The following is a 288,358-nucleotide window of genomic DNA, read 5'->3' as shown; positions in this document are numbered from 1 at the left end:
TTCTGTGAGCATTAAAAAAGAAAGGGATGTGGGTGGGAGGTAAAGGCACAAAAATAGCATCTCCTGTCTGCCTTTCTCCCCTCAATTTTCCTTGGCTGCCCAGGAAAGATCGAAATCAGCAATGCCAACCAAAGCTACAGAAAAGACCTACAAACAGCGATTGGGGCTAGAGGGCTGGTTTGGCATCTGTGACATTAACTCTGGGTGAAATGTTTCTTGCACCATGGGAAGGGTAGAAACAGGCTAAGTTTTGAAAGCAACCCTTTTTTGACCCAGGGTCTTGCGTTTTGTCTTGCTGTCACATTGCATTACCACATCATATTGTGTGACATAACCGACCAGCACTGTTGTAACCTGCTTCAATGTGTCACATCAGGGTAAACGTGGGAAATCATCTCTGCCCTTTGTTTTTAATGTGGTTGGTTTAGAAACTTTTAAAAAAAAAGAGGAGAATCATGATATTTTTCCCTCCCAGAAAATAAAAAGCAAGTGGCCCTGAAAGAACCAGTCAGTGTATCTTCATGCCCTGATCTTTGAGCAAATCTAAGCAACAGTCGGTTGGTCCTGAAGCATTTCAGAAGTTCCACAGTACATGGTGATATAAAGCAACTGAAATGGAGTAACGTCCACATTAAGAAAGAGGGCTGCCTGTTGAAACCTAACATTTCACATACAAGTAAGATGTGGTGAGAGAGAGTACACATCAGGGGCTCCCATCAGCAACAGATCAATGAAGGAAGATTACACTTCCAGCACTGGCATCAGGACTTTTCAACTCTATCTATTGCTAAAACTGGACGTCAAGGTAGCAGGGAAATCCCACCTGCCTCTTTCATAGTGTTACCAGGAAACTGTTCAGATGGTATCTGCAGACTTTACATTTGCCTTCCCATTGCAAAGGCCCAGAATCTCCTGTCTCTTCATTCTGCAGATGATCCCAACAAATCCCATTTAAACCGGCCCTTTCCAGCTCTCCACTGTTCCTAGGGAATTTCTTACCTGTAGGGATTGTGTCCGCAGATAGTGAAACATTTCCTGTCATGCCACACATTAAACGAAATGACCATCTTTCTCTGTCATAATCTGTGGACTACCAGACATGTCATTTCCACTCTCATGTTTAACAGCACAGAGCTGCCTGAAATTCAGAGAAATGGACACCGTCGCACGGCATTTCAGAAAAACAATTCCTGCACTGACAGAGGATGTAATTCACCCCTGTGCTGAACGCCAGCCAAAGGCCTATGCACCCTTAAAATAGGCCTGGACTTCATCCAGAAAAGAATTCCGCTGCCCGGCCCTGTCATATAAAAGATACTACTGCCCACAACATCCTGCGGAGCTGGGTTAGTGTCAGGGAAAGGGGATTCCTGCCCTAGAACATTAGAAGGACACCGAAGAAAGAGAAGGCAAGGCTGTGCTTGAACCCTGCATGAGTGTGCAAGGTGGGGGGCTGACAGAGGCATACTTCTCTTTCTCATCCAGGAGGGAGTAGCCTCGATGCACAAGCCCACCCAGAGCTCCCCCAGGAGTAGCGCAAGTCTGCACCATCTCGCATTTAGGGCTGCACTTCACAGGCATAGTTGTGTTCATTGTGTAATGCATGAATGCGGGAGAAGCTGGCAGGGTAGCAAACCCACAGCAGAAGACCCAATTATTCATGTATTTAAGCATTCCTAGTCTTGGGGAGAGAGATCTCAGCTGCAGGTCAAATTCCCCTCTCCAATCTGCACTGTGGATGGTGGTCTTGGTCCTGCAGGGTTCCCACCAGGCTAGATTCTGTGCTTCATAAAGCAAAGGGTTGGTCCTGCTTTGAGCAGGGGGTTCAACTAGATGACGTCCTGAGGTCTCTTCCAACCCTAATCTTCTATGATTCTATGATTCTAAGTCAGAGCCGGCGGTGGCTGCCAGATTCTCTGCACAGCGCTGGCACATGTGAGAACAACTGGAGCAGCACAAAAGGAGCTATGCCCCATTGATTTCCTCAGGTGTTGAGGGTGCTCAGGCACCAGAGGAGACATTTTGTCTCTCGCATGATTGGGCCCAGTGTGACATCCGTGCCAAGGGACAGGACTGGCGTGAGGAGCGTAGAATTTTACTCCGTGTGCTGGGGAGGCTTCATGGCTTGTAAAAGCAGGACTGTGCCCCTCTCTCTATGAGCACAGCAGATCAGATTGCTGCACGTTACACTTTTTGCATTTTCCTTCAGGGAGAGGGTGTAAAACATGCCTAAGGATATACCTTTCCAAGGACAGGTGACTACGCCTCCCACCTTCTGCTGTGAGTGCCAACGTCCCTATCGGTACAGGCTTAGGGACACTCAGCAGTCACCACACATAGGGAAGCAGTGAGATTGTGAAAGCAAAATGCCCCAAGGGCTGAAACTTCAATGGGTTTTTTGTCTAGGTAAGGACTGAACCAGGGCTGCAGGATTCAGCACTAGATTCAAAGCCATGTGGCCCTTGATTTTTAAGAACACGTTGGACAAACCCTTGTCAGTGATGGTCTAGGTTTATTTGCTCCTGCCTTGGCTCAAGGGGCTGGACTTGGTGACCTCTCGAGGTCTCTTCCAGTCCTACAGTTCTATGATTCTTGGTTCTAGCAAGATTGTGAATAACAGATTGTATGAAACCCTGAAACTCTCCTTTTGTTTACATTTCTCAAATACATACATGTGAATGGACATCAGCTGCTGTTTTCACAGGGCACAGCACTGATGGGTGGTTGCCTTCAGTAGGAAAAGGATTGGGCCCTTGGCCCTGCTTGAGCTGTGATTCTGGCAGGTCCCATAAAATAAAATGGATTGGTTTTTGGTTGGGAGACTTCCAAGGAACAACAAAGCACAAGTTGTGGTGATTCAACAGGTGGTACCAGGCGCTCTTCTCTTCAAGACTAATGACCAACCCTGGTCTTAGATGAGCACTATTCTGTCTTCCTGACATGTAAACCTGAAACCCTGATTGCCTGGGCTCATTAATGATGTTAATGGGTGTTAATCCCAGTGAACTGGCCAAATTCCAATGGGCCTATATTCCAGCTAGCTCAATCCTCTTGCAGTTTCATTTGAATATGGGATTCTTCTTTACTTCCTGTCCTAAAATGTTGTGCGGTGGGCAGTTCAGGATAATCAAATAGTCTGCCTTGGAGACATAGGTTCATACCCCATCCCAGAGCATGTCCTGCTTCCTTCACTTACGCTGTTAGCTCTTTGGAGCAAAGACTTTCTATTGTAATGTGTTTGGATACTGTCGAGCACAAGGGGCCCCTGCCTCTGCTGGGGCTTCTGGATGCTAATATTATAGGAGATTGATAAAATTGTGTTACTATGAGCTGTTCAATGGAGAATTTCTCAGAGATCCTGGAAGGAATGTATCTCAAACATTAAAATACGGTATATTTAACGCTTGTTATTCATTATGTCTTCATTATCTTTAATATTTCTGGATTTCATTATACAGCAAAGAAAATCACTGTCAGCAGCCAAGCATGGAACTGAATGAAAATACTTTTATTGAAACCTGTATAAAGCTTTGTGCCGGTGTGACATGTCATCGGATACACTACGATCTCATGGGCCTCTGTAAAAGCATCATAGCAATAACACTTAGCCTTTACATCATGCTTGTCATCTATAGATCTCAATTATCTCTGTATAAAATATCTCTTCTTCTCCTTTTTCTTTCTTGCTACTTCCCTATTCAGGGTTGGCACTTTGTATAGCCTTCTTTCAGAACTCATGATTGTGATCGTATGCCAGGCTGTCATGTAGATTGGGCTCTCTGCAATACACTGAGATATGGTCCATGGACCAAATCTTGGATCTCCCCCTTGGTCCTCTTCCATCCACAACCACTGCAAGATCAGTGCACTGTCCACATGTTAAAGATGAAGAAATTGAGCTACAGAGGACAGACTTGGTCAGGAAAAGTTTTGCCTCCTTCCCCTCCCCCTGTTATTTGCAATTTAAAATTTAGAATTCAGAAAATTGAGATGAGGTCTACCATCCGTTAAAAAAGGAGGAAAAATTGTGTTTGAATTTGAATTTTCCCCAAAAATTTCTATCATCCCTAACAGAGAAGTTAGGTGATTTGTGTAAAGTCACCCAGTGCATTTGTTGCAGAGCTGGTACTAGGACCAAATCACCTAAACCACATGCCCATGTTCTATATACTGAACCAGACTGCCTGATGCTTCAGAGGAAGGCAAAATTCCCCATCATGTTAATTGTACAGTCTTTATCTTGAGCTTTCTTTAAAATTCTTCCTGTATCCTGCTGCTATTAATTTGCATCTTGAAACATGAGATTTGATTAGCCTTATCTTGCAGTAGCTGGCAGAACTATAAATGTTATTATTAGACATGAAATATCTCACTCCATTTCAAATCCAGTCCCAGCCTCCGAATCTGGTTGTGCTGCATGGTTGCAATGCCATCAAAACGTCTCCGATTTTCACAAATAGAGCTACACATCTTATCTTTTTTGGAAAAGCAATCTGTCATCCTTTATGGCTAACTGTCACTCTACTAAGCCTAATAATAGGGTTAGAAGAGACAATTTTCAGCCTAGTTCAATCTTTTGGATTTAAGGGATTTCCATATGCTCCTTCCGTTGCTCTCCAGCACCAATGCAGACAGTAAACAAGACAGCAACAAGTTGCAATACTGATGGGCTAACCTCAGGCAGACTAGGCCATTCGAAACCAGGCCTGTCAGCTAGGAAACAGGAAACCCAGTCCAGTTTTAAGTGCAATAACTAACTATTACTCAAACTTGAGGAGTCTGTTTTGCACTTTCAGGGCTGGGTTTAAACCTTAGAAGGCTGGCATGTTCCAGACTGCTAGTCAAGGGGCCTGATCCTGAAAGGTGCGGAATGCAACATAGCAAGTGCCTTCCGCTTCATTGACTACAATGGGAAATCAATGAGTGATGAAAGTGATTGACAGATCATAGCTCTCAGGCCCTCAGAGGTGTTTAGGCACCTGACTTCCATTGATTTCAATGGCAGTTAGGCACCTAAATACCTCTGAGCATCTGAGCCACCGCAACTTGCAGGATTAGGCTCATAATGGGGGCCCAACCAAAAACCCATTGAAATCAATGAGACCCTAAATGCTTAGAAGGACATGCGTATAGAACATGTTATCTTCGTAAAGCATATTTAGTATGCACCTGAGTGCTTAACAAAATGCTCTGGGAGGGATGGGAACGTACATTGCAAAACTGTCTGGAAAACTGAGCAATCTCCATTTCCTGCTGAGCATTTCGACTATGACGCAAATGAGAGCAAAATTTGGTCCACTGAGGCACATCCTGCGCCCAGTAGTGTCTCCACGATGCCATAGAAATGTGGACAGTGCCACATGAAACTCTGGTATGGAAGCAACTGCCTCATCTCTCCCCACTTCTAGCTGTGCCAAATGCCCCTGCTAGGGTCATCTTCTGCACTTCCAATGCCAGCTACTTCACCTCTGTCCTTGACACACTCCATTGGCTCCCTGCCCTTTACTACATCCATTTCAAGACCTTCACATATAAGTCCCTGCTTATCTTTCCACAACCAGCATTTCTGATCTCATTTCCCTCTCCTCTTTACCTTCATGATTCTTGTATCAGTCCAGAGCTTTCACATGTCCTTTTCCCATTCTCAGGGACAGATCCTCAGCTGGAGCAAACCATCATAACTCCCTTGAAGTCAGTTTCATGCCTCTCCTCATCCAGTCCTCTTCCAAACCCATCTTCATGCAATCCTCCCTCCCTCTTTCTGACTGTCAGATAACGCCACACCTTCCTGTGCCTGAGCTGTTCTCCTACATCTGGTTATCTTGCCTTATCCGGATGGTAAGCTTGACAAGGCAAAGACTGCATTTTTAGCAATGGGCCTGATTACTATTATTTTCTTTTCTTTATTATTTCTATTGGTACCCCAGTTTGTGCAAATCTACTCCCTAAACAGAACCAAATTATGAACCCTATTGCAAGAAGTTTGCAAAGTAAGTTACACATGATAAAAGGAGGGTTGAAACTAGAGCAAGTTGATAATAAGAATAACCATCCCAGAGGAAATACCAATATTTCCATGTTGCCAACTCTCACAATTTTATTGCAAGTCTCACGATGCTTGGTGGTGTCTTAAAGCCCTAGTCCTGGAATCAAATGACTATGTGAGAATCTCAGCTTTTTTTTTTCTTTTCAATTCAGTTCTAGCCTCCATGGTTGCTGAGAAATGCTTGAACATGCAAAGGCCCAAAAAACAGAAGGTAATTATAAAGAACCCATTAAAAAAAAAAAAGTCTTAAAATCTCATGACTTCATAAGCCAGTCTCATGACTTCTGGGACCTGACTCATGATTTTTGACTATCTGGAGCTGGCAATACTGATATTTCAACATTTGTTTTCATCTCAAACCATGACCAAAAAAATCAAACTATTGACATTTTTCATGGAATGAAAAGTTCAGGGGAAAAAATTGCTCAGAAATGTCAAAACATGTTTTGGTTTGGATAGGTTTGACGTTAAACTGCATCTGCCTGAGCGGTTGCAGCACCTCAAGGGAGATGTTATTTGGGTGCCCCATGCCATCATTCTTCCTTACAGGCTTGGGTCCTAGGCCAAACTACATCTTCCATGATGCACTGCAGCCATTGGATCACACGAAGCACCATGGCAGTTCAGCCAAAGTGGAAACCACAGTGCATTGTGGGTGATATAGTCCAGTCAGAGAACTTGGCCCACACAGGAAAATGGGTGTATGAGGCACTTGAACTAAAACTCCCATGAGGCACTGCAGCAGCTCAGGTGCACACATATTAATGTTGACCCAGTCCAAAACAAAATATTTCATTTTGATTTTCCATTAGGAAAAGTATTCCAATAGAAAATTCCTGACCAGCTCTAGCTTGAAGAAGGAAGGGAGGAGAGGAGAGGAGAGGAGAGGAGAGGAGAGGAGAGGAGAGGGAAGTCGCCAATAAGATTATGTGATTACTTAGTGAAGGTGACTGCATGGCATGATGGAATAAAGAGGATGACTTTTCTTTTCCTCTTTCTTTTCTTTGTTTCCTTTTTCTTTTTTTGCTTTTTGAACTGAAGAAATATCTTAGACGGTTCATTTTGGAGCAAGTTTGCAGGAGGAGAAAAAGACTCTTTCTGAACAGATCAGGAGGGTATCCCACATGTAGAAAGTCCAAAGTTGTTGGCAGGAAAAGTAGACAAACAGGGCATCAAGCCTGGTGTTGTTGGTGGGCAGGCAGAAGCAGGGATGGACACCAGAAGAAACAAGGTTGGATAAGTAGGGAGGGGAAGAGATACGGAGGGACCTGAAGGTGAGGACAAGAAACTCATATTTGGTGTTTTAGCGCAGGGAAAGCAAGTGGAATGATATAAAGAGATGAGGCTTTGGTCAGATTGATGGCTATGGAGTGTGATCTCCTGGCTGTGGGATTTTTAGTGGACTGAAGGAGTGTTGTGGTTATCAAGAAGGCCATAAAAGAGGAGACTATAATAATCAGTAATCACTTGAGCTTTGCTCCAATGGGAGTTGTGGTTACATGGCACCTCTCTGGATCGGGCCCCACGTTTGTAATGCATCAAATTAACAGCACCATCTAACTGTGGTGGTTATTATTAGGACCCATGCAGTATCAATTTGCAAGCTTTGTCACAGTCAGACTAAAGTCAGATGCTAAACGGTCAGGCTCAGCCTTTGAGAAGAAATGGCCTGTCTTTAGCTGAATACATTTGCCATGATTCATAACATTGTCTGCAATCACTTTAAAAATAGCACTTACGCAATTCAGGAGCTACTACTGAAATCCTGACATTCTTGGGTCTTCCCCTCTTAGTCATACTCGTTTCAATTAATTTCCATGCTACCAAGACAGCTTCATACAGAAAGGCATAAACCTGAAAGAGGAACTGGGGGAATTAGGAAATGCAGCAAAAGGGGATCATCGTTTCTTTGCAATTGTGATGAGGCAAGATCGCAGCTGTTATTCCCCCTGTAGAAGTGAAATATGCAAACTCAACAAAAAAAGGGAGACAAAATCTGTGGAAAGTGTTTTCTTTTTTGCGGGGGAGCTGATATTTCTCTTTTCTTTTTCACCAGACAGGTAAATGGCTGTCAGGCACAGTGAAGCATGTGATCCGATTAAAAAGCATTTCCTCCAATGTTATATCAATGCTATTTGATCCCTCATTTGCTCCTTTTGGGCCCAGTTCAATTTTATACTCTGGAAACTAGCACTTGTCACTCTAGTAACCCCCTTTACTTCAATAGAACTAGTCAGGTGAGTGAGTTGTCTCTGTGTGTAAGGGCAGCAGAATCTGGCCCTTTGAATATAAATAGGCTTGGCAGGATTTTTTGTATTTATTTATTTTTTTATAATTTTGACCAATAATTTTCTATTTATATTTTAAGCTTTTTTTTTCAAAACGTATTGATTTAAATTTTCACAGTTACAAGAAGTTATGGGGGAAAGGTCAGACAATCAGGATGTCAGACAATAATTATTTAATGATAGAACTTGAGATTCAAAAAGTTGAAGCTTCATAATTGTTAAAACATAGTCAACATCGCATGTCATAATATGCAAAGTCAATATCCTTAAATCAAACTCTAATAAGTTCGCAAGCAGCTTTTTTCTTACCTGGCCTAGCTGTGAATTTTGATTATTAGCGATGGATATGTTTTTTGTACGTACAGTGAAATTGACATTTTCCAACATTTACCAGTAAAAATCTAATCCTTCAAGCCTATGTATAAGGGTGGAGGTTTTGATTAATGCATTGGGCTTTAACTACAGCATCCTTGAAAGGTGACTAGATTTAAAACAAAGTGCTTTATGGTCAAAGTGAACCCCTGGTTCATATTGGTGAACAGTTCCTCCCATGAATAGTCCCCATTGACACCAATGGGCTTATTTGTGAGAGTAACTGCTCCCCAATGTAAGGTGCTCACAAAATCGCCTGTAGGATACTCTTACATAATCAAGACAACAGCATATTCGTCTCTTGAACCTTATTGGGTCTGAGGGCACGTCTTCACTACCCGCCGGATCGGCGGGTAGCGATCGATCTATCGGGGATCAATTTATCGCATCTAGTGTAGACGTGATAAAAATCGATCCCCGATCGCTCTGCCATCAACTCCGGAACTCCACCACAGCGAGAGGCGGAAGCGGAGTCGATGGGGAAGCGGCAGTGGTCGACTCACCGCCATCCTCACAGCCAGGTAAGTCGACCCTAAAATACGCAACTTGTTGCATATCTTAGGTAGACCCCTCCACCCCCCGTAGTGTAGACCTAGCCTGAGTCACCATTGTATTACTCCAGTTTTACACTGTCTACTGGTGCAAAAGTGAACACAGCCATAAAGCTAGGTCCCCTTCTTCCCCGACTTCTTTTTCAAGTCAGCTGGAATTGTGATGAAACCAACAGGATCGCTGCATGCTCAGCACATTTGAAAAATAGGCCCTTGAGCTAAAGTGTTCCAAACTTCCCATGAACTAGGGTTGGGTACCCAATTTGAAAAATTAGTGGGCACAAAATTGGTCACTCTAAAATAGAGGCACACAAAATTAGAGGCTGCTTTAGAAAGTCAGGCCTAAATCAGTCAAATCAGGAGCAATATTAACAAACATCAAGATGGGAATGCAGAAAAAGAAACTCAGGGAACAAGCCCAACCAGCACAGTATATTACAACTTCACCTCTCACACATCTTAAAACAACTGTCAGCATGAGAGAACAGAATTACAGGGCCAAGTGTAATCAGCAGATATAATTCAACATAGCGCCATTGACTTCACTGAAGTTACATCAATTTACAAGAGCTGAGAAATTAGCCTACGGAGTTAAAATAACGAGTAATGGCAGAGGGAGCCAGCATACAAGGAGTGTAGGCTAGGGAGAAAAGAGACCTTCTCTGGTCAATTTGTTTGCCCTTTTATTGGAATTTGGTGCTCGTTAAGGGTGCTGGAAGGAGCTACCCCTGGACAATCAAGTTTGCTATTTATCCACAGAACACATACAAGACAGGCAGCGGTAGTGCAAACTTCTTCACATGCGACTGCTCATGTCTCTTGATAATGAAATGGAGGGATGACCATGGGTCAGCGACATGCCCATTCAGTCTTTGGCCTCTGCTCTGAGTGATTTGTATGATGTGGACACTTGATGTGGGAACTTGTCCTTTCACTTAGGCCACCGAACAGCCCTCAGATGGTAACATCTATAACCAACCTGGGCTTGAGGAAAGTAGCAGTACAGAGGTAACGGTTCTCCTATCCCATAACCAAACTCCTGCTGCAAGCAATCCCCCTCTTGGAGGAGATCCAAAGAAGATGTGCCTTAGAAAACCATGGAGAAAAAGAAAGAGAAGCAAGAGATATGGGCAGGATGTAAGGGAGAAACAAAGAGCCAGAAGTCCCTCTCTGAAGAGAGGGTGTAAAAACACAGCCATACATGAGACAAACTGATAGAGGAGGAGAGACCATATCTGTGTCCCATCAGATTCCATTTTAGCAAACAAGCAAATAAAACCAATGAAACAGTACAATGGAGATCTCCCCCAGATGACTCATAGAATCATAATCACTAGAGATGGAAAAGGCCAAGAACATCATCTGAGCCATGCCCCAGACTGTGGAGGAGGGTTGGGTAGGTTCCAATTCCAGTGCAGTTTAGCTGAGAATATACTGACTGAAGCACCCACTGCACTGGCTTCTTAGTCACTTCTGGTGACAGTCATGGTGCTGGCTCTGTTTTACTAAGGTCTGATCCTGAGCAATGCTTGGCTCCACACAACTCCCACTGATTCCAACACCTCTCAGGATCAGGGCATATGTTGCTATATGGTTTGGGCTCTGGCTGTCTGAGAGTCATTCCAGAGAGACATCTCACTGTCAGGAAGTTTTCCTCTGAAATCCAGCCTCATATTCCCTTTTCTTCATTGCATGCCATTCCTCCAGGGTGGCATGTTCTCTATTGTACTACCCTTTCCCCTGCCGTACAGATTAGCCTTTCTTTAAAATTAGTGTGAGTTTATAACACGTTAGCACGGGAGATGACAACTCAGTGGAGTGGAGGCAGGGACTAAAGGGCTCATGGAGTGAGCACAAAGTCACTCAGCTGTGCCACTGGGATTCAAGGGCTACCAGAATTCGCGAATGAAATAAGTTTGGTGTTATCAGTGTAAACCTTTGCCATTGGCATCACAAAATTGCTGTGTAGCAAAATTGCAGGGAATGCTCTTATATAGCACTTTTCAGCCAGTTATTTCAAAGAGCTCTACAAAGAGAGGCAAATATCATTACCATGATCAAAACGTGAGCTGATCAAGGTCCTACAACAGGCCACTGCTAGAGCCAGGACTAGACGCTTGTATGCCTGAGTCGCGGCCTCATGCCCTATCTACTGAACCACACTGCTTTTCTAGGAATGAGCTGGAAACTGCAGGCCTTGTCACATTAACCATCTGCAGGGCAGGGTTCAGCAGCAGCCAAACAGTGGAGATTTGCTTATACAGAGCTACCACTCTAAGGTCATGCTGCCTTGAGCTGTGCTGCAGTGATGTTCTACTTATGAGAAATAGTAAGAAAGCAAAAATATAAAAAGGTCAAGGCACAGAATTTGTTTCACAGAAACTGTCGTATGTGGGGCAGGTGAATCTTTGTGGATGCCCTGGCCCAGGAGCGCAGTGCTAATAAGCAGCCCATTCAAAGTTGTCAAAGCAGGAAACAAATCATTTGCCGGGTAAGATAAAAACTGCTGACTCTAGAGTTACATGTGGTTGGTGATCTTTCCGTGACCTTTCAGTTTTGTACCTTATCTTTTTTATTTCAGTGCCTAGCTAGGCAGGAGGGTTGAGTATAAAGCACATTTCTGTATCCATTTTATTTTAGCATTTGAAAATTAGAATGAGGTGTTATGGAGGCTGGAGTGTGAGCTTAGAATACCTTGCTAGTTTTCTGCTGATAAGCAGGGAGTGTTAACAAGAGGAGCTAGGAGAAACGCTGGGAGACAGGACTCTTGAATTCTCTTCCAAATTCAGCTACCAGTTTGCTGTATGGCCTGGGCAAGTCACATAGTCCCACATCTTCAAAGGTATTTAGGCACCTAATGCCCATTGATTTCAATATTTATCTCTGCATATCTCTGAGGAACATGGCATTAACCCCTCCCTGCCTGGGTTTATCCCTCAGTAAAATGGGTCTAATTCCTATTTACTGGACAGAGGTGCTGTGAAGCTTTAAACAGTTAAAGTCTCTGCAAGCACTTTGAGATCCTTAGAGGAGCGCACAGTGTCGTTTACCTGGGCTAAGCTTTACAAACATGGGTGCCTAAAGCTTGGATCCACATTCCAGTGCATGACTTGCAAAAAAGTGGCGAGCCCCAAACAGCTCCTCCCACTGACCTCCATGGAGGTCCTTTTGAAAATCAGGCCACTTACTTCGGTGTCTAAGAACAGACTCAGCAGCGTAACAGTAGGCACCATCTTTCAGCATCTTGGCCCAGTATGCCAGCCAACTGGTGTCTGCTCCATGGTGCTTACCACTCAGGGGTTGGCGTGACTCTGCCTCTTTGTTAGGGTCATAAACTCACCATATTCATCCTTCTGGGAACTGTTTCGCCATTAAAAATAAATGTAAATATTAGTAGCTGACAACATGTCACATAAAAAAAAGCTTTGAAGCTTGTTTACAAACAAAATACATTGGTTTCGTAAGCTCTCCCAGTCCTACTTCTAGTAAAATATTGACTTTTGGCGTGGTAAATACTAGTCCATTGCTCATTGCATGGAAACTCGTTTCTTTTGTTTATTCACATGCTGGAACCAGTGCAAACTGCTGCAATACACTTAATCCCCGTGTATAAACGCCTCTGTGGTGTAGCCCCAATCCTGCTACCATTGCAGTCAGTTTCAAGACTGCCATTGACTTCAATGTCATTCATCTGCCAATGGGCCCAATCCACACCTCCCACCCTGATCCAAAGCCCTCTGTAGGCAATGGAAAGATTCCCTCAGGGAACCATCGCCTGCTTTACCTTGTGTGCTGTGGTTGCTCCTCAATGCACTGCGCATGGCCTTCAACAAGTGAAAGCTATTTAGGCTTGGACTCATTTGACTGCATTTGTAATGATGTTTTGTGGGTCATAATCATGTTGGATAACACTGATTTTATAGTGCTCACTTGATTACAGTGGCAAACGAGAACACTAATTTGTGCGACTGCACCATACAGCCCCCCTCTGTGCTGTGCATTTTTAATATGACCAGTGAAAGTCCCCTCTTCCCCTCTGCCCCACCATTTATTTGGCTGGAGGGCGAAGTGTATCTGTCATTTATTTTGATGTATCTGACCTCAACTGAGAGCAGCTACCCCAAACTCTAGGCTCCCTTGACAATCAGGTAACATACAAAGTTCCACGGACAGAAAAACAACCTCCCTCAGCTGCTCAAAGGAAACAAATGCAGCAGTTTCCTGGCAACCGCAAAACTGAAGCCAAACTTTTATTTCTGACATTCCCTAACAGAGTCCCCCTGCGCCCCCACCTCCACCACCATTGCTCCCCAGCCTCCCAAACAGCCCCACTCTCTTCAAGGCAGGAAGGAAAAGCCGGTGGGTCACACCGAGGTTGAGTCACACCATGGGGAAACCAAATGCCAATCTGAAATGCACCGCTACTGACTGAAACCGAGAGCCAGGCTCTGCTGCCAGCACAGGAGTCGGGACTGAGATCACGGCCCTATTGTGCTAGGCTCTGTAACCCAAACAGGAGGAAACACTTGATGCACCTGAAGTGCCTACACTCTAACCAGGCAAGGCAGACCATGGGTGGTAGGGGAGACAGTGGCCCAGAGAGATGATGTGACTTGCCAGAGGTCACAGCAGGTCAGTGACAGAGATGGGAATAGAACCTGAATCTCACAGCCCTAGCCATCCAACCAGCAAGTCTTTCCTTCCCTTTTCTCACATCCCTCTCCAGCATTTTCCCCTCATTCAGTCCCTTGCCATCTCCTGTTCCTCCCTGCTCCCAGCCCCCTCTCAAAACAAGTCATATTTTTGCCCCTCTCCCACCGGTTCTGTGTTTACTGTCCTCCATGGTTACACGGTTGGCCCAGGTTCAGCCTGAGGCTTCTGGAGCAGGTTAGCAGGAGGGCTCTCTAGGCCAGAATGCTGAAGCCCCATGAGGACGCTTGGTTAACATTCCTTGCTGATCCATTTGAGCACAGACTTGAAGCAAATGCACTTCCTCAGCACTGCATGCCAGGACAGACACTGGACAGAGAGCAGTGGGATGGCCATGTCAAGGCTTGGCAGAGCTGTGAATGAGGAATTCAGTCCTCTTTTGCAAATTTCAGGTTCTCTCAGTCTCCACCCAAAGGGGCGGGGGGTAAGGAAAGAGGAGCTTAATCCTTCCTCAGGTCCCAAGAGCCTCAAGGACATCCTGGCTGTCAGGGGGGAAAACTGCTATGCCTTCCTGGCTGCCTACAGGTATCAAAACCTCCAGCTTCCCCTGATACATTGATGCATTTTCAATACAAAAATCTTGCAGGTAAAGTAAAATACCTTGAACTTAATATTACCCTAGGGCTCTTAGTATGACACGGGGAGAGAGCTTAAGGGCTGGGGTCGGGCAACAGTGTATAATTCTGGGTTTCTTGCCATCTAATTCAGGGCCTCTGAAGTATAATTCAGATGTGATGTACTGCACAGGACACAGGGCTTTGTGCTGCCTCCTCTGCTAGCACCATAACTTTGAACGTTACTTTCCACAGCCAGTCCTTGTGGGAATGGTCCAACCCTGACAGATTGATGACTCTTGTGTGGAGCAAGTATTTTATTAGCTTTACATCTTAGCTTTCCAGAACCAACACTTTCACAATAATCTATGCACCCTAACAGTATTTCCTTATGACGCGTCGGCTGATTACCTCTCAGGTTTATGGCTTTCTTGTCGAGAGGAAACTGATATCTTGTATCATAGGCCTTATAAAAAGCTTCATTTGTCAGATCCAGATTTTATGCAACCTGGTAAAAGTGTGTGTGACCTTTCAGGACAGACTGGTTTAAGCAATGATCAAATGAACCTTCAGGCCCTGTGCGCCTCTTCTCTCTCTCTCTCTCTCTCTCTCTCTCTCTCTCCCCCCCCCCCCCCCCTAGTGCTCCAGAAAGGACACTTAAAATTTGATTTCTCATCAACATTTAACTCTCCCTCAGCTTTGCCCCTTGCCTGCAGCTATTCCCTAGCAGTGTTACACCCGCTGCTTGTGGAGTTTTATTTCCAGCAGCACCTAGATCCCTCCTCTCCCCCCCAAAGACAGCATTTTTGTAGGGGCCCCTATGTTTATGATCGACCTGTGTCACATTTTGTTTTAATCCATGCCTAACCTTTTGCCTGCCGCCTTTTAGGTCAGTACCTGTTGCAATGGTGGTCTTGTAACGTTTGCTTGCAAACTTAAGTTAAGCAACCTGCTTGTGTTTGATGGAAGTATCTTGAGTAAACAGCATCTTATGTACACGGCCACTTGCTCAACAGGTTGAATGTTGCATTATTCATTTGCACATGGGGTGTTTTGAAAATAAAACCCAAAACAGTGACTTCTTATCAGATAATGTTTAACTCATTCAAGTTTGCAAGAGCAGATTCTGAAATTCCCTTTCTATAGTGCCATTCCTCTGAGGATTGCAGGGCTTATAAATAGGTAACTAAGCTACACAACAGCCCTGTGAGGTAGCCAAGTATTAACAAAATCCCAATATCGCTATCTACATCCTGCCCATTTAAAACTACCCTTTAGTTTCAGTTGGATAAGGGACTCTTCTCCACTTCCTGCTGCTATGGAATGTTAAATATTGGCCACAGATCACGCCAAAGCTGGCTGCACTTCAGTGGTAGATAAAGTGACCTCTGTGAACTGTTTGTTAATTTTAAAAGAGGCTTTGGGATCCTTCAAGGAAAAAAAGGCCTATATCCACATAAGATTTATTGCACTATTGTTAGCTGTTGTTAGCCTCATTGCACAGATAGGTATAACCAGGCACAGAGAGTTTGTGGCTCAAATTGAAAACCTGCACCTCAGTTGGGCACCCAAAACTAGAAGCAGCTAAAACTAAAACTTTCAGAAAATTGAGCCGGAAGTGACCAGACAAAAGACACAGTGAAAATCAGTGGAAGGGCCGAGTTTAGGATATTCCTAGGACTTTGTTCTAAGGATAATTACCTCTAAATTAGGTTGGCATAATTACGTCTCTCGGGGGTGTGAAAAATCCACACCTCTGAGCAGCGTAGTTAAGCTGACCTAAGTCCCCCCGTAGACACTAGATCAACAGAAGAATTCTGCCATTGACCTAGCTACCGCGTCTCGGGGAGATGGATTACCATCGGCATAGGTAGTGGCTGATGTGCTGTAGTGGCACAGCTGTACTGCTGTAGGCAAGCCCATAGCCAGTGGTTTTCCAACATTTTTTCTGGTGACCCGGTTGAAGAAAATTGTTCGTGCCTGTGACCCAACGGAGCTAGGGATGAGGGGTTTGGGGTGTGGGAGGGGCTCAGGGCTGGGGTAGAGGCTTGGGGTGCGGGGGTGAGGGCTGCGGGGTGGGGCCGGGAATGAGGGGTTCATGGTGTGGGAGGGGGCTCTGGGCTGGGGCAGGGAGTTGGGGTGCGGGAGGGAGTCAGGGCTTTGGGCTGGGGGTACAGGCTCTGGGCTGGGGCTGGGGATGAGGGGTTTGGGGTGCAAGAAGGGTTTGAGGGGAGATTTGAGGGGGGACTTCAGGGGGGGCTTAGGGCTGGGGCAGGGGCTTACCTGTGGCAGCTCCCGGTCTGCGGCATAGCTGAGGTGCAGAGGCAGGCTTCCCACCTGTCCTGGCACTGGAGATCGCGCTGTGCTCTGGAAGTGGCCAGCAGCGGGTTGGGCTTCTAGGTGGAGGCGCACAAGTGGATCCATGCAGCTCTCGCCCGCAGGCACCCCCCCGGTTCCCGGCCAAAGGGAATGCGGAGCCGGTGCTCAGGGCGGGGGCAGCAAGTGGAGCCTCATAGTGCCCCCCCCCCCCGCCCCGGCCTAGGAGCTGGACCTGCTGGATACTTCTGGGGCACAGCGCGGTGTCAGAACAGGTAGGGACTAGCCTGTCTTAGCCGGGCAGCACCGCCAAGGGGACTTTAATGGCTCGGTCTCTGCTTCCCTTTTCAGACCAGTGCCCGCAGTTTGAAAACCACTGCCCTAAGCTACACACAGTTCACTTACTTCCATTTAAATCCTTTTTCACCATAAACCCAAAGTGGAATAAACGAAATTGGGCAATACAGATTATTTGAGCAAGCAGTTTATTTTGCCAGATTATATTAAACAGGCATGATCTGGTCCTGGGGGAAAAAGTCATGATGTCCAATTAGAAAAGCCAGACTTCCATTGGTTTTATTAAATTGTCCTTTGTTCTGCAATAAAAACTATTCAAGCCATTTGTAACTTTAAAATACTAGTTTAAAGCCAGTTACCAGTGCTGTGGTCCCAGCCCCGCATGAGCACCAGTGACTCTGCCCCAACCCTTGGAATGCATGACCCCTGAGTGACCCAGTGACAAACCACTAACCTAAATTTATGGCAGTTTCTGCAGGCTTTCCCCCTCCCTCCCTCCCTCCCTCTCTCTCTCTCTCATCACACTGATGATATAGCCCAGGTTTTAACTTGGCAGCTCCCTTGGTTCTGGGTGAAAAATGGCAAATAGCAGAGCTGTTAACTATCACATCCACCTACCCATCCCCAAATGTCAAAAGCCACCCTGGAGACCAAAAAAAAAAAATCACACTTAAAAACATTAACGTCAGAATCCGTATGAACTCCGGGACAGCGATAACAAGAGATACACGGGACCAGGTTTTCAGAAGCCGTCAGGAGCAGATTTTCAAGTGCTCAGAACACGCAGCGGGGCTGTCTTTTCAAACAAGGTCCCATACAGGGTGCTGGGCTTTGGCTCATGCAACAGACACAAGCGAGTGTGTCTTTTTTTTACTGGTGTTTACCCCTTCGGCAACTGGCCCGAACCAAAGCATCCACCAGGGCATGTCACCTTTACATTTACTTATTTCCGTTATTTATTTATTTATGTATTAAAAATATAAAGAGCCTAATCATGGAATCATAGAATCATAGATTATAGGACTGGAAGGGACCTCGAGAGGTCATCGAGTCCAGTCCCCTGCCCGCATGGCAGGACCAAATACTGTCTAGACCATCCCTGATAGACATTTATCTAACCTACTCTTAAATATCTCCAGAGACGGAGATTCCACAACCTCCCTAGGCAATTTATTCCAGTGTTTAACCACCCTGACAGTTAGGAACTTTTTCCTAATGTCCAACCTAGACCTCCCTTGCTGCAGTTTAAACCCATTGTTTCTGGTTCTATCCTTAGAGGCTAAGGTGAACAAGTTCTCTCCCTCCTCCTCATGACACCCTTTTAGATACCTGTAAACTGCTATCATGTCCCCTCTCAGTCTTCTCTTCTCCAAACTAAACAAACCCAGTTCTTTCAGCCTTCCTTCATAGGTCATGTTCTCAAGACCTTTAATCATTCTTGTTGCTCTTCTTTGGACCCTTTCCAATTTCTCCACATCTTTTTTAAAATGCGGCGCCCAGAACTGGACACAATACTCCAGCTGAGGCCTAACCAGAGCAGAGTAGAGCGGAAGAATGACTTCTCGTGTCTTGCTCACAACACACCTGTTAATGCATCCCAGAATCATGTTTGCTTTTTTTGCAACAGCATCACACTGTTGACTCATATTTAGCTTGTGGTCCACTATAACCCCTAGATCCCTTTCTGCCGTACTTCTTCCTAGACAGTCTTTTCCCATTCTGTATGTGTGAAATTGATTTTTCCTTCCTAAGTGGAGCACTTTGCATTTGTCTTTGTTAAACTTCATCCTGTTTAACTCAGACCATTTCTCCAATTTGTCCAGATCATTTTGAATTATGACCCTGTCCTCCAAAGTACTTGCAATCCCTCCCAGTTTGGTATCATCCGCAAACTTAATAAGCGTACTTTCTATGCCAATATCTAAGTCGTTGATGAAGATATTGAACAGAGCCGGTCCCAAAACAGACCCCTGCGGAACCCCACTCGTTACGCCTTTCCAGCAGGATTGGGAACCATTAATAACAACTCTCTGAGTACGGTTATCCAGCCAGTTATGCACCCACCTTATAGTAGCCCCATCTAATTTGTATTTGCCTAGTTTATCGATAAGAATATCATGCGAGACCGTATCAAATGCCTTACTAAAGTCTAGGTATACCACATCCACCGCTTCACCCTTATCCACAAGGCTCGTTATTCTATCAAAGAAAGCTATCAGATTGGTTTGACATGATTTGTTCTTCACAAATCCATGCTGGCTGTTCCCTATCACCTTACCACCTTCCAAGTGTTTGCAGATGATTTCCTTAATTACTTGCTCCATTATCTTCCCTGGCACAGAAGTTAAACTAACTGGTCTGTAGTTACCTGGGTTGTTTTTATTTCCCTTTTTATAGATGGGCACTATATTTGCCCTTTTCCAGTCTTCTGGAATCTCTCCCATCTCCCATGACTTTCCAAAGATAATAGCTAGAGGCTCAGATACCTCCTCTATTAGCTCCTTGAGTATTCTAGGATGCATTTCATCAGGCCCGGGTGACTTGCAGGCATCTAACTTTTCTAAGTGATTTTTAACTTGTTCTTTTTTTATTTTATCCGCTAAACCTACCCCCTTCCCATTAGCATTCACTATGTTAGGCATTGCTTCAGACTTCTCGGTGAAGACCGAAACAAAGAAGTCATTAAGCATCTCTGCCATTTCCAAGTTTCCTGTTACTGTTTCTCCCTCTTCACTAAGCAGTGGGCCTACCCTGTCTTTGGTCTTCCTCTTGCTTCTAATGTATTGATAAAAAGTCTTCTTGTTTCCTTTTATTCCTGTAGCTAGTTTGAGCTCATTTTGGGCCTTTGCCTTTCTAATCTTGCCCCTGCATTCCTGTGTTGTTTGCCTATATTCCTCCTTTGTAATCTGTCCTAGTTTCCATTTTTTATATGACTCCTTTTTATTTTTTAGATCGTGCAAGATCTCATGGTTAAGCCAAGGTGGTCTTTTGCCACATTTTCTATCTTTCCTAACCAGCGGAATAGCTTGCTTTTGGGCCCTTAATAGTGTCCCTTTGAAAAACTGCCAACTCTCCTCAGTTGTTTTTCCCCTCAGTCTTGATTCCCATGGGACCTTACCTATCAGCTCTCTGAGCTTCCCAAAATCTGCCTTCCTGAAATCCATTGTCTCTATTTTGCTGTTCTCCCTTCTACCCTTCGTTAGAATTGCAAACTCTATGATTTCATGATCACTTTCACCCAGGCTGCCTTCTACTTTCACATTCTCAACAAGTTCCTCCCTATTTGTTAAAATCAAGTCTAGAACAGCTTCCCCCCTAGTAGCTTTTTCAACCTTCTGAAATAAAAAGTTGTCTCCAATGCAGTCCAAGAATTTGTTGGATAGTCTGTGCCCCGCTGTGTTATTTTCCCAACATATATCCGGATAGTTGAAGTCCCCCATCACCACCAAATCTTGGGCTTTGGATGATTTTGTTAGTTGCTTGAAAAAAGCCTCATCCACCTCTTCCCCCTGGTTAGGTGGCCTGTAGTAGACTCCTAGCATGACATCTCCCTTGTTTTTTGCCCCTTTAAGCCTAACCCAGAGACTCTCAACACTTCCGTCTCCTATGTCCATCTCTACCTCAGTCCAAGTGTGTACATTTTTAATATATAAGGCAACACCTCCTCCCTTTTTCCCGTCTATCCTTCCTGAGCAAGCTGTACCCATCCACACCAACATTCCAATCATGTGTATTATCCCACCAAGTTTCAGTGATGCCAACAATGTCATAGTTGTATTTATTTATTAGCACTTCCAGTTCTTCCTGCTTATTCCCCATACTTCTCGCATTTGTATATAGGCATCTAAGATACTGGTTTGATCTTTCCTCCCAGTTTTGTCCTGACTCTCCTTTCTCTCTGCCAATATAGCCCACACTCCCTCTTGTTTCCGACCCATCTCCCCGGTCTCCATATTCCCCACTTACCTGTGGGCTTTGCTCACCTGTCCCCGTCAAACCTAGTTTAAAGCCCTCCTCACTAGGTTAGCCAGTCTGTGGCCGAATAGGGTCTTTCCTCTCCTCGAAAGGTGAACGCCATCTCTGCCTAGCAGTCCTTCCTCAAATAGCATCCCGTGATCTAGGAAGCCAAAGCCCTCCTGGCGACACCATCTTCGCAGCCAGGCATTCACCTCCATGATGCATCTGTCTCTGCCCGGGCCCCTACCTTTGACAGGAAGAATTGAAGAGAATACCACCTGCGCTCCAAACTCCTTCACCCGTACTCCCAGAGCCCTGTAGTCACTCTTGATCCGCTCAGTGTCACACCGCGCAGTATCATTTGTGCCCACATGGATGAGTAGCATGGGGTAGTAGTCAGAGGGCTGGATAATCCTCGACAATGCCTCCGTAACGTCTCTGATACGGGCCCCCGGCAGGCAGCATACCTCCCGAGATGAAATGTCAGGGCGACAGATTGGCGCCTCCGTCCCCCTCAGCAGAGAGTCTCCGACCACCACTACCCTACGTTTCCTATTCGCAGTGGTGGCAGCAGACTTTCCAGCCTTAGGGGTACGAGGCTTCTCCTCCTTTACTGTAGGGAGTGATTCCTTCTTTCCTGTATCAAGAAGAGCATAACGGTTACCTATAACCACGGCAGGAGGGTTCGGAGCAAGGGTGGAGCGCTGCCTGCTGCCAGAAGTAACCAGCTGCCAGTGTCCACCCTGAGCCATCTCCTCCTCCACCAGTGGTGTATCAGCAGTCCTGTGTACTGGGACAGCTACCTCAGCTGTCTCCACATGGACACTGTCGAGGAATTGCTCGTGGATACGGATGCTCCTCAACCTAGCCACCTCCTCCTGTAGCTCTCCCACCTGCTGCCTGAGAGATTCCACCAGCAGGCACCTCTCACATTGGATGGTCCCCCCAGCCTGGATATCAGTAAGTGGAAATTGCAAGTTACAGTCTTTGCAAAACCACACCAGGATCTGGGTAGAGGCATCCATGCTTAGGCACTCTGTCTGGCTACAGGCACAGGTGGAGGAGACAGTAGCAGTGCTGGCACAGGTGTTGCGGGTCTTCCTAACCATCGTAAGCCTCCCTCTGTCAAACTCCCGTCTGCAACCCCCTGTCAGCTGAAAGGGTTGTTTAAGCAAAAAGTTATGAATGTAGTTGCTTTATAGGTATTAAGGGGAATCAAGAGAAAACAGATGGAACCAGCAAGGGACCCTCGCCCCCTTCCTAACTCCCTTGTGAAACTCCCTGTTAGCAGCCCCTGGTCGCAAAGCTCCCTGGTCGCTTGTGCGCTGCTTTATAAAGCCCTGGCCTGTATGAATGCCCCGCCCACTGATGAAGGCTCAGCCACTTACCAGAGGCTTCTAGCTTTCAAACCTTCCAACTGCCAGCCACAGCACACGGTCCTTCAAACAACCAAAACAAACAAACAGACTGACAAACACAAGCTCAGCACACAGCAAGTAACCCTCAAACACAAACAAACACACACTACAGACAGTCACTTACCCCAAAAGGGTGCTGTATTGCTCCTCCTTCACCTGGAGAACTCCCTTGTGAAACTCCCTGTTAGCAGCCCCTGTTCGCAAAAAATGGGAGCCTTTCCAGTGACTTTAATGGGCTTTGGGTCAGCCCCTAAAAATTGTGTCCTATACTCACAGGGGATATTATTTAATATTAATTATTTATACTGGAGTATCATCTAGGAGCTGCAGTCATGTACCAGGACCCCACTGTGATAAGTGCTGTACACAGAGAGAACAAAAAGACTGACCCTGGCCTATAGAGCTTACCATCTAAGTCAACTATTAAATCTAAAGTATACTATTGCAATCTAAGTATACTATTAAGTATACTAAGTATTGCTGTCAATTAATTGCAGTTAATTCACGCGATTAACTCAAAAAAATTAACTGTGATTAAAAAACTTAATCGCACTGTTAATAGAATACCAATTGAAATGTATTAAATACTTTTGGATGTTTTTCTACATTTTCAAATATATTGATTTCTATTACAACACAGAATACACAAAGTGTACAGTGCTCACTTTATATTATTATTTTTATTGCAAATATTTGCACTGTAAAAATGATAAACAAAAGAAATAGTATTTTTCAATTCACCTCATACAAGTACTGTAGTGCAATCTCTTTATCATGAAAGTGTAACTTACAAATGAAGATTTTTTTTTGTTCCATAACTGCACTCGAAAACAAAACAATGTAAAACTTTAGAGCCTACAAGTCCACTCAGTCCTACTTCTTGTTCAGACAGTACTAAGACAAACAAGTTTGTTTGCATTAACAGGAGATACTGCTGCCTGCTTCTTATTTACGATGTCACCTGAATGTGAGAACAGGTGTTCGCAAGGCACTTTTGTAGCCAGTGTTGCAAGGTATTTACATGCCAGATATACTAAACATTCATATGCCCCTTCATGCTTCGGCCACCATTCCAGAGGACATGCTTCCATGCTGATGATGCTCGTTAAAAAAATAATGTGTTAATTAAATTTGTGACTGACCACCTTGGAGGAGAATTGTATGTCTCCAGTTCTGTTTTACCCACATTCTGCCATATATGTCATGTTATAGCAGTCTCGGATGATGACCTAGCACTTGTTCGTTTTAAGAACACTTTCACAGTAGATTTGACAAAACGCAAAGACGGTACCAATGTGAGCTTTCTAAGGCTAGATACAGCACTCGACCCAAGTTTTAAGAATCTGAAGTGCCTTCCAAAATCTGAGAGGGATGAGGTGTGGAGCATGCTTCCAGAAGTCTTAAAAGAGCAACACTCCTAGAATCATAGAATCATAGCATATTAGGGTTGGAAGAGGCCTCAGGAGGTCATCTAGTCCAAGCCCCTGCTCAAAGCAGGACCAATTCCCAACTAAATCATCCCAGCCAAAACTTTGTTAAGCCAGGCCTTAAAAACCTCTAAGGATGAGATTCCATCACCTCCCTAGATAACCCATTCCAGTGCTTCACTACCTTCCTAGTGAAATAGTGTTTCCTAATATCCAACCTAGACCTACGCCACTGCAACTTGAGACCATTGCTCCTTGTTCTGTCATCTGCCACCACTGAGAACAGCCGAGCTCCATCCTCTTTGGAACCCCCCCTTCATGTAATTGAAAGCTGCTATCAAATCCCCCCCTCGCTCTTCTCTTCTGCAGACTAAATAACCCTATTTCCCTCAGCCTTTCCTCGTAAGTCATGTGCCCCAGGCCCCTAATCATTTTCGTTGCCTCCGCTGGACTCTCTCCAATTTGTCCACATCCCTTCTGTAGTGGGGGGACCAAAACTGGATGCAATACTCCAGATGAGGCCGCACCAGTGCCAAATAAAGGGGAATAATCACTTCCCTTGATCTGCTGGCAATGCTCCTATTAATACAGCCCAATATGCCATTGGCGTTCTTGGCAACAAGGGCACACTGCAGACTCATATCCAGCTTCTCGTCCACTGTAATCCCCAGGTCCTTTTCTGCAGAACTGCTGCTTAGCCAGTCGGTCCTCAGCCCGTAGCAGTGCATGGGATTCTTCCTTCCTAAGTGCAGAACTCTGCACTTGTCCTTGTTGAACATCATGAGATTTCTTTTGGCCCAATCCTCCAATTTGTCTTTGTCACTCGTGACCCTATCCCTACCCTCCATCTACCTCTCCCCCCAGCTTAGTCTCATCTGCGAATTTGCTGAGGGTGCAATTAATCCCACCATCCAGATCATTAATAAAGATGTTTAACAAAAAGGGCCCCAGGACTGACCCCTGGGGCACTCTTCTTGATACCAGCTGCCAACTAGACATCGAGACGTTGATCCCTACCCATTGAGCCCGACAATATAGCCAGCTTCCTATCCACCTTATAGTCCATTCATCCAATCCATACTTTTTTAACTTGCTGGCAAGAATACTGTGGGAGACCAAATCAAAAGCTTTGCTAAAGTCAAGATATATCACATCCACCTCTTTCCCCATATCCACAGAGCCAGTTATCTCATCATGGAAGGCAATCAGGTTGTTCAGGCATGACTTGCCCTTGGTGAATCCATGTTGACTGTTCCTGATCACCTTCCTCTCCTCCAAGTGCTTCAAAATGGATTCCTTGAGGACCTGCTCCATGATTTTGCTGGGGACTGAAGTAAGGCTGACTGGTCTGTAGTTCCCCGGGTTCTCTTTTTTCCCTTTTTTAAATATAGGCACTATATTTGCCTTTTTCCAATCATCCGGGATCTCCCCCGATCCCCATGAATTTTCAAAGATAATGGCCAATGGCTCTGCAGTCACATCAGCCAACTCCCTCAGCACTCTTGGATGCATTAAATCTGGACACATGGACTTGTGCATGGCCAGCTTTTCTAAATAGTCCTTAACCTGTTCTTTCACCACTGAGGGCTGCTCACCTCCTCCCCATGCTGTGTAGCCCAGTGCAGCAGTTTGGGAGCTGACCTTGTCTGTGAAGACTGAGGCAAAAAAAGCATTGAATACTTCAGCTTTTTCCACATCATCTGTCACTAGGTTGCGTCCCCCATTCAGTAAGGGTCCCACTTTCCCTGACCCTCTTCTTGTTGCTAACATACCTGTAGAAACCCTTCTTGTTACTCTTCACATCCCTTGCTAGCTGCATCTCCAATTGTGATTTGGCCTTTCTGATTACACCCCTGCATGCTCTAGCAATATTTTTATACTCCTCCCTAGTCATCTGTCCCAATTTCCACTTCTTGTAAACTTCCTTTTTGAGTTTAACCTCACTGCAGATTTCACTGTTAAGCCAAGCTGGTCGCCTGCCATATTTGCTATTCCTTCTGCACATCGGGATGGTTTGTTCCAGTGCCCTCAATAAGGCTTCTTTAAAATACACCCAGCTCTCCTGGACTCCTTGCCCCCTCATATTAGCCTCCCAGGGGATCCTGCCCATCAGTTCCCTAAGAGAGTCTAACTCTGCTTTTCTGAAGTCCAGGATCTGTATTTTGCTACTCTCCTTTCTTCCTTTTTTCAAGATCCTGAACTCAACCACCTCATGGTCATTGCTGCCTAGGTTGTCACGCAGTTCTACTTCCCCTACCAATTCTTCCCTGTTTGTAAGCAGCAGATCAAGAGGAGCATAGCCCCTAGCCGGTTCCTCCGGCACTTGTACCAGGAAGTTGTACCCAACACTCTCCAAAAACTTCCTGGATTGTCTGTGCATTGCTGTATTGCTCTCCCAGCAGATGTTAGGGTGATTGAAGTCCCCTATTAGAACCAGGGCTGGTGATCTGGAAACTTAAGTTAGTTGTCTGCAGAGAACCTCGTCTACCTCATCCTTCTGATCCGGTGGTCTATAGCACACGCCCACCACGACATCACCCTTGTTGCTCTCATCTCTAAACTTAACCCAAAGACTCTCAACAGGCTTTTCTCCGGTTTCAAACTTGAGCTCTGAGCAATCATACTCCTCTCTTACATACAATGCAACTCCTCCACCTTTCCTCCCATGCCTGTCCTTTCTGAACAGTTTATATCCATCCATGACAGTGCTCCAGTCATGTGAACTGCCCCACCAAGTTTCTGTTATTCCAATCACATCATAGTTCCTTGATTGTGCCAGGACTTCTAATTCTTCCTGCTTGTTTCCCAGGCTTCTTGCGTTCGTGTACATGTACCTAAGAAAACTAGCAGATTACCCTATTTTCTCAGAATGAATCAAGAGGCTTCCCATCTTGTACCCTCCTCCTTGTGTTTCCTCCTGGTATCCCACTTCCCCACTTACCTTTGGGTTTTGATCACCATCCCCCGGCGAACCTAGTTTAAAGCCCTCCTCACTAGGTTAGCAAACCTGCCTGCAAAGATGCTCTTCCCTCTCTTCATTAGGTGGATCCCATCTCTTCCTAGCAATCCTTCTTCCCGGAACAACATCCCATGGTCAAAAAATCCAAAGTCCTCTCTCCGACACCACCTGCGCAACCATGGATTCACTTCCACAATTCGACGGTCCCTACCTGGAAACTATGCGGAAACTACAGAACCTGTAAAAAGCTTTTTACAGATTCAGACTAACACGGCCACCCCTCTGATACAGAACCTGAACCACCAAAAAAGAAAATCAACCTTCTGCTGGTGGCATCTGACTGAGATGATGAAAATGAATGTGCATTGGTCCAGTCTACTTTGGATCGTTATCGAGCAGAACCCATCATCAACATGGACGCATGACTTCTGGAATGGTGGTGGAAGAATGAAGGGACATATGAATCTTTAGCGCATCTGTCATGTAAAAATCTTGCGATGCCGGCTACAACAGTGCCATGTGAACGCCTGTTTTCACTTTCCGATGATATTGTAAACAAGACGTGGGCAGCATTAGCTCCTGCAAATTGTAACCAAACTTATTTATCTGAGTGATTGGCTGAAGTAGGACTGAGTGGACTTGTAGGTTCTAAAGTTGTACATTGTTTTATTTTTGAATGCAGTTATTTTTTGTACATAATTCTACATTTGTAAGTTCAACTTTCATTATATAGAGGTTGCACTACTGTACTTGTATTAGGTGAATTGAAATATACTATTTCTTTTGTTTTTTACAGTGCAAATATTTGTAATCAAAAATAAAGTGAGCCCTGTACACTTTGTATTCTGTGTTGTAATTGAAATCAATATATTTGAAAATGTAGAAAACATCCAAAAATATTTAAATAAATGGTATTGTATTATTGTTTAACAGTGTGATTAACTGCGATTAATTGTGATTAATTTTTTTAATCGCACAATTATTTTTTTTAATTGCTTGACAGCCCTAATACTAAGGATACTATTGAAAGTTCAATATCTAGCAGTGTTACAATGGTACCACATTTTTCTCATTGTAAGTATCTGAAAGAGTCCACAGTTAATGCAGGTGTCTGGTAGCAAATGGTGAGTTTCCAATGCTGCGAGGCTGCATGCATATTTAAAGAGAGCTTGGGATCTTTGACATACTCACAAACTGCCATTCTTTCTGGCAGTGTCACACTAATGAATCAGGGCAGTCTTTTATTGCTAGTATTAGAAGTTTTTTAATATCACATGATGCATGTTCTTTATAAAGTGCTGTTTTTCCTTTGCCGAACCCACATCAAAGGTCTCAGTTGGTTTGTTTTCCAAAAAGACATTGTTGGAAGTTTTAGATTCTTATAGTTCTGGCTAGTCGAGATGGTCAGAACATATTTAATTGAAAATTCAACAAAAAATGGGTGGGGGAAGTCAGCAAAAACAAAACCTTTTGTCCCAAAGGGGGGCGGTGGGAGGACGTTTTTAGGCTCCATATAGGCACTTTGATTGGGTTTTATGTTTTCTCTGTAATGCTTTCACCTTAAGAATAAATGTGTTTACTGTGTGGCAACTTGTGACTGCTGGCAATACACTGTTCATAGCCTTCATAGATTAAGCACAGTGCAGACACTGTCCTGTTTGGGTAGTCTGGCTTGCTGGGAATATCACAGTGTTGGCAAAGAACTGAGAAGCCTGGAAAACACCCTGGTCAGAAGAGAGAAAGATGGGATTCACCAGAAACCGAAGAGCAGTGATGGCTGAGAAGACGGGAGCCTAGAGGGGGTGCTCATGAGTGACCACGGGGAGGAAATACAGGTGCAGTCACCCTGAACTGTAGCATACACATCCCTCACTCCAACGTTTCAACCAGCTCTATCATCCAGTTGTTACAGTGAGAGTCCAAACTTCTGGGTTCTATGCCTGCCTCTGACACAGGCTCATTCTGTAACCTTGGACAAATGACTTAACCTTTCTGTGCCTCGGTTTCCCCATCTGTAAAATGGGGGTATTTAGTCCACAACCAGGCTCAGCAGGGTATTGTGAGAATGATTCTATGGCTACACTATGAGCTAGTAGTGTGATTTCCCTGCTCTTGTAGCCCCAAGTAACCATGAGTATAACTAGCAGAGTAGCCGCAGTAGCACAGGTAGCGGCAGTAGAGGCACGACTTAGCCGTGAGGAACACAAACCCACCGGAAACCAATGGGTGTGTATTTGGCACACTTAAACCACGCCTCCAATGCTGCTACCTATGCTAACACGGTGACGCTGCTATTTGTACTCTCAATGAGAGCTAATGTGAGTGTGTGTGCATGTTGTGTAGACATAGCCTGTATTTGTACACAGCTTTGAAATACTTGGCTGGAAGGTGCAATAGAAATGGAAAGTATTATCCATTCTGAGTGTGATTCTTCTCTCATTTACACAGGTTCTACGCCACTTATAATATTAGCATTGGCCTGCTAAACCCAGGGTTGTGAGTTCAATCCTTGAGAGGGCAATTTGGGGATTTAGTTGGGGATTGGCCCTGCTTTGAGCAGGGGGTTGGACTAGATGACCTCCTGAGGTCCCTTCCAACCCTGATATTCTATGTTTATGTTTAAGGTACTGACTGCTGTCAGCCCTCTGCCTCTGTTCTCTGCTGCCCAGGGACTGGTAAACCTGTGTCCTCCGTGCAAGGCTCTGCTTCCCAGCTGCCACTTCTGTGGGAAGGCCTCTTTCATGTTAGCTCTACCAGCAGCTCTATCTGAGCTCACATCTTGCCCCTTGAGGTCTTCTTCCTGCTCCCTAGCATTTTTGGGGTGGTTTGAGCCCAGGGCAGAGCTGTTTGCCCTGCCATTCCGGCTGCTTTTTTTCTGCTTCAAAGCTCTGTTCTGCTGCATTGTACCCTCCATTTATGTGCTCATGAATGCGGGTTAATTAATCCTGGATTACAGCATATCACAGTGAGAGCACAGGGTAACGCGCAAATTTGGTCATTACACCCTCTAATTCCAATGCTCTGAGGAAACTCAGCTTCATCAAAATGGCAATTATTATGAAATATGGCCGTGCACAGTCCAGCAAAACACGTGCCGTGACATACTTCGGATGTCTTTGCACTCAGGCAGAATCTGTCTTTCTGAACTAACACTCACCAGAAACCTGTGAATTCTTCTATGCTTCATGAGTTCCTGAAACCATGCTGAGATTCTTTCCAGTATTATCAGGCTAAGCTAGATGAATCCCAGGAGTGACCTTGCAAATGGTACACACACTGATTGGGCCTGGTGAGGTCCCCTGAAGCCCAATGGACCTATCTCCTGAAGCATGGCCCGTATATTTCTGTGCTGGTGTAAGAAACAAACGAATTATCCCCATTCCCAGATGGGAAAACCAATGCAGAGAGATAATAAAAGGGGGCTGTTTTTTCAAGAGCCTACAAGTCAATGGGAGTTACAGATGTCGAAAATCAGCCCACTTATTTAGGGGCACATTCAACTGTGAGACTTCTGGCCTAAGTAACTTGGTAAAGCCACACAGAGGCAGAGCTGGGATTAGAGCTCAAAAGTTCCTGGCCCCCACTCCAGAGCTCAGTTCACTGGACTATGTTGACTCATTTCTGTTGTATCTGGAACAGCTACTGACATCAGAGAGTAGAATTTTTCCCTCAGACCAATGTGTTCCCCTTATCCCAGTGTGTGTCTCAACCTCCATCATTCAGTAATAGAAGCAACACTTAATAAAAGAGCTCTCAATACTTAATAGGCTCTGCATTAAGCATTTAATAAAATAATAATGAAAGGAGTCATGTATGCTAATGCCCTCATTTTGTGTTTTCTCATAACATGTCACTTTACTTGCTTTGCTGTCTCTCCAGCTAAATTCACTGTTCACATAAAAATGCAACTTGCCTTGTAGATTTTCTCTGCCAATAAGATCTGATCTCACAGGAAATACTGTTGTCACTTGCGGTCTCATGAAATAGCCAGGGATGACGCATGTTATTATTATTAGTGGCCACAAAGGGCTAGGCACTGTGCAAAGAAGGCCTGGCCAGCCTGTGCCTTGAAGAGGTTGGGTAATCGGTTACCCACCAGTGGTGGCTGGTGCCCAAAATACATGCTAAGACTGGCGACGAGGCTGCCCTTTGTCATCCAGCAAAAAATTATATCTGACACCCTGTAAACAAGCTCTGGGCCCCCCCCGTCTCCCTCTTCCCACCTGAAAAAAATGTCAACATCTCTTTACTTCCCCACCCTTGCTAGGTAACAGGGATCTCGGCTTCCCTTTTCATCCCCCGACCCTTATATCTTTCATAAAGTCACAGCCCTTATCACTTCCAATCACCAGATTGCTACCTTCTTACGTGTTGCCTCCTTGAAATCACAGACAGGCCAATGCCTCACTCCCTCTGTCTCAGCTCTCTGCTCCTTTGGTACCTGGTGCAGTTCCTGAGGCGGGGGTGGAGCTCCACCTGTAATTCTGTTCCAAAGAGGACTTGAAAGCAGCATATGAACATGCTCTTATCTCAGCACTGCTCTGTTCTTTCAATAGAGGGAGCAGCTCTTGTCCAGACAGGAGGACATGTCCCTCTCTCCCCATCCCAGATTAGTGTTTTGGTGTGGCTCCTTTCTCTTCTTCCCTGTACTCAGGAGATAAGAACTTGACTGGGTCACTGGAGCAACCAGACAAAAGAAGCATTCTTGTGTGGAATGTATTAAAATGTTTTCCGTGCAGGTTTGTGAAAGGCCCGTATTGTCCATTCCTCAAAGAAGCAGCAATTAGATCATCAGATATGGGAGACCCGTGTTATGATGGTAATAGGGGATAAACATCTGCAACAGCCAGGGAGCCTGTTTGTCTGCAAAGGAGATTAAAAGGTTATCCTAGGTAATGGAATGCCGACAAAACAAACCTGTAGGCTTATTTCCAGAGATACTTGTCTAGATGTCGAAGCATCTTTTAGACGTTTCCATAGCCTCAGTGCAATGGATGGTTATAAATTGGTTGTAACAAATAGTCCCTCGCAGCAAAAATGGCTTTTTACTATACTGTGGGTACCTCAATGTTGAAAACAACATTGTTTAGTATGTTTGTAATTCTCTATTTATAAAGGATGAAGCCACTGAAATCTTTTTTATAAGTTAACCACTCTTGAGGAGATGAATATATGCTGTGTGCAATACTTACCGCACTGTTACCCCTAGTATCCTGTTGTCCTTTGCTCAGAGACTTACTTCCTTTGTGGATGCTTTGACATACGCTTATAAAACCTTTCCTCCCTTTGATTATTTTACCCCAGCTGGTACATACAAGACACCCATTTATGACACATTCCAATTCTCCTTGCCTTGGGGTAAAACTTTTTTTCAAAAGTAAAAAAACCTTTTTGTAAACTCCCGAATGTCTATTTATATTGTCTTCCATCAAAGGACTATGAACAGGCCATGTGGTCCCATGACTTGATCAAAGGGCTAGTAACTCAAAAGTTCCTGCGATCTAATCTGGGTTGAGCCAATGACTTAGTGGGTGGCTTTAGGCAAGTCTGCATGATCTTCTTATGCTTCAGTCAATTTAGCTGGGGAAAAAAATGGTGAGAAGCAAATGCTACATCCAATCCAAGTCATCCAGAACTCGTCCATTTACAAAAGAGGATTTGAACCCTAGTAAAATATCAATCTTGTTTCTGGTTAATTTTATGGTAACAAATACGCACGCTTGTCAATTATACACATTTATTAAGGGTCTGCAAACGTTTATACACATGGGTACATAGGACTGTGAGTTGTAGGATTGTCTGTAGGAAGTTGCACTGGTTCATGCTTCTGACTGTATTGTTCAGCTACTCAAATTCATGCTAAAACATTTCTTTTTCCCATAAGATACTTTTGATTACTTCATTACTTGACATTTTCAATGAGATTTTTAATCAGTCCATTAAGATGGAATGTGCAAATACATAATGTCAGCATGTGATGACATTTTTGCTTAGCACAGAGTTATGGCCCATAACAGTGCACCAGATATTGCTCGTTTGGACCATTCTCTGTTCAGCAGCTGTGTAATCCAGATTTCAGTTTCTAGCGTAGTTTTATCTGGTGAGTTCCTCCTTGAGGAATTTTCCTGTAGCATATAATTTCCTTCACGTGTTTTTCCCCTTACACCTGTTTTGAGATTTAGAGCATTGACGGGCTCTCCTGATCCTAATCTTTATTGTAATCTTTCTGCAGACTGCGGGATGGAGTGAGCAATCTATTTGCCTGACAGTAGTAATATCCTTTGCCAAGCTCATCCAAGAATTACATTGCTGGGTGGAGACAGTGCTGAGTCGTAGAAGAGGAGGGGAAAGGTCAAAGGCTAAAATAAAAAAGTTCCAGGATGAATTTGTAATTATTATTTTCATCATTAACCAGAACTATTATTTTTTCACACAGGACTGATCCAAAACCTAGAGAAGTCACCTGAAGGACACCCAGCTGATTTCAGTGGGTGCCCCAAAGTATGCTAGGTGCCATGCAAATGCACACAACATGACATGCCCCGAAGATCTTACAGTCTAAGGGTCTGAGACATAACTGGCTATTAGGACAGGAGACTGCAGTTAGCAAGTGCCCATTAGACTAAATTAATTTAGGTAATGATTAGAGCCATAACTGGCTGATTAGCACAGAGAGAACCAAAATTCTAATCAGGTGTGTAGCTGGAGACTTCACCTTTGTACACAAAGTGGCCAATATGTTACTCCCATTAAATGTGGGTCTGCTCAAGCTCCCAGCAAAGTCCGTGGGAGTCCTTCCATTAATGGTAGATGGAGCAGCCCCTAAATACTGATAGCTTCCCAAGGCAAGCATACCAGCGCACACAAAGGTAACACAATCCTTTAAGCACAACTATAAGACATTGCATCAATAGCGCGAGCTCAACAGGCCTGAGTTGTGCTCAGGCCAAAAGCTAAGACCCCCCCGTTAAACTTTTTTTTGCTTTTTTTATTGATTAAATCCTCAGTTGTTTTCAGCCTAGCTAAACATTGGCAGGGAAAAAGGTGCCATTTTCTAGAATAAATATTTGTTTAAAAAAAAACTTTTTTACAGATAAAAGCAAAATAAAAAACTCAGTGGGACTCCTCATGTGTGTAAGTGTTTGCAAGATTCAGGCCAAAAATTGCAGCTGTTTTGGAAAGACACCAGGAGAAGTTCTGCTCCAGTCAGACCAGTGTAAATCTGGAGTAATGCTATGAAAGTCTACAGAGTTACACTGGATTTTTGGTGTTGCCAAGGTGAGCAGAATTTTTGAAGCAGGTTGTCTGAGAATTAAGGCCCCGATTCAGCAAAGCGCTTAAGCACATATTTAAGTCCATCCCTCGTCAAGACCCTGGAATTGGCGTGTGAATGGGCCATTCTAATAAGAGTAAAAACAGTGATTAAAAACTTAAGATTTCTTTTAAACTCCATCAGAAATGGTGCTGGTACTTCCACAAAAGGAAAATAAAAATAATTTCCCTGCTCCATAAACATACACTTAGTTTTGTCTAACGGGTTTAGCAAGGTTGCTAAAGATGTCTTGGAGTTAGGTCTGTCTTGATTCCAGATGAAACTTGTTCTCACTATTCAGGAGATGACATTACAGCATGTCACATGGTATTCTGACACTCATGCATAGCAGATCCTGACCAGTCTAGTTCTAAACAGTGGAACTAGCTAGTGCAGGGGTTCTCATGACACATTTTTTGGTGGCCTCAGGGTGCTTCCACTAACTCATGCTGGTGGCCTCTCCGACAATTTTTCCTAAAATACTTAATTAACTTTAGGAGAAACAAATAAATATGCACACCAAAATCCTTGTAATTTATTTATGGCTAGCTAGTAAGTCTGCTGCCGTGAAAAGTGATTTTTGTACATTTGTTAATATCACTTTTCACAGCCTCCCAGCTAGCTAAGAAGTCTCTGCTGTGAAAAGGGATATTAACCCTTTTCACAGCAGACTTATTCAACCCCCGCAAGCCTGGGGACAAAGTAAGTCCTGGATGGGGTGGTGGATGGATAGGCAGCAGGGGCCGGGGCGATGAGTGGTGGAGGAGGCAGTGGGGAGTCAGAGCCTGAAACCTGAGAGATGGGGCCCCAGGAAGGAGGTTGAAGCCCTGGGGCCGTAGCCTGAAGCCCTCAGCCAGGAGATGAGGCCTTGCGGACAAGGGACGAGGCCAGAGCCCGAAGCCTGAAGCCCCGTGGCCAGAGCCTGCCACCCCACCATCCCAGGGCTAAAGCCCGAGCCCCACCACTCCTGGGAAGGTGGGGAACTCACAGGCTGCCTCCAGATTTGTGCCCCAGGTGTCTCCAGAGGGGGGCAGGGCCCAACCCCTGCTGGGAGCCCCAGCAACCAACACCAAGGTGGCACATCCAGAAGCAACAGGGAGGGGCAGCTGCTTGGAGGCTGTGGCCACAAGAAAACCCCCCAATGGCTGCATGCAGCCACAGTGGCCTCATTTGAGAAACGCTGAGTGCACAGTTACAGGTCAGAACACTATGCGAAACAAAATGTTATCATATTGGCATACCCATGTACTCTATTTACTAGACTAACAAATGATTACATATTCAATTGTGAAACTCAATTAAGTAATGCAAACAATAAAATCATTGAAACTAATTGGGTTTTTTTGCAGCTAATAGGTAATGTAAAAAACCGTGTATGTCTTTGAACTTTTGAAATAGTTTCCCAGAGAATTTTACAAAGATGAGGCAAAATAAATAGGCTTGCACCACCTAGGGTAAAATTCACCCCTCTGCAGAGGCCACTTAGTTTCCACTGAAGCCCTCAAAATAGGATTTAATTTGTACTTTAGTGGTGCTCTTTGGTGAATTTTACCCACAATAAGTAAAAATCTAATTTGATCCAGCAAAAGGAACTACTGAGGGGAACAGTCATCCTGGCTGCACTGGGCTCTTGCAAATCTCCATCCAATCGTGAGCATGTAGCAATGTTTTACTTTGCACAAAGTGCTGATGTTAACAAATACTGTAATAGTGGAAGTAACTTTAACAAAGCATTGCCAGCTAACGCAGCACTTCTGAACCAGCGCTGCTGTTTTCTAAAAACTGTTTTGAAAGTTAATTGTTGAGCCTCACAAAAGTTGGAGTTGGGCAACTGCTTCTGCCAAGGTTAAACTGGGTCAAATCTGGAGCTTCTGACTGGGAGCCAGGTTCTGTAGTCCACAGCTGAGCAAAATTCCCATTGAGTTAGACAGGAATTTTCCATGCTTAAGAACTATAGAATTTGTCCCTCAGTTGTTACACAGTCCCAGATCCACAAAGGTATATAGGTACCTAACTCCCACTGAAATCAATGAAAGTTAGGCACCTAAAGACCTTTGAGAATCTGGGTCTCTCTTTACTGAGTGAATCCTGAGTAAGGGCCTCCAGCTTTCACTCAGCCTGCATTAACCTAGATAGTAACGAGGGTGGTAAGAAATTTTCTGACAAAAGGCAATTTAGTCAGAAAATGCCAGTTCAGCAGAACAAAATGTTTTGTCGAATCTAGTACAGATTTGATGAAACTTTTGCACATCACCACCTCCTTCTCCCCAGCTCCAGAGGAGATTGCAAGGCACAGACACAGAGCTCTCTGCCTCCTGGCCTCCCCCTAGCTCCAGGAGACAGGCAGTGCCTTTCGGGGGCACTCGGTAAGTCTACATTGCACCTGGGAGGTGTAATTCCCAGCTCGGGTAGACATACATGCACTTGCTCTGCTCCAGCTAGCGTACTAAAAATAGCAGCGTGGCCAGGGTGGCGGATCAACCTCATCATCTGAGTACAATCCCATCCTAGGTATGTTCTCGGAGTGGCTAGCCCATGCTACCTCAGCCGCACGGCTATTTTTAGAGGGTTAGCTCAATCCCGCCCAGCTCCGGAAGATAGGTCCTTCCTCTTTGTTCCCTGGAGTTGAGGGGAGAGGGCGGGGAGAGACAGAGCATCTGAGCTCTCTGCCTAGAGGGGAAGAAAAGCATCCACAGACTAGAATTGCCAACCCTCCAGGATTGTCTTGGAGTCTCCTGGAATTAAAGATTAATCTTTAATTAAAGTTTATGTTATGTGATGAAACCTCCAGGAATACGTCCAACCAAAACTGGCAACCCTACAGAGACTCCAGCCAGTAGGAGCACCAGTAGCCAAAGCAGGGCCTGCTGGACGTTCAGAGACCTTTCTACAGTTGTGAATGGACTTAGTCTGCCCTGTGCTGATTGGCTGCTTGCTCCAACCCTCTCCCTTCCCCTCCCTCGCAGTCTCTTCACCTCAGCTTCACTCCTTACCTGCTCTTTCTATCCTCTTTCCCCCAGCCCTATACCCATCATCCCCCTTCCCTTTCCATTTAGCTGATCCCCTCCTAACTAAACCCAATCCCCCCCCCACAAATAAACTCATGTAATTAACATGAGTTTGCTGCCATCACATTATTCACTCTGCCTGTATGTTATATCCCTTCCCCCACCCTGTGTCTGTTTGGTCTATTTAGACAATATTGTCTCATTGATACAGACAGAGGGTGGAGTACACTCAAACAATCTGTTGTCTCTTGTCTCATTCTTAGATTGTAAGCTCTTTGGGGGCAAGGGCTGCGTTTGTACAGCACCTAGCGCAGTGGGGTCCTGGCCAAGACTAGGGCTCCAAGGCACTATGGGTAATACAAATAACAAATAATAATCATCTTGTCAGTTTCACAAGAAACTGAAGAAGAGCCTTCCCTGCAGGCAGCCAGGAATGGCGTTTTTCTTTATATCCCTTTCGGCAAAAACATTCAAGGTTTTCACGTTTCGTCCTGCTTTGGGACTAAACTTTGTCTCTAAATGACTAATATTTTCGTGGCAAGGGATCCCCGCCCCCTTTTGGGCCAGCTTCAACAGCAACACAGTGGGCCAAATTACTCCCTAATTAATACCATTGACTTCAATGGCGCTAAACCAGAGATGAGTTTGCCCCAATGTGCAGCAGTTACAGTACATTTTGTAGAAAACCAGAAAATTTGGACACCTACTGAGGATTTGCATGCAAATGTTCTTTGTCTGAGCCCTTAAAGGCCAGGTTCTCTCCTGCACAGAGATCTGCTAAGCACAGGAGGGATTGGGGGGACAGGGACAGATGGACTTCCAGGGATCTGATTACAGCTCCCTGTTTCTATGGGCTTGGCTGCACTGGCCAAGATCCCCAAGTGAGGCAGAACATGGTACGGTCCCTAAGGGACTATTTGCCAGACGAAAAACAGCAAAGCAGAGTGCCACCCTACCCCCTCTTTCTGTGTCTTTCCTTCTTCCAGCTCCTTTGTACTATCTGAGCAGTGCAAAGCCACCAGACCACTGATGAGAATCTGGCCTTGCCTGTGTTAAGTGCCTATATCTATGTTCACAGTAATATTTATTTTTCCTTACTCAGCCAGCCACTGCAGTAGCTTGACTCATAGTTGTATCGTTATCTGCAAACTTTATTTCTTTACTGCTTGTCGTTAACGTCTTAGGTATTTCACAGACTGTTAATACATGTTATCTTATAAACAGCCCTATTTCTCCTTTTGCTTTTGATGGTAGCACTCACTCACGCCTGGGCTGGGGGTGGGAGGGGGGGAGGCGCTCTGCAGACATATTGAAGGTACATAGCCTAGGGATCAATTTGTTTGATTGTAACATTGGAAGAAGCTGGGTCCTAATGGCTAATGTTCAGTATGTATGTAGGTGTGGCACCACAGGAAACATGTAGTACAAAGAAAGAATTCTGTCTGTTGGCGAGTCACTCTTACCTATTGCTCACCTATGCACTTTTAAAAACTACAGTAGCTAATTATGTATGGTCTGTATCTGATAGCCTACAGGCTATAAACCATTCATTTTTAAAAGGCTCTAAGGTCATATCAATATTCCTTACTTTATGCAAGTTGTCCCATTGACTTCAATGAGAGTTGTGGATGCTCAAGCACCTTGGAAAAAATCAGGCCACTTGTATATTTGGTGCCTAAATCTGAATGTAAGCTCTTAATACTAGTCACCCAGCTTTGAAACTGTTGGCTTGAAAGTCACAGCAGTTGTCATTACCATCCAACACAAACACAAAATTCTGTGAGCGCATTATAGCCCAAATGCTTTGCAAAACAGGTTATTTGGGTCTTTCAACCAAGTAAGACAAGCCACAGTTTCAAGGCAACTGCACCTGTATTCCCCCTGCATGGTCCGGCAAGGACACCCACTCTAGGCTCCTGGCTCCTCAGCCATCACTGTTCTTGGTCAGAGACCTGAAACTCTCTCCCTCCTGACCATGGCTTTTTCCAGACTGCACAGTACCCTACCTACACTGTGATAGTCCCAGCAAGCCAGACACCTAAACAGGCCAGTGTCTTTGCTTTGCTTTCTCTCCGAAGGCCAGGACCAGAGTAATACCAGCAGTTACGAGTTACCGCACATCTCTTTATAAGCAAGCACATTTATTCTTGAGGTGAAAACAGTATAGAAAAAACAATCTACACACATGCTAAAAAGCTTACCAGTGGTCATTCATCAGCCTCATGGAGCCCTGGGAAGTCAAGGCTTTCCCTGCCAACCTTTGTGCAAGGATTGGGACCCCCACCCCCTTGAACAGCAGGTCCTGTCTGTTTGTTTTATCAGACAGAAGGCCCTGAGTCAGTTTAAACGGAGGCAATTTATCCAGAGGTCCTTTCTTTGTCTGTTGGTCTCTGGAGACTGTAGTTTGAAATAATATATGCAAGCCTCCCCAGGTATCTTACGGGGTTGGGGGGATACAACCTGGCTGATTTACCTTCATCACCACCCACTGTTTTTAGTCCCTGGAGGTGCTATTGTAACTCTCGCCCATGGAGTAGAACACAATCATATATGAACCATTCATTTAAAGCAATGAACACCAAAGATGCTGCATGGGGTTGCAATATCTGTCACCTCTCCCCTCTAGACTGGTTACGTAGAATCCTGGCCCCTAATAACACATAAACTTCATACAATGAGGTCGTTCAAGGATATTGCAGGAAATTGCCATATTTGTCAAAGACATGTTATGATCTCTTCCAAAAGCGGACACTGCTTCCTGGAGGAATCTATCTGACAGTCCATATTAGTTGCAAATGTACAACAATGTCAAACAAAACCTTTTGCAGGGGTTACAAAGGCCACTGCTTTACCTGTAACCATCCCTGCGCTGTCCCCGGGCCCAAGAGAGACGAGCCCCTGGGCAGCGCAGCTGAGAGAAGCTGAAGCTAGACAAGATGGAGGTCACACAGGTGGGAAAAAAGGAAATATTTTAAAGAATGGGGGCTAATATAATATCACCCTTAACTGAAGGCCTCTGTCCTCCAAATGTGCATATCCGCTAGTCTTTTCAATACTTTTCCATTACTGTTTGCATTGCCTAGCGGCCCCAGCCAAGGTCAGGACCACATTGCGCTAGATACTGTACAAATATATCATAAGACAAGTAGAGACAGATTTTTAAAGGTATTGAGGTGCCTAAAGATGCAGACAGCCGTCTAGTGGGATTATCATAAGCACCTATGTACCCAGCTCCCATTCAAATCAACAGGAGTCAGGGGACCAGGTGCTTTTGAAAAGCCCACTGGCAACTATCTTCAACTCTAGGCACCTAAATACCTTGGTAAATCCGGCCTATGGAGCTCGCACTGAAGACCTGACAACCTAAATAGACAACGCAGGCCAAGGGTGGTGCTGGAGGAGATCCTCTGTCTAACAGTGAGTTGAAACCCACCCCCCTTGGAATAGAGATGCTTCCCACAGCCTTTGGGGAGGCAGGGCTTTACCCAGGAATCCCTCCACCACCATTATCTGTAAGAATCACTTGTATCAACAACAGTCATCTTTGTCAGCAAACAACTCAGCCCATCAGTCACCCACTTGGGGCCTCTTCTCTTTGGGTTAGGGTGAACATATTTCCCAAAGGGAAAATGGGCACCGTGTGGGGCTGGCCTGAGCATCTTGCCTGAGCCCCCACCCATGGGACTGGCCTGACTCACTTGCCCAAGCCCCTCTCCCCGCATGGGGGGCAGACAGGGCTTGGGCGAGCAGTGATGCACATACTAGATAGGGTGACCATATTTCTCAAAGGCTGGGACTGGTGTCGCTGCTCACCGGAGCCCTGCTCCCCCCGGCGCGGGGCTTGCATCACTGCTCACCCGCCCCACCTCTGCGTGTTCCTCCACATCCCACTTTTTTGACAAAAGCTCCTTGTGTTGATCTTGAGTGCCCCCCCCCCCGCAACTCCCTCCTCACCACACACACACACATCCATGATAACTACATTCATCCGGAACAACTGTCGAGAACTAGACTGAAACTGGTGAGAGCAGAAGGACTGCGCTTTCTCAGTGGCTTGCACACATATGTGAAATGCCCTTCCACAAGAGACTCGCATGAGAGCTCACCCTCTCAGGATGAAATGCAAATTCCAGCTCCTCCCCACAACCCCGGGGAAAGAAGAATAAGAAGAAGAAATGCTTGAGAAAAATGTTACTAAGTCAGTAAATAATTCTAGAGGAGAAGGCGAAGTTCCTCTAACACGTGCTGTGGAAAGAAGAACTATTTACTGACTTTCTCTCTCTCTCTCTCTCTCTCTCTTTTTTTTTTTGGTCCTCTGCACAGATGCAGGGACAGATCCTCAGCTGGTGTAAATAGGTGCCACCCCATTAACATCCAGGCAGCCATTTACGTCAGCTGAGGACCTGGCCTCTAATAAAGTAATGAGGAATAGATACATAGAGTTCACAGGCCTGCCAACCCCAAATGTTCAAAAAGCACGACCAGGCCCCCAGAATTATTAGACTGGCTTAAAAATCTCGAGCTTGTCAAAAAAATACATTTTGGGTTCTTTTTTATTTGCCTTCTGACTTTTGAGCCTTTAGGGTGCACTTGGGTCACATTTTTTCAAGCATCTCTTCACAACCAAGCAGACCCAAAACTTACTTTTTTCTGTTTTATAAATAAAAGTTGAGCTGCTCACAGAACGTTTGACCTCAGCAGCCGGGGTTTTAACTAAGACATCACTAAGCACAAGACTCAGGATAAAAATGCAGGAGTTGGCAACACTAGTTCGCAGTCCACAGGCCTGAATCTCCATTGCCCTGCACTTTGTGCAACCATTTACACCAGTGCCAAATGAGTGCAGAATATTCCCATGCCAATCTGGTCATGTTTTTCGCCCACACTTCCCTTGCAGTGCACGGGTACAAATGACTACACAAGATATAAGGTAAAGAGAATCAGGCCACCTTGTCTTCTGATAGTAAATGTGATTTAATTACAGTTTGCTTTCTATCCATAATTTTTCTGGGTGAAATCCTGGTCCCACTGAGTTTTGACATGGACTTCAGTGGGACCAAGATTTCACCCTCCATGTTTTACAGCCTACAATTTGCATTTAGCATCAAACTTGCCCCTAGATTATACCCTAAACTTTCATCTGGAAACTGAGCACCAAATCCTGCTTGCCTTATCCACACACGGTCTCTCTCTGACCTACTACTTCCTCAAAAGTATTTAAGCTCCTAACTTCCATTGAAATCCATTGAGAATCTGGGGCTCTGAGCCTTATTCTGCAACCGTGATCACAATGAATAGCATTTACCCACAGGAATAGTCCCACTAACTACTTGCAAAAGCAGGCCCTTTGACAGGAGTTAGGCAAGCAGGATTGGGCCCTGAGCTATTTTGATTTTTTTTTTCTACTGCCTGGTTGCACCGTGAAACCTTTTCACATTTAAACAGCGGCAGCTCTACAAACCTGACATGTTGAGACTTGACAAGAATATTGTTGTAAGGCCCAACAATGATTTTACACTCGGTTACATTTATGGTTTCTGTGACTCATCTACATGTTTACGGATTTGTCACTACTTAGAAGTAAAAAAAAAAAATCTCTTTAGCGAACACTTCGCTGCAGCAAGACACTGAGTAACCAAGTAGAAACGGACCTGCTACCTTAGGCGATGGCCAGAGTCATTTTCTATGATGACCAGAGCTATATTGGATTTGTTAGGCAATGTCAGCTTTTGCATGCTACATTCCTTGGCTAATAGCCAGTGTTATGTGTAATACTTTAGCCACGCTGTTGTTACTTAATCCTTTCCTAATCTGCAATTTGCGCAAGAGGAGTCAAATCTAAGCAAAGCCACTGAGAACATCTCCACTAATAATTTATCAAACTCAACTTTTGTTGTTGGCTCTGGTTAGTGGAGGTGAATGTTTTCCTGCAACAGAACTGTAAAATAAACAGAGGGTAGCTGATTCATGCTGTGTTTCCATCACCCGCACTCCATATCACCCTGATGGTTCCTTGAATGATAAACCCACATACATGCTCACAACAAGTTACTACAGTATAGTCTCATCTCCTTCTGCAAATTACACATTAATTAGCCATTAATAATAATAGGAGTTGCATGCAGAAATCCACACCCAGTGTGATGAGACTATGCCCTTGGTGTTCAGCAAAGATATTAATCATCCACATTTCAGTGTGAGAAGACAAACTCCATTTGTCTCTGTATAATCAGGCAAGACGAGTAAAAGTCCCTTGAGCTGAAAGTGCATTTGCACCCCTTTGGCCCATAACTTTAGTGTAAAGAAAAGTGTTACCTCTTGTTCTATGAATTTTATTTATTTTAGTCTTCTGTGCACTGCTTACTGTTGTTAGAAACATGATTGCTTCACACAGTTATGTTTATGTTTGTATGTAATTGATACCTCTGCTGCTCCTGCTTCAAAGCCAAATTTGGAAGTGGAGTGCTGCACATCAGCTTGGTTATCTGGTGAAATACTGTAAATAAATACATACAGAGTAGAGAAAACTATCAAGTTTTCATTAAGGCATTTTTTAAAGAGATGGTTCCATTATGTTTTTCTTGCTATAAACTCTAATCCTGAAGGATTCGAATTTTGTGGTAACAATTTGACGTAGGCTGAAATGTGGCATAGGGACTTCACTCTGAGAGCAAATATTTTGTAAGTTATGAACGTATTATAAAAAAATGTTGCAAATTTTGCAGCACTTTTACCATCAATAGGTCAAAAAGAGTTTTCATTTAACAACGAACTTTGGCCACAGATTAATCCGAATGTGACCTTATAAGGTAACTAGCAAAAAGAATTTAAATAGTCAAGATATTTTGCATGTGTGTGACATGATATTCGTTTAAAAAAGTATTTGCATAGCACATTTACACAGTACTGTATATACGCTGTGCCATGTTAAGCGATATTTTTTCTGATGGAACCTAACAGCATAAAAAAAGAAGTTGACAAATATATTCTTGTATAAAAAGAGAATCTGAATAGAAACTTGCGTAATAAAATACTGATTGAAATATGTATTTTTAAAATTCTCTCTCAGTCATGGACTTAATCCGCTAAAGCAGAGCTATAAAAGAGCACAATTACACAGCTTTAGTATTCAGTCAAGTGGAATGAATTTGAAACTTGTGCATCTTTATGAAATAACACCATTCTTTTCATTGACAACAAATTCGGGCAAAAATATATTTAATGAGCACTAAGGATCTCTCCTAAAAAAATCAGCACTTTTTTTTAAACAGATAAAACTGAAAATGTTTTAATATGTCCAACTATGTCTATGTATAGCCTGAGAAATATCACCTGCTGTACAAAGATCCAGGAACAGGTGGCTGGGATAAGCAATTTTACCCTTAACTCTGTGTTTGCCGCTCTTTGCCGGTTTTAGTCAAAGCACTTAGATTATTCTAATTTACACTTCTTTGCCATTGTTTATTTTTTTTAAATTACAAATAAGTTAAAATTGAAGATCAATTTAGATCTGAAAATAAGAATAATCTGTTTAAAGAACTGTATAATGGCAAACTCAATGGGAACAATGCTTTCGTTGCCAATGTTACAAGCTTCTGAGCAATCTCACCTCCACTTGTACTCTGTGGAAAATCAATAGCAATTGAAGGCTCTCAGCATAACCTAGGTTTCAGAGTAGCAGCCGTGTTAGTCTGTATTTGCAAAAAGAACAGGAGTACTTGTGGCACCTTAGAGACTAACAAATTTATTAGAGCATAAGCTTTCGTGGGCAACAGCCCACTTCTTCGGATGCATATAGAATGGAACATATATTGAGGAGATCTATATACACACATACAGAGAGCATGAACAGGTGGGAGTTGTCTTACCAACTCTGAGAGGCCAATTAAGTAAGAAAAAAAAAACTTTTGAAGTGATAATCAAGATAGCCCAGTACAGACAGTTTGATAAGAAATGTGAGAATACTTACAAGGGGAGATAGATTCAATGTTTGTAATGGCTCAGCCATTCCCAGTCCTTATTCAATCCTAAATTGATTGTATCTAGTTTGCATATCAATTCCAGCTCAGCAGTCTCTCGTTGGAGTCTGTTTTTGAAGTTTTTCTGTTGTAAAATAGCCACCCGCAGGTCTGACATTGAATGACCAGACAGGTTAAAGTGTTCTCCCACTGGTTTTTGAGTATTATGTCAGATTTGTGTCCATTAATTCTTTTGCATAGAGACTGTCTGGTTTGGCCAATGTACATGGCAGAGGGGCATTGCTGGCACATAATGGCATATATCACATTGGTAGATGCGCAGGTGAACGAGCCCCTGATGGTATGGCTGATGTGATTAGGTCCTATGATGATGTCACTTGAATAGATATGTGGACAGAGTTGGCATCGGGCTTTGTTACAAAGATAGGTTCCTGGGTCAGTGTTTTTGTTCAGTGATGTGTGGTTGCTGGTGAGTATTTGCTTTAGGTTGGGGGGTTGTCTGTAAGTGAGGACAGGTCTGTCTCCCAAGATCTGTGAGAGTGAGGGATCATCTTTCAGGATAGGTTGTAGATCTTTGATGATGTGCTGGAGAGGTTTTAGTTGGGGGCTGAAGTTGACAGCTAGTGGTGTTCTGTTATTTTCTTTGTTGGGCCTGTCTTGTAGGAGGTGACTTCTGGGTACTCGTCTGGCTCTGTCAATCTGTTTTTTCACTTCAGCAGGTGGGTATTGTAGTTTTAAGAATGCTTGATAGAGATCTTGTAGGTGCTTGTCTCTGTCTGAGGGATTGGAGCAAATGCGGTTATATCTTAGAGCTTGGCTGTAGACAATGGAACGTGTGGTGTGTCCTGGATGGAAGCTGGAGGCATGTAGGTAAGTGTAACGGTCAGTAGGTTTCTGGTATAGGGTGGTATTTATGTGACCATCGCTTATTAGCACAGTAGTGTCCAGGAAATGGACCGCTTGTGTGGATTGATCTAGGCTGAGGTTGATGGTGGGATGGCAATTATTGAAATCATGGTGGAATTCCTCAAGGGCTTCTTTTCCATGGGTCCAGAAGATGAAGATGTCATCAATGTAGCGCAAGTAGAGTAAGGGCGTTAGGGGACGCGAGCTAAGGAAGCATTGTTCTAAGTCAGCCATAAAAATGTTGGCATATTGTGGGGCCATGTGGGTACCCATAGCAGTGCCGCTGACTTGAAGGTATATATTGTCCCCAAATGTGAAATAGTTGTGGGTGAGGACAAAGTCACAAAGTTCAGCCACCAGCTTAGCTGTCACATTATCGGGGATACTGATACTTCAGCACAACCTAGGAGGCACTCATCATTTTGCAGGTTCAGGGTGAATGCAATGACTAGCTAAGAAAAAGAAAGAGACTCATCCAGTCCTTGCCCAAAAGGTCACATTGGGAAATGCATGAATTGTGGCGCTCTTAAAAAAAAATACTTCATGCCTCATCTAAATAAAAGTTTCTCACACACACCATGAAAGTTTTAGTTACTTAATATGAATTGTCTTTCAACATGCTCTGCAACTTCATGTACAGTAATTCATGAACTATGAGGTTACAAAGCAACAACAATTTATTCTGCTGTCAGAATGGATGTTATGTTATAATCCTTAAAGCAACACTCAGGTTGTTTGCAGACGTTGCTACCATTTGCGCTTATTCTAATTGCTCAACAGTGCAATGCATGTGAGAAAAAGTCACGGGGCAGCCCAGACACTGGCCTAATCAGGGTGATTTAATTGTAGGAGAAAAAGATGTTTTGAAAGCTTTCCAGCATTTATCAAAGCCCAAACCTCCTGCAATTATTTGATAAAGATGCATCAGGGCTTCTGTCCAAGATACAACTCATGGTAGGGTTGTGGGTAATTTAATCAGACTACCTAGGTAGTGTGTATATTTATACACGTCTTATGAGGATAACTTTAGCAAAGTAACTTGAGATATTTTGGTGCCTGACGTACACTCAGCAAGCACATGGAAAATATGCTGACTGCATATATAAGTATGTGGCATAGGGACTCTCGGAATGGGAGAGTAGGAGCAATGAAGGTAAAGATACTTTCCTTTGTATTGACCAATTACTTCACCTCTTCTTCCCTTCAATTCACTCTTTAAAAGGGAGATCTAGAAGGTATAGTTTGACACAGGCAAAGATTTTGCATAGAGTGGCTGCACTGGTAAACAGATTTAAACTCCAAGGACAACATTAACAATGGGGAAAGGTATAAATAAAAACTAAGAATGCCTTCTTCCTCTATACTTGATAATGACGACCTCACCATTCCTGGATGGGTCACAAGGACAGCTCTCTCTAAGGAAGGTGCATTCCATAGCTTGGAGATAGTTCTATTTATATTCCTCATCCTCGTGTGTCCAAGAAACACGTCTATCGGTATTTTCATTTCATTTTAATAGGCACACAAACCATCTTCTGCATTGACTAGTGGAAGTAGAAGCAAGATTCCCAGGTTTAATTCACAACTGACTTGGTATGTGCCTTTGGGCACATGATTAAACATTACATTTTCAAAAATCAGGTCCTACTTTCAGCTGCTCAGATCTGATTTTCTAGTGGCTTGCACCTCATATAGCCATGTCCACCTGTGCAAAAATTACAGCTTTCTGACATGGTGGTGCTTTACACCCGCAGTGCAGATGCAAATAGCCATGCAAAGTGCAAAGTAACGGCATTCAGATCCTTGTTTCTCCAGATGGGTATCCAAACACGCACACATCCAAATTAGAAGCTGCTTTTGAAAAATCTGAGCCTTAAACCTTTCTGTGCCTCAGTTTCTCCATCTGAAGAATAGGTCTAATACCACTTAACCTATTTCACAGGGCTCTTGTGAGATATACTGAATTACTGTTTCCCCAAAGGCCTTTGAAATCCTTGGAGAAAGGTGGTACGAGCCATATTCCGCAGTCCTTACTCAGGCACAGCTTACACTAGGGAAATTTGCTTGAGTGATGACTGCTGGATTTGGCACTAAGTGGAAAGCATTATCTCCCGTGTGACCAAACAGCCACACAACTGTAGGTTAACAAAGTATCTTCAAGACTAAAATATACTTTAGATTAATATGATAAGTCTAAATAAGTAGATAAACTTAACCTCAAGACATATAAAACATAAAATTGAGAACAAACATTTATGAAACCAGGTTTATTAAAACTTTTCTACAAGTCAGACTTTATCATCTAGGTTTCCACATATATACATATGTACAGGTTGGACATAGTGTTTTTAGCTTTTGTGGCAGCTTTTCCACCAATATATACAGATTTACTTTTTTTAGGTTTAAACTGTATCACAGATACAAATGTCAAGCAATCATGAGAGATTTAGTGCAATAGAGTTACTTCACCCTTCTCTAATGCTCATGATTCTGTCAAGTTAGTATTGCCAACAATAATTCACATTAAACTGCTCTTCGACACCTCGGTTATTAGGACACACAAACAACAGCAACTCCCTCCCCCCTCAAAACAGTAAGATATATGTACAAGGTACACAGTACATGAGGTATACATAGCATTCTCACAATGCATGGTGGTACTGTCGCTTGCCAGGGGTTAGTCCTTAAAATAACTGCATCATTATAGTGCCATTCTGTCAATGTACAGCATAGTCATTTACCCGTTTAACAAATTCCTTTTAGGAACTGTGTATATGTCATCATAGTGAACCACTTTTAATACAAGTTGATATTTCTGTACATCATCAACCAGGCACGCACATGAAACAAAGCAGAAATCTTAATCAGGACTAGGCTTTACTTATCCCTGACCCAGGAAAGTAATGATTATTTAGATGTATTCATTATCCACATAAATTTGAAATATTATGAATAATCATGCAAAAAAAAATTAAGAAAAACAAATGTAGCCAGAGGCAGATGATACACCTGAATAGTCAAGACGGATGTCTGGAGAATTTAAGTTTCAAGACCAACCAAGTTTTTGTACAGGATTTTAAACCTAAGAGACAGTGCTTTGTAGAACTGAGCCAACAGGAAAACAGAAGGGTTCACATATACTGTACAAGACCTTTCTCTCTCTTTTCCAAGACAAGGTGCTCCAACCTATGATGTTGTGTTTTGGTACACGGACATGTGCTGGCACCCTGAGCTTACAAGGGCATAGAATTATATATTCTTTGTCACAGTTAGGCTTAAATAAATTAAAAATGCATTTTATGTTCAGGGAGACGGTATTATATGAAATCCAACTGAGAGGCCAGATATCTTCTCCTCCTTAAAGGGTTACTGGACTAATCTGCCAAAAGCAGTAGAGGAAGACAACAGTGTACATTTAAATTATGGATGGATCTTTAATAGCTTCATATAATATACGTGCTAATAGCAGAATCTACCTGACAAGTGAGCAGGTTGTTGGACTTGGTGGGTCAAGACCTCCCTCCACCATTAAAGTGCACTTATAGTCAGAAAATTACTCTATAAAACTGGCAACAAGGTGCTCCTTACTGATTCCTCTCATTAATTTCCATGTCAGATTTGGTCTTCCCCCATTTAGTATTTTCACCATCAGGGCTACACATGCCACTTAATACCTATGGGGGAAAATGGGAGGCCTAGCTTCTTTTCGTCTGTCTCTTACATCACCAATAATAAGATTCTGCAATCAAAGATCACCCGGCAGTTGGGTGGTTGATGATGATGCACGAGGCAGAATAGATTCCAGCTGGCTCTTCCACAGCTGTACTGGCCCTGCCGTGCTAATAAGCACTTGCCAGCTAAGTAAGCAGCTATGACTCTGGATCCGCTGAGTAAGTAGTTGCCTGCCTTGTTTATTTACTTGTTTTTTAAACACAGTCACTTTTCTGATTATAATGACACTTTAGAATGCTGTGCATTTATAATGTGGAAAATGAAACCCTAAAAAGATGCCATGTGTGAGAACTGTATGAGGTTTTTGGAGATTTCAGGACTAACAGAAGAAGGAACTTATATCATCACTGTCTCCATGATGCTCTGGAACAATTTGATCAGAAGTTCCTATATCCTGGTCTACGTATCCAGGTTCCAAAACTGCTTCAAACCAAGGATGAAGCAAGATCTCTGGAGCAGTGAGTCTTTCTGAGGGTTCCCGTCTCAGCAGGCTACGAATGAGGCATCTGGCTTTGGGAGAGACATGATCAGGAATACAGAACTGTCCACGGCGGATTTTAGAAAACAGAGTACTAGGGTCTGAGTCATGGAAGGGATAGCGTCCTACTAGGAGGGTATACAGCATTACTCCTAAACTCCAAACGTCAGCTGATTTTCCAGAGTAGGTCCCTGTCGTGTTTAAGATCTCAGGGCTGACATATGCTGGGCAGCCATGTTTATCTGACAGAGCATCATCTTCCCCCTTGATGATGTGAGTGTCTTCTAGGCTTTCTAGTCTCAGCTGAGTCCTGAGGAAGAGAGAAACAGATGTATGGGTTACAAAACTGTTTTAATAATGAGCACAGAGATAATTTAACACACAAGGCTGTCTGCTGTTACAATCCCTACCGCAGTCCTGTGACCAAAGGGAGAAAAACTTAGCTGTGAAAATGAAGCAGAGAAACTCAGAGTGCTAGGCTAGACCTGACCCAGGTGCAAGAAAGATACAGCTAGAGTATCAATGTCATACAATACCGCATACTATGGGGAAAATAATGTTATTCATAGCCTCTCTATTGTTAAAACTCCACAATCGAGGAATACCACTGAGTGCCATTCTACCTAGGTTGTACTGTAACTGCGCTTGGTTAATTTACTACAGTGTTATTACTATTTCCAGTTTAACCATGAGAACGCACCATACAGCAGCACGCTTTTTTAAATCTCAAAGTCCAGATCCCTTTTGCACACACAATGGTGATTAATCCTCCTGCTCATTTATATTTTTTTCCAGATGACATCACATGTCATGCTTCAATGGCCATCTCTTCTGCAGGTATCGGCTCATCCTAGTTCCTAACTGCACAGGTTAAGTAGAAAGGTTTTACATTAGCTGAGCGGCCATTCCTTTGCTCTTGAATGGCTTTGTTCTGCCTTACAGTTTAATGGTGCGTAAATGCATTAACTGCAGTGTGTCCTCAATGTGACTTCCTATCGTAATGTAAAATACCCATTGGTTCTGTAAACGGAAAATATGACTCAGCCTCTGCTGTTGGCCTCCGATTGGCTGCTGTAGCACTAAAACACTGCACCTGTGCTTCTTAGACTAAGAGAGTCTCCTTACATTGCTTAACCCTCTTGTTACCAAATTTGACGCATATGACATTAGCCTGTGCAATGCTTATTTCCAAATTAGAAAGACTGTGTGCAATCTAACATTTCAGCAAGGGTTTTATCTTATCATAGGTGGGAAAAGCTGCAACAGTTTCCTTCACGGGTGTTACTATTTTGTAGGTTAACATATATATTTCCTGCTTTAAAACAAAAGAGGCAGTGTTGGAACAGCTATCTTGCTTTGTGCATTAATAAATTAAAACTTAAGAGATACTAGTCAAGTTCAAATTATTTTAAAAAGTAAATTTTCTTATGTTTTATTGGGACCTTAGTTATTACTAGTGAAAGAATTTTAAAAATGTTCTTCTCATAGTTAATGTTGTTTACTCACTGCAGTTTTCACTAGAATTAAAACTAGTTCCTTTCAGTTTTGCATTGGGCCATGTGGCAATGCCAGGGCAGCAGACACTGCACAGAAATGTTTGCTTAAACATCTTTTTCCTGTCTGAATAATTAAAAAAAAAATTAGAAATAGTTCTACCAACCTAGATTTTATAAATCTAGTTTTTACAAAGCCTATACTTTGGGCTAAATTTGACTAGACAGTGTCTCTTTAAGCCATACGTTCTACAAGGAGCTCATTTAACATTTGGGTTCTCAACATAAGATGTAAACCTCCTTCAAGATGCAACATTATTTACCCCATTTTAAACTCTTCATTTCTTTCTTTGTGTGTGTGGGGGGGGGAGGAGGGGGTTACCACATGCAAAGTACACCACATTATGTGGCACTTAGGTCTTAAAATAGGGAGCCTGTCCTCTGTAGAGGAGGAGAGATAAAAGCTTCTACTTTCACTGTAAGTATAACTTGGAGTAGATCGACTCCAACTATACTAACAAGAGTGACAGAAATGCGATTTTACAGATCCCTTCTGCAAAAGAAATTGAAAACTGAGGCCCTCATCCTGCTATGAGACCTGTGCTGGTAGATCCTTGCTCTGATTTCAGTGGGGCTTTGTAAAGGGACAAGAGTCCATCTGCAAAGATCCAATTACAGTACTGCAGCCTAGATTTTTTATACCTTTGTTTTTAAGACAAAGTTGTTTTCCCTTTGTTTTATAACGCCCCAGCCTCGTTTCATTTACTGTCTGTGCCTTTTTCTCATTTCACTTTGAATCTGATGTTCAAATGCAATTTATTTTGACATCTGGAGCTAATAAGTTCTCAAATCATTATCTGTTTGTACACCAAACAGTTTAATCTGAGCAGCTGCTGAATCAGACAGGAACCTACGCGAGGTAAGTTGTACACAGTCAAACTCGAAGGAAAAATAAATATTTACAAATCAGAGTCATGACATGTTAGGCGTGCACATGCACCCCCCGCCCTCCCCCGCACACCAAGTGGTGCACAGGACAATTTGCAGAGGACAGCTGGTTTAGAACCCTATTTCACTTCTCTACAGTGTTTTCCCCCCAAAGAAGCTGCCTTTCCTCTAGTCCGCTCAGAAGGTTTTGCAGAACTTTGATTCACTTGGATAGAGTTCTCCTCTAGAAGCTATTCCTCCCCGCCACCTCCACAAAGGACACTCAGTGAGCATTGCTTACCTTTCTTCAGTAGAAAAGACAAATTTCCTGAGCTTGAGGTCACCCAGCACAATGGCCGATTGGTGGCAGTGAGCTACAGCTGAGACGATCTGCTTGAACAGCTTGGCAGCCTCCTCTTCTCGCAGCCTTTTACAGCTCCTCACATAGGAGTGCATGTCCCCAAAGTCCTTCTCAAGGAAGACATAGGCCTTGGTGTCCCCCAGAATCACTTCCACTACCCCAGTGATATTTTTATGAGATGGCAGCTGAACATAAAGTCGAATTTTGTCCTGGTAGTGTTTGAGAGGGAACACCTGTAAAGACGAAATTTAAAAAAAGGATCTCCATTACCAGGAGTGCTAAAGCTGGTCTACCATACAACAAATTTCCATGGACAATGCTGAGACAACTTGATGGGAGCCAGCCCTCAATATCAACTATGTTAAAAGCCGCTACTGAGATACCTTCCAAAAATATTCAGATATTGTTAATCTGAAGGAGAAGAAAACTTTAAGAACAACTGATGTTTTTGCCTTTCAGTTACTCTGAGGTTTCACACAAGGGAGATCATGGTTACACTGTAAAGTCCTAGTATGCAAACTGCAATAGGCTAAAGGATTAAACCCACGGATGTTTAATTCAGGGAATGGCAGGCAGGCAGATGTTTTGTAAGGATCTGACAGTGTTCTTTTGATGATGTGCTAAGCTTGGTTAAAAGTTACTCATATCCTAGGCCTGACTGGAATCAGTGATACACATGGAATGTCATCATTTCTATTCATTTGATATCTCCATGGAGAAACTTGGATACACAATTTACAATTCCCACTCCTCTTCCTTTGTTACCCAATATTACAGTCATTAAAACCTCCCCCCTTGTCCCAAAGATGCCTTTAGGCCCATCTGCCAAGGAAGGATTAGAAAACGCTCCTGATCATCATTAGAGCCAGGCAGCAGGTGGCAGCAGTAAACTCAAGAGTCAGCAACTAGCCCATTCAGAAATAGGTCCAAGAGAACAGACAAGCATAGTGTGTTCTTTAAAAGCCCTGCTGACCTCTCATGGAAAACTCTGCAAGCAGGGTTAGTCAGGAACAATTCTGCTGTGTGTCATTGTCAGGGGACAGAAGGAGGGAGCAGTGCTGATGGGGCTCCATTTGGCCCTCTCTTTTAATCTACAGCATTTGCCTGGAAGACTGTTTGTTTCTCCTGAATCTGTGTCTGCTTCTGATCTTTTTATTTCTCACCTTACAAGCCACAGTCCTCTCCATATCTACTAACTATAGCGACAGTTCCTGTAATCCAATGAGATCTGAGTGGGGAGCCCGATATCGCCTAAGTGCGGATCTAGGCAGTGTAGGCAGCTCCACTTAAGAGAGCAGATCGAACTTTTCTCATCGGCGAAGCCCGGCTCGAAACTCACCAGAACTCCACCCTGCACCCCAGCCTGGCACCGCTTTACCTGACCTAAGCGCTCGGCTGGGCCAGTCCCTGACTGCCACCGCCTCCCCATCCCACCGGGCTGCCCATCCCCGAGCTCCGCGGCTGGCACAGATCAAGGGGAGGGCGGTGGCGGCAGAACACTGTGTATAGTGGGGGCGCTGAGAGCCACTGAACCAAACTGCAAACCCTGTATCTGATACAAACCCCTTCAAGCAGCACCCCCACACCCCGAGCTCCAGCACCTATGGGGGAGCCCAAAGCCTGCAGTGTCCGGGCTGGGCGAGGGAACAGTAGCTGGTCTCCAAACGCCCTTCCCCAGCAGGCGGATCCCCCCGGGGCAGCGGGCGCCTGGCGCTTACCTTGCAGCGCAGCTCCTGGCCCGTGTGGATGTTGAGCGCCCGGGACACATGCTCCCTGTCGGCCAGGGGCAGCAGCAGGTAGCCGGCAATGAGGCTGGGGCTCTGGGCGCTGCCCGGCGTGGGGCCGCTGCCCGGCGAGGCGGGGGCGCACGGCGAGCCCGGCGCGCTGAGACAGTCCTGGGGGCTGCTGGGGCACTCGGAGAGCCGGGGGCACTTGGCCGCTGGGGCGTCCTCGCTGGAGCCGTCCTGCAGCAGCAGCCGCTTGGAGGGGGCGCTCCGGCATCGGGCGGCCGGCAGCAGGAGTCCCGGGCTGCGGGGCTGCGTCTTGCGGCTCATGGAGACGGAGAGGCGGGGGGCGCTCCCAGCCGGGCGGGCAGAGGGCGGCGGCACACGGCGGAGAGCGGCCAGGCGAGCGGCTTCCCAGCGGGCTGTCCCCGGCCTGGGGCGCGCCCCAGGCACATATAAGGTAGGGGGGCTCCCGCGGCAGGTCCCCGCGGCAGGCGGCGGGAGCTGCTGCTGCTGCAGCGAAGGGCTCCGCGGCGCGTCCCCCAGAGTCGAGCGGGGCAGAGCTGCGGGCAGATCGGTGCCTCTCGCCTCCGGCTCGGCGAGTGTGTGCAGCGAGCGCAGCGCAGCCAGCCCGGGCTGTGCCCTCCCGGCGTGACTCACCCCGCACACTCACGCGCAGGTTATCTGTCAACAGGGCAGGGTTGTGCAACGGCGAGGATGGCACATCCCCCCCTCCCCTCCCCTCGCCCGGTCTCCCCCCGCGCCTGCCTCCAGCACCCAGCGCAACAGCGGCAGCCTGGAGCTTTTTCCACAGCCGCTGCCAAAGGCCGGAGTTGGAGATCTTAAAAGTTCCCTTGACGCAAGGGGAAGTGGGCAGGGGCCAGAGGAGCGAGGCCCGCTCTCATTGGTGCTCCCACCTCATTCAGAACACAAGGGATGACTGGGGAAGACTGGGATGGGCAAAAGCGGCTCTCGTGTATCACACAGCGTGCATGCAACGGGGGGTGCAGCTCTGGTGTGTCAAACTCCAGCAATGTAGGCGCGGGGGGGGGGGAGGTGTGCTTACAGCTCTGTGTCACCCTCCAGCAGTGCATGCAGTCGGGGGGGGGGGGGGTGTATGCAGCTATGTGTTACCTTCCAGCAGTGCATGCAGTGTGTGTGCAGGGTGCATGCAGCAGGGATGCATGCAGCTCTGTTGTGTCCCACTCCAGCAGTGAATGCAATTCCTTGTCAGACCCCAGCAGTGCATGCAGCTGGGCATTGCGAGAGGCTCTGAGCTGTCACACTCCAGTAATGCATATAATTGTGTGTCCAAGCCCCCCACCTATCTGAGAGCGTTTCAAACAGTAATGGATTTATCTTCACAAAACTCCGGTGAGGCAGGACAATGTTATTAATCCCGTTTTAATGGGGTATGTACCGAGAGGTCAAGTGACTTGCCCAAACACATGCATAAAGGCTGTAGGCAACGGAACTGTGAAGTGAATCCAGATCTCCTAAATCATTGGACACTGCCCTTAGCATAAGACCATCCACACCTTGGAATCACCCCTTGCATGACACCTTCCCTGCACAAACTAACGTTGCATGTGTAAAGCTCCAACACTGCACACAGCTGCATTGCATAGGATTCTGCTGTGTTACCTAGCAACAGTGTATGCAATGCAGCTTTGCATGCAGTTCAGGTATAATCTAGCAGTAAGGCATGTAGTTGGACATGGCTTTCTTGTCACATTCCTACAATGCGGGCAGCTAGGCACTTAAAGTGGTGGTGATATCTATGGCAATGCATTAAATAGGGATTACAGTATTGTTTTCTCACATCACTGTGGCATTCCGTGCAGCAGATACTTTTCATGCCAAAGTTCAGAATGCAGCAACAAGTCGATTAGAGAACTTTTGATACAAACTGAGACCTGATCTTCCATTTTTTAAAGGTTCAGTTTTTACATACAAAAATTGTGCCCACACAATGAATGTGTAAGCGCAAGTCTAAATACTTGTACCCCATACTACCTGATTATGAGTCCAAGTCTGGTAGTTAGTGGCACCCATAGCTAGATATGGAGGCAAAACTGGATCATGTGTTAAAAAGTTGCATGGAGACCACTCTTTTTGAAAACGTGTCCCTAAAAGTGGCATTAACATTTTTTCTACCAGCACTTTATGCAGCTGGGAAACTTCCAGAAATTTCAAAGGCTTATGCAGTGGCCATCAATCATCATTTTGTTCTTACATATCCAAACTTCAGCAGACATGCAACTCACTTGGCTGGTAGTGCTGGACTTGGTGGACTAGAACTGAGACCTTGCTGTTACTCAGTCCTTGGCCACTTGCTACTGGAAGATGAGACCTGCATCTCTGCCTCCAACAGGTGGCGTTTGAAACAGCTTTCTTGAGATCATGTTTATTTGGAGAAAGCCCGACCCTCAGGGCCTTTCTCCCTGGGGCAGAACAGGTGCTGAGTGGGTTTGTCTACTGCAGACATAACATGACAGGAGGGACATAGTTTGATGCTGGTGGATTTAGTTTGTGCTATCCTGAAGCACAATGAAAGACGGGGTCCTGCAACAAAGTCGATGAGGCTGAACAGAACTTAAAGGAAAGAAAGGCCTAGTGGGCCCACAAAGCAGCAAGACATCCCCCCAAAGTCTAACTCTCCTAAAACTGCTCTAACAAAATAAAAGATATACAGAGATTTCCCTAAAAATGGACTAATGGACACAGCTGAGTTCCTGCTCAGAGTGGATGCACAAGAGATGGACAGGACACACACAAATACCCTCTCCACAACAGACACAAATAGCCCCGTGATAAGCTTCACCAAGGATGGAGACCCATGCAGGCAGTAGAGAATTGTCACTTTTTCCTTCTGCAGCCCATGCCTCCCTCAGCTACCTCTGTTTTCTTTTTCCCCATTAATGGCTTTCTCCACCCATTCAATATATCGGAGGTAAGGATTTTGATTTTGATTTTTTTTTGCATTTGATAACCCAGCTGCACAACACTGTGAATTAGTGCATAGGTGGGATAGTAAAAAAAGGCTAACCCAGCCAGTGTGGATCTGTGATCACAGCTATACATACTATGGTGTAATACATGTCCCTCTCTATTCATTGTAACTATATTAGTGTCCCCTGCCTTTGTTATTCACTGTTTGCAAATATTCATTTGATCTTATTGTAGAATGGGTGTTTCATATGTTTACCAGAATTTACATGTGAACATGTGTCTTTGCGTAGGACCAAAAATATTCACTATTTGTCATGCTTCTATTTAAAAAAATTTCAATGATCCTGCCGGGTAGAAGAAATAGTACCTTGTGACTTAGGTGATCGATCATACCCTGTGAATTGCAGAGTCAAACTGAACAGCTTGCAAACCACCTGGCGGCTGAAAATGGTGGCTCCAAATTAATAACAAATCGATTGTCAGAAAGCAGGAGGAGCTCACAGATTATTTGCAAATGGAAAAAAAGAGCAACATAGCCAACAAATGTTCCCTACAGATAATTCAGCCAGCTCTAGTTTTGACAGAATTCTTCAGGAGGAAGAGAAACTAAAATGTGCTATTTGCATACACACAAATTCTCTGTAATACTTGGATAGCAGCACAATGGGCCTCTCGTCTACTAAACTGTATGTTCAATTAGTGTAACAGTCCAGATTCTACTCTGCTAATCTATTTTAACAAAATGATGCACACAAACTAGATGAGGTCTTTTCCATCAGGAAAGTCTACAGTTCAATGAATGTAGGTATTTGTGGCGATTCTTAATAGATAACCACTCTGCAGCTTCCTATATGCCTTCAGCTACTTTCAGTGTATTTAAAGAAACATGTGTAACTCTTGTGCTGGATGACTCATAGCATAGCAGGCCCATTAATGTGTTTGAACATAAGAAGCATATGTCAAAAAAGGATTTCCCAGGGGCTGCATTTTCTCTCTTTTCAGAAATACGGTTCTGTTAAAGGTCTGCAGATTGTTTCTGAAGCAGTTCTCTTCATCTCACAAAACATGCTATTTTATGTTCTCTCTCGTAGATGAAATATTCCTAAGTGAAAATCTGACCTTTGTCTTTTGTAATTCTGGGAACTTCGCAAGTTTCATTTGGCTTGTAGGATTTAGCTTAAACAAATAGGAGGTTATTTTCTACATCTGAAATAGTGTTGTTTTAGAATAGTTTTTTGGGCTGGGTTGTAATATGTATGGACACTCTGCACAAGACCAATAGCTCCTTTTCTATATATACCGTTTATTCTACTTACTACTCAGTGAAAGAAATTACTGTATCACCTACAAAAAGTGGATTAAAGCTTTTAATCAAAACCCTAACTATGCAGCCATGTGTACAAGATGTGTACTTGCCTTCAGTCCCAAGCCTGCAAAGGGATCCACCCATATGGCCCCTTTATGCCTGCACAGAGTAATACTGTGCTCAATATCCCTTTTAAGGAGAAGTGCCTCATTGAGCAACCATTTGATCTCATTATTAGATCTCTTCTCCTGCCTCTCCCCTACCTATTTGTAGCTTCTTGTGACCCATACTTGCTGCATGAGATCTCAAGTTAGACCAGAGTCCTGCACACAGCCCAGTTTTGCTTGCAGGATTGGAGGCTTAGGTCCTCATCCTGCAAAGACTTATGTATGTGCCGGACTTTATGCGCTGTGATTATTATCATAGTTGATTTGTGTTCCAGTAGTGCCAAGAGGCCCCATTGTGCTGATCACTGTGCAAACACATAGTAAGAGACAATCCCTATCCCAGAGTTTATAGTCACCTTGAATGGTCCCTTAAATTGGTGTTAGCTACTTATACTAAACAATCTGTTCCAGCTTGCATTTAGCTTTGACGCTGAAAGAACCTTTCCAGACCTGAAGAAGAGCTCTGTGTAAGCTCTGTGTCTCTCTCCTCAACAGCAGTTGGTCCAATGAAAGATATTACCTCACCCACCTTGTCTCTCTACAGTCTAGATAGACAGATAAAGGGTGTGAGAGGAAACTGAAGCACAGAAGAACTGCAAACAGAACCAATCCCTGCCTCCCAGTCTGGCACTCCGTCTACCCCAAATAGTCAATGAGATTACTCAATGCTGTGTAAAAGTTAATGCATATGGAAGGGTCTTTTCAGACTCAGGGTTTTAGATCTGTAAAGTGTTCAGGGCAGGGAATGTATCTTTCCTTGTTTCTGTGATCTACCTAGCATAGGTTTGGGCACTCAAACTATAATATTATTAACAAGCATACAGTAGCAGTAAGAGGACAGACATTAATAAACCCATTTAAAAAAACCCATCAGTAGCAGTATGAGTCATACGTGTTGGGTGTCGTAGAGTTGTCAGAGTCTATATTTTGACCCATAATGTTTCTTCCACATGCTGCACTGTAAAACTAGAAATGATTTTTGTACATTTGTGCTGTTTTGATTCAAGAAATGCCTGAAAAATGTATGCAAATCCTTGCTATTTACTGAACCTGCCTAGCAACGTGTTTTTCAGCCATAGCAGGCGAGTGTGCAATGGGTGACAGTTTGCCCTACTTAGCAATGGACTTGAATGGTAGGATGCATGCCTGACAGAGGGGGTCTGATAAGATGACTAAGCATAAGAGGAATTCAAATAAAAGACGCATGAAGAACTACATGCAACGTTTGAGTGTTACGCATTTGCAGAATGTGGGGCCAACAGGTTTTTCATAATACGGCCTTTCCTTTAGCTTTTGTGATTGATCTGTAGACATCATGTGACATGTTTTTAATCATTAGGTCATGTTCCCTTGCTTTAAAAATCAGAAGACATTAACAAGAGTTCTACTTCCTCTCCCTACATTCTCCTTAGTCAGCTCAGAATACTACAGCAAACAGATTTTTACCTGCTTAGTAAACACCAAAGGTGAAATTCACTCTTGCTCAGCGGGCCAGCATTCTGCCTAGGTGGCATTTAAGAGCTATTTGAGGACTTAGGAGGCGCACAGGCCTTTGGGCTATTTACCCCTGTGTCATGGACCCTTTGTGCAGGCTAATGCAGCAACAAAGTAGCTGCAAGCCCAGTTTGGCCCATGAGGCCCTACAGAAAGCCCTGGCATTGGGGCATGACAGGATGGGTCAGGTGTAGACAGGCGAGTGGCTGGGGTAGGCATTGGTGCCCCTCTGCGCCACTTCAGTGTCATAGCGGCACAAAATGAGCGTAGTTGGTGAGACTGCTCTAGTCTGCCAAATTGGCCCCTGGCAATGCCCAACTAGGCTAAGGATGCATCTGACCTGTGTGCTTGCACAGGGATGAATTTCACTCCCAATGCATCTATGAACATTCCCAAGGGATTTATTTAATCCTGTGAGCATCCAGGTGGGTAATGCTGTAAAACATACGTCAGTGCAAAAGAGAATTTACAAACTGAATGCACTGATGCCAGGAAGAAATATTCAATTTGTAGACTAGTTTTACTGTTCACAAACCATAGGAATTAAACATTATGAGCCAAATCCTCAAAAGGGTGCACCATCCTTGCACATACCCACGTTTGTGCACCTAACTTGGCATGCATGCCCTTTGTAAATGCACATCATTTTATCATTTATTTGTGGAAGCACCCACTGTGTGATAAGTGTTTGGAAACTGCCTCAGGTACCAGCTCCAAGGAGCTCACAGTCTGAGGACGTGACAAAACCTGGCTGTAAAGACTAAATGGAGATATCCTATCTCCTAGAACTGGAAGGGACCTTAAAAGGTCATCAAGTCCAGCCCCCTGCCTTCACTAGCAGGACCAAGTATTGATTTTTGCCCCAGATCCCTAAGTGGCCCCCTCAAGGATTGAACTCACAACCCTGGGTTTAGTAGGCCAATGCTCAAACCACTGAGCTATCCCTCCCCCCTGGGTGATAAAAGAAAGCACGCTGCCTGCTGTGTCCTCTGCTACTGGAATCCTGACTGCGAGGACAGGATTCTTCACTTGCAGCCGTGGTAATGTGCTATGGCATTCATGCTGAAGCTCTTTGGAGAAGAAGCACCCTACACCTCAACTAGTACTTTCTGCTGACCGTGGCATATGCGTTCTGAATGCTACAAAAGATCTAGTAGAATGCAGAAAGTTCAGGGCACGGGTGAAAGGCTCCACTCTTTTCCTCCCGTGAACACACCAACATGTATTTTTAACTGAAATAGATATTCTTCACTATTCTTGCTTGGCTTTTCTGGCTACATTTCCTGGATCTGCTAAGATTCACACTCTTAAAAAGCAGAGAGAGATTTCTCTGGTGAGTAGTGCTCTGTCTAGGGCTATGTCTACACTATGGGGGGGGATTGATTTCAGATACGCAAATTCAGCTACTGGAATAGCGTAGCTGAATTCGACGTATCTGATCCGACTTACCCCGCTGTGAGGATGGCGGCAAATTGACCACCGCGGCTCCCCCGTCGATGGCGATTACTCCTACCTGGGCTGGTGGAGTATGCGCGTCGATTCGGGGATCGATTATCGCATCCCGATGAGACGCGATAAATCGATCCCCGAGAGATCGATTTCTACCCGCTGATCTGGGCAGGTAGTGAAGACAAGCCCTAAAATTCTCTTACCTTGATTTGCTATTTTATTTATTTACAGTAACTTCTGTGGGCAGTCCTTTGTAGCACTTACTCTTGGTCTGCCCTCTCCCATTCATCACTATGGATCAGTCATGTTTCCTTAAACTCAGAAATTGTCTCAGCAAATCCAATTTCCAGCCCCCTTATCTTTAAGTAGTATTGCTTGAGACAACAAAATGACTATTGCATGACCAATCATGTCTCCCTTCTCAAATGCTTGGGACAGACATGTTTCATTCAATGATGTGTCTCATGTGATGGACAAAGTAAATGTAAATTAGACAGGTCACTTACAATTAAAGTGACTGTCATGGCAAAAAATGAAGTAATAATTTTAGTGATCAGCTAAAAAAGCCGTGGCACACAATTATTTTAGCTAATATTAAATTGCCATTCAAAATATGAAAAGTCAAATATCTTATTTTACACCAGAAATTGTCCCAAGCCATTAATGATATTTAAATTAGTACTGTAATAGCAAAATCTCCATATGCTACTAAGCTGGTCATATACAGAGCCACATTTGTAACAATGCATGGAGTTGGTTTATTCACAGTGATAAAGACCACGACTTCTTACAAAAGAGGAAAAAGACACTATAAGTCATGTTTTCTGCCATGGAAATCACAAACATACTAGAATTATAGATACTAGAACGGGGGTGGCCAACCTGTGGCTCTGGAGCCACATTCGGCTCTTCAGAAGTTAATATGCGGCTCGTTGTATAGGCACCGACTCCGGGGCTGGAACGACAGGTGCCAACTTTCCAATGTGCCGGGGGGTGCTCACTGCTCAACCCCTGGCTCTGCCACAGGCCCTGCCCCCACTCCACTCCTTCCTGCTCCCTCCCCTGAACCTGCCATGCCCTCGCTCCTCCCTCCTTCCCCCCAGCCTCCTGCACGCCGGGAAACAGCTGATTGGGAGGTGCGAGGAGGGAGGCGTTGATCGATGGGGCTGCTGGTGGGTGGAAGGTGCTGGACGTGGGTGGGGGGTTGAGGAGGTGATTGGGGGCTGCTGATGTATTACTGTGGCTCTTTGGCAATGTACATTGGTAAATTCTGGCTCCTTCTCAGGCTCAGGTTGGCCACCCCTGTACTAGAATTTAACAACAGATTTTATCCTAGAACAAGATTTAATACACACAACAGAAAAACAAAGTGAAATCAACAAACTTAAATGTAATGACATTCTTATGTACTGCCTTGATTTATGCAGGCGTTCTCAAGCTGGGGGTCGCAATCCCTCAGGGGGTCATGAGGTTATTACCTGGGGATCACAAGCTGTCAGCCCCATGCCTGGTGGGGCTCGGGCCGTCAGCCCCATGCCCACATTACATTTAAATTAATTTAAATTTTAAATCCCTGATTTTAATTTATAAGGGGGTGGGGGTCGCCCTCAGAGGCTTGCTGTGTGAAAGGGGTCATCAATACAAAAGTGTGAGAACCACTGATTTATAGCCTATCTGGAAATGTTGTTAGAGATGGCATTGGCAGGAAATATAAACAGTCCCCTTTGGGGACCAAATCACAACAATGCGGAGTCTCATGAACAGCATCTTCTGACTTTGTGCCTTTCCGATCTAGGGAGCATGAAAGCTTCTTCTGTTATTTGAGGTCTCTTTGAAATTCTCACATTGGAGGTTCAGATTTTAAACCTCACATCATCGTTTTGCTCCAGAAGTTGATTGCATAAGTTAGAACAGTGAGAGAGTGTCTTTCCATTTCCCTTCTGGTCAAGATGATATTATTCATACTGAGTTTACAAGCAGACCGTTCCTTTGATAAACTCCCTGCGCCATTCAGTTCACACGCATGTTTTCAACCTCTGTTTCATAATGGATTGGAATAAAATCAACATAATCTCTTAAAACAAACTGCCTATTTAGGCCCTGATCCTGGGAAGACTTAGGCAGAAGCTTAAGTTTGTACACTATGGCTGAAATCCTGGCCCCACTCAAGTCAGTGGCAAAATTCAGTGCAGCCAAGATTTCATCCCAGGAGTACTCCCATTGAAATCATTGAGGCTACTCAGACTGTATAAAGTTAAGCACATGCATTGTATTTTGGCTGCTTAATGATCAATTACTTTTCACCTGATATTTATTGATTAGCGACTCAGAGTCAGATAGCAGAATTTCCCATCTAGGCATGTGATTTTCCTATGAGAATTAATTTGGCAATATTTACTCCATTAATTATACCATTAAAAAGCTTTCCTCCCACTACAATTAGTATTTCATTGCCGGAAAAATAACTTGTTATCCATGCAAGCATTTGCCATCTTACTTGCAATCACAGAATTTATATCAACAGACATGGTATTTGATTCCTTTGCAGACTAAATCTGTATTTGCAATGGGGTGCCTTCTATTTAAAGCTACTGACTGTAAGGAGAAGAAAGTAGGAAGTTACTTACAATTACATAGCACTTTTCATTCAGAAGGACCTCAGCTCTAAGGTACTGGTACTTCCCTCTAAATTACTGCATTTTACCTATTATTGAAATGCAGCTACCCAGTATAGAACATAGTACAGCACAACATACAATCCGAGATCAGTATGCACAGATGTTTAATCAAAGAGGTGATGAACATCTAGTTAAAGCTTGAGTGGAATTTAGACAGGGAGTCACTAAATTCTCAAGTTAGAGCTTAGGCCATGATACCAAGTTTTAAACCCTCTACTCTTGAACAAAGTGACATGGAATATTAGTGACTACAGAAGTCAGAACCTCTGTTTGACATCTCCTCAGCAATAGGGTGACCAGACAGCAAGTAGCAAGCATTCTTCCAGGCTGGTTGAGCTCACAGCTCAGGAGTGGTAATGATGAACATATCTTTGAGTCAGATGCATGTTCTTATCAGCATAAATTTATGGTGCTGTTTTGTTCTTCCAAGAAATCCTGGCATAATTACTTTCCTAATCACACTGTGGGCACACTTCATTGATTACACCAATCTGGAAATGTCAGATATCCCCTAACTTTGAAATAGGGAATTCTATTAATTCAGAAGAACCTTTCCAAGTGAGAGAACTTTTCAAATGGCACCCACTCTAGGGCACTATTGAAAGCTCTAGGGTAGGGCTGCATGGATTCTTTTGCCTGTTCTTTCAACCAGCTACACTTTTAATCACTTATGGCCTGACCCCAAAAGGATCCTTAATTTTAGAGGGAGTGACAGGTGGTCTCAGTATCTCTTAGGAACAGGCCATTGATTTGTATACCTCCTGCTTCCTTCTTGAACCAGATTTAGGTATGCGTGACTTTTCTTACTTTTTTTAGGGCATCTCTTTACAGAAACATGCTAAATCCTGATTCTTCTTCCTATAATCTTGTTGCAAAATTACTTGACGTCAAACAGTGAGATAAAATATACTCTTTGATTCTTTAATGTATGCATGCTTCCATATGATAGTTTATAGCAAAAACACATGATGAGTTGAAACAAACTGTGTTTAAGGGTCCACTTCCATGAATCACAGTGATCAGTTTATTCATTGCCAATACTTCATTTCTGTGCTTTATTTCCTTGAAGTTTTCTTCTTCCAGAGCTGGGTTTCTGCATAACATGGACCACTCTGAATAGGGAGGTTGTCTCTTCTCCCCTGTTCAGCACTGCATAGACAAAACCAATGCTCAAGAAAGCTTTTTGCAAATGAACAATAAACACCCACTACCAAGAATAAACAACATTGGGTTCCTTGTGAACTCCTAGGCCTCAATTCCACCCCATGCTCCAGCCACTTTCCATTGCTCCACCAGTGCCGAGCAACTCTAAACCTTGTGGGCCTGGCTTCCCAGAGGATATTCCCTGTGTAGGGGGATTCTGAGACAGTACAGGAACTGCTGTAGGGACTCCTATGCTTCCTTGGCTCTCAGCCTGAGGGGGCATGACTGGGGCTTTCCCTTCCTCACATAGTTGTAACAGGCCCTTGGAGCTGTTGGCAGCTGGTGTATGTTAGAACACCTGTGTTGGGCACCAGCCCACTGCATAAAACCCCCAGATCGGGACAGTGCAAAAGGCACTCCACACACCCCACCCAGTGTGTCAAGTGCACAGCAATGGCAGCTGAGGATCTGACCCTCAATATTTCAGTATCAATTGGTAAATCATTTCTAGTAAAACTTATCAACAAAGAGCCATCCCCGTTCTATCGCAAAAAGGGCAAAGGTCTACTCTTGGCCCTGCTCAGCGGAACACTGAGGCTAATAGCTGTTCCATGCATGTAATGAAATGAATCAAGATTATCATAGATATTATCAGGGTTGGAAGGGACCTCAGAAGGTCATCTAGTCCAACCCCCTGCTCAAAGCAGAGCCAATCCCCAACTAAATCCCCAAATGGCTCCCTTAAGGATTGAACTCACAACCCTGGGTTTAGCAGGCCAACGCTCAAACCACTGAGCTGTTCCTCCCAAACAGATCAGAGAATAGAGTTTGTTCATGGACTGCAATCAATGCAGTTAATCTGCTGTAGGCAATTGAAAATCATATGCAATATATCAGTGATTTCTGAGTATTATCAAAAATATTCTAATGTATCTGAAAGGATTCCATAATTATTTAAGTCATGGCTTTATAGGGCAAGTCCTGGGCATTCTCAAAAAAGATCTCTCAGATTATAAAAGAAACCAACCTCAATTTAAATACAAATACTGCTTCAGACATCATATGTAATTGCTATTAAAGTAAGGCAGGTATCGTCTGCCAAACTGTTAAATTTCTTTCCTTCAAAGAGTAAAAGGATCTCAGAGTTTATAGGCTGAACTTGCTATTCAAGTTTCATGACTTCATAGACATTGCCTAACCCAGGCTAGGGAAGAAAGGAAGGAAAAATCATTTATTGTGAGACAGGAATGTGAACATTCAAAGAATACTTTCCACTTATTGCATAAGTGATATGGGTGCTGACCTACTTGCTTTCCTTTCCCTTATAATATTGCACTTCAGGTTTGCCTGGTATTTCTCATATCTTCACTGCCTTATCCAGGCACTTTAAATACTAGAGACTGGGTACATATATGCAAAGTGCCCGATTCAGAGATATGCTGAGCACCTGTACCTCCAATTAAAACCCTCCAACTTGATCTCAGGATCAAGCCCTAACTCTTAAAATCTGGTAAACAAACATATCCAAGAGAGCAATCTCTAGTCTAGCATCACTCATAGGAACGCAAGGATAATGAACTTCAGGAATATCCACATGTAGCTATCTGAGAATATATTAATATGAACACCACACTATAGCAAACTGGATCAGACTGCAGAGCACAATAGGGCTAGTCCAGTCTAGTAACTGTCTTCCATTTTGCAGGTACAAATCACGCTGCATACAATTTTGCACCTGTATTTATCTCCCTTATATGTCCAAATCCCTTATTTGCTGACACATTCAAGCACCCTGACATCTTAGTGATCAGAATTACTGGTCCCACAATTTTGCAGCTGAAAACACTGCAAAAACCCACAGCAGTGAGTCTCAGATCCCAGGTCAACCTACTTGGGCTCACAGGGCTTGCACTACGGGGCTAAAACTAGTAGTGTAAACCTTCCAGCCTTTGAGACCCTCCCCTCTCCCTGGGTTTCAAAGCCTGGGCTCCAGCCCGAGTGGGATCATCTGCATTGCTACTTGTAGCCCTGTAACGTGAGCCCAAGTCAGTTGACCTGGGCTTTGAGATTTGCTGCCTCCGGATGTGTTTTGCAGTGTGGACATACTGACAGAGTACACCTACACTGGAATAAAAGACCCACAATACTGATGCGGCTGACCCAGATCAGCTGACAGAGGCTTTCGGAGCTCAGACTGTGGGGCTAAAAATTGCTGTGTAGACGTTCAGGCTTGGGCTGAAGCGTGGGCTCTGGGACCCTCCCCCCCACATGCAGCGTCCCAGAGCTCAGGCTCCAACTTAAGCCCAAACATCTACACACCAATTTTACAGCCCCACAGCCCGAGTCAGCTGACACAGGCTAGCCACGGGTATTTAATTGCTGGGTAGACTTACCCGCAGAGGCCTGATTAAGCTCACGGTTAAAATTTGGCCCAGGAAGTGCATTATTAGTGCAACTGAACCAAAAGTTGCTAGAGATTTTTTCCAACAGTGTTTCTCAAAGGTTTGGGGGTTTTATTTCAAAGTGCTGGAGTAAATCTAAGCAGACTCGAAGGTGAAAGGAAAAACGTTCGGCAATTCAGGACATCCTCCTCCCCATGTTTTAAAAACTAAAACTATAGTTTAACAATTACAAAACTGCATGTTTAGTTTAATGTGGCCTATACTCCAAGTATAATTTGGGTTAATAAAGGTCTAATGAAGTAACGCTTATAGCAACAGAAACAGTGCATGCATGTATGAAACCTGTTATTATTACATGATATAGTCTTTGCAACTCAAGGTATGTAGGTATCCTATAATATTTTTATTGTTATTATACATAAGGTTAATGAACTGAAGAGGTTTACAAATAAGCCAATTCTTCTCACATAAAATATCAATGTGAACCCCCTTGGGAATTCCAAATACATAAAGTCTGAAATAAAAGATTTTGAATATAAGAAGTACAGTATGATTAAGGGCCAGGACCTGCGGTTAATAAAAGTGACTAATGATTTTGCATTCCCAAACATGAGATTCAGATGCTCAGCACTTTCTGAAAATCAGGCTCCCTTAAGAGGTCTTGTGCTGGGCATCCAAAAATAAGAGGCACCCCCAGATCACGTCCCTTTGAAAATCTTGGCCACGGTGCCTCCTACCATGAGTAGCCCCAGCAACAACAGAGACATCTCACTGGGATGGCTCACAGTAGGAAACAGTGCACCCAGTAGCAAGCATTTTGCAGGCTTGGACCTAAATTGATATCTTTAGAATGCTTTGAAAATGAGCACACTACTGACAAAGGAGGTTACATTTTTCACATACATTTTATTTATAAAACGCAACATTTTAGAGGTTTAGGAAGAAAAACAAACAAGTTAAACTGGAATGCTTCACACTTGGCAGTTTAAGAAATGCTTTCAGTTATAGCCGACACCTTCAACTTTGCCTTCAAATGAAACACTTCAAATAACAATCAGTTACACAACCTGCTTACAATCAGCAGCTTATCTCACAAGACCTCCAATAACAAATTTTCTTTGTGGTAACAGTGTGTCCAGCTGACTTCTACGGCATTGATCGGGCTTGTTTATTCTGACTGTCAATCGCTCTTTTAAGTGCTTCATCTGGCACAAGATCTGATCTCTTAACATCTAAATGGCTACAGCCAATTTTAGGGCAGCTGTTAAAAAGAAAAATAAATAAATCAGAAGAATTATATTAGTCATCTGAATGTAGCATTTGCTGTTTTATATTTTATTCCCGCCCTCCCCTCAGAGTAACTTTGTCAGTGACTTGCTGCAGCTTTTCCTTGATGGATAATAAATCTCTGTTGGGAAAAAAAGTCTAATTATCTTAATAGGTGGGAGTTGATGTCTCAAGGGAATGAGTAATGAGATATAAAGACTTTCACCTGTTGATCACTGTCTTAAATCCAACGAGAGTTGCTAGTGTTACTAATAATACAGTTACTTACTGTAATAATTGTATATTGCTTTACATCTTCAAAGCACTGTATTCTCCCCCCACCAATCTGTGGTGAATAAGTATTAGCCTTGTTATATAGATAGGGAAACAGATTAAAGAGGTTAAGTGACTTGCCCAGAGCCACAGAGTGAGTCAGTGGAAGAGCCAGGGTTATGAAAAGTGATGAGTCCTCACAAGAACGGAGGGGGAGAGGATTGTGTGTCATATTAGTGATCTCTAAAAGCAGAACAAATACAGAGTTTGATATTTGGCTGCAGGTAGTCAGGTAAAGTCAGATTACTTCTGCAGTGAAAGATATTCAGGGATGGGGTATCTTTTTCCATTGCTAGTGGAGCCAGATGTATATGGATAATGCCCACAGTTAAAACATTTGAGGACTCACTTTTTTTGGAACCTAGTTTCTTTTTGGGAAGGAATTTTGTCTAGGACTTGGAATATAGAGTCAGCTCTCATCCCTTCTATTCCAGGCTTTGTCACTGGCTTGCTGTGTCTGCCTTGGGCAAATCACTTAATCATGCTGTGCCTCAGTTTTTCAATCTACAAACTGGTTAGAATAATAATTATCTGTCTGATAGACGTGTTGCAAGGCTTAATTAAGATTTGTCAAGTGCCTTGAAAGTCTCATATAAAACACTTCCTGTAAGTATTAGCACTACTGTGACCAGTGCATGAAATTTTCCCAGGCTGTGGAAGGCACTTTGCAAGGTGTTGGGAAAGCCACCCAGCAGTATGCAGCAGTCCCTTAAGCTGCAGTGGAGCTGAGCTGCATAGCAGGTTTCTTTGTGGGAGCACAGAAGGTGGAGGCTGCGGGCAGGCCAGGTGAAATGGCTGAGAGACAGCCAATGGTCTGTGAAGTACACCCATCAACTCCACAGGCCTTGAGGAAAGAAGAGCATGCAGCTTGCTGTAGCCAGTACTACATTGCTTTGCCTATAGCAGTGGCTGTAGCTCTAGGATGAGGATGGGGAGAGGATTCCGTTCCTCACCCTGTTTCCCTCAGCTACTTATTGATCTCCCTGACAAAGTGCATTAACTTGGGCTTTGCCCGACAGATCAGGTTTTGCCTTTAAACCACGTTAGGAATGTTTGCTCCCACTGGAACACCGCTGTGAAGAATGCAATCATGTAGCAGCACCATAGAAAATGGTTTACTCCACCTGGGAGCTTGAGAAAGTAGGACTGAATGGTTTCTAGTATCAGAGGGGTAGCTGTGTTAGTCTGAATCTGTAAAAAGCAACAGAGGGTCCTGTGGCACCTTTGAGACTAACAGAAGTATTGGGAGCATAAGACAGAGACCAACACCTACAAGATCTTCACCAAGCATTCTCAAAACTACGATACCCACACAAGGAAATAAAGAAACAAATCAACAGAGCCAGACGTGTATCCAGAAGCCTCCTGCTACAAGACAGGCCCAGAAGAGAAACCAACAGAACTCCACTGGCCATCACCTACAGTCCTCAGCTTAAACCTCTCCAACGCATCATCAGTGATCTACAACCCATCCTGGACAATGATCCCTCACTTTCACAGACCTTGGGAGGCAGGCCAGTCCTCGCCCACAGACAACCTGCCAACCTTAAGCATATTCTCACCAGCAACCACGCACCGCACCATAACAACTCTAACTCAGGAACCAACCCATGCAACAAACCTCGATGCCAACTCTGCCCACATATCTACACCAGCAACACCATCGCAGGACCTAACCAGATCAGCTACAACATCACCGGCTCATTCACCTGCACGTCCACCAATGTTATATATGCCATCATATGCCATCAATGCCCCTCTGCTATGTACATTGGCCAAACTGGACAGTCACTACGCAAGAGGATAAATGGACACATGTCAGATATCAGGAATGGCAATATACAAAAACCTGTAGGAGAACACTTCAACCTCCCTGGCCACACAATAGCAGATGTAAAGGTAGCCATCTTACAGCAAAAAAACTTCAGGACCAGACTCCAAAGAGAAACTGCTGAGCTCCAGTTCATTTGCAAATTTGACACCATCAGATCAGGATTAAACAAAGACTGTGAATGGCTATCCAACTACAGAAGCAGTTTCTCCTCCCTTGGTGTTCACACCTCAACTGCTAGCAGAGCACCTCACCCTCCCTGATTGAACTAACCTCGTTATCTCCATACTGATTTATACCTGCCTCTGGAGATTTCCATTACTTGCATCTGAAGAAGTGAGATTCTTACCCACGAAAGCTTATGCTCCCAATACTTCTGTTAGTCTCAAAGGTGCCACAGGACCCTCTGTTGCTTTTGAATGGTTTCTATAGACCTACCAGGTTGTGGCATTTCAAAAGCCGATTCTGTATTTCCAGAACAAATGTTAATTACACAGCAACTCAGCTCATTTTAACAGACAGATATACGCAGAAGTGAGTTACATGTAGCATGCCTAACTGACCTTTCTAAATGTAATTAGAGCAAACCCCTGTTATTGCTGTCATGTGCACGTCTAACATACCATATGATTACATCAAAAATACCCCTATATTAAACAATGTTAAGGTTGCAGGTCCAGCACTCAAAAGTTTGTTAATTAATGTAGCATTTCCTATCAGGAATTTATCCCTAGGAAATATCAAAGGGACCATTCATTGTGGGTAGGCGCTGAGATTTCTCAATTCAGACAGCTGTTTCTGGGTCCTGATCTGAAGTCACACCAAGAGGTAGGTAATAATGTAAATTTGTTAGTCTCTAAGGTGCCACAAGTACTCCTGTTCTTCTTTTTGCGGATACAGACTAACACGGCTGCTACTCTGAAATGTAAATACAAAGGTCCCGTGTTTTCAGTATTTACAAGTCAAACATTTTATTGTGAAATCTGGACATGAGGAGACTCTCGAGACCTTTAACCACATTTGAGGAGTTGACCCAGGAGAAAGCTGGAAACAAAAGGTTTAAATTTATAAGATATACACAATTTTGATTGAAAAAGCTGTTGAGGGATTTGGACAAAGAAACTGACCTTGATGATTAGGGCTCTCTATGGGAAAGGGGATATACATCTTCAATTTGTGGAGCTCAAAGAAAAATGTATAAATTACTGTATAGATAGCATTTGACTCTAGTTAAGATCCATCATATTTTTGCTAGTAAGGAAGCATTCCATTGGAGGGTTGGCCGGAAAAGGGGAACATACTTGATCATGTGGTAGTGGTGTCCAGAAATTAGTTGTTTTTTTTAGAAGAAATTATTAAAGAGATTCATCTTATGACAAAATGCTGGCTTCCAAGAGATCCCCTGACCTGCTTACTTAATGCTTCAGCAAAGGATCTGCATTTTAAACAGCAATAAAAATAAATTAATGTATTGTTCTAACAGCTAGACTCTGTATTGCACAGTATTGGAAAAATGTGACCCCATCTCCTATGGAACGGGGTACAATAAAATATGAACTGTTCTTGTAATGGAAAAGCTTTCATACCAAATACATACACAAGAAGTGCCAAAAAGAAGATAGGTATTCAGAAATTTGGTCACTCTTTCTAGTGTACTCAGAGGAAGAGGGCTCCCTAGCCGGCAAGCCAGAATCTGTAGCCATGTTCTTTAAATAGTAATCTGATACTGAATAAGTAAGGTACAATGTAGTATGTTAACGTTTTATTTTAACTTTGCCTTAACAAAAAGTTCAAAAAGTTAGGAAATGCCAGAAGTGCAATTTGAATTCTGGCATTTTCTAAATTTTAAGTGCTTGACTTGGCAACCTTAATATAGGGATGTGTGTTTCCATGTAATTTCCTTAGTTTCTTAAAAAGTAAGCGGAAAAAACAGATTCTATCATGTGGAAGCATACTGACTCCCATGTGGGTCATCAGCAAGATTAGAACCTTTAGATTCACAGCAACAACCTCTGTGACTTGAGCTATCTGAGTAGCAGGGCTGTTATTGTCCATGTGGACCATCCTCTGGAGGAGGAAGAGACTCATTTTGCTAGTGGATTTCACTGCTGATTACTGACAGCAGAGGAACGTTGAGACTTGGTACTACTTTGTTCAACTCCAGGTTCTGGAGAGGAGTGTGTCTAGTGGTTATAGGCCGTTCTGCCCTTGTCCCCACAGCCTGTTCCCTTTTGCTCCCACCCTTTGGCTCCTGTTGCTACCTCTTTTGGCTCCTTTCCACCTCCCAACTGCTGTCCCACTTTGTCCTATCCCCTAACCCAGCTTCTGTGCCTCTGCCTCCCTGTCCCCCCTGCCTCCTATTGTTCCCAGAGCGCCTATCTCCCTTCACTCATTTGCATTCTAGTCAGATTGCTTTCTCCCTGTTATCCATTTGAGTGGCTAGCACAACAGCAACTTTCCTGAAGTCAGGAAGAACAATTTCAGGGAAAGTCCTACTCAGCTTTTGCAGTCCTGTGATGGTGCATGCACAGTCACTGTGGGCATGGTGCACGAGCAGCCAGTCATCCCACGGGAGCTGTGTGCAGCTTACATACGTTCAGTGCAGATAGAATCTTTGGAGAATAATACCATCAACCTCTTACAAACCTCTCCTGAGCATGTGCAAAACTGCAAATTTTTCAGAGGCTTATAACCTGGCCAAACATATGCTGCTTGGTGAAAATCAGTCTCTTTCCGACACCACGGTGACCCCACTGCCAAATATCATGGCCCTGCTTCTCACCAGAAGACCGAGAATATATGTTTTCAACATAGGCAAACTCACCCATATTTTCCCTGATCTCATTCTCAAATGGCTGAAACCTTTTTGCTGAAATTAAACAACAATAATAACAGCAGCAGCAGCCGCCTGAGCTAGACACCCAGCATGGAAAAATATATGCCCTAAATTTAACAAAGTTATAAGCAGCTGAAAATAGGGTCTTTTTATGGAACGTGTCAAGCAACCTTAACCATAGGCAGTACTACCAGCATTATCTATGTGTTTTCCTGAATTATGGAAGGGACTGTACAGCTTATTTTTCTGGCTGAACAGTCTTCCCTTCATCTAGGGGGTTATAATTGTCTGTATTAGTTCCTTTTTCTTATTGTAGTACCATATATCAGCTATAAAAGCACTATCTTTTCCCTTCCATTTGCAAAGGAGTTATATTATTTTTTACACCAACTTTGACAGTTTAAAAAAACACACGGTAAGAAAAAAAAATGAACTAGCAACTTTAAGATGTTAAAATTTCTCTGTATTGTTAAGGACTGTACTAGATCTCTGTTATTTTGTTGGGAATGGCTGTTACTTCCCCATACGCTTGCTGAATGTTTCATTAAATATATATATATATTTTTAAATAAAAACAAGAGGTATCCTCCATGTGCACAGTATTAATGAGGAGACTGATTTGGGGCAGACATTTAAATATTACTTCCTTCAGCCTTGCCAACACAAATAAATTTCATAGAACAAGTGGAATATGATTCCACATACACAGCAAGCCAAGTATTTCCGCCCCCCCCCCCACACACACACATTTTTGCTAACTTACCATGCCTTTTTCTTTTGATTTTCTCGACGCTGTATAATTTTTAGAATGGCTTCTTCTTCATAGGTATGGCCACAGACTTTATTTCGAACTGGCTTTTGCATTTCCATCTGCAATCAATATGACTGTACTTAACAGAACTAATGATGACCTTGAAAACATTCTCAGATCTGCCGTGGGATGTTGCTAACAGCCCCAGTTAGAGATGACTGGTAAATGGAAATCAACTACATGGAAAAAAAAAAACCTCATTTTTGGGGGGGGGGGGCAGGGGAGGGAATCATCCCAAGACAGGACAAAAACCACAATATTTTTGGTGGTAACGGATTTCCAGAAAAATTCTGCATTGGAAGAATCAACGTGGAATTTTTTGGATTGCTCCTTACTGCCTTGAAGGCTTGTGTCAGTTTCATTTTCTGTCTGAAAATGAAATTGGCAAGGACCTTCTGGATGGGCAGCTGTCATTTTGATTTTCCCAATGGAAAATTTTGGATTTTGCAAAAAGAGCATTTTTCAAACAGAAAATCATTCTGACAGAAAATCCCCAACTATCTTGCGCCCCTGTATAGAATACAGTTTGTAGGTATCACCCTTCTTTCTCTCTAGCTATTATTACAATCAACTTTGACTTTCACAACTATCCAGGCCCCCATATGTTAGGAAGGTATTATCTTGTGGCAGAAAGTACTGTCCCCTGGCAACAAAATATAATTAAACTCCAAGCCCCACACATGAGAGTCTCTTGCTTAAAGCGGCAGGAAGTCTCTGTGGTCCATATGCTGTACTACTCAAATTACAGGATCAGACCCCACGTGGTAAACTGCATTATTCCTGCGAGGTTTTATTTCAGCAACATGACCATTATCTGGTTTCTAAAAATCAATATACATATATAGCTAACAAGTATGTTATATAGGTAGGAATGTGAATAGGATTATAATGGCTATGAAGTTGCAGTGAAGTAATTGAAGATGGGAAATATTTATCTACTACAGTAATAGTAATAGCATACCTGTGTGATAGGACAAATAAAGTTCATCTGACTTTGAGTCACTGCTATATCTTCATCTATTTGTTCAATGGACTCATTTGCATCAGTATCTGACCGGGGACCAACTACAATGAGAAAAGACAAATTATTGATTTTCATCCAGCTTTTAATATCCAGTCACCATTAAAAAAAATCAGCATGTGTCAGTTACAGTGGTAATTGAGATGCCACAGTTTCCCCCTAAATAGGAAACAATTGTAATAACTGTGGGGTATCTGCTAGGAAATGTTGATTTTTAAATGGTGACCACTATAGACATGATTTTTATATAATACCAAGAGAGGGAAATGGAAGCCTGATTCAGCAAAATCCTACATGGTGGTGGGATTTGTTACTTCTATTAAAAAAATCTATGCATTTACCAAATCAGAAACACAAATTCTGTTCTTGCCCCAAAGTAAATCCAGAATAACACTGCTGACTTTAGTGGAGATCTGCTGGTTTTCACTGGTGTAAATGAAAGTAGAATACGGTCTAGGTTTTTTCCCATGAGCCAAAACAATCCTTACAAAACTATTAAAAAAAAAACACCAACCATTTTATTTAACCCTGTATCAGTGACAAAGAACCTCTACTAAGGTATGTGAAGAAGAGCCCATTTTCAAAGTTCAATCTGAACAGCTACCATATGTACTTGCACATAAGCTGACTTGTGTCTAGGCAGGCCCTTTTATTTGCCATGTATAGTCCCTGACCCACATATGAGATGAGCAGACCTATAAAACAAACAAACAAACAAAAAAATCACATCCTTGCAGCAGTGCCAGAGGAGAGGGGAAGCACCACCATCCTCCCATTTTTTAGTCACTTGGGGGCTTTAGTGACCCTGTGGCCCACGCAGCATGCACCTCTGGTGTCACTACTTTCCCAAGTGGTACCAGAGGACATCTGTTCTCAGGCAGCATCCACCCTTCATAGAGCCCAGGCTGTAGTCCAGATACTTAACCATAGGAGCAGGCTGGGTATAGAACTCCTGCTGTTGCTGCAGGTGGTGGTGGCCCCTTTCATCATTCCACCTCTTGCTACTGGTTATATTTTGTTTTTATACATTTCCTTCTTCCTCTTTCCCTGCTCAAATCTCCCACCTCCCTCCCCCTTCTAACAGCCAATCCACAAAGAAGTGTCAAAATGGCTGTGGGATGATTCCGACGTGAGTATGCCAGCCATCAGGCTAGTAACCAGGACAGGTCTATTTTTGGAGAACATCTTTGTTAAGAAGGCCTCACTCACTTAAATCCTGGAAAAGCAGCAAACAAGATTGAGACATACCAACAAAGCTTGATGAGTTTTATTTGCAAAACAGGCCCTTCAATAGAACCATTGGCAAGTCTGAAGAAAAAAAGACTGAAGGGGACACAATTTAGTTGTCTGTAAATACAGAAACAGGTACTATAAAGAAAGCAAGGACCAATTATCTGCATTATGCACCATTTTATGGGCCTTTTTTCTTAATCTCCTCTTGGAAATGCACACATGTAATCTTCAATGTATCATAAATACACTGAATTTCGTGTGAAATACAAACCGTCTTATGAAAACCAGTAGAAAAAAACCCAAGGTTTTTGCCATACAAAACAACATGGAAATTATGACTTAGGTTTCAAAGGAAACAGGCTGCTCTAGGAGTATCTAGAACTCCACCAACCGCAGGCTGCAATATGGAATGCTTTCTCTGAATACCATATGAATTCTTTTCTTACAAGCAAGGCCAATAAAGCACAAGGGGTACAGATTTTCCATACATTTACAGAATCTTTAAATATTGGCACTTTGTAGCTTTGATATTTCCTGCTGAAAACATCTGGAGAGTTACACTTTTGTAGGCTGCATTTTGTTCCAGTTCAGGAGCCTAGTACATGTTCCAGTGCTTTATGTCTGAAAGAATGTGGCAGCTACAGATAAGTTCTAGGTTAAATGACTGAGGTGGTCTACGTCTGTTACCAATGCTGGTGATGTTTGGACACCAAAGTAGTAGGCTCTAAAGCTTGAAATGTATAGATGCAATTTTAAACCAAACCGTTCTTTTAAATGTGGCACATATACAAACCTTTGGCCAATATTTTCAAATCTAGTTGTTTAAAGTTCGGCACTTAAGTAAAAGTGACACTGACACTTTAACTGCCATTGATTTCAGTGAGATCGATGGGCGCTCATCAGTTTTGAAAGCCAGGCTGCTTGTATTTAGGAGCTAAATTTAGGCATCCAGGTTTGAAAATGCCACCTAAATTCCAGTGCTATAATTGGATCTGCAGTTTTTCGTGGATTCAAGTGTTTTAAACCTTGCTCCTACTTTGAGCCTGACCTAACATAACAAGTGGGGTTCCGCAGGGGTCTGTTTTGGGACCGGCTCTGTTCAATATCTTCATTAACGACTTAGATATTGGCATAGAAAGTACGCTTATTAGGTTTGCAGATGATACCAAACTGGGAGGGATTGCAACTGCTTTGGAGGACAGGGTCATAATTCAAAATCATCTGGACAAATTGGAGAAATGGTCTGAGGTAAACAGGATGAAGTTTAACAAAGACAAATGCAAAGTGCTCCACTTAGGAAGGAAAAATCAGTTTCACACATACAGAATGGGAAGAGACTGTCTAGGAAGGAGTACAGCAGAAAGGGATCTAGGGGTTATAGTGGACCACAAGCTAAATATGAGTCAACAGTGTGATGCTGTTGCAAAAAAAAGCAAATGTGATTCTGGGATGTATTAACAGGTGTGTTGTGAGCAAGACACGAGAAGTCATTTTTCCGCTCTACTCTGCGCTGGTTAGGCCTCAGCTGGAGTATTGTGTCCAGTTCTGGGCACCGCATTTCAAGAAAGATGTGGAGAAATTGGAGAGGGTCCAGAGAAGAGCAACAAGAATGATTAAAGGTCTTGAGAACATGACCTATGAAGGAAGGCTGAAAGAATTGGGTTTGTTTAGTTTGGAAAAGAGAAGACTGAGAGGGGACATGATAACAGTTTTCAGGTATCTAAAAGGGTGTCATAAGGAGGAGGGAGAAAACTTGTTCACCTTAGCCTCTAAGGATAGAACAAGAAGCAATGGGCTTAAACTGCAGCAAGGGAAGTCTAGGTTGGACATTAGGAAAAAGTTCCTAACTGTCAGGATGGTTAAACACTGGAATAAATTGCCTAGGGAGGTTGTGGAATCTCCATCTCTGGAGATATTTAAGAGTAGGTTAGATAAATGTCTATCAGGGATGGTCTAGACAGTATTTGGTCCATGCGGGCAGGGGACTGGATTCGATGACCTCTCGAGGTCCCTTCCAGTCCTAGAATCTATGAATCTAAGTTCTTTTGGGCTTAGAATCATAGAATATCAGGGTTGGAAGGGACCTCAGGAGGTCATCTAGTCCAACCCCCTGCTCAAAGCAGGACCAATCCCCAGGCAGATTTTTGCCCCAGATCCCTAAATGGCCCCCTCAAGGATTGAGCTCACAACCTTGGGCTTAGCAGGCCAATGCTCAAACCACTGAGCTATCCCTCCCCCTAAACTTGGACTGTCCCTTTATTAAGTTTTTATGCTACCTAGCACAACAGGGCGCAGGCCTCTAAGTGCTATTGCAATACAAATAATTATAATAAAGAACTATTTATAATAGTTTCTGGAGGTGTATCTCCCCACATGCAATTAATATTATTAAGAGATATTGTAAGAGTGGGGGTAAGTAAACAGCACCTAAGAAAAAAAACAACCAATAGAAATTTAGCATACTTTGGATAAACCACCCACAGATTTGTTGCTGCTGCTTGATGCTTTGGATTATGGAGCTGGAGAGGGAAAGTACAGTTTTTCCAGTTACAGTATGCCCTGTAGAGATTACGTAGGAGAATAGGCACATAAGTCTTTGTGGTCTCAGTCACACACACACTTTGAATTAGTACACGCCCTAAGGCAGACGTTTTAAACTACAGACCTAATCCTGCAAATTCTTACTAACATGAACCCTTTCTTTCACATCAAGGGATTCCTCATATTACTAAGTGCAATGTGAATAAAGGTTTGTAAGATCAAGGCCTATGCTAATAAATTTGAGTTTTCTATGTGAAGAAGGAATAAAAATGCTGGGCCATGCATACTTCAGTTAACCATATTATATTTTTTCCTCATGAATTAGTACTGCACGAATAAAATACTGATTGTTCTAGTAGATGCAGCCGTGTGTTCCACATAGGTGTGTGCGTGCATGGTGCACTGGAGCCAGAGAAATTTGCCTAGTACTACCCGTAGAGGGACGACACTTGTTCCTAATGGCCATAGCCCCTCCCCTGGCTACATGAGGCAGCACTGCCCAACCCTCCTCCAGTTCGTCTTACTGCCTGTGCCTGGAGTTGGAGCTCTGCGTAGTCTCAACCTCAGAACTGGTTCAGTTTTTTCTCTTGTGTATAGTTAGTAGTACCCTTAGGGTTAGCTAGAGTAGTGTAAGTTTAGTAGTTTGTTTCCCTCTGTGATGCCCTCACCGGGGTTTAAACGTGGTCCTTTGTGTGGGGAGTGATCCCCAACAGCAATCCCCACACGTGGTGCTTGCTTTGTCTCGGCAAGGCCCACGTCAAGGAGAGGTATGCGATGTGCAGATTGTTTAAGAAATGGACTCAAGTGGCTTGAGACCTTCACCTGAAGCGGCTGGCACCTGCTCAAACTGGCCATGTGGCCTGCTTCGGTGCCGAGAACCTCATCGGGTTGGAGATCATCCTTGGGTTCCAAGAGCACAGCCGCTTCAGATTCCAGAGCGGGCGCCTCTCCGAAGAAACGGAGGAGCCGTTTGCCAGATTGGGTGCTGGTGCCCGGGACGGCACGGGTATTTCTAACTCTTCCCCGGTACCTAGTAGGGAGGTTAGAAAACCTCCACGGTTGACTCTAGTTCCAGCCTCCAGGCATACATTGAGTTCTGTATCGATGAGGGAGATGCCAATACTGAGTGTTTCCACATTGGTGGCGTGCCAGGCAGCTACAGACCTCCTCTACCTTTTGGTCCCAACCTCTCCTTTGGACCAGGACTTTGCCAGGGCTGCGTCAACTATAGCCCCTTTGACTGAATGAGCTGGTGAACACTCAGGTCAGTTGGCACTGCACCCCAATGTTTCCCTTCCACAGGTTGCGGATGTAGGGCTGGTACCGGGAACCTACTCGGCACCACTACAGTCAGAACCACAAATGCTTCCGTGGCGGCTTTTGCCACCCTTGATGTCAGTACCATCAGACACTCCCGTACTGCTGTTCACTTCAGGACCGAGACAGATTCTGGCACTGACATGCTCAGTACCGACGGTACCACTTCCCTCGGCAGTGCCGCTTCCTGCCTTGTTCTGGGCGATGGATAACTCAGACCGCCTGCTCGCTCCTTCTGGTCTCGCTCCACCCTTATCTTCGGGATCCCGAGGCTCCGCTGCATCTCAGTCGGGGTTGTCATTATCCTGTTCTCCATCATCCGACCAACACTGAGGGCTGCTGATGGACTGTTACAGATACCGGATTGGCGTGTGTCTCATGGTTGGGACAGAGGTCCCTAGCCCAGCACCTTCTAGCCACCAATGCCTTATCCATGACAGCGCCTCCATGGAGTCTGTGGAATGCTCCTAAGTTGTGACGGTCCCGCTCTTCATCTCGCTCAAAGGTGAGATAACTGGCCAGGTCTGCGGTGGTACCGTCTATCTGTTACAGGCCCAGGCACAAGCGGTCATTCTCCCTGCGGAGCCTCCATAGTCAGCCCGTCCAGATCCATCATCCCTGGACCAAGATTCAGCTTTGGCTCAGTTAAAAGCCTCGTCTTCATCTCCGGACAATGCTGTGCAGCCTGGCTCATTCTCCCCTTCGGTACCGGAGGATTTTAAGGCATACCAAGACCTTTTGCGGCATGTAGCTTCTTCCCTTGGGAATACCCACAAATTGGTGGATATTTTACAGCTATCTTCCCCTGGGAGAGTCATCCTCCCTATCAACAATGCGCTCCTTGAACCGGTCGAAGCCTCTGGAGCACACTTCCCTCACACTGTGCGGCTAAGCACATGGAGAAGCGCTATTTTGTTCCCATGCAGGGATTTGCGGGGTTTTACTCCCATCTGATCCCGAATCCCCTAGTCGTAACTGTGAATGATAGAGTCCAGCAGAAATGTTTAAGTCCAGCCCAAGGATAGGGACCTCATGGTCAGCAAGTTTTACACCTCCTCTGATGTGAACTGCTAACAGTTGTACAGATGTGAACTTCTAACCAACAAGTCTTGCTATCCAAGTACGATATTGTTAATTGGACAGCTATGTCAAAGTTCGCAGACCAGCTGCCCGAGGCCTCGTGGGAGGAATTTTCGGCATTTGTCCCTGAAGGCTGCTTGTTAGCTAAGACGTCCTTGCAGTCTGTGCTTGATATCGACACCTCGATCAGTGTGGTGGCCTCTGTGTTCACTAAGGGGAGAGCATCCTTGCTCCAGAATTTGGATAGTGTACCAATGTCCAGCAAGCCATTGATTATTTGCTCTTCAACCCTGCACTCCTTCAAGGGCTCAAGGGCTACCCTGCGGTCGGTGGGGGCGTACATGCCAGCAGCGCAGAAGCACCACTATAGCATCCAGCAGCAGCACCATTGTCTGTAGTGCACGTTTGGCCAGCCTTTCCTTCCTCCGAGGCAATGGGGCTGCCCCAGAAAGACTGATCGATCCTACAGGAGAAAGCAGGCGGGCTTGGGGTTCAGCCAATTCATGCACCCTCCCCCAGCGCCTTTCAAGTACCCATTTTGACTCCTTGGTCCACAGCACTGTTCCAGTCGTTGCTCCTCTCTCCTCATCCCCCTGCTTTGGGAACAGGCTGGCCTGCTTTCACAATGCTTGGGTCTCAGTCACTACAGACAGCTGGATCCTAAGCATGGTCAGATCATGTTATGCCATCCGGTTCCTCTCTCCCCCCCACCCCCATCCCTCTTCAGGGACCCCTCTCATGAGATACTGCTTTGGGAGTGGAGGAGGCGGTTCCGCCAGAACACCGGTCATAACTTCTATTCCTGGTACCCAAATCCAAGTGAGGTAAGATTCATCCTCGACCTTCACAGCCTCAATAAATATATCAGGTACATGAAGTTCCAAATCCTCACTCTTGACTATCCTCCCCATGTTGTCTCAGAATGACTGGTTTGCTGCTCTGGACCTTCAGCAGCATCTCCATACCTTAGATGTCAGGCAACGTCAGACCTTTTATCTGGACAGGACTAAACCGTTTCATGCTTTGCGTCGTTTGTTCGTGTCATATGCACACTGCACGCAGGGTCAAACGGTCTCTTTGCAGATGATCTCCAAATGGAGAACATCCTGCATCAAGATGGCATATGAAATAGCTTCAGCTGCACCCCCTCAGCAGGGCCTGACCTCATTCTACGAGGGTGCAAGCCACATCCATAGTGACATTTCCATATTGGATATCTGCAGGGCTGCTATATGGTCGCCAATACATATGTTCCTGAACCATTATGCCATAACTCCATCTTCCATGGCAGATGCAAGCTTCGGTAGAACGGTCCTGCAGTCCTTGTTTATGTAGACTCCAAGCCCTGCCTCTTGGGGGGTACTGCTTGTGAGTCACCTAAGTGGAAGACACAGCTGCATCTACTCAGGTACAGTGGGAAGGAACTGAAGGAGGGACAGGGCGGTGTTGCAATATGTAGCTGGGGGGAGGAAGAGGGTATTGCCAGGAGGTCCGAGTGCCATCCCTCCATGGGTACAGCTAGGCAAATTTCTCTGGCTCTGATGTGCTGGGCATGCACACACACTTAAGTGGAATACTTGTTAGCATCACATCTCAAAGAGCCACTGTTACAGCAAGTAGTCATTTCATCTAATCTTTGCCTATTGGTGCTGAACTTCAAATGTTGACAGAAGCAACTAAAACATATACATATATTTTACTTTTTGTGCTCTAAGTTATTGCATTTAAGAATCTTTCTGAGGTTAAACTTTTCCACATCCTGGCTCTCATCACTACTAAAATCTGTTAGGAGTCTCTCATTTGTAATACACATAATACCTTGTTATCGTCAGCTAATTAGTGCCCACTATTGTATTAAAGATGTGTTCCCATCACACCCTAAGGTAACTGTTTTTGGTAACATGCTATAATGAATTTTGCCACTGCACATCTGTTTTTGATTTACTCAATTTTCATTCAAAGCTGACATTTTATATTTCAATTTCTCATTTTATCTCAGGATCAAGCAGTAGTTAGCAAATATTAGCCAACTAAGCTTTACACAACTTTATTGAGAGGTGGGAAAGTGTTATAGTAATTTTTACACATGGGGAAACTGAGGCACAGAACCTTGGGCATATCAGTTAACATCTATATTAGGCATAGATAGTACCCAAGGGCAGAAAAAACACCCCAATGTCTGCCCTAACATTGGATCAGATTGTTAATAAATAGAATTAGATATTGTCAAAAGTTATTTTTTCACAGTACAGACCATTTTCTCTCTCTCCCTCCCTCTCTCTCTCTCTCTCTCACACACACACACACACACACACACACACAGTTTTCAATATCAATTATTTACCCTTTGCCCCTACCCTTATTATTCACATATTCCACCTATTCTGAGAAGGTACAACAGAAGAGTGCTGCAGTAATGTCTCATAAGACTTCATTATTTTGACACATTACAGAACATTTACTAGGAAATTAGTGCTCACATATCACAGAGATGCGTGCTCTAGAAAACCCTAATTTAGACAGACACCAAAATAAATCACATTTGTCAAATCAAGTAGCAAGCATATAGTTTGTGGTGCAATATCCTTGTTTATTTTTTGTGTTTGTTCACTTATATGCTAATTTGTAAAATTCAGTAATTTCCAACGAGTCTATCCCAGTCATTAGCATAAATTACATCATGTAATATAAATGCATAAAGGTGTGTATTTTTTTTTAAAAGTACAAGCAGGGTTAGATTAAGACATAGGCACACAGGTGTATGCCAGGGGCCCCAGCTCCCGCAGTCATACGAGTACATCAGAATCCATGCTTAAAAAGCAGCACCCCAAAAAAGAAAAAAAAAACAAACAGCAAGTTTCTAGCCTTTATGGTTGTGAAGGGAACTTAAAAATGTGACCCAAGTGTAACCAATGGAGTGATGACTGCCTTTACAGGTAGAGTGAAACAATAGCTCTAGAGGTGTGATCTGCAATGGTTATCTCAATGGGATGTTAACTCTACTGCTGCCCAAATAGAAAAGGCTGCGTGCAGCAGGAGGAAGAGAGAGCGGTGTGCCAGTTCCCCACCTAAGCAGATGCACCCTAACTGTGGGACTACATAATTGAGGGCCCCTTGCAGCCACTTCTGCCTCTCCAAGAGGAAAGGGGCACCTGCTCATTCTCCTAGGGGGAAAAGGTCCCCCATGCTGCTGCCCAATTCTGTCAGAGGGGATATTCCTGCTGCTGCTCCTGTCAGTCTTGGGAGGTTGGCCCTGCTCCCAGGAGGACAGAGGGTCCCTTACCATCACCCCTGCTTTCAACAGTGGAAAGGAGGTTCCCCCTGCTATTGCCTGGGGGTGATGCCATGAGAGGACCTATGCCACTGCGTGCCTTGGTCCCCAGTTAGCCTTAATCCAGCCCTAGGTACAATTTGTGGCGAAGTTTACAATGCTCTTTGATTTCTCTTGCATCCTTTCCCCATCCCTGTCTATTCTGGCTCCCATCCTAGATGTCAATGGGTAAAATTAAGCGTGTGTGCAAGTCTTTGCAGGATCTGGGCCTTAGGATGTAAACTTTTTAGAGCAGGGACCTTCTCTGAGTACTTGGCTACAAAGGGCATAGTGCATGGGGTTCCCAAACTGTGGACCGCAGCACAGTCCGAGGTGGACAGTTGCCGGGGGCGGAGTTTGGGGGGGGGGGCATGAGCGGGGACACCAAGTGCACTCTGCATCCAGATCAGTTTCCCCATATGGGCTGGGTAAGGGGAGGGCAGGAGAGCAGCTTCTGATGCCTCACAGCACAGCCCACATGGGGAAACTGACCTGGATGCCCAGAGTGCTTGGCATCACTGCTCAACCCCCCCTCCTCCCCCCAGGGACTGAGTGCATGGCTGGGTCCCGCAGCAGCAGCGCTCCCTTGGAGACAGCCCCTCCCCGCACTGTGAGCTAACCCCCTCCTGGCACGCAGCCCCTAGCTATTCCCTGAGCTACCCCCCGCCTGCACCCAGCCCCTAGCTACCCCCCCGAGCTATCCCCCTACCCGCACCCAGCCCTTAGCTATCCCCCTGAGCTACCCCCCGCCTGCACCCAGCCCCTAGCTACTCCTCTGCTGGCTCCCCCCACCCTCCGCTGCCTGCACATAGCCCCTAGCTATCCCCTGCCTGCACCCTGAGCTGGCTGAAAGGGTGAAAATTGAAGATGAGATCAGGTTGAGCCTCACTAATATATGTCCCCATCTAGAAAAACTGTGCGAGAAGAAGCAGGCACATTTATCCCATTAAGACGACCCCAAATCTGTAAGTTATTTTTATATTTTTATTTACAATATTTAATTCTGTTCTAATTAGTAGAGAATAGGGTTAGGTCTTTACTTACACAGCACAAAAATTCAGATTTTACACTAAAAAAACTGAAAAACAATATAGTGTTCAAAATTCAATCGCTATTTTGTTTTAAAATCAAACATGTGTTTAACAATTTTGTTAACATTATGCTGCTTATTGTTCAGTTTAATACAAAACTGTGTTTTCGCTGTTTGACTACCACATTTTGTTCTCAACATAATTTTTTTTTTAAAGTGTAGTTTTACTAAAATTGTTTGGTTTCAAAGATCTTGAAGCATTTCTTAGAGTGCCTACTGCTAGGGATTTCTGTCATTACAACTGTTTACATGAAAATGAAAAGGAAACGTACATTCTTTATTTACAGAGTTATAGTTTATATGTATGTAATAATGAAAATTAAATAATTTTCCTCAAGAAATGTCAATAGTGGGCCACAGGGCCTATTTCAGCTCCACAGGTGGGCCTTAGAGAAAACTGGCCAAGTGTACTGTTGGCTCTATAGAAATAGCAGCCAACGGTACTGTCTGGGAAAAATCCTGTCACTGAGAAGTCTGAGACAAGAAGTGGTATCTGTACAAATTGAATTATCAGCTTTTTCTGCCTGCTGGACAAAGAACAGTGGAAGATGGGGGTAGGTTGAGTGACATCAGGCACAGCAGCCTCTAGTCAGAGAGCAGGAGTTGGCTGAATGAGCAAGGTACAAAAGAGAGCTTTTGGGGCAGGGGGAGAAAAGCCAGAGCAGGGCAAAAGATCTGAGCCAGCAGTCAGAGGGGAGGGAAGAGGCTAGGGTTGCCAATTTTGGTTAGATGTATTCCTGGAGATTTCATTACATCACAATTTTTTAATTAAAGATTAATCTTTAATTCCTGGAGACTCCAGGCCAATCCTGGAGGGTTGGCAACCCTAGAAAAAATCCCGTTGAGGTCAGTCACACAAGTACATTTCTGTGGTGACTGGAGAGGTTTGGGCCTGGACTTTTCTTCAGCTACAGTCAGGTGCTGAAGAGCCAGTTGTCTTTACCAGAGAGGCTAGCAAGAGTTTAACTTTTCTTGCAAGTTTACTGGCAGCTGCTGCAGGACAGTTTGGTTTGATTTTTTAAGAGGGAGAACGAAGTCTGTAAGCTAGCTGCAGCAGATAGTTCAAATGCTTTTGACTTTTGCCACAAGACAAGTGATAACTGAATTTGCCAACCAAGCCAAAGTAGGCTTTGTAGCAAAATACGCTACAATTCCAGTACTTTCTTGTGTTGCAAAACATACTCTGATTTGAAGAAAGTGGCCTGTAATATGTTGTTACAGCCTGCAATTGCAAATTTAGTGCTGCTGCCAAAACCAAGCAATTCGTTGTTAATTTGTTAACATGTAAGTCAAGGACTGATTTGCAATTTTTAAAATGTTTGCATAAGAAGTATAGACACACAGAAGTGGTTGCTTTTTAAAACTTGAAGTGTCTGGAGCAGTGGTTCTCAACCTATTTACTATTGTGGGATGCATATGAGGCCCAGAATGTGTTATGTGGGCCGCATCCAATACTACCTGTATGGCCCTGAGGATGTCACATGGGCCGCAGCTCTGTGCTGATTGGGCCACAAGTGGCCCATGGGCCGCAGGTTGAGAACCACTGGTCTGGAGCATAAACCATCTAGGTTTTTCTCTGGGAGAGAGGGAAGGTGGAGGTACAAACTGATAAGCTGCTAAACCACTTTACATAGGAATGGGGAGGAGAAGAAGAATGCTCTACATCAGTGGCTACCTCTAAAGTTGCATTTAAATATAATTAAATCCACAAAAAGTGACAGCGCATATTTAACAAGGCTTTGAAACCACCTGGCCACAGGCCCTTTAGGATGCATTGCCAGGACCTGATGCAAATACAAGTGAAAGTGACACGAAGACACTTGAAGTTTGTTTAATCAGTAATTTGTATCTGTTAGTAAAATAATAAAAAAAAATCCATGCATGACCTATGGTAATTTCTACCAAAACATTAATGTATCTACTATTCAAAGTGAGTTATAAGATCTGATAATCTTTGTCTCTCATTTTCTGGAAAATTTCCATGGTCTTTATACAGTCTCCTCAGAAATGAAGATCGTTGTCCATGATTACAATTCTACTAGCCCGGCAAGCCAATACTGACAGACAGGTCCCTTGCTCTAGCACACTGTCATGGCCTACAAAAGCAAGTGTGAGAACTGAGCACTTCAAAAATCTGTGGGAGGGCATGGCAAACAATAATTCACTATTCAATAAATTCTGGACTCTTTGGATTGAGAAGTTTCTCTCAGAGGATGTAGGGCTTACCTACGAAGCTGCTGACTAAACACACAGGAATCACACTTCATGGAAAATCTGAGGAGATCAGATTCCTCCATTTTAATTACCAAACAAATTCAAACAAACAGGCCCGTGGAAAATAAACCTTACTGAAAATTACAATCCAGACCATTTAACTGGAAACAGTAGGTCTACATGAAACTGCAACAATTACATGACTACAGAGTAGAAGTCTCAGATATGCCACAGAAAGGACAAAGGAACACAAAGATTGGAAAGTTCATTTGAGGAGAAAAACTAACACAAGCCCAAGAAACTACACTACCAATATATCTGAGAAATGGATCCTTACTACTTTGCTCCACTCCTATTGTTCAAGCCACCCTACAGCTGTAAGTCTGACTACCCCCCCAAAAGCTAGTCCAAACATATACATTTTGAATAAGGAGCTCACAAATATAAAACCTTGCCCAACCTCAACAAAAATACTTTATAAATGTTGGAACTAATAGAACCAAAAATCACTTCTCCACCTTCAATGTACTATAATTGGACCCTTGTAGTCTACACTTGTCTCAAAACTAGAGCTGGCCAAAAGTTTTCCAACCAGAGTTTGTGTCGGAAAAATCCTGTTTCAACAGAATGACAATGTTCCCTGGGAATGCATGGAGTCCATCAAAACTTTAGACTGAGACCAGGCAGGAAGCTGACTGATGGATGGGCTGACAGGAAACAAGCCCAGCTCCCCAGCAAGTAGGCCTAGTAGACACATCCTGGCTGGCAGGCCCTGAAACAAATTGTTCTGTTTCACCAGAAATTCTGGGATGTTGATATTCCATTCTGATGCAGAATAAAATGAATCAGTAACAATCCAGAATTTCCCCCTAAATGGAAATTCGCTTTTCTGGGCAGCTCTACTCCAAAAAAGTAGTCTGGGATAATACTGCCAGGCCCAGCGTCGAGATAGTGGTTAAATGCATGAGTGTTTTGAGTTGTGGGGGTATATTGTGATTTCAGATGTAGGCTAGATGATTTCACATGTAATGAGGGAGTTTGGCATGGAGGAGGATAGGATGGAAAGTCTGAGACCTTAACTCTTTATTTTCTAAATGTTAAGATCTTGAACATGAGAATGGCTACACGGGGTCAGACCAATGTTCCATCTAACCCAGTATCCGGTCTTCCAACAGTGGCCAGTGCTAGATGCTTCAAAGGCAATTATCGAATGATTCATCCCCTGTTGTCCAGTCCCAGCATCTGGCAGTCAGAGGCTTAGGGGCATCCAGAGCATGGGGTTGCATTCCTGACCATTTTGGTTAATTCTTTTTTGAACCCAGTTATACTTTTGGCTTTCACAACGTTCCCTGGCAATGGGTTCCACAGGTTGAATGTGCGTTGTGTGAAGAAGTACTTCCTTTTGTTTCTTTTAAACCTGTTGCCTGTTCATTTCATCAGGTGACCTCTGGTTCTTGTGTTATGTGAAGGGGGTGGGCATTCACCCACGAAAGCTTATGCTCCAATACATCTGTTAGTCTTTAAGGTGCCACAGGACTCTTTGTTACTTCCTTGTTCAGTTGCTCCACAGCATTCATCATTTTATAGACCTCTATCATATTCCCCCTTAGTCGTCTCTTTTCCAAACTGAACAGGCCCAGTCTTTTTGATCTCTCCTTATATGGAAGCTGTTCCATACCCCTCATAATTTCTGTTGTCCTTTGTTGATGCTGTGATTGTTTAAATGTCAATGACTCAGCAACATGCAGCATACGGATATAGGTTAAAGGGTGGTAGGAAGAGGAGGTGCCCCACTTGGACAAAACACTGGGCTACCCACTGCAACAGAGGAATCAACCCCCTCTTCCCTTTCAGCCAAAGGAAGCTGAGGAAGCCATCACCCCCAGAAAAAGGCAATATCCCCACACCATCCTAGGAGACCCCATTCACTACAGCAGGGTCACTTAATGGGAAAGGGCCCCAGCAAAACTCACCAGCCAGTTGCGGTGGGGGTACCCACATAATGGCCCTCTTGCTTTCAGGACACTCCTCTTCTTCACTTCTCACTCCTAGATCAGAGGATGTTTCACTCCCCTCTTCTTGGGCCTCTCCACCAGTTGTCACAGGCAGCCGTGGGAGCAGCATGGTCAAAGCAGGCCCTGAAAGGGGTGCGACCTCCAACAGGAGGCTCAACATCTTCCCTGTGGTCAGCCGCAAAGCCTGAAATGCCACTGCCCTAAGAGCCTCCAGCCAGGCCTCTCTGGGCCCATCTGAGACCAGAACAGGGTAACCAGATGGCCCAGCCATTCCCACTGCCATTCCCACTGCTCCAGGCACCACCTGGGCCCTTGTTGCAGCTGCTGCTGCCGCCGTTGCTGCCAATGCGGCCAATGCTCCAGGAGCTGCCGGTGCCCCGGCGGCTACGGCCACTGCCATGACTGGCACTACAGCCAGGCTGTGACCATGACTCCGACTCCATTTTCGTCTTTGTCCACCAGCCTGTGGTCTAACCATGCTCCTCCTCACAGCCCTCCTGTAACTGGGCATTGCCTTTGCCCAGGAAGACCCTTTTAATCCTGCCTCCTTTGATAGAAAGATGGAATTGGCCAATAGGAGCCCTCACAGGCTTCAAAATGACTTAACCAATAGGGTCCTTCACAAGTTTCAGAAGGCTAAACAGGAGATGGGGAAGAGAAATACCTGTCTAAGCCCAGCCTATCTCTGACCCCTCCCCTACCAGAGTGTCTCTCCCCTGCTAGTCTGGTGTGGGGCTGCATTATTCTTCCATGCCTGGGGTACTATAGTTCTCTGTCTAGTTGGGTACTTACATAGCCCTCACCTCTGTAATACCTGAGTGCCTGTATAAATATCAATTACCATTTATAGAAATAATAATACCTAGCCCTTTTACCACTTTACAAGGGGTGGTGATGTCAGTTTTATTAACCCCCATTTTGTGGATGGGGAAACTGGGGCCCAGGGAGGGGTAATGACTTATCCAAGGTCATCAAGCAAACCAGCAGGAGAGCCAGGAATAGAACCTAGAGCATGGGAGTTCCATTCAAGTGCCCTATCCACTAACCACACTGACTCCCCACATAGTCACCAGTATTTTCAAATAAACTCTTAGCATATGCATCGATTCCAGGCCAAAAGAAACTGATGCAAGAGGGAAACTAGTGTGCTTTTGTAATAGCATAATAGCCAGTTCCCTCTTTCATGAAAATTTCATGGATTGTAATACCTTGAAGAACACGCAATTTTTCTTCTTTAGGCAGTTTTTTTTTTTAAATGGTGCTAAAATGTATGGGAAATGGAAAGAAATATTCACTTAATGTCATATTGAAACAAGTTAGGAAATAAACCTTCTGGCTCATTCAAAAAAAAAAAGAGGAACATGGCAGTTTTAAGACATGGCATTGCTCAATCTTAAAACTGCAAACTTTTCATTTAGGTTAAGACCAGAGCTGTGATTCTGCTTCTATCTGTGTAATACTGCACTGTGGTTCAGTTTGCACAAGCTTAATATAACAAACCCTTCACTATAGTCATCTTTATTAGGCTGTTTCCAGAAAGAAATACAAACCAGCACTCTCACCAATTTATATAGTGACCTTCACAACAATGTCACAGGGGCTGTGCAGAGAAACATATCAGCACCACTTAGGAACAGCTGAATGTACAGTACTGTTTTTTTAACCTTGCCTTACATCACAAGACAGATTAGGCACCCGGAGTGACAGTAGGTAGAAAACTCTATAGCTAAAACCCAGAGTTATAAATGTGCAGAGACTATTATTGCAGTAACCTGCTGATTCTGATGCTAATGGTTAACTTTAAATCTGATTGAAACAACTTATTTAAGATCGCTCTCTTTTTCTTAGACTGCACATTCTCCCTCCCCAGTGGTTCGGTAAAATGTTAATATTTCTACAGTTGCCACCTACATTGCAACACTGCCATTTTTGTCTAAGCCCTACAAGTCTCTGCAGGTGCAGTGCAAATTGATTGTGCTTGAGTGTTTCTGTGGAGGCTATGATTTGGCTCAAGTAAGGTTCAATACTAGGCCTAGTCTTCCAAAATCTCAAGGCCCTCATATACCAGTTCTCTTACTCTCCATACTGCAGGATTAAAAAGGTAGAGTAATGGGTGGAGAAAGAGCTTGATCCTTCACAGCACAGGTGCAGAGCATTGTGTGTGCATATGAGCACAGACACCAACTAATGAGCAAGAAAGGGGTGCAGGGGAAGCTAATGCTGCATTAATCAGAAATCAGCTGCAGTTACTCCTGCCTAGTAATAGAATTAAAACCAAAGAGGGGAACACATTGCTAAAAACCCCTGGGAACACATTGCTAAAAACCCCAATCATGCCAATAAGCCAGTTAGCGATGTGCTCCCATTTTACTCTAACTTCTGTATTGTGCAAGAGTAGCTTTTTAGAGTGAACTAAAAAAAAAAAGGAAAGCAAAAGACCACACCCTCCAAGGTATCAGCATTTCACAACAGGTGGCCCAGTGCTGATATCAAGTGAGGCATGACTGGCTTGTCAACACTCCTTCCAAATCAGTAACCCAGGCACCAAAATAAAGCCTTACAACCCAGTGTTGAGGCTAGGTCAATCAGGGGTCAGTGTCACTGGGCCTCCCTGGTTTGTACAGGTAACTTAGATTCATCCATTTGGTATGTGATCGATGAAGAGCTAATGCTAAATGTGTGGGGATAAAGCTACAAATTAAAGATGCACTACATATGGGGGGCGGGGGTGTCCCTAAGGAAGATACTGAATGAAGCTGAGCTAACCACACAGGTAATTCCAGTGCTTAACTATCCATATAGTTAGAAAGTTTTTTCTAATTTCTAACCTAAATTTTCCTTGCTGCAGATTTAAGCTGATTACTTCTCAAGCTACTTGCAGTGGACATGGACAACAATTGATCACAGTCCTCTTTATAATAGCCCTTAACATATTTGAAGACCGTTATCAGATTCCCCACCCCACTCAGTCTTCTTTGCGCAAGATTAAATGTACCCAGTTTTTTTAACCTTTCTTCATAGGTGCGTTTTTATCAACCTTTTATCATTTTTGGAGACTTTCCACAGGAGAGCAACAAATTTGTCCACATCTTTTTTAAAGTGTGGCGCGCAAAACTGGATACAGTACTCCAGCTGAGGCCTCACCAGTGTCGAATAGAGCCAAACTTTCCGTGTCTTACATACCAGAGACGCCAACTTCCCCAGTTCCCAGGGGGTGCTTGACTCCCACTCTGCCCCATGTCCCGCCCCCACTCCACCCCTTCTCCCAAGCCCCCATCCTACCTCTTCCTGCCCCCTGCTCTGCCCCATTTTGCACCCTTCCCCCACCTCTTCCTACTCCCGCTCCTCCCTCTCCCCCACAGCGCCTCCTGATCGCGGATGAACAGCTGATCCTGGTGGATGGAAGGCACTGGGAGGGAGGGGGAGGAGCTGATCAGTGGGGTCCACCGGTGAGCTGGAAGTGCTGGGGTGGAGAGGAAGGAGCTGATCGGCGGTGCTGCCAGTGGGTGCTCAGCACCCATTTTTTTTCCATGGGTGCTTCAGCCATGGAGCACCCACAGAGTTGGCATGAAGAGACATCTGATCTGATCTTGGAATCTGATGAGGAGTCCACTTCCTCAAACCCATGGTGGAGCAGATCCCATCAGTACCAGGGAGACCATCTCTGAGTCTGGAGATGGCAAGCTGCACTAGTACCAAATGGTGCTCTGGGACTGATGCTGGGACCATGGGAGCATGAATTTCCAATCCCGGTACCAGGCAAGATTCATGAACAGTAGGGGAAGCTGGCACCAACAGGGTAAGCAACTCTATGGCTGCCTCAAAAGCCTTGGATGTAGATGGCACTGAAGGATGTAGAAGGCTCCTGAGACTACAGTACCAAAAGGTTCACCAGTCCTTGAGGGACCAGTATCAATGGACTCTTCTTGGGCTCTGGTGTCAGCAGTCTCTCTTGGTTTACGGACTGTGTCTGGGGCTTCCTCTTCTTTGAGAGCACCTCCAAGTTCTTGCCTCCGCTCAGTGGCTTCACCATAGACTTCGAAGGCTCTGGTACTGAGTCCTTTGGAGACCTACATTGTCTCTTCCTAGGTACCGGCGATGAGGATCTGCCTCTGGACTCAGTCAGAACAGGGGTAGCACTCCTAACTAACTTGGATATGCTTGGTACCTGTTCCATTGGTGGGCAAAGCACAGACTCCATAGGCAAGTACTTGAGTCTGGCAGTCCTGTCCTTTTTCAATTGGAGTTTGAACCCTCTACAAATGTGACATCTGTCACTCATGTGCACCTGTACCAGACACTTAAGGCAGCTGGGATATGGATTGCTCACCGGCATAGACTTGTTACATGAGCAACAGCCCTTGAAGCCAGAAGAATGAGTCATTAATCCAGTACTGAGCCCAGTACCCAACTAGGAACCCCACTCTACAAATTTACTATCCTAAATTTATCCTTTTATCTAAATATGTACAAACACACTACACTAGACTAAAAACTCACTCTAGGGGTATTACATACACTAAAAGAGGAAAGACTTGCAGATACAAAAATAGGAGCTCCACCAGCCATCACTGGTGGTAGGAAGGAACTGAGAGAGGTTGGGAGCAATGCAGCCCTTTATATCTGTGTGCAGTGGCGTAAGGTATCAGCGGACCCTCACGCTGCCCAGACAGGTACTACTGAAGAAAAATCTCCCACAACCATGCACAAGGCAGGCATACACCTACAGTGGAATAGACATGTGCAATCACTTGAAGAAGAATAAAAAATTCCAGTGGGAGAGAATGGATGGGTCTGTAAAATGAGATTAAGTCGTGTCAGTTTTATATATTTGGAAAAATTTTCAGTTTAAGATTTCCTCCTGCCAAGGTGCTGTCCTACCAAATGGCTGACAGGGACACACACTCTCTGCCATTACCCACACCTGAAGATGTGAAGAAACACAAAGGAGAATCATTTACAAATAAGAGTTCCCTATGAAGTTGCACCATCTTCAGTTATGCATTCCTGGGTTACTACACTTGGCTTCTGGGTTGCGTAGCATAGAGCTTGAAATTGAGAGCTTGATTATCACTGATAATGGTGATTGGGAATTTCAGGAATGAGTTGTAGCTGATCTAGGGAAGGAAAAAAAAATTTTTTTTCTGTAGAGGAACTCCAGACCTCTGCCAGCAGGGAGTATTACATCACTCAGAGGTGTTGTAAGAACATGCCAAGCAGTGTGGGAGAAATGCAAGCAGCACTAGCAACCTGAGCTGGTGTTGGGAACTAGAGAGAGGATTGCATGGGCAGATTTGTGTGTGTATGTGATGTAGCCGGAGGAGGGCCTTCATGGAAGGATGCAAGGAGAGAGGCAGAGTGAGAATGAGTGCAGGACACAGCTAAGGTGATAAGGAGGCAGACATAACAGGGTCAAGTGGAGAATAGAGAAACAGGAATAAAGGAAAGAGAAAAAGAGAACTAGAAAAAAAGTGACGAGTACTCAAAAAAGAGAAAACTGGGAAAAGAAGAGAAAGGGCAGAGACAGAAGCAATAAATAAGATAGAGCAGTTCCATCCTACCAGAAACAGGCTCTCTGTCATTCGTAGGCAGGGGTTGTTGCACCAACACAAGCTAACTGACGCATTAGGAAGTGACCAGGTAGAATCAAATTACCAGAGTTGAAGTAAATATTGGAAACAGTTCACATACCAAGACAAAAGTGGAAGAAGAAATTGTCTTCTGACATTATGATGCTGCCAAGGTTATATTCATTTCCAGGGCAGGATCCCCACATCATCCCTCCTCACTAGATTTGAGAGATTGCACTTTATACGTTTCTTCTGTTCTGAGATATATCACTGGTTGTTATTACTATTATGATAGTGTCTAAAGGCCTTAAGTGAGATCAGGCACCACTGCCCTAAGCACTCGGAAAAGACAGTCCCTACCTTCAAGAGCTAGTCTAAATAAAGAGGACAGACAAAGGAAGTATTACTATCCCCATTTTTACAGATGAGGAACTGAGGCACAGAGAGAGTGAGGAGCTCAGCACATTTATTGCTGACCTCTTTTGAAAATATGGCCATAAGTGTCACCATGGGAGTCACTGGATACCAAGCACTTTTGAAAATCTAGCTCCAGATGTGGATACTGAGCACTTGAGAATATGGCCCTGAGCTTTGCATGGCTTTTAAATTCCTGCGAATCTGCTGCGGTATTTTCAGTTTCCTGCACCTGAGAGTCACAGATACTTTGCCACAGAATTTCGGCCCTGCTTCCAGCAGAGCGTACTGGGCCTTGACTGTTGTTTGCTGCCCTCTCAGCCAGAAATGCTTAACTATACAGTTTGGAAAAAAATGAGGCACTTGCGTTGTTAAATAGGTAGGGAATGAAGGGAAAAGAAAAGATATCTTCTACTTCACTGCCCAAAAATAGGTTTTCTGTAACTAGGCTTCAAGGACAAAAACAATTCAATATATCACAAATGAGCAGATGAAAGCAAACGTACTATTCACCTGACATCCCACTCCCTTCACAGATCTGAGTGCATTTATCATCTATCACAAATTCTCCTCCGATGACATCTGATTTTTTTTTTTAATTTTATCATTACTTTACACGCTTTTCAGAACTGCTTTATTTGAATCATTTCCTGGATGCCCAACCTTCATTACCAGGCATGATTTCAACACTTAGGCTGCTGATCCACCTCACTATTCCTCACACTCATGTTACCTGTCCTTGCAATCCACTTACATGTTAGCACCCTCCTTGCTCTTCTTTCTATTTTACCTAATTCTTTTCTCACAGCCCGAAGGCCTTACACATTTAATATTCCTCATCCTACTTTAGGGTCTGATTCTGTCACCATTTCTCATGTTGAGTAGTACCTACTCTTGAGTGGTCATTGATTTCAAGTGGTACTACTCAGTGTAAGTAAGGGTAACAGATACAGACCCTTAGTTTTCATGATATTTCCCTTCCATGCGATCCAAAATACCCTTATTAGTATCTTCCTCTTCTGCTTCTCACCCTTCTGGAATTCACTGGCTCTCTGTGTTTTACAATCAGTGTAAAATCCTCTTCTTCAAGGCCCTACATAATTTCATCTTCTTCCCACATCTTTGATCCCTACGCTCCTCTCAGTCCTCTCTCCTTAATCTTCCCTTCAAATCAACCTTCTACGTTTGGCTTCAGGCCTTCCATTATGCAGATCCTGATATTTGGAAGAATATCTCACTTCTCTGTCAAAGATCTCTTCTTCGTTCCTTATTATTTGTATTACTATAGCCCCAACCAGGTCGCGATAGATAGATCATCTCAGTCCCAAAGAGCTTACAAACTTTATTCAAGACGTAAAGATAGGTGAATCAAAAACAGAAGGGGGGAGGGAGAGGGAATATGTTCTTTCACAGACTAGCTATCTGCATGATTTGTAGCTATAGAGGGTTTTTTTGTTTTTCATTAATAAGCAGTTCCGTTCATTACCTGCCCAGTCTTTATTGGCTGGGATGTTCTATAGCTGCTATGGCAGAAGTGAATTAAGGAAGGATTTGGAGAAGGAGAGGGGGGAGTGACTTTACAATTTTTTTTTCTCCCAGAAGGGCATTCCTCACATAAGGGGCAGCACAGAAGAAAGTGCTAATGGGTGAAGCAGACCAGCAGATAATTAAGGCATGCAGCATTGCCAGAGTGCAGGGGGCAGCTGATGATGCAATGAATAGAGACGGTGGGGCAAAACTCTGAAGGGCCTAGAGGATAATTCCTCCCTGGAACTAACTCTTCTGGCAATCCTATCGATTTTGTTTTTTTCACACATAATCTCTCCATACCTTCCTTTGCATAAACATATGTCCCATTGTTTTGTCTATCTTAGATTGTAAGCACTTTGGGACAGGGAATGCGTCTGTCTTTATATCTGTAAAGAGTTGTATAATTTTATGGAAATATATAAGTTATCACTAATATTTACGCAGTAGATGAAGTGAGACCTCTTGGGCAACCATCAAATAGAGTTTGTCTGGGAGAGGGGTTCTTTATAAGAATAATAATTACTGGAAATCTTGGGGTTAATATAAAGTGGTTGCTTAAAATAAAAGTTCCCTAACAGAGGTGACCTTTAGTGCAGACTGCACAGTTCAGTGGAACTCCGATTTAACCAACACCTCCGGGAATATCTAAAACCTTTGTAAACCTGTGAATTTAGATAATCAGCCTATCCCTAACTAGACCCCACCAGAAAGGGGCCACGTAGGAGCTTCATTCCTAAGGGCTCCATAGGAGTAGGGCTTTAGTTAAGTGCAACCCTGGAGACATCTTTGGCTAACTGGGAGTTTGCTCATTAGGAGTTGGTAAACTGAGGCAACATTGGGTAAATCTGTGTTGCATTATATACATTGTTAAATGCCCTGTAGCTGATGTACTGACACAGCAGTAGTTCTTACATCATTCTTTATCTGACAACTCAGTATTTCATGTTTTGACAACTGTGATTGGGTGTAAACAAGCTTGCTTTTTCCCTGTATTTCTGCTGAGGTTCTGATGAAATGGTTGCTTCTCTGCCAATAAAATCAGAAAAGGAATGCCCATTTTTTCTTCGTTGGGGAATTTTAATGCGATTTACGGCCTTGATCCTGCAAGGAGTTACTCATGGGTTGACCTATGTGACCATGTGGATTGTTGCATTTAAAGGGTCTCCACACGGACAAAGAGCTTGCTGCAGGATGGAAGCCTATGTTTGCATGTGCTGCTTTCATGGTTCCTACATGACAGAAATTTTGTCTAGTCTGTTGATCTGAAAGAAATTCAGACAAACAGGATTTCAGGAATATCTACCTAGAGAAGGCCCATCTGTGCACCAAGAATCAGAGCTGAATGATTTTTTTTTTTGGAGAAATAGTTTATTCACCAAAATATGCATTTCAGCCAAACAAAACCCCCTAATACATTTCTTTTCTGAAGCTGAAATGTTTTGTTCTGATGTTTTTGAAATGAAACATTTCAACTTTTCATTTCAAAATGATGTTTCATTTTGACGTTTAGCTAGATTATTTTAAAGAAAATAAAAAAGACTCAAAATGAAAAAAAAAAAATTTCAGGGTCAGATGAAACCCAAAAGACTTTGGGGGGGGGAGGGGCTGTTCATTTCAGCAAGAAAAATTAAAACATTTTCAGTTCGGGTTGACCAAAAACAAAACAATCAATTATTAACTCATCTCAACTAAGAATCAACTAATATTGTTGTGGGATTGGCTAATGTAGTACCTTCAGAATGGTGGGTGACTTTCATGGGGGGTATGTTTATGGAATCCCAGAGTAAATACTATCGTGCTCAGGCTGTACTGATAGGCACCAATACAGAACCCTAAGGAAAGGTAGATAGAGACAGATAGATTTTAAGGCAGTTGTGAACAGGAATCAGATAGTGACAATGTATTAAGTTAGGTATGAACCTGTAACACTAAAAACACCACCACATTCAAGCATTAGTCCTGCAAGGCTCAACATGGGTGGACCACAGCCCACACAGGGCAACTTGCAGGATCAGGACATTTGCTGTTCAGAACTTTAAACTGAGTTATCAACATTATAACATTGCAAAAGGCAATTTTTAAACAAAATCCTAGTTAGCACTGAAAATATCACACAGTCCCACTGCAGGGAAACTAAGAGACGACACAGGACTCTAACTATGAATACAAAATATCCCAAGCAATGCTGCTGAACTAATTGCAACTAGCAATTTAAACAAACCAAAATATTATTTGAAATGATAAAACCCACTTTATCTGTGGCCAGATCAACATCAGACATAATGAGCTGTGCCTGTGGTGGTGATTATGACACAAGGAGATGTGTGGAAATGCAGAGTTATTAGCATTCGGAAAATTACATTTAGAAACCTTATAATCAAAACATTACTTTACAAGTTAGAATGAAATACTAAAAAGGAATATGTTCAGGCAGGTCTTACATTCAGGGCTTTTAATTTTCCCTTTGAAACTAAAAAAATAAATCAATTTCAATGGCTGAATGGGTGGGTGGATCCTTATGAGAAGAATCAGACTTTTCATTCAGTTTTATGAAAGTTTGGCTTCAAGCATGACATATAATCACTTTTTGCTGCAATCAATGTACAGTACAATGTCTATCATCCAATACAATTTACAAGGTTCTGCTAATTCATCAGTGATGTTGGCTCTTTTTGGGGACACAGATCACAACCTCGGGCTCTTTCCTGGAGTGTTTCTCTGTAGGGAGGGAGGGAGGTTAGTACAGAAGTGATGGTAAGTCTAGGTACAGGGGAAGCTGGAATGGTCTTTGCTGTGGACACCAAATCCTAATTGTTAATTGGAGGTATGTCCAGGAAATTTTTGGATAGTGTAGGGGACAATTTCCTGGTGCAAGTGCTGGAGGAACCAACTAGGGGCAAAGCTTTTCTTGACCTGCTACTCACAAACAGAGAAGAACTAGTAGGGGAAGCAAAAGTGGATGGGAACCTGGGAGGCAGTGACCATGAGATGGTCGAGTTCAGGATCCTGACACAAGGAAGAAAGGAGAGCAGCAGAATACGGACCCTGGACTTCAGAAGAGCAGACTTTGACTCCCTCAGGGAACAGATGGGCAGGATCCCCTGGGAGAATAACATGAAGGGCAAAGGGGTCCAGGAGAGCTGGCTGTATTTTAAAGAATCCTTATTGAGGTTGCAGGAACAAACCATCCCGATGTGTAGAAAGAATAGTAAATATGGCAGGCGACCAGCTTGGCTAAACAGTGAAATCCTTGCTGATCTTAAACGCAAAAAAGAAGCTTACAAGAAGTGGAAGATTGGACAAATGACCAGGGAGGAGTATAAAAATATTGCTCAGGCGTGCAGGAGTGAAATCAGGAAGGCCAAATCACACTTGGAGTTGCAGTTAGCAAGAGATGTTAAGAGTAACAAGAAGGGTTTCTTCAGGTATGTTAGCAACAAGAAGAAAATCAAGGAAAGTGTGGGCCCCTTACTGAATGAGGGAGGCAACCTAGTGACCGAGGATGTGGAAAAAGCTAATGTACTCAATGATTTTTTTGCCTCTGTCTTCACGAACAAGGTCAGCTCCCAGACTGCTGCACTGGGCAGTACAGCATGGGGAGAAGGTGACGAACCCTCTGTGGAGAAAGAAGTGGTTCGGGACTATTTAGAAAAACTGGACGTGCACAAGTCCATGGGGCCGGATGCGCTGCATCCGAGGGTGCTAAAGGAGTTGGCGGGTGAGATTGCAGAGCCATTAGCCATTATTTTTGAAAACTCATGGCGATCGGGGGAGGTTCCAGATGACTGGAAAAAGGCTAATGTAGTGCCCATCTTTAAAAAAGGGAAGAAGGAGGATCCGGGGAACTACAGGCCAGTCAGCCTCACCTTAGTCCCTGGAAAAATCATGGAGCAGGTCCTCAAGGAATCAATTATGAAACATTTAGAGGAGAGGAAAGTGATCAGGAACAGTCAGCATGGATTCACGAAGGGGAAGTCGTGCCTGACTAACCTAATTGCCTTCTATGATGAGATAACTGGCTCTGTGGATGAGGGGAAAGCAGTGGATGTGTTATTCCTTGACTTTAGCAAAGCTTTTGATACGGTCTCCCACAGTATTCTTGCCGCCAAGTTAAAGAAGTATGGGCTGGATGAATGGACTGTAAGGTGGATAGAAAGCTGGCTAGATCGTCGGGCTCAACGGGTAGTGATCAATGGTTCCATGTCTAGTTGGCAGCCGGTTTCAAGCGGAGTGCCCCAAGGGTCGGTCCTGGGGCCGGTTTTGTTTAATATCTTTATTAATGATCTGGAGGATGGTGTGGACTGCACTCTCAGCAAGTTTGCAGATGACACTAAACTAGGAGGCGTGGTAGATACACTAGAGGGTAGGGATCGGATACAGAGGGACCTAGACAAATTAGAAGATTGGGCCGAAAAAAACCTGATGAGGTTCAACAAGGACAAGTGCAGAGTCCTGCACTTAGGACGGAAGAATCCCATGCACTGCTACAGACTAGGGACCGAATGGCTAGGTAGCAGTTCTGCAGAAAAGGACCTAGGGGTCACAGTGGACGAGAAGCTGGATATGAGTCAACAGTGTGCTCTTGTTGCCAAGAAGGCTAACGGCATTTTGGGCTGTATAAGTAGGGGCATTGCCAGCAGATCGAGGGACGTGATCGCTCCCCTTTATTTGACATTGGTGAGGCCTCATCTGGAATACTGTGTCCAGTTTTGGGCCCCACACTACAAGAAGGATGTGGAAAAATTGGGAAGAGTCCAGCGGAGGGCAACAAAAATGATTAGGGGTCTGGAGCACATGACTTATGAGGAGAGGCTGAGGGAACTGGGATTGTTTAGTGTCCAGAAGAGAAGAATGAGGGGGGATTTGATAGCAGCCTTCAACTACCTGAAGGGGGGTTCCAAAGAGGATGGAGCTCGGCTGTTCTCAGTGGTGGCAGATGACAGAACAAGGAGCAATGGTCTCAAGTTGCAGTGGGGGAGGTCCAGGTTGGATATCAGGAAAAACTATTTCACTAGGAGGGTGGTGAAGCACTGGAATGCGTTACCTAGGGAGGTGGTGGAGTCTCCTTCCTTGGAGGTTTTTAAGGCCCGGCTTGACAAAGCCCTGGCTGGGATGATTTAGCTGGGAATTGGTCCTGCTTTGAGCAGGGGGTTGGACTAGATGACCTCTTGAGGTCCCTTCCAACTCTGATATTCTATGATTCTATGATTGCCAGTATCGTATATTTTTATAAACTGAACCAAATATTTGGATTTTGCTCGGTCGTCAGAGTTAGTTTCTCTCTGAGGTGCCCATTAGTGACTGTATCCAGTTAAGAAGATACACATCTTCTGCCTATCTGTCTTAGGGTTTATTTTGCCGTCCATCACCATCAAATCTGAGTAGCTGGCATGTAAAATTGAAATCAATAACTATGTCCTTAGTGGATTTCATGGAATTTCTGGCACTTCCCCTTTGGGGGTAAAAATTCTTCTTGGGACAGGGTTGGATTTATTTTATTTATGTATTTTTAGCAGGTTTTACAGGAAAAGCAGATTTTACAGACAGATAACAGAAACAGAGAAAAGCATGAAAAAAGCTAATTATCAAAACTGCTTGCTTAGTAGCTCATTGTGGAAAGCACCCAAAATTTAGCTACAGTGATGGCCTTCTTTGAATTGACTACATTAGAAAATTCTTATCTCCTTTCCTGTTTCATGATTACATGGATACTGGTATGCACATAATAAAATGTGTTGCCTTACTTTAAGGGTATTTTTTGATGTAAGTATGCAACGAGTATATTGTCAAGTGGTTCACAAAAGGCACAACCTTCAATCCTTTTGAGAGTGCTTCATTAGCACACAAATAGCCACTTTGGAGGTAGCTTGAGAGACATACAACTTTTACAAAGCTATCTATAGAACACTATTAATTAAGAATCAACTAATATCACAGGTACAATTCATATCTTCTCTTCTGTCTTCTTGCCTTCTTTCTCTGGTGACCTCAATCACTCACTTGGCTTCTGTATGCCTTTGACTTGCAAATCTTCCTTTTTACTTTTGACCTGGTTCTCTTCATTCAATCTCTGTCTCAGCCTATTTTTCTAGCTGATACCTCTATGTCCCAGACAGCTCACCATTAACATAAACTTAACATGGCCAAAATTGGATTCTTTGTGCCAGATTCTCTAGTCTGGCCAAGTTGTGCACAGCAGAAGGGAAGAGTAAGGAGACAAAGAAGGCTTTAAGCCACCTTTATATTCTCCCTATCTTGGGGCTAGTCAGGTGCCAGGCAAAAGTTAGAAAAGCCAAAAGGCTGCTCTGTCTTACACCTGGCTTCCCGTGTTCCCAGGGACTATTCCAAACAGCTGGGTATGGACAAAGCAAAGGGATTCCTCAGCCATGTGCACTCTGGATCTGGGAGGGAGGTGGGTTACAACACTACCCAAGGGATCCCTTATGCAGGGAGATCCTGAGGGCCCTGAACCCTTTGGCTTTTATGGCTGCTTTGTGCCACTAGAGTGGTAGCAAGGATCTGGTCCCTTATCATTCTTTTCAAATGTTCTCACTCCTTCCATTCTCTGTCACTGTTGACAAGGCCAACGTGCTGTCATTCAGGCCTATAATCTGGCTGTACTTTTTGACTCCTCCCTCTCAGTTGACCTTTGAGCTCAGCCAATGACAAAATTAATGGGGAGAGAGAAATAAGGGTGAGAGACACTGTCCAGCAAGCATATATGGAAGATAAAGTCAGCAGGCAAGCAAAACAAAGTGAGATGTGATAGTTCAGAAACAAAACTATGGAACTAAGGCCATCATTTAAAAATCTGTCTGCCTAAAGTTAACTGCCTAAATATTGGTTTAGGAGTGTAAAAAAATTAGTCTGAGTCTCTGAGTGCCAAACACCCACAAATTCCATTGGCTTGGGATCTCTGGGTGCACAGCACTTCCAAAAATCAGGTGGTTAAACATCGGTTTAGGAGCCAGTGAATGTCACTGTAGTGAATCTGCATCTCTGCTAAGAAATGGCCTTACCAATTACCTAATCTATTGAATGGGAGTGTAACAGGATGGCCTGCCCCTTTAAGACCCAAGGGTCCTGAAACAATTTATCAGACCCAGCTGGGAAGAGATCAGGTGTATTCTATAAAGGGCTGAGAGAGCTCGGGTGGAGGAGCTGCAGGAAGAACCTGGGCTCCTACAGTAGGCCCTGACATAGGAGGGAGTGAGGGAGGCAAAGGGCAAAAAGCCTCTGGGAGCTGTAGCTCAGGGTGGGCTGTGGAACTGTTTGTGTGTTTGATGTTTTGCCTAAGTTTTATTCTTGAAGAATAAAACTGCCTGGAAGGAGTCTTGGGTGTAGCAGTAAGTCCTTCCTAGGAAGGCTCAGAGATCCATCCTGGGTGAGAGGAAACTGAGGCAGCAGCTAACCTGAGAGGCACTGCAGTCAGGAGCTCATGTTAAAACTGTTAATCAAATTAAAACACTAGTTCACCATACTCTAAAAAATATCGTACCAGAATACTACCTTCCCAACATCCGAAGGAATTTGCCAACCGAAGCAGTATCATTTAATGCACACACATGCCCAGAAAGCCTATTATCAAACACATCTTTCTACTTTCACAAATCACCACATTTTTACAGGGACAATACACATCCCTTTGTGCTGAATGTTTTTAAAAGGCAGTCATGGCAAAAAATAAACACTCAAAATAGCAGTACCCTCTTCAAACATTATGAAGTCACACGTCATCTAAGTTTAGTTAATGAATCTTCTTCAGAATCCTCTGAGGTAATATGTTTGAGGTTAACACAGGCATTCTGCTCTCTGGCTGGTTATGTGACTTTGTCTCCACTGGAAAATGTAAACTTGACCTCCAAATTCTGCAGATAACTGTGAGTTTCAAACCAAGCACACATAGCTAGTTGTTGACTCCAAGAGAGCTTTTCTGCCATGTGGTCTCAAGTAAAATCCCACAATCCTTCTCTGTCTTCCTTTGAGAGTGGTTTTCTATTAAGTACGTAGCTTAAAGACAATTTAAAAGACAATTCCCTCAATGTTTATCCTTTCTCATTCCAAAAGATTGGAGATGCTGACCAGTTAAATCTGGATCTCATATCTTTTCTGGGCTAAAAACCATATTGTACCATAACTTACATTCTACTCCTTACACTGAACCTAATTTATGTAGACACCAACCTTGAGAATTAGACTGCAACATCTGGGCAAGTACTGGTTTCTGTTCTAAACAGTGCCAGATATTTCCTTTGTGTCCTTGGACAAGTCAATTAATCTCTCTTGGACTCCATTTTATATCTGTGACTGGGAATCACAATACTTCCCAACCTCACAGGTTGTTGTGAGCACTTGGAGAGAAGCATTGATGGTAATAGTAGTAAGAGAAGTAGCTCTGCATTAACAAGGAGATGTATTGGATTATATATATATAGTGTGTGTGTGTGTAATGTGTGTGATATATAAAATCATAGACACCAGAGACAAAAAAGTCCTATGTGTGGACACACACACACGTAGGACATTTTTGTCTCTGATGCCTATGATTCCAGAATCAGCGACAATATAACAAATAAAAGCTCTAAGAGAAAATAAGACTGACTGCTTTTGAAGAGAGAAGGGAATTTGACATTAATTAAGGAAAAGAAGCTTTTATCCAAAGCCCACTAAAGTCACTGGAAAGACTGCCACTGCTTTCAATGGGTTTTAGATCAGGCCCAAAGTTAGATGAAGAATTGCAAAGGAAAATGTATTCTTGCTATACTTTCAAAAGCTTAGTTAAAAATGTTTGAGTTTCTTCTTAGTTTTTAAATATTTTTGCTTGTAATATAAATTAGACATTAATTATTCTTACTGATTCTTCCTCAAAGGATCTGCTTTCTGCATTCAGCCAAATTTTTCTGACTAACCTCAGCAGGGCCATGGAATACTGTTTCTTTGCCAAGTGTGGATGCCTGCCAGAGAAAGCCAAATGGGAGTTCAGATTTTATTTAAACAAGCGTGTCAATTTCCGCAAGCTCCCTGAGTAGTTCTTTTTGACTTGACAATGACACTGTAAATCAGAGAATTGTGTGCTCTGTATGGGTTCAGTGTTTATTACTCAGCTATTTTAAATATTGTATTGAGCATGGGACCAACAGTGCATTCCCTTGCCCTGTAGTAACTGGGTAAAAAACAGGATCCTCCAAATCAAATAAACTAATCATATTAGTGTTTTTGCCCTCTAAAACTGTTTGTTTATATAATGGATGACCCTGTTAGGGTTCCTGGACTGATGGCACACCAGGGGTGAAGAGGAGGGAGGGGGCAACCATAATACTTTATATATTTCTTTAAATGTTTCATAAGGTTATTTCTGTGACATGCCAATGATTTTTCATTTCATTTCAATGATTCATTTTCTGACAGTGAAACTTAGTTACCTTTGTTTGACTTTTAAACATCAGAACTAAGGCTTCTTTTTAATGTTTCAAAATGTTTCCCTTTGCTGGTTAAAACAATGGAACCATTGCTGCCAGCCACCGCTTAATTCTTGTAGAAAACTTGGGAGAAACCCTGAATAATTCTGATAAGCCTCGGGTTTACAGAAGAGTGTCTAAATGTTGCTTACATGAAACATTACAGTTTACAGGAAAGAAAGGGAAATTCCCTTTGTTAGGATTGCACAATACATACCAATTATAAACTATAGCAGTATGATGTAAGGATATATTTTTATTTGGGTTTCTGCTGGCCAAATTAACCACAAAGACAAAACTTCAGCAGCTTATACTGTACATAGCACCAGTACCAGAAGTCAGTAACAAAGGCATCTCGTATTTACAGAAGTTTCTTAGTGTTATTATTATGAAATGAGGTGTATATACAAAAATAAAATAAAATGACCAGATCCATACATGTAAAGTACTAGGCACAAAGTAGGACATCAGTGAGGGCCAGGCAGGATTGTTTTCAGAGTTAGAAAACAATTTTATTTTTATGAAAACATGGTGACAAATGAAGTTTCATGCAATTGTATCTACATTCTTTAAAATATATTTGGTATATTTGTATATCAGTTTAGTTTGCTCTACACATTTCAGGGAACAGAAAACCAGAAAAGCAGGGAAATGGTAAGTTAAGCTGTGTAAATGTGTATAATGTCTACTCATGCAGACAGATCATAGAGGTCAGTACTTTTGTTCACTGTTATCTTTTCAACTCAACAGTAACATAAACATTACTTCAGATATCATCATGTGTAACACCGCCATAGTTGATTAACCTGGTCCAAATATCTGTCAGTTTATATTTATACATCTCTATATACTCGACTTTGGTAGAAAAGGCTTTCGCAACAGCAAGTGTCATTAAATATTTCTGTTTTCAGCTGCTGAAACTGCAATTTAATTCTAAAACATCACAAGTGTATGTCTGTCACCTGCTAAAATAAAGTACTCTTTGAGGATACCTCATGGTCGTCATTCTCCTCAAAAGCAATTTTTAAAAACAAATTCCCATAAACCTTCCAAATATTCTTTAAATGCCACCATATGTTCACTAGCAATGCCATTATTCAACCTCGGTGCAACCAATGGAAACTTTCTCCACCTGTACATGTTTCTCACCAGCGTAGGAGTTCCATCATCGTGCACTGTAAGCATATGAATACAATGTATCACACTTCCACAAATTTTGGAATCTAAACACACTAAAAAAAATCCAATAAGATGACAATATTCTTGAAGAGAACAACTGTATGATGCAGAGCCCCAAATAAATCACCTAATACAGTTTCACTGTGTTCTCCATGTGAGAGTCTTCCAAGAAGTCAGACTCACTAGAGACATAATGTATCCCTTGCCTCTCCGAGTATTTCACAATAGTTTTAAATAAATAAATGGGATACCTATTTAACTTTGATGAGTTTATTCTTATGTTTTTATTGAACAGTTTACTTTTTAAATAATTATATTTCATATTTTTGACCATCATAACTTTATAAATGAGTTGTTTGATCATTTTTTCTATTTTCGTTCCGCAACTTTTCTTTGAATATGCTTATATAAATTGTTGTAAATCATTCTTTCTAATCTGCCCATACAAGCTTTACTGTAACACTGTTTTTCATCTTTCTTTTAACTTCTCAGCCTCATTTTCAGTTACCTTTTCTTGGCCATTTTTTTTTTTCTACATATGTTCTCAGAAAACTTTTTTCTGTGTTGTTCTCCCTCTAAATGTACTTTTTTCTATAATCTTCTCTCAGCAGAAACCATAAAAAATAATCCGTACAAAATAGACTCCTTTAATGTCATGAAAGAAGAAAATTTCTGTTGATTTTATCATTATATTTACAGCATTTAAACTGAGGTTTATCGGCTTCGTCATTAACTTATAAAAAGGAGGAAGGTTTGAAGAATGGCTGTCACACATACTTTTACATCCCTGCTGCTATTTAAAAAAGTCTTTGACCTTTTGTATTTGTACCCGATTAATATCCTTCACAAAATATTCTTCTAATAATTTATTTTCAATCTCTCTCCATACAGTAATGAATATATCTTAGCAACACCCATCTGAGATAAAATGCTATTACTATCATCCCCCTTTTAAATACATGGAATTGAGGCATAGAGATTAAGACCAAATTGTTAAGTGTCCACTAATTTTGGGTGTCTAACTTGAGACACCTGTGCGCCTGAATTTTCAGAGTGCTTAGTATTTTTACAGTACTTTATATATTCAAAGCATAACTCCCACTGACTACAGTTGCAGCTGTGTGTGCTTAGCACAAGGGTGGGCAAACTACAGCCCGGGGGCCGCATCCAGCCTTTCAGACGTTTTAATCTGGCCCTCAAGCTCCTGCAGGGGAGCAAGGTTGGGGGCTTGCTTTGTGCGGCTCCCAGAAGCAGCGGCATGTCCTCCCCTCCGGCTCCTACTCGTACGGGCAGCCAGGGGGCTCTGCATGTTGCCCCAGCCCCAAGTGCCGCCCCCCAGGTGGCACCTGCAGATGGGGCAGTGTGCAGAACCGCCTGGCCATGCCTCCGCCAAGGAGCCAGAGGGGGGACATGCCACTGCTTCCGGGAGTTGCTTGAGGTAAGCATCGCCCGGAGCCTGCATCTCTGACCCCCTCCCATGCCCCAACCCCTTGCCCCAGCCCTGATCCCCCTCCTGGCCTCTGAACCCCTCGGTCCCACCCTCCTGCACCCCAGAGCTCACACCCCCAGCCAGAGTCCTCAGCCCCCTCCCCGCACCCTTGCCCCAGGCCGGAGCCCCCTCCTGCACCCCAACTCCCAATTTCATGAGCATTCATGGCCCACTATACAATTTCCATACCCAGATGTGGCCCTCGGGCCAAAAAGTTTGACCACCCCTGGCTTAGCACTTGTGCAAATCTGGCCCTGGCTATCTCAAATTGGGCAACCGGCAAATGAGGAGAACGCTCACTGGCCACCTGTGAAAAGTTTAGGTTAAGTATCACACAGGAGATCTGAAGCAGAGGTGGGGAGAGAATTCAGTTCTCCAGGACGATATTCAATGCCTTAACCTTGAATCCCCTGTCTCAGTCCCCGCACACCTTCCAATTTCTGCAACAAATGAGATAGGGACCGTACAACAGCCTCCTTCATTATACACCCTGATTTATTGCCTTAGCACACCATCCAACCTGTGCACTAAATGGGGGTGGACTACTTTTATTTTTCCCTTTCCCGCAAAAAAACATAATGTATTGCAGATTATTTAAAAAACATAAGCAGAAATTCCAAAATATATGAAATATACTTAATGGAGTTGACACATACAATCAATAGACAGCAAAAACTAATATCAAAACTAATAATATGAAAAAAATCAAACAGACAGAGCACATCAACCAGCAAATTAAGGAGCAGATTCTACCACCATTATGCCTGTTGAAGACTACAGTGCTGTCCCAGTAGTCTCACTGATGTCAATGGGATTACAGATGGAGTAAGATTATGCTAATTGTATACAAAAGAACATGGCTGGTAGTAAAGTCATTGAAGACTTTCTAGATATTTCCCTTAAAAGTCTGTAGCAAGTGCCTGAGTTAATCTTTTCTATTCAAAAATGTATCTGTGGTGCTAAAAGCTCCTGTATGGCCAAAGTGACAAAAGCGTTATGCGGACTGCTAGGATATTTTAGCTTAGTAACAAAGAGCCCGTACGGCAGTGGTGGGCAACCTGCAGCCCGTCAGGGTAATCGGCTGTCCGGCCGCCAGCCAGTTTGTTTACATTTGCATGGCCACCTGCAGCTCCCAGTGGCTGCGGTTCGCCATTCCCGGCCAATGGGAGCTGCGGGAGGCGGCGCGGGCTGCAGGTTGCCCACCACTGCCGAACGGTGTGTGTGTGTCTGTGTGGGGGAAAAAACACATCAGATTGATTCCGAAGAAAACCAATTTACTTTAAGTAGCTAAAAATACGAGTATTGTCCCAGAATGCTGACAAGATTTTCTAGATCCCCACTTAAAAGTCACTTAGCCACAAACCATTTCGAGTGCGTACTGAGAACACAGAAAGGACGTGAAACTCCACTTGAAAGTATTTGTGAAATGAGACTGTGCTGTGAGTTTAATGAAACTGTTGAAAATGAGTAAATGGAACATAATAGCACTTGGCTTCTCTATTTTCATCAAATCTTGTGAATCTAATAAATAAACTGAGAAATTATATTCACGGTTGAGTGTATTTACCTACAGAACATACAATCTGCTTTTTGCTCGATAAGCTGTAGATCTGGATCTTCCAGTCACCATTTTTTTTTTTTTACTAAATCCAAAACATTGCATCAAACTAACACTTAATCTGTATGGTCCTGATTCAGGCAGATACTTAAGCATATGTGAACTTTAAGCACATATGTAACTACACTCACTTTATGAATCAAGGCCCATTTTAATGAAGTATGTAATATCAAGTCGAAGTTGATTCCTTCAGGCAAATGAACAACAGGTTATTCATTTTTTCCCATTCTTTTTCTTTTCCAACCTTCAAACAACCAAAAGAAGAATGGGAAGAGGAGAAGTACATAGTGTCACCCATTTCACCAGGAGAAACACTAAAGCAAACTGTTGTGTTATGGTTAAGGCTCTGGATTGGGAGATCTGGTCTCAGCCACAGACTTCATGTGACCTTTGGGAAGTCACTTAAGCTCTCTGTGCCTCAGTTCCCTATCTGTAAAATTGGGATAACACCCTTTAACTTCTTTATTTAGACTGTAAGCATCTTGGGTCAGGGACTGTCTCTTACTACATGCATGTGCATAGCCCAGCATGATGGGACTCCAGTCTGGGTTGAAGTCTCCCGGTACTACCAGAACACATATGTAAATAAGAATACTGCAATTGTAACTGCATATCTGGAGGGGAAAGGAACTTGACAAAAGACATAGTAAGAACAGCAACATAATCACACAGCAAAAAATACTGAAAACAATATTAAGGGTTTGTCAGAAAACTATAGGTTTTGGGGTTTTAAGAATACAGATATTAGCCAGAGTACTGAAGTATACAATACTGACAGCGTGACTAGGATTATTTCTAAATCCCAAAGCTTTTATATTGTTTCCAAATTTGAAAATAAAACTTAGGATGCTGAATAATTTTCTTGAGTGTATAGTTTAAAAAGCTTCACTCATAAGCCTTTAAAAAACAACATATTAAATGTTAACATTTCCCACTTTCAATCCCCCAAAGTCTCCCATAATGTAGTGAAGTTTTAAAAATGTCAGTTAAAGGTTCACTTATTTCTATGCTAATTTCCTTTAAAACTTGTGACTCAGCATGTCATTTCAACCAATTACTCAGTGTACTTTAAGTGCATCTAACCCTTTCATAACCAAGTCTTAACTGTACATTCTCTAGCTTACTTTCTGTCACCCATGGAAAAGCCATCACTGAATTGGAAGTGATCATTACCCTGTTCTCATCTCCGGCCTCCCCCCAAAACACAAAGCACCTATCTGCTCTAAAACACTGCACTCTCTCGTCCTTTATCTCCTACTCATATTTTAAAAATCATTATCAATAGTTCTGATGTTTGCTGTAATATGCCTTGTATATTACGTGCAGCTCCTCCAAACACTTTTTTGACTAATTTCTGATTTTTAATTTTTTTTAATATAACTCTCACAGGTCAAGATTTTCACAAATGACCCAACATCACTAGTGCCTCCATTCTTGGGTGCCAAACCTGAAACTCTTTAAGGGGGCCTGATCTTCAGATGCAATGCTGAGCATTCTTGCTCTGAGAATCAGGGCACGTAAGGTGTTTCAAGTTGGACATGCAAAAATGAGACATCCAAAACCACTAGTCACTTCTGAAAATCTGGCTCACAAACGTCTTCCTCTTCAGGCTCTTTTTTTTTTTAAAGGACTTGTTTCAATTTTTTAAACATTTTTTTCTGTTTCCCCACTTAATTGCACAGGTTTCTGTCATCTGTTTATCATTTTTTACTTGAGTAGGAAGATTTTAAAGTACATTTCTCAAGTTTACTTTTGGCCTCAAAATCATCTGGTAACAAATTTTTGAAGGGAAAAAGGGGTATTTATTTGCATCAATTTTAATTGTAATGTTCTTTAACTTAATTGTCCTAGAATTATTATGAGTAAGCACAAGCAGGAGTGCCCAATTTACATTCTCTACACAGTTCATTATTTCACAGCTCTCTCTTATGTCATCTTCTTCCTAAACTATATGGCCCTAATCTTAATTTCTCCTCATATGTCTCTAATAATTTTTGTTGCCCTTCCCTGGACCCTCTCCATTATGGCTATATTCTTCTGAAGCTGAGGATGCAATAAGGATGTACCATTTGTTTATTATTCTTGCTTTATTCATTTCTCAATACACTCTAACATCTTGTTTATTTTTTCTTCCAAGGCTGTGCTGGCAGGGCCGGCTCCAGGCACCAGCTTAACAAGCAGGTGCTTGGGGCAGCCAAGGGAGAGGGGCAGCACCTGCGGCAATTCGGGGGCAGCAGGTCCCTCACTCCCTCTAGGAGCGAAGGACCTGCCGCTGAACTGCCGCCGCCGATCGTGGCTTTTTTTTTTTTTTTTTTGCTTGGGGCAGCAGAAATGCTGGAGCCGGCCCTGTGTGCTGGGATCCATAAAGGGGATCTCATCTTGGTTATCCCCGCTCAGTTTCGCTAGCAAAGTGAGGCAACCTTTAGCTAGCAGGGGGAACCTTAAACCTCAGGAAAGCCTCTCAGGTGCCCAAGGGGAAAAAAAATTGTATCCAGTTAGCAGAGCCTTATATAAGACAGCCTGTATGGGACTACAGACAGCTTCTGGAAAAATCAGTTCTCCACTCACTAAGAGGGATTTTTCAGGAATGTGAGTGTAGTTTGATTTAATCCTTTGGATTGTAGACTCTATTTGACTAAACAGCCATAAAATGAAGACCCTGTTTTGAAGTTTATATTACACTGGTTGAAAATAAATCTCTATACGCTTTCATTTCAGTTCTGCGTGCACCCCTGACGCCCCTTCAATCTGACCCCCTCAAGTAGTTAACTTTGAACCCAGTAACATGTATATCAAATTGGTCTTTCCAATATGCATCAGCCCGCACTTAACTACTGTATATTGAATTTAATCTGCCACGATGCTACGCAGCTGCTTAGTGCTGTTCCTTGTCTTCTCTAGTCTTGCTTATCCTAAATAATTTCTTATGTTCTGTTTATCTTTCCAATTCCCACCAGATCATTAATAAAGATAGTAAGCACTTTTTCTGACTGGATCTTTGTAATATCAGATTTTGTGGTGTGTGACAAGAAAATAAATTAATTCCATATTTACTCAGTATGTCTATTGAAAACACCCTCTTATTTGTAATATTCAACAGCATCTAAGATATTCACTTCCTGAAGAGAAACATTTTAAAGGTTCCACTCTGAAATGTCTGACAAGGTGCCAACAATCTAATTTTTAGGAATCCAAATGAAGAAGGGATGAAATCTCTATTCATTGAAGGCCATATTCAGCCTTATTTGAGGAGAAAGATTTTAAAGGGGTTACCCATGGACTAATGTGCTACTCAGCATGAGTGAGGATGGCAGAATCTGGGTCTAGATATGTTTGCCTGTCTCCCGGGACATCAGGTCATAGACTGCCCAGGGAAAAAAGGATAAGGTACGTAAAGAAGAAGGATGGTTCAGTGATTAGGGCGCTAGCCTAGGACTCTGGAGATGTAGGTTTAATTCCCTGTTTTGCCACAGATTTCCTGAGAGACCCTAGGCAAGTTGCTTAGTCTCTTTGTGCCTCAGTTAACCATCTGTAAAATAGGAATAATAGCACTGCCCTACTTCACAGGCATGTTACGAGGATAAATACACTAAAGGTTGTGAGGGGCTCCGTTAGGATGGTGATGGGGGACATATAAGTACCTTAAACAGATAAGCACTGGTTTTAGGGGAAATTAGGCATAGAAAAATGACCTAGGGAAGACATACCAGCCCCAATATCTGGACTTTCTCCCTAAACAACCTCTGCATATTGTCTCATTGATTCACTGTTTCTATGACAGACTAATTATCATGAGTTAATATGACCCCGGAGTAGTTTTAAACTTGGTGGTATTGCTGATATGGGAAAAATAAAAAGATGACCAACAAGGGAATATTAGCATGGCATCCCTCTCAAAGATTAACAGAGATAAGCAGCATTTTTCCATTTGAAACAGAATCAAAGATTTTCTGCCAGAATATTACTGTCATTAAATTCCAAACACATTTGATTTATTATACTTCCTGCTGCTCCCATTGAAACTCCCCTTTCCAGCAGGCATGCAGTCAAAATTACACTAAGTCTTTCCAACAGCTTGCTGTGCTGGCTATTTATAGTAAATATTTACTGATAATTGAACAGAAAAATAAAATTGTATACATGAACATTATTTGGAAGCTATTGATCTAATCCAGTTGGGTCTACACTTCCATACAGTAGCTTCAGCACAATGCAGAATTAACTTATGAGTCATGTTTCCTTTATTTTTAGTATCTGTTCCACACTTCATCACTGACTGAGATGTGTGAATTTATTCTGCTCTTACTTCCTAGAATCTCACAGAGAAGTGAAGCCGAGTGATTCGGGTTCTGTAGTTTCTGCATCGGAGTGTTGCTCTTTTAAGACTTCTGAAAGCATGCTCCACACCTCGTCACTTTCAGATTTTGGAAGGCACTTCAGATTCTTAAACCTTGGGTCGAGTGCTCTAGCTATCTTTAGAAATCTCACATTGGTACCTTCTTTGTGTTTTATCAAATCTGCAGTGAAAGTGTTCTTAAAACGAACAACATGTGCTGGGGCAGCATCCGAGACTGCTAGAACATGAAATATATAACAGAATGTGGGTAAAACAGCAGGAAATATACAATTCTCTTCCAAGGAGATCAGTCACAAATTTAATTAACACTTTTTTTTTTTTTTTAACGAAAGTCACTTTCTGGTGACATTGTAAATAAGAACAGGGCAGCATTATCTCCCATAAAGATAAGCAAACTTGTTTGTCTTAGCAATTGGCTGAACAAGAAGTAGGACTGAGTGGGCATGTAGGCTCTAAAGTTTTACACTGTTTTGTTTTTGAGTGCGGTTATGTAATAAAAAAAAATCTACATTTGTAAGTTGCACTTTCACGATAAAGAGATTGCACTACGGTACCTGTATGAGGTGAATGGAAAAATACTGGTTCTTCTGTTTATCATTTTTACAGTGCAAATATTTGTAATAAAAAATAATATAAAGTGAGCACTTGACACTTTGTAAACTGTGTTGTAATTGTAATCAATATATTTGAAAATGTAGAAAAACATCCAAAAATATTTAATAAATTTCAATTGGTATTCTATTGTTTAACCATACAATGAAAACTGCGATTAATCGTGATTAATTTTTTAAATCCGATTAATTTTTTTGAATTAATTGCGTCAGTTAACTGCGATTAATCGACAACCCTAATATATATATATATGTATTATTTGGAAGCTCAACAACATACAATGGAATTTACTCTGCATGCTGTCAAATATCCTGCAGGATGGTTGGAATTTTAAGGCTTCAAGGCTATAAAGTAATTAGGATGTAATCGATCTTCAACAGCAGCAAATTAAGAGCGACAGTTTGCGATACTGTAACCCCCATTTTCATCATGGATTTTTAGCATTCTAACTTGCATCTCTTGTTTCCCTTATAAAATTGTTAGTTTAATGTATTTCATGCTAATTGTCCCAAAATAGTAAAATTGTGATCATTTGACAATTTAAGATGTCATAGTAGGTGTGACACCCTGACACCTCTTTAATCACCACTGTCATGTAATTAGGAATGTTTTTTCAGGCGGGCGCAGTGGTACCCCAATACACCAGGTGGCACCCCGAAAGGGGAGCAACCCATCACAGTAGGAACGCTAATTAGCAGGTGGTGCATGAATGCATACCTCTAGGATAAAGCTAAAAATGGTCTCAGGTATTTAGGTGTTCAGACACTGATCATAAGCATCAGTACAAAAGACAAAGAGAGATAAAAATACAGACAATGCCAACTTCATTACAGCCTTTTAGAAATCAACAGTGTAATCTTACAGTCAATCTTCATACACGCCTACTGTAAAGAGTCGGAGTAATATGCTCATAGGTGTGCTCAAACCAGTGAACAGCTGTGTTGCTGGATTCTGAACATACTGCAAGCAATGGAAAAGTCCTCCTGTGAGCACTGATAAGAGGAAATTACAATAATCAAGCCTTGTGGTTATGAGGAATATTCTGTTACTGTGATGTGATCGCAGGATAAATAAGAGGATAGGTATACAAATTGAGCAACTAGGAAAAATATTTCATAACACATCCAACACATGGGGTTTTCTGTGAGAAGGGCATGATTGAAAGAGATGATAAAACTCTTAACATAGCTTCATTACCTATGGACAAATCCTCTTAATAAACAGGGAGATAAATATGGAGCAAACCTCCTATGTCAAGAACCTTTACTCCAGCAGTAATACCTCAGTTTCCCTAGGATCAAGAAGAAGGAAGCTCCAACTCAGCCAGCGGGCAATAGCATCCCAGCATTTCTTCATGGTAGATGCTGAACTTGCAGGTTCTCCTGAGCACAGAGACACTGATGTATATCACCAGCCTACTGATGAGACTCTCTTCCATGTTCAGAAGCGATGTCTCCAAGAGGCATCATATTGAGCAACATGGGAGACAGAATAGAGCCTCAAGGGTTGCTGCATTTCATAACCTTTGCTGATGACACAAACTGTCTGTCATCACCTAATGAGCCATTTCTCAGGAATGACTACTACCACTAAGCAGCAATTCTTGACACAGCAGCAGTGACCCTTATTCGCCAAAGCAATAATCTTACGGTCAAATACTTTTTTTTAGATGTGCAGCATATCCACAGTGGCTAGCAGACCTAGATCTAAAAGTAAAATAAATGAATGTGTGACCCTAATACATGTGGGATCAAAACAAAAGGAAAGTCAGGATTTGGGCTGTAACCTTTCCAGAATGGCATTGCTGTCCAAGCGCACAAGGAACTGAAAAACCAAAATGTTCCCCATCTCCTGCCCCAAAAAGGGAAGGTTAGAGACAATGGTTGAAATCCTGGCTCCACCAAAGTCAATGGGAAAACTCCATTGACTTAAATGGGGCCAGGATTTCACTGTAGGTGTTTAACTGTCAGGAATCCTAATATCAAGTATGCTGGTGGCCCCTGGAAACCTGTGACAACAGTTGAGCATGACAAAGCAATCTTCAGATCACCAGTAATCGTCTCTATTCAGGACATGTAAGAGTACAGTAGCTCCCTGGAGGAATGACCTACCTACACATGAAGAAGCTCCCCTATTCTAGGTGGGGAGATTCCCCATATCATTGCTTCCACTTTTCCAGCCCTTTAGTTTTCCAGGGCTCCTCATTTGACAGCTGTTAGTGAGAAACATGCTTCAGGCCATCCAAATATTTTACAGTTTTTTGCTCAAGAAACATGCTTTTAGCAAGGGAAGAATCCACCATCAGGATATTATTTCACGGATGCACTTGGCATCTTCATTGTATGCCATTTTCATATGGTAATCGGGATTAATAGAACCTGGGACTCCAACCCTGGAAAGCAACAGTAAAGCAATACTGAAATCAACATTAACAGCACTTTAAGGGTACGCTACTTCCTTAGAATAGAGTGTACCCGCCCAACAGCAGCTTAGCCCTGGACACCCACAGACTTTGTATAGCAAAAAATAGGCTTGATAGTCTAAAATATTATATTATATAAAGTATCAACAACCCAGAGAGAGTGGCACAGTAAGTTCATAACCTTGATTCACCTACCAAACTCCAGGTTTTACAGTGCAATAAAAATACTTCCTCTATTACTCAACAGATAGACATTCAGCTTTGCTATTTATATCAATAATCTATTTAGTTTTGTTCAGTTAATAAATATGAGACTTAAAGGATTTAAAATAAGCGTGGAGAACACTGACAACTTGATGTGTTGAACATTCTATTATCCTGTCAACTGCTGGACTTCAAACCCGGGGTTATTTTGGTTACAGAAAGATAACATTTCCCACTGGAACGTTTATGAGCTGAAATATTTTCCACCTGTTTGGTGCAACTGGAAAGGAGTGAGTAGTTTTACTAGTTGTTATCATCCTCATTTATTTGTATTCTGGTAGCACTGACTGTGTGCAAGGTGCTTTCCACAGATTTTCACATAATCCCTGCCTGCAGAGCTCAGAATCAAAGAAAAAGCTGTAAAAAAAAATCCATTTGATAGAAAATTAAATTATGTTTTATTGCTTCAAATAACAGACTTATGCACAGCTTAATACATCAGTCTAAAGATGTGTGGATATTGAAGCCATAACTATCGTATATAAATGCACCAAAGAGAATATTCCAGCATTAACAAGCAATGTGAATGTTCTCTAGCACACCACATTCCAACAAGTATTAAAACTGTAAGCTGCTTGGAACAGGGACCTGTCATTTTTAACTAGTCCGTAAAGTACTATGTACACAAATGGAGCCATAGATATAAGTTGACTATCTGGCTAAGGATTTCTTTTCCTTATTTTACTATTTGCAAAGACTAGATTCAATCATATTTCTCCTAAGTTTTCAGTGAAAAGGACAAGTAAGAAATCTTCAATCCCATGACACTGACTTATTTGGCTTGATACCAATTTCACTTTCTCCATAAGTCTGTTCCTGATTTACATTGGTGTAAGTGAAAGGACAGTAAGGCCCAATGTCTCTTCTCTACAAGATATACTGATGCCATTTCCCTTGTACTACAGCTGTATGAACTGCACAACACCTACTCTAGCTCTCAGATATACTGCCCTTGCCCTACAACTTTAAAATCACGGTTAAATACTTCTGCAATGAGCAACATGTGAAAATATTTCTCAGCCCAGTAATTTGTATAATAAGATGTCTGTTTATAGGCTTCTATGCATCCAGTCACTGGAGGATCATGTATACATTTTGTTGAATTTTAGTCTAAATTTCTTCTTAGAAGGGCAAGATGAAAAAAAGGACCTACACCCCTAAAATTCAACAAAATGCCAATAAAATCCTCCAGCATCCTCAAACTCTTGGCTTATTTGAAAAATTCACCATTGTGGATAAAAAAAATTGCTCTCTTTTCTGTCTTTCTTGTTTCGCCATTTTGCCAACCACTTTGACTCTCCCACGATGAAAATAAAGAGGTGGTCAATCAAAAGGAAAGTGTCATTTACCTCATTTCAATACTTTTGAAATGTAATTTTAAAAAGAAAGAGGAACCGAAAAAACCTTCATACACACAATTCTGAAATTTTGTCCCTTTCTGCAAGAAAATGCTGCATTCTGCTTAAGACCTCTGAACTATAAATCATTGGCCCCTCTTCATACATTAATTACCTCAACTTCCAGAACACAAAGGCAACTAAAAATTCAAATTGCAATGTGTCCTGGGCAAAGATATGTTCTTCTGACCTTGGTAAGAAGCTAAAATAGTATGTATCAAGAGTAGGGATAGAGATAACTCTTTGATGTGCACGTAAACCCATTATTGCTTCTTGTGAAATCAGCTCCTGATGCAAGTTAGAGTCTCCACACTGATTTAGTCTCAGCAGATCAGATTCAATTCTAATTTATGGGAAGACAGACCTCCCACTCCTGGAGCACTAAGCATTACTCCCTCTCCTCCTCCTTTCTCAAGGAAATCTAGCATTTCATCTTCTGTCTGATGTTTCTGTGCCAGAATTGTTGTACCACTGATCAGAGTTGGACTCAAATCTGAGCACCCCCTGAAAGTCATGAATGCTCTCAACACCAATATATGTAGTTACGTCACTCAAGTTAATGCCATATATACAGCTTTCCTCCAAGGATTTGGGCCAGTGCTGTTGTGTGCAAATGCATTTTTAAAAAATAGCTAACCTGAAAGTGCATTCTACTCTGTCTAGAGCTATTTTGGTGGTAAATACTTTACTCAATGTGAATCTGTGCACATGGTGAGTTCAGACTTATCTGAGCCCTAGATAGTTAGCACAGATGGAGGTACAAGATGTACTGCCGTATGCCACTTTTCTTAAATTCCCATCCCTGACACAAACAATAAAATTTCAAACAATTTACCATAAATATAATAATAATTTTTTTACATAAAAAACTTTGTTATGCTCTGAAAAATATTCAGCTATTGTTTTGTAAAATTTATGATGGGAACCTACATTTTGCAGAATACAGTTTTTTTCAGTTGTTTTGATTTACAGTGGTGCACACACACACACTGCTCTGCAAATAATATAGAAAAAGACAACATGGCTGCCTTCGAGGGTTTCCAATGTAAGCCCCAATATGACAAACACGTATGTGAGTGAGTTTAGGTAGTGGACAGAGCATGCATAGAAAGTTACTCATAGAAAAATGCATGGTAGAAGGACTGGGTTCCTAGGCCCCAATCCTGCAACGAGCTGAGCGCCTCTCAAGAGGTTCCAAGTGCCCTCAATTCCCACTAATACTCTCCCCTTCACTTTTAACACCCTTCATATTTAGTCTCCCCCTCTATCAGCCCCAAAGCACCTCCATGCTTTCAGCCATGCTGCCCCTTTGTATGGGCCAAACTCCCCATCAAATTCCTCCTTAAAATCATGCTTACATTTCAATCTAATCTGGCATTAGTTAGGCAAGTGGCAAACAAATTTTCTGCCAAACTCTGTTCATTTTGTCACCTCTCACTCCCAGCACAAACTCAACACAGGCCAAGTCAACCTTTGAGGTCACAAGCCATGGAGCACTGTATTATAAGGGTCTGGAAGAAAAGGCTCTGATTTCTGAATATTTGGGGATAAAATGCCAGTCATCACTGTTAAAACCTGATTCTGTGTTCAACTTGTAATCAAAACAGAACCCTTAAAAGCAAACCTGTCAGTCACTTTGGGCATATCCTATCAACAAATAAGGTCACCACCAGTGAGCAAGGGAAATCCTCTTGTATTTCTCCTGTCCCACCTGCATTACCTCTGCTGAGGTTCAACCAGCCGCTCCTATCTACTCAGCAGTTGCAGTCAGACAGTAGTTTAGAGAAGGATGATCTAGTGATTAGGGCGCTAAACTGGAAATTGAGAGAAAAGAATTCCTTACTCCACCACAGAATTCTTGTGTGATGTGCAAGTCATTTAGTCTGTACTTCATCTCCAAAATGGAGATACACAGGAGCATTGTGAGGAGAAATACATTAAAGATTATGAAGTTCTAAGACACTACAGTAACGTGGGCCAGGTAAATACCTAAGAGTAGATTAAGATAGTGAAAAAACTTAAATATTGTGAAGCACTTCAGTACCTAGAATTATGAAAAGCACTATATATATAACTCACCCATTATTCTATTCCCAGAGTTCTTAATCATGAAAGTTTAAGAACGGTGCTTCAGGAAAACTAAATCTATCTAACATATCCAGACTGGGAGCTACTGAAAATGTATAGCTATGTTATGTTCTGCTCAATTAATTTAGCAGATGTTTTGTGCTTAATAAAAAGTTTATATTTACTGCATATAAAACCAGTGCATATACTCTACTATAGGTAAGGCAGGTAGCACCTCCTGTTATTAAGGTTCCTTGACACTTCCCCTTATAAGATCCTGTTTTCAGCTGCTTGTACCTTAGCCAAACTGTAACTGTTTGGCCTGAAATTTTCCATCCCGGGTGTCTGCCTGAGGCTGAATACTTTGAAAAAAATGTAGTCAAAACAGTTCAACGGTTTTTGAGAAAAGGCTAGCAAAAAATATATTGCTAGCCTTATTAATATATATATTAAATTCTGATGACCTTTTCTTTGAACAACTCCAGCACTCCGATGCTTTGAAGCAGGGACTTGATTTGGCCTTTGTGTCGGGGATGTGCTTTTTGCTGTCTCTGTGAAAATCTACCACAATTTGGCCAAGTTATAAGCATCTGAAAAACTGCAGTTTGCACGTGCTCTTTAGCACCTAAATTCCCCAAAGATTCTGTCTGCATTGGGCATGCTCTGGCCCAGGACTGAGCAGGATTTTCCCTGCAATTGCAGCTTCTGTGCTGCTGCATGTTGTGCTGAGTGCCTGAACTGAGAGCAGAAAGACTGCTCTCACTGATCTCCTGCTGGGCACAGGCAGAGTGGAGGAGGAAGCTGCCTGATAAGAATGCAGGGGGGGAAGGAGTTGAACCTGTGGGGGGAAGTAGATTGGGACAAGGAGCTTGGGGGGAGGAAACTGGGATTAGAGGCTGCTGGTGGTGGTGATTGTGATGGTGGAGGAAATTGGGACCTGGAATTACAGGAGGGGCAGGGTAGACTGGGACTGGCTGGGCAGTGGAGACTGGGAGTGGAAAGGGAAATAGGAGAGGGTAATGGAAGCCAGCAGTTTGGGGGAGACTGGGACTGGCTGGGTAAGGAGACTGAGACCCCATAGGGTGGCGGGGAAGGAGGTGAGGGGGGAGAGATGTGATGAGGAGAGCCCAAATGCTGGGGGGAGAACTGAGACTGGCTGGGCAAAGAAATTGGGACAAAGAACTGGCGGTGGGTCTGGGAATGGCTCAGCAAAGAGCTGGGAGATGGGTAGGGGTTGGGAATGACGACTGGGAGTCAGTAAGAGACTGAGGCAGGGAATCTGGAGGGATGAGCCTAGGATGTTTTGGGCAAGAAGACTGGAAATGGGATGAGAAGCCTGAGGTGTGGAGACTGGGATTGGTTAGGTGAGGAGAATGGGACTGGCATGAGGAGTCAGGTATGGGGAAGGGACAGGATTGGGACAAGGACAGGTTGGATGGAGGAGAAGGGGAAAACAAGATCATGCTTGAGGGGAAATGGGCAGAAGAGTCTGTGTTCACTAGAAGACATCCCTCCAGAACCTGAATGAAAGCCAAGATTCCCAAGTCTTGTCATTCCTCTGCTGTCAGCAAATATCTGTGAAACCCACTGGCAAAGTATCTCATCCCCCTTTAGTGCCAGTCCACATAGAGGATGACAACCAACTATTGCTATCAGGTACTCTGTTAGCTCAAGTGGCAGAGGTCTGTGTAGTGGATCTCAAGGTTCCAACCCTGATGATGAACCATGTAGGTGTCAGTAGGATGTCTCATGATGGAAGCTCTGTGTCTTCAGTTTGCTTTTTTTAAAACAGGAAATTACACACACATACACACAAGACGACCGGGCTCTGAGGATGAATCAGGGCTGTGTAGTAAATGAGACTGTTGCCTGTAGGATCCATGCATTTGAAAGGTAGGTAGTAAATAGGACAGGGGATTGCAAAATGAGAAAGGATGCTCTCATGGTTAAAGCAGTTGAATGCTAACAGGGGAACTGGATTCTATCTCTGCCTCTGCCACAGAATTCCTAAGTGATGCTAGGCAAATGAACAAAACTTAAACCACACTTTTCACAGGTGATCACTAATGGTGTGTTCATTTTCTGGGTGCTTGACTTGATCCTGGGGTCTGATTTGCAGAAGTGCTGAGCACTCATAGGTGCAACTGAGGTTAATGGGAGCTGTGCTTTGAACATAGAAAGTGTTATATAATGCTAAGGACTCTAAATAATCAGGTCCTAGGTGTCTCAAATCCAGCATCTAAAATTCATGGATATATCTGACTTTATCTGTGCCTCAGTTTGCCATCTATAAAATGAGGATAAAATCTACTCATCTCACAGGGGTGTTATGAAAACAAATTAATTCATGTTTATGAAGCACTTGGATACTATCGTGATAAGTGCCATAAAAAAGGCAAGGAGGAAATTAATAATACTCTCTTAAGAAAAAGGTTTAAATGGTGTTCAGTAAATGAGGCCCGTGGCCACACACTGAACAATGAAGATAAAGCAAAATATTAAATAGCTTCTTATTAAATTAGCACTGTCTATTCTATGCACTGAATGAAGCAGGAGTTTTGTGAAAAAAATAGGTTTCAGAGTAATAGTATGTGATCATGTAAATAAAGATTGTATCTTAATACATACACACAAGGGGACAAATTAAGTTTACAAAGCAACCATAATAATGGCATTTCCTAACTTGTGAGTGCTTGACTTTGCAACCTTAATAATGTTCTTTTAATGTAGTTTTGGTGTGTGCATATATATTATACACCAGACGTGGGCAAACTATGGCCCGTGGGCCACATCCGGCCTGCAGGACTGTCCTGCCCGGCCCCTGAGCTCCCGGCCGGGGAGGCTCGCCCCTGGCCCCTCTCCTACTGTCCCCCCTCCCCCGCAGAGCCACGCCGCCACACGGGCAGCGCTCTGGGTGGTGGAACTGCGCACTCCTGCCGAGCAGAGCAGCAGCGTGTCTGGCTCCGGCCGGCGCAGCAGCCAGACATACTGCTCTGCATGCTCTGCTCAGCGTGGTAAGTGGGCCAGGGCTGGGGGGTTGTATAAGGGGCAGGAGGTCCCAGGGGGGGCAGTCAGCGGGCAGGGGGCAGAGGTTCTGGGGGGAGCGGTCAGGGGACGGGGAACCAGGGGGGGGGTTGGATAGGAGTGGGGTCTGAGGGGGCCTGTCAGGGGGCGGGGGCCGGGGTGTGGATGGGGTCGGGGCAGTGAGGGGACTGGGAGCAGGGGGGTTGGATAGGGGGTGGGATCCCAGGGGGTGGTTAGGAGCGGGGGTCCTGAGAGGGGGCAGTTAGGGGACAAGGAGCAGGGGGGGTTGGATGGGTCGGGGGTACTGAGAGGGGCGGTCAGGGGGTGGGAAGTGGGAGGGGGCGGATAGGGGGGAGGGGCCAGGCTGTTTGGGGAGGCACAGCCTTCCCTACCCGGCCCTCCATCCAGTTTTGCAACCCCAATGTGGCCCTCCGGCCAAATAGTTTGCCCACCCCTGTTATACACCTACACACTCATACAGTATTTTCTGTACAGGCATATATACACACTGAGAAGTAATTTAGAGTTAAAACAAATACATTTTTCAAAACTACTCAATGTATTCAGCATTGCTGACTAATCAATTTAACAAATTCATTAACAATGTATGTTATATTCCACGTATAACAGCACTTTGAAAAAACATTTTCCAATCCTTTTGAACTTAAAACCAAGCTAAGAACAACGAATGATGAAATTTCAAACAAAAGCTAATTTTGTTTAATGAACTAACCATGGAGGTATTGTGAAAGTATTGTGCAACCAAATGCTTAGCTAATTATTGTGAGATCAAATAACTGTTGCCATAGATACTGCACAGTGTTTTCCATAACCATTTTTATCTCTTCAATAAATCTTTGTGACGCAACAAATATAAAAAGTTTACTGTAACATGACTATATGTTTTGGATGGCATTTAGTTATGACTGACCTGTCATTCTGATAATGTTCCCATATTTGACAAAGGACAATAAAAAGCTAGTATCTGCTTTGCGTAACAGCTGTGCTTACAGCTTCTTTGCTGTAGTATAGTAACTCAAGTAGTTAAAGTTATCATAGTTCTTTCCAATATGTATCAGTAAACTGAGACGGACATATTTGTGTTGCTTTGTTTCTCCTCAGAATAAAAACTTTTTTTTAAAACAATTTGTCTTGTCCCCTCCCTCCCCGCCCCTATTTGTACTACGGATATGCTTCTGTGTTGTGCAGCACATCAAGAATACAGTGAGCTACTAAGCAATTGAAAACCAACAAACAAAAATCTGGGTTCTGAATTGTTAAATTAAAAATAAAGGTCAATATTAAAAGGATGGAATATTATCATATAATATAAAATAGAGCATTCTTTACTCATCGAAGCTGGTAGGTTTAGTACTCCTTGAAAGTGGAGTCCGATACATATCTAGGTCATAGTGTCAACAAGCAGCTTTTGCAAGAATTGTTTTGAAGGGCAGGTTCCAAATGTCACAATCTCCCTGATGCTATATGGTGCACATAACTTTTATTTATACAGTTAGATAGAGTGAATGTAGATAAGGGGGTTTTACAGGTTGGATCTAGTCTTTGAATGAATCTAAATTTGGAAGGGCTTAGGATTGCTCATGTAACATGGGCAATTTGAGATTGTGCTGACCCATGAACTCTCTCTCAATACAATCTCTAAGATTTGAGTTTTGTCTTCTAAGCCACTCTCATTCTAGTAATGAACCAATCTACCACGCAACTGCATGAAGCTAGTGGTGGCTCGGTGAATAACTATAACAGACTCTTCTTGGCCTTGCAATTCTTGGCCTTCAGAGACTTAACCTGGTGAAATGTTCTTAGAGAGCACAGTGGTTTACAGATGAACTCCTGGAAATGAAGATATAGGAATGAAGATTGGAGCACAGAACACTACAACTCCCCATTGGAGTTCCTCAAACTTCAATATTTGGTTTGGCTTTATTACAGAGCAAAACCTAAAAACCAGGAACGGTACTTTGCCACCATGACAGATCAGTTGGATGCTAGCTGTGTGGAAAAAGGAAAATGAAATTTTATACAAACCTTTCCATGCTCCAGCAATATCCTGTAATTTCACATAAATCCTATCAACTCTCACAGGGCTCAGCAGAATGTCCTACAAACTGCCCCATGGGTCTGGATATGCTCAGTAGGAGACGACCTATCAACTACATTGTGAGCAAGATTGTGGGCTTTATGAACCCAAGAAAGTTTAACTATCAACACTGTACCTTAAGCTGAGTTAAATAAACAAACAATTATGTAGGTTTTTTCAAGGAGTTCAATTCAGGAAGACTCTCTGGTGCTCTTTTTTTTATTGTTAACTTAGCTACAATGCCACTCCTTTTAGCAGTGCATCTTTTCTACAGCAGAGCCATCCAGCTGAAGATCTCACTGGGTATGGGGAAATTCCCTTCCCAGACCCCAGCATGAGAAGCAGGGATGGGAGCAGGGAGGGTTAGGATCACCATTGCACTCCAATGATTCGTGGTTGCTGGAATGGGCTCTGGGGATAGTCAGCAACTGGTATAGTTTAGAGCGGACTCAGAGGATCTGGGCTGTGCAGAATTGAGTCCAGGATTGGAGATTTACAAATAACTTGCTTTTCCTCCCCCCCTTCTCAGCTGCTACCAGTGCTTATTCACCACAGTGAAGAATCTGACCGTATTTTCAATATTCTCTATAGTTAAATGAGACATGACAACAGATAGTATGTATTAAACTAAAGCATTCAGTCATATGCCTAACAAGAGAGGGAGAGAACTGAAACATCATAGGCTAGAGAAATAACAACTTTTAAGATGAGATTGGAAAACAAATGAAGAGTGATGAGGAAGTCTGCTCCACACAATAGAGGCTACAGAACAGAACCTTTGGTTCTGTACCATTATCATCAGGCTTGGGTGTTGATTTCTGGACCAAAGTTAATGATTAATTGGTGTGGTATCTCTCATTCTCATTTTCCCAAGCCAATGCAGTTTCATTATTAAGTTAGGTAAGTCCAAAATGCACAGGTCAGGCAAGTTGTTAGCACGTTCCCATATTAGAATGGCTGTCTGGAAGTGATATGTCTACAGTATAAATGATCACCTTTTGAAAACTCTTCTTCAGAAAGAAGATAAAACTCCAGCTGCATCCGAAGGGTAAATGTTAAAGTTGAGAGATAACTGGTTAGTTGCACTCAGGCAACCCTGGATCCAGGAACTTTTACAATTTTCCAAAACTATCTATAGGACAAAATCTGCAGTCCTCATTCAGAACAAATAAGTGTTTTGCCTCAGTAAGGGCTGCCGGATTTGGTTCTACACGAATAGAAACACCATTTAAATTTTAATACAAATCTATAAATAAGATTGAGCATATTCATACTGTCATCATCTTCATAGACACACACTGCCCATGCTGCATATTATGGGAAAAAAGAGGATTTCCTGGGCAAATGTCACCTACCTCTGCAAGCTCTAAGCTGTCAATAAAAAAAGAAGGAAAGAAAAATAAATACATAACATTGGCACACAGGCTGAGGGGGCTGCCTGACTTTACTCATGTTCTCTGTCAGTCGTGAATCCTGTTGGATTCCTAATCTAGGCTCAGATACCGGGGTAACTGCACTGGTCAAGAGCACTTGTTATCTATCATCTGCTCTCAACCACAAGGTTGTGCCCTTTTTTATCAGATGTGGACCTAGCCACTGAAATCCATCCCTAGCTCCCTTGAGGATAGATTGCAGCATGCTCAGTGGATCTCCCAGAAATTTCAACTAGTGCTGAATGTGGATGCCCATTTGTTAAGGGCTGCTTGCTGCTGGGAACACATTTTGATCTGTGATCTGCACTGAATGTTATTGTTGTGGGGGTTTTTTTTCCAGGTGCAGTTTAAGGTATAATTTTATGAAGCCTTAAATGAGTTACCCACAGAGATAGACTCTCTTTTTCTGTGATACCGTAGTAGTGGAGAATAGCTGATAAGCTGAACAGACACTGATTTAATTGGGACAGATTAAGTGGAGGGCATTTGTGGAATTTGCTTCCCCCAGTAGTGTGCCAGAGCACAAATTTGTGAACTCAGGCACTGAGATTTTGTGTGCAAAGTATGTCATAAGAAGCTAGACAGATAGCCTTGGACAACAGACAGAGGCTGTTTTAGGGATAGGGAGGAGGGGTGAGTAGGAGATTGGAAACTTGAGTTTAGTTTTAGTTGGCGTGGGAGAGTCTTGGCTTTAGGACATTGGTCCTAATTGTTATTCTGAAGTTTTTATAAAATCATAAAGTTTATGTAAGTGCCCATCACAGGCTAGGTATGAAACAAATACATATGTGTACATGTGCATACGCACACACACAGTGCTCTTGATTCTCCTCTCACTTGCACCATTTTTACAAGTGTGACTTCTGTGCAGTTGCTCTCAATTTATACCCTCTGTCTGTTATATCAATAGAAAATATTCTTCATACCATTACATAAAACTCATTTGCAAAAGCCTTTCTGAAAAGCTTTTATACTACTTTACTTATTTCCTCACCTGATTAGCTTTTAACCAAATATAGATGTTTTCCCTGACCTATTTTCAAAGCTAACTAATCCCTAAATCCTCCAGTTATGCAATCTTGAAGGATTAAGCATTTGTCAGGAGAAAGTCTTCATTTGTTTAGACTGAATAAAATTCAGTGGTTTAAACACAGTTCATTGATTAAATTACATTAATAAAATACTGGCTCTTGTCACAAGGAGACTGCCAAAGTAACTCAGTTGGATGTATGTGATATAAGCTTTTGCCCACAGCTAAGACCACAAAATATTTTCATGTGATTTGTTTTGGAGAAGAATAAGGCTTTTTATATTTAAAATATTTGTTAAATGTCTACAAAAGTATTATTACAATTATAGTTATATTTCAGTAGAACCTAGAAGCAAACCAGACTGGGGCTCCACTGTAATAGTGTTTTACAAGCACAGAAAATGAGTAGAGCCCTGCAAATTTGTGGATATCCGCTTTTTGTCTGTGGTAGATGAGTCAAACTGGGGTGGGTTGGTTTTGGGGGTATTGGCAAAGACAGGGTAACATAAATAATAGGATGTATATAATTCTTAGCCAATCAGGAGCAGTAAGCACAACTCAGTACCTGCCTAGGCATTATTAGCTTGCAGTGCTCTGTAGGCATTACGGCAGTTTTAGGAGAGACTTGGAGGACAATAAGGTGGTAGTTTTAGGAACTTTGTTTTGGAGCTGTTCCTATGCCTGAGAAGTGCCATGGCAGAAAGTATGAAGGCACTTGTGGGAGAAATGAGCAATCGAGAATGGCAACATTGTCGGAAGGAAAGAGGATGAAAAGAAGAGCCAAAGAAGGGACTTAAAAAGGACTAGAAGACTTATGGTAGAATTATGTTAACACAACAAACATATTCCTTTACAGGAACTGGTGAATAGAAAATAAAACCCCATGCTTCAGAGCATAAGCCACCCACTAAATGAGGATGTTAGGAAGAAACTCCTCCTATGAGCAGGTTATTTCGTAATTGTCCATGCTGAAGTTCTTGTACCTTCCTCAGGTGCATTTGGTTGTGGCCTCAGCCAGAGACAGATACTAGACTAGATGGACTATTGGTTAGCGAGTAAATGCAAAATTTGCTGGTTCTTAAATTGCTTCATTGGAAGTTTGAATTTTTAAATGTAGAAAAAGCTATTTTAAACAGACATCAAAGAAAATGCACTGGAGCTGTAGTGTCCAAAAAAGCATTCATGGTAGACACTTTATAAAGGAATCTTAACCTTCAGTGTTAGATTGGATTAAGGGCATGAAGGCATGTGTTCCACTGGAATATAATACCTATTAATTCAGAGTCCATCCAGAGACGTTTAAGAATGGGAAATATGGGAGCTCAGATATGGTATAATTTCCTTTTTAAATGTTATGTTTGTGGTTCTTTTATAAGGTTTTAATTTGATTAATATAAGTCTATTTAACACTTTTAAAATACACTGTACAGGTTACAATGTGCATATATGTATATACGTCCACCCCTCTAGCCATATATAATAGTACAACTTTATATGAGCCCAGCTTCATGCCAAGTTCTGCAGCTGGGCTGGTGATGATAGATGGGCTGTGGGGGTATAACAATTTCCAGCTGCCTTACATGAGCCCAGCTGACCTTCCAGCAGTGCGCTGTGCCCCCTTGTTATTATTAGTGTTCTCTTTCTGTTATAATACCTACACTGGGATCCATTTAACGCTCCCAGCTTAGTTTGTGTAATGGGAAGTGAATTAAAAAAGCTGGTCACTGGACCTCAGACTGTTTTGAAAGTATGTCTTTGTACATTGGCTATAGTGTGCAGGACAAGGGAGAAGGGTTCCAAAGGACTCATTAAATAAACACTTAGAAAAGGTAATTATGGTAGTAAATCAAGAACAAAATTAGAGAAAACTATTTTCCTAGTGGGAGTATGTACACCTCTACTCCAATACAACGTGACCCGATATAACATGAATTCGGATATAACGCGGTAAAGCAGAGCTCTGGGGGGGAGAGGGGGCGGGGCTGTGCACTCCAGCGGATCAAAACAAGTTCGATATAACACGGTTTCACCTATAACGCGGTAAGATTTTTTGGTTCCCGAGGACAGCGTTATATCAGGGTAGAGGTGTATTATATAAAATCCCTTTCCCCATCATTGTTTATTTTTAATGGCTTTTTGATCCCGTTAAGTTTAATGTGCGTGAGCCATGCCCTGACAGCCATTAGCTGTGCTAGGTTGTGCATAGACAGGCTACCAATGAGCATCTACACTAGTGCACTCCCTGCTATCTCTTAAAGTTGTTCTAGGCCATTTTCTAGTCCTTCTCTGTGCAGGACTGATCCCTGCAATTGATTTTCCAGGTAGAGCTGGGCAAAGGTTTTCTACCAAACCCTTTTTTCTTTTCTTTTTCTTCTTTTTTTTGGAGGTGGGTGGGGGGCAAAAAAATGCAGATTCAGTGTCACTGTAATCCAATCTAACCCTGAAGGTTAAGATTCCTTTATAGAGTGTCTACCATGAATGCATTTTCTTTGATGTCTGTTTAAAATAACTTTTTCTAAATTTAAAAATTCAAACCTCCAATGAAGCATTCTAAGAACCAGCAAATTTTTCATTTACTCGCTAACCTCTACCCACAACACTGCAATGTTTCTAGTAACAGGGCAAGGAAGCTCCCAGTAAAGCTTTTTGAAGTAAAGCTCAATTCTAAGCCCACACATCCTTAACAACTATTGATGGTCACAACTGGCCTGGAAGGGAAATATGATTTTATCCTCAGATGTTCAATCACCGAGTTGGAAGATGTTCACTTCAGAAAGAATGTACCAAGTTTCCATGCTATTTTGGGATAATCATTTATATTGAGGACAGTCTAGCTGGCACCATAGAAGGATTTTGAATGCTTCCCTCTGTTGTGGACATAGCAGTGGTGACCCATAGCACCATTTCCCTCTGAAACCGAGCTTTCCTCTCAGCTAGGGACTTCACTACAGCTATGGGTGCCGCTGGAGACGTCAGCTGGTACAGAACGCAGCAGTTCCCTTTCCAAATGGAATGTGTTCCTATGAGTAGAGTTGGGTAAAACAATGTCTAAATAAGCCTAACTTTTTGTGCAACATAGCCATTGAAATAATTCTACTATTCAGTAGGGGTGAAATTTACCTCAGTGCAGAGGGCCTGCATAAGGATCTATGTGTGACAGATATGGCAATTTTCTGCAAAATCCTTGAAAGAACATAATGTATTAAGTTTATGTGTATGTAACCTCTCTAAGAGGGCAATGTGACAGATGTTGCAAACCACACCATATCTTTAAGAGTCCATTGTTTTATATGAATGGTTTATGTATAATTGTGTTCTACTCCATGGAGGAAAGCTATCATAGTCCTCTGGTGGGTGGTGATTAAGGCCAGGTCTACAATATAAATTTACATCGCTATAACTATGTCACTCAGGGGTGTGAAACATCCACACCCTTGAGTGATGCAGTTATACTGACCTAACCCCAAGTATAAGACAACGCTTCTCCCATTGACATAGCTACCGCCTATTGTGCAGGTGGATTGACTATGCTGACGGGAGAAGTTCTCTGTTGGTGTAGTAGCATCTTCACTGAAGAGCTACAGAGGCACAGCTGCACCAGTGCAGCGTTTTAAGTATAGACCTACCCTATGGCAAATCAGCCAGGCTGTAACCCCTCCCCTGCAAGAGGTATAACCTCCTGGGGAGGTTCACATGTACTGGTTCAAACTAGAGTCTCCAGATATCAATAGACAAAGAAAGTACTTTTGGATAAATAGCCTCAGTTTAAACTGAGTCAGGGCTTGCTTTCTGATACAGCAAATGGATGGGACCTTCTGTTCAAGGGGGGCCCAATCCTTGAGGAAGGGTTGGAAGGTTTGACCTACTAGGACTCCATAAAACTGATGGGTGATAGCTGGTAAATTTTTTAGCAGGTGTGCAGCAACTTTTATTGTTTGCACATATTTTTTCTGTACTGCTTAAGAATAAATGTGCTTGCTTAGAAGGAGCTGTGTGGTAACTTATCACTGCAGGCAATACACTGGTTATTGCCCTCAAAGAGAAAAGGAAGCACAGGCACTGGCCTGTTTAGGCAGTCTGGCTTGCTGGGGATATTGCAATGTAATCCAGGGAGCTGTGTACCCTTAAAACCCTGGTCTGGAAGGAGACAGACACAGGACATTGCCCAAGAGATGTGACAGCTAAGAGCTGGGAGTCTAAAGTGAGTGCCCTAGGTTGATCACAGAGAGGGAATACAGGTGCAGTTACCCTGAAACTGTGACACTATGCACCACTTAATCCCAGCGTTAAATGCCTTATGTGGCACCTAGTTTCTATAATAGGTCCCTGCCCTGGGGCTTGTTCTACCCTATGTGAATTTAAATTCTTTGTCATTTGAACTCTAGTCCTATGTTTAATTTATAATAATAATCACTAGTGCAAGGATCTCAAAGCACCACTGGTTTAAATATAAATATCTGAGAACTCCTTGACAGAACAAGGAGTAATGGTCTCAAGTTGCAGTGGGGGAGGTTTAGGTTGGATATTAGGAAAAACTTTTTCACTAGGAGAGTGGTGAAGCACTGGAATGGGTTACCTAGGGAGGTGGTGGAATCTTCTTCCTTAGAGGTTTTTAAGGTAAGGCTTGACAAAGCCCTGGCTGGGATGATTTAGTTGGTGTTGGTCCTGCTTTGAGCAGGGGGTTGGACTAGATGACTTCCTGAGGTCCCTTCCAATCCTGATATTCTATGATTAACAAAGCAGAAGGAACTATAGTAATTCAGTTTGCCTTTTTGTTAGGTAAGTGCCCGTTTTTTTAAACAGTGTGTAACCTGAATGATTTCCCCCCAAAGATATGTATCGTTACTTTAAATCTAACACACTACATTCCTGGTACTGTCTGGAAAAGTGTGTATAATCAAAACTGCTGTCTTTTACCATAATTCCCAGAACAAAATGTAAGCTCCATTAGCTATAACAGAGATTTTTGTAGTTATTACAACAAAGAGTTCATTTAAATACACCGATGCCCCGTTTTTATTTTCCCAACAGTATTAAACACCTAGAATTCATCTTACTACCTGTGACAAACCAAATGTCATGAATATTTTTGTTATAGTGAAAAGGAGAGAGAAAACATGCCAAAATAGAGAATATCAACTAAAATTACAACAACATTTTACATTAAAAATACCTGTATATTCTTTCCATTTCCATTTAGGTCACCCCTGGTTCCATTACATTGTGAAGTAAATACCAAATGTTTCATCACATGTTTGGATGGTCCACTCTCTGGGCCCAGACAAACATCTGTGAGGGCTGTATTACTCAGTCATTGGACCACTCTTCTAATGTTTAATGAGAAACGTTCCTACACTCATATCCACAATCGTCAACAGACTGGCTCACAATTACACCTTCTCAATGCATCATCCACACAGCTCAACATGGCATACAGATGGTCTGAGAATGACAATGCAGGAAAGGATGGAGCATGAAAGCAGTAATCTCATCAGATGCAAAGTGAATACTTTTTGTGTCCCTATGCCATTGCTCTGATGGAGGCTAAGAAAATTGTATTTAGCATTTACCAGGTTTCCTCCAGGGGAATTATTCAGCTTATGAACAGGCTGAAAAATCCAGAATGTCTTGAACAATTGTGTTTCTTGCTTTGGCGTTTTCATGCTCTTTTGGGATAATCACTTATATTGAGGACAGTCTAACTGGTACCATAGAAGGATTCAGAATGCTTCCCTCAAGTGTGGGCATAGCAGTGGTGACCCATAGCACCACCTCCCTCTGCAATTAAGCTTTCCTCTCAGCTAGGGACCTCACTATAGCTCTGGGTGCCGCTGGAGACGTCAGCTGGTACAGAATGCAGCAGCCCCCCTTCCAAATGGAATGTGTTACTATGAGCAGAGTTGGGTACAAAATTTTGGCCAAAACATTTTTTCATTGAAAAATACAAATTCAGATCAACTCAAACATTTGGAGAAGTGTAGATTTTAGCAAATTGTTTCAGTTGAATGGAAAAAATATTTTTTTTCGGGTGGTTAGGGCATTCACCTAGAGGGGAGTGTGTGGGGACAGGGCATGCTGGATCCAGACCCTGCTTCTATGATTTTATAATAATAATACTGTATAATAGTAATAATAACGACTGCCACTTGGATTCAAGTAGGACTCCGACTGGAAATCAGTTTCCACATGTAGGGCTCAGGAAATGTGCCAGGGCACGTTGGTGTCTATGTTCCCTCCTACTGTCTGCCGAGGTGGCGCAACAATATTTGGTTGCACATTCTGCTTCCTTCGTAGCAGAGTGCCAAGCTCGCCTGTCATGGGCCATATCCTCCAAGGTCGTTAAGTCCTGCCCACAGACCGTATGTGCCGCTTCATGCAACCCTTATAGCATTGTTTGGGACAGCCAACCTTCCTACTGCCTTTTTAAAATTCACTGTACAGAACTCTCTTAGGCAGTCAATTGTTATCCATACATAGGAGGTGGCCGACCCAGGTCATTTGCCTCCGCACCAGCATGGCTTCCAGGCTTAGCATGGCCGCCGGCCATAGGACTTCATTGTTCGTGATTTTGTCAGACCATTTGATTTCCATTATGCTGCTTAGGTGGCATTGTTGCAGGCAATTAAGTTTTTGGATATGGCGACGATAAAAGGGACAGGTCTCGAATGAGTGTAGAAGACAAGGGAGCACAATGACTGTAAATCTGGCATTTTGTGGACACTTTGATCCCGAGTCCTGTCCAAAGTCTTCAATGAATATTTAGTTATTTATACAAAGTGGACCAGTTTTAACAACAGAGATTGAGAGAGACTCACCACAGAATAATTTATAGCCCAGTGGCTAGGGTGCTCTCCTCAAATCTGTGCTTCAGAATAGAGATTTAAACCTGAGTCTCCCAAATCATAGGGGCGTGCCCTAAGCATTGAGCTACTGGGTATAAAAGCAGTAGTGGCAGCACCACCACCATTTTGTTACTTTAGCCCAGGGGTCGGCAACCTTTCAGAAGTGCTGTGCTGAGTCTTCATTTATTCATTCTAATTTAAGGTTTCGCGTGCCAGTCATGCATTTAAACGTTTTTAGAAGGTCTCCTTCTATAAGTCTATAATATATATCTAAACTATTGTTGTATGTAAAGTAAATAAGGTTTTTAAACTGTTTAAGAAGCTTCATTTAAAATTAAATTAAAATGCAGAGCCCCCTGGACCGGTGGCCAGGACCCGGGCAGTGTGAGTGCCACTGAAAATCAGCTCGCGTGCTGCCTTTGGCACACGTGCCATAGGTTGCCTATCCCTGCTTTAGCCCTTCATTACTTTCACATTTACTAAAAACAGTTAAAAATGAGAAACAAAATTGTTCCAATTCTTTCAATTCATTCAAAATTCTGAAAATATTCAGTTTCAGTTTGACCAAACAGATTTTTTTTGTCAATTTTTCAGAATTGCTAGAGTACTGAAAAATCAGTTATTCACACAGCTCTCACTGTGAGCACTATGGACCCAATCTAATACCTGCTGAATTCAGTGGAAAGACTCCTGTTGGCTTCAGCAGGCATTGGATAAGTCTTAGTCCTAGCCATGTAATAACTGATCAGTTATGAATGCAGTAGCGATCATCTTTAAAGCCCTAGGTTGCTGGGACCAAAAAACCATCTCCCTTCTGATATTCCATTGGGACGTTTTTTTTATTGGTGCCTTGAACTCATCTTTACAGAGTCAGTGACAGAATAGTCTCAGTTGCAGGTACTCATCTTTTCCCCCAGGATTGTTTGCTACTGCTGTAATATGGTAGTGTTAGATTAATTTTTTCCACCAGGCTGTTCTGAACAGTATCTAGCTGTTTTGCACACACGCAGGTAAGCAGCATGCTTCATGCAGTGCTTCCCAAATTACTAAAATTTCTGATCAGAAAATAACTTACTGTATAGTAGGCAGTGTGACTAGGACATGATTTATAATGGACAGGAAGTATCTAGTACTTGGATGTCTCTTTAAAGGAATATTACCATTTTCTTTTTTAATTTGTATTTATTTCTTAAAAAACTAATTATTTTTTAAAAAAATACTATTGATGTGGCATGCAAAAATGCTTTCTGCTTGAAATGAAAACTAGAAATCCTGACACATAACCTGGGCAATGTATAAATTTGTTCTAACATTGTGCCAGAAAAATGCTATCTAAAATTTAAAATTAAGAAAGAATATTGTTTTTATTTTTAAAATGTCTACATCCAAGATGTTACCAAAGTTACTTTCCAGTATTGCCACTGTAAATACATATCATCAGTAGATCAGTATCTACTAAGATAAATGAAAGATAAAAAACCTATTTCTACATAAGATAAATTTCTCATATTTCATGAAGGGAGTTAGCTAAAAAAGACAAACAAAATAAATTGATACAAATAAAAGCCTTTAAACATACATTGTTAACACTGTTCCCAAGGTGAGTTCTAGTCTCATGAATAGGTTGCCAGATTTTTTTTTAAAAGCTGACAATATGTTAACATTATGGCTTACACTCCTGAAGCAATATTAATATTTTTAAGTTTCCTGACATGCTTGTAGTAAAAGTTTTAATCATCTAAAGGTTCTCAGACACACCAACCAAAGACAAGAATTTTGTTATTTAAAACTCAGGCATTACTCTAGTGACATCCAACTTTAAGTTTAAAAAGCAATCTTCTCCCTTCTTCACTTAAAGGTCACTGTACTACAATATGGCATATTAAGCAATTGTGAAATTAAGCGTTTCAGAACCTGGTTGCAACTTTGGAATGTGACCATTGTTGTGCAATGGAGTTTGTCACCATCATATGAAAAAGCCATTGGGAAATAAATCTCTTGTTTACCTGCTAGCCGCTGATAAAAATCAACTGATTCACATACTGTAGTACATTTCTACACTAAAGAACTATGCTTGAACTGATGACAAATCATTAATTTTCCTTTAAAATATTCTCTTTAAGCAATTTTGTAATAACCCTTGAACATCCTACGTAGATCACATTTTCTATTTTTGACCTTTGTTCATGATCGCAAAGAAGCTTAACATATTTATAGATTTTGTTTCTTAAGAGTTGTCAGTTTTTGCTGCTTATTTTCCACCTGAAAGTACAGTAATGATGCTGTTTTGAATATCAGACATAATGTTAATTATATCCATGTCTCACACAGAAGCTTGACTTCAAATCAGCAAGAAGCAACAGAAGCAAATTAATGTATATATAAGCACAGGAAAGAGCACATTGTCTCAAACACTGAAAAATGTAATTAAAACAAACCAGTCCCTGGAATCCGGAGAAATGAGCTACAGATTTACCCTGTTATTCCGTGAGTGACATTACAACACTATAGCCAAGATTTTCAACAATGGGAACCAAGATTTGGGCTCCTAAGTCCTTATTTAGGTACTAAAAATAAGTGTCTACCTAATAGTCATCGATGACAATTCTTTAAAAGCCAGGCCTTGTATTTAAGTACCTCTCCAGGGCATTAGTGCCTAAGGCCTGGCCTACACTACGAATTTACAGCAGTAGAGCTACATCTCTCAGGGGTACAAAAAATCCACACCCAAAAGACATAGTTTTACCGACCTAACTCCACGTGTAGACAGCGCTAGGTCGAGGGAAGAATTCTTCCATTAACCTAGCTACTGCCTCTTGGGGAGGTGGATTACTATGCTGATGGGAGAATACCTCCTATCAGTGTAGGTAGTGTCTACACTGAAGCGCTACCGCTGCACAGCTGTGCCACAGCAGTATTTTAAGTGTTGATAAGCCCAAACTATAGGATGAAAATCTCCAGTCTTGAAAGAGCTCTTCCATTTGAAATCTCTTATTTTCACTCCTTTTTAACTTCTTCAATATCAGCAGGTAGAGAATCAGCTACCTATACTTGAGAGCACACATTTTGCAAAATAGCAGCATTCTCACAGTTCATTTGCCAAAAAGACCCAAGGTTTCTATCTAGTAGCTTAAAATGTGTACTTAATAGCACATTTTTTTTCAATACTCTTGTGATCAAGTTATATGAAAGCTCCAAATCTCTTCCTCTCAAAAGGGAAGGACTTCACGATATGGTAGGTCTTTTCCATCTCTAATTTTTATGACCAATCTCTGGTCTCTGAGAAATACCTGTCCCAGATGGATTTGTCTGCCAAGTCTTCCCTTACAAAGAGGCCTCTGACTAAAAATATAAAAGGCCTTCCACAGGCTAGAGTGTACCAGCATACAAGGAGGAGGGCAACCTGGTAAGGTAACAGGGTGGCTTAGCTCCTGAACAGAAAAAAGAAACTGACAACCACCCAGGAACCAGCAATTGGACATTTTCTCTCCTTACTTTCAGTGTCTCACGGTAGGGAAAGTGATCAACACTCATTCCAACAATTATGCTACTCAATGCTGTAAATCTTTGCTCATGTAAGCAGTACCATTGACTTCAAGCAAACCCTAATGAACAGGGACTACTTGTGTGATTAAAGGCTTGCAGGTTCAAGTCTTTAATCAGCAAGAAGGTACCATAAGTTCACCAATGTGCCACAACCCTGACTTTATTGGTTCTTACATTGCAAAACATTGGTTTGATTTATACTACTACTTTGAACACTGTATATGTGGCTTTCCTGCTTTGCCTTATGTGTTTGTCTTTCCTTCACAAGTTGATACTATAAAAAAAAAAAATCCACATCTGGATTCAAGACTGGTCAAGTAAGCGAAGGGACTAATTTTATAATGTTTTGATTGGGAAAGGTTTCCCTTTGTAATGTTAAAATATACATGTACCTGTAAGTGCTGGTTTATGTTCAACAATGTATTCCTTAAGTATTTATGGAAAAGCTTTGTCACTGGGTTCACATTTAGTGCCAGACAATGTAACTTATGTTTGGCTGCCAAGGGATAGATTGGTAAACACACAGCTTTTTGTGCCTCTGCACAAGGGGCGTACACCACAAGAGTCCCTGCTCATCCTGTGATCTGGTGTGCTCACGTCTGCTTCCCCCTGGGGAGCAGGACTCCCTGATCCTGTCCCACTCCTTATTGTGCGTGGAAGCAATCTGCTCCAACTGAATGTACCATGTGTATGGAGAGACCATTTCTCAGGAAGGCCCAATCCTTCTGGGGATCCTCTCAGAGCTGCAAGGCTTTGCACTGCCTCCTACATATAGCTGTGTCTTAAAAGCCACATCTCGTCCTTAATATGAATTAGCACATTTCTGTATTCTGCATGAGTCTGGAGGTGTGACTGGGGTACAGTATATACATTAACTTTGAAAAGATTGCTAAAGAGCATGCAATGTGACTAACTACCAAAACTTCAGTGTTCACCATTTTGCCATTAACATTTGCAGTGCCCACTCCACACTACCTGAGACAGCACAATTGTTTCTTATTTTAGAGATAGGGAAATACTGTAGACTGCTACAGCTAATCACGGTCTTGGAAACAGGCTCTGTATGGATTTCAGTTGAATCCACTGCACCACCATTTGTAAAGTTATACTACAAGTTAAGGATAATTAAGTCCTGGAATACGTTAACAAGGCAGGTAGTGGAAGCATCATTATTGGAGGTTGCTAAGAACAACGTGGACAAACACCTATCAGAGGTCATCTAGGTATACTTGGTCCTGCCTCAGTTTGGAGAGATGAAGTCTCGAGGTCCCGCCCTACATTTCTCTGATGCTATGATAAGTTTTAAGCAAGTTTACAGAGACCCTCCAGCACTGTTATGTGAGGCCAGTATTTATAATGTAGTATTTTTATGGTAAATCTACTGCATAACAACACATTTTTATCAAGACACTGGTTATGATGTCTCGGTTAAGTTTTAAAGACCTTTTCTATCTCCGTCTTCTGATTCATTCTGAGAGATTTCTAAGGGGAAATACTTTCAACAGAAATCATGGTCAGCGTAGTTAGGGTGACACAGTGTCTGTGTAAACACTGGGTTACCTACATCAGCTGTTGGCTGAAAGCTGTGCAGCTAGAGCCCAGGTGCCCCCGGCTCCCAAGTAGGCTGTGCCCGCTCAGCTCCCTGCTCCCCACTCAGGGAGTCGAGAAGCCCAGGCAGCTGCCCCCACTCCCAGAGGCAGAGGTGAAAGTAAGCTAGTATGGTACGGCATGGCATTCTGGCAAGAGCCAGTACGCCGTGCCAGACTGGACCGGCTTCCCCAGGCTGGCGATTTAAAGGGCCCCGGGCTCACCGCAGCGGCCAGGGCCCCTGGCCCTTTAAATCATGGCTGGAGCCCTGCCGCCACTACCCCGGGGCTTCGACAGCCGGGCTCGGGTGGCGATTTAAATGGCCCAGGGCTCCCTGCTGTGGCCAGAGCCCAGGGCCCTTTAAATCGCCGCCCGAGCCTCACTGCCAGAGTCCCAGGGTAGCGGCGGCAGGGCTCCATCGGCAATTTAAAGGGCCCGGAGCTCAGTTGCGGTAGCAGCGGCCGGAGCCACGGGCCCTTTAAATCGCCCCTGAGCCCCGGGGCTCCCAGCTGCCTCTGCTCCGGGGGGTGATTTAAAGGCCCCGGGGCTTCCAGCTGCAGTCTGAGCCCGTGGGCCTTTAAATCTTGATTTAAAAGCCCCGGGTATTTAAAGGCCCCGCCTCTTCTGATTGAGCCCACGCCCCCTGCTCAGGACTCCAGAGTACCGGTAAGTCCTTTAAGTTATTTTCATCCCTGCCCAGAGGGAATGAGGAGGCAAGAAGCCTGGGCAGCTGCCCCCACTCTCTACTGGCAGGAGGGAGCCGAAAGCCCAGAGGGCAGCTGGGCTCCCGGCGGGGAGCGGCGCAGAGCTGAGAGCCCTGGTTCTTAGCCCCCAGCGTTTCCCCCTTCAGTGGGTGGAAGTGCACCTGGTGACGACACGCACCACCGACAGAAGGAGGGTAGTGTGCACATCAGCCACTGTGGTGGCTGTAAGTCCGCCTAACATAGGTCAATTAACTCTGTAATGTAGACATGCCCTTACTTTTGTACCCTAATAGGACTTTATTTCTATTTTAACATGGTTTCTGGTGTCTACTTTAAAAAAGTTGCAAAGGATTATGTGACAATAATAAGAAGTGATTTTTCCATGAGGAAATTCCCTCCCACCAAAAAAAAAAAATCAAAACCCAGTAATGTTTTTAAGAACTTGCTTTGTGAAAATTATTCATTAGTTTGACATTTTATTATCCATTTCCATGTAAAATGACCTTTAAAGCACCTAAATCTGGTGTAACTGAGAGCAGAATTTGGCTTTTCCAGTATGTTTCAGGATATCGTGTCATCGTTGCCTCAGCAAAGTTTCTTTTGCTTTCAGCCAGCAATCATCACCCCTACCCATCTGACTGACATCAGCTGATCGTTTGTAGGCTTTCCCACAGTTAGGGAGCAAGCTATTCACTTTCCTGCTGTCAGATACCAACTGTCCTACTTAGGGTGTGCCTATGAAATACAGAGGCCAATAGGAATACTGTTGACTGGTTTTGTCAGCCTCTTAGAGTTGACAAACTTCCCATTATAAACCCTTTGCCAGCAAAAGAAAAGAGGTTCTTAAGCTACACAGTTAATCAGTCTCAAAAAAATATTCTGGGGGAAAAAAAAAAGCATAGTTTGGACAGTACCTTCAACAGATGTTAAAAATGTTGAAAGTATATGTTACACATAACCTGGGCAAAGTGATATTAACCTTTAACATACACGCAATCATTTTGTTCTTGTAGCGAAAGGATAATTCTCAGAATCCAACTTTTCGAGAATCGCCAAGAAAAATACTCTTTTGTTTCACCATCTTCTGATTCATTTGACTTTGAAAGGAAAACAAACACATTTCTGTATTTAATATTGTTGCACAAGAGAATTCACAAGAATGAAATGTGTTCAGAGTTCCTAGAAAAAAAATTTAGCAATGCAGGCTGCCAACTTGTTCAATGTCAAGCTCTAGGCAATATAGCAGGGCTAGCAGTAAATGACTCATAGTGAGTCACGCTTAAGCTATTTTTGCTTTTAAAGTACTGCCAGGCACTGTGTTAATATTCAACCCAGAGTAAATTTAGCAACGCAAGAAAACAAGTGTTTCCATGGTTGCTCCTTCACAATGTTTATGGTATATATGCAGCCATTAGGCACAAGAATTAAGCCAAATAAATTATATGGAAAAGCTCCTCTTTCATTTACAACTGAAGTTTGAAACATTGGGTGTCATGACTCACTCAGCTACTAGTTTTTCCATCTCTAGCAAAAATGTAAAGCAATAGCCAGCATACCACTAACAGTACTTTTTACAGCACCATTAAAATACTGTTAGTCTTGTATAACTACTACTTTCTTCCAGATTGCTGCTCTTCCTACGTGTAATAATCAGACCTGCCTAGCTTACTGTCACATCAATGATTCTGCACCAAAAAGCAAGTGAAATTAATAAAGAATATATCACTTCAGACCCAGACAACTGTGTTATGTATTTGCCTTCAAAAATGCCGTCTTTTCAGTACAGAGCAAGGATTGCCAAGAAGGACTCATTGGATGAGACTAAATACATCTGTCACAGGTAACATATATTCTATGGCATAAGTTTTCCCTAAGGAGGGGCTACCAGAGAGAAAGCTGAAGAGAAGATTAGGAGGCGGGCTGGTCATCTGAAAAGGAAAAGCAGCTGTAGAGAGACCAGGAAGGATGCTGATTCAGACTGGGGAGCAGGTGGGTAAAATGAGGGAAGTGGTAAAGGGAGTACACAGGGTCTGGAAAATGTCTTCACAAACCACAGCCCAGATACTACACTTACGAAGGTGAGTAACTTCAGTAGGACTACTCACATGCATGACATTACTCAGTCAGTGTTTGCAGGATCTGAGCCCAGCTGTATGGGACTTATATGATAGAACATATCACACTAAAAGCTTGTTTGGATGGGTGGAGGGGAGGTTTTATCTGAGTTGCAGGGATAAGCAAGAACTGTAGTGATGGGTGCTACAGAAAACCGTAAGGTAGGCAGATAGTTTACTTTGCCAACAGTAATAACGGAGTTGCTGAACAATTACCTAGACTGTGTCTTGAAAAACCTTCTTGTTTTGCCTTTTAATACAGTGCTTTATTCATTAGACTTCAGCTATAGCAATTATTATTTGATGGGTTGAGTCTGATAAAGCAATCAGTCTGGCATTGGTCTTCCCTCAGTGAAAAGCTCCTCTTTCTGTTCCTGAAGCCTGGCACACATGTGGTATGCAGACACACAGGGAATTCTTTTCCTAGTTCCTTGTTTGATTTAAATCAGTACAAAAATTTACTTTTTACCAGAACTTGGCATATAGGGTCTGATCACAACCCTACTGAAGTCAATGGAAAGACTCCTGTTGACTTCAGTGTGTTCTGGATTAGGTCTATAAAGCCTCAGATTGTGAGTTTGGGGAAGGAGGGGCATATTTAATCATATATTAAGAGAAAAAAAGTAACCAAATTATAGCAAAGAAAAATAACTTCACTGATCTTAGATGCATTTCACCTTTGATAAAATATTAAGTTGGAAAGAAAGCATTCTTTACTATATTTTACTCATTTCTGACACTTTCAAGAAGGAAATGAAACCACTGAAATATTAAAAACGACATTAAATGGCCAATGCAAATGCAGGGTAACTATTTCTCATAAGGAATTAAAGGACATTTATTAAGCTTACGGTGTGTTCTAAATATAGTGGGCCAAATCTTTAGCTGGTGTAAATCAGTGAAGTTCCAGTGACTTCAGTGGAACTACACCAATTTACACTAGCTGAGCATCGAGCCCAACGTGCATTGGCTGAACAGCTTGGAATTGTTCTGAAAGATAGTATCTTCCTTATAGACCAGAGTGTATGTTTAATGTACCGTAAGTATATACATATTTTCCTTTCAGTAAACTCAGTTTCTGTGAAATTGCCACAGGGAGTGCTGCTGACACATGCCGATGGATCATCGTTTGCTCTGCTTGGCCTTAGATTCACTTCCCCGTTCTGTCTGATAAAACCTGGGTCTTGATGCTCAACACAAATGCTTGGCTGCAATGGAGCTCCTGCATCTTCTTCACACTCCCTTGCCAGACTGGGAGCATAGAGCCCCAAAACGTAAGGTGTCAAAGTGATCACACAGCCATAAGAGGGGTAAAAAGAAAGCCAAGACCCCTTCCGGGAAGAGAGGCATCTCTCCAAGCAGCCAAAGAAATGAAATAAATAAATAAAAGTTCATTAACCCTACAGCTGCATGGATGTTTTCCTGATTTTCCACCATCGTCGTCAACTTCTTTAGTCCTTATCTGAACTGCTAAGAAGTGCACATCTAAACTGAGTAAAACATGACTGAGGTATTGTGTCGCTATTCTTCTCTGGCCCATTCTCTCCTTACAGTTTGTCACCCATGTACATTTCATCGTGTCTAAAGTTCTTTAGGTAGGGAATGCATCATTCTAAATTTGCTGTGAAGCCTCTAGCACACTTTTGAGCGCTACAAAATAATTAATATTAAACTGGTTATTTCTTTCTATCAGTCACTCACTTCTCCTCTTCTCTCGTTTTCTCTCCCTTCTACTATTTTCTCTCTCTTTTTTTTTTTTTTTACCTCTGTGCATCTCAACCTCTCTCTCCCTTTGCTATCATCAAGGCCCCCCATTTCTCTTTCTCTCTGCCTTTGAGATTGGAATACAAAATTATACTGATTAGGCAGAAAGGGCCAAAATATTTTCATCAACGACTTTGAATTTGATCAAAATGAAAATGTTTAATTCTCCAGAAAAAGAGTAAAAAAAACCCAAACACCTCAAGAGTGAACAGAAAATCTTTTTGATATAGTTTGTCATGCTTTTGAGGACCAGAAATCACATGTTCCTTGTGCTTTATGTGAAACATGATATTACCCAAATGGTCAGTCTTTGCAATGTCCTAAAGTTTTCAGAAATTTAGATGTAAACTGCAGTGATCATTTATATGTATATTACTTATCTGAAATTTATAAGAAATGATGTGATTTTTGTAATTCTATGAGTTGCTTACATGGATTACTGTATCATCAAGAAATAGGAGAACAGATCGAAATGATGAGCAAAAATACTGTTTAATGCAGGGGTGAGCAAACTATGGGCCGCAGGCCACATTCAGCCCGCCGGCCTTTTAAGCCAGCCCTCAAGCTCCCACTGGGGAATGGGGTCTGAGGCTTGCCCTGCTCCGGCGCTCCAACCGGGGAGCAGGGTCGGGGGCTGCTTAGGGTGACCAGACAGCAAATGTGAAAAATCGGGACGGGGGGAATAGGATCCTATATAAGAAAAAGACCCAAAAATGGGGACTGTCCCTATAAAATCAGGACATCTGGTCACCCTAGGGCCGCTCCATGCAGCTCCCGGGAGCCGCAGCATGGCCCCCCTCCAGTACTCCAGCCAGGGAGCAGGGTCCGGGGGCCGCTCCAGGCAGCTCCCGGGAGCCGTGGCATGGCCTCCCTCCAGCTCCTATGCACTCTTATGGCCCCGCTCCAGTGGCCCCTCTGGAGCTCCAATGGGAGCTGCAGGGGCGGTGCCTGTGGACGGGGCAGTGCATAGAGCCACCTAGCCATGCCTCCACATAGGAGCTGGAGAAGGGACATGCTGCTGCTTCCAGGAGCCGATTGAGGTAAGCGCCGCCTGGAGTCTGCGCCCCTGAGCCTCTCCCCACGCTCCAACTCCCTGCCTCAGCCCTGATCCCGCCCTCTGAACCCCTCGATCCCAGCCCGGAGCACCCTCCTACACCCCAAACTCCTCATCTCCAGCCCCACCCCAGACCCCACACCCCCAGCTGAAGCCCTTCCCCGCACCCAACTCCCATGCCCCAGCCCAGAGCCCCCTCCCACAGCCTGAACTCATTTCTGGCCCCACCCCAGAGCCTGCACCCCCAACCAGAGCCCACAACCCCTATTTTGTGAGCATTCATGCCCTATCATACATTTTCTAATTCCCAGATGTGGTCCTTGGGCCAAAAAGTTTGCCCACCCCTGGTTTAATGCCACGATGGTCACCAGCAGTTACCGAACTTCTAAAGAAAAGCTAAGGCCCACAAAGGACAGAAAAGCTTCCAAGAACTTCATAAACATGACATTTTTATTGTACATTTAAGGCTGAACCATTTATTCTCAGTACAAAAAACCTACTCACTCAAATGCTCTTTTTCCTCTTCATATGTATTCAGTGCTGGTTTGACAATCCTGAGACTGAAGTTTTCTGTTAATCCACCAAGTATGCAGAGTATGGGTAAACTCACTGAAAGCTTTCCTGAGAAATCCTGCCAATGTACTTCAGCTGTGACCTGGAAGGACCACCTCAGAGGGTAGCAGGAGAGTTTAGAGTCCATAGTTTATTCTGTCTTTGGCCTTTCAGCTGAGATTGCCAACTATGATGATAATTTTGTGATTTAGGTATCTTAGATACCTCCATGCCCCTGTTACTATAGTATCTGAGCATCTCATAATCTTTAATGTATTTACCCCAACAACAACCCTGTGAGGTAAGAAGTACTATTATCCCCATTTTACAGATGGGGAACTGAGGCACTGAAAGACTAAATGACTTACCCAAAGTCATACAGGAGGTCTGTGGCAGAGCAAGCAATTGAACCTGGGTGTCTCAGGCTAGCTCTCTAACCACTACACCATTCTTTCTCTCTTTGATATATTATGATGACCTGCCACTAGGAATTTTACTGAGACCAAAAACTCAGGTCACGTACAGTACTGACTGTCATAGCAGTATCCATTCTAAGCCCATTTTCAACCACTCATAACTTTCACCTTTTGAGCTGAAACTTCCCATAATTGGTCTCCGTGTAATTAATTAAAATGATACTTTCCCCATTGTAAGAATAAACATTTTTTTTAAAAAAGATTGCAACCTTCTTTTTGAACTGCTTTAATGCCAAGATGGCTGAGACTAAAAAGAAGAGAAATAAGCACAGGTCTGGAAGTTAAGAACTGCCAAAATGCAATCCCAGGTCTGCCAGTGAGGAGTTGTATGGCTTTGGGCAAGCAGCTTCACCCATGTGCTTCAAGTCTCTCATTGGCTACATTGAGATAATAATAGTTATCTACCTATCCCACTAGAGTGTTGTGAGGATTATTTAGACGATATTTGTCAATCTGCAGTATATCATGTTAGTGCTTGTTTCCTTATCAGATGAGAGGCAAATCCATTTACTTCCTGCTTTATTAATCTAAAGGGAGTTCCGTACATAGCATTATTTTACTATCCAAAATTGAATTTAAAAGAAAAAAATTTAAATTACAAATCCTGCTAAATGCAGGATTTGGAAATAAGAACATCAGACAACTTTATTTCTTGGCAACTTTCTTTGAACAGCTACAATTAAAACTAAATGCCTCCTTGTTTATATTGGTCATGAGTCTATCTTAGCAAAATGTCAACTCTGATATCAACTCTTTCCTTCCAAAGCTTCCGAAGCAGATTTCTGCCTGTGGAGAGGGCAGGGAGGTTCATTACAAATGCTATGTTGCTGCATTCCAGACTATATCCCATTGCTTATTTTGCTAGGAGAAAAGAATGCCAAAACCAATAGTGCATCTAAAAATGATTTGTTACCCTATCAACAACATTTTATCTCTCCCATCCTTCCAAATGCACTCCTTAAATTGGCTGGCAGCTCCAGCAGTATTTTGTCATTCACTTCAGTCTTAATGTTTTCTACAAAATGAGTACGGAAGTTTTGTTTTTGTTTTGTGCGAGTGTGAAATGCTGTGGCTAGAATTCCAAAGTGCATGCTACCAGCTACTATAAAACACCTATGAAACTTGGCATCTTTTGAACCAGGGCCAGCTCTAGGTTTTTTGCTGCCCCAAGCAAAAAAAAATTTTGGCTGCCCCCCACCCCAGCCCTGGGCTTCCTCCTGCACCCTCCTGCTGCCCCAGTCCTGGGCTCTTCCCCCCCCACCCATGCCCCCTGCTGCCCCAGCTCTGGGTTCCACCCCACCAGTGCCCCCCCCCGCATCCCTCTGCCGCCCCAGCCCTGGGCTCTCACCCACCCCATCCGCACCCCCTGCCACCCCAGCCCTGGGCTCTCCCCCGCACCTGCACCCTCCTGCTGCCCCAGCCCTGGGTCACTGGTAACTCTCTCCCAGGGCGGGTCATCAGCATCCCGCTCATGACACTAGCAGGGGCAGAGGTTGCATCCACCCGACTCCTTCCTGGCGCCCAGGGGGGCCCTGACTCCGCCCGCTCACCCCTCACCTCCAGCCGGTCTGGCGCTGGCAGGGTCGGGGTAAGCAGCGGGGCTCCCGGGCCACGCCTCAGCCCAGGGTCCCTCCAGCCGGGACTCCTGCCTCCAGGACCGGCTGGGAATTGGGAGGGCAGAGCTGGGGGGACCGCCCCGGCAGAGGGCTGAAGAGCCAGGGCAGGGCAGCCTCAGAGGGAGTGGCCAGCGGGGAACAGCGCCCTGGAGAGCAGGAAGTGGGCCCTGCATGGCAGTGCCCTGGGCACTGGTCCCCTCTATCGCCCCGCTGCTGCTTCCCGCCACCCTGCCGCAGCCCCTGGGCTGCTCAGGCCGCTTCGCCCAGCCCCAGCTGTAGTGCTGGGGGGCGGCCGCCCTACGGCACTTGCAGGTGGCTCCGTGTGCCCCGCGGGGCGGCCCCCAGCCCAAATGTCCCATGCTCCACGTGTCAGAGCCCGCTGGATGGCCCGCCCAGGCCCGGCAGCACAAACCACAGCAGCCCCAGGACACCTCCTGCGCGCGACGCGCTGCTGCTGCTGCTGGACCCTAGTCTCAGAGCCAGCTTTGGCCACCCGCTGCAGCTCTTCCACCTGGACTTCGACGTCAGCTTGGAGGCCGGGACAGCATCTACCTGGGTGAGCGCCCGCAGGGCCGGCCCCCAAACAAACAAACAACAAAAAAAAACAACAAAAAAAGGATGGCCTGAAAGCCGCCCCTGCAAATATGCCACCGCAAGCACCTGCTTGCTTTGCTGGTGCATAGAGCCGGCCCTGTTTTGAACATTAAATGGCACACTAAATAACCTTAGATCGATAAAAGTTAATAACACGAGTAACATAGGTCACAGAGGTAGAGATTGTACCTCCTGATTAGCCCTTCTAGTAACTATCAGAATTACACTAACCCTCTCAATTAAAAAGAAGAACAGGAGGACTTGTGGCACCTTAGAGACTAACAAATTTATTAGAGCATAAGCTTTCGTGGACTATAGCCCACTTCTTCGGATGGTCCACGAAAGCTTATGCTCTAATAAATTTGTTAGTCTCTAAGGTGCCACAAGTCCTCCTGTTCTTCTTTTTGCGGATACAGACTAACACGGCTGCTACTCTGAAACCTCTCAATTAAATAAGGTCTTCATTTTTATCTTCCTTAAAGGAAGGTAAAATCACATATTTCATTCCAGAGGGTGCCTTTGATATACACTGGCATCAAATGAAAAGGCTTTTTTAGTGCAATATTATACAGCAGTTGAGATTTTAAGAACATACAAGAGACATAAAATGCAAAGTTATGATTCCAAAGTAACCATGACATAACCTCCTTGGGCTCAATCCTGCTGAGCTCACATCACAAACAAGCAAAACATTTAAGCACATGCGTAATCCCATTTATTTCAAGGTGTCTACTCGTGTGCTTAAAGTTAAGCATGTGCTTAAGCATTTCACTGAATCAGGGACAGATCACCCACTCAGCACTTTGAAGAACTGAGACCCTTATGCATTATAGTGGGAGTGTCAGCCATATCTATAGTTAAGGTTGTAGAGCAGTTTCCTTTCTAACCCCATTTGCAGTCATTTAGAACCTCCTGAAATTTCCATACTTTATTAGTACATTTTCCACAATTCATCTGTGTCCAAAAGGTGACTTCTTTTAAATATTTGAATACTGACAGCTCAGCCATTTTTGAGAGCGGCGGGGGAGGGGGGGGGGAAGAGGAGGGAATAGTAAAAAATGTAATTTTGCCATAATACAAGAAATAATTGCACTTCTTAAACTGCTCGACAACCTAAGCAGCTATGAATAGAAAGACGAAATAGTCTTCAGTGATGGAAGTGCTTAGCAGTGCTCCAATTACAATTGATTTGGATTTAACTTCAGGTGCATTTTTCAAAAATGCATACGTGACTGAGGAGACTAAGTCATGATTGAGTGACTTAAGAATCTAAGGGACCTAAGGAAGAACTCTGTGTAGCTCAAAAGTTTATTCCTTAAACCATCAGAAGGTGGTCCATATCTACCTTTCTCTCTTAAGAATCTAAGTCAATTTTGAAAATGGGACTTAGGTGTCTTTGAAAATCACTCGTCATGCATGCACAGTATATTTTGCACAGTTTTTTCATTAAGCTTATGCAACGTGCAGCTAAGGAATGCATCCTTGTGCACCTGTTCATCACGCCTAACCTAGCTGCACAGTGCTGAACAAGGGGTTGAGGGAGAATACCTGCAGTCTTAAAGATATGCAGGAAGGAACCCTGCTCTGGGGCATCCTATCACCTCTGCTGCTGTGAAGGGTGTATTATGTTTTACCCATCTGATCAGCTCCAAAGGTTCACAGGAGAGGGTCTCTTTCTTGCAGAATTTTCTGAAGTGCATGGTACATTGTGGTCCAGTGATGCCTAGCCAAATAGTTCTGGAGTTTTTGAAAACCCAACAGAAATTATCTCCTTTTTATGCTTTTCTTGCTTTCTTCTTTCTTTCTTTTTTATAATCCAGGAAATTCCATACCAAAAGCTGTATTGAAAGTGTTGAACAAGTTGCATGGCTAAGCAATCAGCAGTGAAACTGCAGTTCAGGATGCATGTACAACCTTAACACTACCCTTTTGCAAATGCAAAGTCATTTATATTACAAGTACATGTTAAAGAATGCTTACACATCGTACTACAGATTCAGTATCAGATCATACCTTAGAACAAGAGAGAATTCACCAGATCTTCTAATTTGTAGCTAAATTAACATAAGAACATAAGAGCATAAGAATGGCCATACTGGGTCAGACCAAAGGTCCATCTAGCCCAGTATCCTGTCTTCCGACAGTGGCCAAAGTTAGGTGCCCCAGAGGGAATGAACAGAACAGGTACTCATCAAGTGATCCTCGTTATCTCCAGACTGATTCTTGCCAGCATATTTATACCTGCCCCTGGAAATTTCCATTACATGTATCCGACGAAGTGGGCATTCACCCACGAAAGCTTATGCTCCAATACATCTGTTAGTCTTAAAGGTGCCACAGTACTCTCTGTCGCTTTTTACAGATCCAGACTAAGGCTACATCTACACTACAGTGGGGGGTCGATTTAAGATATGCAAATCCAGCTACGTGAATAGCATAGCTGAATTCGACGTATCGCAGCCAACTTACCCCGCTGTAGGGATGGCGGCAAAATCGACCTCTGCGGCTTCCTGTCGACGGCGCTTACTCCCACCTGTGCTGGTGGAGTAAGAGCGTCGATTCGGGGATCGATTGTCGCGTCCCAACGGGACGCGATAAATCGATCCCCGAGAGGTCGATTTCTACTCGCCGATTCAGGCGGGTAGTGTAGACCTAACCTAACACGGCTACCCCTCTGATACTTGATCCATTCCCTCTTGCTCATTCCCAGCTTCTGGCAAACAGAGGCTAGGGACACCATTCCTCCAATCCTGGCTAATAGCCACTGATGGACCTATCCTCCATGTATTTATTTAGTTCTTTTTTGAACCCTATTATAGTCTTGGCCTTCACGGCATCCTCTGGCAAAGAGTTCCACAGGTTGACTGTGCGTTGTGTGAAGAAATACTTCCTTTTGTTTGTTTTAAACCTGCTGCCTATTAATTTCATTTGGTGACCCCTAGTTCTTGTGTTTTGAGAAGGAATAAATAATACTTCCTTATTTACTTTCTCCACACTAGTTATGATTTTATAGACCTCTAGCATATCTCCCCTTATTTGTCTCTTTTCCAAGCTGAAAAGTCCCAGTCTTATTAATCTCTCCTCATGTAGCAGCCGTTCCATACCCCTAATCATTTTTGTTGCCCTTTTCTGAACTTTTTCCAATTCCAATATATCTTTTTTGAGATGGGGCAACCACATCTGCATGCAGTATTCAAGATGTGGGTGTACCATGGATTTATATAGAGGCAATATGATATTTTCTGTCTTACTATCTATCCCTTTCTTAATGAAGCCAAAAATTTTGACTGCCGCTGCACATTGAGTGAATGTTTTCAGAGAACTATCCACAATGACTCAAAGATCTTTCTTAAGTGACAACAGCTAATTTAGACCCAATCATTTTATATTGTGACAAAGTTCCTCTTCTATCTTGGTGGGTCCTGCGCTTATTGGCAGATTTTCTTGCCTCAGAGATTCACCATATGGGTTGGGGAACAGCCCAGAGACCTTCCCCTCTGGAAGAACCCACAGTCCAGGTCAATTGGGAGGTTTGGGGGGAACCCGGGCCCACCCTCTACTCCAGGTTCCAGCCCAGGGCCCTGTGGACTGCAGCTGTCTATAGTGCCTCCTGTAACAGCTGCAACTCCCTGGGCTACTTCCCCATGGCCTTCTCCAAAGACCTTCCTTATTCTCACCACAGGACCTTCCTCCTGGTGTCTGATAACACTTGTGCTCCTCAGTCCTCCAGCAGCACACCCTCTCCCTCAGCTCCTTGCGCCTCTTGTTCCCAGCTCCTCACTCTTGCACCACAGACTAAAGTGAGCTCCTTTTAAAACCCAGGTGCCCTGATTAGCCTGCCTTAATTGATTCTAGAAGCTTCTTCTTAATTGGCTCCAGGTGTCCTAATTAGCCTGCCTGCCTTAACTGATTCTAACAGGTTCCTGATTACTCTAGTGCAGCCCCTTCTCTGGTCACTCAGGGAACAGAAAACTACTCATCCAGTGACCAGTATATTTGCCCTCTTCCAGACTCCTGTACCCCACTGGTCTGGGTCTGTCACAATATGTATAGTTGGCATTATGTTTTCCAATGTGCATTACTTTGCATTTATCAACATTGAATTTCATCTGCCATTTGGTTGCCTAGTCACCCAGTTTTGAGGGATCCTTTTGTAGCTCTTCGCAGTCTGAGCTTGAGTAGTTTTGTATCATCTGCAAATTTTGCCACCTCCTTTTTCCAGATCATTTATGAATATGTTGAATAGGACTGGTCCCCGTACAGATCCTTGAGGGGGGACACCACTATTTGCCTCGCTCCATTCTGAAAACTGACTATTTATTCTTACCGTTTCCTATCTTTTAACCAGTTACCAATCTATGAAAGGACCTTCCCTCTTATCCCATGAAGCTTACTTTGCTTAAGAGCCTTTGGTGAAGAACCTTGTCAAAGGGTTTCTGAAAATCTAAGTACACTATATACACTGGATCCCCCTTGTCCACATGCTTGTTGACCCCCTCAAAGAATTCTAACAACAATACTTAATATGTCCAGGGTGCTCAATGGGCCTGATCTAACGTCCTAGTGAAATCAATGATTTTTGAATTAGGCCCCAAATGGGCAGCAGAGCTGGGATTATATAACCCATTTCCACCTTGATTGAATTGATTCGTTAGCACTGACCCCCCACTTGGTAAGGCAACTCCCATCTTTTTATATGCTGTGTATTTATACCTCTCTACTGTATTTTCCACTCCATGCATCTGATGAAGTGGGTTTTAGCCCACGAAAGCTTATGCCCAAATACATTTGTTAGTCTCTAAGGTGCCACAAGGACTCCTCGTTGTTTTTACAGAATTTCTTGACTCCCACCCCTCTGCTCATTCCTTCTCTAGACACACTGGCTTAGGTACCAGTGCACAGGTACCTTCACTTAGGTAGATTCTGATACTATTCTATAAGTGTTCAATCTTATGTCTTAGCATACTATTAACATTTATTGATTATAATCCAGTCGTGCCCAGAGGCCCTATCAGGATCAAGACCTGATTGTGCTAGGTACTGTACAAACACATAGGCAAACACAGTCTCTGCCTCAAAGAGCTTACACTTTTAGCCTCTGACCCTACAAAAACCTAGACATGTGCGTAACTTTAAGCACATGAGTAGTCTCAACGAGTTCAACTCATGTGCTTGCAGATTCAGGGTTTTTTTTTGGGGGGGGGGAGGGTTAAGATAAGCGACATGTGAGGCTAACAAACATAGAAGAGAAGGAGTGTGAAGGACAAGGGTATCAGGAATAAGATTGCATGGCTACACAGTTAGCTAGTGCACAGTTTGATGGTTCCAAATCATTATTAAATTAAATTATATACATTCTATATATCAATTGAATATGAACAATCCCTGGTAGCTCTCTACCTAACCATTATCATTTGGCAACGTCCTGTAGGCTTCATGGTAAAAGTGGTTCTAAAGGAGACACTGAAGCAAGAAGGAATATTGGCTTTACAGTTCATTTCAGGGAGGGTGTTCATGAACAAGAGATGGCATGGATATGTGCATGGTATGGACAAGTGCACAAGGCAGCAGAGTTGTGGTTGCTTTGTGGAGTATAACTTGCATTTCCCATCTCTGATACACTTATATTCTCAGCCATAAAGAGGCATTTCGTTTTCCTTTTGATAACAGAGAGAGAGAGAGAGCGCAAGCAAGAGAGAGGTTCCAGTGTGTTTATTTTAATGTAGGATTATTAGAGTGTACTCAAGTTTGCTTGTAAAGTTCATCTAATGTTTTTCCGTTCAACCTTTCGGATTATTCTAAGCATTGTGATAGGCTCAAACGTGATGGAACACCGGATCAAAAACATGTGTGTGACTGCTCCCAAACTAGCACAACTGATCAATAGTCCATGTACAGAGCATACTGGTCCATCCAAAATCACCATCCGCATTCTGCTGGCACCCTCTCAATTTGTCTTCAGGGAACAACCAAAACAAAAATCCTAATGGCTATTAAGAGAAATATCAGCTGGGTTTCAGCCATCAGCAACAATAAAATACTCCCCTCCTATAAAAAAACCCAGTCATTCCTATTATGCTTGATTAATTTGGGTGATGTTTAATAATTCTACTGGTTAATACTTGGTCACTTGGCCATAGATAAAATATATTTAGGGCAGGCAATCTACAGCCAAGTACAGGGTGGGAAACAAATCCAGTTTCTGTTATCAAGCTCTTTGTAATTCAGAAACGAACACCTAGAAATCTGGAATTACAACATAATGATTGGCAGCAATAATTTTATGACTATGCAGGAACTGAAGGTTACACTGGTTGTGGTCTTCATCTTGCTATATTCAGTCCCAAGAACACAGTTAGGCTGATAGACCAATGATCATTCTGAAGCTCAGTATCTTGTAAACCATAAAGGATGGGAAACAAATGCCACACACCACTGGAGAACTTGGGTTCTCAATTTTCAAATGATGCACAGCATTCATCTCTACTGACAAGTCTTGAGGCATCAGACCTAAAAATCAGTATCATTATCCTCTCACTCCAGGAGTCTTTCTAGAGGACTGACCCAAAGCCCATAGAAGTCAATAGGAGAGTCTTTCCACTGATTTCAGCGGGCTTTGGATCAGCGACCAAGATTGCAAGTAAAAAAACACTGCTTTATGAAAGCACCCAGCATTTCAGTTTCCAATTGTGTAAATCATTAATCTATGATTCCCGCAATACATGAGCTATCAGTTTATGTTGAAATCCAAATGTGTGTGTGTTGTGGGAGAATGACACAGGGACAGGGGTCAAGGGATGGAAAGCGGAACAATGTGATTCTAAAGTGTAATCATGATCGGACAGGGTGAGAACAATACATATGATTTTAGGACCCATGAATTTTCCCAGCATAGCTGCTCAGAATGATTTTTTAATAGCTATTACAGTCACTGTGCAATAAAAAAACCAAACACACAATTTTGTTGTCTTGTATAAACATAGAACTGCTAACTTCCTAACTTCTCTGACAGCTCGAGCACAATAACTTACAATTTTACCACTTGGTGAATCAACATGAATTAAGCCAGACAGATTTTAATAAGCTACACAGTTACACGGTGCGTGTGTAGAAGCAGTAAACCTGAGAACACACACAGTAAGCATTTTCCAGCAATATAGTTCTACGATTAAAGCAAAGGTCTTTTTAGGGTTGCAACATATCCTAAGTTGTGAAATAGGGGCAATTTGTTAAAACGACAAATGAAAACAGCTTACCTAGGATCTCCTTTTGGGAGATCCTACCAATTAAGAGAAAAGAGTATCTCTAAAAGAAAAAAAATCTTCAAACCGAAAAAAGGGATATGAAAGAAGCTTTATATTGCATATGTATGCAAATAAGACAAGCACTATGACAGATTAAATAAAATCATAAGATTGTTACTTACTGTGCTATTTACTTAACTATGTGAATGATAAATTTAAATAAGTCCTGTATGAGGAATGCACATAAATAATATATGGAGCTATACCTATCTCATAGAACTGGGGGACCTTGAAAGGTCATCAAGTCCAGCCCCCTGTCTTCACTAGCAGGACCAAGTACTGATTTTTGCCCCAGATCCCTAAGTGGCCCCCTCAAAGATTGAACTCACAACCCTGGGTTTAGCAGGCCAATGCTCAAACCACTAAGCTATCCCTCCCCCCTGTTTAAGCGCTCTTTGGCTGGTTTGTATTTTAAAACATTTTAGTAATAAACCAACATATGATATACGTATATAGAACCATATTGTATTGCCAGGAAACCATTATTTTAAAAAATGAAGACTTACACTGTTTTCTCATTCTTTTAAGCTGTTCCATAAAATGTATATATTTTTCATTTCTTTTCAAATCTGAGTCATCGTTTTTGCTTTCCAATGCAGTGAATTTTTTTTTTACTAAATCTTTTAGATCTGGTATATTTTCTGGTTTGTCTCGTTTTATCTGAAAAGAAAAATAAATGCAACTTTGTTACTCGCTATAACATAGTCCCCCAACCCAAAGCAAAGAGAGTAGGTGCAATAATATGAATTTAACGAGATCTTCTCCAGTCTCCCATTAAACCAAAGACTATAACAATCTGGAACCATAACCCCATGGCAATTATTTATATATCCAATGGTCACCATTAAAATCTAGACAATTAATGCACAGAGACATTTACCTGTGCTGTTGTACAGACAGTATTCCCTCTACTCAGAATAGAGAAAACTGCATATCTCATACTAAACAACTCTAAGTGTAAAGTTTTTAATGGCACCCAGGGTAATGTTGCGTGCAAACACACCTTACTACTATTACTATCTAGCTCTTATATAGCATTTTACAAATGAGGTAAGTACCATTATCACCACTTTACAGATTGGGAATTTGAGAAACAGAGGTGAAGGGATTTCCCCAAAGTCTCTGAGTAAGCCAAAATCAGGAATATAACCAGGTCTCCTGAGCCCCAATCCAGTGTTCTATCCACTAGGCCAGACTTAAAATATGTGAAATTCACCAAAGAATAAGTCCCTGCCCCCAAAGAGCTGGCTGGAAAATTTCCCGAACAATGACATTTCTACAAAAAATGGAGATGAAATTTCATGAAAATTTTTGTCTATGTTTTCCTAGCATTTTCCAACCAGCTCTGCTGAGGAGCTTGGAATCATGAATAGGCACAGTACCAAATAAAATAATACAAAAAACTAATATATAAGGAAACACAGCTTCTTATTTATTTGCATAGCACCAACAGTGAACAATGTGCTTTGCAGGCTGGCAAAGAGTCGTGATCTTTACCCTTCAGAGTATTTGCATGTGGCATGATGGAAGAAGAGAATTTTGGAGGCTGCAAGTGAGGGAACTCACTGTATGAGGAGTGAGAGGCACACTGTCCCAACCATAGGAAAAGCATTTTGAGAATCCAAAAAGAGAGACTTCGATTTTTTTCTTTCATTTTTTAACACTGTGCCGTGTGATTACTGCCCCAGCCAATCGCAAACAGGGATAGACAGACCAAAAGGTTGCATATCTAAAAGTGGAAGGGAGAGACACAACATTTCACTTGAGCCAACCTTACTCTACCTCCCATGATAGACCAACTAGTCCAAAACTAGGGTTACCATATTTTGAGTGTCCAAAAAGAGGACATTCCACGGGGCCCCGGCCCCGCCCCAACTCCACCCCTTCCCCAAAGTCCCCGCCCCAACTCCGCCCCCTCCCCTGCTTCCCACGAACATTTGATTCGCGGGAAGCCTGAAGCAGGCAGCAGGTAAGCTGGGGGTGGGGGGGGAAGAGGAGGTGTGGCCCAGTCTGGCCCCCTCAACCGAGCGGCTCCCTCCGGCCCCGGCATCTCCAGCCTGGCTCGGCTTGGGCCCTGGGGTGCCGGCCCCAGGCCAGCCCCCAGCCGAGCACCCCCGGCCCGGCCCAGCACCGCCGGCCTGGCCCTGGCCCCCGGTCCCCGGCCAAGCACTGCCGGCCCCGGCCCAGTGCCCCCAGCCCCGCACAGCCGGGCCCAGCCTGGCCCTATTTTCCCAGACATGTTCGGCCTTTTGGGATTTCCCCCCAGACGGGGATTTGAGGCCCAAAAAGCCAGACATGTCCGGGAAAATCCGGATGTATGGTAACCCTACCAAAACAAACCCCATGCATGCAGCAGGGCTGCAAAAGAGAAAACAGAGGCTTGTCAAGGAAGGTTACTGGGTGCATCAGCCAGGTCAAGCCATTACACCATATTCCCTACTGGTTCCAAGAGGTACAAAGCGGCTAGAGACCCCCCGGTGTAATTAGAGTTGCCAACTTTCTAATTGCACAAAATCGAACACCCTTGCCCCGCAACCTGCCCCATTCCTTTCCCAAGGCCCCGCCCCTTCTCCAAGGCCCTGTCACCCACTCACTCCAGCCCCTCTCCCTCCATCGCTTGCTCTCCCCCACCTTCACTCACTTTCACTGGGCTGGGGCAGGGGGTTGGGATGCAGGAGAGGGTGAGGGTTCCAGCTGGGGGTGCAGGCTCCGGGGAGGGACCAAAAATGAGGGGTTCAGTGTGTGGGCTGGGGGAGGGAATTGGGGTTCAGGCTCTGACCGGGCAGTGCTTATCTCAGGCGGCTCCCAGTCGGCGGCGCAGTGGGGCTAAGGTAGGCTTCTTGCCTGCCCTGGCTCCGTGCAGCTCCTGGAAGCGGCCACCATGTCCGGCCCTTAGGTAGAGGCACAGCCAGGCGGCTCTGCATGGTGTGCACTGCCTGTGCCTGGAGGCACCACCCTCGCATCTCCCATTGGCCACGGTTCCCGACCAATGGGAGATGTGGAGGTGGCACTTGGGGCGGGGGCAGCATGCAGAGCTTCCCTAATCGCACCTGTGCCTAGGGGCCGCAGGGACATGCCGGTCGCTTCTGGGAGCTGCGCGGAGCCAGGACAGGCAGGGAGCCTACCTTAGCCCCGCTGCGCTGCCGACCAGACTTTTAATGGCCCGGTCAGCAGAGAGTCCCTTTTCGATCGGGCGTACCAGTCAAAAACCAGACACCTGGCAGCCCCAGGTGTAATACTCAATTTTGAGAGCTGAAGAAGCCAGGTCTATGCAGCAGCAGGCTCTTGTGTGGAAGTGGGTTGTGTGAGAATACTCAAAAGGCTACACAGGCCCAGAGAAACTCGGTTGTCCATGAAGGCAGGGCAAATTCATCCACTGAAATAGCAGGTCTGTCAAGGGCAAAGCCAGTTTGGCAGAGAGAGCGCAAGGAGGTGCAGGTTGCCTCTCATGACAATGGGCCAGGCAGAGAAATAGTAGAAAACCATGTAGTCTTAAAGCCAGAAAATACTTGCTGCAAGAAAAGCATGACAACAGTTGTACTTGGTGGCCAGCCACAATTACTACCAAGGGTATGTCTACACAGGGATAAAAAACCCACGTCTGGCCCAGGTCAGGTGACTCAGGTTTGTGAGGCTCAGGTTCCGGGGCTGAAAATCTGCTGTGCAGACATTCGGGCTCCAGCTGGGACCTGAGCTCTGGATCCCTGCAGGGGTGGAGGGTCTCAGAGCTCAGGCTCCAGCCCAAGCCCGAACGTCTACACTACAACTTTTAGCCCCGCAGCCCTAGTCCCACAAACCCAAGACAGCTGACCCGGGCCAGACGCAGCCATGCCACAGGCCTTTTATCCCTGTGTAACATACCCCACGAGAGCATAGTGACTGCACCCACGGGCAGGACACGATATGAAGAAGGCTGGAAAAACCAACAGCAGACCAATGGTCAGCAGCAGGGCTCACAGATAGCTACAGAACAGCCAAGCAGTAGGTGACTGTGCTCCTAGCACCTGCTCTTTGAGGCAAAGGAGCCAACCAGAAATAGCCATCCCATGCCCAGGGCAAGCAGTGCTAATCGGCAGTATGCAAGTGCTGCATTAACGGACAAATTTAGGACTCAGCACAGCAAATCGCTCCAGGAGAGGCTCCGTCACAAAAGAAAGCATCATTGTTCCACACTCAGTTGCAAACTCATGGCCTTCAGAAACAGTAAGCACAAGAAAACAGTTACCAAGTTGAAACACATGTAAAAACCAGCACAATAGGACACACTATTCAGACAGTGTATGCTTCACACATACGCCTCTCTACAGCAACTTCACCAGACTGCTATCACAGTCGTTGCTTGATATGTAACTAATGGATGTGTGCCTGCACCCCTGAGTCATATCCTAAGAGCAGTCAATCACTAGGACCCACACCCTAGCAATAACGATAGCACATTGACTAAATAACTTATGTAACAGCAGCTGCTTCTGCCGATACTGTCATGCAGACCACAAGCCATGCCCACATTTGTGATCCCAAAGTTGCTAGGGCTCATGCAAGGAGTAAGCTTCAGACAGCTATGTGCCACAGAGACAATGCCAGCCACTCTACACAAACACTTGTACCTCTCTACAGAGCATCCCACAAGTGAACAGGAGCTCACCACGCACACTGATGCAGTTATGACAGAAAAAAAGAGTCAGAGGTAAGGCACCGAGGACCAGGCTGTTCACTTTCTGATCTGCTTGAGACTCATGGGAGTCGACAGCACAGCTCTACGCTCAGGGCACCGTCAGCCTATTGTCCTTAAACAATACACCAGAACCGTAAGTGAGATGTATGGCATGGTCAAATGCAGTCGTGATAGTGTAACAGTACCTATCTCACCTCTCCCACCCACAACTTCCAGCACTGGAAGCACTTCAGACATGGCATTCAACAAAGGCATGACATTCACGTGAGCAAGAAAACCACAGAAACTAAGGGCCAGAACTTGCATCATTACATTACCAAGGACTGGTGTATGTTCTAAGAGATTGCATTTAGATGACCTCCAGCAAGCATGGACTTTACAGCTGACAGAGGTAAATGACCACAGAATTAGCATGTATACAACACAGGAGCGGCAGAAGGTCCCTAAAAGTGGGTGGGCCACAGGCGCTCAAACTGTGGCCCCACCCCCTGCTGCCCCTTCTTCCTGAACCCTTGCCCTCACACCACCCCAACACCTCTTCCCCCCAACACCCTGCCCCTGCTCACTCCTCTCCACCTCCCCCCCATCGTTTGCCCTTACAACTGGTAAAAGGTGGGAGGCCATAGCCTCCTGGCCCCCCTGATACAACACCTTTATCACCTGTATCAACCAAAGGACAATAGCTCAGTTCCCTCACCTGGTGACGTAGCAAAACCACACTCCGGTAAATCTTGCAAACCAGCAAGAACTAAGCAACTACTTTCTAAAGAGAATGTGAGCAATTCTAGAGATCTTCAAAAGCAGCAATATAATTCCACTCACAAGAGCCATTTCATGAGCGAGATACATTAATTCGTGCTGTGGGCTGAAATCACCTTACTAGCAGGACACATATGGTTGGGAAACGACAGGTGCTCAGATAACACGCATAATATATAAACCTAGTGTCCAGGGCTTTGCCTGCAGCAGAACCCCTCTCTTGGCAACTTAATGAGCACAGCGGGCCCTGACCGAAGCTGTCTGATTGACCGCACCACCTGGCTGGCTGAAGGAGTCAGCAGGTTGATACTTCAGCTCAGTAGCAGCAGCAATCCAGCGGTTGCTCAGTGCATTTCTAGCCTGCTGCTGTGCCTGGTCCTATCCCTGCCTGCGTCTAGCTCCCAGCTTCTTCCTGATTTATGACTCCTGGCTCAGACCCTCGGATCCATCTTCTGACTGTAACTCCAGGTAACCTTTTGGCTTAGGCTTTGGTTTCTGACACCCAGCTCTGGCCCTCTGCTACACCTCGCGGCTGTGACTCCGGTCACACCTTCAGCTTAGGCTTTGGAGTCTGACAATCCTGACTTTGCTCCTGGATTCCCCTCGTGTGGATTCAGCTCTAACTGGTAGGATGGACTCTTGCTCCAATCACTAGGCCAGACTGCCTGTGATTCAGTGGTTGACACCTACAGGGCCAGATTAGACAGACCTCGAAAGGACATTCCTTTATGTGTAGATCAACAATCACTTAGTTCACACATCCGAAAGGTGAAATTCAAGTCCGGTTCCTGTACAAAAGGAGGGAGATCCCTCTCATCACTTGAGTATCAGTGGAACACAATGTTTTATTGATATACAGTAGAATCCCATTTATCCAAGCCTCTATTATCTGGCTCCTCATATTAACTGAACCACCAGCCATCCCAGGGCTGACAGCAGCTGGGGCTCAGGTGGTCAACCCCAGGCAGCTGGTGGTTCAGTTAATACAGAGGGCTGGATAATGGAGGCTCGGATAAACCAGGTTCTACTGTATAGGTTTTTATTTTTTCACAAAATGTAAAAACTAAAGATTCTCTGTAAAAACACGAATTCCGTGTTTTTCCATGACAAACTGATTTCTAGGCCCTGATAATAACAAAGTAAACAGGCTTGCTGTGCACACGCAGTTTCTTTCTTGTGATGCTTATGCTGTCGGTGGAAAGCGGTGTAATACAGAGACACACAAAAGTACAAATGCACATAAACCTTGTTATCAGTCCCAATTCGCCTTGGTAGGACAGGACTGCAATACAACATATATTGTGTCAGCAGTACACCACAATAGGTACGTACTGGCTCACGGTAGTACTCCTAACCCACTCCTTATTCATAGGGATGTAAGGTGTCAAGAACTATCAACACAACAAAAAGAAGAATGGGGACTACAGGAACACTGGGGATGGCAAAGTGACACCCATTCTGTGATGTATTTGCTTCTCAGTCTGTGCAGCATGTCAGATAAATGACCCCAGAAAAATCTAGAGCCACTGACACCTTGTAACTGTTGGCACCAGTTACTTCAGACAGGAACCACGCAAAGTATGCTAGGTGAATGACCTTGTAGTAGTGCTGTCAGCCACGAAGAGCATAAGGAGAGATTAATAAAACTGGGACTTTTCAGCTTAGAAAAGAGATGAATAAGGGGGGATATGATAGAGGTCTATAAAATCATGATTGGTGTGGAGAAAGTAAATAAGAAAATGTTGTTTACTCCTTCTCATAACACAAGAACTAGGGGTCACAAAATGAAATTAATAGGCAGCAGGTTTAAAACAAACAGAAGGAAGTATTTCTTCACACAATTCACAGTCAACCTGTGGAACTCTTTGCCAGAGGATGTTGTGAAGGCCAAGACTATAACAGAGTTCAAAAAAGTACTAGGTAAATTCATGGAGGATAGGTCCATCAATGGCTACTAGCCAAGATGGGCAGGGTTGGTGTCCCTAGCCTCTGTTTGCCAGAAGCTGGGAATGGGCGACATGGGATGGCACGGGATGGGATGGGATGTTTGCATGTTCTGTTCATTCCCTCTGGAGCACTTGGCATTGGCCATTGTCAGAAGACAGGATACTGGGCTACATGGCCTTTGGTCTGATCCAGTATGGTCATTCTTATGTTCTTACGTAAGAGCATGCTAAGCAACACTTTGCATAGCCATTAGTCAATGCATTGAGAGATGCATTTGATTTTGAAATGGGGGGTGGAGGCAAGTACACCCTCCAAAACAACCTGGAAATTGACATATAATGATGGACTGGGAGCAGTCAGGACACTTGTGAGCAGAGGTGTCGGTTACAACAGCTTGTTTACAGCAGTACCAAAGGCAACAGTGATAGTCCCCAAAAGAGAAAAGCCACATTTGTATTTCTCATTGGCTTTGGGTTACAAGAAGAAGACGACACGAATCATACATTGGCCTATGTGGCTATTAATGATCTAGTCACTGTACCCTCATGCATATTGTACCAGCATTGCTATTGGGTATGTATATTTAGAAACACAATGCAGTTTTATTATGACTGTTGCAACAAAATATTGTGATTACACATGCTACCTAGGTACGCCTCACATGCCAGCAGACCCAGTCCCCCTTGGTGACAGACCATACCTCCTGACTCTATTGTTGGTAGATTAAATTGTGGTGTGGCAAAACAGCTGCTATGAATAATAATGGCCAGTGCTTGTTTATTGTGAGGTTTCCAAGATATGCCAATGCTGCATGTTACGTGCCTGGTTTCTCTGGCTGCATTTTAACAAAGCAGCTTGGCCCAATAGTGGGTCTTGCTATGGACCCTCTCCTTGCTCTTGTGAGTATCCCATGAAAGGCAGTTGAGCTCTGCCCCCAGAAACCAGCATATCCCACCGACGTAGTGCATATGCATTTATGTACCATGCCTGTGCCAGACATTGTATCAGGTAGTACTGTAAATGGACAGTTTTTATTTCCCTGAATAGCATAATCAAAGGACAAGGAAGTCAACTGATTAAGACCAAATCCTGATGCCAGTAAAGTCAATGCAAGTTTGCCATTGACTTAAATCAAGCCAGCTTTAAGAACTGGCTGCACAGTGTATGGGACCAGGATCTAAAAGGGCACTAACTAGTGAAATCCCATGTGGACCAGTTTTTTGTACCTTGCCTTTTCCCTTTAAGCATCTCAAAGCACTTGACAAATATTAATGAATTTAGCCCCAAACTAGCTTCATGCAACCACAATCAACCCTATTTTACAGATAAGGAGACTGAAGCATGAAGAGATGAAGGCTCTGATCTAAGGCTCAAAGGGAGATTGGAAGAGCCAAGAATAAACAGGCCAGTCCTGTGCTTTAAGCTCAAAACCAACTTTCTGCTTTCTCCTTTAGGTTAACTGACGGAAAGGTAGCCATAAACAGTGAGCAGATTAGGACATGGACCTATGGGACTTCTACATTGTAGAGAGAGAGACACACACACACACAGAATAGGCAGGTGTGACATGCTGAACCACTGCAAAGTGGAGAGCAATGTGGCATTTTTGTGGTAGGTAGAATGCAGTTCTTTTATCACAAGCTATTTTATGCCTGTTTCAGAGAGTGAACAATCTGCAAATGTTAACTTTAATTTTCCCTCAATTACCCTAAAGGAGAAAGCAGATAATTAGTATTTGTTCCCATTAGTCTGGGAGCTTTTTCCAATAAAAGTTGGATTTTTATTTTTTTAAAAGACACTGTTTAGAAGTTTAATAGAAATCATTGGTGCCTGGGATGTACAAAGCAGAGTGACATTTATTATCATTTTAATGACATTTATTAGTCCAAGCCTGCTGATGGGCAGAACTTCTCCATTTTCCAGATCCTTTGTTACTTCGTTGAAAAAAATGAGGATGACTACAGAGTGATACAAAGCTCAGAGATATGCAGATACCCAGGTATTCATATCCCTCTGGGGCAATGTGAAAAAGGAGTCTCCTGCTAAGTCTGAACTCAGAACTAGCAGAGAAGATTCGTGCTATAGTTACATTACAGCCAGCCACCACAGGTGGTTTGGGGAAAGTTGGAAGCAGTTCTAAGACTGACTCTGTGACTAACAGCATACTTAATGAATGCCCACCCACCGTCATGCAGAGCTACCAACTGGGCAGGACCTCTGACCTCAGTGGGTTTGGTATTGTTATGTGGCTCAACCAAGAGTTTCAAAAGTGCCAACTGATACTGGGTTCCTCAGTTTTTGGGGTGCCCAAACTGAGACACCTTAAAGGGGCCTAATTTTCGGGGGGGAGGGGGGGGGGTATTCAGCATTTTCTGCACTACGGCCCTTTTAAAGTGTCTCAAGTTAAGCACCCAAAAACTGAGGCATCCACTTTTGCACTTCTGAAAATCTTGGCCAAGAGACTGTTAGGCCAGAATAAATTAATAATGGTCAGAGTTGGGGCAGCCTTGCTAAGTCCTTCTACCAGGTCTAGGTGACTGTTCTTCTATTACTTAGCAATGCTACAGGGTCAAACAAGTTATAAAGTTTACAGCCCATTTTTTTCCCTACTACGTGCTCTAATGTCAGCCTTTAACTTGCTAAACGATATTTTAGAAATGTGCACTCACTCTGCATGTGCATTTATTTTACCCCAGGGCAAAGTTAAACACTCCTGCTGCAAATTTTATTTATTTTTTTGATAAGCATTTTTTCACTGCGAGGAAAATAGCATGGGAGCTAAGTAAATTTGTTGGTTGAGTCACCCGTATACTTTCTGAATCATGTGAGAACCAACTCTAAGTGAGTCACCACTGTAACTGAATCAGGCTGCTAAGTTTCAGATCAACTTAAACAGTATTCTTCAATAGCTGGCTTTAAATCCTCAGTTATCATATCGTTTGTTGTTATACAAATAAAACACAGCTCTTGGAAACTTTCACAAGGGCAACCTCAAAGAATATTGTCACTCTCCAACTGGATTTGCACTAGTTTGAACATTCTCTGTCTCAGTCAAAACTGCCCCAGGGCCCACATCTGACTCAGGAGATTGAACACCTCTCTACATCACGGCTCCAGGGTTGGGACTCAGATTGAGCAACACCTTCCCCAATGATTGTGAAACGCCAAGAGAGGCACATTTATAGAAGCTGACCCACACTTATGACACACAACTTAATAAACTGGGCCTGCACAACAGAAAATTAATGTTCACGTGTTAACAATATCCCAGCAGCCTTGATGGGGAGACAGCTTAGGGGAGAAAAGTCCAGATGTAGCATTTCAAAGGTCTGGTTCTTGATAGTTGCCACTAAACCCATAATTAAATGGTTCAGTATCTGCCCACATGGTTACTTTTCCCTACTCCACACACAGTTGGAGATGTTTAACCTCAAAACTAAGTTAAGGACGCTAGGCCAAATCCAGAGTAATTCCACTGAAGTCAATAGAGTTACTCTGGATTCACACTGGTGTAAATACAAGCCAATTCTCGTCCATTGTCTTTCCTGCCTTTGTCTGATGTAAAAGGGGACCATGTATACTGATTTTGAGCAAGGCGGATTGTGCCCCTTCAGGTCGGGCCCATTTTTTGGGTGCAAATGCAAAAGTTATTTTTTGAACTATACTAGATTAAATGAGCTTTTTTCTTGGTGCTCTTATGCGATGGGAAGAGCACTCAGACAAAAAGCTTATGCTGCAGATCAGGGGTCGGCAACCTTTCAGAAGTGGGGTGCCGAGTCTTCATTTATTTACTCTAATTTAAGGTTTTGCGTGCCAGTAATACATTTTAACATTTTTAGAAGGTCGCTTTCTATAAGTCTATAATATATAACGAAACTATTGTTGCACGTAAAGTAAATAAGGTTTTTAAAATGTTTAAGAAGCTTCATTTAAAATTAAATTAAAATGCAGAGCCCCCCCGGACTGGTGGCCAGGACCCAGGCAGTGTGAGTGACACTGAAAATCACATGCCGCCTCCAACACGCGTGCTATAGGTTGCCTACCCCTGCTGTAGATTGTACTTCCCTACTGCACATATTTTAACATGCCAAGTGGTCTTTAGTTCACAGGGCATCTGGGGAAACTATGCCGTCTATTCCTGTGAACATCATTTTTCATCTTCCTTGTCTCTTTGGGCACTGTTTTGGGAAGGATGGAAGGCTGACAAGGAGGAAAGGAAGTGGGATCAAAGTTAAATACTTGTATTGGATATAGTTGCCACCAGTGGGACAGTGCCTGATTACAAGAAACTGCAATAAACACAGGCATTACAGGTGGGGTTTTCTAAAGTGCAGAAACGAGGAAAGTCAATGAGAATCATGCATCTAACTCCCTTTGAAAACCGCACCCCTACCTGTTTACAAAAAGTGTCGGACTGGGTTTCTCTTCTGGCAGCATCCAAATGACGGTTTCTTCTGAGCTTGCTTAAGACTCTTGTATATATATACACAAGCCAAAACAAAAAATCCCACAAAACAATGGTCTTAAATATTTAATTGTGCTTCATGACAGGTAGGTGGGGTTGGTGAATGAAATGCTCATTCATACTATTCCTCCTCTATATCCTCTGTACAAGGCCGCTAACAATCTACCCCAAACACATTTAATATCCAGCTTAATTTCAGCAGATTGTGGTATATCGTGTTTTGTTCAAAGTAGTTTTGTTTAAACATATGTAATGCCCTATCACAGCAAAAATAACTATTACGTATCAGAAATGTTGTTTGCTTTAACAGCATGCAAGAAATGGTAACACAAAGGAGCATCTCCTAGCAAGGTTGATTCAGCAAAGGCATCGGGCTGTTCAACCAGTTTACCAAGCTGCTGATTAATGTATTTTCAAAACCCTATGAATTAACACAGATATATTGGAGTTAGTGTCTTTAAGGCCCCACTGAAGTTAATGAGAGTTTTGGCATTGATTTCAAAGGGAACAGAAGCAGGCCTTAAGGTAGCAATATCAGACCTTTAGTATGGTAGTAATATCAGACCTTTCAGATTCAGCAACCTGTTTGCTCTTGTATGGTTTTCTTTGGTTTGTTGAGCTGACGAAATGAAACCAAATGTTTTGCACAATATAGGGATAGAAATCCAGATCCTAAGCTGGTGTATGTCGACTTACTTTCATTGATTTCAATAGAGTTATGCTGATTTATACCAGCTGCAAATATAGTCCATACTGTTATGCTAATGTTTTATTGATTTTAACAAACTATAAAAATGCTTTAAATATTTCAAGGATCGCTTTTCCATCTTTCCCTGTTATACCTCAACTAAAAGTCAACAGGACCCTTTCATTTGCCACTCTGGTTGAACTTTTTTGTTTCATTTGATGAGGTTCTTTTTCCCAGGCAATTCTTCATCACTGACAGCATTTCTTCTCTGCACTTTCCAAACAGGCAGTGTGACTCATGTTGTCATTCTTCATTAAAACCAAACATAACCTTTAAAGTTTTTTTTGGAAGCTACACTAGGATTGCTAAGAACAGACTCATGCTTTATTTGAATTGACATTAGTTAAAATGCATACACCCTCAACTGACACTTGCAGCCCAAACTAACGGAGGTAATACATATATGTATATCAGCATGACAATTCTCAACTCGTGCTTAGCTGTGCTTTTAAAGCACAATCCTGCATTGGGGGTGATGCCAACCAGCCCTGCCCAGGGGGAACACCACAAGGCATTTTAGGATAGAGCACTTCCACAAGCTCCTGTCAAGGCTGATTCCCTACTCTGGCACTTCAAGTGCAGAAGGTGGGGACCCACAAGGATTTTAAAAATTAATACTGGCCACTCCAGGCTGGTATTAAACTCCCAAGGTCACAGCTTCTCTCTGACCTTGGATGGGTAGATGCTGCCACCACTCAAGTGCAAAACCCCCTCCCCTTTTGAGAACCCAGGAAGGAACACTTGGGAATTCCTTCTGGTGGAGTACTCAAGCCCTTCCCCTCTCCCCTGGGGAAGAGCTGAGAAAAAAACAAAGGAAATCAGCTTTTGCCATCAGCTAATTAAACAGCATGTGCACAAACCCCTTAGGAACACAAAAATCCAATCAGGTTCTTAAAAAACATAAAATTTATTAAAAACAAAAAGAAAGGAAATCAATTTAGAACTTAGGCTTTTTGCCAGATCTTAAAAGAAAATTACAAAAATTAAGCATCAAGATAGCTCTCTTGAGGTTCAGCTTAAAGGTTACAAGCAAAACAAAAGCATCTGGGGCTAGCACAGAGAGTCCACAAGCCAAGAAATAAACAGAAATAAACCGAATTGAGTCTTTCTTAGGGTTACCATACGTCTGGTTTTTCCCGGACATGTCCGGCTTTTCGGCAATCAAACCCCCGTCCGGGGGGAATTGCCAAAAAGCCGAACATGTCTGGGAAAAATACCGGCCGGGCACTTCCTCTCCCACGGCTGCTCTGCTCCTCCCCGGACTCAGACTTCGGCTCTGTTTAAGAGCCAAGCTGCCCGAGCCAGCGCTACCGGCTTCGGGCAGCCCTCGTGCCTCCGGACCCTGCGCCGCCGGAGCAGAGCAGCAGGAGCCGGGGAGGAGAAGTGCCCAGCCGACGGCTGGGGTCCGGAGTCAAGGAAGCTGCCCGAAGCCGGTAGCGCTGGCTCGGGCAGCTTGGCTCTTAAACAGAGCCGAAGTCTGAGTCCGGGGAGGAGCAGAGCAGCTGGAGCCGGGGAGGAGAAGTGCCCGGCCGGGGGCGCAGGGTCTGGAGGCATAGGGGCTGCCCAAAGCTCGAGTGCTACCGGCTTCATGGTTTGCCAGGCAGCCTCCAGACCCTGCGCCCCCAGCTGGGCGCTTCGCCTCCCTGGCTCCAGCTGCGCTGAGGAAGCGCCGGCCGGGGGCGCAGGGTCTGGAGGCTGCCCGGCAAACCGTAAAGCCGGTAGCGCTCGGGCAGCCCTTTTCACGTGGCTAGGAGGGAGGAGGGGGAGTTAGGGCGACGACTTTGGGGAAGGGGCGGGAAAGGGCGGAGTTGGGGTGAGGCCGGGGGCAGGAAAGGGGCGGGGCTAGGGCCCGTGGAGTGTCCTCTTTTTTTATTTTTTAAATATGGTAACCCTAGTCTTTCTAAACATTCCTAATCTATTTACAGATTTGGGAGTTCCAAATAAGTAATTCCACATATGATCTGATGATTTTTGATAATACCTGGCTTAAAGCTTCTGATAGCATAACTGCTCCTTGTGCCCTCTTTCCCAGAGAACACAATAGACAGAAAAGGGATGTTTTTTCCCCATTTTAAAAAGTTCTAGCCCTCCGATTGGCTCTTTTGGTCAGGTGCCGACTCCTTTCCTTTTACCTGTGGGCTTGTTAACCCTTTACAGGTAAAGCAAGTAAAGACCAGCACCAAGAGGGATTTTATAGCTAACTGGCTGGCTCGGTGTCCATAAAAGGAAGCTCCCCCGCCCCCTTCATTTATCACAGCTCCCCTACAAGACCAGGGAGCACACCTATAACTACACACCTTTAGTGGGTGCATAGTCCCCATTGCATGCCAGTCCCACTCTGTGGACTGGTGCAGGGTTCGGGCAGGACTAGGGATTCACTTCCTCCGTGCCTCCTTGGAAGCACTAGGTATGTCTTAGGGAATAATCATCTCTTTGAGCGTTCCCACACATTATACGCGTCTACCAGGCGTCTCATACAATGTTACAAATTCTTCCTTACCTATTGTTCCTACTTTTCCAATCCCATTTTCTACCATGACATCCATGACTAGAATTATTAGCAACTATATTCCAAAGGTCTCACTTCTATTTTCACCCTCCTCAATTTATCAGCTCTTCCTGTCACTGCGGATCTTTCTCTTCTCGCCTTGGTTGGTGTGCACGTGGTAGTTTTCCCAGTCTGTATGCCAGTGACTTTCTTCTATAGCAGGGGTCAGCAACCCACGGCACGCGAGCCGATTTTGAGTGGCACGCTGCCTGCCCGGTGAGAGGAGGAGGAGGGGCCGGAAAGCGCCACGCTGGGGGAAGAAGCGGGGGAGGAGGGAAGCTTGGCTGCCGCAGGACCAAGCTTCTGCCTCCTGCCCCCGCAGGGGAGAGCAGTTGGGGGGGACACCCCCCCCCCACTGCTCTCCCCTGCAGGGGCAGGAGGCAGAAGCTTGGTCCTGCGGTAGCCAAGCTTCCCCCCTCTCCCGCTTCTTCCCCCAGCGTGGCGCTTTCCGGCCCCTCCTCCTCCCCCTCCCTCTCCCTGCTGGCGATGGCCCTTACGAGGGGGAGGAGGAGCGGAGCACAGCCGAGCAGCAGTGTGCTCGCTGCTCCGTAGAGCAGGCAGAGAGATGTAGGGACAGGCCTTGGGGAAGGGGGTGGAACAGGGCATATAGAATCATAGAATATCAGGGTTCATAGAAGGGGGGACCTCAGGAGGTCATCTAGTCCAACCCCCTGCTCAAAGCAGGACCAATTCCCAACTAAATCATCCCAGCCAGGGCTTTGTCAAGCCGGGCCTTAAAAACCTCCAAGGAAGGAGACTCCACCACCTCCCTAGGTAACGCATTCCAGTGCTTCACCACCCTCCTAGTGAAATAGTGTTTCCTAATATCCAACCTAAACCTCCCCCACTGCAACTTGAGACCATTGCTCCTTGTTCTGTCATCTACCACCACTGAGAACAGCCGAGCTCCATCCTCTTTGGAACCCCCCTTCAGGTAGTTGAAGGCTGCTATCAAATCCCCCCTCATTCTTCTCTTCTGGAGACTAAACAATCCCAGTTCCCTCAGCCTCGCCTCATAAGTCATGTGCTCCAGACCCCTAATCATTTTTGTTGCCCTCTGCTGGACTCTTTCCAATTTTTCCACATCCTTCTTGTAGTGTGGGGCCCAAAACTGGACACAGTACTCCAAATGAGGCCTCACCAATGTCGAATAAAGGGGAACGATCACGTTCCTCGATCTACTGGCAATGCCCCTACTTATACAGCCCAAAATGCCGTTAGCCTTCTTGGCAACGAGAGCACACTGTTGACTCATATCCAGCTTCTCATCCACTGTGACCCCTAGGTCCTTTTCTGCAGAACTGCTACCTAGCCATTCAGTCCCTAATCTGTAGCAGTGCATGGGATTCTTCCGTCCTAAGTGCAGGACTCTGCACTTGTCCTTGTTGAACCTCATCAGGTTTTTTTTGGCCCAATCCTCTAATTTGTCTAGGTCCCTCTGTATCCTATCCCTACCCTCTAGTGTATCTACCACGCCTCCTAGTTTAGTGTCATCCGCAAACTTGCTGAGAGTGCAGTCCACACCATCCTCCAGATCATTAATAAAGATATTAAACAAAACCGGCCCCAGGACCAACCCTTGGGGCACTCAGCTCCATGTCTAGTTGGCAGCCGGTTTCAAGCGATTGATCACTACCCGTTGAGCCCGACGATCTAGCCAGCTTTCTATCCACCTTACAGTCCATTCATCCAACCCATACTTCTTTAACTTGCTGGCAAGAATACTGTGGGAGACGTATCAAAAGCTTTGCTAAAGTCAAGGAATAACACATCCACTCCTTTCCCCACATCCACAGAGCCAGTTATCTCATCATAGAAGGCAATTAGGTTAGTCAGGCATGACTTCCCCTTGGTGAATCCATGCTGACTGTTCCTGATCACTTTCCTCTCCTCTAAGTGTTTCATAATTGATTCCTTGAGGACCTGCTCTATGAAGGCTGGGAGCACCCCCACAAGCTGAGCACCCCAGCCTTCTGCCCTGCACCCCACACACCCCCAGCCCTCTGCCCTGACCTCCCCCCATCACCCAGCCTTTTGCCCTGCACCCCCCACACACCCTCCAGCCCTCTGCCCTGACCTCCCCCCAACACCCAGCCTTCTGCCCTGCACCCCCACACCTCCCCCAGCCTTCTGCCCTGACCTCCCCCCAACACCCAGCCTTCTGCCCTGCACCTCCCCCCAACACCCAGCCTTCTGCCCTGCACCTCCACACACCCCCAGTCCTCTGCCCTGAACCCCCCCCACACCCAGCCTTCTGCCCTGCACCTCCACACACCCCCAGCCCTCTGCCTTGACCTCGAGTCCCCCTGACACCCAGCCTTCTGCCCTGCACCTCCACACACACCCCAGACTTATAGAGAGAGATCTTCTAAAAAACGTTAACATGTATTACCGGCACGCGAAACCTTAAATTAAAGTGAATAAATGAAGACTCGGCACACCACTTCTGAAAGGTTGCCTATCCCTGTCCTATAGGATACTCAAAGATATTATCATCTTTTTTGCTTCACAAAGATCGCCTGGGGTCCTTATGGCAATCCCCTATTCTTTGCACTCTCCCTATAGGCATAATATTGGCTCATGGGAGGACAATACCATTTGTACACAGATGACTCAGTTGCATACCTTCTCTCCTTCCCCTTTTATACATATTTCCCAGCTATGTTATTTATAAGATGCCAGCCACAGTATCTAGGTGCCAAAAACAGAATTAAGATTAACAAAACATTTAAATTAGAAGTGGCCTTGCTCTTGCTATACTAGCTTCAGCTGTTTATACTTTGTCTTTTCTCCTTTCCCCTCTAGTCTTCTGATTATTTTGAAGACTACATATGTTGTGTAATGGGCTCTGAAAACAATCAAACTAAGGCTCACTCTTAGCTTCTGCATTATGTCTTCTACACCTGAGCCTCTTCACTGAAAATGCTTTGACTGCAGCTCTTGAAAGTTTTGTGCTGGGCACTGACAGCTTCAGTGTCCCTCATGAGTGCAGTCATCTCAGCAGCTTGTGACTGGAGAGGTTGTCTCTGAAGTAGCCTGGTTCCAGACCATTTACAGCCTTAAAGACAAGGACCAGGATCTTGAACTCTACCCAGAAGCAAACCAAAGGAGGGGGCTGAGCACTGGTGTGATGTGCTTTTAATGGCTAGACCCACTCAAAAAAGCCAGCTGCTGCACATTGTGCATGCTGGAGTTTCTAACTCTTCTTAGCATGTGTGTAACGTGCCTCAAGTGGCATGTGACCAGGATTCATCACCAAATTTGGTCCGCTGGTTGGATCATTAGCTTCCCCGCTTGGGCCGGGTACTGACAGGAAGTGCGATGTGAACGTTGATCCATGCCCCCCCGTTTCTGACTGACCTCTATTGACAGCCTTGCTTAGAACAGTGACTTACAATAGTGCAGTCCTGAATTAAAATTGTTAGATTGTTATCTGGGGGAAATGAGTTTGATCAAAGTTTTTTTTTCTGAAAAGTGAGAAGAAATTTTTTCACTTACACGTCATTAGAAATTATCCTGAAGTTGACTAGTGTCCAATATTTCTTAGCTTTCTTTGTAACCAAAAATGACTGGTTATTATCCCTTCAAACTCTCTACACTCAGATCTCCTCCAAAATGTATGTAACAGGTTGTAATTAAGCAAGATTTACCAACAGTAGTAGTACTTAATTATAATGCAGATAATGTGTGCCTGAACAGTTTGCCCTCTGATAGCTTATTGCAGCTTAAAAAGCACATAAGTAGAACTGGTCAAAACTTAAGTAAAAATGTGTTTCCTATAATTTTGCAGGAAAAGTATTTTTGTTGTTATTTTCAAGATACTATACATATTTTGTTATGGTTGAAGGCAATTGGTCAAATAACTTTTTAGGTTACGGAGGAATAAAAATGACACTTTTTGAAATGTTATTCAAAACCTAACCGTTTTGGCTCCCTCTAATCTAAACAACAGTTTAATTTTTACATACTGTTAGAGGACATTAAAATCCAGGGCAAGGTTAATGACAATTTTAGAAGAGGAATTTGTAAAAACTGAGCTTGTTTATTATAGCAATGCAAGCTTTGTAATGGCCACAGAACTTAACGAAGTCTATGAAAGGCAAGAAGAAGTGGAAGAGAAATGGGTATCCTGCAAATTACTCTTAAACTCTTGAAGAAAGTCCAAGGTATGAGGAGCTCGGGACTTTGGGAGTCTGCAGAGTTTCAAAGCACTGCAGGGCCAGGAGAACAGAGCTCCTGTGCTCCTCCCCCTGGAGTACAGAAGTCTTGGTCCATGAGAACGCAGCCTTTTAAATTCTAATGCACAGTACAAGCTGGGGGAGGACAATCATTTGTGATTGGAAGGCAAATTACTACTCCCACACCTTGCTGAGCTCCTCCCCTCCCAAGGGAAACCAAGACAATGGGGGTATGAGGAGGCTCATCTAGTGAAAAGATGCTTGAAAAACCCTGTGATAACTATGCACTGAGTAAACACCAGTCTGAGGTGCAGGAAGGGGCTTGTACGTGAGGCTGTGCAGAATGGATCGGGTTGTTAGCTTATTTTGGCTGGTGTAATGCTGCAATAGAGACATTTCCCTCCGATGAACCCGTACTTATAGAGCTAAACCAACTCTTCTTGTTGAGTAGGGAGCCACCTCTACGCTAGAATATCTGCCATGCTGGGGGTATGGATAACCCTGGTAGCCGCTGACACACCTTTGTCCCTCAGCATTCATGAGACTGAGACGTGTCCCCAAATCATGATGCAGCCTTCAGTGTTGCAGGGCTGCAATCCGGTCTGTTAAATGGGAGAATCTAAAGGCAGTTCCACTGAGCTCCATGTCCTAACTGGGGCCTCAAGACAAGGCATTAGTGCAGGAGGGAGCTTAACTCCCCTCTTCAGCCCATGTCTGAATTACTAGACTATGCCTTAAATGGCTTTGTGTGTTCATCTCTGTCCTTGCATACCAGTCCCTCTCAAGCACATCAGTCAGTGCAGAATTCTTCCAGTCAGATGGGTGTTTCATGGACCCACAGACTGGCTACAATGTGAGTGCACCAGTCACTCACTGGAGGAACTGAACACTCATTACAGATTCCTGAATGGGGGAAATGGTTCAACTTTGGAATTTCTTCTCTCTCTCTCCATATCTTCCCTCAAGTGGGCCTGGGGAGTGCAGCTCAGGTGCTGAGATGAGCAGAGCCAGCTCTGGGATGGAATCCTACTTGCCCCAAATGGTCCATGCTTCATGAAATGTGCACATCGCACTCTGAACCGAGGCTTGCCTGTCTCCTCTGTCCTCCCTGACAGGAACTGGAATGCATTTAACTCCACTCTTGCTGGAATGATTTAAGGGCAGGACACCAGGGCTTATTCTATCATGTCTCACCACCACCACCATCCTGGCTCTGTGGAAGAGAGATTTCCCTTCCTAGCATGGAGCACAGCAGCTCTTCACAGGGAGGGGAAGGAGCAACTCCAGCTGCATGGATTCCTTAATGTGACTAAGGCTCACAAAGCATTCTCCTCTACCTAGAGATGTTTAACAATGTGCATGCAATATTCATTTCACTGCCAAGCATGTGCCTGGGCTTAACAACAGCTTAGCCGATGCTGTCTCAATTCCAAGTCAACAGATTCAGTGCTCTAGCAGCGGAGGCCAAGGAAGTGCCAGAACAAATGCCGGCAGCCTATGGAATCTTGGTTCCTAAAAGCAGTATCTACAGCCAAGGGAGCAGTTGCACCACACACCTTTTTAGCTTACACAGCCGTGTTTGAGGAGTTTCAGGGGAGGCTGAGGGTCTACTCAGGGCCTTGGGCATTTGGCGGTTCATGGTCTTGCTACAGATAACCGGTTGTCTGGAGTGGCCTTTACTGAAGGTCTGCGGGTTATCCGGACCCCTATCAGGGATTCATGATCTGCAGGATGCAGGAGAGTTGGGCCCAGGCTGCCAGGACGATGTGCAATATCAAGAAGCCAGTGACCTTGCAGGTCCTTAGGCAATTAGTTGAGGTTCTTCCTTGGGTCTGCTGTTCAGGTAGTGAGGCTGTACTCTTCAAGGCAGCCTTTCTGTTGGCTTTCTTTGGGGCCATCCAGGTCAGTGAGTTGTTCCCTTTAGCCAAGGGAGACTCTTCAGGGTGGGTTTTTGAACTCTAGCATGTGCAGTGGGATGGTGACTTTCTATAGCTAGGGCCCTACCAAATTCACAGCCATGAAAAACATGTCCCAGACCGTGAAATCTGGTCTCCCCTCATGAAATCTGGTCTTCTGTGTGCTTTTACCCTACACTATACAGATTTCATAGGGGAGACCAGTGTTTCTCAAATTGGGGGTCCTGACCCAAAGGGGAGTTACGGGGGCAATCACAAGGTCACGGTATTGCCACCCTTACTTCTGCGCTGCCTTCAGAGCTGGGCGGCCGGAGAGCGGCAGCTGTTGACCGGGTGCCCAGCTCTGAAGACAGCACCCCGCCAGCAGCAGTGCAGAAGTAAGCGTGGCAATACCATACCATGCCATCCTTCCTTCTGTGCTGCTGCCTTCAGAGCTGGGCAGCCAGAGAGTGGCAGCTGCTGACTGAGGGCCCAACTCTGCAGGCAGCAGGGCCGAACTAACAGTGGCAATATCATACCAGGCCATGCGCTGCTGCTGATGGCGGCTCTGCCTTCAGACCTGGGATCCCGGCCAGCCGCCACTCTCCAGCTGCCCAGCTCTGAAGGCAGCACCACCACTAGCAGCAGCGCAGAAGTAAGGGTAGCAGTACAACCCCGCCCCCTACAATAACCTTGCAACCCTCCCACAACTCCTTTTTTGGGTCAGGACCCCTACAATTACAACAGGGTGAAATTTCAGATTTAAATAGCTGAAATCATGAAATTAACGATTTTTAAAATCCTAGGACTGTGAAATTGACCAAAATAGGGCCCTACCAAATTCACGGTCCATTTATAGCTCAAGGTCCACACATCAGAAACTGATAAAATTGGGGTGGGCGAGGTTGCACCACTCTGGTAGGAGGAACCTGTGTCCTGTAGGGGCACCGCAGGCATATGTGACTCAATGGCCATCCAGTGAGGTCCCCTGGGCCTGCATGGGGGACTGTGCCTTCCTAACCAATTACAATTTGCGGGAGTGTTTATGAAGGGGCTGCCACCAGGAGAGTATGGCTCCCACTCATTCCATATGAGAGGCTGCAACAGCGCCTATCTAGTTGGGTCTGGGCGCCAGAGGTCCAGGCTATAGGGTGCAGGTGATCCAGGGCCTATAAGCAGGGCTGGCTCTAGGATTTTTGCTGCCCCAAGCGAAAACAATTTTGGCCGCCCCCCCGCCCCTCCTGTTTTTTTCTTACCCCACCCCCGGCCCCGCCTCAACTCCGCCCCTTCCCCAAATCCCCAGCCCTGCCTCCTCCCCCCAGGCTCTCAAGCCTGGAAGGGAGGGAGGGAGAGGGAGAAGCAGCGCGTGCGCCGCGGCCACTCGGGGTCTCCCCCTCCCTCCCAGGCTCTCAAACCCTAATTCACCTCTGCTGCTGCTGCTCGCGCACTGCTGCTCCCCCTCCCTCCCAGGCTCTCAAACCCCGGAGGGAGGGGGAGATCCCAAGCGGCCGCGGCGCGCGAATCAGCTATTTCGCGCGCCGCGGCCGCTGGGGATCTCCCCCTCCCTCCCGGGTTTGAGAGCCTGGGAGGGAGGGCGAGCAGCGGTGCGCGAGTGGCAGCAGCGGAGGTGAGTTAGGGCGGCCGGGGCACATTTTTAGGGGCGGCATTGCCTGCGCCAGAATGCCGCCCCTAAAAATGTGCTGCCCCAAGCACCAGCTTGTTTTGCTGGTGCCTACAGCCGGCCCTGCCTATAAGACCTATGTGCGGATGCCTGAGAGCAGGCCGATGCAGGTGGCGGTCAGTAAGCACCATGGGTTTTAATCAGGTTGGCTTCCTTCCCCATGTCTATCATATAGAATAGATCAGATCACGTCTATGGCTGGGGATATGGATTGATGGGCACAGCATTGTGTACTGGGCTCACAGGAGAGCATGTAATTCAGCAAGGGCCTCGCAGCCGAGCCTCAGACTCTACGCAAATTTTGTCTTGGTGCAGCACATGGGCCATGTGCTGGGACCAGCTCATGCCTCTTTTGCCTGGGCTGGTGCCCCATGAGGCCACACCAGACATCACTTTTATCCACCTAGGGGAGAACAACCTGGGAAGGTGCTCCAGGCTACAACTGATATGGAAGGTTAAGCAGGATACTGGCAGCTGATGGACGTTTCCTGGCGTAGAGATAGCATGGTTGGAGATACTAGCCTGCAGGGTTTGGCAGACTATAGCCCCCCCCATGAAAAAGGTGGATAGGGACCAGAAGAAGGCCAGCTGGGAAGTACTGACATGGCTGGAGTCCCAAGGTGGTTCGGTTATCAGCCCAGCATGTGAAAAGACAGAGTGCAGCGCTGTGATAAAGGTGCTGATTTGTTCCTGTATGATCTTGGTATTGGGTTGAACTTTTATTGAACTTTTAAGTAGCCTGTGATGGGTGGGGAGGAAGCAGCCAAGCTGATGCTGGTGCCTCTATGTGGCAGGTGCGTAGTGCAGGAACTTGTTCATTTAGGTTTCCAGTCCAGGAAGGTAACATAAGGAGATACCCTTGGGATGCACACAGAGTGGGGAATCGCGTCTAACTACCTGGGGGGCAAATGCAAACCAGGGGCCAGGGCATTACCTCGGGGAGACTGCCCTGCGAATTCGCTTGAATGCAGTGCTGGCTGGGGATAGAGGTCCCCTCTCGCCTCAACCCCACAAGGGGGAAGAGATGCTAGCAGGTGAATAGAGCCACCCAGATACCCTCCTAGCATGATGATTGGCTCCCCGTGTGGTGGAAATCCCCAATAATTGCCAAAGGATCAATGGGGTGGAAGAGACTGTGCCGTGCTGTCCACTGATAGGAACCTTGGATATAGTTTGACTATTAAAGTTGTGACCTGGTTAAAACCCATACCAGGTGTCCTTGCCTTCTTCCACGCAGTGAGCTCACCAATCTCAGCTTGACATTTCACAGCATTACCTGCCTACATTTGGTGTCACATGCTCTTGTTTCTCTCTTCTACCATGGAGTAAAGTTCAGCCACACATTAATATCACACAACCACTTTTTCCTGGCATTACCTTCAGCCTCTTCCCCCCAGCCCACTCTCTTCCTGCATCCTCTTCTCCAGATGGTCTCAGTTTTACCAGCAAAAACAACCCTGTCCACAGAGCTTTGATATCTAGCCACTGGTCTCTGAATCCATGGCAGATTTGCAGGATTGGGCATGAATCTCTAGTTGTAAAACACCAGAGTATGCAGAAGGATTTAAGCATGTGCCAGATGATTCCCTCCCTGAGGAAGTTATGGATCACGATCAGTAAAACAACAAGTTACAGGCCGCCCATGGCTGTATCCAGTCACTCCACTACTCATGCTACAGCCAGCATGAGAGGTGCTGCCTACAGAGCTGGGAGACCAGAATCAGTGTGTTTAAAAAACACCCAACTCACAAGCAAAGGGGAAAAAAAGACTTTAGCAGATTCATTAACTCATATGGAATAATTACAACTCCCACTTCAGAAGCTGCTGCTCTGAAATAGTATTGTAGCTACCATCGGGACAGGCACCTTAGAAGAGACTGTATAGATTTCCAAACCCAAACTGCAGAGGAAATTACAGATTAGGATGACATGGCTCCCAATTAGGATGAATCAAGTGGACACAGGCTCACTAAATCCTGTTGAGATAATTAGCAGTCTATGAAGTAAATGCAATTATTGTATTAGCGTGGTTTGCTCCTTTAGCACTCAAATGTGTGTGCTTTTGAGTGTGCTGTGTACTATGCTGGCCATGCTTGAGTCTTTTCTGCCTTTTCACCGGACCTGCCCACCCAGGGGGTCATTGCCACTTGGGGGGTGTATCTCATGAGAGGACTTCAGGGTATATCTACACAGCGTTTTGGAGCCTGTGGGAACAAGCCTCCCAGCCTGGGTCAACAGACTCAGGCTAACGGGGCTCATGACAGTGCTCTATAAACAGCTCCGCAGACACCACTTTGAAGTTGCAACTTACGTTGGAACTCCGGCTCTGCACCCAACCCCTCCCTATGCTTCAGAGCCCAAACTCCAGCCTGAGCTGCAACTTCAAAGTGGTGTCTATGGAGCTATTTTTAGCGTTAACCTGAGTCTGTTGACCCAGGCTGGAGGCTCGCTCCCACAGGCTCCAAAACACTCAGTAGACATACCCGGAAGCACAAGCTTTTCCGAACTCTTATCTATTCTATATTACATTGTGATTGCTAAGTTTTGTCTTAGGAGACTGTTCCTTGCAGTCCATGTTGAATGATTTGAGGAGTAAATTACTTCTGGGGAGATCTACAACCTCTCTCGATTTTGCATTACCTTCTTTGCCGTTCCTGGTTTCATTTGTTCGCTCTTTTCTTACCTAGAGCAGATCATTGTATATCTTTTCCTGAAAAGTCTTCAGACTCCATTTCCTCTCTCCCTCCAAACCACGTTGTGTTCTCTACCTTGTCCCCTATATGTTCTGTCTCTTCTTTTCTGGCTTCTCCCCATCTTCTTTATTCTTCTCTTTTCTAACTAATCCCATCAATCTATTGCGTTCCTTCTCCCCTCCCCCACACTCATCCAAGAACTTACTCATGTCCACCTGTGGTTGAGGATGAATGCTTTTCTTCTCACTTACTGTATGTAGATTTACCCAGTTTTGTGACAGACTATATTATTCAGTCTGTGATTATCCAAATAATGTAATACCGGACCAACATAAACTCAGGGTGGGATTTTCAAAAGCACCTCAGTGACTTAGAAACCCAAGTGCCAGTGAAAAGTCAATGGGACTTGCGCTCCTAAGTTATGTAGGCATTTTTGAAAAATGCACTTAATATTTACAAATATTCCTAAAGCATAAGTTGCATTTATTTGAGAAGCACTGAATTAAATGCCAGTGCTTCTGTTATATAGCGTCAGTTTTATTTTCTAGAAGTGAAGAACAGGGCTGGGCTTTTGTTTTGCTTTTGCAAAACCTTTGTCATCCTATTTCAATTTTGCCAGTATAAAACCAAAACCACTTATGCTTTTTGTTTTTGATTTGTGGCTTTAGGAAGCAGTGAAAGGCCCCAAACCCTTTACGCAGATACTAGAATGAACAAACATTGGCCTTCCAAGATTGTTTACAATCATTTCATGGAGCCCACAAGTATGGAAGGTTCGTCAGAGTACACATGCTGCACAAGAGCTCCCTGCCCTGAAGAACTCACAATGAAAATGATGGATCAGGCAGACAAATGAGGATGCCAGGTACACCAGACAGCAGAAAGAAGATAGGTTACAGATCTAGGAGAGTGAAGCACAAGCAAAAGCTTGTCGGACATTTCAAATGTAAGGGGCAGCATGATTGAAGAGATATTTGTGCACGGACTAAGCAGGAATTGGTGTCCAAAATAGTGATGATGAGGGTGAAGCAAAAGGATAGGTCAGAGAATAAATTCAAGAAGCAGTAGATATAAAAATGTAATTCAAGGAAGAGTATAAAGGCCTGTCTACATAGGAATGTCACACCAGTATAAAGTAAGGTGTGAATTTAAACTGATATCATTATACTGATAATGTGTAAACACTTTTATTCTGGTATAAGTGTGCTTTTTTTCAGTTTAGCTTGTGTCACTTGTGAAGGGGCTTAACCTAAATTTTAAAAAGCCTCTCTTATACTGGAATAAGAGTGTTCACACAAGGGCAGGGGGAAGGGTACACTGGAAAGAGATGTCACTCACTTTGTACAGTAACTGGAGTTTTTTGAGGTGTGTCCCCCAATGGGTGCTCCACTTCAGGTGTGCCTTGATCACAGATATTTGGTAGCAGTGCCCATTTAGCCCATGCATGCACTCAATACATCCTTATGCCCCATACCGAGGATATATAGGGCTCCATGGGTGAACCACCCTCAGTTTCGTCTCTACCGCCAAGTCCCAGAAGGAAAACTTCAAAGCAGAGGGGAAGAAGGGCAGATAGTGGAGCATCTGTAGGGGGACACATGTCAAAGAACTCCACAAAGTGAGTAAGCTCTCCTCTTTCCTCAAGTGGTGTCCCGATGGCTGCCCAGCTTCTGGTGACTCCCGAGCAGTATCCCCTAAGGAGCGGGGAGCTTCAGAACAGAGTCTGTTACTGAAAACAGAACTGCATTGCCAACTGAAGCTTTGATCTACAGGCAGGAACCACAGCATATAGGCTGAAGAAAGTATGTTCAGAGGATCAGGTTGCAGCTTTGCAGATTTCAGTCACTGTAACATCCAAATAGCGGAGGTCAATCACTGACTGGGATTACCTCCCAGCAGGAAAGACAACTCTTAAAACTCAGGGATCCTGGCATATACCAAAACCATGTTCAGAATAACACCTCACAGACAAAAAACAAAAAGGAACCAACAGTTCCCAATACCTACTAAGAGGCTAAATTAACTAACACTAAAAATATTAACTATACCGGAAACGAATATGTGAAGAGAACAGGCACACTCTATACCAGAAGTGGGCAAACTACAGCCTGCAGGTCCATCCTGCCTGGCCCCCAAGCTCCTGGTCCGGGAGGCTAGCCCCCGGACCTCCCCTGCTGTCCCCCCTTCCCCGCAGCCTCAGCTCGCTCGCTCCGCCGCCAGCTCAGTGCTCTGGGCGGCAGGGCTGTGAGCTCCTGGGGCAGCGCAGCTGCAGAGCCCGGCCTGACCGGCCACCGGTGCTCCAGACAGCGGTAAGGGGGCAGGGAGCAGGGGGGGTTGGATAGAGGGCAGGGGAGTTCGGGGTGGTGGTCAGGGAACGGGGGGCGGGGGATGGATAGGGGTCAGGGTGGTCGGGGGGGGGGGGAGGAGCAGGGGTTGAATGGTGGCAGTGGTCCCGGGGAGGGAGGCAGTCAGGAAGGAGGGGGGTTGGATGGGGCGGCAGGGGGCAGTCAGGGGCAGGGATTCTAGGGGCAGTCAGGGGACAGGGAGCGGGGGTGTGTGGATGGGGCAGGGGTCCCAGAGGGGCCATCAGGGAACGGGGGGGTTGGATGGGGCAGGAGTCCCGGGGGGGCAGATAGGAGGTGGGGGTTGGGCCACGACCCCCTCCCTTAACTGGCCCTCCATACAATTTATGAAACCTGATGCGGCCCTCAGACCAAAAAGTTCGCCCGCCCCTGCTCTATATTCAGTCTGAGGTCAAAGTGGGTTGAGAGGGAACTGAGGGCAGTTCACCTGTGCAGACCTCTATTTCCTTGATACCAGCCACAAGAATGTGTAGAGTGTATGTGCAGGTCTAACAGGCACTGCTAACAAAAATCTCTGATCAATGACACAGGGGCACATGCACATCTGAAGTGAAGCACATATAGGGGCACTACTCGAAGAAGAATAAAAGTATCCACATGGGTCGGGGTAGAGTATACTGGTATAAGTACATCACTATAACTGGTAGACAAGGCCTGCCTTAGCTTCAAAGTGTGAATTAACTGCAGCCAAAAAACAGAAGAAGGGAAAACCAAAAGTTCATTCTATGGGTGTTGGTGAACAATGGCTCAGAAAAATGAAAAGATCAGTTCAGCTGTTAGCAATGTTTCTGATGCCGGTGAAAAACCCCACCAAAACACACCTGTTGCTCATCTCATCTCTATTTTCTAGATACGTTTTGTGAAACAGTAGCTTGGTAATCTTCATCAGTCAAAAGATTTTCTCCATAGCACAGGCTGTGCTGACACAAATGACACACACAAACATACCCAGAACAAAAGGTTAAAGCCCTTTGCAATATTTCATTTCCACAGAGATTTAAACATTTAAATATATAATAAAACAAAGAAGTGATTCATACAGATCTACTAGATGCATTAGTCATTCAATAAAAACAATGCACTGAGGATTACAGAAAATACCTTACAGAAGGAAAATAAAAATAAATTTACTTAACTGAAGGGTTGGGGTGGAAAGCACATACAGTACCGTACTTCATAGTTCTTCATTTTTCCAGCCATAAATAATAAATATTGGTAATCCTGATTTAACATGCCCCAAGGATTTCCAAAAACATTACTTCTGTTGTCAGCGGCTCTCAAAACTAGTATATTAAGGCTATAATCCTGCAATCAGTACCAATAGGACAGCCCCCCTAATCTCATAGAAAACCCATATCAGTTATTGCTGCTCCACATGGGCACAGAGTCCACATTAGTAGATCCAGTTATAGGACTGGGACCTAAAACGGTAGCACTGGCTGTAGTTTAAATGGCAGTAGAAATAGGGTTGCCAACTTTCCAATTGCAGAAAACTGAATACCCTTGCCCTGCCCTGTTCCTTCCCAAGGCCCCGCCCCTACCCCGCCCCTTCTCTAAAGCCCCGCCACCCGCTCACTCCATCCCCCCTCCCTCTGTCGCTCGCTATCCCCCAGCCTCATTCACTTGCTCATTTTCACCGGGCTAGTCGGGTTTGGGGTGCGGGAGGAGGTGAGGGCTCTGGCTGGGGGTGCGGGCTCTGGGTTGGAGCCAAAAATGAGCGGTTTGGAGTGTGGGAAGGGGATCCGGGCTGGGGGGGTGCAGGCTCCGGGGGTAGGACCATAAATGAGGGTTCAGGGTGCGGGGGGGGTCCCCAGGATGAGACAGGGAATTGGGTCACAGGGAGTGGGTCAGGGCTCCAGCTGGGGGTGTGGGCTCTGGTGTGGGGCCAGGGATGAGGAGTTAGGTGTGCAGGAGGGGGCTCCGGACTGGGACCAAGGAGTTTGGAGTGCAAAAGAGGGTTCAGGGCATGGGCTGCACTTACATCAGACAGCTACCGGAAGCGGCCAGCATGTCCCTTCGGCTCCTAGGCAGAGGCACAGCCAGGCAGCTCTGCATGGTGCGCGCAGCCCCTATCTGCAGGAGCTGCCCCCACAGCTTCTATTGGCCACAGTTCCCAGCCAATGGGAGACGTGGAGCTGACGCTTAGGGCTGGGGCAGCGCACAGAGCCCCCCACCCACTCCTCCGCCTAGGAGCTGGACATGCCGTCCACTTCTGGAAGCCGTGCAGAGCTAGGGCAGGTAGCGAGCCTGCCTTAGCCGCCGACAGGACTTTTAACGGCCTGGTTAGCAGTGCTGACCGGAGCCACCAGGATCCCTTTTTGACCAGGGGTTCTGGTCAAAAACTGGATGCCTGGCGACCCTAAGTAGAAAGCAGCTGAGAGGAAGGTGACTGTAGTGTAGGTATTTTGCTTATTTCCTGAGGAGGGAGTCTTCCTGTTAACATTGGTCAACAAGTCATATGCATTGTTTTTAAATATTATACATTCCCCTGGAGATTATGTGATGAGTGCATTTTGTAAAACTAAATAAATGGAATAAAAAAAGAGGCACAACTCATAGCTGTAAACACATTAAGATTCCAAAATCAGGGCAACATATTCTGACAACTTGTGACCACTGTAGTCAATGAGAGTCCAAACGCTATATATACCTCCATCACAGAAATTTTCTCTAGGCTGAAATTTGGGATGCAAATACTTTGTGTAGATTTTTAAAAAATACTTCAGTTATGTATAAATTATAGCAGTGCAAAAGAGGAAGTTTACCCTTTTAGAGATTTGGCACTCCTAAAATGCTCAAGTAAACTGGATTTCAAAAATGAAATGCATTATCCATGTCTCAGGGTGCAAGATGCTACTGCAAAACATATAAGAAAAGTAATAATCATAACAATTTTTCACTATAGTGTCTTTTGAAATATGCCTGCTGACCAAGCGCTATAAACATTTCACTGCACCATGAATACTTTTGAAAATTATTTAATGTGTTTTTAAATACACTTACTAAATTCTTCCTATGTTTTATAACCTTCCACAAAATGTTTCTTTGAAAAATAATTAAAAAAAAACATGAAAAAAAAATCCAACACTGTTATGATTCGAACATGAGCCTTAATGAACTAAGAAACTGAAAGTTCAACCATGGAAATTCAGAAAGCAAACATGACTGGAATAAGGAGAGGGTGTTGCAGTCTGTAACTTACAGATCCTTGCCTGTCAGATGGCTGCCCAAGTGGAGTATAAAAGTTAATGGAAACTGGGTCAAAAGAAAACTAAGGGGAAGGATGTGTCCTCTGATCTCCCAGCTGGTTAAAGCAAGGAAAGCCTATGGCGATTACTGCCCAGTGTTTTCCAGCTGATTTGCTTTAGTTCTGTGGACAGTAAAACAAGGTCTGAGGAAAAAGCCTTAAAAGACTAATTCCTGAAACTTAATTTTCATTCCCTGGCTGGTGAAACCACCCTCCATCTTACAATGACATTGGGTCCACATTAAATGAGTGTCACAGAAAGTTTGCTCAGTGTATCTGTGTTTGTTCCTCCTGTTTCGTTATCACCAGTAATAAGGAACTAAAGCTGACCATGCAACTGATTCTACTGGAGGCAGCTCACTCTTCCATAGCTCTGTTGTATCAGCTATAAACTGCCCCCATTGGATTTCTGCTCTAGGAATTTATGGGGATGGTGTTGAACTTTAAGGCTCTGGTCCAACTTCCATTAAAGTCAGTAGAAATCTCTGTTCAGTTTGGGACCTGGGTACCAGGGTACCTTTCATCCCATCTGCTGTGGCTGTGATCTGCACAGGTGCTCAAGCTGGAGTTTCATTGTCTTAAAAAGGAGGGGGTTGCTGGCAAGATGTTTTCAAGGAGGCCCAGCCAAATCAGGAATTAACTTCCTCCCTCCATGCACGATAGCCCAGATTAGATATCCTTCTAGACATATTACAAAGCCTCTCTTTATTCTTGAGCATTTAAAGAAGAGGTGAGTTGGAAGACAAGGAGCTGGCCCCAAATCTGGGTATTAGTGTGTTGACTCCAGCAACCATTTTTGCGTGTCTGCTGGTGCATGGTTATTAACTCTGACCCCTAGAGATACCAACCTTCCATCACTCCCTTTAACCACCCTTCTGCATGCAACTCTTTATCAAAGCATTGGAACGACTTATCTAGGGTTATGACGGAGTCTCCATCTGTGGCAATTTTAAAATCAAGATTGGATGTGTTTCTAAAAGATCTGCTTTAGGAATTATTTTGGGGGAAGTTCTGTGGCCTCTATAATGTAGGAGGTCAGACTAGATGATAATAATGGCCTTGAAATTTATGAATCTATAAACTGCCCTCTCCAAGTGCAACTAGCTCCTATACCAAACATCCACAATTAGTAGTGCTGGGATGAAAATAAGCTGGTAAAAACCAATGACAGAAAAAACATTCCACTGATGTAGGAAGCATCTACACTATAGCACTACAGCAGCACAAATGCCATGCTGTAGTTGTGCTGCTATAGTGTAGACATACCCTAAGACAATGCCATTTATATCAAGTACATAAGGTAAGGTCCTCAAAATGAGGCCAATCTGGCAACACTTAATACCAAGGTGTAAGGTTTATTACTAAGAGTAGAGTACAATCAATTGGACTACAAATGATACTAAGCATAACACCTGTTATGAATCTTCGCAGAATCAGGCCCTGTTTTATAATCTTGGGCCCCAATTCAGCAAAATAATTACATACATGCCTAACTTTAAGTCCATGCAATCCTGCTAACTTCACTGGGACTATCCATTAAGTTAGGCACATGTTTAAGAACCTTGCTGAATCAGGCTCAAAGTAAAAAAAAGAACTATTAAGTCATCCTTAACAAGCAGAACTTGTTATAAATAGAATGATTTAAATAGGAAGAAACACAGTAAATCTATGTGGAGAGGATCGATTGCGAGTGTTCAAAGTAATTAATTAAACAAAGGGAAGAGTACGAGTAAAATGGAGAAACGTACTTTAGTGTTGAGGCTTTCAGAGCAAATTAAAGTGCTCCATAAAACAACTCTGCACATACTCTGCTGACAAAACCCAGGTGTTAAGAGGTGGTAGTATACAGATTTAAAGGTGATTAACAATACATTACATTATTAAGTCTCAAGGAAAATAAATACACCTTAAGTATAACATATAACAAATGTTACATCCTCATGACTGTTTAGCTCCAGGACTAGGTTGTTAACCAAAATAACCAGGAAGTGTATTTAAGAAGCATCTGTGAACAATAGTGCTAATCTCAGCTCTACTGTAGTACATTCTTTTTGCCATCATTAATTTAATATAACAATTTCATAGCAATAGCCACCAAAACAAAAAAAGTGGAACCTAGTTAATTTTGCAATAGAATATTGTTTAACTGTGCCTACTGCAAAATATTACCAATCCTATTTTAAAAAAATAAGTAAGTAAACTGAAGATCAGAACATGTCTATCAAACTGGATCATTCATTGCACTTTGGTGGAGTCATGCTGACTGAACTGGGCTCTGAGTTAATGTAAGAGCCCATCAATGTGGATCAGGGCCATCTACTATAAATTAAAACTTCTCATTGTACTTAAAAGACACCATCAAGTAGTTGCTTACACCAAGTGCTTAGTGCTTCATTCTGCCATGTTAGTAAAAGAGGTTTAATTATAGCACAAATTAAATTAGTTATCAATAATGTTTTGCTATTTTAATCTGAGCTTGACTGACAGAATAAAGAAAATGATGATGAGGAGGACAGTCTTGTTATTACAGTCCTGGACTGGGACTCCGGCGATCTCGGTTCCATTCCTGGCTCTGCCACAGATTTCCTGTGTGATCACGGGCAAGTCACTTAGATCTCCAATTCCTCTGGCCCAAATCACATGCTTAATTTTAAGCACATGAGTAATCACAGTCAAATCAATGACGTGACTTACATGCTTAAATGCTATGGGGGATTGGGACAGAATGCTTGACACTATGCAGAATGGAGCCCTTAATTATTTTGGCTCATATTCTCAAAGGTATTTAGCTCAATGGGAGTTAGGCACTTAAATACCTTTGAGAATCTGGGATTTTGTATCTCAGTTCTCCATCTGTAAAATGGAGATATTATTCCTCCCTTCCTCTCACCCTTTGTCTAATCTATAAAGATTTTAAGATCTTCAGGACAGAGACTGTCTTTTACTATGTGCCTAGAACAATGGGGCCTCATTCTAACCTTAATACAAGTAATACATAATAATAATGGAGTATGACTGTGGTTTGGGAGACTATATTAAAGAGTTCAAAATAATGTTCTCCTTGTTCAGCCATTGTTCTAAGCCATAAGCGTGTCTACAGGCAAAATTAGTGATTTTTGCTGGCCATAAATAAGGCAGATTTTAAAAATTCTTAGTACTAGCAGAAAAAAACAAAACTACTCCTAAGAATGACTGGATTAAAGACGGGTTTATAAAAACACACCCATCACGATCTTTGGAAATGTTTACACTAATTAAAACAATATACTGCATACAGTAGCATAGCGGGGGGGGGGGGGAGGGGGGGAGGAAAGGAGAGCGGGGCAGTGGCCACTTCCTCACTGAGCACAAGTGGCGCCTTGTCAATTTCTTGGCGCCTTTTTAATTTTTACTCACCCGCTGGCCTCCGGGTCTTCAGCAGCACTTCGGCGGCGGGCCCTTCACTCGCTCTGGGTGTCTTCGGCGGCACTGCAGGACCCGTCGCCGAAATGCCACCGAAGACCGGCTGAGTGAGTGAAGGTCCTGACGCCAAGGTGCTGCCAAAGACCCAGAACACTGCTGGGTGAGTAAAAGCGCCGCCGTGGATGGCGCCCTTTTTTTCTGATCGCTCCCCCGTTCCCTCCACCTGGCTGCACCACTGACTGCGTATTTGGAGATAATCATATTAACCACTCAACCCCAAAACTGTTCCTAACAGGAAAAAACAAGAAAAAAAACAGAACTCACCACGATAAATTACTCAGGAAAAATGCCAGTGAACAGATATGCCTTAACTCAGGGTGTGTTCAATAAATGGGGGAGTGAATTCCAGAATCAAGAGCCCAACTGCTGAGAATGCCCTGGCTTCCCACCCCCAAAGTTTAAATCCATATGAGAGAAGCCACTAAGTCACTAAGAGCCTTGTTCTTGGGGATATCTAGGAATCCAAAAGCAGCTGCAGAACCCAAAAGACTCCCAATTATAATTCCCAGTAATAAAATAAAATAAAACAAAACCTACTCATATAGCACTTTCTATTGGTAGGGCTCAAAGCATTTTACAAAGGAGGTAAGCTTCATTATCCTCATTTTATAGATAGGGAAACTGAGGCACATAGCCGTAAGGTGACTCACCCACAGTTACCCAAGCAGACCAATGGCAAAGCTGCAAATGGAATCCAGGTTTCTGAGTCCCAGTCCATCTCTCTATCCACTAGGACTCATTATTTTACAAAGTAACAAACAACAACAAGATTTCTGAAATAGAGGGAGTAGATATGAGCTTCACCTTTTCTTCTGGAGGTTCTCCCAGTGTATCAACATCACCTCTTTCTTGTCTGGACCCAAAGCCCTGACATGACTAAGCCCTGGGAAAGCAGAGATACTATGCCTCTTGCTCTGATAAATTCCCTCTTACCTACAGTGCTGATTCTGCAAACACTTAGGCACATGCTTAATTTTACAAATGCAAATAGCCCTACTGAAGTCAAAGTACATAAAGACAAGTGCGGGAATAAGAATTTGCAGGATCTAGACCACTGGCTATGTCTACATATTCCACACCCTGAGCAACATAAGCTACACCGACATAAGTGCTCGTGTGCTCAGCACTATGTCAATGGGAGAGCTTCTCCTACCGACATAGCTTCTGCCACTCGTGGAGGTGGCTTTTTTATGCTGACGGGAGAGCTCTCTCCCGTTGGCACAGAGCGTCTTCACCAGATGTGCTTCAGAAGCACAGCTGTATCGGCACAGCTGCACCACCATTCATATAGACATACCCTTAATCTCTACAAACGAGAGAGATTATTTTCCTCACAGTAAGACACTCAGAAATCATGTTGAGAATGTGTTCTACTATGAACCTAGATAAATCCAGCAAGAACAATGCTCTTGTATTTCTTTACACACAGTATTTGATAAATGCAGCTTCTATTGCATTGCATGAAACATGGCCTCCAACATATTACGAAAGTGAACCACATGGGTAGGAGCTAACTAATTCACAGAAAACATGCCTGGCTATGTTACAAACATAACGGACGCCTCTATATGCTGTTTAGCACAAAACACACACACACAAAAGGGAAGTAAATATTAAAAATGTGTTGAAATGCCTCCTCAACCCAGCTTTTGTAGGGAAGTGAGGACAGAACCTTAACACTGTAATCCTGTTTAAAGTATAGTTTGGAGATTGCAGTCAGCACAGAACATCATTCATTCTAAATTACATCCAAAAAGCTATGGTAGAAGACCATTAAGGTTGCAGAGTCAAGCACTCCAAAGTTAGCAAATGCAAGAATTTAGGTTGCCCGTGCAACCTTAATTTGCCCCCTTTGCACACATGTATTATGATAGTCTCTTAATTACATGGTCACATGCTCTTTTTCCAAGGGTCCCCTGCCTCCTTCAGTACACTAAATGGACCCACTCTGGGAATGAATCAGGGTGTGTAGTGAAGGAGGCTCATTCACTGAATGTGTAGCTATTCAACATTTCTTTATTTTTCTTATTCACTGTGTGGCCTCAGGGCTTAATTTACACTATCCAAACCCTGCATAGAGTGAAAGTGTAACTTTCACTCTATGCATCTGAAGAAGTGAGGTTTTTACCCACGAAAGCTTATGCCCAAATAAATCTGTTTGTTAGTCTTTAAGGTGCCACCAGACTCCTTGTTGTTTTTGTAGATAAAGACTAACACGGCTACCCCCTGATGCAGGGAATAAAATATTATGAATTTCCTCTGGGCTTTTCTCTAGTGCTTTCACCAAAGCATACAAATGTTTCACAAACATTAATTAATTGATCCTCATGACACCCATGTCAGATTATCCCTATTTTACAGTTGGGTAACTGAGGCACAGAGAGATTAAGAGCTAAACTGCCCACTAATTTTGGGTGTCCAAAATGAGACACTTGGGGCCTGTCTTTTCAGAGAACTTCATATTTTTACTGCACTTCAAAAAAAAAAAAAAAAAACACATAGCTCCCATTGACTTCAGTTACAGAACTTGAGCCAATCTGTCTTTAGTTTGGGCACCCAGAAAAAGAAGAACACACAATTAGTGATCACCTGTGAACAATTTGGTTTAAGTGCCTTGTTCAGCATCCCTGTGGCAGCAAAGGCAGGACTAGAATCCAATTATCCAGCAAGGCATTCATCTACCTTAACCATGACACCATCCTCTCCCTTCCTACAGTCCCATGCCTCATTCACTACACATATTCCCACTTCTGCAACTGATCCAACCTCCCAACCCCCTCGCCAGCTCATAGCCCCCTCCCCTTCTGCTCTGATCACCTTGGTCCAGCTCCTTTGCCCTCTACCCTCTCTTCTCCTGTCCAACCTCTTCCTTCTTTGTGCCCATATGGGTCCTCAGCCACTCCACCTTTCTTAAGCTCCTATCCAATCCTTCTAGCTTCTGTCCACCACCCCATCCAATTGCCTCATCCTTTACATATATATATCTCCCCAATCCTTCCCCCTCCCCTTTCCTCCTGCCAATGGCCCCACACACACTCCTCCCCAGTCTCTGGCTCCTACAACCACCTGACTGACTGCCCCCCATAGAATATTAGGGTTGGAAGAGACCTCAGGAGGTCATCTAGTCCAGGGGTCAGCAACCTTTCAGAAGTGCTGTGCCGAGTCTTCATTTATTCACTCTAATTTAAGGTTTTGCGTGCCAGTAATACATTTTAACATTTTTAGAATGTCTCTTTCTATAAGTCTATAATATATAACTGAACTATTGTTGTATGTAAAGTAAATAAGGTTTTTAAAATGTTTAAGAAGCTTCATTTAAAATTAAATTAAAATGTAGAGCCCCCCAGACCGGTGGCCAGGACCTGGGCAGTGTGAGTGCCACTGAAAATCAGCTCGCGTGCCGCCTTCAGCACGCGTACCATAGGTTGCCTACTCCGATCTAGTCCAATCCCCTGCTCAAAGCAGGACCAACACCAACTAAATCACCCCAGCCAGGGCTTTGTCAAGCTGGGCCTTAAAAACCTCTAAGGATGGAGATTCCCACCTCCACTCTTCTTCACCACTCTGCATTAGTCAAGCTCAGGGGTAGGCAACCTATGGCACGTGTGCCAAAGGCAGCACGCAAGCTGATTTTCAGTGGCACTCACACTGCCCGGGTCCTGGCCACCGGTCCAGGGGGCTCTGCATTTTAATTTAATTTTAAATGAAGCTTCTTAAACATTTTTAAAACCTTATTTACTTTACATACAACAATAGATATATTATAGACTTATAGAAAGAGACCTTCTAAAAATGTTAAAATGTATTACTGGCACGCGAAACCTTAAATTAGAGTGAATAAATGAAGAATCGGCACGCCACTTCTGAAAGGTTGCCTACCCCTGGTCAAGCTGATTCTTCCTTCACCTGCATGCTGCCTGTGCTCAGCAACAGTTGCAGTGAGAGCACAAGAGAGATAAATGGTTAAAATTTGGCAAAGTTATAAGCAACTGAAAACAGAGTCTTATAATGGGAAATGTTGGGCAACCTTAAGTATAGGCAGCACTATCAGCCCCACCTTAATATCTTCCTTCCACTGGCACAATAAATGCCCAGATTCTCTGCTGTGCAGCAGATGGTCTGAGGTGCAGAGCCATCAGGGAGCTGGTTATGGTTTCCTGATTCTCAGGGCAGATCTGCGCTACCCTGAGATCTGCCTTGGTTGGAATCGTCCAGAGACTGCTCTAAATTACACCAACTGGACACAGCCCCTAATGAACCATATGCCAAAAGGGCATAGATGAAAAGCCGAGTACTTCAGCCACTCCCCTGTCCTGCCCATAGCACTCGCCTATGACAGGGCTGAGAGGGGGCAAAGTGGTGTCACAGGAGCTGCATACACTATCTCTCTGTCCGATAAGAGCTCCTCAAGGCAAGAAATTCTCAACTGGCCAGTCCAGCTTGGTTCCCAGCCTCTTTGTTCCACTTAACGAGCATAAAGGGGCCAGAACAGAACAATCTGTTTTTTAACTTTATTTTAAGTGAAAACAAACAAACGATATCACTGTTTAGGCTTCTTCTGCATGGAGAGTAACCTGGGCGGTGTTTACTTTACAGGAAACAGACTCTTTTAAAAAAAGGAGAAGTGGCACAGGGCAAGTCATTACACAGGTGAGCTAAATTCAGTGTCAGAGGGAATTTCCACGGACAAAGGATTTCCCACAGTCTATTGTTGGAAACAGCACTGCATTTGCTCATTTCTTACTCAACAGGCTGCTGATTCAACCAGAAGAGGATGCGGCTAAGTTTCACCTTGTGTGTTGCTCCAACTGCAGATTAAGTCAACAAAAACTTGGCTTTTGGAAACCTCTATACTTCATACTACTTCCTTGTTATTTTCATTGTGAGCTTCTGTCGTCTTATACTGGCATGTAAGTGCAACTGGCAAGGGTTACATAAGGTGAAATATCAGGAGTTTGAACTCCAGACAACTGCAGCAGAACAGATCCTGCCTGCAGGCAGAGGGCAAGCTCTCCCTATCCTATCAGCTTCAAGCTTTCATACTGCTTGATGGACACTTATTTTTAAAGTGTGGTTCATAAGAAGAAAGCAAGGCATACAGAATGCATCATGTGTTTGGAATCACTGTGCTCTTCCATTTACACACACACACACACACACACACACACACACACACACACAGAGTGAACAACGGACACACACTTAGTAAGATCAGATTGATGAAAGGTGGTTTTTTACCTTCAGGTTGAGTATGTTAATAAATGAAAAATGGTAATCTCTGTCTGCACAAATTAATAGCCTGGTGCTTTGTCCCTGGGAAAAAACTGGACCCTCTCTGGGCCTTTCCCAAGTCAGCAGGGAGCCTGGCCACCAGAGGCTGCTTTAACATGTGGTTCTGTCTGTTCTGCTTCCAATAGCAGCCACCCTAACTTTGGCAAGGATGAAGGAGAAATAGCACCAGTCTCTCATTCACCTTAACTATTACATAGATTTTAGGGGAAAGTGCCCCACTTCCTAAGGTAGATTGACAGCTGGCCATAGATACGGGCAGAAGAGATGCTGTATAGTTTGGAGGCCACCTGCATGCTTTGAAATTATCCCACTTGATGGGTGCAGAATAAGTAATAAATAGAAGAGTAGAGCTGTAGAAGCTCCCACTTCCCATGAACAGCTACAGAAAAAAAACACCTGCTGTCCTCCCCTGATTTCTTTGTTCTGCTGCAAGGCTGTAACCTGTATTACACTTCTTCTCCTTGATTGAAGGCACCTGCTCAGGTGACTTTTTTCCCCATGTGACTTTTTCCCAAAACACCTGTCAAAGCTCTAGGGCTTCTGTGCTTTAAAGAAGAGATGTGATATTTGACAGGGAGAACGCTATGGTGGCAGGAATGTGTCTTTTGCTCTCTGTGAAAATCTGCCCACAACTGGCCAGGTTATGAGCCCCTGATAATCTCAGTTTGCATATACTCAGTAGAGATTTAGCAGCTAAATTCTCAGAAGACTCCCACTCTGTACTGAGCAATGGGACAGGGGCTGAGAGCAGGGCTTTCCCTGCAATTGCTTCTCCTGGCAGCTGGGGGCTGCTCTGGGGCCAGTCACAGGAGTGAAAGCAGGAACATTCTCTTCTATGCTTTCAATGCTCCCCCTGCTGGTGGCAAGACAGTTGATGAAAACAATCAGCTTGCCAGGAAGGCAGACAGGTTGAAGAGCTGAGCTGGGAGAGAGCTGATGGGGGAGTCTGAGATGAGGAACTGAACCAGGATAGGGGACTGGGCCTGGAAGAAAGTGCTGATGGTGAGGACTTGGGGATCAGGATGGGAAGCTGAGGGGGGTGAAATGGGGAGGGGAGATTAGGACACAGACTTGAAGGGGCAGGAAAAGAAGGGGACATGTGCAAAAGGAGCTGTAACTACTACAGCACACTTGTCTCTAGAATAGAACTCAAGATTACAGAGTCTCAACATTCCTCTGCGGTCAGCAGATAGCTGTGAAAGCCCTGCAAAATGTGTGTCTCGTCTCCCTCTAGTGGCTGGCTCCACAGAAGATGACAACTTTCTACTGCTATTACTTACTCTGTTAGCTCAAGTGGCAGAGGTCTGGGCTATAGATTTGAAGGTTCTAACCTTGATGATGAATCCATATGAGAGTCAATATGGTTCAAGATCATGGCATTTCTGATTACCAGTTTGCTTTTTTAAAAACAAAAATACTATTTGCTCAGCATCACATAGGAACTTTGTGATGGGGCAGAGATAGACTCCAGTTCCTAAAGGTGGCATTTAACTGCCTGAACCAGGGGATCATCTTTTTTATTCCCACAGTCACCTGCTTTGTTCACTATACATCTTCCAACTTCTGCAACAAATGAGGTGCATTTCCTACAAAACTATTTATTAACTACACAATCCTGGTTCATTCCCAGAGTGCCTTCCATCCTCTACACTGAAGGAAATAGGAGTCCTGTGGAAAAAATAGTATGTGATCATGTTATTAAAACACTGTATCACAATGCATGTGCAAAGGGGGCTGAATTAAGGTTGCATGGGCAACCTTGATTCTGGCATTTCCTAACTTTGCAGCCTTTGACTCTGAAGACTAAATGTTCTTTTAATGTAATTTTTGTAAGAATTAAAAGTGTTTTAGAAAATCTCGTCCATATTTGGCATGGCTATGATCATTTACCTGATGTACTGTAGCTTCAACTGCTTGCATATAATGGTTTAGCTCTCTGTCCATCGCAGCATATTCTAACATCACACTTTCCATTCTGTTAACCTCCTCTACATCATCTGCAAAACAAAGTACATAGGCATTCATCACTCCTCCATGCAAATGGGAACATGACTGGATAGGAGGTAGCTAAATTCATCTGCAATCATTTTAAAACATAAATTATTAAAAGACAGTGAACATTTAATTACTCAAATCCCAATTAATTTAAATTCTGTTATCTGAAAGGTAGATATAGCCTCCCAAAGTTGAATTACAGGCTTAATGGGTGAAACCTTCATAGTTTATAAACTCCGGAGAAAACGTTTCTACTGCAGAATTTAAAAAGTCTATAGTCTTTCCAACGTTTGGAGGTCAATTTATCCAAACTCTCAATTATTGGATGTCTTTCTAAAACATGCTCTAGGTTAACCATAAATTGTTGGAGCATTAATGAAGTAGGGCCAAGGACAGAATCCAAATGAAAGCTAGGGCATGTGTTATTCACAAGATCAGACCAGATGATATTATAATGGTTCTTTCTGAACTTAAAAATCTATGATGGAAAGTGAATTTCATGTCCCTCTGAGAAGAAATTGTGTTTGAACTGTAAGTCAGTGGAGCAAGTGTTTAATGTACTCTGCACCATACTATGTTGTGGCAATCCTTATTATAAAGATTTTGTGCTAAAGGTATTTAATTTTGTTACTTTCATCTGGTGATTCAATGCTTTTCTTTCTTTACAGTTGATCAGTGCTTGACCTTTGTTACTTAATAAGGAAGATACATTATTATCTTTAAAATATGGAAAGTACTTCCTATGTTGTGAATGAAAATACAGTAATAATATTTCACTATATGTATTGTACAGCAGGTGTTTGTCATGTTCCTCAAATTTCAGTTATATTTTTTTACCTATCTTGCAATCATAAGCCCTTTTGCATTTCTTGGGTAACTTCAATAAACAACTTACTCAGAGACAGACACTTCCTGGGTTTCATGAGAGTGTGAGAGACAGAGTGTGTAATTTCAGTTACCAACATCTAGTCATTAGGCAATCAGGATATTTTCTGAAGAAGTTGCATGTCATGACTCATCAGACTGCCTGAGAAATATTTAATAGAAACCCTGTCTCATTGTAGTGGAGTTCAAAGCTATAATTAGTCCCCTTTCTTTCCCCTCTCCCCCAAAATAAACATTAGTATTGTAAAATCCAAATGGAGTCAGCATTTTATAATACAGGAAATAATGGAAGACTTAGCCATATGGATGAATCAAACAGTGCTTTAATCCAGTTAGTAGTCATTGCCTACTCAAATGTAGTGAATACAGAACAGTTGTTCTGTAAGACATTGCTATTTTTACTCCCCTCTGCATCACTCCAAACACCTTCTTCCACCTTCAGTTATGTCTCTGCTTTTCCATTCTAAACTCGCTTTTTCTTTATTCGGACATTACCTTTCAGGGAGAGACACTTGTCATATACAGTACAAAAGTGTGTATAGTTTCCTCCAGTTGTGCAATTTTTTTTCAGCTGTGCCCTTACTTATCCCATGACAACACTGCAACAGGAACACAGCCCCTGGTGACCCTGGTGTTCAATTATTGTAACTTCTTCCTTGCAGTGCTTCTACATCACTAGCAGCTTGCGCAGAACGCAGAAAAACGTTGCTTAACTGGTTTGAGCAATCAGGTCATATTGTGGCTGCCTTGAATTGGCAGCCTGTGAAGCAGAGGATTGGCCGCAAGAGTCAGACCTCAGCTGGTATAAGTCACCATAGCCCCACTGACTCCAATGGCGCTACATCAATTCACACTAGATGCGGGCCTGTAAGACTTCCAAAAGCCCTCGCTATATTAGAGACCTCTCTTGTTCTGGCAGACACTTGCATTCTGACACCACTCATTTTCTAGTAATTCAATCATCACGTCTTGTGTTGCAGGTAATCATCCCTTTGTACTGGTGGCTGTGAGAGGTTCATCTTCCTTCTCTGTCATCCATCCCAGGACCACCCTCTCTCCCTTTCAAAACAATGCTGAATGACTGTTTTCCAGAGTGGTGTTTTCTTAAAACCACACAATCTCATGTAATGGCATGCTGGTTCCTGGGCACATGCCCATGTCCTAACATCCTGCTTCTAGGCTCTGTCCAGCAGCTGAGTCAGGTGACCAAGGATCATGTGCCAGCAGCCCAGAGGTGGCACTTCCTAATAAAAAAGAACCTGAGCAGACAAAGGCGGGAGGCTCAGAGTCAGGAGAAAGACCTGGGAGGTGGCTGTCCATGCCAGCCAGGTGGAATATACCTACAATAGTAGAACCCTCCCCTGAGAAAAGCTTCAGGAAGGAGATGGGTTTAGCCAGGAACTGTCAAACCTAAGGGGAAGGGCTGGCAGATTAGTGCTGGAGTTGATGTTCAACTATTATGATTTGTCAATAAGCAAGACCCCAAGACGAGAATGTTTCTTGAACCATGTGGGTCTACATACATTTAACATGGAGACAAGGTGGTGTAAGCAGACCATGCCCATACCCCCACATGTAACACCTTTCCCTTCCCTTATTCATCCCTCTTTTTGGCTATATCTATAGTTTTATGAAGGTGTCTTGATTGGTAAGGTTGGGTGAAACTATAGGTATAACATGTAGTACTTTGCCTTAAAGCTACTGAGCCCCCCACCCATCTATGTGAAAGATTGAGTTTAGCTATGGAGTACCATCACAAATTGTTCTGTGTAGCCATTTTTTTCTAGATAATTCCCTTGTATGAGAAAATCCTCCTTATTCCACTCCAGCACATCATGCAGCCTTGAGGCTGGTAGAAACGCCTCCATGTAATACATGAAGCTGAGACTAAATCCTGGCTTTTGAGATACTGAATCATCATGTTGACTTTCAATGATAATTTTGTTAGGTCTGCAGCAGCTGAAACCATTATCCCAACTCAACCCCTCCTTGACCCTGGTTGGGAAGGCTGGAAACCTCCATGAGGAATACACTTATGGAGTCCCTCACCTATCATTCCCATGAGTGGGGAGGCAGGATTTGTTCAGTCCCACACAACAGACCCTGAGGCAGGTCTCCAGGGACATACTAGAGGTTCATTGGAGCAGTACTACTAGGGATTCCTCATGGATGCTTCTGGGTCCTTGGGTGAGATGGGGGCAGGGGGATTGTGGGATGGCTGAGGCTCTATAGAAAAGATAATACAACCCCAGGTTAAATGATAATACAGGTCCCCAGCTCTCCCAGTCTTCATCTACTCTATGTGGATCCTAGACTGAGAGAGTGACCTCCACAGAGTCTGGAAGAAAAGATCAACAGTGCCACAGAAACAGCTGAGCCATCTTCCATACCGAATTGAGGTCCTTTGTAGGGTGTATTTCTTTCATGAGCAAATCTAGCTAGGATGATCTGGGTCATTGACTTTGACAAGGAAGTTACACTTAATGTTTTTATTCAACTTTTCGGTGGACCAGGGAAAATGCCTTCCTATGGGGAGGCTAACAGAATTTGGTAAACTGTCTTTACTGTACCAGTAAACAGCAGAGTGCAAGCATACAACACTGTATTTGACCTCCCAGCTCTTACCAGCAGAAACTGAAAGTTTTGCTGAGACAAAGTTCAGCAATAAGGGCCTTCTCCTATGTGAAACAACAGTGGATTCAGCCAACCAGAAGGTAAAGTGCAAAGACATTTTTACACAAAGTTAGAAAAAAAATTAAAACACGATGAAAAGCAACATTCTTTTGTATTTTTGGCTATTGTAGCAGTGCTGTTCTCCTTAAAGACATCTATGCTTGATACACATCAGTCTTTCATTAAGTACATCAATAAGTATTGCACACAGAGCCCCAGCGTTCCTGCTACTTTCTTCTGTCTAACCACCATTTTTCCCATGCCCATCTGACAGCAGCGATGCCAGTGTTTTTCCCTCCTACTAGGAGGCAGATGAACTGCCTCCTACAAGGCTGACACAAATGATGTTTCATGAATCACAGGAAAGATTTGTGTAGCAAGTAACTGTCACCCTCCTCCCATGGCCCAAATGAATCATATCCACAACATACAGAAACTTCACTGGCCTAAATATTCTGAAACTTTGAAAGGGAAGAGGAGGACATTGTTAAACATAGCATCAGAGCCACGTCAATTTTGCACAGAACATTCCCTGAACTGAAAACTCAAACTAACTGTACCTACTAAATAATGAGACTTTAGCTGATTTTACACTATAATACTTGAAAGTTGCCCTAAAAACAAAACACTGAGCACAAACGAAGAGGTGGAACCCAGCTGGGGGAAGAAGGATATTAACTTTAACTACCTCTTGCCTACAGTCCTCTGATCCCAAGGGTTCCACCCACCCATCGGCTTGTTTCTAGTCTCAAATGATGCGAAGAGCTGTCTTTCTGCTGCTGTTCTTTCATGCAAGTGTGGCTGCAGATGTTTCAAGATAAATGCCAATATGTATCACACATCCAAGATTACAGCCTGCCCTTGAAGAATTTATTGCAGGCACAAAGATACACTAGGATGGAGTGAACTACAGCTCCACGAAGCCCATCTGTTTTATGGCAACCACAACTCCAGTGGAGCCCCCAGTATGTCTTTGGATAGCCTGTTTCCACAAACTGATGACTAAGAGGAAAAATCCTTTGGTCTTTTTGTTCCCCCAAGGGGAAGGGAATGGTCAAGGAGATTTCAAGGGGTCACTCCCATTTCACCCTGTTTCCATTGTTTGACTTTCAGTTTTAAACAAACAAACAAACAAAATAACTTACTCCCAGATCTTGTACTGCAGAAAGGGACCTTCCCTCCCATGAAAAGGACTAAAGGAAACTCACTCTCTACTACTAGTAATTCAGCTGGGAGTAAAGGCTCATACTCGGGACCGTTGCTGCCATTCCTGCTAGGTCCCCTCTACCCAAACCCCAAATGCTAGGTCAGCTACCTCCATAGCATTCAAACCTTCCACTCTAGAAGCAAATGGCCAAGCTTGGGGCCCAGTTCTGCAACTGCAGGATCAGTGCCTTTCTGGTATCTCACCCAAATGTCTCCTAACCCAACTTTTAATTCATAACCACAGAGTTCATTCCAAGCTCTATGAGTAACACCATGCTCCTAGCTATTACAGTAATAATAGTACTGTAAAATACACTAGCATTTGCATATGCTAATTGTGTCTCCTTGTATCTAAACTGAATATGTTAAGTTCACTAAGTATTTCCCCACAAAATCTTAACCTCACTGCCTTAAGATTTTATTCTTTGCAATATTTTACATGCTTTTTTCCCCACATACATAGTCCGGTTGAAGGGCATTGTCCTCCTTTTCAAAGCCCTGGCTACATGACATTGGAATTAGCCACCTGAATGTCCATTCTTCTCCATATCCATGGCCTGCAGCTTATGTGACCCTCTGATAACTTTTTATATCAGTAGTAGGGGGATAATTTTGAAAAACCTCTCTCTCTACATATATTGCATTCAAAAATGTTAAAAGAACATTATTAGAGTTGCAAAGTCAAGAACCTCAAAGTTAGAAAATACCAGATTGAAGATTGCCTGTGCAATCTTAATTTGCCCCCTTGTGCCTATGCATTATAATACACAGTCTTTAATTGCATGATCACATACTATTTTTTCCACAGAGACCATGGCTCACTGAGGATGGACATTTGACCCCTAACTTGGGTCATCAGCAGACCTTTAAATGCACAGCTCAGATCTCTACCATATTAGCTGATGGAATAACTAGTAGAAGTACACCTCTACCCCGATAGAACGCAACCCAATATAACACAAATTCGGATATAATGCAGTAAAGCAGCAGGGAGCCCCGGGGCCCTTTAAAGCCCCACCCGAGCCCCGCTGCTTTACCACGTTATAGCCAAATTCGTGTGGAGCCCCAGGCCCTTTAAATCACCACCCGAGCCCGGCTGCCGGGCTCGGGCGGTGATTTAAAGGGCCAGAGGCTCCAGCCGCTGCCAGAGCTCCGGCGATGATTTAAAGGGCCCTTTAAATCACCGCGGGGGAAGCCGGTCCAGTCCGGCACAGCGTACTGGACCGAACCCAATATAACGCGGTCTCACCTATAAGGCGGTGAGATTTTTTGGCTCCCGAGGACCGCGTTATATCGGGTAGAGGTGTAGTAGTTTGTTATCCTCTGTTCAGTTCAGCCACTAAATCAGTGGTCCCCAAACATTTCAGGGTCATCATACACCCTTACACCTGTCCATGCCCTCCCCCGGAGCCAGAGCGGACACGGACAGAGGTAAGGGGGCCGAGTTTGGGGCCAGAGCTGGGGGCAGGTCTAGGGCTGGGAACAGAGCAGCAATCAAGGGCCGAGGGTGAGGGCAGGCCCGAGGTCAGGGCCGGGTGCCAGGCCGAGAGCCAGGGCCATGGCTGAGGCGGGGCCGAAGCAGAGCTGGGAGCGGGCACCACGGTTTGGGGACCTCTGCACTAAATGGAGTGAAACACACACTTCGCTATCAGCAAGTGGCTTGAAACCCACTGGCAGAGGTATGTAAAAACCCTGGACTCTTGGGTTCAGTTTAAGGTTCCGGAGGAGAGTGTTCTCTAGCAGTTCTTCTCCTGTGCCCTCAGCCTGTCCACCCCCAGAACTGGATTTTTTTCAAATTAAAATTGTATTTCACACAAAAGTATTAACTACCTAAATAAATGATGAAAATCTAGTCTTTCCACAGCAACTACCATTGTCTCTGAGTGAGCAGCAAGCCCTCTTAACCAAGATGGATTACAGTTGAAAGAGTACTCTATTTGGAATGATTTTTGTGGTAAGAGTCAATGTGTATTTAAACATCTGTATTTGTGGAAGGTATTTGTGTGTGAGGGGAGATTAAGGGAGAGATTTTCAAAAGTGCTCAGCATTGGCCTAACTGTTCATAGACTATCAGGGTTGGAAGGGACCTCAGGAGGTCATCTAGTCCAACCCCCTGCTCAAAGCAGGGCCAATCCCCAACTAAATCATCCCAGCCAGGGCTTTGTCTAGCCTGACCTTAAAAATCTCTAAGGAAGGAGATTCCACCACCTCCCTAGATTACCCATTCCAGTCAATAATAAAACTCCGTTTGACTTCAATGGGAGCAGAGTTAAACCAACGCACTTTTGAAAATCACAGCCTAATGGTACTTGTTTTTAACTACCTTGTTTTTACTTTATGGACAGGTGGGGTTTGGAAAGTCACAATGAGCTCAGATCTTCTCCACCTTCAGAGCAGAAACTAAAAACCATCTTGTCGGATGTTCCTCCCCACAGCATCTGAGTGGCCAGATCAGGCGCCACTGGAGATAAAGGGCAGATTCTCCCTCCATTACTCACAGTGAATAATACTTACTCTCTAAGTAGCCCCACTGAAATATATGAGAGTGCTTACAGAGGCCATGATTGAACAAAGCACTTAATCATATGTTTAAGCATGTTGACTTAAAGTTAAGTACGTGCTGCAGTGCTGGGCTGAATCAGGAACAGAGTAAAATACTATTCAACACAAATGAGGATGGCATAATATTGCCAAAAATAATTAAATAAATAAATGAGAAGTTTGTCTTTCATACACCCAAATGATGTAATCAACAGGAGAGATGGGAAACACGTGTCCTTCTTAATGAATGAGGTCTACATCATTTTTACTACTATGATGTATCTTTGTGTTGGGTGCAATATAAAAAATACCTAGAGAGAAACACATAAAGATAGTTATTGTGCATCCTTCACCTCCTTGGGAATTGAAGCTTGCCTGATCTGATGTTGATGCCCATCCTACACAAATGCCACCTCACTCCCTCCAGGCCATGGGTGGGAGAGAGTTTTCCTTCCAGGTAGCTCCTCTTTCTTTATTAAAACTTCCAAGTCACATTCTAATAAGAGCAGGTAAAGTAGCCTCTTCATTATATTACTTAACAGCTATGTACTGTTGCAGAAAGACCAATTTAAGAATTAACAAGAGCTGTTTAACTAGTAGGGAGGAGTATTGTAAACAAGTTAAGTGCTTGAATGTGATACCTTTGCTGTTTCAATGTTATATTCCAAGTCTTTTGGGGATCTTACTTTGCATCTATCACCATGGTATCTGCACATCAGAGGGCCTTCAGAGTGGGATTAAACCGAGTGAGGAGCAGACAGGTGAGGAAATCCTCGCTTACTACCATCCCAGTCCCCAGCCCCCAAGCAGAACAGGGAAAGCAGGCCAGGGATGGGGAGAGGACAACAAGCAAACATTCGTTCTCTGAAAGACTAAGCGGCATACAGTATCTTCGCATCTAAATCCAAGATCAGTCTCCCATAAATAAAACAAGCCTCATCCTAACAATATGTATCCTTCCTCAATCAGTTATTACAATGTATGCTGTTTTCCAGCTTAGTTTCAACATTTACAGTAGGGTACATTTACCATTGATTGTAATGGGAGCTTCCTGCTTGGAGAAACGGAATGGTCTTCACTAAGTAATGAATATATACCAACCACTATCTAAGCCACTGCATTATTTCCTATATTTTGTCTTCTAAATCCCCTATAGTTTCGTCATTATTTTTAAACATTATTCCTTTATAACTTTTTAAAGTAAAAATGTTTCCTTTATCAGTTGAGAGAAGCTTTAGCTAAAACCACATTGATCCTCCTTCCGTGTTTCCTGACTGAAGTGACATAATAGTTAAAATTCCCAACTCCTCTCAAGATTTCCTCTCTCTATATTTCTAGGGTTACCATATTTTCATTTTAAAAAAGGAAGACACTCCACGGGGCGCCGGCCCCGCCCCAACTCTGCCCCCTCCCCTGAACGCTCCGCCCTCTGCTCCTCCCCCTCCCCTGCTTCCCGCGAATCAAATGTTCGCGGGAAGCCTGAAACGGGGAGGCAACAGGGAGACAGCAGGTAAGCTGGGGGTGGGGCGGGGCACGGCCGAGTGGCCCAGGCCAAGAGGCTCTAGCCCCGGCGTCTCCCGCCCAGCTTGGCTTGGCTCGGGCCCTGGGGCGCCGGCCCCCGGCCCAACACCCCTGGCCGAGCACCGCCAGCTCCCGGCTGAGCACCGCCGGCCCAACACCCCCGGCCGAGCACCGCCGGCCCCGGCTCCCGGGCGAGCACCCCTGGCCCCAGGCCAGCGCCGGCCCCCGGCCCAACACCCCCAGCCGAGCACCGCCGGCCCCGGCCCGGCCCCCAGCTTCCGGCTGAGCGGCTCCAGGCACCGCCGGCCCCGGCCGAGCACCCCCGGCTCCGCACTCCTGGCCCCGGCCCCCGGCCGAGCACCGCCGGGCCCTCCCTATTTTCCCGGACATGTCCGGCTTTTTGGGATTTCCCCCCGGATGGGGATTTGAGGCCCAAAAAGCCAGACATGTCTGGGAAAATCCGGACGTATGGTAACCCTATATATTTCTGCCTGTTCTTTTGCAACCATGTGATTTCTATATGATAGTCCTTATCAAAGTCTTATCATTTCTGTCTTTCCGATAAATAACGTTACTCCTTTTAACCCCCCTCACGCCTCCACAGATGTCTACCAATCCATGTTGCTTGTTCAATCATTCCACTATATTTTAACTAACACAATTTGGTCATATTCCTCCACTTGGTTTATTCTACCATAGTATTTGTATTTCTGAACACATTTCAGTACATATATCTTTTTCCTTTTCCACCCCTACCGCCTAACTTGATTTAAAGTATTTGACACATCTGGAACAGATCAGATTCCTCAAAAGTTGACTCTCAGAAGATGGTTTAAAAATCTGTTTAACCATCTGTTTACTGCTTAAAAATATCATACCCACAGTACGGTACTTTATCTACATGCAGAAAAAGCATGTGATAATGTTGGAGTCACATGTGTATTTCATATGCGACAAGCATTGGTTTGTGGCAAGAAATTTCTCTTGCGGGGGAAATGTATGTAATTTTGTCTCTTCTAAAGACCCACCATTTCGATAACTGCCTCAAAAAGTGAACTAAACAAAAGGTATTTTTTTACACACACACACACACACACACACACACACGTAAATCCCATTAGAGTTGGGTGGGTATTTTCAATTTAAAAAAAAAAAAAAAAAAAATCAAGATTTTTCGGTGGGAAAATGTTGATTATGCAGAAATTTTTCAATGTTTTGTTTCTGGTTAGTTGGACAATGATCTCTACATCTGCCTGAGCCACCATAGCGTCTCATGGAAACTGCAGTTTGGATACCTCATGCCCTCCATTCTCTCTTATGAGTCAAGCTCCTTAGCCAGACTATATCTCCCATGATGCAATGCAGTGGCTCAGCCAGAGGAAGAAACCATGGTATATCATGGGAGATGTAGTTCAGCTGGATAGCTCAACCCACAGGGGATAATGGGGACACGAGGAACCCAAACTACTACTCCCATAAATCAGCATGCAACTCATTTAGATACAGATTAACGTTGACTGACCCAACACGACTGTTTCATTTTCACAGATTGAATGAATCATTTCATTCTGGGAATGTTGAAACATTTTGTTTTGATTGAAAACATCTCACCACATTTTTTTTTCTGAACTTTCAGGCAGCAAAGTTTCAATCATTTTGACTTTTCAACCCAATTCGGAATGAAAATAAAAGGTCTAATAATCAGAAATTCCCTTGGGGTGAAAATTCCATTTTTCAATTAGCTCTACTCATTATACACACATACACACCATTTCAAGTTATTCCTTCCTCTGGGCTTCCCATTTGCGTCCTTTTTCTCTATTTCTTATTAAATTGCGGGGGTAGTTTCTTTGTTTTGTGTCTAGTATAGCACAAAGCATATTGTAAGCACATAAAGGTAGTAAATGATAACATAACAATGGCTTCTGTGGTAACTAAGTGTACTATTCTCAACGCATTTAATATTGGTAAACAGGTGGGACTGCCCTCCCCAAATTATTATTCATTATAGCAATGAAGCCTTTGGTACTTGAGGTACAAGTAGATAATAAATGGGATGCATGTTAATAGGATTCATCAAAAATTCAGGCTACAGGCTGATGACATCCTGCTCATGCATTCCAATTCTTCTGTTCCTGCTTTTAGGATTTCTAGCACTACTGGCTTCCACATCATCTGGAGGAAATCAGAAACAATGTCAGTATTGCAGTCTTGTCCACAAGCTTTAATTCACCAGTCTTCCTTCCCTCTGCAAAGAGAGAAAATATGACATATTCAGGAATAGGATTGACAATTTACAGGAAAAAATGGAAAGTAACTTCCTAGTAGTGAAATTCAGTCTTTTAGGTAGATGGAAATTGCTTCATCGTGCGAAAGTTGCTACAGTAAAAACGAATATCAGATCCAAACTAAACTATTTGGTGAGCATATGACCCTTGGATATTTCTGAGTGTATGTTCAAAGGAACTGACTGATTGACTCTGGATTTCCAGGTAGTACTTAACCTAGACTAGCTTAAAGGAAGTTAGAACAGTGTTTCTCAACAACCAGTCAGTGGACTGGTGCCAGTCCCCAAGATCTCCCTGACACAGTTTAGGAAGGCAGTAAGCCGGTCCCTGGTATCAAAAAGGTTGAGAAATACTGAGCTAGAACACCAGTTCCTGCCTTGATCAAAGGACAAATTAATTACCTAGCCCCATGTATGAAACATCCTATTCAGTGTGAATCATGTATTGATGTGGCACTCCTCAAATGTTACTTATGTGGCGATATAAAAGCTGAAACTTTCAGAGCCCATAATTTCCTAAGATGTAAAATTAGATCATACCAATCCTCTTACACAGAAAAGGCAAAGACTGGACATAAATTGCAAGCATAATGAAAAACATCACCCCATTCTGCCTCTAGCAGGCCTTCATTTGGCTAAATCCTCTTCTGTGGATTGGCAAATCTCTCTTTTTTTGACATAAATTGCTGGTATATGGTATTCATTCTCTTGCTTGTACATTGGTAAGTGATGAGGCTAAATCCATAGCAGGAACTTCATTTACCCCAGACCTAATACAAAAACTTCTCCAACTATGAGGCGTTGCTACCTGGTTATCTTGTGGAAAATGCACTCTCTACATCCCTTAGTTCTAGAATGGACCATAGTTCACTGCTTTGCATGGGTCCCTTATTTGTGTGCAAAAACTTATGGTTTTGAGAGGACACTAACAACTGTTTAAAGTCTTTAAGTACACTGTAGATTGCTACAGATGCCGATTTCTCAGCCTGCCTTTTGGATAACACTGTTTGTCTATGTTCTTTGAGACAGTGGGAAAAGAGATGGCTTTTAATGGGCTCCCTGACGGTCAAAAGGGTAATTTGGTGGAATTGGAAACCTAAGTTGAGCCCAAGTTTGGCAACATGAGTTTTTATTCGGACACTGGGGAAGTTTCCCTCTGTATAGTACATCAGGACAAACTGGATTATTATCACATAATATGAGTATCAGGAACTGTATTGTTAGTAATTAATTCAGTCCAGAACCACACTGCTGTATTTGGTATTTATGTCGTTGTCAAGGACATATGCTGGAGTCCAGAGAACAGTGTGTCCTAGTCTAGAACATTTGTCCTCATGTTGTTGGGAAATTTTTATTTAGTTTTACTTTGGTATTATGTAGAAGTGCCCATGCCAATTTTGCATGTACAGTATAAAGGGATATTCCTGAACTTGGATATGTTCCACTAGAGAAAAGTCTTCAGTAATAATCAGTTTAATGGTAGAAAGAGGAGTTATCTTAAGACATCAGAAGGATAATCCACCTCCAATGAAAGCTGAATAGAAATTTGGACCCCAAAAAATCAGTCTATGAGAAAGTAACTAGCAGACTTCGAGTAACAGATGGTATATCTGATTTCATTTGGATTACATTCATTTCAATTAGAGCCACACTGACAACAATTTATAAACTAAAAATTTAACTCAATGTTGCAAAATTGTCATAATCCATCCACCCAGGCACTAAATCTACTCACCTACAATTTACCACAATGACTGATATGGAAATCACAAATTATAATTTACTCATCTGATTTTTTTTTAAAGAAGGCTCGCCCATGGCAGAAGCAACTAGAGTTTTGCAACGCTGCTTTAACTACAAGGAATTCTAGACACTTGACATTTATGTGTAATATATGATTTTGAGCCCACTTACAGTCTGGGAAAAGCATGTTAAAATACTTCCTTAATGTGTTCACACTTTCTGAATTGTGTTCTTTTCATCCCCCCACCTCCACTAGCTTTCTCTGTAAGTCTTTTCTGAGTAATGCATTTTAACTCATGACTGGTTTGTTCAGGTTGACACTATTGAGGACTAAAATATATACGTATTTCAAAATATCACTGCTACTGCAAAATAAAGAATACAAAGGGATCATATATTTTTGATATTCTGCACCAAATGTCATGAGGACACTTCCCCTCCGACATCTTCTTGTGGATATGTAGTCATCAATTCAAGCTCAACATGGCTAAAACAGAGCTCTTGATCTCCCCACCCAACCCTTCCCATTATCTCTTTTCTGTATCACTATGGATACCACAACCATCCTGCCTGTCACTCAGCCCTATAACCTGGGCTTCATCTTCAACTCAGACCTCTCTCAAGGTCCTCACATCCAGACTGCCTAAATCTTGCTGATCTTTCTGCATAACATCTCTAGGATATGGCCTTTCCTATCCATCCACACAGCTAGAACTCTTGTCCAAGTTCTCATTATCATGCCTCTTAATTACTGCAATATCCTTCTCTCTGACCTTGACAAATACACTCTTGCCCCTGCTCATATCCATTCAGAATGCTGCTGCAAAGATCATTTTCCAAGCCTACTGCTTTGACCATGTTGCCCCTCTCTTTGCATCCCTCCACTGACTCCTCCTCCTCTACCACACCAAACATAAGTTAATTGTTTTTACTTTCAAAGCCCTTCATGGCCTATCCCAACGCTACCTATTGTCTCTCATTTGCTATTAAGATGTTGACTGGTGCCTCAAATTGGCCCATGATGTTTTCTTCCATCCTTCTCATCACACTTAGGGCAAGCTCCTTGTAAATATCCACAAAACTAATCCATTATCCTCCTTCAAATACCTCTTTAAAACTTGACAATGGTGGCTGCTGGTGTGCTGAACCCACAGTCTATCACGCTGACCAAAATTGTCTGATTGTTTCCTTATACTCACCTGTTAGTCTATCTATCTGTTATCTCTTGTCTTACACTTAGATTGTAAGCTCTGTGGGGCAGGGACAGTCTTTTTGTTCAGTGTTTGCACAGCATCTCGCACAATGGGGTCCTAGTTTATAGCTGGGGCTCCTAGGTGCTATGCTACTACAAACAGTAAATAATCATCATATGCAGTCAGGTGGACCAGCCCTCCTCCCATTCATTTATGAATGCCTGAAACACCTTCCCTTCCATTTGCAACAGTATAATATCCCCATGATAACTACAGCAATTGCCTACATGGAAAAGTAGCATTAGGAAAGTGTTTAGTTATTTTCAAATGTCTTGAATGCACTAAGTGAAAAGGTCAATCACACTTTATCTTGTTGTTCTTCGTTTTTCATTTGCTCCCATCCATTCTGTTCTTTCCTCTCTCCCTGCTCCCTTGCACATGCTTCTCTGCCATCTGCCTTTTGCCTCCTCTCTCCTGCACATGCTATCCAGCTGCTTGGTTCCCTTCTCCCACTGGCAACTCCAGTCCTTCTGGTGGCAACTCCTGTTTCCTCAAGTAGCCCCAATAGAGGTAGTAGGATCAGGGTTCCTTTTTGTTTCCTGAACATCTGTAGAAACAGCTGGAACTAAGAGGAAGAGTCAGCCTCATCATGTGAGCTACCAGCTCTCCAGGGATCATAACAAGTGCACCACAGACTGCAGTTTGGGAACAAGAGACCTAATAAAAATTCAGTGATATACATAAAAAGCCCATGAAGTTCACCTCATTTGTCTGAGCCATTATTTTGCACTCTAGCTGTCCAGTTTTGCCAGAGGATGAAGCCCACTTTCAAGAACATACTCTCAGACCCTTGTTCAATGTCCAAAGGACAGAGGCAGCTTTTTCTAAGGTCCTGCTCCTGCACTAAGGACTGTGCAGGTTCACCGCTAGCCCTACATGGTTCTCAGTGCAGGACCAGGGGCCTAAGGCTTTTCCAAGCCAACAAGAACAAGATGACTCATTCCTACTCATCTGACATTTTCCTCAATCTTTTTAAAGGGTTCGAAAGAGAGCTATAAGAATGCTTCGAAGTCTTCCCTAGAGTGAAAGAAAGTAAAGGAGCTCAACCTGTTTATCCAAAAGAAAGGTGAGTTGACCATAGCCTGTGAGTACCTACTGGAGAGAAGATTTCTGATATTACTGGGCTCTTTAATTTAGCAGACAAAGGCATAACAAGATCTAATGGCTAGAAAATGGAGCTAGACAAATTAAGAAATTAGGTGCACATTTTTATCAGTGACAATAATGATTGAAAAACTTACCTAGGGATTTGCTGGATTCTCTGATACATGAAGTCATTAGATAAAGATTAGATGTCTTTCTAAAACAGATACTTTAGCTAAACCAGAATTTATGGCTTGATGCCGCAATTACTGGGTGAGGTTCTCTGGCCTGTGTTATGCTGGAAGTCAGAATAGATGAACATGATGATCCCTTTTGACCTTAAAGGTCTATGACTTTACTTTTTCCTGGACCATTAGTTCCTACATAGTTTACACTAGTAATTCAATTCTTAATGCTATAGGCAGTCTCAATATTATATCTGTTACACCCCTCACTCCTGCTCCATTGATGCAACACACCATCCTATTTCCAGAGTGTATTATTAACCTTACCTCTATTAAAATCAAAGCACACAGGCATGGCTGCCCATTTAAAAAAGTTCTCGAAGTGGAAACTTGTCCCATATCTTTTTCTTACCTTGCATCAGGGAATTCAGCCCTTCCTCTATTGCTCCTACCATTTCCTGAATGCCCAACTTGACTCTCCACGGAGCACCACACTTCTTGTATGTGACTAAAAAGAGTTACCGTCTCCAGTAAGGAACATTATTTTATATCTTTTTTTCTTCTTCTGCCATCTCTCGCCTCTTCTTTCTCCCATCCTTCCCTTCCAACCCTCCCTTTTCCCACCACAGTGCTTCTGATATGAAGGGTTAGAAATACTTCTAGCATGCAGCTGTGAATTCTACCAGCAAGACACATCAGACATTAGCAATCATAAGACTTAGTACCTACATAGGAGCTTTTCATTTTCAAACTGCTGTACAAATGTTAGTTAATAAATCCTCACAAAGCACTGCTGTGAAGCAGGCATCTCCATTTGCAAAAGGGAAACTGAGGCTCAGAGAACTTAAGTGGCTTTCCTAAAGCCACCCAAGCAGCAGAGCTAGAATGAGAACACAAGAGTTCCTGGCTTCCAGCCATGAGCTCAATCCATCAGCCTAATAACATCTCACTTGTCATGCCTCTCACATACAAGAGATCCTTGCAGAGAAAAGTGGAGGAGGGGGAGTCTGGCTAATCAAAGTTATACTGCACAATTAGAGTGAAATTTGCCCTACGCCAGCATAAGCCTATGCACCGCTGATGTCCTAAAAATGGGGCTTAACAGGGACTTAAGTGGTGCATAGGCATCAATGCCAGTCCTCTGCATGGGGTGAATTTCATCCCAATGTGTAATCCTAACTGATAAAATGAACACTGCTCTTCAAGTTGCAGTTGGGTCAGTGTATACTTTTTCAGCAGAGTATAGTTCAAATACACTCTTTTGGTGTGAACTGAAACCTGGCACAAAGCCTCAATTTAGCAACAAAATTTATCATTGAGGGAAGAAAAAGGAAAAAAGGCCAGGAGTGACAGAGCTAAATATGCACTGGTTTGAAAATTCAGTGGTCAATGTAAAAACTGGGGAGGGACAAGGGACAGAACAGTAATGAACACATCATTTGACCCCACTCTCTCTCTCTCTCTCTCACACACACACACACACACAGGTAGTGATGGTCATTTTGTGTCTATTAATACCAGTTTGCAGTGCTCCCTTTCTGCAAGTATTTATAAGGAGCAGGATGGTAAATTTTAAAAAGGCCCCAGAGTGCTAATGTTTATGTAAGGGAGTCTTCTCTGCTTTTACCCAACAATGACAAAACGCCAGCTGTGCTTACTTTTAAACCAGTTAATTCTTTCCATAACGGAAAGCTTTAAGAAAAATAGCACAGCCGCTCTAGTTTCTTAATCTTGTTGAACATCTCCAAGTCATTTTTTTTTCTCATTAGTCATCTTCACCAGGGCCGGATTAACGTAGGTGCTTTAGGGGCTGCAGCCCAGGGCCCTGGCGCAGCAGGGCTCAGGCAGGCTGCCTGCATGCCGTGGCCCCACGCTGCTCCCGGAAGTGGCTGACCTGTCTCTGTGGTCCCTGGCGGCGGGTGGGGGAGGGGGAGAAGATGGCCCGCCATACAATTTCCATACCCAGATGTGGCCCTTGGGCTAAAAAGTTTGCCCAGCCCTGTTCTAAAGCCCAGATGCTTTTCATGTGCCCGAGATATCTGTACATTTAAACAGGAGTCGGTTGTACTTTCTTACAGCCACATTTCTATGGAAATGAAATAGATTAACACTCTCTGACCTATAGTGCAATTTTTTAATATATAATGAATTGTGCAAAGAAAATATTTCACTTGTTTTTGTTCAAAGAGGTTAAAATTTACACCTGTGCTAAAGGGCCCACACAAGACCCATGAAGATCTGTCATAGATTTTAAGATCAGAAGGGACCATTACCATCATCTAGTCTGATCTCGTGCACAACACAGGCCAAAAAACTTCACCCAATAATTTCAAGCCCATAACTTTCAACAGTCAAACATCTCCAGTTTCTAGTTCTCTCTGGGTAAATTTTACCCTTGTGCAGAGAGTCTGCAAAAAGGCCTATGTAGCACTTAAGCCCCATTTAAAACTTATTTTGAGGTTTTCTAGGAATCTATGAGGTCTAGAACACAAGGGAATCTACACTAGGTAACCCATAAGCCAGCTACAAACCTCTCTAACTCTCAATAGCTCTTGACAGGGGAGTTATCTGTATTTCATGCTGAGGAAGGTGACAGGAAGAGAAAACACATATTTGAAATCAACCAAGCATTTCATGAGCCTCAAGGTTAACCATGAAACATAAAAATCACATGGCTCATTTGAACGATTACAAAAGTTCTTTTCAGTACACACTGAGTCAAAAGGTCATTATGATGTCTGTATCATGAAACTTTCTTCAGGAACAAAGTGTGAGTGGAAAACAGTTCTAGGATGAATGACAGAGAAATTGGTCTTCTTCAAATTAGCTTAAAATCAAGGCTGGATTTCTTTCAAAAGTTGCTCTCTAGTTCAACCACAAATTATCGGGCTTTATGCAGATATAACTGGGTGACATTCTATGGCTTGTGTTATGCAGGAGGGCAAACTAGTTGACATTGTTCCCTTCTGGGCTTAAACAGATCTATGAATCTGTGACCCATAATATTAATTCTCTCTGACTCAGCCATGAATCTTAATCCTTATTTACATTTTAATACTACTAAAATTCCAAGGGTCTGGTGATAGATCAGTGAAATTTCTAAATCCATTCGAATAGTGAATTTTCATTCCATAGATTATTGTAACAGGTGAATAATAATGGGATGACTGCAACAAAAAGTCTTTGCTGCCATCTACTGGATTTTGTTTTTCTCTCAATATTTAGTTATTTTCAATTTACAGAGGAAAAAACCATCTAACACAAAAAACAAAGGATAGTTTTGTCTTAACTAGCAAGACAAAAAAAAAAGTATCTCTATTTTTCTTTCGCTGTACCTTATTCTACTTTCACTGGATTCTTCTTGCACTGGGAGTAAAACTTACCAGTAGAAAATTCAACAGCATAAATTCATCAAGCTCATAACTTCTGAGTTAGTGATGGTATATTTTTAGAAAGACAAAACACTTCAAGTGATGAATAATCCATTGCAACCCCCGGTAAATTGTTCCAATGGTTAATTATCCTCACTGTCAAAAAGTTGCACCTTATTTCTAATCTTGAATTTGCCTAGCTTCAGCTTCCAGTCTTCAGATCTTGTTATACCTTTTTCTGTTAGACTGAAGAAAAATCTACAATCAGAAATCTCTTGTATAGACTGTAATCACGTCAACTTCCTGCAATCAACATCCATGGTGGGGAAGGGAACGTTGGAGTCATTTTTATTTAATACATGTAAAAACAATACTTTAGAGCACATGAGCTTGACTACAGCAAGGCAGTAAAACGTATAATTCAACTGGAAAACTTCCATATGATGCTGGTTTTACCTATGTATCCAGTACAAACGGCAATGGCTTGTCTCCAGAAAGGCATTTCATTAAGATCAGCCTAGTCTTTTTGTTTGAAAAGAATAAACCGTTTTAAAAAATTAATGTGTTTTTAATACTTCACTATCCATTCCTAGGAAAAACAGATATTGAACTTTTCAGATACCAAACAAAGCAGGCAATTCATACTTGCATTACGTAAGCCCCTGCAATGATTTTCCATGTAATAATTATAAAATATTTACACAGCAGCATAAAATGATGTGTTTTACAGAACACACAATACACACTCCCTGCCCCCAAAAGCATCTATGAAACAGGCAAACAAAGAACACATGATATAGGACAACAACATGGGTCTTTGTGTTACTAATGATGAGAATAACGGAGAAGAGATGTCCTGATATTAAAGGAAAGATTTTAAGGGGGGGGGGGGGTACGCAGGGCACATGTTGGTGGGGGGTGAAGGCACATTGTCAAAAGCAATAGGGAGAACCTTATCTCGGTTACCCTGACAATAGAAGAGTTTCCTTTGATAACAGGAGAGGAATTCTAGATTTGGTGGCTCTACTAAGCTTGTGCATGCCACTGATTAGGGGCACACATTGGTTTGGCAACAGAGGGTCTGTTAGCAAACAGTTCCTAGAAGCTAACCACTAACTGCCTGGGGTTAGGAAGAAACTTCCCCTGTGGATGTTAGTCCACTGCAAGGACTCTTGCAGCTTCTTCTGAAGCATCTGGTAGTGACCAATATTGGAGAGGGGATACTGGACTACATAGAGCTGATCCGAATGCATAAAGCAATTCCTAATTTCTGGTCAGCAGGCATCAATGATTTGGCTCCGCTGAGCTAGGATTAGGGTGTAAACGACTGGGGAAAACACTGTTCATAAAAAGAGATGTGTCAGGTTTTAGCAAAAATTCACGTCTCTAAAAGCTGGAGTGAGACACGCTGCAGTTGTATTCTCCACCAGGAATAGTGGGATAAAAAAAAAATCTCACTTGGCGTTTACTCCCCAGAGACAATGGGCTTGTCTTCACTACCGGGGAGATCCACGCTGCTGCAATTGCAGTGGGTATGGATTTAGCGGGACTAGTGAAGACCTGCTATATCGATGGCAGAGTCAACTCTGGTACTATAGCTTTCCCAGAAGAGTAAGTTATTCGACCAGAGACTGTCTCCCATCGATGCAACGCAGTGAAGACACCGGGGTAAGTCAACCTAAACTACGTAGCTGGAGTAGCGTAACTTAGGTTGACTTACCCCGGTAGTGAAGACAAGCCCAATGACTCTTGAGGATTTTAATTTGGACAAGAGCTCCCCCTTGTGTTCCAGTAAATGTAGTTTCTTTCCCATTTCTAAATACAGTATAACCTCAGAGTTACGAACACCTCAGAAATGGAGGTTGTTCATAACTCTGAACAAAACATTGACATAATACAGCTTTGAAACTTTACTTGCAGAAGAAAAATGCTGCTTTTAACCATCTTAATTTAAATGAAACAAGCACAGAAACAGTTTCCTTATCTTGTCAAATCTTTTTTTAAACTTTCCCTTTATTTTGTTTAGTAGTTTACATTTAATACAGTACTGTACTGTATCTACTTTGTGCGTGCGTGCGTGCGTGTCTCTCTCTCTCTCTCCTGCTGCCTCATTGTGTACTTCTGGTTCCAAATGAGGTGTGTGGTTGACTGCTCAGTTCGTAACTCTGGTGTTCGTAACTCTCAGGTTTTACTGTAAGTAGGAAACAGCGTTAGAATACCACTGGTAAGTCTCGGGGAGAGCTACCCCTGCATAGCCCACTCTACCTGTGCAATGCAAGGATCCCACAGTTTGTCATCATTAATACCACGTGCAGTGCACTATCTGGGCCTAACTAGATGAACAGCAGATTGAGTATCAGCCTGGGTTGATTTTTCTTGATTTTGTAAAAAAAAAAAAAAAAAAAAATTATAGCTTATTTTTTAAACGCACCAGTTATTAAAGGAACTAGACTGAAAGCCTTTGGGACTGAAGTCGGTTCAACACAAGGGGTCACAAAAGGGCTGGGAGTGGGCAGAGCCAGGCACAAATACGCTCATGTACAGGGTGAATTAAGATGTGCCAGGAAATGGGCTGACACAGTTTACATCCTCCTGGAGCAAGAACATAAGGGAGAGAGTCACAATTCACAATGCTGTGCTCCTTGGGCAACACAACTACGTACAGCCCCTTTCTAAGGGAAAACAATCAAGTACCAGTCTAGCCCTTATACTGCAGCCTCCCTTCAGGGCAGCAACCTTGCCTTTTTTATATCTTAGCAGAAAATGATACACACAAGCAATATGAATAATAGAGCAGGATGATCTGTACTTCCTAACATTCTGCACTGTTGCAATGCACGTGTTAAAAGCACAAGTCAGAAAATTCTGTTATAGTCCCCAGAGTAACCATATCGTGGGCCATTTCATGCACACGCAGTAGTTTACTTGAATGTCTATGGTGTTAAGTTACATGCCATGTAATAGGTGTTGTGGGAACAATCAATTTGAATTTCCAATTAAAAAAACAAATTAGAAAAAGAAAATTAGAAATTAGAAAAAGAAAAATTATCTGCATTCAGAGGTACAGGTGGTCACCATTCCCATTTCACATGCATTGGGCTCTGCTTCTTACAGAGCAAAAGGAATTTAAAACGAGTGACATTGCAGAGCCCCAGAAAGGCCACCAAAAGGGCCAGTGACATTTGAAATAGCCCCCTTCCAACATCACCTTAAAATGGCAATGAAGGAAAGCCACATGTTCTTACAAAAAAAAAAATAAAAAAGCGCCAATTGGACTTGCATCTAAATCTAAATCCACATTTAAAACATCCTTGGGAAAGATGCAGTGTGAAACATGAGGGAAATCACAAGGACACCGTGGGAGAAAGACAAATGGGGTGGGGAGCGACGATGGAGGTAGGTATTACTGGCAGAGTGGAAAAGCAGGGAGAGCCAGAGCTGTCCAGGCCAGTTAAGTCTTGGGTGTATGCCAAAGAATCGTTCCACTAACATTCTGGAACACCCACAAGCTTGTACGTAGTGGTGAGCCAGAAAGTCCTTTAGGACCTGGAAAGCAACAACAGAAATATTTTCACAAGCCCAGCTATTGACAGAGAGGATTGCCCTGATTCAGCTGACCAGTAGCCAACTGCAGAAGATGATAGTGCAAGCTTGCTGTCAATTTCACCAGCTCAGATGGCTGGCAGCTCCTACAAGTGGTCAGACTGTTGAAGCTGACAAAAACATTATTTCTGTAAATCCAAGAGGGACTGAAAAAAAGGACATTCCTGATTTTCAGCTGCACACAATGACCTTATTTATTTATAAATCAAAGTGGGGGGGGGGGGGTTATTCACATGATGGTGGACAGTACATGATCATGGTGGAGCAGCAACAGTTAAAAAAAACATTAATTTTGACACTTTAGGTATTGCTGCCAGCTCTGCCTATAATTACAGTTAAGCATGCCTATCACTTCCCATTGTTAGCTCCTGTTTTCAGTTGTTTGTAACTTTGCCAAACTAATAATTTGGGCTGAAATTTGCCACGGGTTTGTGCTTCAGGATGAATTTTTTGGAAAGTTACAGCACAAATGGTTGAGTCATTTCCAAGAACACGTTTAGGGAAAAACAGAATTTTTGATAACAGTTTTTTGTTTAGTATTTTATCCCACCATTTTTTGAAGACTTCTAGTTCTTTCACATTTTGGGACAGGAATACGGCATTTGGCAGGAGGAGAGTCCTAGAGCTTCCGGAGGTGCCTTTTACTGTCCCCATGAAATTCCATCTAGATTTGGTCAGGTGATGAAATCTCCATTTACAAATGCTCAGTGGAGCTGTTTAGAGACTTGCTGCTAAAATCTCCAAACACTTTATCTGCACTGACCTATCTGCACTGAGCATGTTCCCCAGCAGCACACTGCTTAAGCTCCAGATGTAATATGGCAGGAACAGCTGCCCCTTTAGTCTAAAACAGTGATTCTCAACCTATTTACCATTGTGGGCCACATATGCAGCTCTCTCTGTGTTATGTGGGCTGCATGTACACAAAATCTATACTCTGTGTATGGCTCTGAGAATGTCACTGCTGTAGAATGGGCTGCAGCTGTGTGCTGATTGGGCAGCAAGCGGCCTGAGAACCATTGGTCTAAGGGATGAAATGCTGGGTTGGAAGCCAAGAGTAGACCGAGAATTCTAGTCTCAGCTGTTCTGATGGCTGTTAGTAATTCTGTGTACTTCACAGCCCTTATTATTGAGCAAGGCCTCCTACCCTCACCTTGGGAGTCAGACAAGCGTATTTCCCTCAGTGAGGTAAGAGAGTTGGCACAGCTGGGTATAGACCCCTGTCTCACAATATGCAGACCCAAGTCCGGCCAATTACAGTACACCATTATCAAGGTGCTTGATCAAGGTTTAAGGCAGGTTTGCACCAGTGGAGTGACCTAAATTGATTTTAGCATATCAGAGAACCTGATCTAGTCTGCAAATATTTCATGTAGATGTGCTGCAGTGCTTTCTACCTACAGATGAACATGCTGAGTTTAAGGAAAAATTGTTAAGAAACAGGAAACAGCAGTTAAGCAATAGTTGTAGGGAACAGTATCTTCTCAGAGTGCAGAGAGGTTAACAGTAGTTCATATAATTGGGACCAGTGTTAAGACAATGTCAAGTAAAAAAATGAAGCAAATTCTGCTTTCAATTACACTGGTGAAACGCAAAGTAAATCAGTTTACATGAACAGAATTACTCTAGATTTATGCTGACATAAATGACGGAAGAACCTAGACCCATATTTAAAAAAGTAAGCTTCTTTATCTGATACTCAAATATATTAGAGAGACAAGGTTGGTGATGTAATATATTTTATTGAACCAACTTCTACTGGTGAAAGAGACAAGCTTTTGAGCTATCCAGAGCGCTTCCTCAGGTCTGCTCCGTGTAGCTCAAAAGCTTGTCGCTTTCACCAACAGAAGTTGGTCCAATAAAAGGTATTACCTTACGCACTTTGTCTCTCTATCATCCTGGGACTGACATAGCTACAACAACACTGCATACTCAAAACATATTACATTATTAAAATGGAAATAGGTGTGTGTAAGATTTATGGAGTTTACATTTGCATAGCACTGAGCCAAAGCAATGAAAATACCATAGACTAGTTGGCTTCATGCTTATTCATAATTAGTTTCTGGCAAATTTCACTTCCAGATACTTTGCCTACTAAGGCCCCAATCGAGCCAAGCACTTGAATATGTGCTCAACTTTAAATGCTTGAGTGGTCCACGATCTTCAATGGAAGCTTAAAATTTAGCACATGCTTAAATGTTTCGCTGGACTGAAGCTAGAGTCCATATGACAGCACTATGACTGTACCGAGGAAACCGTGGAATTAACTATACATAGTTTTCCATTGTGTTTGTGTGGGTCTTCTATACAGCAACAGAAGAGCAAAAAGAGCATTAAAAAACAAAAGAGAGGAAAATGTGACTTTTGAACAATAAAAATTGGCAGGAGGATCAGGGGTGGGTGTAGAACTTGACACTACTTTTAACTCTCACACACAAGATTTCAAAGTGATGTGTCCTTTTAATATTCAATTTGATGGAAACTTACTTTTACCAGTCTAAATATGTTGTCTGAACTAGCTGACAGTGACTGTCTATTTTTTCTGTTTAACAACATCAAGGACGTTGCCAGTGCTATGAGACCAAACCTGCCAACACACACACGCGTGAGTAGTCTCTAATCACAGAAGCAGCTTCACTGAAGTCAATGGTGCTATTCACATAAGCAGAAGGTTTGCAAAATCAGGTGCTTTAGTATTATTCTTTACTCGTGTTAGAGTAGCTCTAATAAGGCTCAGTGCCCCATTCGTTAGGCACCACACAAATTCATAAATGGCAATAAATGCCCTGAATAATTAATAAGAGTGAGTTGTTTCTCTCAGTAAACATTTATGTAGGATTGAAAGAAAGTTCAGATGGATTTAAATGCACTGGGGGACTGAGCAGCAGAATGGCTAATGAAATTTTACATGGCTGATGTAATGCTCATTGCCAAAAATGGTCTAAACATCTAATGTATCAGATGGACTCAGAAACTGTGGGCTTCTCAGAGGAAACAGGCTGGGGAGTCCTCATGGACATAGCTTAATGAAGCGCTCCCAGAGTGCAGCAGGAAAGCAAAGCGATGCTCAGATGCACCACGAAAAAAAGATTCAAAATCTGTAATCCTGAATGTTAAAATCCTTGAATGGCTCATGAAGATTTTATATGTTGTTTTGATACTATTATTCTTTTCCTTCTGACTACTGGGTGTATGCAGAGCTCTTTACTATAACCTAATAAATAATGATACTGAAAAAATACGAAGTATCTTCCACTGAGATTCCTGAAGTGATTCACAAACATTAAAAAATTAGGCTCAAACCTACAAAGAGCTATGCACATGCTTAACTTTAAACTGTGCGTAGTTCCTAGTTCCACTTAGCCCAACAGAACCAGTCAGGTGAAGCTGGTGTCTTTGCACGATTGAGGTCTTTATCTTCACAATCAGGGATTTCCCGTGTACACCCCCCCCTAAACTCCCCCATCCGCCCCGCCCCGGCTACGTGCAGTGTCAACTAGTTACATCACTGCAGTGTTGCCAGTTTAGTCATTTTCCAACTTCCCCCCATAGAGTGACCAGACAGCAAATGTGAAAAATCGGGACGGGGGTGGGGGTAATAGGAGCCTATATAAGAAAAAGACCCAAAAATCGGGACTGTCCCTATAAGTCGGAAGATCTGGTCACCCTATCCCCCCCTCAAATTCAAACACCCCCTCTAATTTCAGTTCCTGGGGAAGACTCTGCTCACAATACACATGTGATGAAGCTGAAATATTATTCTATTCCGCACATAAGGTAACTGAATCACAGAAAAATAAAGTGAACTTTCCAAAGGTTATACAGAAATAGATCTTCTAAATCACACTTTTCCTGTACACAAGATCATCCTTCCCTGCATATGGGGCCAGATTATCAGCAAGTGTATATCACCATAGCTTCAAAGAAACTGCTCCAATATATGCCAGTGAATCTGGCCCTCGCTCTTTCCCAGATTGCGCATTCCAATATATAGTGCAGTGTGTACTGTGCTTAAATTTCAATAAAGTTATATATTGTAAGAGATATAAAAAAAGGATATATAACAATGGAAAACACCCCCACTGGAATCCAGTGACCAATCAGGCTACTTCAATTTGTGAAAGACTTAGCGGAGAATAAAAGATGGATAAAGATGGACAAAACTTTGGTATGGAACTTACATATGCAAAGAGGTTACAACAACTCAAAATGTCTAGCCTAAAACCCTCAAGCATGTGTCCTTGTAAGGTTACAGCCCCATACCAGTTAATTCTGAACAGCGCAAAATGTTTGTTATTAAGGAGACTGTACTGAAGAATCTTAAAGACAGATTTTGCAAAGAGCCTCAGAGGGAATAAAGTAAACTATGGCACCTTAGCCCGATATTTGTGCTGACCAGCAGCCATGTTCCCTTGTCCCATGAACCTGTTATATCTCACAAGCTATGCAGAGGTGGGCTAGGTCAGTATTTGGATGAGACATACCTAAAAGGAAATGTAGTTGCTATGGGGAAGTAGCAATTTCAATTCAGCAGGTGGCAACCTCCCCTTTAAATCAATATCGAAGTGATACCACAGTATGGGATTAGACAGCTCTGTATTGCTCTGGTGCCATCCTTCAGATGAGACATCAAACCAAAGCTCTGACCGCTCATGGTCATGAAAGAAACAGGGCATCCTATTATAAGAGCAAGCACTGCTGTCCTGGCTGAAATTCCAAACTCAGGTAACTACACTCTACCTATCTAGAATGTCTTCTGTTGTTCCAATCGGGCATGGTACTTTACTTTGTTTTCTACCTTAAATTGTTGTGTAGTTATTGTGTGTTGTTAAGCAACAGCCACGATGCACCCAAAAAATGGCTTCATTTCAGTGGTGGAATAAGTAATTCCTACATCTCTTATCTACCTCACAGGGGAGTTGTGAGGCTAACTAATATTTGTGAAGTGCTTGAGGTCCTCTGAAGACTGTCAAAAACAAAGTACTATTAAGATTAGTACAATCTGTTGAATATGCTGTCAGCTCATACTCCCTAGTCTGGCACCTTTCCCTATCAGCAGCTTTCTTGATCCAACAAATAGTTACACTCCCATTTCATTCAAAATAAGGTCACTACTATCTATTTATATAGCTGCTAACTCCACTTCATGTAGTGTGGTTACCATAGCTCCCATATCCAACCTGGAAAAGCTCTTTATTCTTTGTATGGATTTTTTCCAAAAAGCTATGGCAGGTCAGAGGTGAGGGCCATCACAGAGGCATGGGGAGGGGCTGGTTTCTTTCCATTTTATTTTGTAACAATATTGCTTACACCTTGCCCACTCCTTCCCCCTGGCAAGTTATTTTTGTTTGTTTGTTTTTTACTCCACTTGAACATTGACATTACAGCTGTTTCACAATTTCCATTCATGAGAAAAGAAAAAAAAGGAAAATAGAAAAAGGAACAAAGCTGTCTGGTTTCCGACATTCCGTGGGGAAAGGAGGGAGAACACTGCAAATGCAACTAACATATGTAAAAAAGAAATAGTTCAGAATGTTAATCTGCAGTAATTGACACTACTTGGTTGGGGGAGGAGGAAATGCTCAAGACTGGCACAGGATAAAAGCATTTTTAGATCCATCAAAGACAATTTACACTTTTAAGATTGCTAACACGCTCTGGAGTTGGAAACATATGCTTGTTCCCATGTTCTTTTGCAAATCACTGCTTTATCTTTAAACAAACAAACAAACAAAAACACACACACCATGAACTCAAAGTAACAACAGTCATATTTCTACAGAAAATATGCCCAGTACATCCCTAGCATTAATGTCTTAAACTAGTTATAATACATTTATTGCTGTGAAATTAGAAGTCAGTATGTGTTATTGTTTTAGTGCCCGGTTCGAAAAATAGTACTGGGTATAGTATAAACAGTGTGCCTGGTAGTAAATATTTGCAGAGTCAGGCCCGTAAAAGCATTTTATTCCTGAAAGTTGTCAGCACCAAACACCCTTTATATATCAAATTCTGCACTCAGACAGTGCGCAATGCAATGCCCTGTTGAAACAAACTGACAACTTACTCTCATGTATCTCAGGATAGTACTTGGCCTTTGGTACATGTGTGCTATTTCTAAAAACCAAACTGCTGTCAACATCAAAACAAGATGTTCTAATAAAACCAAACACACACATGCACACACACATTTCTGCTTGGTTGGGAAGAATCACAGGGGACTGAAACTATTTTTTCAATATAGGAAATAAAACTTACTAAACCAACTCCGCTCTAACAAAAAGACTGTTTCAATAAAACATCCCTTTTATGCATGAAACAATGCTGGCTACATAGAATAGCACAATTTATTGTCCAAACAAGGTCCAGAATAGTTTATTACATTTGTTACTTCTCTGAGGTGCATAAAATTCAAAGCCTACCCAAGCTGCAACTTCAGCAAAGAATCAACACTCTACTGAACAAGTTGACTTCCATAGTCACACCAAGTTCTGAGAGCAGAAAATACAGGTAGAAGCTCTAAGGGCATAAATTACTCTCCTAGAAATAGCACTTCCCAGTAGTACTGTTACATTGGAAATTAATTTTATTTTCTTCCTCAATTTGACTTTTTGATACTGTAGCCAAGGGGAACTCGGCTATACACTTGTTCATTTTATATTTATGTAGATGTCAATCAAAAAAGGGGAAAAAGCTGTCTTTCAAGATCCTTTGTTCATTGGAACGTGCCCTATTCTGACCCAACAGAGGCGAAGCACACTTCCCTTAATACACTTGGAAATTTAACTCTGCCCTTCACCACATCCCACATCTTCCCTTGAACCTTTCAGAGTGATCTTCAGCCCAACAAACCATTCCACAATCTTTAAGTGAAATATTAATGCAACTGAACATCTTACCATTACATTCAAGTCTGCAGAAAATGACCCCAAGTCAGGAATGAAATGCACAGAAAATACTTGCACAGGTGTATCATAAGCTAAATTAACAGTAACCATGTTATATTTTCATCATGTAAATGGCCTTGTGTGATAGATCAGGGTTAATGATAATAATACCTAGCTCTTATACAGGACTTTTCATCTGTAGATCTCAAAGCATTTTACAAAGGAGGTCAGTGTCAACAGCCCCATGTCACAGATGAGGAAGCTGCAGCACACATAATTAACATGACTTGCCCAAGATCACACACCAGGCCAGTGGCAGAGCCAGGAGTAGAACTCCGGAGTCCCAGCCCAGAATGTTACATATAATTCATAATCATAGAATCATAGGACTGGAAGGGACCATCTAGTCCAGTCCCCGGCACGCATGGCAGGACCAAGTATTATCCAGACCATTCCTAACAAGTATTTGTCTAATCTGCTCTTAAAAATCTCCAATGATGGAGATTCCACAACCTCCCTAGGCAATTTATTCCAGTGCTTAACCACCCTGACAGTTAGGAAGTTTTTCCTAATGTCCAAATTAAACCTCCCTTGCAGCAATTTAAGCCCATTGATTCTTGTCCTATCCTCAGAGGTTAAGAACAATTCTTCTTCCTCCTCCTTGTAACAGTTTTCAAGTACATAAAAGGTTGTTATGTCCCTTCTCGGTCTGCTCTTTTCCAGACTAAACAAATCCAATTTTTTCAATCTTCCCTCATAGGTCATGTTTTCTAGACTTTTAATCATTTTTGTTGCTCCTCTCTGGACTTTTTCCAATTTGTCCACATCTTTCCTGAAATGTGGCACCCAGAACTGGACATACACAATACTCCAGTTGAGGCCTAATCAGCGTGGAGTAGAGCAGAATAATTACTTCTTGTGTCTTACTTACAACACTCCTGCGAATACATCCCAGAATGATGTTCACTTTTTTTGCGTTACAGTGAGTGTTGACTCATATTTAGCTTGTGGTCCACTATGATCCCCAGATCCCTTTCCGCAGTACTCCTTCCTAGACAGTCATTTCCCATTTTCCCATTCATATTTCACATTGTGGAGCCTCAGGGCTGTTTTAACTTATGCTGGCAATAACGGACTACTAGGGGTCATTCTGAGTGTCTGGGATTGCTGGAATGCCATGCTCTCTGGCACATTCACTCATACCCCAGCATGCCCCTAAGATGCGGAGAGATGGGGTGACACGACGAGCAGGGGAATATAGGGCTGGTTATACCAGTTTTACTCCAGCCAAGGATTCCCATATGCAAGGGGAATCCCTAACTGTCTGTTTAAGCCAGCTTTCTGCTTCCTTTGCACTGCCAAGGTAATGGGAATGGTACACAGCTAAGAATCCTGTCCATTGTCTCTGACATGGTGGCTGGTTGAAAGGGTCAGAGGGGAGAAAGGTAACTCTCTAGAAATAGAAAGTTGTTCTTCATTGTAACTAAACCCAACTGATGCCTATCCAGTCTAGTTGTTGTTGAATGTCAGATTAGATATGCCATGAATATTCTTTTTGTTGTTGTTGTCATGGGATTTTCAGTCTCCATTCTTATTAAAAGATAGATTCATTCATTATTATTATTTGAATTTTTGACTGTTTGGAGATAAAGCCACTGTGGTACATCCCGGAAGGAAAAGCAACCTTCTGACCTTTTGTGGAGCTATTGTTTCTCCAAGACTATTTGAGAACACTCATTTTAGGCAGCCCTGTAATGAATACAATCCAGATCCTGGCTGTGGTCAGTAACAGCACAGGAAAAGTTGACTGAGTGGTGGTAGGAATAAGGGATCTCACATTTTACTTTCCCCTTGAAAAGCAGATTTGCATGCATCTGACATTAGAAAACATGAAGGTCAAAATTTTCAGAAGTAACTATGGATTTTGGGTACCTCCATTTTTGGATGCCTAGCATGAGGCACCTTTGAGAAGTGGGAACTCAGCATTTTGTGAAAACGAGGCCTCTTAAATGTGCAATAAGTTGAGCACCCAAAATCAATAGTCACTTTTGAAAATATTAGAACAAAAACAAAGGAGCTGCATTAGAACTAAGAGTCATTTTTTAATCAGTTTAGGGTGTTTTGGATCCGTCTCCCTCTCCCCACTTTCTGCACTGCTAAATCTTCTGCAAAGCTGCAGAATAGTGAACACTGATATATAATTGGCCTTCTGTGGTACAAGAAACTAAAGCATTATTTTCTTGCTATTTATATTTCCATTCAATTTATCTTTCAAGACAGGGATGTGATTTAAATGATACCCCCTGAAGTAGACCAGACAGGAGAAGCTGCTACTCTCTGTAAAGAAGGTGGATTTGTAGTGCTTCCAGGTCCACATATGCATGCTTAGGACTGTCTATAAGGTTCAAAGGTGATAATAAACAAGATCATGTACTCAAAACAGTTACTTACTGCGATTTTCCACAAGGTCAAGAGCAACATTAGTAGCAATATCCATCCCAGTGTTTATGTATGACTGGCAGTTTTTCAGAGACGATAGAGAAGAATCCACACAGTTGAACGAAATCACTGAACCCCCAGGCATCTTGAAATAATTACCTTGGAAATAACAGAAAAGGGGTTTTAGAGATAAAGTGTTTGGAAAAAGAAATAGAAGTACAAATAACCAACTGAGAGTCCCAACAGCTCTGATCACATGTTGAAGAGCGAGGGTGAAATCCTGGCCGCACTGAAGTAAATGGAAGCTTTGTAATTGACTCCACTAGAGCCAGAATTTCACCCCAGGTATACCAAACATCTACGGTGCAATGCCGAACAGCACTACACCGCAGAAAGTGGCTTGTGGCTTTCACATTCTCATGCACACTGTTTCACTGAAGGTAAAATGCCCACTGATTATAAGGGCTGTTTTGACAAACAGGCAGCCCTCAGAAGAAATAAACTAACAATTGTCACTTATATAGAGACCATCAAACAAAGGACACGACTCTGTCCCAAGAATGCATTCACCAGTAAAATTACCCAATTCCGACACTGAAAAAGAGTGATGTGTCTATATTACCAAAAAGTTCACAAAATTAACAGTCAGTGCCAGTAGCACATTGTGGCTGCTGACAGAGACACACAAGAGTAATATCTAGTTTTTGCCACCCAATGAACTTTTTTATTTGCATTGCCATAGTTACTGCAGCTCTACCACCAGCAGCCTAGCTCTTCACTGCCTTCCCTCTGTTGGTACATTGGCTGCCACATAAGCTCCTAAGTGACTTTTCCCACCTGTAATGGGATTGCTTGCTCCTACAGTTATGCTCCATTGCTCGTCTATATTTTAGTCGTCTGTTTTCCAACCTGAAAAGTTCCAGTCTTTTTAATCTCTCCTCATACGGAAGCTGTTTCATACCCCTAATTATTTTTATTGTCCTTTTTTGTACCTTTTCCAATTCTAATATATCTTTTTTGAGATGGGGTGACCAGATCTGCATGCAGTATTCAAGTTGCGGGTATGCCATGGATTTATATAGAAGCATGATGATATTTTTGTCTTATTATTAAGCGTAAGATTTTGTCACAGAAATTTTTCATCAAAGTCACAGACAGATCACAGGCAATAAACTTGTGGCACCTTAGAGACAAGTACTCCTGTTCTTTTTTGCAGATACAGACTAACACGGCTGCTACTCTGAAACCAGGCAATAAACAAAAATTCACGGAAGCCCATGACCTGTCCATAGGGGAGGAGAACCGGACAGTCCAAGCCCCACCAGGGGGCCAGGGGTGACTGAGAGCTGCTCCAGCCCTGCCAAAGCCGAAGACGTCTCGGAGGTCCATTAAAGTCACGGAACCTGTGACCTCCATGACAAAAATCATATCCTTACTTATTATCTATCCCTTTTCTAATGGTTTCCCAGTTCCCCAATTTGTGTGTCATCTGCAGGGCCCTACCAAATTTACGGCCATGAAAAACACATCACAGACCATGAAATCTGAGATCTCCCCTCGTGAAATCTGGTCTTTTGTGTACTTTTACCCTACACTATACAGATTTCACAGGGGAGACCAGTGTTTCTCAAATTGGGGGTCTTGACCCAAAACAGAGTTGCAGGGGGGTTGCAAGGTTATTTTAGGGGGGGTCATGTTATTGCCACCCTTATTTCGGTGCTGCCTTCAGAGCTGGGCAACCGGAGAGCGGCGGCTATTGGCCAGGTGCCCAGCTCTGAAGACAGCACCCAGCCAGCAGCAGCACAGAAGTAAGGGTGGCAATACCATGCCATGCCATCCCTCCTTCTGTGCTGCTGCCTTCAAAGCTGGGTGGCTGGAGAATGGGGCTACTGACTGAGGGCCCAGCTCTGCAGGCACCAGTGCAGCAGTAAGGGTGGCAATATCATACCAGGCCATCCTTACTTCTGCACTGCTACTGGTAGCGGCTCTGCCTTCAGAGCTGGACGCTCAACCAGCAGCCGCCGCTCTCCAGGTGCCCAGCTCTGAAGGCAGCACCACCACCAGCAGTAGTGCAGAAATAAGGGTAGCAGTACTGCAACCCCTCTACAATCACCTTGTGACTCCCCCCCAACTCATTTTTGGGTCAGGACCCCTACAATTACAACACGATGAAATTTCAGATTTAAATAGCTGAAATCATGAAATTTATGATTTTTTAAATCCTATGACCGTGAAATTTACCAAAATCGACTATAAACTTTATCAGTGATGATTTTATGTTTTCTTCCATGTCACTGATAAAAATGTTAAATAGCACAGAGCCAAGAACCAGTCCCAGAGGGACCCCACTGGAAACATAACTGCTTGATGACAATTCCCCAGTTACAGTTACATTTTGAGACCTATCAGTTGGCCAAATTTTAATCAATTTAATATTTGCTATGGAAATTTTATATCCTTCTAGTTTTTTAATCAAAATGTTGTGTGGTGCCAAGTCAAACGCCTTACAAAAGTCTAAGTATATTACATCAGCTCTATTACCTTTATCAACCATAAACCCATCAAAAAAAGATATCAAGTTAGTTTGAGAGGATCTATTCTCCATAAACCCATTTTAGCACCTTATGACAAGAAACTTCTTTATTTTACATGAACATTTAGATTCTGCAGAATGTGTCAGTGTCCGTCTGCCCCGTGACTCAGTTTCCCCATCTTTAAAACAGAGATTAAAAAAAAAAAAGACCTTTGCAACACACTTTGAGATCGATGGATGAAAAATGCCAACTATCCCGGATACTCCCAAGGCTACCCTTCCAGACACTCAGTGCTCCCCTTTGTCAGGGCCAGAGGTTGCCTGTCAGTTATTGTCCTAGTGCTGATCCCCCATCCCCTCCCACCCCAGGTCGGTTTCTGGGTGCAACATGCCAAGCAAAGAGCTCTGCTATCTCGGCCTTCACTTCACATCTTGGGGCCACACCACAGCATCTCCCTGGCAGGCATAGAGGTGGCAGTAGTGCCACCACTAGCCTGAGCCATGCCAGAGGGAGCTGCAAATGCCTCAGGGGCAACATATGCACCATGCTTTGGGAGCACCCACACTGAGACTAACCTCACTGGGTAACAGAACATCACACACACACCCCAGCCACCCAGGCTTGAGGGGAGGCGTACCAGCCTCTCGCCCATTGCGGGCAGCTTCTCCCTCCCCCTAAGAGAACTTCACCGCCCCCCCCCCCCAGCAACAGCCCCCCGCCAATCCCAGCTCTGCCCCGTAGCTCGGCCGGGGCGTCCGCAAGACATCGGCCCCGCTACCTGGTGCCAGGGGCCCAGGCCCTGAGGCGGCTCCGCCGGCAGCAGGCCGCGCTCGCCTCCGTCCCTATAGGAACCGCAGCCGCCAAGGGAGGCGAGGACTCTCCGCGGCGCAGGCGGGCACCGAGCAGGAACCGACTCATCAGCCGGCGCCTGTGCACATGACCCAGGGCCGCTGGCGTGGGGTGGGCGGGCGCTGCACCGAGGGCTTCCAGCGAGCGGCCTCCGGGCTTCCTGAAATCGCCTGCGAGTGCCCGCCAGGCCTGGCCCGGGGGAAGCCCGGCTCCTTCCTGGGCAGAGAGGCAGCCCGGCCAGCAGCTGGGCGCGGCGGGCACAGTAAGTGTGGGGTGGCTTGGCAGGCCCATGTAGGGTGACCAGATGTCCCGATTTCATAGGGACAGTCCCGGTTTTGGGGTCTTTTTCTTAAATAGGCTCCTATTACCCCCCCACCCCCGTCCCGACTTTTCACATTTGCTGTCTGGTCACCCTAGCAGGGCATTCTTGGGGTGCTCATATTTAGGCTCTGCCCCACCCCTTTGGAGGGGGGTGTTGTGATTTTGGAGGGTGAATAATAGAGGGTTAATTCTGGGGCGAGGGGGTGCTGGAGCTGTGTCCTCGTCCAGGGAACTCCCTGGGCGGGGGGGCTGACTGTGATGGTGGGAGGGTGACAGTGTCATTTTGTGGGTATTGTTTCCTGGGTTTGGGGGGTAGGTAGTTGTGTTTGTGAGGCACTGGGGGCATTTCTCTGGTGGGGAGGAGAGAGCTCGAGTACCTGGGACTCATAGGTTACCAACCCTCCAGGTAGGGTGACCAGATGTCCTGATTTTATAGGGACAGTCCTGATTTTGGGGTCTTTTTCTTATATAGGCTCCTATTACCCCCCACTCCCTGTCCTGATTTTTCACATTTGCTGTCTGGTTACCCTACCTCCAGGATTGCCCAGAGTCTCCAGGAATTAAAGATTATGTCATGTAATGATAACCTCCAGGAATACGTCCAACCAAAATTGGCAACCCTGCCTGGGAGATGCAGGTTTGGTGCAAAGGGAAATTGCTAAATGCCAGTGAAGGTAGAGGGGGGGGAGGGGAGATGTTTGTTTCAGTGCACAAGCTGGAGGTGACTGGTGGGATGAAAGCCAGTGAGTTCTTCAGTATCTCCTTGAAACATACTGTACAAAAGTCATTGAGTGCTAAAAGGAGTCTTTAATATTAATCCAAAATGAGGGTCTATCTCTGTCCCAGTGAGTAAGACTTAACCACTCTGCAAGTTACTTGTTTTGGACCATCAACCGTCTTGTTGATTTTGAAATATTTTAATGTGACATTCATTTAAAATCAAGAAGCCATGTTAGACTGATGAGTCGCATTTTTGGAGGGTAGGGTGATGCATAATTTAAGGCCCAGTCCTGCTGTCCTTGATTTAGGTCCCGATCCTGCAATAAGCACTGCATGAGCAAACTTCTGCACCCAGGCAAAACTCATTCCAGGGCTGTGTACTTAAACAGGAGAAAGATTGGGCCCTTATTAGGTATGCTGTGGTAGAGTGGATTTAAAGGGGAAGCTGTCAACTTAAATTTAGCTCAACACTTTTTTAAAAACAAGCTTTTACGAAATCTAAAATCAATACAAAAGTTTCCACAGATGTTTTTTAAAAATGAAAACAGTTGTCTTTAACATTGCTGCACTAAATATCTCATAGGGAAAGTGACCATAAATAAAAGTGAAACTGACTGTTGATTTCCCTTGGCCAAGCTGAGAGACTTGCAAAAATTAAACAAATTGTTTGTCTCAAGCTTGCAAACAATTAATTTTGATTTCTTATTCATACTTTACATATGATTGTAGTGTCTGAAACTATATGAAAAAGGAAGTGATTGGACAGTTGTGATTTAAGAGGCTTTGTTTGAACTCCTATAGCTCATTCTCCAGTGACTGTTGTAGCCTACAAGATTGTGCTCAGACTGGGTTTCTGGACACCTATGTTTGCTTCCCATCTCTGTCACTAACTTGCTCTGTCATCTTGGGCAAGGAATATAACCTTTCTGTGGCTCAGTTAACTTATCTATAACATAGAGATAATTATGTTTACCCCTTTTGTAAAAGTGGACTACATATTAGATATATCTCTATCGACTATATTGGAGAGAGATTGTTACTGGTTTACATTAGTATTAAAATACACTGTGCAGTACAGGACAGTGAAATATACTGACACCATCATGGAGCTATATTTATACCCCATATGTAAAATGCAGCAACATATATGTTTGATTTCTTATAATGTTCTCTCTGGTACAGGGATTTGGCAAATATAAACACTTCATCTGGTTAAGGTGATTTTGTGTTTTGGGGTCTTTTTAACGGGATAAAATTAAGATTCCTGACTTGGAGAGAGAGCACTGTGACCTAGAAATGTGAACACAATAGAAAAGGTGTCTGTGTAGCAATGAATAAATGATTGGCCCTGAGCTGCAATTAACTCCCATTCATGTAAATCATCAGAGGGGTAGCCATGTTAGTCTGAATCTGTAAAAAGCAACAGAGGGTCCTGTGGCACCTTTGAGACTAACAGAAGTGTTGGGAGCATAAGCTTTCATGGGTAAGAACCTCACTTCTTCAGATGCAGTCATCTTGCATCTGAAGAAGTGAGGTTCTTACCCACGAAAGCGTAAGCTCCCAATACTTCTGTTAGTCTCAAAGGTGCCACAGGACCCTCTGTTGCTTCATTCATGTAAATGTTTATCCACATTTGCTGTAGCACTTTTTTTTTAGTTGTATTGAGTTATAGATCTAAGGTGGCTGTGCTATTCTTAACTCATTTTATAAAGTACTAGCTTGTGTCAGTATCTTGCTTCTGCTGCATGGCTTGTCATCTGCTTTGATCATTTTGCCCTTTAGCAGCTGTCCAGAAATCTTTTGGTAAAGGAGATGGTGCTACAATTTCTCATCTGATCTCGGAGTTGACTTAGCTAAGTGCTGTATATATGCAGAAGATACACTACAGTGCTTACGTACTTCAGAAATTGTGAGTAGATAGCAAATGAAAAATAGAGTTCTATTACTATAGTTTTTTCAGAGTTGCTTTAATATCTATAGATTGAGCCATTTAAAACATGCTGAATGTGCGGATTTTTTTTTTTACAGGTAATTTAAATGGAGCATGTAGTTTTCCAGTTAGACGTCTTTCTCCCAATGACTTGAAGATTGAAACTCAAAAACAGACTGCAATATCACTACTCTGTGACAGTCATCTTCATGATGGTTGATTTTCTAGCTGAAAACAATCACTGTGGACAGGCAATTCTTCGGATTGTCTCTTGTGGAAATGCCATCATTGCGGAACTTTTGAGACTATCTGAGTTTATTCCTGGTGTTTTTAGGCTCAAAGACAAGGTTGATCAACAGAAGTATGGGGATATCATATTTGATTTCAGTTACTTTAAGGTAAATATTACTCTGCAATTGTTAAATCTCTCTCTTGAACCATCATTTTCTTACTGGAGCACTATTTTTCTAGGGCACTGTTTCTCAAACTGGGGTCCGTGGACCCCCACTCATCAACTCCTCCCCCTCCCTCCCTCCCAGCGCCTCCTGCATTCTAGGGAACAGCTGTTCAGCGGCATGCAGGAGGCTCTGGGAGGGAGGGGGAGGAGTTGGGGATTGGGCACACTCATGGGAAGAGGCAGGAAAGAGGATGGGCAGGGGTGGGGCGGGAAGAGGTGGGGTTGGGGTGGGCCTTGGGGGAAGGAGTGGCGTGGAGTGGGGGCGGGGCCTGGGGCTGTGCCAGGGCTTGGGGATCTGCAAAAAATTTTAAATCGAAATGGGAGTCCTCAGGTTGCTGAAGTTTGAGAACCACTGCTTTAGGGTGTTTTAGCCTTTTGGTATGCATGTGTTAAATCTGCCATTCTTGAGTAATTAATTGTGTTAATTACTATCAAATGTAAGAGTTTAATAAAATTTATTTTATGCTGAATTTGGTATTGGCAATAAATTCACCCAAAGTGAGCTTACAATTTGGATATGCCTGCACATTAGCTCTTTATTGCTTGAGTGAACTAAATCCAAAAACTTCATATCACACCTTTTCCCCTGCCTTGCTTATGCCTGTGAGTCAGAAACAGAGTATAGTCTAGATCTTGTATTTGGACAACAGGAATTTGATTTTTAATTCCATTGGATCCATCAGATCATTTGAAAGGAGGATGTGAGGGGAGAAAAGGGGCATGGTATAAAATACATACTTACATAAGAAATCCCCAAAAACACTAGTTTTGAAAAGTTGTTGGGTTTGCCCAGCTGAAAAAGTGGAATTAGGCCTTTTTAATTATCTGAGGGATAGTTTAATACTTAAAATCTCACTTTAGACAGAACAAGTAAATTCTGAGCATGTCAACAATGACTGTGTTCCTTCAGGTAGTATCAGGAGATTCTTGATGCATTTCTGGTTGCCTTAACCCTGTTCTCTATCTTCTGCTGCATTGAAAGCTACCTTTATATAACTTCCTTTTAATAAGAATTCTGCGATGGTTCTTTCTCCATTAGGTCTGTTCACGTGTGCTGAACTAACAAGCATATGCAGGATCCGTGGCCAAGAAGGATCCCTTGTTTCCCTTCCTGGGTTTAACTTCTTAAAGTGCTTTCACTTTGCTGTTTTTCAGGACAGTTTGGGAAGGGATCTTCACAGTGACTAATTTGCCTTTCTGTTTCTGAGAATTGTACAGTAAGAGACCTCTGATCACATAACGGTATTTTATAGAAAGAGTGACGAGCTCTGAGCATTGGATGGGGAATCGGGAGCTCCAGTTCTAATCCCGATTATGACCTGAGGCACAAATAGATTTAAAGTCACATCATCAATTTGGAAATCCTACTTTTGTCTAAAATCCTCACTATACAAGTAACATCTAAAATCATTATATCTGAGATAAAAAATGATTTGTTTCCGTTTGTTTACTTTGTGCAATTGGCAGCACTTATATGCTGTCAATTTCATTGCTTTACCTGTATTATCAGTCAGTCCTTGTGTCCTGCATGTGTGGATCTTTCACACAGCACCAAGAGAAAAATAAATATTTTTAAAACTCACAAATTTTGCCATGAGGACCTAGGCTGCTGTTAGACTTCAAATATCTTTTTAAGTTACTTATTTTATAAAGTTCAAATTGACAGCACCCTTTGCACTGTTTCCTCTCTTCCCCGCCATCTGTAAACAAGTACCTACTCTACAGGTTTATTTTGAGGAATAACATGAGGCCTGGGCCTGCCAACACACCCATAGTTCTGCTGCCTTCAAAGAGACAATATGGATTAGAAAAGACTAATTATGTGAGCTGCTGTTTGAAGAATCTTGCACTTAAGGTCATAGAATCCAGCCTTAATATGGGAGGATCAAAAGTATTAAGAGTGGAATTGTGGCTCCACTGACGCCAATGGCAAAGGTCTTCCTGACTTCAATAGGACCGTGTTTTCACCCAAAGTGTTAATTACTGTGTTTGCAGTATCCATATAAGAATTCCTAATAAAATGTAAAATCCATCAACCTTTCATTATAGAATTGATTTATAAGTACAAATGTCCAAAATATCTTTTGGGGGATGATCTAATTGTGAAACCAAAGTTAGTTGAACACACCTTGGCAATGGTATTTTTTGGTAGTTAAGGTGGATGCAATTGCTCAATACATAATTATTTCATGTACTGTTTCCTACAGCAAACAGTCATAATTCTGATCAATGTTCTTTAATAATTTTTAAATCCATTTCCTCTTCTTAGGGGCCTGAGATCTGTGAAGGCAAGTTGGAAGCCAAACCTGAGTTACTGGATTTAGATGAAGAATTTCGTGAAAACAACATAGAAATTTTGACAAGATTTTATCTAGCATTTCAAAGTGTCCATAAATATATTGTAGATTTAAACAGGTATGTGTGTAAGATTTGTTAATGTAGTGACTCCAGTAACTGTATAATCTTAATTGTGTTTTTTTTTTCTGCCAAAATATTTCTGTGTTACTTAACAGCATGACCTGCTGTAATGAACACTGTATTATGCTTCTGTCACTGTGTCCAACATGTTGATGGACCTTAGGCAAGTTACTTCACCTGTGCCTCCCTTTCCTTATGAATTAACTGGAAATGATGATTCTTGCCCATCTTTGTAAAATGTTTTTGACATCTGTGGATGAAGGGAGACCTATTATTATAAAATCAATTTTTTGGTGTTGCAAAAGAGTCTGAGGATTAAGATAAAAAAAATTTAGCTTGTGCCTCTCTATCTCTGACCTCCAATGGCACTGCTTTCCTAAATTATTTTTTTCAGAGTAACTACCTTACCCCAGGGTTACTGTTTTAAAAGGCTCATAAAATCATGTAAGCGAGAATTGCCAGAGACTCCATAAAGTCCAGTAGGGACTTTGCTGTAGCTATTGATTTTATGTGGAAGCTGCTCAGCTGCTGTGGTGATGGACAGGTACTAGAAAACCTTTTTTAGATAGATATATCCCACTTAACAGTTAAGATGAAATCATTCCACTTCCAACTTTGCCCTTGCAAAACGGAATGGAGATATATTAGAGAAATTTACAATAACTTATATTTGTGAGGTGACTTCTGGGCCTCCTGTCAAACTGTCAATGCCCTCTAGACTCCAGTGATGAAGCTCTGATTAACCTTCTGCATAATATTCCAGTCTTTCATCCAAGTCTGACTAGTTCCTAATTTTTCCTTTCCATGCTCTGCTCTTTAGATTACCTCCAGCCATACAGAGGTGAGGGGATGGTTTACAAAGGAGCTGTTCTCCTCACTTAAATACAGGCCTCAAATCTGCAAGATACTGAATACTCTTCAATCCATTGACATTAACTGAACCAGAGCATGATCAGTATGTTGCAGGAGACACTCTGCATCTAGTGAGCTCAGGCCTCCAGTGCCTTCCTCAGATTATTAAGACCTTTGTATTTTTTCTGTGCTTGAGAAATTTGTGCTTGTTGAACCTATGCTAAGTGAACTTCTTTATACCTTGGGAGGTGTTGTCATAATCTTATAAGCAGGGCTTCTACACTCTTCTGTTGACCTTCAGGGGAAACTGCCCCACTTGCTTGTAAGGGCACATCAGTTGAGAAGCAGAGAGCAGACTCCTTGTGGTGAATGACCTACTCTTGGTTACTGTTTGTAGATATTTGGATGATCTCAATGAAGGAATTTACATTCAACAAACATTAGAAACTGTGCTCCTTAATGAAGATGGCAAGCAACTTCTAGTAAGTATTTACCAGTTAGTAACCGGTAATGTAAACTACATCAACTATGTTAGCGTCAGATATAGTTTGGCATCTACCCTTTCTAAATTTAACTTAAAAATATTATCTTTTGTCTATATTTTAACTTCACAAAATGCATTCAAGATCTGTGGCTCATTTTTTGTTAGGAATCCATTGTAGGAAATGGTAAGAGGATAAGGAAACATTTTCGTTTTCACTTCATTGTGGTTCAAATCTGATTCAGGTCATTAGTGATCCAAAACTCACTGCCATCTGATGACCATTTAATGGCCACTGTGAAATAAGCTGGTCATCTCAGACCATTTTAGCAGACAGTTGCCCTCGTCCCATACACAGATCACTCCGCTAGTAGGACAAGGGGGTATTTCTGCAAAGCTAATAAATAAATTGGTGGGGAGACTGATACTTTCTCATGCTTAGCCTTGTTCTCAAGCAGCCATTTCTAATAAACTTTGGCAAGCCCAGGTGTGGAAGTGATGCCTGAGCTACCTCTGTTTAATGGATGAGACGAAACATTGAAGCACTATAATCTGGCACTTTTCACATGATGTAAAAACACTTAATTCACTTTAAAATATTAATTAAATGGTAAAAGTATGTTAGTGTTAGATAACATGAATTAACAAATTAATGCTATTTCTCAACAGTGTGAAGCTCTTTATTTGTACGGAGTCATGTTGCTGGTCATTGACCAGAAGATTGAAGGGGAGGTCAGAGAGAGAATCTTGGTTTCCTACTATAGATACAGGTATGCTTGTGCTAGGAAGTATTTGAATGTGGTTTGTATAGTAAAAATGTAGCATGCAGCATATATAGCTAAGGTTTTTCTTTGTATAGGCATTAATTTAATATGGGATGTGGAGGTTGTCACGGAGTATTGGGGGACTCAGGGCCCTGCACCCCCGGCTTCCTGCGATTCACCATGACTCTCAGCCAGCCAGTAAAGCAGAAGGTTTATTTGGATGACAGGAATACAGTCCAAGACAGGTCTTGCAGGCACAGACAGCCGGACCCCCTCAGTTAAGTCCAGCTCGGGGTCCCAGGGCATCCCAGCCCACCCCCCTTTGGGGGGGGGGGTCAGAGCCATCTCTGCCTCCCAGCCATCTCTCCAGCCCGCTTCCAGCACACTCCCTTCAGCGACCCCTCCCACAGCCTTTGTTCAGTTTCCCGGGCTAAGGAGTCACCTGGCCTCCAACCCCTTCCTGGGTTCTCATGTTACAAGCTCAGGTATGTTCCCTCGGGCAGACTCAGACTCCCATCCCCCAACGCAGACTATCCCAGCCACACTCGCCTGTCAGCATTCACACACCCCAGTAAGAACAGACCCAGTTCGTCACATCTCTCCCCCCTTCGAGACCGAACTGAGCAGGGTCACTTTAGCCAGTGACCCGGGGAAGTTCGAACCTACCCCCGTTCCCATGGATGCCCCCGCATCCCTTCCATTCCTTGGTGAAAATTACACCAGGCCCCTCCAGTTTCACGCCCCTCCCTTAGGTCGGGGTGCTTGATGGCACTCGCAGTTCGCACGTGGGGAGGTTTAGGCGGCCTGTGCCCTTCTCCCACCCCCATACCTCTGGGGCTCCAACTGGGCTGTGGTCTCCTCCCAGCGCTCCAGTCTGGAGGTCTGTGCTTTGGGCTCTGTTGGTTTAGAGCCGCCCTTTTAACCTTGGCCACCCTCCGGAAAGGATCCTTTATGCTGGGCAAGGGTCCTAAAGCTGTTTTCCCCTTGTCCCAGGCCTTCCTCCCCCTCTGACAGGGGTCACAGGATCTGCAGTACTGTCGGACAGTAACAAAGACCCCAGGCCAGTAAAAGCTCCGTAGCAGCCTCTGCTGGGTACGCCAGGTTCCTTGGTGCCCTGAGAGAGGAATGTCATGGGCCCGGCACAGCAGCTGGCGGCGATACTTCTGGGGTACCACCAGCTGCCTCCTGATCCCCCCCTGACTCCATTTTCCCTGGGGGAGCCCATTCTCGGTACAGGAACCCCTTCTCCCACAGGAACCTTTTCCGGCCACCTCGTCCCATGGTCTGTACCGCATTGAGGTCGGCCAGGTCCCTTATCTTCCGCAAGGAGGGATCTCTCTGTAACTCGGCCTGGAACTCAGCAGCTGGGACAGGGATGGCCACCTGCTCTTTCTCGCCCGCTGGGTCCGAAGCTGCAGCCTCCCTGAGCCGTGTCCCTGGGCGTTCCCTCCCCACCAGGTTAGGGTCCTGCGCCTCAGGCAAGGCACCCCCCCCCGAGGCCAGGGCGCAGTGCCCCTCGCCGGCTCTGACTGCGGGTCACAACTAAGGCGGTCTGGGGGCTGCTTGGCCAGTCCTTTAGGTCCGCCCCCATCAACACCTCAGTGGGCAAATGGTGGTGCACTCCCACGTCCTTGGGGCCCTCCTTGGCCCCCCATTTCAGGTGTACCCTCGCTACGGGAACCTTGAATGGGGTCCCGCCCACCCCGGTCAGGGTCAGGAAGGTGTTGGGCACCACCCGATCTGGGGCCACCACCTCGGGCCGGGCCAGTGTCACCTCTGCGCCCGTGTCCCAGTATCCATAAACTTTCTTCCCATCCACCTCCAGGGGAACAAGGCACTCGCTCCGCAGGGACAGCCCCGCGCCAACCCTGTAAACGGAGAACTTTGAATCCGGAGCATCTGGCCCCCCAGAGAAGCTGGCCTGGGGCCCTTCTCTTTCTTGAGCAGTTGATAAGCTGCCAGCCCCTCTTGCGTGAGAAGCCTGCCCCTCGTCCGTCTGGGCCTCTACCAAGTTAACCCGGTGCGGGTTCGGTCTGCTCAGTCTGTCCTTGAGCTTGGGGCACTGGGCCCGAACGTGGCCTCTTCGGCCGCAGTAATAGCAGCTCATGTCCCGTGGGTCCCCTCGAGCCGGTCGGTTGTCCCTGACGCTGGGCATTCCCCGTGGGAGGGGATTCCCCATATTCCCCCTTTGGGAGGTCCCAGGGTGACTCTCTCTCTGCATCGTGGCGGGCCTGTTCCTTTGGGGCTCCTCCCTGCCACCCCCTGACCGGCTCTTTACAAACTCATCAGCCAGCTGCCCGGCGTGTCGCGGGTTCTCTGGCTTTCTGTCCACCAACCACAGCCTCAGGTTGGATGGGCACCGCTCATACAGTTGCTCCAGTACCAGCAGTTTAATCAGGTCCTCCTTCGTCTGGGCCCCACCAGCCCACTTGCTGGCGTATCTTTCCATGCGGACGGCTAGTTGCAGATATGAGATCTCAGGGGTTTTATCTTGACTCCGGAACCTTTCCCGGTACATCTCAGGAGTCAGCCCAAACTCACGTAGCAGGGCCTTTTTGAATAGTTCGTAGTCCCCTTTCTCTGCCTCTCCCAGTTGGCGGTACAATGCCACGGCTTTGGGGTCCAGTAAGGGGGTAAGGACCCGGAGTCTGTCCGCGGGATCAACCCGGTGCAGCTCGCAGGCCGTCTCAAAGGCCTCCAGGAAGTCATCCATGTCCTCCCCCTCCTTGTATGGGGCCATGATGCACTTATCAAAGCTCCGTGCAGTCCTGGGTCCCCCCTCACTCACCGCAGCCGGGGGTTCGCTGCCCTTCAATCTCGCCAGTTCCAGGTCATGCTGACGCTGTCTCTCATTCTCCTCCCGTTCATGCTGTCTCTGTCTCTCTTCACGCTGATGCTGTCTCTCTTTCTCCTCCCGTTCATGCTGTCTCTGTCGTTCACGATCCTCCAACTCTCTCAGTTTTAGCTCTTTCTCCCATTCCAGCCAATTCCGCTCCACGGATGCCGAACGTCGCCGGGAGGATCCTCTGCTGGCCGGCGGGCTTCGCCGGGGGGATCCCCTGCTGGCCGGGGGGGTCACGGCGCCCTCGGTATTTGCTGGGCTCCTCCCCACCCTTCCCCTAGGCATAGGAAGGAGGGGTCTCGGGAAGCCCTCAGCAGCCGGCTGACCACTCCCAGCTGGGACAGACACTGGTGCCTGCGCTGCATTTGCCAGGCTGCTTCCCTGAGACACAGGGATCAGTTCATTCGCGCGATCTTCCGCCTCCAGCTGGGCAATGAGCTGTTCTTTGGTGAGCCTCCCAATGCGCAGCCGCCTCTGCTTGCACAGCTCCACCAGGTCGCTCTTAAGCCGCTTGGCATACATCTTCCTGCTGGCCACTCACCGGCCTGCGTGCTCACAGCTCCCCACAGTTCCCAGGGGGACCCCTAGTGTGCCAGCCCTTCTCGAGGTCACCGCCTCTCTGCCAGGGTCGAGCTGCAGACTCCTCCGCCCCTGGGACCACTCGCTGCGATCCCCCCGGGGGACCCTGTTACTGCAAAAGTCCTTCTCGCTGGTCACACACTCCCAGGGGTAATAACCGTCTCTCTCCCACTCTTCCGCAGGCCTGGTCCCCGTCAATCCCCCTTCGTTTTACTGCTCCCCAGTCACTTACTGCAGGAAGCGCCGTCCACGGGGTGCAGTAGATCCCGCCGCTGCCACCAGTTGTCACGGAGTATTGGGGGACTCAGGGCCCTGCACCCCCGGCTTCCTGCGATTCACCATGACTCTCAGCCAGCCAGTAAAGTAGAAGGTTTATTTCGATGACAGGAATACAGTCCAAGACAGGTCTTGCAGGCACAGACAGCCGGACCCCCTCAGTTAAGTCCAGCTCGGGGTCCCAGGGCATCCCAGCCCACCCCCCTTTGGGGGGGGGGGGTCAGAGCCATCTCTGCCTCCCAGCCATCTCTCCAGCCCGCTTCCAGCACACTCCCTTCAGCGACCCCTCCCACAGCCTTTGTTCAGTTTCCCGGGCTAAGGAGTCACCTGGCCTCCAACCCCTTCCTGGGTTCTCATGTTACAAGCTCAGGTATGTTCCCTCGGGCAGACTCAGACTCCCATCCCCCAACGCAGACTATCCCAGCCACACTCGCCTGTCAGCATTCACACACCCCAGTAAGAACAGACCCAGTTCGTCACAGAGGTATTGGCTCCTGTCCTGCAATCAGATCCACCTGGGTGGATGCTGGTGCCCCTGAAGAGCCTCATGGACATTAGGGTTACCTCTTTCATGCACCAAGGTCTGTCTGCACAGATCCAGCTGCTTGGTGCGTAGATCCAGTTGCATAAGCAGTGCTATAGACTTGTTCTGATTCTGATCTTATGAGGACTTGGACACCTTGGCTACAATATTTCTGCCTAGAGCTTCAGTACTGTAACCCTCAGCTAACAAAATATAACAAGCTTCCAAAGGCACAAGAAAATTTTTGTGAAATGTGCTGAGTTCCAGCTACTACATTTATCCCCGAATGTACTTCCTACAGTTATAGCACACTTCTGAATAGTCCAATCAATAAATAGAGCTGCTAGCTGAACTCAGGAATCTTTGATATTCTTGGAGGATTTTGTGTGATTTAACAATCTAACCCCTTTCACCAGTAATATGTTTGCTAAAAGGAAAAACAATATGATTGTTTAGTCCTTAAATGAATCCTCACACTTCAACTGGTATCTCTTCTAACTTTCAGACGTAAGAAAGTAGAGTGGAAATTCCTCATTTCCAAAATATGAGGGTGGGGCAAGGAAGGGAATTCAGAAGTAAAAGAAAATGTCAGATTCATCTTCTGAATTGAATGCTTTCTGTTTCTATCCTCTGTGAACTATGAATAAGGTTCTTTGTTTCATTCATGCTTTGTATCCTTAGTTAGGATTCCAGTATAGGCATCTATAGCTGCCCTTCCTTGGCAAGGGGAAAATAATGTTTGGTTGTTTTTTGTTTGTTTGTTTTGTTTTGTTTTGTTTTTAATGGATCAGTTCATGTAGATACACTTTCTTTTTTCTTTTATAACCTAGTGCTGCTCGATCTGCTGATTCCAATATGGATGATATATGTAAGCTGCTTCGAAGCACTGGGTACTCAAGCCAACCAGGAGCTAAAAGGCCTCTAAACTATCCTGAAAGTTACTTCAGTAGGGTACCCATAAGTGAAACATTCATCAGCATGGTTATTGGCCGCTTGAGATCTGATGACATCTATAACCAGGTGAGTTAACCAGTGGGTTTTGGTGCTCTTAAGGGGTTTCAGTTAATAAAAAGGCACTTTCTTGACCCTCTCGGTATATTCGGAATTTGTTCAATTTATCAATGTAGTAGTGAAGGAATACACTTCTCCATACTCCAGTTCAGTGGTTCTCAACCTCTTTTTTTTTTGCGGACCACTTGAAAATTGCTGAGGGTTTTGGTGGACCACTTAATGATCTTTCCAAATGTTCTTTGTACCGTTAGTTAACTATTGTAAAGTGCTTTGGATAAAAGCACTGTATATAAAAAAACTTAATAATAATTAACGTTATTTTGTTCTACAAATAAAAGCACACAACTCATATTTTAATATCAGTAGTCTTACCTTTCTAATGCGATGGATGTGCCTTCTTTCCCCTACCGCAGCATCTCCCAAGCTGGGGCTGGGAAGGAGGGGGGTCTCTCCCCCACCACAGCAGCCACAGAGCTGGGGCTGGGAAGGAGGGCCATCTCTCCCCGGCAGCTGCAGTCCTGGAGCTGAGGAAAGTCACCTCTTTCTCTGGCCGCCGGAGCCCTGCACATCCCAAATTCCCCCCTCATCTCACTCCACTGCCCCCTCCCACCTACCCCCTATTCCCCCCCAAGGCCACCACCTCACCTTACATGTGTGTATTCTCCAGGATCCAGGCACCTAATGAGTGGAGCCACGCAGGCGTGGCTCCACTCATTAGGTGGGTGGCCCTTCATTCTCTCATGTGCAGCCGCCCAGGCGCGCACCTTACAGGGAACTATCTGCAGACCACCTGAATGGAGCTCGCGGACCACTGGTCTAGTTATCTTGTGCTTGGATTATTGCAGTCTCTGCCTCTCTCTGAAGCCTCCCACCAACTCCCAGTCCCTCCAAAATGCTTCCCTCCTGGTCCACTCCTTCCAGTCCATCTTTAGCACTTTGCTTCAGGCATGCTCTCCCCTGCCTTTGAATCATTTACAACGAGGTAATATTTTTATAAAATCTGGATAGCATCTGTAAATTAGCTTGCATATTCTAGTAAGATGCAGGATGTAAAGGGCTCAGTATAACGGATGGATGGATTTGAGACTTACATGCCCAAGATACCCAGCTGACAGATGATAGCCTTATGGTATGAATGTACTGTACTCTTAAGTGCACCATGCTAATATTTGCATATGCTTTGTTTTTTCCACATTTTAGGTTTCTGCATATCCATTACCAGAGCATCGCAGCACTGCTCTGGCTACTCAAGCTGCCATGCTGTATGTGATTCTCTATTTTGACCCTTCTATTCTTCACACACAACAAGCAAAAATGAGAGAGATAGTGGATAAATATTTTCCAGATAACTGGGTAAATACTGTTGTTGTTCTTACACTGCATGCTGGATTTAAACCTGCAGTGCAACTTTTATTTGAAGTACCTTTTTGAAGTGTGCCTTGCAGAAAATACTGTCTTAGAGAATAGAATAGAATAGAATAGAATAGAATAGAATAGAATAGGAACTCCTTTAGGGAGATTAGATTATGCTTTGTTTGGAGCATGTTGATTGAGTAAAGGACCCAGTAAAATATCCCTTGTGAATATTAGTCACTATGAACATATAGTTCACTTCATTTATGATGAAGTGCAGATGGAATAGAAGCTGCCACCTGTTACCTTTTATGGAGATCTCTGTCCTTATAGCTGTACTTACAACTAAGAAGAGAGTCGTACTAAACAAAGAAAAGTGGAAACAAGTGATCTTACAAATGTCCAGTCGCTTCCAATTGTGTTTTGCATGAGCAGGATAGAAAAAGACAAGGGGAAGTGGAAAAACTAATACAGCAGGCACTGTAAGAAAGAATAGGAACTGTTGCTTCTAGACACATGTATACTACTTCCATTGTCTTTGTGAAAACTGCACACTAATATCTGAAGGGAGAATTTAGCATTATAGGTTTTTAAGGATGCTACCATCTTTCACTCCACAATGATACAAATATTTAAATGGCTGACTGTGTGATGGAACGATCAGTTATAATAGAGCCTTCCACTTCTAGGCTGGATTCAAATCAGCACTTAGTTGTTAGTGAATGAAAATCTTAATCTTTAAGGGACATTCAGTAATTTGTGAAATTAGTAATCCAGTGGTTTTAGGCAGGTCCCCGCTTCACACAAAACACAATCACAATGGGCCCTAATGAACTCTTTGTTTATATTCTTGGAACGGGACCGAGGATTGATGGGGAAAATACATAGAGCTGTCCACTCACTCCTACAGGTGATCTCACCAGGTCAGAGTGGAGGTGTTTTGGAGGAACGGTGTAGTGAAGTTTCACTGCTGCTGCCCTGTTCTGTCTATAACATGGGATTTCCACCTCCAGTCAAGCACCTTACACGAGCCTAAAAATGAAAAGCTCCCAGTGAACTTAATCACACTTCAGCGTCTCAGATTTTTAAAGGAGCCTAAATGAGTTAGGCACCCAACTCCCTTGGCTCCTTTTGAAGTCCCATCCTCTGTCTGAAACCATTGTGTCTACTGCTGTTACAAGTAACAGCTCACATTAAACTTAAAGAGCATGAGTAAAAGAGAGGTGCTATCAGCTTGTCTGCTTTATGCATTTGACAGCCCTTTGTGTATGGTCCAGTCCTCTGTCGCTTGTATGGAACTTTCACACAGCAACAAGGGGGATAGGGGTGGGGAGAGGGAGGAAAAACAGGAAAAGGTGATTGCAAAATCATAGAAAATGGTAGAAACACTTTGTCCTTGATATTAATATTAAATGAAATTGCTATAAATTCACTTTTAAAAAACTGACTAGATTTCAAATTGACATTGTCCTTTCAAATGAAAGGAAGAGTCTAAGAATCATGGATTTCCAATGAAGGTGAAGGGAAGAAGGATGTAGCCTAGAAATTTGTTTTGTCTGTAGCTCATCTGTACATGAGGTTGGGTACAGATTAATTATTTCTAGCACTCTAACCCATGAACTACCTTGTTCTGTTCACGCTTCTAGGTGGAGAACATTTCTCTTTCATAATAAGAATGACTACAACTTAAATTTTGTTTCTGCTTCCATCCTTAGGTTATTAGTATTTATATGGGAATCACTGTAAATCTAGCTGATGCATGGGAACCTTACAAGGCTGCAAAAACTGCCCTCAACTACACATTAGATCTTTCAAACATCAAAGAGCAGGTGAGTAAATACAAGTTTTATATTCATGGTAAGATTCAAGCTGTGTGGGTATTTCACATGTATTCCATGTGTTTACTAGCACATGGATCGTCTTTCTCTAATGCATAACTCGGGTGAGTCAACATTGAGAATGGCTTCAAGTCTCAAAGTCTGAACCCTCTGTAGTAAATATTTTGTGTCTCCTTCCTCATAGTTCCAGTGCTCTGAGTTGAGTTCATAGCTGCCGACAGCCAACATCATGTTATGCAGTACTCGAGATGCTTTTCTCACTAAGGAATTTAGTCTCTTGCTGGGAGCTGAGCAACTATGCTGATTAGAGAATCTGTCCCTTTGCTAGACAGAAATTATCTTCATGAAATGTTTATAACCATTAGTCTGCAGAATGGTTACAAAATATAAAAGTATACCATAGCACAAAAAAGTTGGTTGCTCGTTTATGTTAAACTACTTTCATGTGACTCTGACTTCAATGGGACTATCCATACCCTTAAAACTAATCACATGCCGGATTTAAATCGACGGCAGTGAGGTTCCTAGTGGGATGTTCAAAAGCGCCTACGCACCTGTCTGCATGTTTAGATACCTACATATAAACATCTGTCCCAAGATGGAGCCCCCAACTATCATGTGCAAGAAATAATCACCTTGATATTAAATGAAACTGCTATAAATTCACTTTAAAAAACTGACTGAATAAATATTTGCAAACATATTTTTCCTTAATCTGTTAATACAGCCAACAACTGATTTATAGCAAATATTTCCAATTCTAGAGTGTATTTTATTACTGCTTTGTTCTTTCTAGTGGATGCACAGTAAACTTTTCATTGTCAGCTGGGTGGTTCTACCATTTTTTAGGTAAAATTTTTGAAAGCGTGTAAGTAACTTAGGAGCCAAAGATCCAGGTTCCTAAATCACTTAGGCATTCTGAAAACGTTGTCCTTCATGTATAGGTCCTCAGCTCTAGATGCTAGATTACATTCTCTCACCACTCAATTACAAAGTCTGCCTTGAACTGTGTTCCCTGGCCATCCCCAGAGAAACTATGTGGATAGTGAATTTACAGCATGTTACTTGACTCATACTCACTCTGTGCTCATGCAGTGCTGCACATAGTAGATAAATGATCTTTCCTTGTTCCATATTGATGAAAGAATTGTATGTTCAAAGGCAAGCCGGTATGCTGCTGTCACAGAGCGTGTGCACGCTCAAGTTCAGCAGTTTCTCAAAGAGGGCTGTCTGAGGGAGGAGCTAGTGCTGGATAATATTCCCAAGCTGCTCAACTGCTTAAGAGACTGCAATGTTGCAATCCGTTGGCTGATGCTTCACACTGCTGACTCGGGTAAGGCTATTCACTGGGCTTTTAGTACAGAATTCTGTATGTTAGATGATGACTGGAGCTTTTTTTTTTTTAATTTAATTTTTCTTTTCTTTTTTTGCATCATGGAAGCCAGTGGAGTTTCAACCATTGCTTTCAATCATTTGCAGAAGTGCTCTTTTACTAACCCATTTCTTGAAATTTCACCTCAGAATAGCATCCATGCCACATGTTTATTCTTACAACCAGACACAGACATAAAAACTTTAATGTGAAATCATGATTCTATGGAACTAGCCCATGCAGGTTGAACTATATGAGCAGGGAGACTGGCTTATTTCTTCTGTTTGTTATTTAACAAAGTACCATTTTCAGGGTGTTGCGTCTAACTTTTTAATGTCATGGTATCGCACATCCTTTGAAACCAAAACTTTTGGTTATGTTTGCAGTGTCTAGCACCAGAGGGCTTACGCTCTAGGTATTTAAAAGAAAACAAACACCTAATAATAGTAAGGTGTCTGCATCAAAAAAACTATCACAGCCAAAAAATGTGCCTTTGCAATCTCAGCAGAGCAAACAAAAACTGAATGTACCTTGAGACTCAGCTATATTCTCAACTACAGATAGTCCCTCCAAGTCAGAGGTGAGGTACATCGGTAGAGCACCAGGGGAGCTTCCACTGCCACTACTCATATCATTCTTGTTTGGTGGAGGATATCAGTCCCTTCCACGAACAGAAGTTGGTCCAATAAGATATTACCTCACCTACCCCGTCTCTCTCAATCTTTTCAGAAACTAATATTTGTAAATAGGCTCATTTCTAATAGCATAATGCATTCTCCAGTGGTACAGAATTTTTGTCCTTCCATTTGCAGCTTGTGACCCAAATAACAAGCGTCTCCGTCAAATAAAGGATCAAATTCTAACGGATTCCAAATACAATGCCAAGATCCTTTTCCAGCTTCTCCTGGATACAGCACAGTTTGAGTTCATCTTGAAAGAGGTAACATGTCAGTGACAGCTATTTTTTAAAAAGTTATTTCCCCTCAACTGTGACACAGTGCTGAGGAACGGGCATTGAATGCTGATAGAACAATTACAACTGTATGATCCACTAATATCAGCAAATGAGTCTCCTTCTTGTTGACCTGGGTTTTCAATCAGAGAGAGGCAGATTCTGCACCTTGGAATTGCCTTGTACATGTCTTTCTCGGTGGTTGCCTAATTTCATTCTCAGCCAACACACATTTGCTAAGCATATTGGTTTATCTTACTGATAACTGGCAAACTAGAAACTGACTAGGAGAAGCTGCATAATTCTTATCTTAGTATATTTTCTTCTTTTAGGCTTTATTTTAACCAAAGGACAGTTGGGGCTGATTATGCAAAGAGCACTCTAGTGGGAAGTCACTTACACCTATATAAAGTGGGTATAAAATACAACTACACCGCTACCTCGATATAACGCGACCCGATATAACACGAGTTTGGATATAATGCGGTAAAGCAGTGCTCCAGGGGGGCAGGGCTGCGCACTCCGGTGGATCAAAGCAAATTCAATATAACGCGGTTTCACCTATAAAGCGGTAAGATTTTTTGGCTCCCGAGGACAGCGTTATATCGAGGTAGAGGTGTATTTTTATTTGGTAGTATTTTACACTCCCAGCACTGATTCAGGAAAGCATTTAAGTGCATGCTTAACTTTAAGCACATGCTTTCCTGAACCACAGTTTCTCTTTACACAGTCACGAATCTTTACACAAGATGTAGAGCAATGGAGAATCAGGCTCTCACAGTATCTCTGCAAATAAAAAATTAGTAGATCTTTCTGTTAGTGACCAAAAAATCAACAGTACATCTGACATAAGCACACTTTAACATACAGTATATCCAGCATTCTCCCACTAGACATGGGCCTTGATAGCTGTATTTTTTTTTCCTCACAAGTCTCTTAAGTTTTGTATTTAGTATACTAGCGAGATCTTATTTGGATTCAAAACATGCACCAATACCTTAAATGTATGTTCTTGTGTTCATTGTGAATCAGTTCCAGCCAACTGAGTATTTTCAGCATTATTTAAAATTAGGGCTGTCAATTAATCGCAGTTAACTCACGCAATTAACTCAAAAAAATTAATCGCGATTAAAAAGATTAATCGCCGTTTTAATTGCACTATTAAACAATAGAATACCAATTGAAATTTATTAAATATTTTGGATGTTTTTCTACATTTTTATATATTGTATTCCGTGTTGTAATTGAAATCAAAGTGTATATTATTTTTGATTATAAATATTTGCACTGCAAAAATGATAAAATAGTATTTTTCAACTCACCTCATGCAAGTACTGTCGTGCAATCTCTTTGTCATGAAAGTGCAACTTACAAACGTAGATTTTGTTTGTTTTGTTTTTGAGTGCAGTTATGGAACAAACAATGTAAAACATCAGAGCCTACAAATCCACTCAGTCCTACTTCTTGTTCAGGCAATCGCTAAGACAAACAAGTCCATTTACATTTACGGAAGATAATGTTGCCCTCTTCTTATTTACAAAGTCACCAGAAAGTGAGAACAAGCATTTGCATGGCACTTTTGTAGCCAGCATGGCAAGGTAATTATGTGCCAGATATGCTAAACATTCATATGCCCCTTCATGCTTTAGCCACCATTCCGGGGGACATGCTTCCATACTGATGACACTTGTTAAAAAAATAATGCATTAATTATATTTGTGACTGAACTCCTTGGGAGAGAATTATATGTCCTCTGCTCTGTTTTATGAGCATTCTGTCATATACACCTCTACCTCGATATAATGCTGTCCTCAGGAGCCAAAAAATCTTACCGCGTTATAGGTGAAACCGCGTTATATCGAACTTGCTTTGATTCACCAGAGTGCGCAGCCCCGCCCCCCAGGAGCACTGCTTTACCGCATTATATCCGAATTCGTGTTATATCGGGTCGCGTTATATCGGGGTAAAGGTGTATTTCATGTTATAGCAGTCTCGGATGATGACCCAGCACCTGTTGTTCATTTTAAGAACACTTTCACTGCAGATTTCACAAAACTCAAAGAACAATAGAATTGTTTACAATGTCATCTGAAAATGAGAACAGGCATTCTCGTGGCACTGCTGTAGCCGGCGTAGTAAGATATTTACATGCCATATGCGCTCAAGATTCAGATGTCCCTTCATGCTTCAACCACCATTCCAGGTGAGATTTCTAAAGATAGCTACAGCACTCAACCCAAGGTTTAAGAATCTGAAGTGCCTTCCAAAATCTGAGAGGGACGAGGCGTGGAGCATGCTTTCAGAAGTCTTAAAAGAGTAACGCTGGCACATAAATATCTTGCGACGCCGGCTACAACAGTGCCATTAGAATACCTGTTCTCACTTTCAGGTGACATTGTAAATAAGAAGTGGGCAGCATTATCTCCAGCAAATGTAAACAAACTTGTTTGTCAGAGCAATTGGCTGAACAACAAGTAGGACTGAGTGGACTTGCAGACTCTAAAATTTTACATTGTTTTATTTTTGAATGCAGTTTTTTTGTACATAATTCTACATTTGTAAGGTTCAACTTTCATGATAAAGAGATTGCACTACAGTACTTGCATTAGGTGAATTGAAGAATACTATTTATTTTGTTTCTTTACAGTGAAAATACCTGTAATCAAAAATAAATATAAAGTGAGCACTGTACACTGTATTCTGTGTTGTAATTGAAATCAATATATTTGAAAACACCCAAAAATATTTAAATAAATGGTATTCTATTCTTGTTTAACAGTGTGATTAATCGCTTGCCAGCCCTATATAAAATGGAATGATATTGCAGTTCGCATTAGTGCCAAATTCATAAACTGAAGGTTTCATTTTTCAATAGATGTTCAAGCAGATGCTGTCAGAAAAGCAGGCTAAATGGGAGAGCTATAAAAAGGAAGGGTCTGAAAGGATGACTGAACTTGCTGATGTCTTTTCAGGAGTTAAACCTCTTACAAGAGTGGAGAAAAATGGTAATTTAAATGAAGTGAACAAATGGAATAAGCAAGTTTTGTATTTTGGTGGTGAGGGGAGAGAGAATACTGAAAATAAATGTTTATGGGATATTAATCACAGGAAAAACTTTCCCCTTCGTTGTTGTGAACCCAACACCATCTAACCAGAAACTGAAACAGCCCTGGCTACTTTCACGGTAAAAACATAGCATAAAGCAAAACCTAAACAAGCAGCATCACTGATGGTAAATGTGTGTGGGGGTTTTTTTTTGTTTTTTTTTAATTATTTCAGGTTTTACAATCTACATTGGTAGTGGTGCTGCAGCTTAGAAATTATTTTAAAATATTACGTGAGACTTTTATGTTGACCATACCCCTTTAAAATCACATGTTGAGAGGTTGGGATTTTAAAAGCAACATTTAGAATCTTAGTTTATTTACTATATGTTTTAGGAAAGATTAATATTTTTAGTATTAAAGGCAAGTCATGCATTTTATTAATCAGATCTTCAATTGTGTTTGTGGGGATTGAGTCACTAACTTAAAATTTTCCTTTTTCCTGGTTAAACAGAGAACCTGCAGGCTTGGTTCAGAGAGATCTCCAAGCAAATAATGTCTCTAAACTATGACGACTCCACTGCAGCGGGCAGAAAAACTGTACAACTGATACAGGCATTGGAGGAGGTAAAGACAGGGACTTGGAGCCATAGTGTATAGCATCTTTGGAAAACACATTTGATACACTTATGTTGGCCTTTCAACCAGATGGATCACAACGTGTTTTTCTAACTTAAACCCCTTATACGAATACAGGCCCCAATTCTGTAATCCACTCCATATGATCATAAGAGTTCACCTATAAAGATCTGTTTGCAGGATAAGGGCTATAAAGGAATCAATTTTCCCCCCATTAAGTTCAATAGCCTTTAAGACAAAATGAAACTAATGTTAAACAGAACTTGGTAAGTGCTATACATCAGTTTAGGAAAGGATGTGAAAAGAAAACCCAAATCTATTTGAAACTGCATAGGGAAATTTAGGAGGCAAAAGAGAAATATCCATATTAGAATTTGGCCAGGACACAAGAGCAAACACCTTTACCCATTTTTCCAGGCGGTAAAAGACAGTTCAGCATGGTGTCTCAGAGTACTCCCAAGGTATGTAGGCACTTGGTTAGATTAAATTGCTTCCTTAGGCCTGGACTACACTGGGGTGGGGGGGGGGGATCAATCTAAGATACGTCGACTTCAGCTACACTATTCTCGTAGCTGAAGTTGCGTATCTTAGATCGACTTAGAATCACTTCGCCTCCTCACAGCGCGGGATCAACGGCCGCCGCTCCCCTGTCGACTGCGCTTCTGCCTCTCGCCATAGTGGCGTTCTGGAGTCGATAGCAGAGCGATCGGGGATCGATTCATCACGTCTACAGTAGACGCGATAAATCGATCCCCGATAGATAGTGTAGACGTACCCTTAGTGACATTCCAAAGTAAGAGAGGGTTTTGATGAATGTTGTGTTTATTTTATCAAGAAAAATATTGTAAACTTAGTGAATCTTTTTTGTCAAATCGTCCGAGGAGGAAAGAAAAAAAAAAAAAAGACAAATGGAGACTTTGTTTTAATACAGGTCCAAGAATTTCACCAGCTGGAATCTAATCTGCAAGTTTGTCAGTTTCTTGCTGATACCCGCAAGTTTCTCCATCAGATGATACGAACAATCAACATTAAAGAAGAGGTCTTGATCACCATGCAGATAGTTGGTGATCTTTCTTACGCTTGGCAGTTAATTGACAGGTATGTCACCAGGGTTTGTTTGTTTTAATTCAATCTTGTGTTCCTTTTATTTAATTTTCTCCCATTTATCATTGTTGAAGTAGGACTACTTCCGTTCAAGAGAAATTGTATGCATGTCAGTTCCTAACTTTGCACAAATCTTGCAAATGCTGTTAACTCTTGCAACTTGTTCTAAGTAGCAATGCCTAGGGCCATATTGTGAGATTCTGAGCAGTCAACTCCCATTGCCTTGAATGGGAATTATGGGCCCTTGTTGGGCTTGTTTCTAGGAGAGGGTTATATGATACTACAATTTTGCTATCTATTCTTAACCCAATTATAACAGCTTTGAAGATTAAAATGGACCAAGGTTTAGCCTGTTAAGTGGTTTCCAGGTAACAAGGATCCAGATTTTTTCCTGGGTTGTTTTGACCAAAAACAAATGGACAAACCATTGCCACAAGAGTATAAATGGCACATCGCAGCATTGGGTATTACTGAGTGTCTGACACTCTCTTATCTTGTTGCACCACTTACCTTACATTGACTGAACTGTTGTCCCAAAAGGCATCTCTGTTGGCCAAGTTCATTCGTGGTGTAACTCCACTGACTCCATGTGCAGTTTCTGCATCAGACTGTGGTACAAGAGAGAAATAGTTCAAGATGACGGACCTGATATTTTTACTTTTTTTTCAGCTTCACATCTATCATGCAAGAAAGCATAAGAGCCAGCCCATCAATGGTAACTAAACTCAGAGCTACTTTCCTAAAGGTAAGCATGAATTAAATGAATGGCTCCTACTTTATCATTGAAGGTATGCCAACAATACGATTCCATGTTTAACTCCTCTGTTAATTAGACCTTAGTGTTTATCCATCTACATGACCACTCGTACGTGACCATATGTGTTTAGACGTGAATAGTTCTGATTACCATTACTTTTCATAGATTAATAAAATGACTTAAATGTGTTTTTTTAAATACAGGTTGTACATAATTGTAAATATGGAACACCACCCAGTCATATTAATAATTAATTATTCATATTAATAATACCCAGTACTTTCATCAGTAGATTTGAAAATGAGGTCAGTCTCATTATTCCCATTTTGCAGGTGGGGAAGCTGAGCCCCATAGAAATGAAGTGATTTGTCCTAAGTCACCCAACAGGCCAATGGCACAGCCAGGAATAGAACCCTGCTCTTCTGAGGTCAAGTCTAGCATTCTACCCTCTAAGCCTGGGTTCCCCAATGCTGTGCCCGCGGGCATCATGGCGCCCACCGGGGCATCCATGTGCGGCTGCCGGAAAAGCAGCCGCCGAAATGCCGCCGAGAAGTGGCAACGTCAAGAAACGCTTCCGCTGAATTTCGGCGGCGACGCCTCTTGATGATGATGCTTCACGGCGGCATTTCGGCAGCTGCTTGTCCGGCGGCCACGGTCCTCGGCAGCTAGTCGTCCGGCGCCCGCCCCATGGAAAAGGTTGGGGACCACTGCTCTAAGCCACACTCTTTCCCTAATAATTAGTCCAGTTATCTAATAGCATTAGCTGGAGACATTGGTGTGTTTAGTGAACAAAGATGTGACTCTCTGTGCAGGAACTAGAGGAGGCTGAATGTATGATGGAAGCGATGTTGCTGAGGCACTTAATCTGCCATAAGGCAGATCTGCCATTGGTTTAAAAGGATACATTTTCACTGCAATATTAAGAATGGGAAATGTTTTTGATTGAGGGAAATGAGTACATGGGTCAGGAAGATGAGACCATAAGAAAATAAAATGATTTCTTCTGCTGCCTGTGATCTGCAAACCACCAAAGCAAGAACAAAATGAATGTAGGGTCATCAGCTTCAGAAGTGTTTTTTCTTAAAAGATATTTTAGCAGGAGAAAATGACGGTGGTGTATCATTGCTCTTTAGCAGGAGAATGACAGCTTGAATTCTGGGTTTTAGAGGCTCATGAGGAATTAGAGATTTTTAAATTGTATATTTGGTAACAGAATCTCCAAATGAGGCAGTTAAAGTATTATACATTTTATTTCTAGCTTGCATCTGCTCTTGACTTGCCACTGCTTCGTATTAATCAAGCAAACAGCCCTGACCTTCTCAGTGTATCGCAGTATTACTCTGGCGAGTTGGTTTCCTATGTAAGAAAGGTAGGCGTTTACCGAGATATATTTGTTTCATTCCTGAATTGCTTTTGCTAACACTTAAAAATTATCCACTGAGTCTGTGTTGCTTTCTTCTGTGAAGGTTCTGCAGATCATTCCAGAAAGCATGTTTACCTCCCTTCTCAAAATTATAAAGCTTCAGACTCATGATATTATTGAAGTACCTACTCGTCTCGACAAAGACAAACTACGAGATTATGCTCAGCTTGGGCCACGATATGAGGTGCAGTTGAACTTCAGAATACTGAAAAGTACAATTTATAGTGGCTAAACTTAGCCCCGGTGTAAGTAGATGCAACTCTGTTGAAGTCACCTGTTCCTACTAGAGCTGGACTTGTCCACTGAGTAAGAATTTAAGTTGACTAGTGTTGGAATGAGTGAATCCCAGATTTCCTGGCAACTAACTAGTCATTTTTGTTCTACTGAAAACTCATAATAGAAAGGTTAAAAGTATGGATCTCTGTAGACGAGGGGAATAAATTAAACTGTGGAGGTTTAAAACATCTCAGACACTCAAGTTAATTTTTCCAGACCCAAGGAAGAGCTCCGTGGAGCTCAAAAGCTTATCCCTTCCATAAACAGAAGTTGGTCCAGTAAAAGATATTACCTCACCCACTTTCTCTCAGTTTTCAGTTAATAGAATCACCAGCATGAAAAACCCCATCACTACAGTGCCCTTATTCAAATTCACAACAGAGAGGTTAAGAACTGAATGGGCCATCAAGACTAAGCTACCCTCTGGCCCTCAGATGTGGAGTCAAGATTGAGGCATGTGGACGATGGGACATAGAGAAACTTATATTGCTGTTTGGATTGAAACAGTTCTGTGGATAGAGGACTTAATTCTCCACTGCCGACAGTCTGGCAACTTTCACAAACACTAAAATCACTTTCTTTAAAATATAACTATAAATAAGTACTGTAATATACACTGTGTCCTTCCTGCAGTTTTTACCAAAACTCCCACTGACCTCAGCGGGAGTTCCATGTGCAACATGACAGCATGTGGCCTAAAGTATAAATATCTCACATAGTCATTGCATCTGATTGATGCTCTCAGTCAGAGTCTGCCCTGACATCTGAAATCTGCTTTATTTTCGTCTAACTGATACAAACGCCTGGTGCATTCACGTTAAACTGAAATTCAGATTGACGTACTGGGTTTAGTCATCATCTTTAAACCTTAAGATAGAGGAGGTTTGGGGTTTTTTTTTTTTGTTTTCAAGTAGTAATTCCTCTGCCATCCGGCCTCAAAATGCTCTTCTTCCGCAAAGCCTTCAGTAATGACTTCTTTGCAACCCTGTTGTCTCTACTAGCTTCTAAGCTCTCTCAGGAAAAAGTCTGTCTTACTTGATCATGCAGTGCTAAGCACATGCATACTCTATATATATTAATAGTAGACAAGGACACTAGAAATGTAAAAATTAGACTGTTGACCAAAATCACTAAATTCTATTAAGTCAAGAGGCATGTTGTCTGAATAAGGACTGCTGGATTGGGCCTGTTGCTGGCAACCATCACTACTGTGAAATGACTTTTAAAAACAATTTATTTAAAGCAGTGCCACCATTTGACTCCCAAACAATTATTTCCGTTTTACACAACTTTTGAATTGTGTACCTAGACAGAGCAAGGCACCTTCCTGTCATTTGTGCCTTTTGAAAATCTCCTTCATAGTTATTAAGCCTCTAAGAAACACCTTTGTTTCTTGGTTTGCTCTTAAAAGACCCACCTGAATTTACATGAAAGGAAAAACTATTCCATTTTGAGTAAATCACATCTATTAAAAAGAGCAAAAATGACTTTGCTGTAAAATCGGAAGTTTGCACTTAACAAGAATTGATTTGATTATTTATTGTATTTTGCAGTGATTTGTACCTGAATTATTGTTACATTTTAATGAGTAGTTTCCTTTCCTCTCATTAAAGGTTGCCAAGCTAACCCAAGCTATTTCCATTTTCACCGAAGGTATCCTTATGATGAAAACTACTTTGGTTGGTATCATCAAGGTAATGTCACCGTGGATGTAACTCTTTGAAGGCAATTAACCCTTAACCATAACAGTCTCCAAAATCAGCACTCAAACAAGCTTACAAGCAAAAACAAAGAGAAACAGGAAATAATTTGACAGTAGTTTTCAAACCTGAGTGCCTAAAGTTGGACACCTAAATAAATGGCCTGCTTTTTAGAGGTGCTGAATGCCCACAACTACAATTGAGCACAGACTTGCCAAGGGCTTTAGTATTTGGTGTACTTATTCTACATTTAATGTTACTGTAAAGCTTTTTTAAAGAGCAGTTTCTTCATCTGAATGGGATCCACTCTTCCTACATATAAAAAACATGTCTACTGCTAGCGGTGTCGAGACAGTAGAAACTTCTTACGTGTGCTCTGCTCTGCCACGCCGCATGTATAACACCCCCTTCCCAAGGGTCATCAGAAATGTTTAAAGTTAGGATGTTGAGCACAAATACCTTGACTTAAAGAAGTAACTCTATTAGCTAGAACAGGGGTAGGCAACCTATGGCACGCGAGCTGATTTTCAGTGGCACTCACATTGTCCGGGTCCTGGCCACAGGTCCGGGGGGCTCTGCATTTTAATTTAATTTTAAATGAAGCTTCTTAAACCTTTTAAAAACCTTATTTACTTTACATAGAACAATAGTTTAGTTATATATTATAGACTTATAGAAAGATCTTCTAAAAACGTTAAAATGTGTGACTGGCACGCGAAACCTTAAATCAGAGTGAATAAATGAAGACTCGGCACACCACTTCTGAAAGGTTGCCGAGCCCTGAGCTAGAAGTATTAGAAGTTATTCTCTTGTGGACCAGCCACTAGAGGGGGCTCGTAATACTCTGAAACCTGTCATAATACACAGTTCACCACTGCTTGATAAGTTCACTTGCTGCCACACTTCACACCATTATTTAAAAGTAAGGTGTTTCTTAGATTAAATACTTATATGTATGTTTAGAAATCCTTTTTTCTGACTTTCAGCAAAATCTTGTGTTTCTTTTTACCCAGGTGGATCCAAAGCAGTTGTTAGAGGATGGAATAAGGAAGGAGCTAGTCAAACGAGTAGCTCTGGCTCTTCACAGGGGACTCACCTTTAACCCTAGAGCCAAGGTGCTGTACAAGTAGAGTTGGTTTTGTTACTTTCTTTCTGTATGTGAACTTGACTGGAACTTGCTGTACTGGACCTTTTCAAATAGCTTCTAGCATTTCGTATTATCTTTAAGAAGTTGAATATGAAATTGAAATACAGTTAACTGAAATCACAAATCATGAAGGGAATCAGTACAAGTAGGTATAACTTTTGTAACAAATTTGTTTTAAATTCCTTTCTTCACTTACCTACCAGCCCAGAGTTCTTTGTTTTCCCACAACAGTTGATAATACACCTCAGCCCACATAAAGGGTCTCTCTAAGAAATACAGTTCCCTGCGCTGCTTCAGGTGGTGGTGAAGCACTCAACTGTTCCTGGAACGGGAGATTTAGTAATCTGGACATGACTCTTGGAAGTTGTGAACATTTCCGTTCATACTATGATTATGTTAATAAATTGAATTTTCAACTAACCTTTGATAAGTTTCTTAAAACAGTTCAATTCTGGTGCCCATATGCCCTTTAGATTGGCACAGTATAAAAGCCGAAATAGATCACATTTTGAACTTTTGTTAGGTTGTTTTCCACTGTAACACTTACAAACAAGTCATTATCCATCCCTTTCGTATACTGCCTCTTTGGGGGGGGGTTAATTCATCTCCTTTTCTACAGCCAAGTGAACTGATGCCAAAACTGAAAGACATGGCAGCTACCATGGACGGATTCCATCGATCTTTTGAGTACATCCAGGATTATGTCAACATTTATGGTTTAAAGATTTGGCAGGAAGAAGTGTCCCGCATTATCAACTATAACGTGGAACAGGAGTGCAATAACTTCCTAAGAACAAAGGTACAGTGATGCTGGTTGATCAAGATTGTTACAGTTCATAAATGTCTTTAAATTTGGACGTTCATACCACAGGAGTGAATGTGTAATTAATTATGCATGCTCCATCCAGACAAAATTGAGATTTGATTATCAACTTCATATGCTGGACATGTAAAGGGAAAAAAATTGGTGCTTTTTTTGGCTTGTTCAGAGATCCGGATACCATTGTGCTAAGCACTGTACACACACGAAGCAAAATAATGGTCCCTTCCCCAAAGATCTTATAGTTTAGGACTATATTTTAAAATACAGTCATAAAACAATACAATCAACAATAACCCTTCCTCTCCTCCCTAAACCCGGCCCAAAACAACAAGAAATACTAATTGAAATGTAACAGAAAATGAACCAAACAAGAGCCTAGCCCTTATTTAACCCCCATATCCTGGAAGAATAGATAGACTGCACTGGATATGGCTGCTACCTGATCATCATGACAAAAGCCGGAGAGCTGCCCAGACCTCCACTTGTGAACGTAGCTAGCAAAAGGGCAAATGCATAGTCTGTACAAAAGCAAAAGATACAATCCTCTAGTGTTACTTGTCCTTATTCATGTTAGCCCCATTCTTCCTTACCACTTCTCTTCGATCTCTCTTGTACAGATTCCTGTTCACTGTTGTTTTTCAAGAAAAGCAAAATAATTCTCTGAAGCCAAATTGAAAGGGACCAAGGACAGAGTTGAAAAATTATTCTAAAATGTGTTTTTCAGATTCAAGACTGGCAAAGTATATACCAGTCCACTCATATTCCAATACCCAAATTCACACCTGTGGATGAATCTATAACATTTATTGGTCGGCTTTGCAGAGAAATACTGAGGATTACAGACCCGAAGTGAGTACCATTTGTCTCAAACTGCATTATAATTCATGCACTGCATTATTTGAATCCCCTTTTTGTAATGCTGACATATTTGCTCCCTTGTAACCAGTATAAATTTTCCTTGGTGGTGGTCTCTGCTGTTTAAATATTCAGAACAAAGAACTTTCCCAAATCTATCCTGTACTTTTAAGATTTAGTCCAGGAAAAATCTTTAAAGTGTTAGCAAAAAAAAAATCAGATGACATGGACCCAGGACATGGACCCCACTAACTCAGGGGTTCTCAAACTGGGGGTCGGGACCCCTCGGGGTCGCAAGGTTATTACATGGGGGGTCACGAGCTGTCAGCCTTCACTCCAAACCCCGCTTTGCCTTCTGCATTTATAATGGTGTTAAATATATTTAAAAGCCTTTTTAATTTATAAAGGGGGTTGCACTCAGAGGCTTGCTATGTGAAAGGGGTCACCAGTACTAAAGTTTGAGAACCATTGCACTAACTCCTTATCTATCATTCATCCATACATTTCACAATGATGGAGGATCAGTGTGACACAGGCTTTCACTAGAGACCTTACATGACACGCTTTGGCAAACTAGTATATAGATACCAGCCCCAGGGGATCCATGTAACCCTTATGCACTTCTGTGCCCTCTACTAGTTGGCACCAAGAGGTCCCGGGACACAAGAGCCTCTTAGAAACTCCACCTAGCACTTCTAAAAGAGTTGTTTTGTTTCTGAATTTTCCTTTAGAGTCACCTGTTACATTGACCAAATGAACACATGGTATGATATGAAAACTCATCAGGAAGTAACTAACAGTCGCCTCTTCTCAGAGATCCAAGACACTTTAGGCACTTTTGGTCTGAATGGTCTAGACAGACTGCTCTGTTTCATGATTGTGAAGGAGCTGCAGGTAACTTTTGAGCTTCCATTTTTAAGGAACATTCTGTCTTTCTGCTCAGTAATTTGTTTCAGTGGCTATTTGCCATTTAAAAACAAATATTGTAATGTTTGATCACTCTTGCCAGCCGTTTATAAGAAGAGTTTTTGTGTCAAACACATTTGAATCCAAACAGGTATTCGTCACAAAGATAAAATCCTAGATATCCGATGAAGGAAATGTCAGAGATGTTGCTCTGGTGTAAGTGCTGTTACAGTAGTTTACAGGTTAAATGGGTGATGTGTGGGGAGAAAGTACTAGAGGGGTATAGTTTTGGTGTCCTGGTATAATTTCATGTTGACCTTGCATCAGCCTCCTTTCCTCCCCACCCCCCCACCCCCCAAAAAATTGGATTGGTTGTGCTTAAATGTATATTGTTTTTACTGAAATAAATAAGGATGTGTCAATTCTACATAATCTTTTTCTGACCACATCCATACTTGAAACCAAGTCCTTTTTTTTCCAAATAACTCCAAAGCAGCTTAAATTAATACTATGATCTGGCAAAAAAATTAATGAAACACTTTAATGTATAAGTGAAATGGGTACTTCCTTAAAAGTTAAGTAATGTAAGCAAAAGGTTGGTTCTTCAAGTGTTATTCACTAATGGGAGCAGCAGGTTGGTGTAGTAATACCAGTGAAGTAGAAAGATTAACCATGGAATTCTTTAGCCTTGTGTCCTGGAGAATTTTTCTACTCTACTCTCCCTATAACAACACAATTGCTGTTAGAAAACGTTGATCTCATTGCTATAATGCCTATATTGTGCTACTAAGATAAAGCATATTTTGTGTGTGTGTGTGTGTAATGTCTGCTAATTTGTTTTTAGAATTTCCTCAGTATGTTTCAGAAAAATATACAAAGAGACAGAACTGTACAGGAAACATTAAAATCTCTTATGAATGTGGTCAGCCCTCTCAAAGGAATTGTAGGTAAGTGCCTCAGATGCAGGCTCCTGGAAAGTTAGTTAGTTATAGGATTTCTGAATGTACTTACTCGTCATTTCTTTGTTGCAGCAAATTCTAGCAAAATTTATTCTGCAGCAGTTGCCAAAACTCAGAAAATCTGGGCTGCATATCTTGATGCCATAATGAAGGTACATTTGTTATGTGGGTTTTGTTTGTTTGTTTGTTTTTTACTGCTGAGCACAGTGCATTTCAGGAACTGTGGTATTTGTTACTGGGACATTACCCAAGGTACAATCTGGACTGAAGAACAGCTGTGTCCCCTCAGTTCTCCAACCTGGGGTGCCTTTTACACTGCTTCGCTGTGAGAGCTACTATTCCTGGTCTGCTCACACACAGCCGCCAGTATGTAAGTTACTCCCAGTTATACTCTGAGTGCTATAACCAGCCACTTATGTATTACACTGCAGAGCAACACCAGCAAATTCCCAATCCCAGACTTCCCCCATAATTTTGTATTGCCCGGCTCTCTCCTTGTTACAATACAAGTTCATATAAAGTCCACATTTTCTTAATAAAAATTATATGCACAAATCCTGTTATCCCAAATGGAGTTCCTCAAACACTTCAGTCCCAAACACACTGGTTTAGATAAAACAATAAAACAAGTTTATTAATTACTTAAAAATCTATCTTTTGTGATTACAAGTAATGAGGCATAAAAATCAAAATTGATTTCAAGAAAATAAAAGTAAAACACGGCTAATCCCCAATTTAACAAGGTAAGTGAATTCAAAGCAAAGGGGTCTGTCACCACTGTGGAAGCAGAGAAAGAACTGACAGGAAGGGGATGCAATGCATGACAGTTCGTTATTAGGGTTACAGTTAGCCTAACTCTTACTGGCTGAATTCCTTTCATTCAGGATCCTTCCCCCAGTCCAGTGCTGCTTCCTTTGTTCTTCAAGTGTTGTCGATGCCATGAGTGGAGAGAAAGGGAGGAATCATTTGGGGCATTTGCTCCCCTTTCTTGTAGCTTTTTTCTATTCTTTGAGAATCATCTCCAGCTGAGGTTCAGGAGACAGAAAGTCTGTGTGGACGGAAACCCTCAGCTGTCTTTTTGTCAAGATGTAGATTTTCACCCACATCCTCTTTCCTGCCAAAGAATGGCCACTTAACCAGGCGATGGTCCATTTGATTTTGTTGACACATGGCTGATGCGTTGGCTAACCTTTGTCTTTGGGGAACTGATATGTGGCTGCTCCCTCCAGACTTGGAACAAGTCTTGGTAATACCGTACAGAGGAATCTTATAACTTTACATGCAGTGTTGCCGCACATATTTTACCAGGACAATAATGATCAGCAGATTATGAGTTTTCAAATCATAAAACATACTTGGTACATACTTGTAAAAGTGGTGAACATAGGGGTACAGACTGTCACAGTTGCATATTTTAATCTAATTATCTTAGAAAAGTAGAATCAGCAATCGTTCTGTCTCTTCCAGTGATCCTGTAGTGTATTACACATTAAGCAGGACTGAGCCAAGTCAGTTATGGGATTGGGAGTTCTCTAAGGAAAACCCAAGGTGCTGCCTAAAGTGATGCTGGTGAATCTTTTCTTTGTTAGTATTTCCAAATCACATAGCTGCATTGCTAGAGATGCTGTGTTTCTGAAAAGACAAAACCTATATCTTGGCCGCTTGCGGTCATTAATGATCCCATGGTATTTTCTGCAAGAGGAGGGGTACTCATCTCTGGTGTCTGGGCCAAATACCAACTTGAGCAATAACACTTTCTGGCTTAAAATGACTTCTTCAGCTTCAGGCATAAAACAGGATTTCTCAGAGCTGCTTTCATCACAATGGTGAAGCATTTGACAGTATTCAAGCACTTATACTAGTAGTTTGTTGTAGCTCTATCCAGGGATCTCTTGAGGGCATCCAAAAGCTTTTATTTTTGATCTGCTAAGCTCTAACAAATACCTCTCTTTTCCATGTCTTGCTGACTTATATGTCTGGTGGGTGTTTCATTAGTGTACATTTTACCATAATCAGTGACCCTATGACTCTATTATTAAACACATGTGAGACTCAAACTGCAAAGTGACTTAGAGATCAATGAAGACTGCAGGCAACTAGAGGAGATTAAGTATTTGGGAGAGAGAATAAACAGCACAGATACAAAATCACATGACATAAGCAACTAGTTGCATCCCTCACATCACGGGTCTTTTCATCTTGTCCCCTTAATACTTTCTTTTGTCATATATCCAAGCAGTATACATGGCACAGGCTAAAGAGGGATCAGGATGAAGAGTACAGGAGGGGAGATGTGCTTTGAAACTCTTGCTATATTGAGAAATGGCCCACAGTATGAAAACACTTGAGAATCACTAGTTCAAATTTCTGTCTTAAACTACACTCTCATGCAGCTGCTCTGGCCTATAGAAAGGCTGCTACATTTCACCTAGATGTAGGGTGCAACTTCATTGGTGGGCAGATGCTTGATATATAAAATAGTTTATCAGTTTGTAAAGGAATTAAGTTTCTCTGGATATAAGGCTTTCTATAAATGTAAGTTGCTACTGTTAAACATGTTTTCTCTCTGGTTTTTGAAAAATTAAACGTTGTTTTCACTACTTTCTTTACAGGTTGGTCAGATGCAGATTTTAAGACGGCAAATTACCAATGAATTGAATTACTCCTGCAGGTTCGACTCCAAGCATTTGGCAGCTGCTTTGGAAAATCTCAATAAGTAAGAAGCAGAATGCTTTGATAGCATTCTATGTAGTGGTGATTGCTGTTGTGAATTGAGCCAAATTAAAAAAAAAAAAAATTGGGCAAAGTTTTGACAGTTTCGGATTCAGATAACCCCTTGCAAATTCAGGAACAATTTGACGCAACTAGCTGTTGATTTAAATGCCAATGAAAAGATACAATTTTTGAATATATTCAATATTTGGATATATCTGAAATGCAGGTCAAATTTAGATAAGAGATAAAAACAGTGACATTGTAAAAATGTCACCATATCCTGTGCTTTTTCTCACTTCTACTAATTGTGCAGATCCTGGCTGACGCTAACACTGAAATACATGCCCTTAGTAAAAGGGGCATCTGAAAAACTGAGAGCAGTTTGTTACAAACAATAATCAAAAGAAAAATAATTTCCAGAGATTCTATATCTGCAACTTTTTACTTTGTTAATATGACCTATGTTTTTCAATTGCAGTATGACTTCAGGCTTGCCTGTTATTATTTATTATTATTTATTTTAACTGAACTATCCATTTATAATGAACTATATAAAGTTGATCTCCATCTTTTTATCGCTTTAGAGCAATCTTGGCTGACATTGAAGCCCATTATCAGAATCCGTCATTGCCATACCCTAAAGAAGACAACACACTTTTGTATGAAATCACAGCCTACCTGGAAGCAGCTGGCATTCATAACCCATTGAATAAGGTCTGATACATGCTATTGTGTGATATTAGCCAATACATACATTGAGTCGCAAGCAGACATTTTATTTTTGTCTAATTTGCTATAAATATAGCTAGCAATGTTCTTATATTCTTAAGTTCTGATACAAATAAGCTCTGTGTTATTTTGGTTTCCTCATGTGAAGCTTCTGTTAATAAGCATGTAAACATTGTGTGTTCCTTTTTCTTCCCAGATATATATAACTACGAAACGACTTCCATATTTCCCCACAGTCAACTTCCTATTTCTGATAGCCCAACTGCCAAAACTTCAGTACAACAAAAATCTAGGTATTATATAAATTATTACATAAATACAGTTGGACTCTGGGTAAATGTAGATGTAGTCAAGATATTCAGCTCTAGACTTAAAATGGATGGGCTAGATTTTTTTATTTTTATATATAGCACAAACTAGACCCTCTCTGGCCTCTCTATGTACAACTCCATTTATAACTTACTGTTTAACTGCAATATGTCAGTTATTGTGATGTGACAGAGGACCTCTTTGTAAATACTTAAGTGATAATTGAATGTCCAAGGCCAAACACAATATAGGTAATATGCACAACCAACTGCTTCACCTAACGTGAGTACAGTAATGCAGAAAATGTTTCACTATCCATTAGCTGTGGGGTTCTGCTAATGTGGCAGAGAACTTAGATACTAGAAGAACATCTTAACTAGATTGGGAGGTAAGTTTTGAGATTTCATCTTGACCTTTGTAACTCAGGAAAGCTTTGGAGCTGTGAGCCTGATCCAAACCCCATTTTTGTCAATGGAAAGACTTCAGTTGACTTAACTGGGTTTTGGATTGGGCCCTACAGGATGGGGGGAAGAGTGCAAGAGAAAATAAGGATATGGCTCCTCATTCTTTAGATTTAGGTGGCCATAAGCCCTGTATCTCCCCTTCTCCCAACCCCATTTCTCTAAAAAGCTACACCCCAGTTAGAAACGTACCTCTTTCAGGCTCTTCGTATTGGTTAGTTTAAAACTACCTAACTTGGGATCTAGTTCTTTGGTGTTGTATGACTGTTAACTAGAGTGAAAAGCCATGTCGCCAGCCCCGTATGAGTTACAAGGTGGAGAGGGCCCTTCAGGATTTGGAGTGGCTGGGGTTGGATTTGACAAGGTTGATCTGATGCCCCCAAGCCAGGGGACCAACATATGAAAAGTAAAAACAGGAATAGCATGAAACCTCTTGAGAATAACTCTTGTTTGGCTGTGATTATAAAGGATGTTTTTGTGACCATAGAGGGGAAAATGTGGTGTTTTCCTTTCAGGAATGGTGTGCAAAAAGCCAGCAGATCCAATTGACTGGCCCCCTTTAGTGCTTGGGCTCCTCACTCTGTTGAAACAGTTTCATTCACGATACACTGAACAATTTCTGGCTCTGATTGGTCAATTTATTCGCTCAACAATGGAGCAGTGCACAAGGTATCTCTTTTCACATTTATTTTAATGTCCCCTTTCGTGTAAGACTTTGTTTATTTGAACATTCTTCTTTTTTTTTTTTTTTTTTTTTAAGTCTGTAATTTGATTAGAATATGTTTAATAATATATTTAGGTGTCGTGTCCAAGTGGCTTTTTTTTGTGGTGATATCCCACAGCACACTGACCTACATGAATAAATATTATGTGGGAGGTTGGCATTTTCTAACAAAACTTACCTTAGCTAGTCAAAAAGACAATATCCAGCTGCATGAGTTTCATTTGTGTGTATGTATATTATAGCCAGAAGATACCAGAAATGCCTGCTGATGTAGTGGGTGCCCTTATGTTCCTGGAAGATTATGTTCGTTATACAAAGTTACCAAGAAGGGTAAGTAAGAAAACTTGGATTCAGCATGGTGTTGGAATAGCATTAAAATACACCATATCCTCAACTAATGTAAACTGGCATCAAAACCGAAGGAAGTACATGGGTTTACACCAGCTGGGGATCTGGCCCATTATTTTCAAAGTATTCTACTGTAGTTAAAAGCCCTGGCTGTAGATTTTTCCTGCTTACATTTTCCAACCATTAGTTGTAATGGGAGTCTGGAATTGGGCGGTCAATACAATAGATGCTTTTCCTGTTATTGGGGACTAGCCTTCATGTGCGTTTTCATCTGTTCTTTTTAAAAGGTTACTTAATCCTCAGAGCCCTTTATTAAAAGAGCTAATTTTGGTTTATGCTGATGTTATGAATAGTGGGGGTCATGCCTAGCAGTTTCACCACATCTGTTCACTCAGGACCAGGGCATCTCTGTCAAGACTGACCAGTTAGGCATGTCAAACAAGTGTATCAAGTCCTTATCAGTGCTCAGCATAAGGAACCTGAAAGGACATATAAAAGTGAAAAAAATCTGTCTGCGAATAGGTTACTGTGAATGAAGCCTTTGTCCATACAATCCACAAATTGCTTTATTAGCAACATTGTGTGTCAGTCTGATTGCTTTATACCATTGCTCCCATCTCTGTCACATCATCCCCACCTTGAAGGGTCATTTAGCTATTATTTCAACTTTCTGTGAAATTCGGGACAAGAATTCGCTTTCTGCTCATCCCATCTTCTAGTGATTGCGTTTGTGAGGGATGTGTAACGTTAAAAAAACAAAAACAAAAAAACAAAAAAAACAGTGATGGTCATGGATATTTTGCGCTCTGAAATGAGGACTGATAAATTGGGTTCTAAATCGAGAGCCATGGATTTGGGTTGTTTCTAAATTTGGCAAAACAAATTCTGCAGTAACAAATTTTACCTAAGGCAATGAAGCCTCTTTCTCAGCCTCTTGATACCAATAAACTAAAGTTTGCCATGGAAGGCAGCCATGACAATTTGGGATTATAAAGTTAACTTTGCAGTTTACTATGACTCCAATAATTTATTCATCGCATGATGCACTTCTGCATCTGACTACAAGTTGAGTGTCTAATACCATTTGCTATAAACTGTAACACAAATAACAAATTGAAAAGTGCGGGTAAGTGTCTGGGAAAGGGCATTGCTAAGCAGTGTTCCTGAGTCAAAGATATAGAATATTTTGCTCCAGATTTTCTCTTATGGTTCCAGCCACTTTGCACCGCCTGGCTTGCTTAGCCTGTCCTAGATCTCCCTGATGTTGGGGCATGAGGTTGCAGAGCAGAGTGCGCCAGTGCTCTGCCAATTCTCAACTAGTGTATATGTTCCATAGGGACAACAGACAGTTGGTGTAAGTTCGAGCATCCCAGGGGATGTTCTAACTTAAGCTGGAGCTAGTTACAGCTCCCTGAAACTTTACCCAAACTCATGTGCCAAGCAGATGTCTGTGTAGGACAGAATCTGGGTCTCCGTGTGTGTAGTAGAAACCTAGCTAGTCCACATTGATAACATTGAGCATTTACGTAGTGGGGAAACATACACACCTACATGTAATATCCATGGGCAATGCTATTTGCTGTGTTCATGGCTGAATGTTGCTATGGAATACTTAACAAAGTTTCTGTTCTCTGTTTCTTTAGGTGGTTGAAGCGCATGTGCCTAATTTCATTTTTGATGAATTCAGAACAGTTCTGTAAATGCGGAAATAAGAATGAGCCTTCTTGCAATTACAAAACCAGTGAACTTGGGGAGGGCAGAGGAAGGTAAAAACAGCACTTCAGAACTGTGCGTTTTTTGTGTCTTGGGGAATAACCACAAAGCTCTGGATAAAATGTAACCGTCAGCACTAATCTATGTAACTAACCTTGTTTAAATCATATCATATGCAATTTCTATCACATCCAAGCAGCACACATTTTGTACTGCACATTATAAATGCTGTATGTAATTGTTTATGTACAAAATCATTTAGTTTTATGTTCTAAAGAACTATTTGTGGAAGTTTGACTTTTGTATCACAAATAAAATAATATAGAAAGCAGTGGATTTGGATTATTTCACGGATGACGATTTCCCTACTCAGTACCATCTAGAAGATGAACACACACTGGAAGAGGATTTAGGCCCTGGTCTCTCTCTCTACCTGCACATCAGCTCTGGGAAGACTCAGCTTGCTCCAGAGGGACTTGCTCCAGAACTCGGATGTCCACCTCCCTTGGAGTGCAGACCCAACGATATATTATGAAATTCGCCCCCTCCCTCAATGTGGAGAGAGGTGTGCACACTTCTTGCCCCCCCAGTTAGAAATTACAGAAACTGGGTTCAATAATAAACAAAACAAATTTTATTAACTATAAAAGGTAGATTTTAAGTCGTAAAAGGGGTAACAAACAGAACAAAGCAGATTATTAAGCAAATGAAATCAAACACTCAACCTAAGCTAGTTTCACTAAAGAAATTGGTTACAAAATAGTATTTCTCACCGTAGATATTGTTGCAGGCAATTTGCAAAGTTTCTGGGGGTTAGAGTTCCAGTTATATTCCTTTTCAGACTGGACCCCTGTCTCAGGCTAAACTCCCCCCTTTGCCTTCCCTCTTGCAGTCTCTCTTCTTGGGCAGACAGGCCATGGAGAGGAGAAGTCTGTTTGCCTCCCCCCACCCTTAAATAGCATTTACGTAAGGCGGGAATCCTTTGTTTCCCAGACTTGACCCCCGTTCCCTTACAGTGGAAAGCTACAAGAAGTCCTAGGTAATGTTTTAGTGTTAGGTGACGTGCCTGGCTGCACCTCTGCCAGCAACAGCAGAGACAGGGAACTGCTTGCGGGAAGCCACCAGAGGTGAGCGCCTGAGCCCCTGCTGCACCTCAACCCCCTTCCCCAAACTCCCTCCCAGAGCACACCCCGCAGCCCCTCCCACGCCCCAGCCCCCTGCTGGCCCCGCACCAACCGCACTATAAACCAGACTTTCAGTGCAGATCAGAAATGGCATTTTATAGAACTTGCCGGTTGGTGAAGTGCCAGATAAAAGAGCTTTTACTGTAGCTGTTAAGTACTGTAATAGAAAGACCCCAGTTGATGATAATGTAGGAAATAATTTTAACAAAAAACATAAGACTTCGAAATCAACACTGGATGTGAAAATAATATGTTTATAAAATTTGGATTGTTTCTAGGTGGCCTCATTCTACTTTCATTTATTCCTGGATTATGCTAATACAATATGATTGAAATCAGTGCAGTTAAACTGGTGCAAAACTGCTACAAGTGAGATCAAAATCAGTCCCAAGATATTTAAAATACTTGCCACATTGAACAATTATTTTTAAATGTGTAAAGAACCAGTTGCAGTTATGCAGTTATAGACACACATCAGGGAGCGTATAGATAGAGGGTCTTTGGAACTAGTGTCAGTTCCGTGAATAAGAAGTTTTTTGTTCTTGTTTCAATAAACTTGAGGAATTAGGTTTATATTCATTAGAACTGATTTAACAAAATACTATTTTAAATGCCATGTCAAAAGCTGAGAAATTTGCTTAGTTTATAGTCTACATACACTTCCTCAATAAAATTGTTCATAAAAAGAAAGTCAATAGTTCTCACTCCGGGCTACCTCAGCTATTGCAGTAATTTCCTAAATATAAGGGAAAAACTCTGGTATTCCAGACACCTGTTTGTGGCCACTGCTAACAAGTGTTGAGTTTTTAAGTGCCAACTGAGTTTAGGCACCTAGAGTGTTAGGTGGTAGCTGAGTGGAGAATTGTGAATTCCAGTGAGGTTTGATTGTGGCATTTAGGCACTGAAGTCCTTTTGTGAATCTAGTTCATTGTGACTTATGAATTGAATACAAAGCACTTGCATACGCTCGAGAGACGGGATTAATTCAGTGACCATCCCTTAGTATTGTCATTGTGTTCTAGAATTAAACTACCAATTCCATAAAGAGAGTGCTGTAGCTGGTATTTGTGATATTTCGTAAATGTTTTGTACGTTAATTAATAGGGGCAGGATAGGCCTAGTGTGTAGGAACAAAACTGCTTACATTTTCCAGTCATTAGTACTCTCACTCTGGTGCAGCTGAGACTGATGTCCTCCTCACAATAATATCCAGCTGCTAGAGGCCAAGCTTCTTGTGATGTATGTCTGTGTAAGTGCAGTACCTGCCAGAGGTTTGTGGCTTGACAGCATTGCAGTGTGAGAGGGATACCCCAGGTTGGTGGGATAGAGGGCTCAGTGGTCCCATAGTCCAGGTTGCACCCTGAAGACCCTGTCATACCCACCCAAACGGGGGCAGCGGAACGGGGGAGCCAAGGGGCATGGCCCATCCACTTTTTACCACAGGCTCAGCCCACCTGCCCCTTCTCTTCCCCGCGAGCCCAGCAGAGCCCAGCCTGGGGAGCTTGGGAAGCTGTGGGGAGCCGTGAACCCTCCACCTGCCCAGGGTGGGTGGGGGCCTGAGAGCAGCCCCCTTAGGAGCTTAAATGCCACAATCAAACCCTCCTGGAATTCACAATCCTCCACTCAGCTACTGCCAAACACTGTAGGTGCCTAAGTGCCAAGCAAGTTTAAATTTTTACAGTAAAAGTTCCCAAGGCATCTATGTTCTGCCTCTGGGCATGCCCACTGCAGCCCCATGCCAGGCATCCAGCTGTCTAAGCTCCAGAATGATGCACAACCTGGGGGGAGGTAAATATTCCTTTGTCTGTGGGGCCCAATCCAGGAAGCATAACTGTGTTACGTGAATGATCCCTCAACCACTCATGAACCATCAATAGGGAAGCTCCAGCCAATTCCCCACAGCTCCCCAGCCTTGCACCCCAGAACTGTACCATCTAACACTGGTTAGAAGCCAGACCAGTGTATGTTCATTATCCAGTCCGCCCCTCCCTCAATGTGGAGAGAACACACAGTAGCCTTTGTAAACTGAGCTGAGATTTCCCAAGCACTTCAGCCAAAACACACTGTTTTAGGTAAGCTATAAAACAGATTTATTAACTACAGAAAGACAGATGTTAAGTGATTATAAGTAGCAGGCATAGAAGTCAGAGTTGATTATCTAAGAGATAGGTAGATTGATGAGATGGGATGGAATGGATTTCCAATTGAAAGATTAGTCTTCACTCAGATTACATTGCTAGGAAGAATTTCTTAATATTTAACCTACGATTTCTTTTTGTTCAGGTTCATCCCATTATTCCTACTTAAATGCCCTTGTAACACCCTATCAAATTTCTTTCCCTTCTTGGTGTTTGCACCTTTCATAAATTAGTGCACAGTTGCCATATGCCTCATCAGTTTTTGTGCTAATTACACACACTGAATACTGAACCAGCTTTGTGATATAAATATATGACATCACAGTTAACGCATGAAAATTCTCATTTCCTGCACAGTGTGGCATAAACACTTCCTACTGCAAGAGGGCGAGACCATGATAGAATTTCTGTTCAGGTGAGATCTATATTCTCTCATACTCAGAATTCTCCTATTTATGTTCATAGTATCATCTCTAGGATTGTGCCTAATTTCAAGCCCCCCTACCCCCAAAACCCATGAGAGATTCAGAAGTTCAACTCAAACTCAAAATTGATTTTTCTTTTCTCATATTCAGTATTCCTTTAAAGATCATTTATCACCGTCCCTGATCTCACCTCTGACCCTTTCCATGTTATTATTGTTATGGTTGGGTCTGAGACCCTAACTAGTCTTTACCACTCTGACAGCCATAGCCTTTTCTATGAGTTGGGAGAAACTCCCCCTGGTGAGCTTGGACATTTTAATTGGCAAAGGCTGTTAGTCTGCCCTAAGTCTGAGACTGATCCGCTGCTCAATGAAGTCAATAGAAGAATTTCCATTGATCTCACTGGGCAATCATAGAATCATAGGACTGGAAGGGACCTCGAGAGGTCATCTAGTCTAGTCCCCTGCACTCAAGGCAGGACTAAGTATTATCTAGACCATCCCCGACAGGTATTTGTCCTCTGGATCTGGCTGATTGTTAAAATATGCTTCCTAGTCTCTACACACATCTACACACACCTATGTCCCCTCTCCCCCAGACTGGCCCCACTCACTAATCCTACAAACTCCTAAGGTTGAAGATAATATAACAGAGACTCGTGAAAATGCACTCCAGCTGTTAAGCAAAGGTTTATGTTTAAGACATCGCAAGAAGCTTGGCCTCTAGCAGCTGGCAAGCTGGATACTATTGTGAGGAGAAGATTAGTATCAGCTACACTAGCAGGTGAGTACTTTTCTATCCCAGTCTCTCACTCAGGAATGGGTGGTTGGGGAAGAGGTCTCCTCAAGCACTCTTACAAGGTTATGGCAGTTCCAGGGCACAGACTCAGCTTCACCCCACAAATGTTGAGCTAGGCAAAATATATGATGTTGAAGAGAAAAAAGAACATTCCAGAACCTTCCGAAGAGTCACTCTGGGCTCATTTCCAGAACAGCACTGGATTGAGGAGGACTTTCAGGTTAAACTGTTCTGATTCATTCCTCCCTGGTATGAATCTGTATTTGCTAACACACAGTGAATTCTGTTTTCTTGGCAATACCTGGAAAGGACAGAAATTGTAGTGAGTAGCTGTCTCTAAGAATTTAGTCGATGCTGTCATGGAAACCACCTTTGCTGTGTTTTGGAGAAAACCTCCTAACTTCCCTTTTCCTGTTTTCATCTTTGGCCTTCCTGACATGTACCACAGTCTCCTCCAGCATCCAATGCCTTCCCCAGATTCTACAACCAACCATGTCCCTATATCCAATGCTGGCTCCTTCAGGCTTTCTTCCCACTTCCCATACCCAACACTTACCCATTCCAATGGCAGCCATCTTGCCTTAGACACCACTAGAATTAATAAGACTGGGAACAGTCCTCCTATGGACTCTTGGAGTTGGGAGAATTTAGGGAAACTCCTACCTCTGGAGTTTCATTCAGCTGAGCAATGACTGTGTCTCTTGGAGTCCCTAGCATTGTTAATACGCGCCCCTATGCCCAACCAGGGTCCCAGCAACACAAACACAGCAACCTTCTCTTGCTTCTTACAGACTGTGTCTGCCCTCCTTTAGCTAATTTTTTTAAACATTTCTTGTTTTTGCATTTAGGTGGATGCTTTGAATACAAACAGGGATACCAGGCCCTTTGGGAGGAAACCAAGTGCTTGGTCTATCAGTGCCAATCACTCAGTAATAGAACTGGTTCTATTTCCTATGCAACGTTTGTGAGAAAAATTCCTCTTTGAAATTTGTCAGATGGAAAATTTCCCACAAGAATTTTTCTAAATCAAATGAAACAAATATTTTCATTTTGTTTGGACTGCAAATGATTTCTTTCCATTTTGAAAACCAAAAAATAGTTTTCCATTTTCAGGATTCTGCACCCCCACTTTTTCTTTCCCATTTTTTTCTCTCCCTCTTTTTCCCCCCTCATCGGAAAAGGTTAAAAACGGTGAATGTGACATGAAGCCCCATCTTCACACAGTTGTTCTCAACTGGGAAACGTTGTGACAGTGAGAACGTTTTGGAAAAATAGGAAACAAGAATATTATTTCCGGCAAGGGAGAAACAAGAACAGTTTTTTATAAAAAAAAAAAAACAATCCTACTCTCTTTGAAAGTGTCCTGCATGGAATTTCTGGCACTGAAGGCAGAGAGCATCCCCTCTGAAAGTCTCTAGTGTGACAGTGTGTGGGGGAGGATATTTTTTTAAGACACAATCACACCATCTTCTTATTTGCACTTCCCCTGAGCCAAATGCCTCCAGCCCAGTTTCTCTCTGTCCTTAAAGTCTTTTGTTTTGTTAACAATTACTATTTTATCTAAGCAGGATCAATGTTTTGCTAATAGGCAGTGCAGTTGTAGCCATGTTGTCCCAGGATATTAGCACAAGTTGGGTGAGAGGATATCTTTTATTGAGCCAACGTCTGTTGGTCAGACAGACAAGCTTTTGAGCCACACAGAGCTCTTCTTGGTGTCTGGGAATGGTACTCCGAGCATCCGAGCTAAATGCAAGGTGGAACAGATTGTTTAGCATAAGTAGTTAGCATATATTCTAAGGGATCATTCCAGTCTATATATGGAAGAACACTTAGGAAAAGGAAGGGATTCTGTAACCCTTCTGCCAAGTGGAGCCGGCAGCAACTAGGGCCGGGTTCAATGTCTAGGGTTCCTTTTCAACAATAAAACACAGAAAATGGCTCGAGCCCCCCATCCAGTAACCTGGGACAATTATACACCACCTCTTGGGTGCCTCTAGAGGCAATTCTTCCCCTCTCACAGGCACAGAGTCTGAGTGTAGAAAAGAAACTTTTAATAGAAGGAGCGAATTTGGGAAAATGCCGCAAGCAGGCATCATAAGCATAAAACCATAAACAGAAGACTCAGGGTCTTAAATCCAGCAACCAAAAGTTTCTTTAACACGCCCCTCCCTTCGTTGCACCCCACTCACAGTTGTTGTCCTCTGTCAGTGCAGACCCAGAGTTCAGAGATGTAGCTGCAGAGTTCACCTCCCACCCTTGCTGGGGTGAGAAGCACCTGGCTTGCTCTGCTGTCAGAGCCCTTACTCACCACTCCGCTTGCTGACCTGCTCTGCCTGCCACTCTGGGATATCTTGAGGTCCCACTGCTTAACACAGCTCTCACTGATTTCAGCTGTTAGCATCTCACTCCTAATGCACAGTTTCTTGTATCAGAGACACTGTCCCAAGGCAGGTTACTGATTATTGGTGATTTCAGCTCTATGACATATAACAAAATTCTTAATCTGCTCTGTTATTTCACAGGGAGAAGAGAAGGGTCAGATGGTGTCTAGTCCCTTCACGCAGGAGAGCTCATGCAGACCCTGTTTACATATCTGAGTGAGTAGTGTTCACTCATCCTTACTGGTGTCTGTATCAGCAAAGAGACTGAATCCTCTTTTCTAGAGACTTCTGAATGAGGTACACAACATAGCGAGTATAGATGCCCTAAAAATAGATCATTAATAAGGTTAATTACGCTGTCTGTTTCCTACATGTTTCTTATAACTATTGCCAAAGAAGAGCTTCATGAAAACACTATGCGGTAGGAATTAGCGGGCCCTAGAAATTCTCAGGAATGCTGGCAAAATCCCTGGGAATAAAAGTAAGTATCTGAAAGCCAATGACAATGCTTTCATAGATAAATGATGGAAAGAGTTAATGGAGCTCTGATGTCTAGTCTGATATTTGAGGAGTCTCCTGATGCTTTGGACGTTCCAAATCTTGGCCATTGGTTTTTGTATGTTGATTTCAAAGTGACTAAAGCCTCATTCTTTTGTAGCTCAGCAATGTGTAACCTAGAGTTGGGGACATAGTCTAGGCCTCTCAGAGAGCAAGAATGGTGGGAATACTGGCTACTATCCTGCCGATCTCAGCTTTGCCACGCAGGAAGAGACAAAATCTTCCCAAGCGCCAGTGGCCCCGGCAGTGTTAGCAGGGAAGCGTCATCCATTTGTTCCAGTGTGGAGGACAATTGGCAGGTGCCATGGGGAGCAGGACCAGTGCTTCCGTTTAGGCGACCTAGGTGGTCACCTAGGGCAGCAGGATTTGGGGGGGGTAGCATTTTGCTGCCCTCGGCGGCAATTCGGCGGCAGGGGATCCTTCCGTGCTTCGGGTCTTCGGCGGCAATTCTGCAGCGGGTCCTTCACTCGCTCCAGGACCCGCCGCCGAAGTGCCCCGAAGACTGGGAGCACGGAAGGACCCCCCCTGTACCCCAAACAGCCACTTTAAACCCAGATGCACTCAAATTTGTGCCTCAAGGACCCATCATCTTGTCTCCATGTTCAGTGGTATCACATCAGCCAGTACTCGACAGTCAGCCTAGACGTTCCTCTAGGGAAGGGAAGCCCAGATGTGTGCTGACATATGATCGTTTAGGGGAACCCAGTGACCTACATATCCCTGGGGTGCCACGGGGGGCGAACTGCCTCATGGGAAACCTGTTCCATCCCTCAGGGTCCTGTGGGATGGATGATGGGAATGCTTCTGATGAATGGGGGCCCTGGGTCTCCTGCTGGGGATCCATGGTTTAGAGTTGCCTACCTTGATGGGGACATCAAGGATTATTTCTTTTGGGAGAGGGAGAGTGTAACCCCTTTGGGGTTTAGAGAGCATGGCCCTTTAAATCTTTTTCCTAAGGGGGAGGGGGAGAGTAAGAAAAAAGGAGGGAATCTCCAGGGGGCAGTGCTGGAGCTCCAGGGAGAGGGAGAGGCAGCCTGCAGGCCCTGGAAACGTGAAGCAGAGAGAACCTGCCCGAGGCCTGGGACGGACAGGCCGATCGGGGACACCCCAGGACAGGAGCCAGGAGGAGCACTATGCCAGGGAGGAATCGCCGAGAAGGACAGACCGGAGCTGGACCCAGTATCACGGCTGCTGCCCAGAGTTGCATGGGGCTGTGAGTAGTGGGGCTTGTGACTCTGCATTGGGGACAAGGAGGGAGGCTGCTAGCTACTTAAGTGGGGAGGTGGTCGCTCTGTGAGGCTTTGCAGAGAGCGGCAGAAGAGGGCACCAGAGGGGTTTGCTGGGGTAAAGTTCACTGGCGCTGAAGACAACCAGGAGCACCCAAGACTCAGCACTGAACTGGAACTTTGCTCAGGACTCCTGAACTCTGTGTACAGACACAAGTCCATGGGGCCGGATGCGCTGCATCCAAGGGTGCTAAAGGAGTTGGCGGGTGAGATTGCAGAGCCATTAGCCATTATTTTTGAAAACTCATGGCGATTGGGGGAGGTCCCAGATGACTGGAAAAAGGCTAATGTAGCGCCCATCTTTAAAAAAGGGAAGAAGGAGGATCCGGGGAACTACAGGCCAGTCAGCCTCACCTCAGTCCCTGGAAAAATCATGGAGCAGGTCCTCAAGGAATCAATTATGAAACATTTAGAGGAGAGGAAAGTGATCAGGAACAGTCAGCATGGATTCACCAAGGGGAAGTCGTGCCTGACTAACCTAATTGCCTTCTATGAGGAGATAACTGGCTCTGTGGATGAGGGGAAAGCAGTGGATGTGTTATTCCTTGACTTTAGCAAAGCTTTTGATACGGTCTCCCACAGTATTCTTGCTGCCAAGTTAAAGAAGTATGGGCTGGATGAATGGACTGTAAGGTGGATAGAAAGCTGGCTAGATCGTCGGGCTCAACGGGTCGTGATCAATGGCTCCATGTCTAGTTGGCAGCCGGTTTCAAGCGGAGTGCCCCAAGGGTCGGTCCTGGGGCCGGTTTTGTTTAATATCTTTATTAATGATCTGGAGGATGGTGTGGACTGCACTCTCAGCAAGTTTGCAGATGACACTAAACTAGGAGGCGTGGTAGATACACTAGAGGGTAGGGATCGGATACAGAGGGACCTAGACAAATTAGAGGATTGGGCCAAAAAAAACCTGATGAGGTTCAACAAGGACAAGTGCAGAGTCCTGCACTTAGGACGGAAGAATCCCATGCACTGCTACAGACTAGGGACCGAATGGCGGGGTAGCAGTTCTGCAGAAAAGGACCTAGGGGTCACAGTGGACGAGAAGCTGGATATGAGTCAACAGTGTGCTCTTGTTGCCAAGAAGGCTAACGGCATTTGGGGCTGTATAAGTAAGGGCATTGCCAGCAGATCGAGGAACGTGATCGTTCCCCTTTATTCGACATTGGTGAGGCCTCATCTGGAATACTGTGTCCAGTTTTGGGCCCCACACTACAAGAAGGATGTGGAAAAATTGGAAAGAGTCCAACGGAGGGCAACAAAAATGATTAAGGGTCTGGAGCACATGACTTATGAGGCGAGGCTGAGGGAACTAGGATTGTTTAGTCTCCAGAAGAGAAGACTGAGGGGGGATTTGATAGCAGCCTTCAACTACCTGAAGGGGGGTTCCAAAGAGGATGGAGCTCGCCTGGTCTCAGTGGTGGCAGATGACAGAACAAGAAGCAATGGTCTCAAGTTGCAGTGGGGGAGGTCAAGGATGGATATTAGGAAAAACTATTTCACTAGGAGGGTGGTGAAACACTGGAATGGGTTACCTAGGGAGGTGGTGGAGTCTCCTTCCTTGGAGGTTTTTAAGGCTTGACAAAGCCCTGGCTGGGATGATTTAGTTGGGAATTGGTCCTGCTTGGAGCAGTGGGTTGGACTAGATAACCTCTTGAGGTCCCTTCCAACCCTGATATTCTATGATTCTATGATTCTACATCGCTCCGTGTCTGCCCTTCCAGACTGTGCTACCACTGGGCCTGTGGGGCCTTGGCTTGGATGCAGCTCTGTCTTACTGCTCCCCCTATATTTCCCCTTGTTGTTTTTCTCCTCTCATTCCTCTGTAAATAAATATTTCCCTTGTTATATCCACTGTACTTTTCCTGTGGGTGTGTGTGTTCACTCTGGGGGGTTTGCAACAGGTGCCCCTGGGGTGGAAGGCACTACTCCTGCTGCATTCCTGCACATGCCTTCTCTTGGCCAGAGCTGCCTACAGAGCAGACTCCATCTTGGCCATGAGGTCGCTAAACTTACATACATTAAAAGAAAGATTCTATTATACTGTAATAAAATGTTTGTATTGCAAAAGGTTTTCCTTCCCCGCCCCCCACAATTTTTCACAATGTTTTAATTTTTTCATATTTATCCTGATTCCATGCTGGTTTGAAGGTTTGGAAAATAAACATTGAAAAATCCCCAGATTTTCTTTTTACAAATAAAAACACAGACCACTGCTTAAAAACAAGGTTGTCATAAACATACAGCTATGGATAGCATAAAATCCCTCCTTTACCTGTAAAGGATTGAGAAACTCCGACAACCTGGTTGGCACCTGACCGGAAGGACCAATGGGGAAAGAAGATACTTTCAAATCTGGGGCGGGGCACGGGGGAAGCTTTGTTTTGTGCTCTGTGGGTGTTCTCTCAGGAGACAAAGGGAGAGACCAAGCAAATAATCCAGCTCCTACTAAAATGTTACATCTAATATTACAGAAATAGTAAGTAATAGCAAGGAAATGCGTTAGAGTATCTTTTTGTTTTAGCTTGTGAATTTTCCCTATGCTAAGAGGGAGGTTTATTCCTGGTTTTTTGTAACTTTAAAGTTTTGCCTAGAGGGAAATCCTCTGTCTTTTAACTCTTATTACCCTGTAAACTTACCTTCCATCCTGATTTTACAGAGCTGTTTCTTTTACTTTGTTTCCTTATAATAAAAGTTCTGTTTTTAAGAATCTGATTGGGTTTTTAGTGTCCCAAAAACCCAAGGGTCTGGTCTGTGCTCACTCTCAAGCCTCCCCAGGAAAGGGGGTGAAGGAGTTTGGGGGGATATTTGGGGGAAACAGAAACTCCAAGTGGTCCTTTTCCTGAATCTTTGTCTAACTCACTTGGTGGTGGCAGCATACTGTCCAAGGACAAGGAAGAATGTGTGCCTTGGAGAAGTTTTTAACCTAAGTTGGTAGAAATAAGCTTAGGGGGTCTTTCATGCGGGTCCCCACATTTGTACCCTAGCGTTCAGAGTGTGGAGGGAACCCTGACATAGTGGCAGTACTGTGGGATCATTTTGCACCAGAAGCACAGAAGGTTTAAAAGGACTCTTTTTTTTCTTTTGGCTGCTTGGAAAGCAGGGAGGTTCTTTTTTAAAGGGACATTTTTTTTCTTTTAGCTGAGAGCAGCTAGAGTTCCCCCCCCCCTTGCCTTAGGGCAGAGTAGTTAAGTCCTGCAAGGGAATTCACAAGCTGGATGTATTTTTTTTCTTTCCAGGTCTCGGGTTAAGCTAGGTTAAGTGCAGAAAGGCTAGGATGACAGAAAGTGACGACCAGAAAAAACTGGAATTAGCCAGATTTGAAGCTGAGGAAAGACAGAAGGAACATGAAAGACAGCTGGAACTCAGACAGATGGAGATTGATGCACAAGTGGCCAGAGAAGAGGCTGCCCACAAGAGAGCTATGGAGGAACAGAAGCATGCTCAGGAGGAGAGGGAAAGAGAGAGGAAGCATGACCTCGCTGTTACGGAGTTGAAAAGACAGAACCCTTCAGCAGCTGGGGAATGTGTGCCTTGGGGAAGTTCTAAACCTAAGCTTAGGGGGTCTTTCATGCGGGTCCCTATATCTGTACCCTAGAGTTCAGAATGGGGAGGGAACTCTAACAAAAATTATAGAGCCATAGGCTTTTCTTTGAACTGGACCAGAGTCCAGATAATCCCTGTTACAATTTCTAATGGCTATTCACTTGGATGAAAGTCACTCAGCAGTGTGTAACCTAGAGTTGGGGACATGTTCTAGGATTCTCTGAGAGCAAAAATGGTGGGAATACTGGTTACGATCCTGGCAATCTCAGCTTTGCCATGCGGGAACAGACAAAA

General features: G+C 43.3%; 3 protein-coding genes across 11 annotated transcripts; 1 reads left to right on the top strand and 2 right to left on the bottom strand.

The window, feature by feature from the left end:
* Positions 1-48,352: 48,352 nt before the first annotated feature.
* On the bottom strand, positions 48,353-55,482 carry TRIB1 (tribbles pseudokinase 1). Its single transcript, XM_005288807.5, has 3 exons — positions 54,810-55,482; positions 53,032-53,324; positions 48,353-50,620 (listed from the first exon to the last, which is right to left on the bottom strand). Exons 1-3 carry the CDS (start codon positions 55,143-55,145, stop codon positions 50,152-50,154), a joined length of 1,098 nt encoding a protein of 365 aa, XP_005288864.1. The 5' UTR covers positions 55,146-55,482; the 3' UTR covers positions 48,353-50,151.
* Positions 55,483-69,292: 13,810 nt separating this feature from the next.
* NSMCE2 (NSE2 (MMS21) homolog, SMC5-SMC6 complex SUMO ligase) lies at positions 69,293-236,497 on the bottom strand. The gene is made up of 7 exons (XM_005288803.5): positions 236,360-236,497; positions 233,060-233,206; positions 201,263-201,369; positions 159,926-160,079; positions 76,445-76,548; positions 75,436-75,542; positions 69,293-69,667 (listed from the first exon to the last, which is right to left on the bottom strand). The coding sequence occupies exons 2-7, from the start codon at positions 233,190-233,192 to the stop codon at positions 69,553-69,555; spliced, it is 720 nt and encodes a 239-aa protein (XP_005288860.2). The 5' UTR covers positions 233,193-233,206; positions 236,360-236,497; the 3' UTR covers positions 69,293-69,552.
* Positions 236,498-236,543: 46 nt separating this feature from the next.
* WASHC5 (WASH complex subunit 5) lies at positions 236,544-276,082 on the top strand. 9 transcript variants are annotated; one of them, XM_065586120.1, is made up of 31 exons: positions 236,547-236,692; positions 239,254-239,380; positions 239,500-239,799; positions 241,014-241,075; positions 242,128-242,273; positions 243,526-243,610; positions 244,279-244,379; positions 249,424-249,613; positions 250,805-250,957; positions 252,673-252,786; positions 253,957-254,128; positions 254,980-255,107; positions 257,995-258,124; positions 258,678-258,790; positions 259,734-259,900; positions 260,576-260,651; positions 261,922-262,032; positions 262,130-262,270; positions 263,976-264,056; positions 265,076-265,177; positions 265,829-266,008; positions 266,757-266,881; positions 267,619-267,781; positions 268,638-268,740; positions 268,825-268,904; positions 271,365-271,468; positions 272,052-272,181; positions 272,393-272,489; positions 273,482-273,635; positions 273,933-274,020; positions 275,682-276,082. In XM_065586120.1, exons 7-31 carry the CDS (start codon positions 244,306-244,308, stop codon positions 275,736-275,738), a joined length of 3,033 nt encoding a protein of 1,010 aa, XP_065442192.1. In that variant the 5' UTR covers positions 236,547-236,692; positions 239,254-239,380; positions 239,500-239,799; positions 241,014-241,075; positions 242,128-242,273; positions 243,526-243,610; positions 244,279-244,305; the 3' UTR covers positions 275,739-276,082. The 9 variants fall into 9 exon arrangements, with proteins under 9 accessions (XP_065442193.1, XP_065442192.1, XP_065442191.1 ...); XM_065586119.1 differs by having other exon boundaries at positions 241,014-241,100; XM_065586124.1 differs by having other exon boundaries at positions 236,555-236,692; positions 239,257-239,380.
* The last annotated feature ends 12,276 nt before the right edge of the window (positions 276,083-288,358 follow it).

The sequence above is a fragment of the Chrysemys picta genome, chromosome 2, assembly GCF_011386835.1.
Source record: "Chrysemys picta bellii isolate R12L10 chromosome 2, ASM1138683v2, whole genome shotgun sequence".
Lineage (NCBI taxonomy): Eukaryota > Metazoa > Chordata > Testudines > Emydidae > Chrysemys > Chrysemys picta.
The sequence above is the reverse complement of the archived record's forward strand: the minus strand, read 5'-3'. Positions and strand labels throughout refer to the sequence as shown.

Coding starts and splice junctions, on each gene's coding strand:
- TRIB1 (XM_005288807.5), bottom strand. CDS start 55,145: ATGAGCCGCAAGACGCAGCCCCGCAGCCCGGGACTCCTGCTGCCGGCC. Junction 53,325..54,809: donor GCCAGGAGCTGCGCTGCAAG/GTAAGCGCCAGG, acceptor TCGTCTTTACAG/GTGTTCCCTCTCAAACACTA. Junction 50,621..53,031: donor GTCTTTTCTACTGAAGAAAG/GTAAGCAATGCT, acceptor TCTCTTCCTCAG/GACTCAGCTGAGACTAGAAA.
- NSMCE2 (XM_005288803.5), bottom strand. CDS start 233,192: ATGCCTGGGGGTTCAGTGATTTCGTTCAACTGTGTGGATTCTTCTCTA. Junction 76,549..159,925: donor TAAAAGAATGAGAAAACAGT/GTAAGTCTTCAT, acceptor TTCTCATTGTAG/TTGGTCCCCGGTCAGATACT. Junction 69,668..75,435: donor AATCAAAAGAAAAAGGCATG/GTAAGTTAGCAA, acceptor TCTTTTTAACAG/CTGCCCTAAAATTGGCTGTA.
- WASHC5 (XM_005288805.5), top strand. CDS start 239,611: ATGATGGTTGATTTTCTAGCTGAAAACAATCACTGTGGACAGGCAATT. Junction 244,380..249,423: donor GTTTCCTACTATAGATACAG/GTATGCTTGTGC, acceptor TTTATAACCTAG/TGCTGCTCGATCTGCTGATT. Junction 273,636..273,932: donor ACAATGGAGCAGTGCACAAG/GTATCTCTTTTC, acceptor TGTATATTATAG/CCAGAAGATACCAGAAATGC.